Source organism: Jatropha curcas, chromosome 8 (assembly GCF_041381405.1).
Source record: "Jatropha curcas cultivar XTBG-Jc1 chromosome 8, XTBG_Jcur_1.0, whole genome shotgun sequence".
Taxonomy (NCBI): Eukaryota; Viridiplantae; Streptophyta; class Magnoliopsida; order Malpighiales; family Euphorbiaceae; genus Jatropha; species Jatropha curcas.
The window spans coordinates 27,018,667-27,276,993 of record NC_143158.1 but is presented as its reverse complement, the minus strand read 5'-3'; the positions used below and the strand labels follow the sequence as shown (position 1 = coordinate 27,276,993).

Here is a 258,327-nt window from a genome sequence, read left to right as displayed (position 1 = left end):
TAAATTATTTTATAAAAATAAATAGAGCTTTAATTTTAAGTCCTCTTCACTATAAATATTTTCGGTAATTTAACGAGTGAAAAGTAGTTTCACAGATTTAATGAGTTAATAGCATGAATACCCTGCTGTCTAGCGTTGAATGAATTTAAAAAACAAGATATACATGATGATCAATCAAGTGATAAAGCAAAAAGAAGAAGATGCACGTGGGTAGAGTATATCCTCATCAGATCATACCTTAAAGTGCCTTTAGCAGCCATAGGTCCCACAATTATTGGCATATGTATCCCGTTTGAGCATATGATTTTGTTTTTATTTCAAAATCTTTATAACATAAAAATGAATATTTCCAAAAGCTATATGTAATGTAATAATTTTAGAAAGTCAAAAAATTAAAAAAAAAAAGAAAAATTTAATTTAATTGGTCTTGGTCTTGGTCTTGATCCCCACCAAGACCAATACAGTACCATAGTGGATTTAATTTAACATCATCAGCTAATCTGTGAATCTTTGACCATATAAGATTTTAAGATAAACTAAATTAATTTCGTAAGAAAAATTTTGGAAAAATCATTCAATTATTCTTATACTCTCTCCATTCCTGAATATCTGTCCTTTTTTTTATTAAGTTTCAAAATATTTGTTATTTTATCATTTCAATATATAATTTCTGCTTTATAATACATATTACATTTGGAAAAAAAGTAATTTGTTTTCAAATTGTTGTCATATTTGTGATTTCAAAAAATAATAATTTTTTTTCATGTTTACCCTTTGTATACGAGCAATGATTGTTACTTAAATTTAATAATTTTCTTAAAAAATTAGTATTAAATTAAGGGTAATATAGTCAATTTACTCAATAATTTATTATAATTTAGACAAATTTAATATTTTTTTAAGGGACGTGAAATTTCAAATGTGACAAATATTATGTAACAGAGACAGTAATATTTAATTTTTTTTCCTAATATACCCTTATTAAACCTACTATGCACAATAACTATAAGTCCACTCTAAAATTTAACCAATTAAATGTCGATGAAAGTTTTAGGAAGACTAAAACACACTGGGAAAGTTGAAATTAAGTATCCAAGGATTTTATGGAACTTTTATTAATCTATACAAAATTTGGAGTATTAATTAATTTTCTTAATTTACGCGCCATAACAAAAAATGACAAATATTCATAAATAGAGTGAATAATTTTTTTTGTCTATAAATCAATCACTGGAATTCGAATTTGATCGAACTCTCATTATTTATCGCTCAGAGTATTGTAATGTCCATATAGAGGCGACTCTCTCGGTATAATAATTTCCATACTCAAAACTCGAACATGAGACTTTTACTTAGGGAGAATGAGTATTAACCATTCTATCGCAAACAACATTACCTGATTAATTTCATATTTTAAAAAAAATGTAAAGTTATTCATAAAAAATATATATATAAAAAAAAAGAGAGAAATCTTTAAGATGAATGCTAAACTCATTATAATAACTCAATTAATTAACCTAAATGATTTTTTTTACTTAATTAATCTAAAAACCCATGTTCACTTCACATGAACATGATATTGTGATTAGACATAGTGTTTGACATTTAATTTTTGTCTGTCCTAATGAGAAAGGGCCTATGCTTATGATAAGGTATGGGTAAAAACAACATTACACTCTATCATTAGCTACTTTTTGCAACTTCCACTTAATCTTTCATTTTAATTATATATTTTTATTTTCTTTTCACTGACATTCTTTTTGCCACCAAAGATAATTTATAGATATGGTGGAGATTGCTTTTGTCAAGATTATGTAGTGGAGACAAGACCACCCAAAAGCCAGGGCAGCTTCATGTTATCTGCTTTTGTTTGCTTATGATATGGAGCCCTATAAATGGCAGCATTTGGATTCTGTGGTCGACAAACTAGTTCAAAGGACTTGTTCTTTTCAACCTCTAAATAATTGCACTCCTTTGAATTTAATCAAGAAATCTGCAATTATGTTTTATATATTTGTATTGAAATGTCTTTAAATTCATTTTTATAACAGATAAATACTTTAACTAATAAATAATAGTTGTCGACCAGGTTCGATTGGTTTTCTCGCTGGTTTTCTCGCTAGTGTAAAAAGTGAGAGGCCTTTGAAGTTCGAGTTAGCTTAACTATAGGAGTTTTTGTCAATTTAGTGAACTTTTGAATTATTATTTCACGCCTCTTAGAAATGACTCAACAAAGATTTATTTTCAACGAATTGACCCATTATTTTCAAATTCTACAGTGAAAAAATCTAAGTAATTATCAATAATTTTATAATTTAATGTAACAAAAACTTAATAAAGATTAACTCGTTAAAAGAAGGTGTTGAACCAGTCATTGGTATCATTGATAATAATAATTCGAGAGGTCATTGTAAACAAAATAAATCTTTAAGGACTTAATAATAATTAAAATTATATAGTTTGACATGGTAATTACGACAATTAAATCGTTCTGATGGATGTTAAATTAGTCATCAATAACATATTATTGAAAATACAACTTTTAATTGCTAAATAGCCAAAAGTAAATTCAGAGGCTTTCTATATATATGTTTATAGCCCACACCAAAAGATAATGCAAGTTTAATGGTCTGGGCTTTTCATTTTTGTACATGGGCCTTGTAATGTTAATTTTTGTTCATAAGCAATAATGTAATGATGATGGGAATTTTAGTTTACCTATTAAATTCATAAATTTTAATATTTTTTTTTACCAATAAATAATTAAGAGATTGTGAACAACAATGCATAGAATTTTCCAGAATCCTCTATAAAAAAAAAAAAAAAAACGTAAATGCATTTTGTAATTGATCCATAAAATTTTGTTCTTCTCCCATAAGATGTTTGTGAAATATGGGTTGGATAATACATAAATATCAAATGAAATGTTTGTGGTTTTATCGAATGCATCCAGCAGTATTGGATTCAGATTTGAGCTCAATTTTACTGTTACTAATGTAGTATTACCTCTATTCCATAATACTTATCACATTTGAAATTTCACGTTTTTTAATAAAATTATTAAATTTGTCTAAGTTACAATAAATTATTGAGTAAATTGACTATATTACTCTTAATTTAATACTAATTCTAAAAATACTATTAAAATAAAGTAATAATTATTGGTTATATAAAAAGGGTAAACGTGAAAAAAAAATATTTATTACTCATTGAAACCACAAATGTAATAAGTATTTTGAAACAAACTATTTTCTCAAATATGACAATTATTATAAAACAAAAGTAGTATTATTTTACTTACGTTATAATTAAATACGATTAGGAAGTGTGTTATAAGCGAAAAATGTGAAATTTAGATATGTATGTAGCCCGCAATGCAAATATTTTCAAAGAGCTGAACTATAATGAAAATGGTTTGCCCCTTAAAATCAACGGCAAACTGTTTTCTTTTTTCTTTTTTTAACAAAAAATATATTTGGTTCAAATTGGACTTGGCATGACTCACTCCGACGAGTTTAAATATCTAAAATGTCATGCGTGTATATAGCGGTACAACTGCAAATGCAGCCTAATATAAGATGTGAATAATTTTTAGGTGTCTATCACATATGTTTAGGTAGTGATATTTTTCAGAGTATTTAATTATTTATGATTAAAAATCTAATAAATCTTCACACACTTCATTTAATTACAAAAATTAATAAACATTTCAATTGAATATATGAAAATTCTAAAGAAAAAATTATATCAATTGAATTATCAATGGAGCGTAAAATTTTACTTTTCATCATTTAATCAAAATACATAAATAAATTATTTAAATTAAAGCAATAAAAATATAAATCACAATAATTTTTTTAAAATTAACTATTTAAATTAATTAAAAAATATAAAATTACACTCCTAAATTTAAACCCTAATGTTTGATTAGAAGAAAAATGAAAAATGAAAAATATAATATCCGCCTTTGTTTAAATGTGTTCGTTGACGTTGACCTGCTTTGAATAACAGATGACCGAACCGTGGACTGGAAAACCCATAAAGCCCAACTACATTGGCCTAGTAAACAACCTAGTATCGAAACCGGTTCAGTGAAAGTAAAATTGACAACTGGACACATTTTTGGACCGGAGCGCTTGTGCAATGTGCACGTGCTTCTGCTGTCTCAGTCTTAAGATAGGAGAAAGAAATTGCAGAGCTCCAAAGGGTAGCAGAGGATGTGCAATTTCTGAAAGCCCGTTAGGTTTATATTTCAGAGAAAATGACGGTAGACGAGGAGAACTCTATATACGTCGGAGGCCTCCCTTATAATGCCACCGAAGACACCATTCGCAGAGTCTTCGATCCCTACGGTTCTATTGTCTCCGTTAAGGTATTATTCTTTCAACCAAAAAATTATGATAAGCTTTCTTTAACAATTTTTTGATATACTTTTAGGGTTCGTATAAATTTTAGGGTTTTTTTATGTAACTGCTTCTATAATTTCTATTCTCTACTTTGTTAAATCATCTACTTATTTGTGAATATTAATGCGTGACTTCTAAAAGAAATTTCAATTTGTTACCGAGAAATGTTGGATTACAGATAATCGATGATTTGTTCGGACCAGTTTCAATCTTAAAAATGAATAAATAAATAAACAAATTTAAAGCTTCAAGTTTGTGTATTGTACATTGGAACTTAGAGGAGAGGCATTGTGCTTTCACTTGCAAGAGCATAATGTCAATCTTTACTTCTGTTTCGTGGGGTTTTTTAATTTAGTCATTAACTCGTTAACTTGTATAACTTCATTACATTAAAATGGGAATAGACTTTTAAAGTTGACCAAGTGTGTCCATGCCTGTTGACTTGCAGATTATTAATGATCATGGAACTAGGGGGAAATGCTATTGCTTTGTTACTTTTAGAAATCCAAGATCAGTAATTGATGCAATCAATGATATGAATGGCAAGGTATGTACCTTTTATCCTTTCTAATTTCTAAGTTCTGATTCATATGGTATATTGATCATTCATTTGGGTTTTATATTGTTAGTTTAAAATTTGAGATTTTTGACATTGTGAAGCTTGTAAATAGACTATTGACGGGCGAGCTGTGAAAGTAAATGGAGTGACAAGCAGAGGGGGAAGATCAACTTTTACACGAGAGCGATTTCGACGTAATATGGACAGGGGTGGTGTGGACTGGGATAGGGGTAGAGATCGTGAAAGGGATTATGATCGTGATCGGGAAAGATATCGGGAAAGGTACAGTGCTAAGTCTAGAGAGCGAGCCCGATCTTGGGATCATGATGAAGATGAGGATAGAAGATATGAACTTGCACATGATCATGTTCAAGCAAGGGATGGTTTTGTGGATGGAGATCAAAGCCGAGACAGGGATCTAGTTGGCAATGAACAAGAAGACGGAAAGAACAATATTTGGAATTGGGAAAGAGGCCATGATTTACATTCAGATCGAGATAGGGAAATGGATGCAGCCAATGGTGGTGATAAACTTGCTGATAAGGAGAAAGATCACCATTTGAGGAAACAGATTGAGTAAGACAGTCCCCCTTTCTAATGGATTTTAGAAATTCTCATTCTTTTTCTCATTGAAACTTGTAGAATCTCAGTTATATGTTGCTTTTATGTGAAAGATTTATCAAGCATATGTTCGTTGGTGTTTTGGAGCAGAACACATTTCAGGATTCATATATTATTGTGTAAGTTGCTTGCATATATTCTGTCATGGAAACTGCCACATAACCAAGAAGCAATAAAGAAGAACAGGAAAATAGTTGAATTTGGTGCTACAATTATGATTGCATGCTCATCAAACTTGATTGCTACTTATGAGATTGAGATACCTTGTAATATGTTTATTACTAGCTCCATGCAATTGGGGTGTGGGGTGGGGCGCAGGAATAAAAGTTTCAGAGTGATGCAAATGTGAGATTTTATTCATGTGCTGTTTCTTGAAACCTAATTGACTTTATTCTCTTAATTTAACTGCCATTTCCCTTCTAGTGCACTTCTAATTACCTATTAATTGGCACTAACAGCCTTTTTGGGGAAGTTTTGTTGGGAAGCAGATTGTTCTGTTTCCAAGCACCTACCTGGATTTGTTCTGTTGTAGAGGCAGGACTGCAGTATTGGTGGATGGCTTTGGTTGGCTTATGATTTGAAATTTGGTTCATCTATGAAAACATGTCATTATGAAATGTCACATGTGATTTTCAAGCACAAATGTCTATTCTGAAATTGTAGAGAACTCATGGGATTTGTGCTCAGTGTTAATTAATACTTCTGTTGGAATCAATAGTTGAGCCATGATAGATTCTTGCTTCTGATTTATATATTATATTGTTATTCATGATATTTGAATATTTGTAGCTTTTATGTCATGCTGTATAAGGTATGTGTGCTATCTTTGATTGTGTTGTCTCAATGGGTTAGAATTAACTAAAGGAAGTTTTTTATGTCTACACATTGGGGTTGAGATTTAATTTTTCATACTTTTTTCTTTGACAGTTCTAGATACAATGATCAACATAGGAGGGAAACGTCTTCAGATTCAAGTGGTGGTTACAATGATAGGGTAAGTTTTTACTTTGTTTAATTGTTTGAAGAATGCTTGCATATGCCTATATAGTGTTGATTTTGAGGTACTTTAGTCGTTACTTGTTTTGTTCTTTTTCTTAGGTGAAAGAAAGATTGGAGAGATCAATTCAGAGGCGTGATGAACTTAAAAAGGAGGTCTGCAATAAAAGAATTTTCTCATCCTTTTGTTGTCTTAGCACTTCCTTTAAGGATGAAAGCATGCATCCTCTTTCATGCTGCAGAAAATTTAGATGCACAGTCACTCACAGATATGACCTGCCTGTATTATAAATTTTTGTGGTCATGATATCAGCTTACAGAGGGGGAATACTGGATGTTGATTTTGTGACTTTTCTTAGGGTTTCATCATAATAATCTATCTGTGCTATCTCTGCACTCTATGGCACTTTTTTATGAAAAGTTTAAGAAACAAAAATGCTAAATTTTAGTGCCTAATCAGATATCTGAGATAGAAGGGAGGTTAGAAGATAAACAACAACTTGTTTCAACTTTGCGAAAAAGAACTCAGGTACATACTTTTGTAGCTACAACTGAGTCTTTCTCAGTTTCATGCTTCTATTCTGCAGTTGTTGCTGCTACAAAACTTTCCAATTTTATGAATGAAGCTTGCTCTTCATTGCTCACTTAGAATTTGACGGTGAATGCAGAAACTGGAGGATGCATTGATCACAACAAAGAAACGCTCTTCACAGCATAAGATGCAATTGACCAAGGTGAAGTCATGGATTTGGCTACTGAAACCTTATTTTTGCTGTTGGAGATGATTGTGAATTTGGTGTTTGAACTTTTTACTTTTTTCTATTTTGGTGTCTGAAGTGAAAACATTTGCATCAAGTGTTTGAATCAATGATTTTGCATGATTAAATGCATTTATCCAGAATTTCTCACTTGAAAATCAAAATGAACTATTTTACTCCATTCTTTACTTTATTTATTCTTCTAGATTACTTAATATTATTTTGAAATTGATAGAAAACTAGAAGGAATTTTGAACCTTTTTTTTAGAGAATAGATATAAGACAATAAAAACTAAAAAAGGGAGATTAATTAAATGGATGTTTATGTTTGATATCATTTATTGATTCTGGCGGAATAATCTGGCCAAATGCACTTGATTGCACCTTTTTCAATAGTTCACATTTAATTGCAAATTGTTTCTATTCAGACACAAATAGAAAAAATTAGAAGTTCAGACACCGCAAATTAATTAAACCTTGTTGTTGCTTTGGTTTACTAATAGCATGTTGGGTGTAAACTGCAGCTGCATAAATGTTTTCTGCAAGTGAAAGAATACTCAGAAAGGCTTAAGAGTTGTGAGGGGGAACTTCAGGTTAGCCCCTATAGTCATGACGTACATAAGGCAATGTGTGTAACATAGTTCAGGTTCTTATATTGTGTTATAAATATGGCTTTAATTGGATGTCTGTGGCTTTGATTGAAATATGCAATGTTTATTGCAAATGTCCCACTTATCGTTTCTAATTTGTGTCACTCGCATTAAAAAACGTACAACGCTTGTTTCATTTTTGTACTGTGGTGAATTCTGTCATCATGCTATCCAATTTGGTAGTCCCTTGCATATTATTATTTCATTTGTTTCTGAATAAGGCTTGCTTTCTTATATAATAGGTTCCTTTTCATTTTATTCACTGCTCCATTGCAGTGACTATGTATATATTGATTTTTTTCTTCATATCTTAAAAAGGCAGCTTGTTTAGATTTCATTTCTTGCTATGTGTTAGTACGTGTGCTACATTTGGGTGATAAGAGAGTTTCATGGGGTGTGTGTATGTGTGTGAGTATGCATATAAGGTTGTTGATAAACATATATCCACAAGTATTATGCGTTTCACTTGTGGTATAAAGAAGGTGATAAGATGCTTTGTTCTCCTACTGCTTGCAGCATTTGTAGGCTTAGCAGCATATTCCTGCAAGTTGAAGTGCATATTCATAATTTTCTTTAGTAGCATATACATATGCTGTGTTTCATGTGATGACCTCCTCAGCTGCGTCTGTTAGAGAGGATTGGAAATCAATATTGCGATTTTGTGCTTCATTTCATAATTATTTTTATTATTGTTTGAGGAAGGTTGATATCAGCCCGTGACATCCACCTCTCGCACATGTTAATTTAAGTTACAAGATTCGTTAATAAAGGATAAGAAAGCTAAACAGTGAAACCACTTTGATTCCCTTGAATGTCTACCTAGGGAAAGACTTTGAGCTACATACATAATTATCACGAAAGCAGGACTTGTATATTTCAAGTTGAAATATGAAAGAGAATTTAGCATGTACTGCGTTTTTTCAAATGGACAAAATCTGGTGCAGTATGCTATCACTTTAAGGTGAAGCACATCTCCTAGTTCTGCCATTTGTTAGGTACCAATCTCTGATGGCCCATTTTTGCAGGTTATGGCAGAGTCTCTGTAGTGCTTAAATGAGATTAAAATGACACTTGTATGATCATGAAGGTGCTAGTCATGGGGGCAACAAAATACTAACTAAATCAAAAATTTTTTCTTTTCTTTATTTTTGCAGTCTCTTGTCGATTCAGCGATGATACAAAATGATTTGGTTGATGATGTTGATTTAAGAATGGAGTCCTAATAAATGGAAAGGCTTGATCTTGAAGCAGAAGTTTAGCCCACAGATCTACTTGTGGATGAATATCAGTATACTTGGTAACAATGTTGGTATTTTTGCACTGCACAATACTTCTGATGTGATTTTGCTTTTGTAGATATCAATGTTAAATTATGTGGATAAATGGTTCGTCCAATGTAGGATATCTTGCTTCGGATTCCATGTTTCACATTGTGTATTTTTTTTCCTTGAATGGGTAATGTTCATCTTTGAATGATCAAACTTTAGCCAAAGTGAACACATGGTGTGAATGCGAAAATGATTTTTCAGGGCTGAAATTTAAGACAATTGTTTAACTTAAACTATAGAAAGATAAAAAAAAAAAAAAAAAAAAGGCAGGTATTATGTTTTTAAGAAAGCTCGTGAGCTATCAGGCTGGAAAGGAAATCGGACAGCCACTTTCGGTATCTCTTCTTTTCTAAATCCATCTTTAGCTTCCTTAATAAATGGAGTAAAGCAGCCGTGACTTGTCCTGGTTGATCCCTAGAAGTACCCACTCACAGTCATTATCTATGTAAATGAAGGGCAAATTTGTCCATTAATGCAAAAGACTGAAATAGCACAAGAAGCCAAGAAGTAAATAATCAAATGTTCAGTCATTTTCATTTAGGGCATCAAGTACATAACGAATGCAAAACAAACACCCACTTTCTCGTTATACCCTTTTTACCCTCTCTTTCTCTCTCTGGATATTTGACATAAAAATATAGAATAAAATTAATACTACTACATAACGGTAAGACAATACCAAAGTTAGAAACTTTCCGGATTAACCTAAACCCTAACCCTAACCCTAACTCTAATACTCTCAGACTGCTAAAACTTGAGGGTTATCTCACTTCCATTGCTTTCTTCACCATCTTCCCTCAACGCAGCCAACCCTTTTCTCTCTCCAGCATTATCGCCGCTCTCCGCCTTCCAGCTACTACTCTCCGACTTGCCATCTTCAATACTTTCAGACCGTTCACCATTGCCTCTTACATCAGACTCCGGGGAGCTATGAGTTTGTTGTGCAGCTTTATACATGTGAAGCTGGCGGTGGAGTGTATGGTGGTGAGGCTGATGGTGAGGTGGCGGCGGCGGCGATGGAGCCGCTGCCGCTGCAGTGTAAAAGTCTTGAGGTACAGGTGGTGCAGCACAAAAGTGAGGTGGTGGTGCATGGGAAGCTGGGTGGGCACCATAGAGGGTAGGGGCCCCAGTATGAGCTGCAGCTGCGGCGGTGGCATACTCCGGTGGGACCCAAATGCCGCCTAGAAAGACGACATGTGGTGCTTGTGCTCCAGGTGCTTGTGGGCTTGGACTAGGTCTTCTTGTATGCAGTCTATATTTCTGTGCCCCAACAAAACAATAAATATATCATCATTACAGATCTGTACTGAACAATAATTTGATATAATAAAATAAAAATAATATTCAAAGTATATGCAATGTGCAGTGCAGACTGTACAGTCTCTTCTGTATTGTCAGGTCAAAAGAAAAAAAATTGTACAAACACAAAGCCACTTTCATGCATGCCTGCTCTCCTAAAAACAGTAGAAAGAGAATTAGAGAAGAAGAAGATCAGAAGAAGAAAAATACCTGTAAATGGCTTTTAACTTCATCATTGGTCAAACCGTCAACCTTCATAAGCTCTCTTATTTGTTTTGGTGTGGCTACTGTTTGTTTCACGAACAAAAGGAAAACGAAAAGAAATCAATCAAAACAATAAAAACAAGAAAGTATGAATTACCCAATTAATTAAATTAGGGTTTTTTTTTTTTTTTTTTTTGTATTGATTTTATACCTTGAGAACCGCCAAGCATTTGCAGAGCATTAACGAATCTTCTGTGCAAGTCAGGTGACCAACACCTTCTTGCCTTTCTATGAGTTTGACCGGTACTGCTACTGCCATTATTATTGTTATTATTTGTACAATTACCGTTTCCAGCATTTGTTGCTTGTCCATCAGATGGCGAATTACAAGTTCCTTTTCCTTGTTCAATCACAATCCCACTATTATTATTACCAATCTTACTGGAATTCTCTATCTTTGAACAAGAAAACCCATTTTCAGATTCCAAACATTTTTTATCTTCCATTTCTTTATCAGTAGAAGCAAGAGCTAAGGTTGGGCTTGGACATAAGTTTCTTTCTTTTGAAAATGGAAGAAAAGCTCCTCCATTTCTTTGTTTAGTGTCTAACCCTAGCTTAGGACTAACATTGAACCCTATACTGGTTTCTTTAGGAGAATTAGTAGTTAATGTGGTTTGTGGTTTGGTTTCAATATTACTTTCTTGGCTCCATAGTTGTGCTGTAGTCATCCAATTTGCCTTATCAGATAAGTTTGAGGACTTATCCAATGCTTCAGAAGTAGAATTTTTGAGTGGTATGAATTCTTCAAGAAGTGGCCTTGGCCCTTGATTTGCTCTATAGGCTTGCAATTGCTGTCTTGAAGTCTCCACAGCTGAGAAAAAAATAAAAAAGACTTGAATTCTTTTTAGAAGAGATGTATGAATAATCATAGCTACTTTAAATCAAAGAAAAGAACTTAACAAATAAAGCCACACGGATAGAAAGCTAACTCAAACTTCTATAAATGAAAAAGGATAAAGAAAAAGGTTATTAGGATTTAGGAAGATATCACATGAATATCCACTGTTATTATTTACAATAATAATAGTTTTTTTTCTGAAAAAATTGTCATCAAACACAAAAATATTGTGAGCATCTGCATTGGTAACATTTTCATTATTTAGAATGCTTTATAAAAAAAATTATATGTATAGATATATATATATATATATATATATATATATATATATATATATATATATCAAGAAATTAACTATTCATGAATTCAAAATTTTATGAGAAAGAAAGAATCAAGAAATTATTATACCGTTAGTTAGAAGTTGCATGCAAAGGGGAAGCTCACGCTTGAATGCGTCGATCTTTAATCTTTCTTCTTCAAGGCGAGAGAGAAATTCTTCAAGCTTTTGTGTTTGGTCATAATTCTGTTCTCCAAAAGATTTCAATAGCATAGAATAGCTATGAGGTTTGCAATCCAAGCTTAGCTCTGAAGGAGAGGCCATTTTCCTCTCTCTTTTTCAAGCAAATGATCAAGAATCAAGAAAAGAAACTACCAAACCTCTCCTACTCAACAAACACAATCTTGCCCTCAACGTTCATGTTATAAAAGAAAAAACAAGAATAAGATATGTAGGAACAAAGAATAGCAAAAGAGGGTTTGCGTCTGCCTTGCTTTTCTTTCTTTCTTTCTAGGTTTAAGTTTTTCAAGTGGGTTAGAGAGAGAGAGAGAGAGAGAGAGAGAGAGAGAAGATGTTTCTGAACACAAGGAGGATCGAGGGAGGATCGACTTCTTTTAAGAGGTGAGTTGAAGAGGGAATAAAGTAGGGGTTTTAGAGAGAGAAAGAGAGGAAAAAGGAAAAGCTAGGGAGGGAAGAAAAAGAGGGATGGTAACTTCTTGCAAAGAACAAAGCCAAAAAAAAAAAAGAGAGTCTCTGACACTAAGATGGATCATGTGCTTAGAGCCTGGTTTTTGAACCTTTGCTATAAGAATAGGAGTGTAAGTGTGTGTCTTTGTACCAATTCAAAATCATCTAATCTATTATTAAAAAGATGATTCTTCTTCTTCTTACTATTATTATTCCTTTTCCCTCCTTTTAATTTCTCTCTTTCTTTTGTAATTCTTGAATTTATTATTATTACTATTATTATTTCTTTTTCTTTTTGACTTTATGAGCCTACAACCCATATGATTCTTCTCCTATTTTTAAATCAAACCTTATTAATGATATGTAATTTTATGTAATTTCTCAAACTTTCATTATGTATCTTGACTGTACTACTGGGACGCCTAATCCAGCTTTTCACCCCTTCCTGGGAGTGTATTTAGTGGGGATCGAATTCGACAGCTCTTTTCACATGTACAGTCTACATTACCAATTGAGCCACAACCCGTGTGTGTAATTTCTCAAACTTTAATTCCCTTATAAAGTCTCATCATTCACTTGGTTTAATTAACCTAAATATATAAATATTACTCTCTTCATTCCGTTAAATTTGACAATTTTTGATTCTGTTTATTTCATTTACATGACACATTAATTATTTTATTCCAACTTTACCCTAGTCTAGTTATTTATATTAAACTTTGTTTTAATTAAATGTGCACTATTTCAAGGGTAGTTCAGTCAATTACCTTTACGTTTTTCTGAAATTGAGGCGATTCAATCATTTTTTTCAATTCTTATAAAAAAAACTATTAAATTTAACGAAACTAATGTATGCTTTAATAATTTCTCTATTTTTTAAGAGCTTTTAAACTAAATATAAGTATTTTCTCATATTTTACAGATTAAGATAATATATTATCGTGTATTAATTTATGATCAATTTTTAATTTCACCCTATATTATGCATTTTGGTTATTTTTGTCATTAGCTAGTAAGTTGATAATGAAGTATCTATTTTTTGAATTATAATTAAGAAATTAAGAGCTAAATTTCAGACACCCTTTGTTTAAAAAAAAAATTGAAAAACAAAAGAAAGGTAAAATTCATTAACTTTGGGCGTAATGCTCTGTCTATACAGGCGTATAAATGCTCAAGAAAGTAAAAAGAATAAAACAAAAAAAAGAAAAAGAAAGAGGTGGATTCTATGGCGAGGATCAATTTGATCATGTCATAAGAAGCATTTAATATACCAACAAGTGGCAGATATGTTGGCCACGTGTACGGGAAGTAGTACTTAAGGAGTCCTTACCTAAAGTATTTTATCTACCTAAATTCTACAATAGTAATAACTAATAATCATATAACAAATTATTAATAACTATATTCTACCATAATTATTAATTAATTAATAATAAATTGATGCCTTGGTATAAATTTTGTGCATTACGAGTCCTCCACCACTAAATTCAGCAATTTTGGTGAGTTATAAAGAGAATTATTCTGTTATATGATCTATAATATTTTTTAAGTTATATACAATATATTATTTTAAAATTAAATTAAAGAATAGTAAAATAATTAAAAATTTATTATAAATAGGGATGAGCGAACGATCAGTTTGATTTAATTAAGATAGAAAAATATAAAATTAAAATTTTCAGACATGAAACCGAAACGATAGTAAAAATTTAGATCAATTTTTTTTGTCTGGTAGGTGGTTTCACACACCCTTAATTACGGAACTACATCATATATACATATATATTTAAAGAAAAAAAAATTAATTACCGCAATATATTATATATATAGAAAATAGGAAAGATAGAGAGGGAGTGAGGAGATATATATTCAAATGGTATTCAATATCAATCCAGCATGCAACTTTCTTTTAGGTTTGAAAAGTTGTGTGTGTGTGAGAGAGAGGAGAGGGAGAATATTTAATCCAAACGTAAAAATTGATGATAAAGAATATAATATTTGCCTCTAAGGAAGGAATATCTTAATTCCAATTCTACGACTCTAAATTAAGGGAATTTAAAAGCCAAAATTCACCTCAAAAAAAGAATATTAAAGGAGCCTCTTAAGAGCTGGGAATCTTCTCCTGCTACTAAATTTAATGAAGTGGGTAGGAAGGTAAGAGGATTCCATTCATTTTATATTTTTTATTTCTGGTCTTCTTTAACACTTCTCGGATCCGGGTCAGAATATATTGGGATAATTCAGTATTAAGGTTTTTAAATAAAAAGTACCGCTCTTTATCTCTATCCCATCTCCATTTCATTTTGACAGATAAATAAGATGGTGAAAGTCCGACCCATTTGGAGAGGGAGCAGAGCAGTAATAAGAAATGCCTTTCTGATGAAAGATAAAGGTTAAAGTCGTCTCCTTCCTTCCTTCCCTTCCTCTGCATCGAATTCCCTTGGCATAGCAATAATGATGGTTGGTCGCTTTCTATTTCAGTCTTCTACTACAAGACTCCAACCCACGCCTTTTGTATAGATAGATTCTCTCTTCTCTCTTTCTTTCTTTTTTTTTTTTTTTTTTTACACCTCTCTCTCTCTCTCTCTGTTTATGTTAATGCAATGCAAGTTTTCTTTTCTTTCCTTTCCTTTCCATTTCCATGTAAGAGAAAGAAAGAAAGCAAAGATTCTCCTCGTGACACGCGTCCTTATATTCCTTCATATCGTCCTTCTGAATATCCCTTTTGTCTGGTCTTAAAATATGGACCGAATATTCCCTCTTCTATCTCTCTCCTAATCTTTTTTTTTTTTTTTTTTTAATTCATCGTTTTTCTCGTAGATAACTGTGAAAAATCGACAACGAGGCGGCGACTATGAAAATAAATATATAAAACATTTTTTTTTTTTTGGAAAATAAAATAATATAATATTGATTTTATCCAGTGTTTTGGAATATTTCCTACCGTTTCTCTTAATTGTTATTAATAAAATCTTATTTTTCATTGCACAGCATAATATTAGTAACATTTTTTATTAAATTTGTAAAATATTTAAGACAAAGTTAGAAATACTGTTATTATTATTATTATTAAGAATTGTAAATCGGTTAAATAGGTAAAGTGAAAATTTATATGGTTGTTCATTTATTTCAAACTATTTAGTTTTTTTTCTATGATTGAAATGAAATTATTCTTCTTCTTTTAAAGAAAAAATATGAATTAAATAAATTATTTAGAAATTAATAAGTTGTGGGCCTATGGCAACGCGAGGCATTTAACACTTTTTTTTTTTTTTTTTTTTTTTTTGCATGCTTTCAAAGAAAGACTCACATGGGAAGATGTCCTGGAAATGCAATGGTGTGGATGACTTCTTTTTTTTTTTTTTGTCTACGTATGTATGCAAAGACAAGGAAATTAATTAATTGCCCCCATACACAACATATAGAAATCCAATGATACAATTTATACTAAAAAATATATAGAAATGCATTAAAAGGAAGAGAATAAATATAGAGATAATTCTAAACTTTTATTAACTTGAAGAAAACTCAGTTAAAACTGAATAATTATAATAACCTCGTGAATTAATTAATTAGGAAATACAAGTCTTATTGAATAAGAAACTATATAATCTTCCAAATAAATAAATTTTCTAATTAATAAATTTCCTTTAGTAAATTTTCTGTAAAATTCATGTTAAGAAACTCACATCGACTAAACAACAAATCCACAAATAGAGAATGAAAATCGTAAAACAAACGATCAAGATAAACAGGACAGAGTTCTAACTTGAAAAAAACTCAATTGAAACTGAAAAATACAATAAATGTTAATATTCCTATTTTTAGACAAAGCTAAATAACTGATTTTCAAAAAACAACTAATTAGAAAATAAGAAATATATAATAACTTTTCAAATAAGTAACATTTTTCTAGGAGTGACAATTGGTGCAATCTAATACCTTTTCAGACACATGAAACATCATAAAGAACAAAACTTTTTTCTCATTGAATTTTCTTTTTCTTAATCTTCTAAAGATATTTTATTAATACTATTATATAAATAGTAGTATATAAAAAAAAATGAAGGACCACTGCATCTTGTACTGTCTTTGGATTCTGGTTATGAAACGAGGCAAAAATACAAAAGCATCCCTACAGGAAACAGCCTATCTTAAACTTTTTACACCTCCTGCACACTTCCTTTTATTATAAAAGCCCAACTATGGACCACAAACCTTCTTCAAACTTCCTCAAAGGCCCAAATTAGACCCACACATGTTTTCTTTTTCTTTTTTTTTTTTTATTATTTCTAATTATGCTTTTTTTTTTTTTTCCAATGCGGTGTTTCCATCTATTTATATAGATGAAACTAATTAAATTAAAATGCCTTCAATGGTAGTTAATTTAGATTTTAAATTCTCAACTTTACAGATAAAATTCACGTAACTACTTAGTTTTTTTTTTTACTAATTATATGATGATTCATATGAATATTAAAATATTTATATTTTATTGGTTGTGTGTGGCATAATTTCATTAGCCGGTGCTATTCATTTTAGGAGATGCTAACTATATATCGGCTACATGAGAAAATTTATTCTTTCTTGAATTTAAAATTTCATCTGTGTGAGTGCTTCATTAAAACGTTATGCATATAAAATATAATAAAATAGAACCATAAGGATATAGGAAAAGATAATTAATGGATAGTAACATTAGCTTTATGAAAGGTTTTAGATACTTGGAATAATATTCAATAAAAAAAAATATAATTAATGCAAAATAAAAAAAAAAAGAAGAAGATTCTATTCTTTTGAATCCAATAATTTGCCAATAATCCCTTCAATTACTGATGAAGAATTCAAAATTCGAAATTCTTGTTCAAAAGTACGAAGAAAGAAGAGCAAATGAAGAAAAGAAAAAGAATGATCTTCTATTAATATGAAATATTCTTAAGCTTTATAGAAAGCTAATGATGGATACATTTACGGGTGTAATAAGGTTTTCTGTCTTTCAAGAATCATTAACTGGATATTTGTTCATCAAAACTTAATTGTTCTGATAAATTCTTCTTTTGCTTAACTCATTTAAGATATAGATTCGTCGTTTGGAAGCATCCGAACATTATTTTTCCTGTTGATTATTGCAAGCTAGCTGTTAGTATTTGGATGCTAATTTCATGCTTATCTTAATGGAAAAGTTTATACATGCTTTCCTCTTTTCTTCTTTTTACAAAAATTTTTAGCTAAATGTATTATTGAGGCAAGATATGCAAATTTTAAAAAATAATTGAAGAAAATAGAAAATCATAGCTTGAATCATGTTAAAGTGCAAGAGAAATAAAAATGAAATAACTATAAGAGGTATTAACTTTTCTTCATCTTTTTCTTTTTTAAGCAAGAGAAGGTACCAAAAACCTAACTAAATCCATAAGCAAGAGCATCTTCTTTAAAATAAAATTAAAAGTAATTATCCCATTATCTTCTATATATAATATATATATATATATATTGCAATTTGGACATCTTTGAATATATGACCATGTCTCTCCCTTTTCTTCAAAACATGCATAAATGATATTGAAACCCTAGAAACAAAAAGGATCCCATAGTTTTCCCTTTGGCAAGATACACAAACTAGGCTTTGCAAAGAAAGTTTTCTTCTTTTTTTTTTTAATTTCTTTGATATATATAATATATATATATATAGAAATTAAAAATTTTAATTAAAATGGGTTAAATGAGATTGACCAAAGATAAGAATTGGTGTGTGTAGCATCTAAAGATGAGAGTGGAGAATGGAATTAGAATCACTTTGGGTCGGCCTCTTAACTAAGAAGGAAAACAAAAAGGTGAACAAAAAATAAGAGTGTCAATGAAGATAGGAATTTTCATGAAAAATAATTGTTTTTAGGTCCATAAAATTGTTGACTTAATATAATTTCAAGACAAAAGTACACTACTATATGTATATTATACATCAAACATATTCTCCACCTAAGCTAATTAATTCCCCAATTCCCTCTATATCTAAGCTAGCAAATCCCTTTTATTTTTTCCTATATAATTCTACTTACCTATATAATTTGGCTTTCTTAATTAATTAATTAATTAATTATATATATATATGTGCGCGCGTGTGTGAGACATATTAACTCAATCAGCGAATTAATTAGCGTGCAAGTGGAAAGGACAAAAGAGAAATGAAATTACATAAGAAAAATGGATTAATTTTTAGTTTATCATGAATTATATATTTTTATATTTGTTATTATAATTAGTGTTTTATATATTATTATTATTATTATTATTTTAAAATAAGAATTCTTAAACTAATTTTAGTTTATATCGTAACTAGTGGACTAAAATGTATAAACAATATCTTTAAGATCTTAGATTTTCAAAGTGTAAAAGGCAATATATTATTTTATAAACAACAAATGAAGTGTTGGGTTATTAATTTAACCCAGAAAGAAATTATATATGCTAATGTCAAAACTCAAAACATTACGGGACAATTAGCACATTAAAAATATGCTAATTGTGTAAATCTCAAGGGGATATACATATTAATTAACACTTAGATATAATTTAGTTGCGAATACATGTAAAACCTAACAAACCTAGATTTTACCAATGCAACTTTAATAAATAATAAGGAGGTTAAAAAATTTAAGACACTTTAAAAAAACAAATAACGATTATATGAATTGGTGCTATTACATGAGATGAGCGAACCAAAACCAAAATATTTCAATTGCGCTTGCCAAGAATCAAACCCAAGTCTATTGCTTGGAAGGCAATTATCCCATACATTGGACTACAAATGCTTTACACGAAGCATGTGTCTTTAATATTTTATATACGATAACTTAAAATACGATCCCGGTAGTTTGTGAAATACAACTGGTTCATCCATGTTTTTTTTTAAAATATACTAATTTATCTCTATATTTTACTTCCGCTACATTATTAAGTCATTATGTCCAATTTTTACATCTTTTCTATTAAATCAACAAGAAAATATAGAGATCAAAGGAGAGAGCTAAAATATTATATCGAAAAAATTATAGTGTAGTCCCTATGGTTTGAAAAATACACACTAATCCGTTCTTGTGTTTTTAAAAATAAAAGGAATATTTTCGTCATTTTATAAGGTATTTAACAGAAAAGATGTAAAAATTAAACAAAAGGACTTCATAATCTGATAAAAGTAAACTATAAAGACATTTTAGTCTATTTTCTAAAGATAAGGACGGACTAATTGTTTTTTTCAAACAAAAAAAAATCGTATTGTAATTTTCCTTTTTATATATATAGATAATAATAAAACAATCAAAGTGGAGCCGTTTGCAGAAAAGATGTTCTATCATTATATGCCAACTGTTGGCACCACTATGCATGAAGCGTTTGTAGTCCAACGGTTAGGATAATTGCCTTCCAAGCAATAGACCCGGGTTCGACTCCCGCCAAAAACGCATTTTTGAGCTATCTTTCAGCTTGGGCCCTCTTTTATAAAAATCCTCCCAGGTTTTCGGTTCAACTGTCCAGGCCCAAAGAACAAACGTGAGCAGCTAAATTCTTCTGCTCCAATGCTCTTTTCCACAAAAATCAGCAACCAATGTCTCAGCTTGCTTAAAGTCCTGACTAATCCATCAAACCGAAAACCAAATGGCCAATTTCACCTGCAAGGTCAGTGGGTCACAAATATGGAGCTGTAACTGTTTGTTCTCTTTCAAGTTCCAATTCAAAAGCTTCAATTTTGCATCTGGTTTTTTCCGCAAAGGAGTTACGTTATAGATTTGTTATTGTCATCCCAGCGAAGGGGAGAGGGAGACTGATGGAGTCTGATTTGGGCCAGTTATGAGATGGACCTGAAAAGGAGCCCATCAAAAGCACCTGCTACTCCGATTTGGGCCCTAAAAATGACGTCTCGCCCGATACGTTATTAAGTTCGAGTTTGGTTCCTAAACCGACGTCGCTTCATGATATATCAGTTAGACGGTTACTGTACCGCCAAAAAGGATAAAATTCAGTTAAAATTGGATGACAGAAACCCAGCTTTTTTGTGCAGCCGCAGATGATACTGCACGCTCCATTACCATATCTTCTTTCTTCCTGACCGTTTCTCTATACATGGCTTCTCTTCCTTTCAACAATGCACCAAACTCAAATTTCTCTCACTCCAAACCCACAAAATCTCACAGAATAAATCAAACCCATTTCACAAAACTTCAGTTAGAACCCAATCACCGTCGATTTCCATACAAATCTTATCTCCGCAACATTTCTTCTCTATGCAAACAAGGGCAAATTCAACATGCTTTGAACCTACTTAAATATATGGAGCTCAGAAATGTCGTAATTGGAGCTGATATTTATGGCGAGCTACTACAAGGATGTGTATACGAGCGAGATTTCTTAACCGGCCAGCAAATTCACGCTCGAATTATAAAAAATGGTGATTTATTTTCCAGAAACGAGTATATAGAGACAAAATTGTTAATTTTTTATGCGAAGTGCGGTAGTTTAGAGATTGCAAATAGTTTGTTTGTCAGATTGAGAGTGAAGAACGAGTTTTCTTGGGCTTCCATTACTGGTTTACATTGTAGATTGGGTTTTCATGAAGATGCTTTAATAGGTTTATGTGAAATGATAGATAGTGGCCTTTTGGCTGATAATTTTGTATTGCCTAACGTGCTAAAGGCTTGCGGTGCTCTGCAGTGGATTAGGTTTGGAAAAGGAGTTCATTGTTATGCAGTGAAGACGGGTTTAGATGGGTGTGTTTTTGTTTCTAGTAGTCTGGTGGATATGTATGGAAAATGTGGGATTTTAAAAGATGCAAGGAAAATGTTTGATAATATGCCCCAGAAGAATGTGGTTACATGGAATTCGTTGATTATGGGATATGTTCAAAATGGGTTTCATCAAGAAGCAATTGAGATGTTTTATGATATGAGGTTGGAAGATGTTGAGCATAGCAGAGTTACTTTATCTGGCTTCCTTTCTGCTTCAGCTAATTTAGGTGCAGTTGCAGAGGGAATGCAGGGTCATGCTTTTGCTATCAAAGGTGGATGTGAGTTGGATAATATCTTAGGTAGTTCAATTTTGAATTTCTATTCTAAGATTGGATTGATTGAGGATGCTGAGTTAGTTTTCAGTAGAATGCTTGAAAAAGATGTGGTGACATGGAATTTGCTTATTTCTAGTTACGTGCAATGTCAGCAAGTTGAAAAAGCACTTGATACATGTCGTCTAATGAGATCCGAGAATATGAAATTTGACTCGGTGACTCTAGCCTCCATATTATCTGCGTGTGCTAATATGAAAAATATAGAACTTGGCAAAGAAGGGCACAGTTATTGTATCAGAAACAGTCTTGAATCTGATGTAGTAGTTGCAAATAGCATTATAAATATGTATATAAAATGTGGGAGAACTAGGAATGCAAGAGTAGTTTTCAATTACACGATAAATAAAGATCTTACCATGTGGAATACACTATTGACTGCTTATGCTGAACTTGGTCTAGTTGGTGAGACCTTGAAGCTTTTCTATAAAATGCAGTTGGAGAGTGTGCCACCAAATGTGACCTCTTGGAATTCAGTTATTTTGGGATTTCTAAGAAATGGTAAGGTCAACAACGCAAAAGATATGTTCACAGAGATGCAGGCTGTTGGTGTCCATCCTAACCTTGTTACTATGACTACTCTTATATCTGGTCTTCTTCATAATGGTTTGGGCAATGAGGCACTTCAGATATTCCAGAGAATGCAAGAATATAGGATAAGACCAAATACTGAAAGCATCATTAGCACAATCTCCGCTTGCAGAGATGTGGCGTCATTGCAGTATGGAAGAGCCATTCATGGCTATATCATAAGGCACGGCCTCTGGTCCCGAATTCCAATTGCAAAAGCTTTGGTGGATATGTATCTTAAATGTGGATACGATAACCAAGCCAATCGGGTGTTTGATATGATTTTAAGCAAAGAATCACCCAAACATAATACAAATGATCTCTGCCTATCGCAAATGCATTCCACGATCAAGGTATAGGAACTCTCTCCCCAGAATGAGAAACTAGAGGAGAAAGTAAGCAGAACCAGACTGCACAACGTCTAGTAACAAATTGTCTGCTGGCAATGATGAGGGGAATTGAAATTCCAAATTTTTATGCATTTGGCACGAGACAGTGAGATAGTTATTAAAACTAAGAGTATAAGAAGGCCTAAAGAAGATTCCCTTATGCAGCTGAATTTTGGCGCGGTGTGGATCACAACCAAAATTTTGTGGAAATCTATGGGCGTTGGCTTTATGGAAAATTGAAATGTACTTCAATGGAATATATTCTGTTGGAAGGCAAGTTTATTATTGAGAACAAAGAAAGTGCTATCAAGAGCTCTATCAGACAGGCACAGGCGTTCAGCCTGGGTTTTCACAGCGATATGACATTTTTGTTATTCTACAAGTCTGCCAAACTTTTCTCCACTGTAGAAAATTGTATTCAAAACTGTGTAGCCTAAAAATACCTGAATGAAATGGAAAAAGAACTTAAGATGTTATAACTCATTTTAAACCAATTATAATCAAATTGTCGGGAAACTGCAAGGTTATTCAAACTTGGTTTAAGCTTTTCCATATGATGTTTATATTTAATTTGTTCTAATGAGCTTCTTGACTGTGTATTAATATTCATAATATCATTTAATTTTGCACCTTTCTTTTTCCCATAATGATCATGTCAGAAATACACTACTACAGAAGTACGTAATCTTGACCAACTCATATCAGAATAAGATATGAAATTCACCTAATTATTTGTTTGATGAGCTCTCTTAAATGGCCGACAATATATGGTTCCTGCAACAAATTGGCAGCAAAAAACTTTCAGTATCTTGTCTTTGTCAACAAAAATTCCCCCAGACCAAAACCAAAGCATCTATAATTCTCTCTCTATATATATATATAGATATATATCATCTCCTCCAGGTTTGCTTGTGTTTATGTCCTGCTTTTTCTCTATGTAAAAAGCTGCAGTATTGGGGACCAATTATTTTGTGGTTATCATTGTTTTTGGCAATAAAAATATAAAGTACCTTGCATAGGAGAAAAACCTTTTAGAACATGCAATTCAATTATTTCTTTCAAGCTAAAAGATACCAATTCCAGATATTATCATATTAGACAGTTCTTTTCACATAGTTAGGCTTTACAGTTCGAACATTTAGCAGCAAATTGGAACATGGGCAGAACTACTCATGTATTGGAAGCTAAATCCTCTCAACTTTTAAAAATTTTAACATCTCTCTCTTAAATTTTATTTATATTTTTGAAAGTATACATATTTGCTTTCTAAAATTTAAAATTTAACTCTATTTTTATTTTTGGTTCCAGGACAATTTCTTTTTCTATTGTTTCTCATAGCACATGGAAAAAGTTTGATGACCATCACCAACTGCACCTCATCACATCCATCTTACGATTGCTTGGCCAGCTTTCAGTGACATAATGTTCTTTTGTAGATTATTATTATGAATGAAAATTATGAAATTTCTCTTCATTATGAAAAATAAATTATTTGGGAAAATTTTCTGGATGTTTTTGGATACTTAAAAAAATCAATTAGTGAAAAATTAAATTATTTTAATAATCGTTTTTGAATATTAACAAATTATACTTTTATATATTTAAAAAACACTATAATTTTATAAACATAAATTTAATTAATTAAATGATTATCAGGAATTACCATAATCAATCTCTGCTAATTAATGTTGATCTTGATCACCATTGATCAATGGTCCTCCACCACCGCACCAGTAGCTGTCCACGACTTACACAATTTCCTATATATATAAAAGAAAATTGTTGTGCAGACATCCCAAAATTTTCTTGATGTACTAGCATACAAGAGTAAGCTGTCCATTTCATTCAAACAAACTAAACCAAGAGTAAAAATTGTAAATTTAAATTCTTTGACGAAGAACCAAATCGAATCAACTTGAAATTGGCATGAATGAAGCTATTTGAATCGAACCAGTCAATTTGGCTTGTTTTAGTTAGTTTTTACTATGTCCGTTCAATTTTAAATCTAATTGGTGAATCTCTATTGAACCGATTCAAACAAAATGATAAATTCAATTCAAGTTGAATAAACCAATAAACTAAACTTTTCTTGATAATTAATTGAACCGAATTGAAAATTGCCGGTTCGATTTTCAATTCGGTAGGTAATTTTGCACTTTTCTCCCAGCATAAGTTCTGAATAGTAATGCTTTGTGTTAGTATCAACTTTAACTGTCATTGTCAAACGTGGATGATTGCTTGTGATGTGATTTAAAAGAGTATCATCAATTTCTTTTGAGTTCTGTGTATAATTGAACATCAAACTCTTTATTTTGCTGGATCATTTGGTTGTTCAGACGTGACATTTTATAGCAGTATACATCTAATTAAACAAGGTTTGTAAAGTTTCTTGTGTACTATAAACTTATCCAACAAACAAAGACAAAATTGTAGGAATCACAATTCAATGATTATACAAGGAAAGCTCTTACTGCTGTCTGATTGTCTCTAGCCCTAATTAACTCTGTGAAAACAGGCACTTAGAAATCACAATCAACTATATTTATTTTCAAATATGAACTTTGAAGGCAAGACACTGCTTTTCTTGGTTTTTACTCTATATTTTGGTCATCTAATTATCAACTTGCTTGTTAGTATTTCAATCTCTTCTTTTTCTTCTTCGAATTAAGCACAAGGATATTTGTGCTTTGATTTTAAATTGGACTTTATAAATAACGTTAATAGATTGATTCAATCGATAAAATCGAGAATATAGGAAGGGCAGACCAGATTTTAACTAAGAAACGGGCTAGAGAATTGATTAAATTCGAGTCATTTAGTTTATTTGTTGAAAAATAATTAGAAAAATGTATTATAAGTATTAAAAGGAATGATATAGTTCCTCCATTAACGTTTCGTATTTTAAACTCTTGCGCGATTTTCGTAAATTTTTAAAAGAATAAGCCTCGAGATAATATTGTAGATATCTTTTTTTTTTAGCTCTATTTGAAAAAAAAAAATAATTTTTACCCGGAAGCTTAATCTTTTCTATTAAAATTATTTCTAAACAAGAAGATGAAAAAAAATTTGTGTTTGGCTAAAAGAAATACCGCGAAAGTAACTAATGAATTATAGGGTAAAAAGAAAAATAGGTGAACCATATAAGCATAAACCAAAAATTGGGTCAACTACAAGAAAACGAAAATAAATAGGTTTAATTTGGTTACATGGTAGGGTGTACCGTTAGGTGAGCTGTACATGTTATTTTATAGTATAGAGTATATACTTCAAACCTAACATCAACAAAGAAAATTCTGTCTTTTGGATAATGTATTTTCCCTTTTATGACAAGTTTTTTTTTTTTTTTTTTTAAACCACTCGTATCCGGATCTCATTATTGAAGATCGCCTAATCCTACGTTGCTAAATGAGTCATAATCCATGTGTATGACAAGTAATGTTTCTTAAATAGGAATTCGTACCTTGTGTTCTTCCTTGCACGAAAACATAAAGTTAGAAACTTTATTTTAATGAGGTTAGCATCATTAAATTTTAATAGCCAATTGGTTTTGTTTTACTAATGATATAATACAAAATTATTTTAAGGTTAAACGTATAAATTCACCTGTTTTTTTTTATGAAAATTTTTTATATCGCTCATAATTTTTCTTTGATCTATCGATGACATCACTTTAAAAAATTACATTTATTAAATAATTTAACTTGCAAAATCATTCTATTTAATAATAATTTATAAAATTAGCTAGATTAAATACTTAATGGATAATTGAAAATGTGAAAGTTTTTATTGTAAAAAGTTATATTAACCACGTACATTTAAAAATTAAAAATCCTAAAAATTATTGTTGTTGATATAAGAAATATAAATATTATAAAAATTCGTAACTTTTAACGCTCAATATGCTATAAATTAACTCAAAATTTGTGCTTCATTTATAAACTAATTCTAGATAGAATTCATTTTTAAATAAATCTCTTCATGTTTAGAATAAATTTAAAAATTGAATATCCTTTTTTTTATTTCTAAAATATTCTTGGCATAATAATTTTAGAATATTTAAAGGATATTGAATTTTATCATAAAGTTTTGAATTGTTTAAATTTGTAGAATTCATTCGGAAAGTTCATATATTTTTTTTCTTTTAGAATTTGGTTAGTTAAATCGAAATCCGTATAATTGAACTCTTCATTGTTTTTTCATACCAAATACAAAAATCTGCATTTATAAATGAATTTCACAAAACCGTGAAATTCGTTTATTCCAAGCATAACAAAATTTGAGATGCCATAAATTTTTTAAAAAAAATAAAAAAGTGAAATTTATGTATTTTACTACTGCATCATTTTAATATTATTATTAATATCACTAACTTATCAGAAGATTTTGACCTAGTTATCAAGTCAAAATGGCAGCTGAAATTTTACTAAAATTTGATAATTCATTAATCTATAGTTCTTGTAAATGGCAGTGTTAGTACTAAGATAAAATTCATTTATTAATATTTTTATAATTTTCTAAATCTGAAAAATAAAATTACAGCAACGTGCTAGCGCTTCAATTTATATCATAAAAAAGTAAAAAAAAAAAATACATGAAAAGGTTAAAAAAGTTAAGATCAGTGGCCTAAGAATCCCACGTGTACTTGCATAGAAGCAAGCATCCAACGCCAGTGAGTAACTTCTTTTTTTTTTTTTTTTTAGGGATATAAAGTGTGATATTGTGCTTAGTTGGCAGTTAGGTACCTTCATATGCAAAATGCTAGGCCCCACTAATTTATTTATATAATAAGCTATTAATTTAATTCATAAGTGCGTGTGGTGATGTTCCCAGCTTTCTCAGTGTCACTTCATCACTTTCTCAAAATCCACTTTAATTAATTATCTATCTATCTATTTTAATTAATTAATTAATTAATTTGTCCATCATAATTATAATTCTACTGTCTCGAATCAAACAGTTGTATCCTTATATATTTAATATTGTATGATTAAGTGGGTCCTATACCTATTTAACCAGCACTTACTGTGGCATCACAAAATATATAATTTGACTCCTCAATTTCGATAAAAAAATAATAAGTCTAATTCTATAAATTGACGTGTAAGTAAAAGTTAGAATAAAATATTTCGTGAAAAATATAAGAATACTTCCGTAATGATATTTTTAATTTAAAATATATTAAATATGTATAGAAAAAAAAAAATTTTTGGTATACGAGAAATTTCATTTTCATTTATTTATTTTTTTCAACAAGTAGCTTGAGCATGTAGTTACGATCAAACTTGAATTGATTGTTTCTTAGTTGAAAAGTTGCTGGTTTGAAAGTTATTAAAGCTAAAGAAAAAGGGCCACCCTTATATGAAAATGACCCACGTCCAGAATTTATGCGTATCAACTGCGGACTAATCCTCATCCATTAATTACGATTTATGATCCATTTTAATAATGGAAAAATGTTGAATTTTCCCGGAAAATTAGCTTTTTGTTCATTTTAGTAAGAGAAGGACAAAGACGTCCTTTTCTGGTTTGTGTTTCACGCGCTTTCACTACCTGAAAATTGCGGTATTTTGTTCGGTCTTATAAAGTTTGAGGATACATGATCAAGAAGTTCATTTTCGTTCGAATGAATATCACACATAAATTTAGGGTTCAAATTGAGCATCTTTCCTTTGATGATCGACCCGGTGGAAATTGAATTTTAATTTATGACACTTTAAATCTTATAAAAGAAATATTATGCATTGGAACTTATAAATTTCCTGATGATTTATATATTTCCATACTAACAATTAGGGTAGATCTAGAAAATCTAATTAGTAGGAGCAATATATAAAAGTCTTAATTTAGTGGCGCAAAAGGTAAAAATTTAGTGAAGTAAATATGAATTAACATATTTATATGTATTAAAATGTAAAAAATCATAAATTAAACCGTTAAAAACAAGTCAAGGCAAGTGCCCCCATTGTCACATTATAGATCCGCTTATGCTAACAACAATAATTTTTTAAGTTTTAATTTTTATATGCAAAATATTAATATGGTATGTAATTAGCATAACTTTAAGAACAATAATTTTTAGATCGAATACATAATTTTACTTTTAAACTTTATTATTTTTATCTTATGGCACCTTTAACTTTTACTATGACCTGTTAAATACTTCAACTTATAAAATTATACATTTGAATACTTAAACGTGCAAAAATATTTTATTAAACACTTCAATTAGTAAAATTAAATCAATTAAATACTTATTAAACAAATTAAAAATTATGAGAATTATTGTTCTAAAAATTATGCAAATTACATAAATCAATATTGTGGACATAAAAGCTAACAACCCTAAAGATTATTATTGTTTTTGTGGTAAAGTATGTAATTTTATTAAAATTTACAAGTTGGAGTGCACAATAGGTTATATACAAAATTCATGACACTACAAAGTTGAAGTTGTAAAATTTAAGAGTGAAATTATGTATTTAACTTAATGTTTGTATTTTTCAACTATTTAGTATGTGTTTAATTGAACTAATGTTACAAATTGAAATATTCATAACAATGATTTCCTAAAATTGAAGTGTTTAATCTCTAAAATACAACACTAATAATCATTACTAATAAAATTAATAAAAAAAGAGGTAGAAGGTATATGCTAATCTAGTAATTTATTATTTAATTTATAATAAAAAGTTAAAATTAGGTTTAATTTATTTATAAATATTAAAAAAAATAATATGGCTAATAAAAAACCCGAGTAATTGATTTTAATTTTAGTTTTTATAATGTTCATAATAATAGGTTTACTTATTTTTATCCGCCTCAGACAATTTCCTTTTTAAGAATAATATATTTATTAGTCATTTAAGGTTTTTGGATAATGATTAGAGAAGCGGTTAATTCTTTTAAATTATAACAAACTCAATGAAAACTTGATCAAATTATCTTTTATCTCAAAATCAATAATTGCTTTGAAGTATTTATTGTATTTAGTGTAAACAAGGGTAATATTGAAAAAAAAAAACCTCATTTATTATTTCTTGAAATACACAAAGCAACTTATATTTTGAGACAAAATAACAAACCAAAAACGACTTATATTTTAGGACAGATAAAGTATTTTTAGAATTTCTAATTACAATAAAGAGAGCAATCCAGTACTCCTTGTGTTTTCTTTATTTAGAGAAAACAGAAAATGCACAGAAATTTAAGTGGTAGTTAAACTGAATATTTTTTCCATTTTCTACCTAATATACCACTAATTTGCATTAATTGCTTTTTTAGTTTTGATGGAGTCAACTCACAAAGAGAGAGTCCCAAGAGTACATTTATTCGAGAATTAATGTCTGAAATGGAGGAAATATTTAAGGAAATGCTGTAATAATTTTGAGAATTCAAAATTTTTAAATTTAATTTTTACAATTCAAAATTTTGATTTTCCCGCATTTATATTAGGTATTGAGAGTTTTAAAAAATATGCACCCAAATTGAGCGAAAATTTAGAGCCAAAATTTTTGGTTCGACCAATAATCTCCTCAACTTCTACAATATAGCTTCATATAAATTTCAACCAAACTTAGAACATGTAATTACATTCACAGAGTTTCCGGAAATAAGGGCAATAATTTTTCATACCTTAAGAATCCATCATTTTTATTTTTATCTCATTGACATCCTAATAGATTCGAGCACACATTATAAAGATACACCGCTACTTTTCAACTGCCAAACTAGAACTACTTACTTGAAGACCAAAAAGGTATTGTGGTTGTTGCTGACAGTAGTCAATTCCAAAATGTTGTTTCAGGGAATAGAAAAAAGGAAATAAGAAGAAAAATATTGCTGATGACGTTAAAAATTTTATAACCACTATGGTTTTAGCTGAGATGCAACAAGGTAATGTAAATAAACGCAGTTATGAAAAAGTTGCGGTCGCATTCAATTTATGTGTGAAGACAGTTTATAAAATTTGGCGAAATGCGAAGCTTCATCTAGAGAATAATCCCAGTACCATAAAATGTCCATGAAATAGGGGTAGAAAAAGAGTTCAATTCTCATATGAAAGGATAACAGAAATTCCTCTTAGACGTTGTACGACAATTCGTTCATTAGCGCACGAATTGGATGCATCTCTATCACGTGTGCACAAAAGGAAGGTGGGGAAATCAGGCCTCATTCTAATGCTATAAAACCATTGCTCAAAGATGAAAACAAAAGCTCAAGAAATCATTTCTGCCTCTCCATGATCAATCCCGGTACATTACATAATAGTAAATTCTCTTTGTAGACATGCATTATATAATAGACATTGATGAAAAATGGTTCTATATGTGTAAAGAGACAAAAATTTTATTTAGTAACAAATGAGGAGGAACCGTTGAGAAAATGCAAAAGCGAGCGGTACATATCCAAATTATGTTCCTAGCTGTTGTTGGACGTCCTAAGTCTGATAACAATTCAAATTATGTTCTTTAAGGATTCTCTTTTATTTTCATTGTGCATTTTTTCTTTTCACCCATCAGAGCAGAGGGCGATTTTGTGGATTTTTTTTTCCTTAATTTGTTCTTCTTTTCAAAATAGGGTTTGAGGAGGGTGTGTGTTTCTCTTTAGTCATTTTTTGTTTTCTGGCTTCTGTGATCGTTTCCTTGCTCAATGATTTTATATATAGTTGTCGATTGATGCTAACGAGAAGACATAGGGCGGTGGTTGTGAAAAAGAGAGGATTGTGGAGAGGTATGATGGAGGCAATTTTCAAATGTTATGTCTCTCTATATTTCGAAACCCTTATTTGAAAAGGGGAAAGGAAAAAAGGTGTATAACTTTATAATACACACTATCGTATGTAATAAAAACATAATGCTGATAGACAGAGATAATAAAATGAGCACACATTTGTAAATTGAGCACATTTAAACAACTTAGCCTGTAAGCAAAATAGATATGTGTCCAATATATTTTTAATATGAGCACACTTGTTAACTCTCAACAGTTCACAATTCTGTTATAAAATAACCGTTCACTTACTTTGGAAACACAAGGGCGTTAAATGCCATATCTTTTTTTTATCTGTCACTATCTCTTGCTAACCATGCCCAATTAACTCAGAAACTCAAATCAAATAATGATATTTTAGACTTTGAACAATTGCATCATTCTCATAAGTTTCTATTTTAACTAAATTTTTTATATAAAATGAATACCCAAAATAGAAATTTTCTCTCAATAAATAAATATGAGGGAATGTTGAATAAGAGTGTTATTGGAAAAGTATATTATTTTAACCATAAAAATTGTACTTTTTATGAAAATACTTGTAGACCTGTTATTATTGGACGGAGTGAATAAATTACATTTGATTTTAATATTCTACTAATTAATGTTTCTGAAAATAATCAATATATAAATATTTTAATTAAAAAAAGTCAAGTTATAATTTCAAGCACAAAGTGTTGCTAAGGGTCCTCTTTCGGTGCATCAAACCCACGAAAATGTGCTCTCCCTAATTGGGGTCTGTGCCCTAGAAAACTTTTGACACGGGCATACGAAGACGACAATTTTCCAGGGCTAATTTTGTCACTTGGGCACTCAAATGTGTACACGCGGCATACCAGATGTGGGCTACCTTTTATGTTCTCAAAGGCAAAGAGATTAGTATAACAAGAAAACGACGAGAGCACGGCGCGTTGTTGTCACGCCCAAACACGCTTAAGTGCTACTTCGGTTTGATATTTTTTGACTTTTTCACGTGAATTGAAAAAATAATTCAACCATCTCATTAAAAAAATGATTAAATTACTCTCATATTAATTTCTTATCATAAAAAAAGACAAAAACGATCTCAAAAATCCCTGTAAGGTTCGAGTGCTGTCTTGACTTTTTAAAATTGTTATACAATTGAAAAAAAATTTAAAAATATCAAAATTAATGGAATATACGTAGTATCAAAACAGCCTCAATTATAGATTTTAATGCAATTTTATCATATTTTAATTTTATTTCAATTATAATTTTTTATTATAGAGATATTTTTACTAATCGATGGTTCACGATTTAACCGATCCGATTTTGAGAACACTTACGATGAGTAACATGCAATGGGTAAGCAATTGAGTGTCGCCCTCAATTGGTAAAATGTGTATCTCAAGTATCATACTTTAAAGCTACATCATTAATTAATTAAATACACAAGCCAATTATTTGACTACCTAAAAATTATTCCTTATAAAAATAAAAATGTTTGTCACAAGCGAATAAGAATATGTAGGGTTCCTCTCAATATTTTATATATATGACAAATTATAGATTAAGAGGAGTGAAAAATGGAAAAGACAAGAAAGACCTTCCAAAGGCCAGTACCATAGTGATGGAAGGGTTCTGCAAGAATGATTAGGGCCCACATTGGCGTGGATCCACGGGCTGACACTACTCTTTGAGTGTTGAATGTCAGAAACGAAGAAAGAGTAAAGAAGCCGGCCAGCCTGTTCCCACCCACAACCCGACAATTCCTACCCCACCAACAAGTTACACTCCAAATAATACTAATCCCTATTCTATATCTTACACGTGGCACCTCATTATCCATCATTGGTCAATGAGGTGGGGCCTTGGCTTTAGATTATCAAATATTAATATTATATTATTATAGACCCGGATGTATAATATAGGAACAGACGCGCTCTCTCTCTTGAACTACTGGGTGACTGGGTCATGATCGATTCATCGAATGCCTAAGCATTTTGTAACCAAGTGGGCGCACAGGATAATAAAACAATGCCTGCTCAGTTTCTACACTCTGGCGGTCCAGTGCACAAATTAATAAAATTTACGCAAAAAAACAATTTTTTATTGCCGCTTACTGTTTTTCAATATTTGGACCTTTGCCAAATTCCTATTTAATTCTCTCCATTTAACTTTTAATAAATAAAAAATTAAAAATTACCAACAACTGTGCCTGAAAACAAGAGACTAAGATATTTTTTTATAAAAAAGGATATATGAAATAAAGAATTAAATTAAAAAAGAAAAAGACTAAATCCATCAATTGGGTCAAATTCCAATCAGTTCATGGAACTCCCTAATTCCCCTCTAAAAACAATTCAAATCCTCCTGAAATTACCCTTCACCTGTAAAAATGTTGCAAATTAAAATTGAAAAAAAATAAAATTAACCCAAAAAATGAGAAAAAAAATCTTAAAAACACTTATTGGGGGCCACTCTCCAAAGCTCCCTCAATCAAATGAGCACTTTACCACTGTTTACTTACGCACTGTGTGCACATTTCAAGGTGGGGTCACCAACCACTTCCTTTTCTTCCTCCTTTTTTTTTTCCCTTTAACTGTTTAATTTTTTACCCCTTTAATTTAGAAAAGGAATTTCTACGGTGTAACAGCTCTAGGCGGAGTTCTGGTTTCCGCCGGAGGAGTATGCCCGTCCGATCCTTTTGATGGATCATCGGACGACTGTCGTAATCCATCATCAGTCTCTCCTCTATTAATATCCTCAATCATTCTCAACACTTCTTGCATTGCCGGTCTCTGATCAGGCACCGTCGAAACGCACGCCATTGCTATTTGCAACAATTGTACCATCTCTTCCTCAATGTTATGGTATCTCATCAACTCCACATCAAAAACCTCAGCCGTCCATTCCTCTCGAACCACTGACTGGACCCACCTTGGCAAGTCAATCCCTTCTTCGCCTAACGATGCTTGATTTGGTGCTTTCCCTGTTAAGAGTTCGAGGAGCAATACGCCGAAACTGTACACGTCAGCTTTGAAGGTGACTTTACGGGTTTCAACAACTTCTGGAGCACGATAACCTGCAACGCGGCTTGGCGGAGTGGCAGTGCCAAAGAGCGGGTTGAGTCCGAAGTCCGAAACGGAAGCGTCGTGATCGGGTCGAAGCAGGATATTGGATGATTTGATATTCCCGTGGACTACTTTACCTACTACATGGAGATGAGCAAGGCCTCTTGCTGCGCTCATAGCTATTCGCATCCGATTGTCCCAGTCCAACGGCGTCCGGCCTGAACCTCTGCTACCTGTAATATAAATCGACGGAGGCGTCAGTTACTCCGTCAACTAACAATTGGTTTGGATTGATGATTAAAAAAAAGTAAAGACAAATGATATGTCGGTGGTTCCATTTTTGATGATTAGGCTAGTTTGTATTGCAAAGCAAATCATGAACGTGAGTTGCAATGTCGGTGGCACAATCGTAAAAACAAACAAATATGACACCTAATAATAATAACAACAATTATTACAATATACCACTCCCAGTCCCAGGTTGCTTACTTCCCACTCTAAGAATGTTTTTCAATTTAAAATAAGAAAATAAAAAATTATGCCAAAGAAAGAAACATGCCCCCCTTTTTTTTTCGAATATCCACAAAAAATAACATAATCTAAACACAAATAATTAAATTAAATTAAAAGAATAAAACAATACTATAATGTGACTTCCTAAGCTGTCCAGCTGGAACATTATTAGAAAAATACATGTCCCGTTCTGAATGGAATTTTGACCATTTTTAAAAAAATTAAATTCAATCAAAACATTAAAAAAAACTACATTTGACTGTAAAAAACAAATCCGGAACTTTACCGTGAAGAAGAGCAGACAAGCTGCCGGCGGCCATGAAATCATAAACCAGTAGCTTCTCATCTTTAGAATAGTAAAAAGCCCTTAATGGAACTACATTGTCGTGCTTAATATTTCCAAGAACCTCCATTTGCATCTCGAACTCTCTTTTTGAGACCACCACATCCTTGAGCCTCTTTACTACTACGGTTGTGCCTTCTTCAAGCACCGCCTTGTAGGAAGTTCCTACGCTTCCTTTCCCCAACACCTCCGCTGATGCCCTCAATAAATCCTCCAAATCGAAGCTATAAATGCCTCCTTCGAAAAATACTAGCTTATTCCTTTCGGCCTCCGTTGACCCACCTGTGATATCATCTTTAGACGATGATGTCCCTGCTTCAACTGGCACCGCGCGTGCCGCGGCAGCTGGTTTTGGCACCTTCGGTGGCTGCCGGCGTTGCTTTCTACGGAGACATAATAGTAGAAAGAGTAAGAGCAAGAAAGCAACTAAACCGGAGCCAACTGCAATTAAAACAATGGCGGCAGTGGAGAGTTTCTTGGACTTTTCGTGAACTGGAGTTTCAGGATTTTCTGATGGAGATGGAGCTGGAGAAGGGAAAAATGGATTGCAAGGCGGCAATGGGCCACCGCAGAGATTTAAATTACCGGCGAATGAGGATGCAGGGAATTTTGTTAAAGATGAAGGGATTGAACCATTTAAATGATTGTTTGATACATTGAAGTCTATCAAATTTGAAGAGCTTATACTTGGTAAAGTGCCCGAAAACTGGTTGTTTTGTAAAAAAAGACGAGTCAAATGAGTCAAATTGTTCACTGCAAAAGGGATTGAACCACTGAAGTTGTTTGAGGAAAGATCGAGACGAGTTAACCGATTCAGCCGAGGTAGACTCGGCGGGAAATCACCTGAAAACTCGTTTTTTTGGAGATAAAGACTACGGAGGAGGGTTAGATTGGAGAAATCAGCGGGGATCTCGCCGGAGAGACGGTTTGATCGGAGACTTAGAACTCGGAGCTGACTCAGCTTGCCAAGTGTGTTGGGTGGAATCTGACCTACAAGTCCCACGCCAGGAAGGCGAAGTTCGTACACGGAGGAATTGTTGGCGTTGCAAACGATTCCAACCCACGTGCAAGCCGAAGCGGAAGAGTTCCATTGGAGGCGATTAGCATGAGGAACTCGAGAGAGAAACGCAAGGAGAGCTTGCTTGTCTTGTACAGGTTCCGAGTCAACTCGACCATGACTCAGCAGTAGCAGAAGCAAAACAAAAGAAACAACAACAGAGTGTAAAATTACTGCCATTGGACAATATACTTTTGGAATAAGACCAAAAATTAAAAGGATAGAAGTATATTGTTTTGTTTTTATATGCTGGGTGCCTTCTGCCGCCGGTTTTCTCCAAAACCAAAAGTGGTTTTCCGGCGAGATTCCATAAGAGATGGCGGAGGAGGGAAAGAATGAGGGAGGAACTGTGAGTTGAGTTTGTGGAGTGAGAGAGAGAAAAGGAAAGGTTTTGTAGAAGGTATCACGAGACGAGCCTAACAAAGTAGTAATAGAATAAAAAATAAAATAAATAAATAAAACATAAAGCTGAAGAAAGAAATATCAGAAAGCTGTGTAGTTTCGCTGGCAGCAATGGAAGCGTTTTTTTCTGTTTCCTACATTGTTTTTAATTGTCGTAATTTTTGAAATACAAAACGTATTTAGTACTCTTCACGCGCGAGCATGCGTGTGTAAAATCGAATTTTATTTTTGTGGACTTTTATACTACTTTGTACTTTTCCCTCTTAATTTGTCCGATAGCCACATTACAGTTTTGAAGAAAATTTTAGTATTTTTACGGTGTTTGTTTGTGAAAAATAATTTGTTTTGAAAATATTTTTTATAATTAATTTATTTTTTATTATTTGATTACAATATTAATATATTTAATTCATAAGACTATAAAAATATTTATAATAATAAACATATTATATTTTAAAATTTTATTATTAAATATGAGAAACATGCAATAAAATAGTAAATTATGCTTATGACAATATCTGGTAGTGAATGATGACCGATGGTATTCACCATTTGTGACTAATAAATGGAAAATATATATTTATAAAATTATAATAAATTTGTTACTTTCTAGAAACTCTCTTGAAATATTTTTCATTTAACCAGCAAAATATTTTTTATTGATTTATTTTTCTGAATGCTTCAAATAACGAAAACTTGAGAAAAATATTTTTTTATAAATTATTTTATGAAGATAAATGAAAATATTAAAATTTTTGTTCACTTTCATCCCATTAAATTTTAATTTTTTTTCTTAATATAACTTTGTATTAATATTCTATTAAATTTAAATGATTTGTATTAAAATGCTCTTGAAATTAATCAAATTTTAACCCAAATATTTGATTAAATAAAAATTTTTTATAAGATTAAAGGGTATATTCTAGATTTATATCAAGATTTAATGAAGGATAATCGTAGTTTAGACATTAACAAGAAACTGATCCTTGTAATGACTTTACCCAAAACCCAGAAAAAAAAAAAAAAAAAGCTTGCATTTGCATGGTATATGACGCATCCACATCCAATCTTTAGCAGATGAGGAAAGGTCGGACGACAAGGTTAATCAAACGGTTCCCAGTCAATTAGATATGTGGCTACACCATTATTTTTCATCATCTACAACATTTCACATCTTGTAATGGTTAAAAAACACACTTATTAACCGTTGATTGACATAAACTTATTAAAGGCGCGACACTTACCGGTTTGTAAGTTGTAGAAATTGACCAATCAAAGTGGAGCTATTGGTGCTTTAAGATCTTAAGGGCTTTTGTTGACATGTGGCAATAGGACACAAGCCCTTGGCCAAGACATAAGAGGGACACAGCTGGCATGAAAGCCCACCCTTTGTAGAGACACTAATAAAGACTCAAAGAGCATTAACCAGTCAACAACTAAGAAAGAAGCAATAGTTTTGGTTTGGTCATGAAATGGGAATGAGGATAAAAATGACATTTGGCATTTATCTTTTTGTGCTTTTAGGTAAGCTTTGCATCATTTTGTGCAGCGTTATATTATAGTAGCTATTTTATTGGTGGTTAGGATCTTGCTTTATTTTATTCCTTTTGATGTCTCTTTTGAGTACCTAATGTGTGCTCTTATCACAATCATAAATATTAGTTTTAAATAATAATTCTATTTAAATTAATATTAGTTATTGATTTCTTTTCGTATATTTCCTTTTTTTTCCATAATTTTTCTCTTATCCGCTCTAAATTATTATTCTATTTCTTTTTTATAAATGAATAATATTCAAAATTTATTATTTTACCATTATTTGATATATTTTTTTTAATAAATATAATCGTCAAACTACTATATTCTCATTGATTAACTAAATTTTTTAATTTTTGTGCAATTCAAACTATAACAAAATTAATATATCCGTTATATAATTTATTTACATATTATTATGTTCTTTACTTTTCTTAAATTTTAGTCCATATTAGATTATCATAGTATAAATGAATTAACAACTATTTTCCTGTTAATAGTATCTTATTTATTATTGTATTACATGTATAATATTATTTTTTTTCTATAAAATTTATTATTTATAAAATTCTAATTGACTTAAATATTTGTTTTTTTTTTTTTTTTTGCTTTAATATGATACTATTTAAATTAACTTTCATTTTAGTATGAGCATATTTGCCTCCTTAAATTATATTTTAATAAATATTTTTATCCCTCTACTTTTGATAAATTATTATGACGTAATTTTTCTATAAATTCGCTATCGTGTCTTTCTATCAAAAAAATAAGCCTAACTAACCATAAAACAACTAACTTTTTGAATATAAGGGCTCAATAGTTAGTTTGAAGCAAAAATTAGAAATATCATAATATTTTTTTAAATAAAGAAGAAAGAGTTAATTAAGATACTCGCTTCGTTCTTTTTATATAAGAACGATTGTTTTTTCACCAATATTAAGGAATTAGTTAAACTAACTCTTTTTTCTTTTCTGCCTATATTATCCCAAAAATCAAATTAACTACTCTTCTAAAATGAAAATATAATTTATTCACGTTTATTGGGTTAATCTAGCCATAAATGCGTTGTCTCCCTTAAGTTTTCGAGGGAATAATTGTGTTTGTTGCTTAATTAACAGTATATTAAGTGATCACATTAGAAATAAAAATTCAAAATTCCAAAACTTAATTTTTGAAACTTCATTGATTTTTTTTTTTTTTTTGCGCACAAAAATTAACTAAAATTTAGGAGTCAAAATTTTCATTTGATTATAGTCTCATTAACTTCATAAAAGCATAGACCTGTAAATTTGGACGAAACACTGCTAGAAATTGCAAATCCATAACTTTTCCTTCCAACATGAATTGACCAAATCAATTAGACATTAATGATTTTCCTCAAGACTCGGATACAAGCTCAGAAGTTGTACCTATATGCAATAAACTTTTAATCGATTTAAATATTTCTTCAACAGTAAAAGAGGTTATCACTGGAGAGACAGTCGAAATCATCCATTTGAAAATAAAAATACAAGAAAGACAAATATAAATTTTGTTTTAGTCCATCTTTGAAGAAATTGTCCCAAAATATTTTATGATAAATGGTGCGCAATATTACTCTCAAGCCATATAAAACCGAGCTGACTTTTGGAAACAAAAAGCGATAAGAAAATGCAAATGGGAATTTGTTTTAAAAAATAAATCTCCAAAATTTCTCTTAACAATCAATGCTCAATTTAATTTCTGTCTGCCGTTATCTTGAGATTTTCCAAAAAAAATAAATTAACAGCAAAATACAACAATGGTAAAAAAAAAAAATTTAATTTGATGTATTTTTCAGAGTTACCAAATAAAGTAATTATATATATATATATATAAGAATAATAAAAAAAAAGAAAAATCTATCTATATAAAAAGAACATAGGAGTATAATTTAAAGATTCAAGTTTATTATCTCCTTTTAGTATTTAATTCAGGTTGAGAAAAAAGATTGTTATAATCCAAAAACAAAAAGCATAAATCTTTTGAGCAAAAACACACATTTTGAAAGTTGGAAGGCTCCTGTTCCTGTAGGTCCTGATGGTGGTGTTGCCATTGCCAATTTGTCATTGATTCCATCATAGCTCATGGGTCGATGCATTGACGTCAATACGATGGTTATGTTGTTGTTATCGTTGTAACTTCATAGAATTTCCCAACGGCGACTCAGCTGTGATTTAAAGTTTCAGTCCCGTGGATATTAGCGGATTTGAATATTATTTTTATTTAAAATATATTAACGTGGAATAAATAATTATTAATAAAAATTTTAGAAGTCAAAATGAGAATTAATGCATCCAAGTCCCAGGTCCATCGTTTTTAATTTTGAAATTTAAATTTAATTTTTCCTTTTTGATTTAACAATAATCCAATAGTGGTGTGTGATGCAACTGCGAGTAATAACCTAATAACAGTTTCCATTAAATTCAAAAATAGGGAATTTTTTAACGAGTTCATTACCCTCTGTTTATGAATTAAATTAATAAAAAAATTTATAAAAATAAGTTTTATAAAAATTCAAAAGTAGATATTTAAGTGAAAAATTTTAGAATTTTTAATCTAATTGACTTCACTAAAAATTAAATTAAATAAATAATCCCACTGAAAATTGTTTCTAGCTCGCCACTCCATACATTCCTTTACAAATTCAAGATAAATTTGTAATAACATGGTATTTCTAATTGGCCAAAATTTTTATTACTGATTATTCAGTACATTTCAATATTTAATCTTAAAAAATAAACAATTAGCATTGCTCATTAAGATTGAACTTCAAGCAAGAACCCTAATTATCTAATATCTTACCTACTCATATTGAAGCAGTACAATCAAATTCAACTATTTACCTTTAATTGCCAATCTCCAATTATCAGTGAGGAGATTAAATTAGAACTCTCAACCTCACATTACTCATGAATAATTTTTCTTTTTTTTTTAAAAAAAAAAAGATAGAAATTACTCTTTTCGTAAAAAAAATAATTTTTTGTCCCAAAATATACGTGTTTTGAGTATTTTAAGGAGTAATAAATAATATTTTTCTAATGTTTACCCTTTTTTACACTAGATACAATAATTACTTTTACAAGTTACTCTTGATTTTGAAATATAGAATAACAAATCAAATTATCCTTAATTTTATTATAATGTAAGAGAATTAATTGATTTATTAATCCTCGTGTAAAAACCTTAAACTTTCTTATTTTGGGACGAAGGCATTGACAGAGCTCAAGGGTCTAGGGGTGGCCCCTGCCTTCTAACAAAATTTTTTTTAAAGAATTTACTCATAAAGTATTAAAATTTTTTATTTTATCCTCTAAAATAGTAAAATTTTTCAATTTTACCCTCCTTAACTCTTGAATTTTTTTTTTAGCCCTCAACTTTAGTTCCTGGCTCTGTCGATATATATGAATTAAATACAATGCATATAATTCCTCCATCCGCAAATAAGCCACATTTGTGAAAGTAATATGTCCACAAATAAGTGTCACATTTATAAAATTAGAAATAATAATTTTTTTCTCATTTTTACCTTTTGCAAATGATCAACATTAATTGCTATAATTCTCAAAATCTCTCTCTTTAAGTAAATAATGGTAACATGATTAATTTACTAAAAAATTTATTACAAATTAGACAAACAAAATGATTTCTTAAGCGACGAGAAAAGTACAAATATTGACACTTATTTCTAAATAGAAAGAGTACAATATAAGACATTTTGAGTATTTTGAGTAGCAATAAATAATAATTTTCAATTTTACCATTATTTATTTTTACAAGTTATCCTTAATTTTGTTATAATTTAAAAGAATTTATGATTTCTTTAATTCTCATGTAAAAACCTTAACTGTTTGTTTGGAAAGAAAATGAAGAAAAATATTGAAAGAAGGCAACGGTAAATTGTCAATTTTTTTTCTATAGTTATTTTCCACCTTTGTGTTTTGATATAATAAAGGAATAAAACAAATTTATTTTTTCATCTGAAAATGGTAAAATTTTAGAGTAAAGGAAATATTAGAAATGGTAAATACTTATAATTTGGGATGGATGGGGTAATTCATATTGGTGGGAACTAGCAAGCACAAAACATGGGAGGGTAAAAAGATAAAGACAGGGTAAGATGGCGTTGGACAAGGGGACAACATACGCTGTAGTAGGAAGTAGTTGGAACTTGGAGAGTTGCTAATGTTACTTCCAAGGAAAGAAAATAAAAAGTACCCATTAAAATAAATAAATAAATAAATAAATAAGAAAACTTATAATGAAAAAATAATACTTATTTTGAAAGGAAAAGAGTAAATATTATCATATATATTTTAAGAAAATAGATTATTTTAAAATACTTGTCACATTTGTGGTTTCAATAAATAATAAATATATTTTTTTTTCTATATTTACCCTTTGTATATGATCAATATTTATTATTTCAATTTAATGATTTTCTTAGAGGATTAGTATTAAATTAAAAGTAATATAGTTAATTTACTTAATAATTTATTATCAATTAGATAAATTTAATAGTTTTTTTAAAGAACGTGAAATTCCAAATGTGACAAGTACTGATTCTTGATTTGCATTTAGAAGGATCTCATCTAATTTGGAACCCACAATACTTGATTCGCAATTAACATCATCGTCAACCAAAATCAAAGAAAATAGTAGAAATGTAGTTGGTTGTGCCAAACTAAATAAGTAAAACCATTCAAGAAATGTTGGTTCCTCTTAGCTAGCTAGGTGAAGACTTTGTGCCAAAATTGAGAAGCTTCTTTCTAAATATCTTGCACTTGCAAAAAGGACAGGATGGTCCATAATCTTATCTTTAGCTACGTTCTAAAACTTCAAAAAAGTTTACCAGTCTAACTAACTAAATAAATAAATTTAATACAGTATTCAAAAATTGATTTTTCAGATTAGCTTATCAGTAAATAAAAATAGTATACACATAATGTTGTCAACCCACTTCTTTACCACACCAGTCGTGTATATGGGATTTAGTTACATTGGTTAGCTTAATTATTACTTTCTCCGTTTTTTTATAAAGAATAATTAAATTTTCACTTAGATTAAGAAAGTCTTTTAGTCAATTTCTTTTTCCTTTTTTTTTTTTCTAATTTACTCATATTTCATTTATTTCTTCCACTAATGCATGCGTTAAATTGCATTTCATCTCAAATAAGGCTTTAAATGTGTTGTTAGAATGAAGGGATGGATGAAAAAAAAAAATTATACCCTAACCTTTGAAGAGAATTTGTTTTTGTCATTATTCACGAAAATTATATGAAAAGTATGAAAACTTATATTCATTTAACCTTCCACTCACCTTTAGTTATTGAAAAAGTATTTTGAATTTGGCGTAATTGGTCAAATGTTTGGACAAAGTCAGTTGAGACTCTTTTCAATGTGGCGAATTTGAAAATTAAAATTTTTCTATGTAAAAATAACGGAAAGAGTAATTGGTTAGACTAACTATTTTTCTATATTTGGTAAGCCATAATAAAACATAATGTAATATTTATATTAAAAATATCTTTGATTTTATTACCTTTATTTATGACTTATTATGTTAATCAAAGTCAACATGACTACAAGAATGATTCAACAAAGATTTTAAGAATAGCCAAATTCATAGATTTTTCTTTGAAATTTACACGATTTGTCTTGTGGTATCTTCAAATTTATGAAGGACTTATCATGATCTTACACTTTTATATTTCAATAATAATTATACGATTTGCAAAAATAAAATGTAAAGGTGTAGAGTAAGATTAAACTTTTATAAAGTTATTTCATTTAAACAGGGTGCACAATCAGTGGCTGAGCCACATGCAATTGAGGGGGTGCGTGACTTCAAAAAATTTTATAGGCAACCTATAATATATCTATAAAGTGGAGATCCGGAAATAGGGAAAGAAGCGAACAAGAGAAGCTTTCTTCACTCAATGGATGTATCTGGTCTGATACGGTACAGTACAATACGAGACGATGGAATGCAATGGGATGGATGGTAGAGGGCTGCCTGCGCCCAAAATAACTCTACATAAGTGCTCTCCTTAACTCTAGAGTCCTGGTTTTACTACCGAACATAATTATTACTAAAATGTGAAAATGTAGAATTATAATAGTTTCCACATAAATTTGAAGATGTCACGAAACAAATCGCATAAATTCCAGGAAAAAATCTATGCATTAGGCCTTTTAAGAATCTTACATATAAATTTCCTAGAGTCATGTATGAGAACTTAAAACATAAATCTTAAATATTTACTAGAGTCATTTATGAAACCCAAATCTAGAATTAAGTTGAAGTTTAACAGCATGAATAAGAAAACATAAACTAACCTTTTTGCGCGTCTCCATGGATGATATAAACTGCCATAAAGAGAAATTACAGCTGAAACTCTGAATTTTCCTTTTTTTTATAGTAAATTTCTTGTTTTTATCTATAAAATAAGTGCATTTTGGTCCTTGAACTATTATGCAACTGCCAGATTTTTTTTTTCTTGGATTACTGATAGTTAAAGTATCATTTCAACAAATTTATCGTTGTGACAATAACACTGTTCTATATTAATCTCAAATAATTAAAACCCATTGATTGGATTTTCTAAATTTTCATTCAAAATCTATTTCATATTGTATATGATAGGAGTATTATGGCCACACGATATGCCTCTCAATCCTCAACCGACAAGAAAGCCTAATAAAGAGCAGAAGCAAAGCTGACGGAAGGCCCAGAATGCACATTTGGACTTTTTTAAAAGCGGGTACTTCTGAGTTATCAATTGTTGCACGAAATAAAAATGGAAAGCCCAATAGACTATTTTTTCGGTTTCCATATACTTTGTTGGACTTGGATCTAGGGGCCCATATCCTGGATAGAAATATATACTGTGATTTAGGCCCACTGGAGGTGGCCGTGCTCTTTGCGTGCTGTTTGGCAGGTAAAGAAGCTATTGTCACTAGTTCAAGTCGCAGCACTAGTACATTTTCTTGTTTAGAAAAAACAAATTTTTTTAGGCTCCATTTGGATAGCAGTAATAAATATAGTTTTAGATTATATTTGATAAATCCAATTAAATAAAGGTATTACATTAATTGTCGTTATGATTCGATAAATGCAATCAAATGAATGCATATCTAGCATAACTTTTACATGCATTTTTAAGATAAATATGAATTTTTTTTAACAAAAAAAGGGATAATTAGGTGTATTAGTCGTTGTACCCGTCGACTCGGCCATCGGTCAAGCATTGATGTCCTTGTTTAATACACCTTTATAGGATCCATTCATGTAGAATCATAGCGTTGTAATCTTTAACCCATGATAGCAGGAGCCTGGCCTGAAGAAACCCACTTCAAATGGACCAAACTCCTCACCAGATTCAATATTTAAATATTATGTGTAATGAAATGCTTTCATGGAAGATGGAATCTTGATGGTAAATGACAAGGCCTTTATCACTGGGTTATCACCTCGGGTGGTGGTAAAAAAAAAATTACAGGGTGATTAATAATTTAATATTGAAATAGTGAGAAAAAAAAATATCTGTAAACATTCCAAAAAAATCATAAACAGCTTTGTTACTGGATAACGTTGAGCGCTCATCTCTGTAATTCAAACCCATAAATGTTTTTCTCCTCAATTATTTGAATAGTTGTTTACTGCGGTTGCAAATGAACTCCTTCCTTCTTTCTCTCCGATGCGTACATGGGAAAACCACTTTCTGTTTTGATCGTTTTCAGGTCAGAGAAATTTAGACACTGTGGACCCAAATTCTGTACAAAACGACAGCAAACGTGACACATTTGCTTTGTATCACCAAAATTTGAGTCAAGTCGAGAAATCATTCAATCAAGCCTCTGGATTAGATTATAAGAATTGCATTTCACTGTGTGTGTGTGTGTGTGTGGCTCATCGGTTTCCACGATAGCTCCAGTACATCCGCTTTAAACTAGACTCCGGCATTTTTGGAGTCACTCACATGTCAAAACTTTAGAAGGTTAAAAACCCCCTCTTAAACCCATTACCCTTTCATCTCCCTCGTGATCCCTTCTTGCTGCTGCTTCAATGGCTTCTTCCATATCTAGATTTGTGCTAAAAGATTGCAATTTGCATTATCGTGAAGCTATTTATAGGCCAAACTCTTATTCCTCTTCCAGTCGGCTAAGATCTTATCTGGGTATGTCTGGTTTCTGCTCGGTTATATTTATGTGCTTTCTGTTTTTTTTTTTTTTTTTTTTTTTTTTTTTTTTTTTTTTTTTTTTTTTTTTTTTTTTTTGCCTTATTATCTGCTATTGCAGTTTCTTTGCTATGTATTAAATGTTTTTAATAAATTATGCTGTGGATTGAATGGTAAGACCTCGGGGTCCCTGTCCCTGAAAATGGAAGAATTTGTACAATCCAAAGCCAGCTGCGAAGCCCTGTTGTTGCTGTTGCAGCCCCTTCGAGGTATCTTTTTGTAACGTAGTGCTTGATCACTGCGTGTTATTTTGATTTAATTTTATTATCAGTATGATAAAATGATCATGCTGTAATGGTTTTGGTTAGTTAATTATGTGGAAAGCATACTATTAACATGGTTAACCTTATCATAGTTGTTCAAAAAAGCCCAAAGGAAAAAGTATATATATCCCCTTCGGGTTGCCCTTGTACTCTTGGAACTTTTATTATATCCATCATTTGATGGGACTCTTTTGTTGTTTTGAATTCACCATATAAAAGTTCCTTTTGGTAGTACTTTTAAGTTTATCCTTTTTCTGCCCCAGCTTTGAGCACCATCTAGTACTGTTACGTTTTAATTGATTCTTATTATACAAGTTTATCCTTTAGGCCGTTATTTTCAGCGTGTTTAGTTTATATGCATATACAGGAAAATTAAAAGATTCTTGAACTTTAATTGATTGCTACTACATTTTTATGCCGTATAATAAGAATTTGACTGCTTTGTGTAGGAACTCACAAATTTTGTGCAAAGCTGCCACTGATGTACCTGGAGATGTTCCCAGTAGCTCACCCAGTGGAATGACCACGTATGAAAGGATAATTGAAACTCTTACAACCCTTTTCCCCGTGTGGGTATGTTTCAAGTATACTTGTTACAGTTTGATTAGATTTCATAAACACTTTAATTTCACTAGATGTATTTGGCAAAACTCAATCTTGAATTTGAAATGCTTGTTCCAGAATATTGCTTCTGCATACTAAAATGTTTACTTATGGAGACAGGTTATACTGGGCACCATTGTTGGCATCTACAAGCCTTCTGCGGTAATATTTGGTTGTTGTTCTAATGATAATACTGTACTTACAAAATTTATATTGTTGCTTAACCAACTGTAGGTGCCTTTCTATAGGTTACATGGTTGGAGACAGATCTCTTCACCCTTGGCCTTGGTTTCCTCATGCTTTCAATGGGATTGACTTTGACGTTTGAAGATTTTAGACGATGTTTAAGAAATCCATGGACTGTAAGAACTGACTCGCATCTTTTGCATTACTTTTAATTATGACAGTTACATTAACTGAATGAAGTCTCTTTCATTTGCCTACCCTAAAAATATTTTCGTTTGTTGCAGGTGGGTGTCGGATTTTTGGCTCAGTACTTGATCAAACCAATGTTAGGCTTTACTATCGCAATGGTATTTGTTCGCAACTTTTTTTAGAAGATAGCATTACTTTCCCATTGGGTGTGTTCCTTTATCTTTATGTCATTCCAGATTATAGAAACCATAAGAATGAATGTGTGCTCTGGGTTTTGTCATTGAACACTGGATAAACTAATTCTGATTCTAATGGTTCTAAAAAATAGTTAAATGGATCAATGTTGTGGACCCTTCTTTCTTCCAATGATGTTATTTAGGATGAAGGTGATATTTTAGGAACCCTTAGCTTTAGTAAGTGCAGCATATATTTTCCGTTAATTATTTTTTGCAATATTTTTTACCTGGTCATGTCATGTTGAGGTTTAGCTTGCAATTTCCCTTTTGAAATTCAATTTATTACTATTTGTTTTATCAATATTTAGTCGTTGGCCATGGAAGGTTGATCAAGGATCATATAAATATACTGCAATTTGAATCAGTCGTAAGTTTGATTAAGATTGGAGATCTACAAGGAGCACAAGTCATTTTTGTCACAAGTCAGTGATAACTTTTGGTTTCAGCTAGGCCTGCTCTGCTTACGGGGCTCCTGCTTTTGTGTTAAATTGGTGTGGACAACAATCATAATTGTGTTATTCTGTGAACAACTTGTAGTCATTATTCTGCATCATGATGAACTTGGTAAAGATTTTATAATTGCTAACCACGTTCTTTCTGATTTTCAGACTCTAAAACTGTCGGCACCTCTGGCTACTGGCCTTATTTTGGTCTCTTGCTGTCCTGGAGGTCAAGCATCTAATGTCGCAACCTATATATCAAAAGGAAATGTAGCACTTTCAGTTCTGATGACAACGTAAGTGCATTTTCTATTAATTCTGGAATTCAAATGTGAATATGAGTTGTGTGCGTTTTGCATTTAACTGAAAATGCGTATGGTATGTGAGATAGATTCTCTCCATACTAGAGCAACTGGTTAGTGAAGAACGAGAATTTGTGAAAAATCTACATCTTTTATCAGTATCTGTAAACTTGGACTTCAGTTAGACATTTTCACTAATTTTATCTCTTATTTTTTGTAGGTGTTCAACCATTGGAGCTATCATCATGACACCTCTCCTAACAAAGCTTCTTGCCGGTCAACTTGTTCCAGTTGATGCTGCAGTATGTTAGATAGGCTTGATCCTTACCTCCCTAAACATCACTTGAATTTTTGCAAAATGAAATTGATGATTGGAAGAAACAAAATGCTGAACAGTTGATGGATCAGTCATCTTGAATGCTTCCTGTCCTAATACCACTGAACCTTTGGTGCTGTCCACATGAAGAGTAGCTTAAAAACCAAAGTGATTCTGACACCGTAAAAATATTTATATGTGGGGTTTGGTAGATACCTTGCCAGACTGAATAATGCATCTATAAGATTGCAGTTTAAGGAGACAATCATGAATTTTCTGTCCTAAAATCCAAAATTATTGATGGTTATGCCCATTTCTTGAGTAGCCATTCATATGATGACAGTACTATGAAGTGTTCATATTCAAATGATTAAAGCTCAGTATCATAATATAAGAAATATGAGGATGGAATGTGCCAGAAGTTCCCTGGGGCCATAGTTCTGGAAATGTCTGCAATTTTTTATGCATTATTTATACAAAAGTGTCTGGTATTTGATTTAACAATTCCATCCTTTTCCCATCTTTTCAGGGACTGGCTATTAGTACTTTCCAGGTTGTTTTAGTGCCAACTATTGTTGGAGGTAATAGAGGTGTTAGAATAATTTATGCATTTAAGTTGTTTGCACTGAAATTTGGCATTCCTCTAATGGTTAACTCAAAGATTTTGGCATACAGATGTTATCTTCAACTCACTCAAAATCTTGCTTTCATGGCAGTGCTATCAAATGAATTCTTCCCTAAATTTACTTCAAAAATAATCACAGTAACACCTTTGATTGGTGTTATTCTCACAACCCTGCTCTGTGCTAGTCCTGTAAGTTACAAATATATCTGCTGAAGCGCCTACTGTTGTTTTTGACATTTGTTTTGATTATTTGGCACTAGTTGATTGAGTTAGGACTTACTTTATTATTACCTTTTTCAAGATTGGGCAAGTATCTGATGTATTGAAAACCCAAGGAGCACAACTGATTCTGCCAGTAGCCGTCCTGCATGCTGCTGCATTTGCTCTTGGTTATTGGGTGTCAAAAATATCATTTGGTGAATCCACATCTCGTACTATATCCATAGAATGTGGGATGCAGGTAAGTATGAGTATGATTATATGTTAAGCCCGAGCTTTTTTCATAATGGAACCACCCACCTCAGCCTCAAACAGCAATTCTAGTTTACTGCTTGTGATGCATATTTGGTGTATCATTGACATGCTTGCTTACCATTATTTGCACATATACATACAGCTATAATTGCTATATAGAGCGTGATAGTAGTAATACCTCTAAACAAGATGTATGATCATAATTCATGTTACCTGATTTAGTTCTATTTAGAAAATTTAGAAAATGAAGTGAAAATATGACATGATGAAAGAATTATGCTGTGTCAGTCATATGATATCAGGTTTGATTGTAACCATGTGCAGAAAAGGAATTAACTTTGCACGTCTGGGATCATCGGTTAACCTAATCAATAATTATGATGCACAATACTCCTTTAATCAGCAATGTGCAAAGACAATAATACTTAGCAATTTTTTTCCTTAGTTTTCTACACTAACTTGTTCCTTTACATCTGCAGAGTTCTGCCCTTGGATTTTTACTTGCCCAGAAACATTTTACAAATCCCCTCGTGGCTGTGCCTTCGGCTGTTAGCGTCGTCTGCATGGCAGTAAGAATTTTACTGCACTCACTCAGAGCATCTTATTATCTTTTTGTCTATTATTATTAGAGTTACTTTCAATGTCTCATTTCCTTCCTTGATCTGCGATCCAGCTTGGTGGGAGTGCTCTTGCAGTGTATTGGAGGAATAGGCCAATTCCTGTTGATGACAAAGATGACTTTAAGGAATGAAAAGTGTTGTCCCTGCTGCCCTTATTGTTGCTTTGACTAGTATTGCTATCAATGGATGGAAAAATTCCACCTTGTTTTATATTTTAGCTGTATCATTTGCACCCATTTTACTTCAATTTTAGGGACTGGTAGAGGTTTTAGAATTGAGGTAGATCATAAGCCTTAAATTTAGGATATGCATGTTAATTGAATTTCTTGTTTTACAATAAGAAACCGTATAAATTTATGATGGGCAAGTGATTTGTCGTACTAATTGGTTCAAAAGCTCCTGTTGCAAGTTTTGGTTTAAATTCAGTTTTAGTTTGAATTAGATCCATATACATATATCCCTTGATAATGAAATTAAGACACTGTTCGGCAATATTAGCTTACAACGGAATATTTTTTTTTTTTGGCATTAAAAACGTTACTCGTGCCACGAGAGAAATGCATATTCATCCATAAAAGAAGCTTTTTCCATTGTTGCATGGTTCGTGCTATTCTTGGGTTTTAGTGTTTGGCAATTGGCAACGCATTTTTCAATGCTTGTCCCTGTAGTTAAAAATCAAAAAAAGCAGCAAAAAGAAAAATTAGGTGGGGAATTGACAAGTCAAATTCATCCTCTTTGTCTTTTTTCTGGAAATGAAACACACGAAATTTTCTATTTTTCCAAAATGTGATTTGCAGAACACTCTCATCTCAAGGTCAAAGGCAAGCTTTCCTTCCTACTAAACATTGGCGTTTACATAAAAATAGGAAGCCATTTTACAGCTAGCTACCACTACTCCTAATAATAAACCTCTACAGCTACAACTTATTCTTCGGTTGAGTGTCGGGTTTGTTTGGTTGGGTTGCTTTCAGCTTTTTGTTTTTTCCGAATTAAAATAATTATAATGGAAAATTACATTTTGCTTTACTATTTTTGGAAGGTTTTGCATTGTATTCAATTTTACCCAAGTCATATTCAAAATAAAACAAAATATTAAAATTGCAAAAGTATTCAGATTTGATTTTTCACCTTGAATTTTAAATAATTAAACTGACTCTGCCAATCGTACACTTTATTTGGATGATTAATGGAGGAATCATTAAAATAAGGTAAAATAAAGTATGATATAGAAAGTATAGTAAATTTTTTTTTTTTTTTTTTTTTTTTTTTTTTTTTTTTTTGTGTTTGTGGGAAAATTTGGTAAATGAAAATTTAATAATACTGTTTTGTTTTGTTTGATGATAAAGAAATGTATTGTTAAATATAAAGATTAAAAAAATATTTTTATTATGGAAAATTTATAAATTTAGTTATGAATAAATTTGAAAATCATATTTTTTTTAACTATATCAAGGGATTTATTTCACAAGTTTTGATGGAAAAAATAAATGAAACTGTAAAAACTTTAATGGTAATATAAAATAAAATTAACATTGATTTTGTAGTAAAATTAAATGGAAAGTTTTAAATTTTAAGAAGCGGAATTTAAATATTTTACTATGTATTTTTAGAAAAATAATATATTCTAATTATATTTTATTAATTATTATAAAAAATGAAACATTGCTATTAAAGTGAAATGGATAAAGTATTAAAAAGTATTAATTATTATTTTTTAATTTTACATTGAGACCTATAAATCACTGACTATTTTCCATAATTTTCTAAAATCTATCTTATCAACCTTTAATTGTAATTATTGAGACTAAAGTAATTAGGTAAGATAAAAAAAATGATATAATAAGTGATTTAATTATCAAGAATTTCAAACAATGAATAAAAGTGGACCAATGGAACAATACAACTTAATTGTGAATTTCAATTAAATGTTGATTCTTAGTATTTTAAGTAAGTTAAAAGTCGAATAATAACATCCAACAGTACTTTTTATAAAATAAAAATTATGAAAAAGATCAAGAGAAAAATTTCAAGAAACCATCTTCGTTTTGTAAAAATGGTAATGGTAAATTAGTAATTAGAACGAACTAGAATCAAATTTTCAATTGTGAAAAAGGAAAAAAAAATAAAAAAAACAAAAAAGAGCGCTAAAAAAATTAAAGAAAAGAAAATGGAATGGTTATACTCGCGCAACGCAGAGAATCAGAGCGAACTAGAATAAAAACATTTGCTTGCGCACCAAGATTATCGCCTTACATCTACTAGTGGAGGAGAAGGTGGCCGTGGCACCCATTTTTGCTTTTGTACTCTGTTTTTTTCTTTCTTTTGAAAAATCGATGAACATGTGTCAAAGAATCTAACCCAAGAATTTTTTTAGCTGGACTTTCTTGTTCCTTTCACAGTTTGTAAGCTTTCCTTTTTGGATTTTCTTTTGTAACCTTAACCAAAAGTTGCAAAACCTCTACTTTGTAATCATGTCCCAGCCTCAGACGAACTGGGAAGCTGATAAAATGTAAGAATCGCTCAATTATTTAGTTCAATTGCGTCTCTTGTATCTTCCATTTTGTGGGTTTTGCTCATTTTTAGCTTTATACTTTTGGGTAAATGGGTGTATGGTTCTAGGGTTTGGGTTTTTTTTAATGAGCAGTTCTGGTGAGTGGTAGTGTCATTTTTTTTTTCTCTGGTGATGTTTCTTAGCATTCCCATTCCCAAAGTACGTTTCTTTTTTTGGAGGGATGGCCCCTTGATTTCTGGCCGTTGGCTTGCTTCGTATTTCCTAACCGTTAGATTTTCAGTAGAGTTCTAAGTTTTCATGTGCAGTACTTGTTAGGGTTTTGAGCTCTGGCTTTTGTTGTTTGATTGCTAGTGGGATCTTTTTGAATTGTATGAAAGGGCATGAACTTGACCCCATGGGGTTTGTGTTTCCTGTATATCCACATTTTGATTGTTGTGTTAGTTCCCTTAAGTGTAAGGAAGCAACGTCCTGCTTTTGGCTTCTGTGATACTGGGTTTGTTGTGTTTTTATTATGTTGTTCCCAATTTTGAGTTGTGTGTTTTCTCCGAAAGAGGTTTTAAATACATCTACCAAGGTAAAAATTGCTTTGCTTGTTTTGGAAATGAAAAATTCTTCTTCTTCTTCTTCTCCTTTTTTTTTTTTTTTTTTTTTTTTTTTTTTTTTTTTTAAATTTTTAAAAGGGTCTCGAGGAGCTTTCTTGAGTGAAGTTTAGCTAAAGTTTGATTCAAAATTGTACTTGAGAGAAATTTATTCACAACCAAATGGATTATTTGACTGTTCTTTTGAAGTCAATCGAGGAGTAAGGTTTTATACTCTATGTAGGGTGTTTATTTTGGAAGAAGAAATTTGTCACTTCACAATTGTGCTAAATTCAGTGGCGTGGGCAATTCATCTGTCTGAGGGTTTAAATGGAAACTAGCTTTAGAACAATACTTTTGATTCTGGCCGCCCATCTGCATTTTCTTAGCAGTTGAGGCTTTTAAGTCTTGTGTTCCTATCTGTTTATCATTTTATATCATGGTCTACTTTATAGAGTTTTAATATTACTGATTTCTGAATGATTTTTATTTTTCATTCCTTGGTGCAAAGGTTGGATGTTTACATATATGATTACCTTTTGAAGAGAAAATTAAATGCTTCTGCAAAGGCATTTCAGGCTGAAGGCAAAGTTTCCACAGATCCTGTCGGTAAGACTGTTTACACTTAATGGAAAGAGAGATTGGGAAAACAAAGGCAAAAATTGACATCTCAAATTATGCCTTTTCAGTCTAGTTTACTCTACTGGTGTTGATTTGTTTTTTTTACTTTTTTCTTTTCCAGCCATTGATGCACCTGGTGGTTTTCTCTTTGAATGGTGGTCTGTGTTTTGGGACATTTTTATTGCCAGGACAAATGAGAAGCACTCAGAAGCTGCTGCATCATACATTGAGGTCAGTTCATGTTTTTTTTCTTTTTTAGTTATTCTTTAAATTCGTTAATTTTTCTTTTGTTTAACTCTCTTGACATTCCTTGTTTTGATGGCATCATTTCTCTCTCGTCCCAAGCACATTTATAGTGTATGTCCTAATTGCACCATCGTGCTTTCTGCAGCCTACCAAATAGTGTGTGTAATCAGTTGAGGAAAATGAAATTGCATTTATAGTTAGCTGATAATGCATACATGCCTTTAATTGTCTATTTGACATTTTTGTTCTTTTCTTTTGGTTATGGTAGTTCCTTCCCACCCCAATAAAAAGGGAAGATAAGGGTCCTTTGGGCAGTTTTTTCCATATGTTGGATTTGTAAATTTAGCTTCAAATTTATATTGGTAAACAATATTTAACTTTATTATAAGAGGTTCTTCATAGTTTGCCCTCAATTGTTTGTTCCCCACTTTCTGCACGAAATAAATATTTTTTATGTTGCATTGATGAAATAAAACTATAGAATATTTCATTGCAATTTTCTTTCTTCATGCATTTGTGGTGTGATTGCTATGTTGGAAATATACTTGAAAAGCTTAGAAAAGCTTACAGATGAAGATATTTGAATATGGCAGACTCAAATGGTCAAAGCACGGGAGTTGCAGCAGCCACAGCATCCAAAACCTCAGCAACATCAGCAGATGCAAATGCAGCAGCTCTTATTACAGAGACATGCTCAGCAGCAGCAGCAGCAGCAGCAGCAGCAACGAAGAGATGGTAACCAGCATACAAATGGAACCACCAATGCGCTTGCTGCTAATGATGCCACGAGACATAACTCTGCAACTGCAAATGCTTTGGCAACAAAAATGTATGAGGATAGACTAAAGCTTCCACTTCAGAGAGATTCTCTGGATGATGCAGCTATGAAGGTGCTCAATTTTGTTAGAGATCTAAGATTTACTTCTGTTTAATCGTCTATCCTTGCATTTCTGACATTATTCTATCATGCAGCCAAGGTTAGGTGATAATGTAGGCCAGCTTCTGGATCCAAGTCGTGCCTCATTATTGAAAGCAGCTGCATTAGGTGGCCAGCCTCCAGGGTACATTTTCCACAGAATTGCTTTTATTGGGATGAGCATGTTTGAGTCTTCTTCCATCGTTGGGCTGTCAATTTGGCAGTAGCTTAGCCTTACTTTATTTGTTTTGAGTAGGCAAACACTGCATGGTACAGCTGGAGGTTCAGGAAATTTGCATCAAGCTCAAAATCGGAATCAGCAACTTGCTGTGTCTACCCAGGTAAATTTTATGTTGGGTTTTTATACATAATCCATGGTGCTTCATATTTGTTATTTATACGCTGGTTCATTTTGCTGCAACAGGACATAAAGAGTGAGATTAATGCAATGATAAATCCCAGAACTATTGGAATGGAAGGATCATTGGTTGGAGTTCAAGGTAATTATTTACTGTCATCTTCAGTTTTACCAATTTTTTCCTCTATTTTTTACTTTTATATGAAGTGTGGAAAAATTGAGCAGCAGAATAACAAATCTCCTTAATTGATACTGTAGCCTATGGTACAGAAGGAGTTTATGATTATAAGTTGGTGATGTTTGAGTATTAGAGCAAATACTTGATGATTAATCCACTTGACCTCAGCAGATGTTGCATGGGGCTTAGAATTGAATGTTCGTAGAAAATTTTAACTTACAGGATTAAATTTTCAACTCAACATATATTTGAATGTGCCTGGGCATTTACATGCTTGCACAGTTGTTGTGTTATCTTTATAATTCATTAGAGATTCATGGTTTTGAGTTGATGTTTTGGCTGTATAATTTGAAAACCATAGTTTAATTGATTATTGAGTGTTGATTTACACCAGATGTCTAATATAGACAAAAGCACATTTTTTGTTGACCATACAGACGAGAGATAAAGGATGTCCATGCAGTGAAATTTTGATTAATTACAATATTTTCGTTTTTCAATATTATTTATAACATATATATGTTTGTGGACGTTTTCCAATTTTATATCTCTTCTAGCAATGCAAAATTCGAGCTCTAAACTTCCATTATGTAACCAAAAAGCGAAGAAAAGTTTAAGAAGATTTTCATCAGCAGCCATAGTCTGGTAGAAGAAATACACCTTTTTGTGAATGCCAATAAGAAGATTAAATTTGTGCGTAAGTTATTTCTGTATTGTTCTTGAGCCCTATGAATAGCTTCTGAAGATGCTTTTATCTTGTTTAAGAAGACTTTCATCATCAGCAATAATCTGTAGAAGAATATACACCAGTTTGTGAATGCCCATAAGAATATTAAATTTGTGCTCAAGTATATCTGTATTGTTGTTGAGCCCTATGAGTATAATCTTAAAAGAAGTTTTTATCTTGCGATTTTATATCCTTCATTGAAATTAGGAAGTATATATTGATGCATTAACCCTCTGATTTTATGTTTGTTTCGGTAATGTATAGAGTTTCACTGTAGTCATCACTTGTCAAATATCATTAGTTTTGTAGAGGCACATGGCAAGAAATAGGGAAAAAAAAAATCTCTACCTCAGTGGCCAGTTGGAACTAACATCTATTCTCATGCGTACTCAGGACCAAATCAAGGGGGAAGCAACTTGACTTTGAAAGGATGGCCTCTAACTGTAAGTTTTCAAACCCATGCTTGATATGATCCTCCATATGGATTGCTTAATATATCAAAATTTCTAGAGGAAGTTTTTGTGAACATTTGTATAAAGAACTAGGAAACCATATGCTAGTTTAATGCATTAAAGTACACCTTAGATTGAACCAATCAATCCTTGGCACTTTCTTAGGGAGTGGATCAGCTTGGGCTCCTTCAGCAGCAAAGGTTGATGCAATCCCCTCAGCCACTCAATAAACTTCAGTTACACCAACAGTTGCTCCTTCACGCGCAGCAAAATTTGGCACCGCAATCTGCCAATGATTTAGAGCATAGAAAACTTAGAATGCTTCTCAATAACCAGAATATTGGTCTTGGGAAGGATGGGCCCTTGAATCCCGGCGATGTACTTGGTAACTTTGGATCACCAATGCAAGTCAATAGTCCTATGTTGACCCGTGGAGACACAGATCTACTGATTAAGGTATTCTTTTTTTACCGTGTGCTTAATGCTGATAAATTTTAGGGTAAAGTATTATTAGCCTGAGGTTTGCCTGAAACAACTACTTAGTCCTGTTATTTTAATAAATACGATAAAACGTCCCTGAAGTTTGAAACAGTTAATCTGAATAGTTCTTCCATCCAAAAAAAGGGACTGTCACCATTAAATATTAATGGAAAGACAGAAGTATCCTCCCCTCTCTATATGCAGACAGTTCTCCTTCTCATTTCTATCCTAACCCCATTTTGGAACTGTTGCCAATCCCTAATATCTCACATAAACCTTCAGCAAAAATGGATGGACAATAGTGCTAGTATTGGTGCTAAGATACTCCTCTCACTAATACTTGTGATTTTTCTTTTTATTATTCTCTTCTCTTCAAATTTGCTATCTCTCTCTTCTTTCTTATCCTTTTCTTTGCTTTCTATTCCAATTTTGTGCTCCTCATCTCCAATCTTCCCCGTCTCCAATGGGTTTAGTTATTAAATCAATTTGAATATGGGTTTGATGATTTTCTTAGAATTTTTGAGTAATGCATATCTTGGTTTTGATTTTCTTTTCGAGCCCCCAAAAAAAAGGTGATGAAGAGATTTACCCACAAACTCTGCTTCTGTTACAAACGAGAAATCTTAGTGTACTCTCTGTTTTTGTATGGTAATTTTAGTTGCTTGATATCAAACATGCATTTTTCTCTTCTTTTCTAATTTCAGTAATGTTAACATGCAGATGATATTTCTCAGCATGTTTTTTTGGTGTCTCTATCTCGATGGATATGTTGAATTACTTGGCATATTTTTTAGTTGTGCTTTGATTTTGTCTGTTTCTTCATTTTCTTGTCCAGATATATTATTTTTAGTCATTTCATTCTTTTTATCTGGAAGTCGTCGCTTATTATTATCAGAATAATTTTATTACTAGTTTCTTGAGAAAGCAGAAGCCATCTTCAAGTCCTGATGCTCTTTTTATTTCTTGAATTCAAGAAAATTTATGAAAATTTCAAAATTCAAACAAAAATTAGTAATTCCCATATATTTACACTGCCTTTTCTACTTAGTTTATAGCAGAATTTGGAAAAATGAAGCATAAAAATTGAAAAAAAAATCTTCAACTTTGATATTTTACCTCTAGAAAGAAGATGGTTTAACGGAGGCCATTTCTGAACTGAGAAGGAAGATGGTTCAAGGGAGGGCATTTTTATCTTTTGATTAATATTTATACTTAACGGTGAAAATTCTACTTTCTGGATGGAAGGACTATTCAATTTAATGTTTTAAACCTTAGGGACATTTTAATGTATTTATTATAATAGAGGGACAAAGTAATTAATTTTGGCGAACCTTAGGGATTAAATAGTACTTTACCCTAAATTTTGTAATTATCTGCATTTTCCATATGAATATCTGGTCTCTTGGCTTCTTGGAAGAATTGGTTTAATTATGGTTGCATGTTTCAGTTGCAGCAGCAGCAACAACTGCAGAACAACCAACTGCAGCAACAGTATCCACAGCATCCACTTGTGAGTCAACAGTCCCAAAATTCAAGTCACCACCTTCAACAGCAAGACAAAATAATTGGTTCTAGCAGCATAACAGGGGATGGTAGCATGTCAAACACTTTTCAAGGAAACGACCAGGTTAGCTATCAAGTAGCTTTTAGTTTTCCAAATTATATTTACTGGAAATTACTAAGAGATTTAGCATTCTCCAATCATTTGTCACACACAATACTCACGCCCACTTAGTGTTTTTAGCTTGTCTGTCATAACATTTTATCCTTGTATATATTGAGCCAAATATATAAATTCACCTATGTCCTTTACAAGAAAAAATTTGTGACACCTTGAACTTTATAGATGACCTATTATGCCCCTGAAGTTATGAATTTTGGTAGTATTGAACACATCTTCACTCTGGGGTTTATGTGCAAAATGTTGATTTGATGGATTATTTTAACTTTTGTAAAAATAATTTTTACATTTTTCAATTATTCAATAAGTGTTTAATCAATCTGATTTTACTTTGAAGCATTCAATAGAATAAATTTGCAAGCTGAATTGTTTCATAGGTGCAATGTTATAAGTTGAAGTGTGCAATAGATCAAAGTAAAAATTGAGGTTGCCACAAAGCTTTTTGCATAAAGTATAGGGGTGAATTTATGCATTTGGCTGAATATATTGTGCAGTTCTTCAAAGTTCATATAATATGATGTTATCTGATGCAAATTTTTTGTCTTAAAATCTGCATCACCAGGGATTGTGAAAGCTAATTTTTATGCTGCTTTCCTACGTTCTCTTTTCTGTTCTATATCTCTCCTTTTCTGTTTTAAAGTTAGTTTTGCAATCTATGTTTGAATGCATGCACGCTTACATATCTGTTTTCTGCAGCTCCCTATATATTTAACAGCTAATGAGTAATTAGATATTTGTCAGTAAATTCCATTTTATGAAATATTGAGGACATGCAAAAGTTGTCCATTTTTTCTTCATTTAATCTATCTTACTTTTATCTCCAAACTAAAATATGTAGTAAAATTCGACTTTTCTATTTTTTTGGGCAGTTACTATTGTTATTTTTATTTGGGAGGAGCCAGGGTGGAGGATGGGTGTTAAGTGTGTTTAAAATAACATAACACTGTATGTTATGTTATATGGGAAAATTTTTTGGGCTTGGAGGGCTGGGGCCAATTCCTGCTGCCTTGTTGCTCTTGTCCCTGCAGAACCTGAATGTTACGTTTTAAATTGTCTGTGTTTTCTATTTATATGGTATACATGGCGTCTGACTGAAATTCTTGTTTGTTTAAGGCTTCAAAAGGTCAAATTGGGCGAAAGAGAAAGCAGCCTGGGTCCTCCTCAGGCCCTGCCAATAGCTCAGGCACTGCTAACACCACTGGACCATCCCCAAGTTCTCCATCAACACCTTCCACTCACACACCTGGTGATGCTGTTTCAGTGCCCAATTTGTCACACAATGGTGGTGGTTCCAAGTCTTTGCTTATGTTTGGTTCTGACGGATTGGGTTCCCTTGCATCAGCTTCAAATGAACTGGTTGGTGATTTTCTTCTTGCTAATTTCATTTGGAATTATCTCACCTATGGCTTCTTTTCCATCTCGATGTGATTTCCATTAATTTTACACCATTTGGATTGCTTAGCTTGGAACCACTTTTCTCAAAATGTTTCCACTTCAGTGCTGTCAATGCAGGCCAATTTCTCCCAAATACTCCTGCTTTAGTTATCTCAGTTTCACTTTGATTCCTTAGTTTATTTTAGTTCACAAGCATCAAACCTATTTATGTGAATGTTTGCCATGTTTTTAGGCTGAGAAAATGTACTGTTTCAAGTTTTTATTATCTCCACAACGAAGAGATTTATGAAATATGAGCGAAAATAATCAATCATGGTGTTTGGAGATGATGAGGGTAGGGGAAGAAATGCAGAGAGATGGGTCAGAGCGCTTTTCCCCCAGATTTTTGCTACTATCAAAATGAGTTGGTTAGGGAGGGGAAGTGTATTTAGTCACCATTTTAATATTTATAATGTGCTAAATACATGATCTCAATTCTTTTTCTTTTCCCCTTGGGGTATTAATATATGAAAGTAAGTGAGAATAAACAAGTATGGGGATGAGGGCAGACCCGCCTAATGCGAATTATGGTTAATTGCCATATTGAGATTTTCTTAATTGAAAGGTGTGCTTGGGGTGTTTATGCATCCCATGATTGGCTTTCATTGTAATTGAGACTTCGGATATGGCTTAACATCTTTTCGTGATTTGGGGGATTGTAAAATGGTGAAAGGATGTCAAAACAAGCTTGTTCAACTGTGTCCTAATTGTTTATAATTAAAAACAAGCTTACTTGTTGATTTGCATGCATCAACCTGATCTACAAAATAAGTATCAACACACAATCTGGAAGAGCCGCCAGAGATTATATTAATTCTTCGGTCCAAAGTGGTGTATTGTGCTTAACTGAGAAATTTTATATAGGTTTCTATTCCATTCACAATCTATTTGTTGCAGAAATGGCTATCATTACATTTCCTGATACTTGATTATTGCATCCTTCTAAGATTTATTGACTACGCTTGGGAGGAATTGCATTTAGTACCGCTCCATTGAATGTTCAACAATCAAGTAAATTTGTTGCAGGCTGATATGGACCGTTTTGTGGATGATAGAACTCTGGAGGACAATGTAGACTCATTCTTCTCTCATGATGCTGCAGATCTTAGAGATAGAGTTGGTCAGTCTGCAGATGTCAGCAAAGGTACAGTTTAATGCCAATCCTTCTATGTTGGCTATGACCCCTAGTCACATTCACACATGAGGAATGAAATGGGAAGGAGACGAATGATTCTGATTCTATAATAATGTAAAATTTATGTATAGGAATTAATAGTTTTATTCTAATGTAGGCTTAGCTTTTTCGGAGATACGGCATATTCCAGCAAGTACAAGTAAAGTTGAATGTTGTCACTTCTCATCAGATGGAAAATTGCTTGCAACTGGAGGGCATGACAAAAAGGTGAATTCTCGCTAATTCCACTTTTTTGTTAAGTTCTGGTAACAGATTAGAAACAAATGATGAAGGGTTTAAATTCAATTGCATGGTTGGGAGAGCCCAACCCTTCCCCTCCCTTAACTCCTCATGTTAAAAACAAATGATGAAGGGTTTAAATTCAATTGCATGGTTGGGAGAGTCCAACCCTTTCCCTCCCTTAACTCTAATCCCTATTCCCTTATCTCTCGGGATGATACAAGTGACCTGAATAGCTAAGCTTGCGGTAACTCATAATGATGGAGGGGAACCTCAATGCTGCTTCATTTGAAACTCTTCTTTTTCTTCTTATTTCATTCTTTATATATATATATATATTATATATATATATAAAATAATTGTTTTAGAAGGACAAAATTTTCCATTTGGTTGATTATTATGTTTGGCAGGCTACGCTTTGGTGCACAGAGTCTTTTACAGCAAAGTCTACCCTTGAAGAACATTCTCAATGGATCACTGATGTTCGTTTTAGCCCAAGCATCTCGAGGCTTGCTACAGCTTCAGCTGACAAAACTGTCAGGGTTTGGGAAGCTGATAATGTTAGTAAACATGATCTCTCCTCATAAAATTTTGCCATATATATTTGTTTCAAAATGGATAGAAATCTGAACTTTGATACACTCCATTTACTTAGATCCATTTTGCACCAAATTTTGGACGATTGTAACATTACATAGATATGAAAATGTTTGCAGAAATGAGGTTGCTTCACTTTTATGAGATATCTGTGACCTTATTACTTTGAGGCATCTATAATTTGTTTTTCAACTGCAATTATTGAATTTTGCCTTACAAAGAGATTTAGTCACTAATTGTGTGTACGATTTAATGAATAGTAGTATCTGATTGCCAATAATTATGTGAGTGACCCTAGTTGAGTTGTAATGAGAATGGACCTGCTGAAAATAATGTTTGAAGTAAACTGATAAGAAAGACGTGTGGTGAATCTCATCATGTTAGACCTGCATTTTTGAGGAACCATGTCTGATAGAGATGAATTACCTAAACTCTCAGTGATCTTATTATGGTGATACACAACCCAATCATCTAATTATTTGGTTCAATGAATTGTTCCAATTTGCAGCCAGGCTACTCACTTCGCACATTTACAGGACATTCTACAACTGTCATGTCAGTGGATTTCCACCCAAGCAAAGAGGACCTTATCTGTTCATGTGATAATAACAGTGAGATTCGCTATTGGAGTATCAAAAACGGTAGTTGTGTTGGAGTCTTCAAGGTATAAACGTGGCTGTTTTACATTCAGGAGGAATCTTGGTGAAAACTAATATTTTGACCATTATTTTCATATTTCATTGCATTATAGCTTACTCTCTACCTATTTTTAGGGTGGTGCTACTCAGACAAGGTTTCAGCCACATGTTGGAAGGATCCTTGCAGCTGCTGCAGAGAATATCATATCCATACTAGATGTTGAGACCCAAGTGTGCAGACTGAAATTGCAGGTTGGTCCTCAATTGGTATTTTATATACAAGTTACTGGTTAAAAATCTTGTTTGATTATGATTAATCTATGTAACAACACATATTCATGCTTAAATGCATGATTAATATTTGAAAATATCTTAAGTTGCCTTTGGAGTTTGGATGGAAGCATTTGAAATTGGACATTTGAATTAGTATGTAGGTTTTTTTAGTTGGTTAGATCCATAGGTTCATGAATTTTAAATCTACCTCAATTTAGTTGTCAACCACATTATTGAAATTGAATCTTGAGGTCCATTTGAATCTAATAACTCCTTTACTCTCAATAACTTGAAATTGCAACTTAATGTTTGATTTCACTCATCTTTGAACTCTAAAGTTGAGTGCAGTTTAGTTCCTGACTGGTAGTAATTAACAAGACAAAAGAATTTGGAGAAAATTCTGTATATCTTCATGCTTCTGTATCATATACATTTATACAAGAGATAGCCTACAATATTCCTAAATTTAAGCACATCACATCCCATATTTACATCCCCAATAAATCCCCAGATTACAGCTATTAAATACCAGAATTATAGCAAATTAGTAAAGATATATACAATAATTACAGCTGATATTGACTCACTATACAACTGTTATTGACACCCCCCTCAAATTGATGCTGGTGAATCAAGCAGCATCAATTTGTTTACGAAAAATTGATGTCGAGCAGCAGTGAGGGGCTTGGTCCGGATATCGGCGATCTGCTGTGTTGTAGAAATATATGGGAGGCTGATTACATTATTATCAAAACATTCTCGGATTGAATGACAGTCTATTTCAATGTGTTTGGTGCGCTCATGGTAGACTGGATTAGCGACAATCTGGATGGCACTAGTATTATCCGCATGAAGAGGAGTTGACCCAGCTTGAGTATAACCCAATTCAGATAACAAACCACGCAACCATATTATTTCTGAGCATGTTGCAGACATTGCCCTATATTCCGCTTCAGTAGAAGACTTGGAGACTCTGTCTTGTTTCTTGCATTTCCAAGAAATTAGAGCTTCACCTAAATATACACACCACCCGGTTGTAGACCGACGAGTATCCGGGCAACCCGCCCAATCAGAGTCACTATAAGCAGCAAGAGTAAGGGAAGAGTTAGCTGTAAAAAATAGACCACGATGTGGAGTTCCATGCAAGTACCGAATTATGCGTTTCACAGCAACCATATGTAAGTGGCGTGGAGATGCCATGAATTGACTCATCAAATTGACAGCAAAAGAGATATCCGGTCTTGTTATTGTCAAGTAGATAAGACTTCCAACAAGGCGCCGATATAATGTAGGATCCTGTAGAAGTTCACCCTCCTCTTTACGAAATTTGACATTAACTTCCATATGAGTATCCACTGGTTTTGTGTTTGTTAACCCAGCCAAGTGAATTAGTTCTTGAATGTACTTGTGTTGATTTACAAAGATTCCCTTGGTGCTTCTGTGAACTTCTAATCCCAGGAAATAAGTAAGAGACCCTAGATCTTTCATGTGAAATGAAGCAGTTAAAGATGATTTCAATTGTTGAATGCAAACAGTATCACTACCAGTGATTAAAACATCATCCACATATACAAGTAACATAATTATGCCTTGAGTCGTCTTTTGGAAAAATAAAGAAGGATCATATTGACTCTGTTGGAAGGAGAGATCAAGCAAAGTTTGACGAAATTTTGCAAACCAGGCACGAGGGGCTTGTTTCAACCCATACAGAGAACGTTGCAGATGACATACCTCATTTGGACCAGTTTGCAATCCCTGTGGCGGACGCATAAAAACATTTTCTTTAAGATCCCCGTGAAGAAAGGCATTCTTAACATCCATTTGATGTATAAGCCAGTCTTGAGAAGCTGCAATAGCCAAAATTGTACGAACTGTAGTCATTTTCGCGACTGGAGCAAATGTTTCGTCATAGTCAATCCCATATTCCTGGCGATTTCCTAGCGCTACCAGACGAGCTTTACAACGTTCAAAAGAACCATCTGCTTTCAATTTGACAGTAAAAACCCATTTGGAACCAATGAGAGTGATTTCTGGTGGACACGGTTTAAGTTGCCAAGTCTGATTCTCTGCCAGAGCATCCAGTTCATCTTGAATAGCTTTCTTCCAACAATCAGATTTAATTGCTTCTGAATATGACTTTGGTATGGCAATAGAAGACAAAGTAGCAACCATTGATGTATGAGATTCATTTTTTCTTTCTGGAGAGAAACCGTACCTGTCTGGGGCTCTGATGGTTCGAGCAGATCTTCTAAGTGGTGGAGGTGCAATGTCGGGCTCAGGTGGCAGAGGGGACCCAGGCGAAGCTTCAAGTGCCATTACTGTTGATGGAGTATCAGATTGTTGTTGAATTTGTCTATGAACAGGTCTTCTAGTAAACACAATCCCAGGATGAAATCGGGTTATTGGAAGAGAAGAGTTGGAAGGTGAGTCATTGACGTTGTCTTCAAAAGATGGAAGCAGTGTATAAGAAGAGGTATTGGATGAGCCTTCAAAGGAAGAGTAAAATTTTTTGGTATCGAAAAAAATGACATTACGAGAAATACGAATCCGTTGGGTGGTTGGATCAAAACACTGAAAACCCTTTTGATTTGGTGCGTAGCCAAGAAAGACACATTTTATTGATTGTGGGGAAAGCTTGGTTCGTTCGTGAGGTGGTAGAAGGACAAAACATACACATCCAAAAGGATGTAAATGTTTATAATTTGGTATGGTTTTATGAAGCAAAAAATATGGTGTTTGATTATTGAGAGTCTGTGAGGGAAGTCGATTTATGAGATGTACGGCAGTGGATAAGGCTTCAACCCAAAATTTTGGTGGAACAAATGATTCAATGAGCAAAGTTCGAACCACATCAAGTAAATGGCGATTTTTTCGCTCAGCCACACCATTTTGCTGAGGGGTATATGGACAACTTCGTTGAGATAGAATCCCTTTTGATTGAAGAAAAACTTGGAATTTTTGTGACATGTATTCCCCACCCGAATCAGAACGCAAGATTTTGATAGTCTTAGAATACTGATTTTCGATTAAGGCTAAAAATTTTTGGAAAACATCAAAGACCTCTGATTTTTGTCGTAAAAAATAGATCCAAGTGAAGCGACTGTAATCATCAATGAACGTTACAAAATATTTGTAATGATTATGAGAAATAACAGGTGAAATTCCCCAAACATCACTATGGATTAAATCAAAAGATTCATTTTTATGAGTAGCATGAGATGGAAAAGGTAAGGTTTTGCTTTTACCCATTTTGCAACTAGAACAATTAAAATCAATATTTTTAGACAAGGGTTTAGTTCCCAACACACCAGAATTAAACAAAAGAGAAATAGTCTTATCATTAGGATGACCCAACTTCGTATGCCATAATTGATATTCATCTTGAACTGAAGTAGTTAGAAAAGAAGACACACTTTGAAGCTTGGTCGGTTCAGGGATATTAAGAGGAAACAATCTGCCCCATTTAGGTCCCTTTGCCACCGTTTTCCCCGTCATTACCTCCTGCACAACACAACCAGAGGGAGAAAAAATGACTTCACAATTATTCTCCACTATTTGTCCAACAGATAATAAATTTGTAGTGATTTTAGGAGCAATAAAAACATTCTTCAGAAAAGGAGAGGAAGAAATATCACCAGTAGCCATAATGGGAACATGATTCCCACTAGCAGTCTCGATTTTCAAGTGCCCATCATATTTTTTAATGTTACACAGATTGTCAAGTGATGGAGTCATGTGATTTGATGCAGCTGAATCACAAAGCCAGATTTTAGAGAGGGATTTGTTTTTACCCGTAATTCCAAGTGCAGAAAGAGCTGAAATGACTATTTGTTGAACTGCCTCTTGAGTAAGTACAGGAACAGCTTGTTGAGAAGCATTATTCGATGTTGATGCCGCCAAATGATTGGTTGTTGAAGCATGCAAAGCCTGAGATGTACGATTCTGGGGACGCTTTCTACACTCTGAAATAATATGTCCCTTAGTTTTGCAATAGTTGCAAAATTTTTGGGAACATTGACTTGCAATATGACCAAATCCTTTGCAGCTGTAACATTGGACTCCAGCCAGGTTCCGAGTTTTGGTTCGTGCTGCATACGCAACATTGAGAACATTGGATGAGCTGCCTTGCTGTTCTAAGGCATGCTGCGTCTTTTGACGTTGTTCCTCCCTAAGCAATTCACTCAAACAATCATCCAAAGATGGAATGTTAGTCCTAGCCAACAAATTGGATCTGACAATCTCAAATTCAGATCTGAGATTCATCAAAAAACGATCTCTTTGACTAGTTTGATGAAGGTTTATGACTGTCTCCAAAGATGCTTCAGGAATAGAAGCATATAAAATCTCAGTATATTCAGTCCACAAAGCAACAAAACCCGAATAATATTCCTGGATTGACAAATTTCCCTGCGTGTAAGTGGACACATCTTGCTTCAGTTGAAAACGCCTAGCTGAATTATCTTGAGCATACACTTTTTTTAGATACTCCCACATCGCTTTCACTGTTTTGAATGGTCTGAGGTTGGCAGCAATGGAAGGATCCATTGTTTGCAACAACCAGCTTTTCACACGAGCATCTTTTGTTTCCCATTCAGCTATTTTAGTTGAATCCGTCGGCTTACTAGTCGAACCATCAACAAGTCCCCATAAGTCTTTTCCCTGAACATAAATCTTGAATTGAAATTCCCAAGCAAAGTAATTCTTGTCTGTGAATTTGATGCAAGCAACAACGTCAGATTTTTCCATGATTAGAAAACCAAGATGATATGAAAAAGGGGAAAAAAACAACACAAGATGAGAACTATCTCAGACAAGAAAACACAAGAGAGGTATCTCGTAAGGCTCTGATACCATAACAAGACAAAAGAATTTGGAGAAAATTCTGTATATCTTCATGCTTCTGTATCATATACATTTATACAAGAGATAGCCTACAATATTCCTAAATTTAAGCACATCACATCCCATATTTACATCCCCAATAAATCCCTAGATTACAGCTATTAAATACAAGAATTATAGCAAATTAGTAAAGATATATACAATAATTACAGCTGATATTGACTCACTATACAGCTGTTATTGACAGTAATTGCAGTGTAGTTCCTGTATGATAGTATCTATAAAGTACTTTGAACCCTCAAATTCTTGTGTATTATATTGATGGTAGCACTAGGACTAAAATATTGTATTATCTTTTAAACAACAGGACTTGAGCATTAAATATATTAAACCTCAAAAGGGTTCTAGTAATATTGTTGTAGTTTTTTCAAGCACTCAAAGGGGGTTCTGTTCCCAGCGAGTTACTGTTGCCAAGTATTCACACTACTTTTGTTTTGCATTACACGTGGAATTTGTCTTTGTAGGGACATAAAAACCATATCCATTCTGTGTGTTGGGATCCTTCCGGCGAGTATGTGGCATCTGTGAGCGATGACTTGGTTAGAGTGTGGACAGTTGGCTCTGGCAGCAAAGGAGAATACATTCATGAGTTGAGCTGTTCTGGCAACAAATTTCATACCTGTGTTTTCCACCCCACTTATTCTTCTCTACTGATAATCGGTTGTTATGAGGCAAGTTATTACTGGTTTGTTTCAATGTGCAGATTTATAATCTAATGCAACTCATAGACACTTTGATTCATATCTTGACTTCACGCAATCCAATACTCTTATTAGTCATAAGTGAAATTGAAATGTGAAAAGGTAGAATTCAGTTTAGTTTTGTTGTATTCCATAAAATTTGATTCTTAGAAGTAAAATGAGCAAAATATACAAAAATTTGTGCAATTCATGTATATCAACGTGCAAAGGTGGCCCTTAGTTGTCAATGTATGTGAATTGAAGGATGCAGGTTTATTGTTTTGTGCAAGAGCTGTTGTTCACTAGAGATTACCAACTGAGATTTATCATGCTCAATTGACCAATATACTCTTTTTCGCTTTCTCTTCACATGGTCTTCCAGACTCTGGAGCTGTGGAACTTGGCTGAAAACAAGACAATGACTCTACCTGCGCACGACAAACTGGTATCTGCTTTGGCAGTGTCAAATGTTACTGGTTTGGTAGCTTCTGCTAGTCATGACAAGATGGTCAAATTCTGGAAGTGATTTCATGCATCTCTTGGATCTGCCTCGCATTCCCAGGTATTCTGACAGATGCCTTTGCAGCTGTTTGTTTATATTGGCTAATTGTTACAGCCTTTTTAGTCAAATGAGCTAATAGCTTTTGTCCATTTTACACTCCACACTAACCCAGTGTCTGTAGTAACCTCAAGATTTTAATTTAACTGAAGATCTCTGGAAAGACAAGTTTAAGTTTGACATTGATATGTAGATTTACAGTTGGGGAAACCGACTAAAGTGAAAGTTGTCGCTGTAAATGCTACATACATTACATATTGCATAGTAAATGAATGCAATGATAAATATATATATATATATATATATATATATATATATATATATATATATATATATATATATATATATATATTATTTATCTCAAATTTGCATCATCTTGTGATTTGAATGGCTCTTTTGTCATTTTTTTCCCAATACTAACATAGAGAAAGCTGAAAAGAAACTCAGCTTTTGTTTAAATACTTTTTTTTATTTTTAAGCACAAACATAAAATTCAAAGCAACATGCAGATACTAACTTATTTCACACATGCAACTCCCACAAGATCTCGAAGGTTCAGCTTAGAATTGTAGCACACAAGGGCTCACTGATTCGGGATTTCCTTGAATTATTTCTCTACTGCTATAAAATTGTCAATGCCCATTTTTAGGAACACCCAAAGCATCTTGTTTAATAAAATCCAATGTCTTGTCAAAATGGATTTTCTTGGCATCAAGATACTCCTTCCATGACACAGCCCTATATAGCACTGGATGATCAAAGTCAATCAAGTGCATCAACGGTGACACTTCTGCATCCATTGGTGGGCCATAGAAATGGACAACCGATGTCCGGTGATAGGTCTCATTCACAACCGCTCGATGCAGTACACTTTTGAACCTGCCATTGGATAGTATTTGCATCAGATCACCAATATTTACCACAAGTGCACCATCGACTGGGTGCACCGGTACCCACCCACTGCCTTCTCTGAATACTTGGAGGCCACTGGCATTGTTTTGATGCACTAGAGTAAGCAAAGTTGAATCTGTATGAGGAGCCAAGCCCATGGCCTGGCCGGCTTCGGGACATATTGGATATGAGTTCAACTGAAGCACAGATTGAGGTTGGTGTTGGGTTTCAGATTTGGTTGTGAACCACTTCACGTCTTCTTGGGCCAAGCCCAATGACTTAAACATAAGCCCAATTAGTCTCTCGCTTAGCCCTTTCATTTCCTTTTGGTATTCTTCCACTACATCACTACATGAACACAGGAATATATTTAATTTAATATAAGATATAATAATATTAATTTATCTGACCTATTTGGGAGTTTTGAACATAAGCAGGCGGTCGGCGGCCGGCGGCCGACTTCAAGGACTTAATATTAATTGGGTTCAAATTGGTTCTAAATAGAAAGAAAATGGAAATGGTTACAAAAAGTATGCACGTATCAAGAACATAGTGACAGACATCAAATCCAATGAAAAGAAAGAAAGAATAATCAGTTTTCTTAGTAACAATGTTCATATTAAAAAATTTTAAAGCATGTATATTCCATTTACATGACCATAGCCACTCATTTCATTTATTCTTCCTTTATTTATTATCATGTAACTATTATTTTTAATTAATTATCATTCATATATGCTTTTTTAAAATAAAACATTTATTTCTGTCACAACATTAATTGTCATTAATTATTATAAAGTTGTTATCATTTAAATAAAAAATAATTTAATATCATAATTAAAATTTACGTTATATTTAACTATATTTATTAAATTAAAATTGAATATAACAACTATAAAATTATTTATTTACATATAAATTGATAAATATTAAAAAAATAATTTTAATAAAAATTGAAATTTAATATTTATTAAAATAAAATTATGCCTACTACCAACATATGGCTATTTATATAAATAGTTAAAAGTTAAGAAGAAAGATCCGTAACATTATATAAAAACGGCTTTTGAGTTAATTTTTAGTATTTTGATCAAATTTTAATTTTAATTTATTTGAAGGAAGACAAAATTTTAATTAAGAAAATCTTTTAACACTATCCTGAATCCTGTTTAATTTATCATAAAAAAAAAAGAGATTATATAAGACATAAATGGATTACAGTATAGAATTAGGTGTAAATTTGTAATAATTTCCATTTATTACCAAAATTATTAAATGTCGTAGATGTTATTACCATATATATATATATATATATATATATATATATATATATATATATATATGTTCCCCAATAAAAGTTTTTTTTTTTTTAAATAAAAGCTAAGATTATGATTATGGTGCTGCTTATAAAATGATTAAGCCCTTAAAATTAATTATCCTATAAGCCTTGAGATACTACCCTTGTATCTGATTGGGCGGGTCGGATCTCCGGCGGTTGGACCGGGTGAACGTACGTGAACGACATTGCATGGAACATGCAATATGCAAATTCACAACAAAATTCTTACACGAGTACACGACTTAGATTATTTCCACCCCAGGTTAGTTTCCAGCCACTCAGATTTTCCCACGTCGTGCGCGGAAAAAGCCATTTATTTCTCATCATAGATAATAACGATATACAGTAAATTACAAAAATAGCCCTTCAATTCTATACTGGCACCAACTACCCTAAGATTACGTGGCAGTTTCCAGAAGAAGAAGAATGAAATTCGACAATATTCCGACCGCAGCCGGTCCACATAATACTCTTTCGTTCGGTAAAATTATTAGACGAGCAAAATTATATGAATTTTATTATATAAATGTTGTGATTGAAATTTTTTTTTAAAAAAAACATAAATTTTAGATATCAATAAAAGATATGATTTATAAAATTATTTTGAAATTTTTATGATCAAATTATTTCTAGTTAATATAATAAAAATACCAAAATAAATTTTACATAAACATTATAAATAATATAGATAATTTATGGTCGATATACGTACCAGAAGGTGGTGTAGTCATTTGGCCAAAATTGGCTTGCATGCTGCGCCGGAGATCCAATAATAGTGAACCCTTCAAACCACAATTGTTTGTTGAGGAAAGAGGAGATGCGAGCCATGCCATATCCAGTCAAGCCATCCGGCGATCGGGCGGCCAGGAGCTTCTGGTCAGCCGGTAATGCAAATAATCTTTGGGTTTGGCTTTGGATTTCTTGCATTAAAGTAATGGGAACACCATGGTTTGTGAGCTGAAACATACCCCAATTTTCATTTGCTTCTCTTATAAGTGACGGTGCATGTGGGTCGTTGAGATCTATTATCGGAACAGATTCTTGGGTCAATGGATCCTGAGATGGGTTTTCTGAAGAGAGAGTCCATCTGTGAGAGTCGGGTAGTTTGGCAACATTTTTGAAGTCTAGAGGGGTTATCTGATTGAGTTGCATGGTGTTGTCTTTTTAGGAGTCTGAGATAGAATTCTTGATTATAAATTTATAATTAAAGCATCAACGCATTCAAATTGAGAATGAGGGAGATATATATATATACAGATTTGTCAGTGGTGATGGGTCAATCTTGTAAATCATGTATTCATTTGGGTTTTTAAAGTTATGTATCAGGTTAAAATTAGTAATATATCTCGAGTTACTCATTTTTGAAAGATTTTATTTAAATAATTCCAGCGTGAAAAAAAAAATTCAATAAAATAAATAGACTAAATAAATTAAATTTATATTTTCATTTTTACGAGAATTAAAAGCATTTATTATCTGAACCAACACGTTATTTATAGACTAAATAAATTATTAATACAAGGGTTCATGTTGATCCATACACCAAACAAAATCAACAAAGGTATTTGATGCAAGGAAGGTAAAGTTGGGAGTGGGAGAGAGAGGTCTTGACTGTTGTCTCTCATGAATTGGAATCAAAAACTTTGTTGACTCTTGTCTTGACTGTTTAGCCAGCTAGGTTCTAATTAGGTACATGCAACGATTGTGCGAAGGAAACGCAACTTAGATTTTCTTTTGTATTTTTTCCTTTTTTGTTTTGTCTTTTGACTTTTTCTTTTTTCTGTTTTTTCTTTCAAAAGCAAATTTCAGTTGATGACTTTGTTTTGTGTTATGGAAGGACGTATGTCAGATATTGCAGTCTAGCGGTTAACCAGGGTTTTTATGTTTTTAAGACAAGGTGTCAAAATGGTCTACAGCTCGACGTTCAGTTCTACCTTAATACGAAAATTAAACGAGTACACGAATAACTTATATATAATATGAAAATTAAACAAGTTAAATAATTCATCGTAAGTGAATGATCTATATATAATATGAATTTAAATAGATTATATGTTATATGTTGACTCATATATCTATCTAACTCATTTAATTAAAAATAAAGTAGTTTCATATATAATAAATATACCAAGCGGGTTATATACGTCGAAGTTTTTAATCTATATACGATCCATTTAATTAAATTGGTTCAAATTTTTTTACCCATATATAATCTATTTAAATAAATAAATTATGCGTGTCGTATTCGTATGACTCATTTACTTTTCATATTGTCTTCGTGTTTAAATATTTGACACGATTTTTAAATGAATAATATTCATGTTAAATCTAATCATATCAAGTATTAGGCGGATTCGTGTCAAATTCAACACGCTAACCTATTTTGATACTAATATTTAAGACCGTCTACCAATTAAATTAATCATATCCCTTTATTAGGTAAAAAATCTCATAGTATACCTATTTTTTTGTAAGGTAAAAAATCTTACTAATATGTTTTTACCTAAAATTGGAAGATAACTTAACAATTATGAATAAGACAAAATCTTACAAAACTACTTACCAATTAAATTAATCGTATCTCTTTATTAGGTAAAAAATTATAGTAAACCTGTCTTTTTATAATGTAGAAAATTTTATACCTGTATTTTTTTGGATATTGAAAAAAGAGATTCGAATGTGAATCTAATGTGAAGTAGTATATGTTTTTTTATCCATAATTGGAGGATAACTTACCAATTATAACAAGATACAATTTTATAAAATTGATTACGAATTAAATTTATGGGACAAAAATCTCATACTGGTATTTTAATCACAATTTTCCCTCTAATTTGATTGACTAAAAAATAATTTATTATTAAGTATTTTTTTTATTTGATTGGTTAGATTAATTTCTTACTTAAAATCCAAATACTATTGATTAAAAATATAGGAAAATTTTTATTTTGATTGGATATATTATTCCCTATTTTAATCAAAATCCTATACAAAAAAATAACTATAAATTAAAACAATTTTAAATTTTATTATATTTACGGTAAGATAAAAATATGTTAATTTAATCATATAATTCTATTAGAGTTTCAATATATAGGAAAGGTCCTTTTATGGCCAGTTTGTAGTTTCTATTTAAATCTAAATTTTATTAAATAAAATAAAAAATTATAGTATATAATAAATAAGATATATATTAAATATGGTAAGAATATAATATGTTTAATTATTATTTTTAATAAATTTTTAATTTGACCGGTTATAATTATTTTTCAATAAGTAACTTATTTTACGAATGATAAATGTAAATTATTATTATTATTTATTAAAAAATATATTATAGATTTATTATTTGTTATAAATTAAAAAATAAAATTTACTTGAAATATATATAAAACAAGATAGCATTTCTGAAAATTCATTGGTACATAGTTAGATAATTTTTAGTTTTTTATATATAAATTGGTTTGAAAAACTTAGCTTGCAACGACTTCATATGAGGCTGTAGCACGCCATATTGAGTATACCAACTGAAAAATTAGAATATGTGCTTATCTGAACAGTTACATTGGAGGTATTTAATATGATTTTTAATCATCAATTATAGCTGATAGAAGTCTTAATCAGCTGTCAATTTCAGTAACTACATTTTATAGTGTTTTCATATCAATTGGTAGCACATTTTATAACTTTTTCATATCAACTGGTAATTTATTTATATTTATATTATAATGGACTTTATCGACCTCATAAAAATAATTGATAATAATTTGTTCTAATTAATATTTTTTATATAATACATTAAAATAAAAAAATATATATTCTCTTTAAATTATATATATATATAATATGAAAACAATTATGCCCTTAATGATCATTTTATATTTAACTGCTACTAAAATTGTATTAAAAACAAACAGTAATCAGTTAACCACTATCAGCTATCAACTGTTATAAACTGCTGAATTAAACGGGCCCTCAAAACTAAGTGAATGTAAGTTTGAATATGAGAAAATATAAGATCGATTAGCATTGAAAGGTTGTAATTACAAAAGTAAAGGAAATGGCCATTGCTTTTTTAAACAAAGACAATAATTTGGAATTGAAATTGCTTGGCTTCTTTGAATTTGATATGCTAAGTTGCTTGAGAGTTACTTGCTTGATTGTTTGATAATTAGAGGTCTTATTTGTTGCTTTATTTTTTTCTTCTTATGGCACTGGAACAGATGTCCGCTTAAAAAGTAATATTCAAATTCAAATCTAATTACAAATTATATACCATAATTCATTTTGAATCTATTTAAAAATTCACTTTTCTTCTTCGAATCGTTCGAAAACCATCATTTAAATATCCAATTAAGTACTCATCTTATTCACTTCATTCACCTTATAAATTTGAAATGTCACTAAAGTCACTTTTGTTGAAAGAGAAGTTTAAGTAAATTTCACATGGAAATATTGCAATTTAAGACAATTACAATTTATATTTAAACAGACTTAACACAATTATAATTTTCAGATATAAATAAAAATTTAAAATAGTTACAATTTGCAGATACAAATGGAAACTTAATAAGGGCTGTCTAATCCATAAGAGACCGTATAGAGAGAATTTGTTGATAGACACCATGACCACCTTATCCATTAGACTAATGCTTCGTTGGCAAAAGCTAATTTGCATCTTTTCCTTATTTGAATGTTTTTTTTTTTCCTTCTTTTCTTTTTTTTCCGCTGTTTTATCCTAAAACTAACATAAAGAAGGCAAAAAAAAAAAAAAAAAAAAAAAAAAAAAAAAAAAAAAAAGACTCAATTTTTGTCAAAACATTAATTATTGCTAATCCATTTGTTCGAATCAATTATATCTTATTATAAATTATACTCTCTGTCCTAAAAAGATAGTCCATTTTTTTTTTCACATAAATTACGAAATAGAAGTTATTATGATTAATGGATAATTTTATTACTATAACTTTTTTATCATAACCATTTTAAATAACAAATGTGCAATTATTAAATTGAAATAATAAAAACAATATTGATAATAAAAAATAGAAAATATAATTGATGATGTTTTTATTTTGGAAATTTAAAAACAATTAATGGGAGTGACCAACATTGATGACTTATTTTTTTTAAATATAATTTATTAATAATAATATCAAGATTTACAAATACTCATATAGACCAGATATAGAATTTTATAACTAGTAGCTAGTAGAGTTTGTTGATATTTTAACGAAACAAAAGAATTCATATTCTTTTAAATAATGAAACTAAAATTAAAAAACATAATATTAAATTTTTCTGCTTGGAGTTGATTTTGATAAAAGATATAAACTTTTATAGCATTAAATAGTCCGTTAATTGATTTAGATAATAAAATAATAATTTTTCTAGATTTTTTATACTTAGATTACTCATATGACGAACATAGATTAGTTTCCGCCACTATGCGTTAATAGCATCAATAAAGAAATATGCCACAGTACCATACTCTATTGATCAAAGATATACGCCTGAGAAGCAAAACCTAAAATCTCCCACCAAATAAAATTAAATATCATATCTTGATTTAGTAATAAATCTCACAAAAAAGGGACTACCTTCACAAAGAACAGACAAAAAAAAAAAAGGGCGTTCAAGCCTTAATAAACTCTCTCTCCTATAGATATATATTTATACTATTCATATGAGGCTAAATGAGATTGAAAACTATTAGAAGTTACGGTGAGAAGCTACAGTGTACAGCAAGATGGCCTTCCTATTTGAATAAAGATATAAAAAGACCAAGTAAACTACACTTTATCGATTTAATAATATTATGCACCAAAAGAAAATTCAGAACTCTCATAAATGTAAGATTATCAAAATGATTAGAAATAATTATTTAAATAATCAAGCATATGTAATTTTCAATTAATATGGAGTATTCAAAAGTTCCAACTAGACTTGGTATGTTTCTTTTCTTCACTTCCATCAAGAAGTGATGGAGACCAAATGGATCAGCTTCTTCTATAGCCCTATCAAACTTAACTGGTCTGTCCAGTGGACCATTCTTCTTTCAAGTACCATCAAAGGCCTCGTGGGGTTTGAACCTTTTTGTCTTCAAGATTTTATCTAACTGCTCATCAGCGCCACCATACATATCGGCTTCAATATCTTTCTTAGGTCGATACAGTTTTGTCTTAATTCCCTAAAAAAATTATTAAGAATATTGCTGTTCCCAAAAAATATATATTATAGGTACAACATAAAATAATATTTCCTTCCAAAACTATCTTAATTCAAGATTTTGCGAATGATGTTGTGAATAAATCATTAAAAAAAAAAAAAAAAGAAAAGAAAAGTGAAATATAAAATATGGTCCCTTATGCAGTGTTTTTAAACCTTTTAGGGAAAAAAAACTAAAATACTAGCTTTGCAAATAGCGGTTCTTAGTTAAGGACCTGCAAGTAAAAGTTCTTTCTCTTTTTTGTACAAAGGAGAGGGGAGTTTTGAAGCTTAAAGAACAAGATGAAACAACATAATTCTTTAAAAAGAAAAAAGAGAAAAGGCTCGGTTAAACCAGTAAATGTTCAGAAAAGAGCTATAAAAAAATAAAACATAAATTAATGATAAATTTGCACAATAGATTAATATCACAAGTCATTCTTCAATCATATATCAACTGAATTAATACCCAAAAAAAAAAAAAAAAATGCCAATCGATTTCTTACAAAGCCTGCGGTAATATACTTTACAGTTTAGACATAATTCATATAAAATAAATAGTACAGCAATCAAATGTGTATGAAACTGTATATATTATTGTTTTACACAAACAAGAATTTCTGGCTAATTCAGATAAACAAATGATTGATCTCTAGAAAATTTATGTTGATCTACCTTTTCATCTCCTTTGGAAATTGAAGGCTTTTATTGCAAAAGCAAATATTACTGCAAAAAGCACACAGAAGCAGACCACCATTACACCTGATACACTCAAGAATTCATGCTTATACCCAAGCACTTCCCTGAGTACTTGCTTTACTGGTAAGGGATCCCCGTCCGATAACTTCATCAGATTGTCATCATCTCCATACTGTGAAGTCAAGAGCCCATATAGAGTCCAAGCTATAGGGTTTGCCCAGTAATACCATCTCCACCATATAGGGATTCTCTGCTCATAAATAAATTTTTTTATAAGGAAAAAGGTTAAAGAATTTGTATAGACATTGTTTTGAATGACGGAAAAATTGATGCTGATATAAAAAGGATCAAGCTCAAGGATTTAGTACAAGCCATTTAATCCAAATGCCACATTTCTGTCAGAGAAGTGAAATAAGTTTTTTAGACATTGGTGCATCCTGCACTGTCATATGACACCTCTTGAAAGTCAACAAGTAAAAAATGGCCAAATGCATAGATTTGCTCCTGAATTTTATGAGATTTGATTTGTGGCACCCTTAAGTTTGCAGGGACCTATTATGTCTCTACATTTTCACATTTAATTCAGCCAGTCTTAATTCTAAAAGCAGAAGAGCAATCAGTTAATTACCTTGTGAGGAATCATAAAGCCACTGAAAAGGTTCCAGAGCATGTAAAATGGAGCCGCAATGATAGAAGCCACATTATGATTTGGTGTGATGGCAGTTGTCATCATTCCATAAAAGGTGAAGTACAACATAGTAAAATACATGAAGAATATGTACCAAACAAATTTCAAAGCAGTCCATTCAAATGATGCCATGGAGTAGAAAATTGCACAGTAAATAATTGTCTGTCCAAATACATAGGGGAACTCAATAACGACCTATGAGAAAGAAAGAAAAAAGCCTTTAGAGAGTTGATGAATTTTGCAGAAATAAAAATGGAAATAATGTAAGGAAATTACCTGAGCAAACGCAAACGGTAGAGCAGAGTACATTCCTGCAACTCTCTCTCGATATGAAACAAATCTTTCAACAGAAACAACAGGCTGGACAGCAGATGCATTGGTAATCCCAATGAACAGTACCGCAGCATACATGGATCCCATAGCATTGAATAATTCTTGCTCATTTTCCCTGCAAAAGTAAATAACTAAGTAAACTAAAATAATAGAAAATCTAATGATATTAGATTCTAGAATAGGCGTAGAGAGTAATAGGTAAAGGCCAAAGAAGCAAGAAACAAAACACAAGCATTCTACATGATTCATCCATTGAAAAAAGGAACAAATTGCTCCTTTTCTGTGTATCGTAAATAAATTATCATCCGCAATAAATTGTTAGGCCATAGACCTCCAATCTCTTTTTGCATAAACTTGCCCTGCATCATTGTTGGGACCCCCATGCAGCATCGTGAATGGATAAAACAAGTCTACTTCACCGATTATATCACCTTTCTTAGGTATACGAAACATTAGATTTTTTTTCTTTTAAATTAAGAAGTGATAGGAGCAAATTACGCAGCAGAAATGCCAAAAGTGCCCATGCATGAAACCATCTCAGCAGGAGACAACGTATAAAAGAATCATTATGGAAGATTGTCCGGACAAAGTTTGAAGCAAAAAACCTTTTTGATCCAAATTTCCAACATATTGTTCCAAGCATCAATGAGATTACAACAGTGTAGAAGACGCGAACTGCAGTGTATTGCGGATTTCTCCAATAAGATAGATTTTGCTTCCAGAGACATGCTAAAAATTGTTCAAAATATGACTGAGAATACTTGGTTGGAAAGTTCAACTCTTTTGCATTACTACTTGGCTTGCTCAGGTTTTCAACCAAATCTCTATTCCGCCTAAAACAACAGGAGATGGAAAAATTAGTTACAGGAGAGAGAAGAAAAATAATGATGGTGGTCCCTCCACAGCAGGAAACCAGGAGCAAAGTATTTCCAGAAATTGAACATACTGAAACAGATTAGATTTTCTGTAAATTTCAGCAAAATCCACACCCAGACGGATTTCTTCAGATGGGGAAGTAACTTCAAGCATCCAGGCAGCAGGATTATATCCAGGCCTGATTTTTGTTACCCCTTCAACTGCCTGCAAAACAGAAGGATATACCATTTAGATGATTAGGCAAAGTTCAATACTTAAACAGAAATCAGTGCAGATACATTAGCAAAGGCATATTTCAAATGCAAAATCTCACCTCAAAATACTTGATGAGCTCACTAGACCTGCAGCCAAGTGGACCAGCGTAAATTAGCTGTCCTCCACGCTTCATAAATAAAAGCTGCAATAACAAAATATACAAGTGGATCAATAAACTATCATAACATTCTAAAAGGAAATAACCTAACTGAAGTTCATCTAGACTCTTCACTCATAAACTGAAAAGGATGGAATATTTGCTATCTCCAAATAGGCCATTGGACTATGAGAGAAGAATAATGCTGCCTAGTCATGAGAAATTCTGATTTCTTGCAATGAATATCTTAGGAAAGAAAACACAGCTCCAGAAGCTGCTGTACATTTCACATAAATAAAGAAAATGATTACCTCATCAAAGGATTCAAAGATGTCAATGCTGGGCTGATGAATTGTGCAAACAATTGTACGCCCAGTGTTTACAATATTTCTCACAGTCCTCATTACAATGGCAGCAGCTCTAGCATCCAACCCTGATGTGGGCTCATCCATGAATACTATAGATGGGTTTGCAACCAATTCAACAGCAATTGTTAATCTTTTTCTTTGTTCTGTTGATAGACCATCTACTCCAGGTAGACCAATCAATGCCCCACTTAAAGGAGTAAGCTCCACAAGTTCCATCACTTCCTCAACAAATGCCTGAAAATTAAACTCCATGAAGTCACAATCTACCCAAGCCACACTAAAGAGCAAAAGGTATCTACGATTACCTGCTGTGTCTCCATGTCAACTTCTGATGATAACCGGAGCCATGCAGAGAAAAGAAGAGATTCAAGAACAGTCAAACAGGGAGAGTGGATATCATTTTGTTCACAGTAACCAGAAATTCTTGCAAAGGTTTCTTGCTTTTTGGGATAACCAGATATACATATACTCCCGTCTATTACCCCTCCAGTTTTCCTACCAGCTAAAACATCCATAAGTGTGGTTTTTCCTGCACCACTAACTCCCACTAATGCTGTTAGCACACCAGGCCTAAATGCTCCAGTGACATTAACTAATAACTGCAATCTGTCTTCTACGACTCCTTGTTGCTTCAACTCCTGAAAAGATGTTAAATGAGCAATTTGTATTTTCAAAATATTTCACAAAATGTGTTTCAGACAGGAAAAGAATGTACGAACCCCAGGGACATCCACAAAGTAATTGATATTGCTGAAAGTCATGGAAAGTGGTTGAAATGGAAGAGCCATACCTCTCTGCTTGAAGTATTTTCCTGCCAAGAAATCAAGATGATTGAAAGCTCAAACATTTGGCTGCATTAGACATGTGCGAGTTATTAAAAGAAAGGAAATGTCAGTACTGAATGTAGTTTACAAACCATTTACTGAGCCTGAATGCTGTAAGTACTCTCTCAATTCAATAACAACATTTTCACCTTTCCTTCTCTTATCTCTCTCTTGAAGCTCTTCCTTGGATACAACTGCTTGTTGCCTCCCCAAAGCTGCAGAATAAAAAAACCATGACTTTAGTATAATTATTATTTTGGAAAAATCATTCACCATGATTCAGAATTAGGAGAAATTTTCAATAAATACAAAGACTTACGATTAAGGTGAGCTAGGAAGAAGGTAAATAAAGCATTGAGCAAAATTGTATATCCAAGCAATGCACCAACACCAATCCAGTACCAGTAGCTCTCTGGAAACAAACTCCGTGCCCTCAGTAATGCCTCACCTAATGAAAAGTTAGCATCATTCCCAGCTCTCTACAAAAGCAATAGAGGAAGAAAGAACAATTATTATTAAAATAGAAGTGAGAATCCTATAAGGAGGCATTGTATTTGAAGTATTAGATGTAAAACCAAGCAAGACATTTGTTCAGAATTAGAAGCTCAAAGCATGAGGAACAAACCTCAAGTCGAAAGCATTTAAGGCAAGCTTATTCTGAAAAAATATATAACCTTCAAACAATGAAGTGTCATATAACAAGGAATGATTTTGTAGCAAAATTATGAAGCATTTCAGCTAATCTCAAATTATAATTTTTTAACTGTCCATAATATATTGACTATGCTAAACCAGCAGATTAACTAACCATCAAAATACAAAGCACATGGAGCACATAATAACAACCTTATCCCAAGAATGCCCAAGAAATTCATTCACTGAAGCTGCATTTTGAGCATACATCAATGGAGAAATCCAGAAACCCCATATCCACCATCTCGGGATATATTCTGTCATGGGAAAGTCAAAAAATGAAAATTTATGACATGGAAAAACCAAATATAGATACTGAAAAAAACTTGAGTTTTACCTCTTGAAATGATGTATCCACCAAGAGCCATAACAACCAACATAGCGAAAGATCCAAATGTGTTAGCAACTATCATATTGCGCCCCAAGGATCCAATGACACGGAATAATGCTATAGACATTTGGTGCAGAAAGAAATATAACAAGAACTGACGAAAAAATCTGCAGTAGAAGTAAATTGAAATATTCTGTAACTTAGAAAATGAAGGTAATGAAGTCCACTTGAAGTGAACGGTCTTAGTGTGTGCTAATTCGCTGTATGTTCATGTTTTACCTAGTAATATCAGGATCATATCCAATGACATAATATGTAACTGCTACCCAGAGACCAGACTCCATGAGTGAAGTTGGTATGCTAAGGACCCAAGCAGGAATCGTATAAGCCCAGCTTGGGTAGAAGCGCAAATCTCTATGCTTGTAAAGCACTGGAAGCTTTGCTACCAACATTGAAACCTCTGTAAAGCCATTGAAAAGAATAATGACCATCGAAAAGTATAGTGCCCCAACATATAGGCCTCCATCATATATTGTATTATGATCCATTGTGGTCCGGAAGAACACGCTCATTGTGATCAAGGCAACAATAAGAAGCTGAAGAGCATTTCATAACACTTGTATTAGAGCATGGAAGACTGGATAGGGAGATGAATATAACAATTTAGCAGGGAAAAGGTTCTTCAAAACCAATTCAAAGTAAACGTAGTTAAAATCCATCTTAAAAATTAAACACTATACCAAAATAATAATTTAGAACTCTGTTTAATAAGGTCAATAGAATTACCTGAATAAATTTAAAAACATATATAAAAGAATTCCGTTTCATTAGTAGTTTCTGCCAATTAAAGCTGATCTTGAAGAGTTCACTTTGCTTAATACCGAAATGAGAAGTGGATAATGCTGCTGGATGATTATAACGTTTATCAAAAGGAAATTCAAGCTCCTCAGACAAATTTCTACCAGTTTGATATGAACGAAAGGCTTCAGCAAACTTCCCTGGAGGGATGTATCGATAAGGGCGGTTTGCAGACCAATATTGCTCTTGATCCTTCTTCGAAGTAACCTGTAAAAGAGAGTTTTAGAGCCAAAAAACATATAATAAAAGCCAAATATCCTAGGCTCCTCTACTCACTTCTTGCAAGAAGTCTGCCACATTCTTTCTCTGCGGACAACGAAATCCCATACAGGAAAAGAAATCAAGAACAGTATCACGGGGTCCCTGGTACACAATCTGCCCCTCACACAAAAGTATGACATCATCAAACAGCTCGTAAGTCTCAGGAGCAGGTTGCAGCAAAGAAATTACAGTAGTTGCATCAAGGGCACAAGTTGAATGCCTAAGATATTTGATGATTTGATAAGTGGTTGAACTGTCAAGTCCATTAGATATTTCATCCATGAACAGTGCTCTAGCTGGACCGACTAGCAATTCACCTGAAATCGCATACAGAAATAGCATTCTGGTTAGCAAGAAATGAAAAATGCCACACATGTTAAACAAGAAGGAGACTGTATACACCTGTTGTGAGCCGCTTCTTCTGGCCCCCCGAGATCCCTTTAAGCATTTCATCACCCACCAACGTGTCAGCACATGTGTCCAAACCTAAAATCTTTGTCAAATATATTTTAGTACTTCAGGTTAATTAATCATGAGATACATCCTTACAAAAACTTGTAGGAAATCTATTTGAGTTGTTAATCTTCAATGAATCAAACTCAGTATCAATTAACACTTTGTCCAAGGTTCAGGCCTTCAATTCGTGAAACTCCCTTAGTTATATTATAGCTATAGCTGCAGGAAACTTACTGTAAGCACAAAACAAAATCAACATATAGAGACAGATACCTTCATTATGTACTCCACCACGAGGCTAGTCTCTTGTCCCCCCAAAGCCAATGACTGGATAAAGAAATTGTAAAACTATCAAATACTTGATGCAATAGCAAATTATAAGGCAAGAAAAGAGGAACCTTGAAGTTTACAGGTCAAAGTACCTTCATGAATATATCAAGATCTTCATCAGGTTTTATCTCAGCAATCTTCTCTCTTCTTGCCAGTTCCAAAAGCATATCTGGCACACACTTTTGGAAATCAGCATCTCGGTAATCATGCATTCTTGCCTTATAGCTTAAACGGTCCAGTCATCAAAGGATTGCATTCATTTGGGTAGCTCAAGAGAAAGAGAAATAAGAAAAGAAGAGGCATATGCATTAGTTTGAAGCTTACCAAATTTGAACCCAACACCTTGACAGCGTCCAGCCAACTCAAGAGTTTCTCTAACTGTCATTTCTGCCACATGCCAATCCTGTTGACTGACATAAGCGGATGTCCTTGGAGCAACAAATTCATTTAGACTGTGCCCGTTATATGTAATTTTACCTGACATCTTCAAGAGAAATGAATAACAGGTAAATTGGAAATCAAGAAAGGAAATAGTGCATGGCTGTGCCATTTTGAATAATCTAGAGCTGATGTCACACCATTTAACTAGAAAAAAGGTCATCCCATAGCTGCAAGAATAATGTGATTCCTGAATTATGACCAATATGTAGATGGAAATGAAAACAGTGGGACAACATATGAAATAGCTTCTTTGAAGGTCGCTTGCATTTTATCAGAACCTACTCTACATTGTTTATCTCTCTATAAGACAACAAGAGAATCCAGAACAACAATTTTGTTCAGTTTAGCCCTTTTATTCTAAGGAACCAGTAATATCACAATTCATTCCAAAGCTCTCCAGACCTCCTATATTTGTAAGATACACAAAATCTTGATACCTGCAAATTACTTGCAAGACGTCCAGCAAGAGCCAAGAGCAGTGTCGTCTTTCCAGAGCTTGGAGGACCCAATAACAATGTTAATCTACAACATGATACTTGCACCTTAGAATGTGAAGAATGCTCAAAAATCACCAATCAATAACAGTTCAAACTCAAAATGTACCTGGAAGGTCTAATAATCCCACTAATGTTATCTAAAATTGTTAGCTTGCTCCTGTTTCCTCGATAAATATGCAACTGTCTTAAAAATGCCTTCACAGTGATTGAACAAAACAAATTAAAATTATGTAATCAATCCACAGTTTTAAAAAAATGAATAAAACATGCGCCTATAAAAATTTGAAGGATTATAATTATTCTACCTCAGTCATGTTGAAAATAAAGTTGGGAATGGTTGGAAGTGCCCTACTTCCAACGTGTACGTAAGAATCAACTGTTAGATTCTGAAATCGAACTTCAATCTTTGGGAATTCCAAATCTACTCTGTGAATAAAGACAAATGAAACTTCATAAAAAAAATTGCAGCTAAAACCAAAAATTAAATTTTTGTTTTGATGTGATTTTTTTTTTTTTTTTTTTTGAGAATTTGTTTTTCTCTTATTGTTAAATAAGCCCTTAACACATACTACTGTTAAGTACAATTAAGTATTTAACAATTTCCTAAATTCCAAGGAGGTCAGAAAATTTATCTAAGAACGGATTTGAGATGATAACCATATTTTAACTGTTTGATAACAATAAAAGGGGAGCTCTGTTTGACTCCTAAATTAACTATAATTTACTCAACTGGACCCATTCCAATAACTATATTATGCTTGAGGATGCCGTCCTTTTTTGTTCTTGCGCCTCCATTTGACAAAAGTTTAAAACTAGAAATTTAGTCTACTTTCTTCTCTTAATCATCTGAAGAATCAAATTTTGTTTGGCAGGTGAAAACCCCATTAATTATGAAAAATTTATATAATTGAGTTAGTTCATCCAACCAGAAGAAATATTCGCCTTCTACGGTCAACTGAGGTCATCAACTGATCAACTTGGCAGCAGGTAGAGATAGATAGAGTGGAAGGAAGTACTGTGTCCGTAAACAACTCTCAACAAGCAGCACATAAAATTCAAAAAGAAAAACCAAGAGTTGAAAAGTCGTTTTCCAAACTAAATTACCTCTTCAATTCTAAGAAAATGCAGAAAAATGTATGAACTAGACTAGCAAGTCAATCTTTCATTTAGAACTTAATTATCTGAAAATATTAAATGAACTTCTAAATTATAAGATTCAATTGTCAACTCTCAAGTTCAATTAAATCTAGGAAGAGAGTTACGCTTCAAATCGCTTCCGCATCCGATCAAAGAACCGCTCGGGGTCATCATCGACAGCGTTCACTAGCCGTTCCAGCACAAGCCTCTGTTCTTGAGCCTCAAGCTTACTCACATCAATTTCTCTATGATCCCCAACGACATTCCTAAATATGCCTCTCCGAACTCGGGCGTAAGTGGGCAGCCTCTCCAAAGCCGCCCACCGGAGCGCTTCTTCATCCTCTCCTTGCTCCCGAAACGAAGGCGTTCTGGCAAACGCATTCTCGGCCGAGTTCCACATTTTGAGTGGATCGAGTTTAGATCTGACAGCAAGGAAACAAACCCTAGGATTTTGTGAGAGATAAGCCACATATAAAGAAAGAACAACTTCCTTTCTTGTTTGTGTATGAGAGTGGGAAACTACTTCTTGTCCATTAAAATGGTAGTTGAGCACTGCATTAATGTCACTTCCTTTCTATTAAGACTTTGGCATTCTCTCTCCTTGAGGTTGGTTTATTGTTCTTCTTTTATAGTTGTTCTCCATCTACAATTCCTTTATAGGCGTTAAAGTGGTGCAGAGAAGGCTCATTAATAGCCGCGGGAAAGACAAACTTGGCGGGTTTTCTTCGAAACTATTACTTGCGCGCGTGAAAATTGGATAACACTCGCCTTTACGTATCAACACGTGTCCTAAATTTACGTGTTTGTCCAAAGAGGACTGTACGTGGCTTTCCAGTAGGATGAGACTGCGAGTTGAAACGATGGACCTTTTGAATTGAATTTGAAACGGTTAAGGAGGCTGTTTTTTTTTTTTTTCTACACCAGAAGCATGAAAAAAAAAAAACAAAAGAGGGAAAAAAACAACCATGTTCAATGTTGAATGACGTGGAGAACATTTAAAAAAAAATAAACTATTGATGGGATTGTGTTGAAAACCGGACCCAACTTCCAACTCGCTTGATCAGCGAGCGCGATTGGACGGCATCAACTCAATTCAAATGAATTTTTTTCTTTTTAACTTTTTTATAATTATTTGTAAAAATTTTATAAATATATTCATAAATAATTTAATAATAAAAAAGTGCTAATGTAATTATAAATGTATGATTATTTTTCAAAACATTTATCATCTAACTTGTTATGACTACTAATTTTATGTTATTCATTGTCCGAACAGAATATTATATATTCAAAATAATAATAATAATAATAATAATAATATACATATTAAAATATAAATTGTAGTAATTTAAATCTTATAATAATATTTAAATCATAATATTTAAAAAAAGTGAACTCTATTAGATTGGATTAGAAGTCAATTCACGAATTAACTAATCGACCTAATATATTTAATTTATTTAATTACATCTCAATGATAGTTATACAAAAACCAAATATATACCAAATATAATTATATCTATGTCAAATGAATCCTTAAATTGACATCAATTGAAATTCCATTATGATTTATTTTAATTTCCAATAAAATTACTCGTATAAAATAGCGGAATTTTAATAATTCATTTTAAATTAATAATTGAGAATATCATAATATGCTTTTTTTTAATAAGAATGTAGAATAATTTTAAGATTTGTTTAGTTCAACAATTATAATTATCATTTAATCGCTAGAGTTAAATATTAATAATCGAGTGTCAACAATTGGAAAAACAAACATTGAAAGTTTTAATTATAATTTTATACTCTCTTTGTTTTATTACTCTAGATTTTTTTTTTTTCCACAAAAAATGAGGAAACAGTTAAACTACATTATTTTCCATTTTTTCTTTTTTATTCTAAACCGCATCAATATATCATTAAAGACAAATTAGAAATGGATTAAATAGAAACTTACATATAATTAACTCATGCTACTACAACAGCGGACAGGTGTTAAAACAACTAATATTACCGAATTTACCCCGAAACATCAAAGCGAGAGGCAAGTAAAACAGTAAAAATTGTCCAAGCTACTGAAATTGATAGGGGGAGGAGGAGAGTCAAAACAAAAGAGTAGGTTAAGGGAGGAAAAAAGGTTACACCAACATACCTCCAATTCTTTCCTAACCCTGCCAACATTTATTTGAAGTGTTGAAATTTGTTCCAATTGGCTTGCCAAATGCTGGCATTTGTATTAATTTCACACAAGCCTTTGGCTTTGAATTAATCCCTTCAAACAGTAAAGCTAAAATTTTTTTAATTCTTCATATTTTAATTTTATAAAAATTGAAATCACTTACCACAATTTGTTATTATATCGAATTATCGCATATTGAGCAATTGGTTTTATATTTAATAGTATTTTTTGTGATTTAATTAATTAATTTAGAAACTAGATAATTGTGACTTTATATGGGACCCTAAGCAACCATTTAATTTAGTTAAGCTAATATAGGAAACTGTCTAATCCGAAAGAAAATAAATAAAAATAAAAATATATTTTTTATAGGTATTCATAATTTGAATCCGATGACGACGACATCACATGCTGTCAAGTCTCTCGAGTTTACTCCACGTCTCCACCCTCCACACGGTAGACCTTGTATATGATATATTCTTTTGAATATTATTAAACTGATTTGTATTTATTATTAAATTATGTATTATTGTGTCATCATATATGATATATTGACACAAAAATAATTTTTAATTTTCTCTCAAAATTTTTATGAGATATTCAAATTGATCGAAACTGATAATTTTTCATTAATTTAGCGCTCAAACTTACTAGATAACTCAATTTAACCTAATTGTTACCTAATAAAAAAGAATAAAATAATATTTTATTTAATATTTTTAACATATTTAAGATATAAAATTATTCTTTTATCATCACAGAATATCAATTATTACCAAAGAGAACTTTTGTATTGAATATAATATAATAAATAGGGTGCCATCTAATTTAGGAATATCTATCTACATACAAATAGAAACTTAAAATTTACATGGCACAAAATTAAAGCTTTAAAGTGCTGATGTGGCACTATTTTTTTTTTTCTTTTAGTTTGAACATTAATAAAGGAAAAATTAGTATTTTTAATAACATTAACGGTATGTATTTATTTTTTTTCAATTATTAACATAATTAAATTCTTTTTAATTAATAAAAACTTTTGAGTTACTTTCTCGAATAATGCAATTAATAATATTATTGAATAATAATCTTTATATTATTTCAAATTTCAAGATTTTTTTTCCAATCACCCAGATACCTATTCTCTTTGATATTTAGATTGACACAAAAATATTATGCTAAACAATTTACTCGTCTAAAGTCTCTTATGTTAAATGAATTGTAGATTTCTAATTGCACTGGAATTTGATCAATGCATATAAGTAATTACGTCGATTAAGATTTAAGAGTATAACAGTAAACTCAAAATATTTTTTTGGATTCCTTACAATCCGTGCAATACGCGGATATGTGTCTAGTAATATATATAAAGGCCGAATACATAAATTCAGCCATGAACTTTACAACTTTACCTTTGTGGTACTCTAAACTTTGATAATAATCTATAATACACTTAAACTTATATATTTTAGTAATATTACACACATTTTGACATTAATATCAATAATTTTTAGGGTTTTCATGTCGTTAGCATGACTTTTGAAATAATAATTTTCAATTTTTAAGAAATGTTTAATTGATCTAATTTTGCAAGTTGAAATGTTCGATAAAATAATTTTGAAAATTGAAGTGTGTAATAGATGTAGTTTTATAAGTTAAAGTCTTTCATCCATCAAAATAAATATTGATGATGCCACAAGATTAAAGTAACAAAGTTCAAGAATAAATTTATGTATGTATAAGTGAGAATGAGGAACATTGGATTCGCCAAAATGCCATACAGACTTTCAATTTTATTTGTCTATTAAAATATCATTAAAGATAAGTTTAGTTTTATTTTGATCATGAAACTTTTAATTTTATTGATTTTTTGTTAGTCGATTGAAAATATCATTAAAAATTGATAATAATCCAATTAAGCAATTAAGCCACGTCATTGAAATGAGATTAAGTTTAGAAGAAATAATATTTGAACTAATTAGCCCATTCAATTCACGACATTGAAATTTCATACATTAATGAGAGTGATGTGCTAACAACAGTATGTGAATTTGAGTGAGAGTAAAAAAGATCTACTGGGTTGCCAAAAAAACACTTATACCGACTTTTAATTTTATTTATTGATTAAAAATATTATTAAAAATAAATTAGACCTATTCTAACGAGGAGACTTTAATTTTATTGGCATTTTATTTATTGATAAAAAATATCATTAAGAATAATTTAGTCTCGTTCAGTTAAAAAAATTTTAATTTTATTGATTGATTAAAATTATATCAAAAATATCATTAAAGATAATTTAGTCATATTCTAATTATAAAACTTCTAATTTCATTGATAGATTAAAAATATCATTAAGGATTTATAATAATCCAATTGAAAAAAATTTATCTAGACCCGATCCATGTCCCCACTTATGGACCAAGTAAATGAAATTAAAGATTTTCTAAAAAACGTTATGACTTTATCATTTTTTTTTAAATGTATAGTCAAAAATACTCTTATTTTAATAAAAATATCGAATTTCATTTACTTGGTCCATAGATAGAGACACACACCAAATCCAGGTAAATTTTTTCCACGCCATTGAAATAAGATTAAGTTTAGAAGAAATACTCTTTGAAATAATTCACGACATTGAAATTTGATACATAATGAGAGTGATGTGATAACAACAATATGAGAATTTGAGTGAGAGAATAAAAGAAATTGCCAAAGAAAGAATTATGAGCTTAAATTAAAAAATTTTATATATAATCGAGGAAGACGAAGGATGGTGTTGATTAGGTGAGAACGCACAGTTTTACTTAACCCATCCCATGGGTTACGTGAACTCAAGTCTTCTGTGTGAATGCCACATATATTATATATTACTCACTAATTTTGATCTTAGGATGCAATTTTGACAAAAAAAAAAAAAAATGGTATTCCATTATCAAATCATCAACGTCAACAATTAATATTAATATTTATTTTAATTAATTAATGATTGGACGCATGGACATTATTAGATATATTAATTTGCAGGATAATTTAGCTGCAGCTTCCAACTATCTCTCTCCCTCTCTCTCCAGTCCCCACGTAAGTGTCCTATATAATATTCTTAAAATAATCATATATTACAACATGTAATTTTGTTATTATTTTATAATTTTAGGAATTTAAAAATGAAAAACATTCAGTGAATATCAAATTATTATAAAGCCCTTAAGATTTGATCGAAATTACTATTCATTCTTAATGTTTAGAAATTATAAATTCTCTAAAATTTAGTTTATTAAATTATTTAGACTTTTTTTGTCATTTTTGTTGATAAGTGAGTAACTAAGGCTTCATTTTTTTTTATATAAAATAACTTGCAGGAATATATTTTTTATAATTTTTTGTTGTTTGAGGGTTTTAAAAAAATAAATCAACGTGAAATATTTTTCTAGTTAAAGGAAAACGGAGTCATTTTTAAAGAAAATGACTTTCCATTTTTTAGAGAATAAAATATTTTCTGGAAATTGACAAATTTATTATAACCTTATAAATACATATTTTTTTAATTTATTAATCACTACTACCAATCACCGTTGACCACCAACCACCATCATGGGTCCTAGTGCAATCATAATTTATCAATTTTTTGAATTTTCTCATATTTAAATAAATTTGAAAATATAAAATTTATATTATTATAAATATCTTATAAGTTAAAGATTTAAATATTTTTAACTAATTTTCAATATTAAAGCCAAATAACGGAAAATAATTTATTTACTTTTATTAACAATGTAATTTAAATCATTTACTTTTATTTTAAAAATATATTTTAAATCCATGAATTATGCATTTTCAACCTAACGATAAAATCTGAAAATTTCATTAATTTATTGATTCTACATTATATGAATTTTAAAGAATGCATGGATTATATATTACATGAATTCAAACAGCCTCTAAATGTATACCATACCACATAATGTGTTTTCCACAGCTCACTTGTGTCAAGAGTCACAACTAGGGTAGGTTTTGTTTCCATTGACAAAGAAACTAGCTATTTGGAAACATTAATTGCCTCGTTACCACCATAGCACCCGTTGCCTATTAATTGGCCATGTGGCAAGACATGCATGCCATCATTTTCACCTATCTGTTATTTTGCTGTCCAAGCTGATTTTTCCTGTTGAGATGGTACCAATGTATCATGGAATTAGTAAGAATCCCGACAATGAAAGGTATACTAATTTTATCTATATTTTAGCGTTCTCACTGTATAATATAGCGTTTAAAATTAATTTTTATAGATTAAAACAGTGTATTATAAAAAATTAATTCATGTAAAATCAAATTATCTTTTATCTCAAAATCAATAGTTGCTTGTATTTATTGCAACTAATCAAATCAAGAGTAACATCGAAAAAAATATCATTTATTACTCATTAAAAATATTCAAAGCGATTTATATTTTTGGACAAAATAATCACACAAAAACAATTTATATTTTGAGACAAAGAGAGTATAATATAGAAAAATTAATTAATTTTTTTAATTTTTATGTAAATTTTAAATAATTTATATCGTGGGACCGAGAAAGTAAAATATAAGACACTTCATTTAGCTTTAACAAAATTCAAACATGTTTTTATTGATGTCCCTTGTGAAATTAATGTTGGGTTTTAAAGGTAGATGCTTTTTTTGGTTGTCTTTTTGAAGAGCTGGTTTTTTCTCCCTTTCTATTAATTCTTCATTTTGAGGTGATGAGTTAGGTTCAACTGCTTTATTTGTCTCCAATAATTAGATCAAAAGCGTTGATAAAGATTTCAAAAACCATTTGATTTAGAATAAAGAATGATAGTTTGAATATCATTAAAGAAATTAATATTTTTGTTTGTATAATATATTAAGAAAAAGAATGATATATTTATCTTAAAAATAAAAAATATAATATAATACATTGTAATATACCAACAACTAGTAACAGTAATTTTTTTTTTTTTTTTTTTTTGCATTTTGACGGTAATTATTATTAAAATTTTATCTAACAACTAATATTTTATACATTAATATATAGTCATTACCCACCAACTAGTAATTATTCCCGGTTGCTATCAATTACCAACAAATTAACTATCAGTTATCACAAACTGTTAAACTAAATGGGCCCTTAATCAACAAAGACTTCACGAAAGTTTCAATGAGCTATTCATTTCATTAGTGATTTTTAAAATTTCTTCCTTTCAACTACTAGCTGATCTGTACTTATATTGTATTTGAACTGCATCAATCTTATAAAATAATTAATACAAGAGTTTTTTCTTTTGAATTAATATTTAATATGATCATTTTTATTTATAACTATTTAAAATAAAAATTAATTATTATATATTATTAAAAAATTATTTTTTTAATTTACATAACATATTAAATAAAAATAGGATATTGACATTAAAAAATAAAAAATATATACATAATACAAAAATATTTATATTATTAATAATTATTTTACAATCTAATACTAACAATGACTAAATTTTACTAAATTACGGTCACTTATCAGCTATATATAGTTATCAACAGTTGGTTATCAATAATCACTATAAACTATCAACTATTATAAATAGTTAAACTAAATAAAACCTTAAAACATTTATTTTTTTTATTAACCATTCACTATGTGATGTGATAAACAACAAAGATAATCTGTATATGTTTAAATTGTCATTCTAAAAATAAAATTCTCACCAAGTCAATAAATGGGAAAATTGAAAATTGTAAGCTCGCAACTTCAATTCTTTTGGACTAAATGGTCCAATCAAAATTAAGAGTGAAAGAAAGGCTCTATCTTTCATACAGATAGAGGCATACTATTTAAGAGATTGCTAGCAGGGATCATTTCCCATGCAGAGTGAGAATATCCCATTCAGTTGGCTCAAGGGAAAGAGACAGGAACCAGTAAATGTGCCATTGAGACTGAAAGATGAAATTTATAAATAAGTTGCTGATGGTTGGCTAACCATCAACGCACCAGTGGTCTTAGTGGTAGAATAGTACCCTGCCACGGTACAGACCCGGGTTCGATTCCCGGCTGGTGCAGTTTTTTAAAGTTAAGCTTTTTTTAATTTTTAAATAAACTATCCCTTATCTTTGGGTACCCCTATGTTTTTAAACCAACTGTCTCTTATATTTAGGTATCTACTATATTAGATACCCGCGGTATGCATGTTCCATTCATTAGCGTTTAAATTTTCAGGTTTGGATACCGTGGGGTTCATTTTCTATTTATTAGTATTTAAATAAATTCATGTTTAGATACATATTCTATAGTATTCAAATCAATTAAAGTTTAGATAATAAAATTTTAAATGGTTCGGGCATGAGTTTAGGTACTTGACTAGATATTTAAACGGGATATGAACATTAACATTCTAAATAAATACATATACATGCAACTCAAAATTAAAAGATACGCACCCCATTTTTTATTAGTGAGTTAGTTCTCACACTATTTTCATCCCTATTAATGAGTTGGTTTTCATATATCTTAATAAAATCTATTGTTATTGATACATTCTTTCTGTTCCTTATTGCCTTTATATGTATAAGAAGAAAGCGATAAGAGGCTCCATGGAGAATGTGATTAGAAATCTATAATAGAGTTTGACCATGACGATCAAATTAATTATCTTCATACGTAAAAGATACTAGATTACCTAATATTAAAAATTTCAAAATCATCATTAAAACTCCCTTTTTTTTACTGCAATTTCTGAATTATTATATGAACTACTGTTTTTTTGCCCCACATCTTTTGAAATTTGTCATATTTTTTATGATTTATTTATATATTATATTATATTTTATGATATTATTTATAGTTAATGAGTTAGTTTTCACATATTAGATTTTTGAGTGATTCATAAAAGATTCATGAATATAAAAAAAAATGACTACAAAAATTCATAAATATAAAAGGTTAAGACAAAGACTCATAAAAGTATATATATAAAAATTACCATTTGACTTTAAAAATTGATCCTTGTTCAATTAAAAATGAATAATTTTGTATTACAATTCAAATTTTTTTCAAATATTAAAAATTCAGCCATAAGTATAAGAATCCATATGAGTCAGGCCCACGATATTCACTATTCCGGGAATGGTAAACATGTTATTGGGCTAAGGCCCAACAGATAAGCGCAACTGAATCACAAGATTTCGGAATACTAATAACAAAACCGGTGATGTGAAGCCACCAAAGAACTGAAAATGGAGGGAGAGGGCTCGACTCAAGCTGCAGAAGCAGTGCTAGAATCCCTAAGAACCAGAGGGTGGTGCATCGGCGACATCGACCAAGTGAAAGCCTTAGTCGTAATACATACTGCTCTTTCGGATGACGGCGACACTTGTTCGGTGGCGGACTCCATTGAATCGGAGCTGCTCAACATGGACCTTAAGTCTATCGGAGCTAAGTCCCTACCAGACTCGAATCTCCTCCGCAAAACGCCTTATCTTCAAGGACCTAAAGTCCTTCAGGTCTATTTCATTTTTTTTAAGATTCCTTTTGGTTGGTCAGAAAATGCAAAATAGATTATGATAGAAACATGTTATAATGTTCGTAGCCTTTTTTTTTTTCCTTCTGTTTGACAGATATCTTCTGTGCGAGACATATCTGTAAGTAGTATAGGGGAATTTTCTGATTCAAGTAGCCGGCGCCTTCTACGATTCATTCTTACTGATGGGCACAGCGAGATAACTGCGGTAGAGTACTCTCATATACCGCTTATTCCTAAAGATGTTGTTCCTGGTGCTAAGGTACTTTTATTTTTAGTGCAATTTTATTTTCTTCTTTAAGTTTTTCTTAACATGTTTCTATGTGTAGGATGGAAGACCATTGTTTTGTTATGTTTTGTTGTTAATTCTAGCCTTGATTTTCTTAAAGAATTGTCGCCATCTGGTGAAATTTTATATTTCGGGGCTTCATTATTATCTTTACAGAATATCCTATAGGTGCACTATATAAAACCCCCGTCTTACATCTTACATTTTAGTTTCTTATAATGAATTGATGACATTTTAGGAAAAGATATGATAAATTTGTTAATCGTATAAACTTTTACCTCATTGGTAGGTTCGACTGGAAAATAAAGCTCCCGTACATAGTGGTATACTATGTTTGAACCCCAAAGTAGTAACTCTAATAGGAGGTGTTGTGCAACCACTTTATGAAGAATGGCAAATGATCCAAAAATATTCGGGTATCTCCCGTTCATCTATGAGATTATCTCAGGAAACTGATAGTGGTGGTCCTCCTCCATTTGAGAAGTTGCAAATTGCAGCATCATTTTCACGATCTTCTCAGCAAGTCAAACCTTCTGGTCAGAGTTTACAAGCTTTTAAGTATATTAGATCTAACATATAATGCTATAGGGATGCCATTTATTATCATGCTGTGTAGAATTATATTTGTTTGTACTATGTTTGTGTTCTATTGCAAATTTGTAATGGAGGGGTATTACTTCCAGAGAAAACATTGTTGTTCTATTTCAAACCAAAAGTTTGGTTGGTTGATGGAAAACTTGGAGCAAGTAAGTTTTGTAAATATGGTATCTGTAGCATCTTTGTGGTGCAGATTGATGAAAAATATTATGCAATGGGCTATGTAGACCTGCCTACTGGTTCAGTTTCGACTGGAACTAGACTGAGAAAAGCCTGGACTAGAACTGACTTGGAAATTCCGTTTTGATTTGGACTGGAACCAGTAGGGGACTGTTCTACTTTTAGTCTCTTTCCCACAGTTTTTGGGACTGGAACCAGCCTGGAATTTGCCTGTGATCCAGGTCAGTTTGGTTCCATTTTTTTAAAAGTAGATGGTAGGGAAAAAGGGAATGAACCTGTGGGTCATTTGCTAGGCAGTGGGAGCATAGAATGAGATTGCCTTTTTTTTAAACAGTTCCAAAATTCTTTTCCCACTCTCTCACAAGAAAAATCAACAAATTACATTAGGATGAAAATCTAATTCACTACAAAGAACTTGAAATAACTTGTTCAACTTTTTAGATTTCCATAGAGTTTCAATTTGAACACTTTTGGGGTGCTCTTTCTTCCCCTTTTGATTTAGGGAGATGTAAGAGTTTGAACCCCTTACATCTTGTACTCTGAGGTAAGTGCTTGACACTGGGGGGACCATGCCTTGCATAGATATGTTATAATTTTGAGTGTTTATAAATATGAAAAATACTTTGAAGTAAAAAATTTATTACACAAAGTTACTTGTTTCTAACAAATATTTATTTTCACTTTTTAGAGTATTGAAAAAGGAAAAAGCTATTTAGCTAAAAAGATGAAGTTTAGGACCATTCCTTACCATCCTGCATCCCCGCTCTAAGACCTTGCTTAAGTGGGACAAACAGCAGCTAAAGGGTTTTGTGTGTCTAACTTTGTATGACAGATTATCCAGTACAGGCTTCGGATAGAATATGTCATTGCATTTCAGTTTCTCATGAACAGAAGGCCTTTATTTGCAGATAATATTGCTTCTACATCAAAAAGCAGTGTGCCTCCTGCTGCAAATACCCAGTTTAGGCTGCCTGATATGCAACAGAGAGGTAATAGCTCTGATGATAAAGAAAGAACCAAGTCGCTTATCAAAGAAAGGATTGGGGAAGAACCAAGACTGATCGAAGGCGCAGGTTTGTTTTTATGTGCTTTGCTATGTGATTAATATTATGTAATACTGTTATCTTTTATGTGATTTTCTCTTTATGATGCTAGAGAATGGCTTTTGCAATATGTTTTGTAGTGAGAAAGAAGAGAAGGAATATGAATGCTATTTTTGATAGTTTTGTGATATCCACATGCTAGGAGAGGAAACCAAATCTGTGTTATTTAGCATATAGGCAATAGACCAACAAACTAGAAAATTGCTCGCCTGTTTTACTTGCAGGATAAAGATGCATCCAGTTTGTATTTGGCATTATGGTTTGAGTTGCTTGCTTGAATCTTTCTTTTAATTAGCATCTAGAAGTGAGGCTTGGCTTGCATTTGAAAAAGTGTTAATATGCTCGTTTTTCCAGGAGCATTTGAAAATTATTTTTTCCTTTCATATCCAAAATATTAAAAATAATAATTAAAAAGAAACAAAGAACTGTGAAGCGGGCCACCAGAATGCCAAACAGAGCTTTAGATAATTGCTTAAAATCTATAGTCGAAAAGCACCAGCTACCCAGGAAATAAATTTATTATTAATTTTAGGACAGTGAAATCTAAAAACATCATTTTCTTTTATTTCAAAATTTCATAGTTTTTTTTGAATGTTAGTGTTAATAATATTTTGTACTTTTGACAGTGGCTCAATCTGGACGTGTTCGATATCAAGCAATTGCTCAAATGCATTTCCAGAGTACAGGTCATCCAAATCAGTACCCTAGAGGGCAAAAGCATTGGGGTAAAGATAAACAAGAAGAGCAACAGGTTTTCACTTTTGACAGCAAACTTGGTATCAATCTCTCTGTGATTGTGTTGATGTAGCTGTGTGCTTGTTTTTTATAATTGTTAACTAGGAATGTTATTGTAAGATGATAAAGTCAACTTTTAAAACCACTTTGACCTTTGTCCCTGACTTACCATAATTTTGTGGATAGAGTTTTGTTACCTGCTGCATGAATCAAAAACAAGTATGCCCAAAGGTTGCAATATTATTATTGGTAGCTATTTTGACTAAACTATCCTTATCAGCTATAAAGAGAATATCACAAACATTATGAAATAGAATAAACATCATGGAAGATAACAAGCATTTGTAATTTTAAGACTCTTATATAGAAAGAGAATCCTATGTTCTCATAGTTAACTTCTTGTTCTGTTTTGGTAATGCTGCATCATAGGCAAGATTATGCATGCTCAAATGGTTTATTTGTGTTGTATAGAAATCTACCTCAAAAAGATCAACTTCATGCCTAAATGTTTAAGATTATAACCTTATCTAGATGATCATCCCAAAATGATATGAATCTTGGGAGAACCACACATCAAAGCTAGCCTTAAGGTTGCATTGAAATCTCATACTTCTAATATTTGGTCAAAGTCATACTTCTAATGTTTGGTCCAAGTCCCTTACCTTCAACTGACATGGGACCCGAGCTTAAATGTGTCAAACAGTGGGTAATGCTGTAATGACATCTCTGCTCAAGTGTGCTAGTGTGAACATTGCATGCTTTTTATGGTTTAGTTTATAGTATATTTTTGATTTTAGGTGGTTTTTTTGGAAAAATTTATTCTTGATTATAATCTATAGAAAGAAGCGTGCACACATGCACGCACACGCACACATATATATACAAGTTATAATCCTAGAGTGGGAAATATTCTATAATCCTTGTATAGGAAGTACTATTTAATCTTAATCTAGGGAGTAAATACAAATATGGGATTTCATAAAATAGGAAGTAAAATATTCAACATATATATTGAACTAAAATTGCTTGCACATTACTTTAGAGTCTACCTCCAAAAGCAGCGTATCTGCCCTCGTGGAAACTGCTGAAATTAGTCAGATCAAGTTCTACACACATCATAATACAGATGAAATTGATGATAAGTTGACAACTCCCGCTGCTGTAGAAAATGTTGATCAAAAGCCAAGTAACTATGAAAGAAGACCAAAGGAAGGTGAGCTAACTGTTACTGTATTTGCAGATTTTTTTACATTATCTTATGATACGTGTGATTTATCTGGAGATTGCATTGCACAATTTCATTTTTGTAATGCAAGCAATTCTCTCCTAAACACATGTTTATGTGATTGGATCATATAGTATTGAGAAAGCTGAAAAAGTTGTGGAGTGGAGTGCAGGGAATAGTATTGGCATGTATAACAAAGTAAAGTAGACAAGAGTACATCTCATCTGTTATGTATAGACAATGCTAATTTCATATTATGTGTACATAAATTGGAAAATGATAAAGAGAATTTCTATGAAATAACTTTTATGATAAGACCAAATATAGGCTTCTCGTGTCCCCTCTTACTACGGTTGGACAAATCTTTCTTCCTTTTTGAGTTTGTTTCTTTGATCGACATTCATTTTTCGATTGTTACAGTAGCTGAAGCAGTGCCCGTCCAAAATCAAGCAGCAGCCCAAAAGCTCCTACAGAAAATGAGTACACCAAGTCAAGGTGATCAGTATTTTAAAGGTCGACGACGCAAGGGGAAGGGCAAACAAGTAGAGGTTCCAGTTTTCACTCTAGATGAATGGGAAAAGACGAAAGCTGGGTCAAACCACCAATTGAAAACTGATCTTCCAGAGACCAGTTGTGATGAGGACATTGCATGGCAGCTTCAGAACCAACTTGATATGGAAGATTCTCATGTTAGCAATTTTACATCTTTGAATATTACTAATATTTTTATTGTGTTTATAATTTAATCTGAATTCTTTCTCATTCAGGTACAAATGGGTGTACAGAATAAAGTGGCAGATGATATTAAAATGAGCATGTTTGATTATGAAAGAGATTATGGAATGGAACGTGGAGGTGGAGGTGGAGGTGGAGGTGGAGGTGGAGGTGGAGGATGGGGCAGGGGAAGAGGAAGGGGGAGGGGGAGGGGGAGGGGGAGGGGAAGATTTCGTTAGATTTGGCTTGGGCTTCTTTTTTTATCTATAATCTACCTTTTTTGTGTTTTGAATTTGCAGTTCTTCAGGTTTTTTCCTCCTTCCCCAGCTACACTTGGTTGATTAGTGATCACCGAGATAGAATACAGAAAATTTTCTCATAGAGTAATTGAGAATCGCAGAATCTGAAATATGGTTCCCATATCATAGATATAGGTTTTTAATGTTGCTTTGACATCACGCATATTCAGGGTGTTTTCCCATTCTTTTGTAGCACACAACGGTTATTTGTTTTCACTCTTATTTATGCAGATTGAGGATATCCCATTTGTGTTGCTGTTTTTGTTATTTTAATCATCTTACCTGGAATTTGGAATTTGATGACCAGTTCCTCTTAATGTTTCTGAAGAAAAATTGCTGATGTATGTTATGCCACCAACTGCTGGTCTATTTCTGATGACTATTGCATCCGAGACCTTACAGTGGCCCGGTACAACGATATGTAGAATGGCAGTTGGCTTTGTTTAAGAAGCAGCTAAGAGCATCTCCGATGCTTACGTGGATTGTGACTGATGTGTCATTTGAAATAGAATGTGTGAATGATGATGTGATTGAATGTCTATTTATAGATAATAAATTTTAAAAAACTCTTCCCAATGTATTAGTTTTGAATTTTCTTTCATTTTCTTATTTCTCTCTTTCTGGGCCCATAATTTAATATGCAATTAATCACTAAAGAGCAATAAATGTGAACATTGTCTAAGAGACCCTATAAAAATATAAAGTGTAGTAGATAATATCTATTGATTTTTTTGACACATTAATTTCACATTCTAAATAGACATTAGTAGAATAGACATTAGTATTAGAGAGTATTTTTCAGAAAGTCTTTTTATTTTTCTGATGTGGCAATTAAATAAGAGTATTGAAGATGCCGTAAGGATCGTGGTTTCTTGGCTCGCTGGACAGTTGAAAGATCTTTAAATGCTGCCTTTCATAACAATACTAGAAGTACCAACACTAATGTTTACTGGTCCAAAGATAGTGAAATAAGCATATGTATTTCAAAGCTAAAACAAGGTGTTCAAGAATTTGTCTCACTTTGTTTATAGGAATTTTGAAATTTTTTTCTTTATTTTTAAATAGTTTGATTAGATAATTTGAGTTAATTTTTAAATAAATAATTATGATTTCATATCTTAATCTATATATCTATTTACATACAGCCATTAGAATTTTTTTTTTCCTTTCTGAGAATAATCTTATTGTAATTTGTCTAATGTGGCATTGTATTATTTTTTATGGTCATATTTGTGTTCATTTATCTGAGCGCTAAGTGTGGAACCACAACTAATTCACAAATAATACTAAGACACGTAATGGGTGGATACACCTTAAGTTGTATAACATAAGTAATCGTTGGTTTCAAACTCTCTTAAATTTTTCGCTATTTAGGGTCTGTTACTCAAATTTAACTGTTTTGTTAGCGTTTAGCTATTAATTAGGATTTTAAAATACTATTCTCTAAAAGCTAATTTAAAAGTTGAAATTAGTTACTGAACACTATAAAAAATAATATAAAACTAATTTAAAAGCTGAAGTTAATAATCGAACAGTATAAACAATAGTATAAAGCTAATTTAAAATCTGAAATTAGTTACCGAACATTATAAAAAATAATGTGTAGTCAAATTCAAATTGAATTAAAATAACACGATGAGCTATTACTCTAATTTTTTTATTTTTTAATAATTGTTTTTTTCATTTTATTAACGAGAAGACTGATCTACCAGGTTGGCAAAATTACTATAATTTAAAATCATATTTTACAATTTTGAATATAATAAAAAAAATTAGCTATTACTCAGAAATCAAAGTTTGAGTGCCGAGTCTGCTGACTGACAATAAAGGTTATTTTATTTTATTTGAGAATTTTTTATTATATTTATTGTTTCGTTTGATCTTTGAATTTAAAAAATGGTAGGGATATCGAACTCACATTATTTTAAATAATGTAGGATATAAATTATTGAATTAACCAATAGCATGCCAAATTTGGTTTTGACCTAAAAATAGTTCACCTCTATCTGTAAGTAGTGTGTCTCTTCTGACTTATGTGACTCGCTCTTTTCATTTATGTACTTTAACACAAAAAAAAAAAAAAAAACCAAAAATAGTTATATATATATATATATCATGTAATTAAATAAAATGTAATACAGTATAATTTTCACATACAAAAAAAAAAAAAAAAAAATAGAATGGTCTAAATTATTCACACCAAATGTTTAAAGCAATAACGCAAAGAATTTATATAAATACTTACACGTAAATCTTTAAAAGAACATATTTTGATTTAATAAACATTCTAATAAGTTTTGAATATGTTGGGTTTGGGATGCTTGGTGCAGTGTTATTAAATCCAACTCGGACATTAATCCAGCTAAAAAACAAAATGGATGAGTTTGATTTAACCCATGGATCTGAGCAATTAGTAGGTCATAAATGTTAATAATATATATTAATTAAATAATTATAATTGAAATTTTTATAATATAATAAAAATTATTTAAAAATATAAAAAAGTCGATTCAAATTGATTGGTTCCGTGCGAATCGATTATTTTAAGTACAAAACTATCGGTTCAATCACATTTTCCTTCTTAAATAGTTCAAAAGTAAATCTGGCTCGATTTTAAAGTCGAGTAATTGAAGGACAGATTTACCGGTTTTTTAAGTTAACTTTTATGTATGATTAATTTAAAAATTAAGGAACAAATTTGAAAATAAATCATAATTAAGGTCGAGTTGAATTCAGAATGTAATTATTATAATAATGGAATTTTTTTTTTTTTTTGGTTAGGTCCAGTTTCTAAAAAAAAAAAAAAAAAAAAACCGTAGAAACGTTTTTTATTTATTGTCATCAAAGTAATAAAACAATGTTAGGCAGCATAGATATAGATTCAGAAACAACCTTCAGTTGTTCATCATTGTCATCTTCCATCGTTTTTCTACTGCAACCTACTCTCACCTCTAAACTCAGTTGCTCTGCGAAATTTGGAAGAGAACAACAGTCTCAAGCGGCTTAGGAAATGGAAAATATGTTAACCCAGCCGCTAATCGCTGTGTTAATCTCTTCTTTTATCGCCATTAAAGCTTACAGGAAAAAATCTCTCAACTTCTCTGGCGCTATTGCCGGTTTTCTTGTTATGACCATTCATTTCGCAGTCAATTACAGGTATAATCTTTTGATTTTTTTTTCCCTTTTATTCAACTGTTTCTTTTTTGTTTCCTGAGAAATAGTCGGGAAGAAAATACGAGAAAATTTTCAGTTTTTCTTTAATAATTTATTTATTTACGTTGATTATAGATTTGGAGCTGTACTGCTTGTGTTCTTTCTCACTTCATCCAAACTTACAAAGGTTGGAGAGGAGAAGAAGAGACGAATTGATGCTGATTTCAAAGAAGGCGGACAAAGAAATTGGTAAGCTATTCCTCCGTGCTTCGATTTTCTTATTCTTCTAGTATATAATCAATTTGTGGATTGCGAGACTTGAGGGAAGTAAACTTTTTTCTTCATTTCCAGTAATGTTTAAGATTTTCTTGGCTGTTCATTTTGTAAGTTCCTGTTGTTTCAGATGTTTAATGCACTCAAATCTTCTGAATTTCTTGGTTCTTTCTTCTGAATTTTATCATTCTTTTTCTTTTCTTACTAGGATACAAGTTCTATTCAACAGTGGCATTGCTACAGTTTTGGCTTTGGCTACTTGGAAATTGGCTGGATGGGAGGACAAGTGCTTGGATACTAAAGAATCAACTTTAGTAGTATCTTTATTTGGTGGTATTATCGGTCACTATTCTTGCTGCAATGGAGACACTTGGTCTTCCGAGCTTGGGGTGCTTAGTGATGCACAACCACGATTGATCACAACCTTTAAGGTTAATGTTCTTTTCCTTTTGATATTTATCACTTCAATTCCTTCTGTTCGTTCTGCAGGACGCAATTGTTCTGTGCATAGAATGTTAGTTAAATTTACGAAAAACCTTCACTAGTGTGTTTCCTGTGGTCACTTGATGTAAACTTTGTGCCATTGCCAGTAAGAAGCTGCATATAGTCACAGTCAATTCTTCTATGTAATTCAGAATTCTTACATAGAGCCCTGTACTTTTTTGTCTAGTTCATGAAAGATAATTTGACAGCATTTCTCTAATAGTTAGCAATTTTACATGGCATCAAGTTTTGGTGCACTCCATAATCTTTGACGGTTGTTTCGGTTTCTACAAATTGATATTTTGCCATTTTGTTTTTGGGTAAATTAATGTGGTAACCTGTTTGCTCTAGTCTGTATGTCTCTCGTTTTTACCTTAAAGCTAGAATAGTTATTTTGAAGGCTTAAACCCTCAAAGGACCTACCTGAGTAGCTAATGAAATCTCTGCATTCACGTTGCAAAACATCCCTTTTCTTCTTTAGAAGATTTATGCAGTTTCTTTTCTTTTATTGATAATTTGTCTGTGCTGATGGTATGGGCTGTAACTTAATTAATTAACTGATTATCAGCCTGTCCGGAGGGGTACAAATGGTGGAGTAACGATAGCAGGCCTTGTAGCAGCTGCAGCAGCTGGAAGCGTTGTTGGACTTACATTCGTTCTTATCGGATTTTTCACAACTAAATGTGAATATAATGTAGCTCTGAAGCAGCTGTTGATTATACCCCTTGCAGCAGTGGCTGGATTATGTGGGAGTCTCATAGATTCAATATTGGGAGCAACACTTCAATTCAGCGGATTTTGCACTGTTCGCAACAAAGTAAGCTAAAAGACTTGCTTAGATAGATTTACCATTGCCATCTCATGCGTTCCTTACATTATAAACACATTCAGTTATGAGAAGCACGACTTGACTCTTATTGTTACTGACATTGTAGGTTGTTGGAAAACCTGGACCAACAGTGAAGAAAATTTCAGGGCTTCGCATTCTTGACAATAATGCTGTGAATCTTGTTTCAGTACTGTTGACTTCATTGCTGACTTCCATTGTATGTACGTACATTTTCTAAACTGTTATTTTCAGTCAAGTTCTGTATTAATTTTTAGATTACAGGTCTCAAACTGTGGCTTTGCAACTGAATAATGTATCGATTATCCGAGAAATACTAGTCATAGCCACTTCAGGAAACTTGATGATTCCAGATTTGTTGAACTCACTCTTGCAATATATTTCCTGCACAATACTATGTTATGGTATAACTTTTTGCCCACATGTAATAAGTTTGTGGTCTTTCCCTCAACAAATTAATGATCTCAAACTTATTGTTAGGCCAGGCTAAACTATAGTCATTATCAGCACGAGAGAACAGCATAATTTTAGACATGGAATATAAATTGCAGAGATTTATTAATTTAGATTTTATTTACACAACGTAGACATTCTTCAACCGACATCACTCGAAAGAGAGAGAGATTAGAGACAAAATGCAAAACGACAAGAGTGATTATTCAAGAAAATGATATCGGGCAACTAAAGCATGTCTCTGTCTTAGCAGCAGCAGCAGAGAACATCTAAGCAACATTCACAACTCTCGTAGCAGCAAAAACAGCAACAAAGAGCAAACAAACTGCATCAAAACAACATTAAGTTTTCCTTTGTTAGATCTCTAGAAACTTCTGAATTAAAAAAAAAAAAAAAAAAACGAAAATGAAAAAGAGAAAGAGAGAGTGACAAACCAAGCATAGAGGAAGCCTTTCTCCTCTTTGCGCCTATTAACTTCATCAACATATGAAGTCTGTTGATTAGGTGGTGCATCCATTTCTATAAGAAAAGAATTTCAATCAGTGAATACTGCATACTATAAAGCCTACTTATTGATATATATATATACACACACACACACACACAAACAGATAAGAGTAGCAGAAGAGGAAACCATTATGTAACAGATGGACACACACTAATTGGGGGGGGACCAATTTGTTCACTATCAAACAGCTAACAGTACTGTCGTCTTCAAATACTGGTTTTGGTAGATAGATTCTTAATGGAGTTAAAAATCCACTTTTTATTTGAAGATTTATTAAATACTAATTCCCCTGGAAAGCAGAAGTGCTAAGCTCAAGTAATAATTCTCCATCACATCATTTTTGAGTAATTTTACTTATTTTCACTTAATTTATCTTTAAGTATTTAAGTATATGGTAATTAACTGTCTAAACTTGAAGTTATACTTAAGTACAAACATATTGATGCTCTGTGTTTAGTAGGAAAGGAAGGAATTAGGTTAAGGAAGATGATGAGATTTGCTTTTGGTTGGTTGGTAGCAACTAACAAGGAAAAACAGAAAATAATGGAGTCTCCACTTTTTATTGCATTGACAAATTAGCCCATAAAAGATTATATATACACATATATGTTCATAATTGTAAGGGCAAAAAGGTAATTAAGCATTTATCAACTTCAATCCTCCAGTCCTAGTATACTAAATTGAAAAGGTTTTGCCCTTTTCATGGGAAAATGGAAGGAGATTTGTCCTTCCTCTTTAGATTTTTTTCTTCAACCAACAAAAAACAATCAAACATTTGAAGAGTATTCGAATCCAAAACCTTCCACCCTTGCCTTTTTTATGGGATGTAAAAAGACCAATTGGATCATATAGATTGACGAGATATCATATATATTAATTAATATTGGTTTGGTTAGAGTTTTAAATTCAAAAACCACCCACCACATGTAACAGTCTAGTATTACTCTTACCATGATAAATATTTTTTTTATTTATTATTATTTTATCTTTGTATTTTGCCAAAATAAAATAATGTCCTGTATTTTTTGAAAATACATTAATTGTTCCCTATGTTTTACATCTATTACACTACTTTGTCTCTGTAAATTTTTCATACTTTTTCCATTAAAAAGTACCAAAAAATTATAAAAATACATGGGGCAAACTAGTTAATTTTAACAAAATACAGGTACAAAATATTTAAAATTTCAAGATTAATATTACAAGTATTAACCAGAAAAGGATAAAAAATTGGTGGAAGGACAGTAGTACAACAGATACTAAACATAGAGAAAAATTAATGTATTTCTGAAAGTACAGGGACAGATTAGTATATTTTAATAAAATATAGAGATAAAATAATAAATTTTCCTTTTTGTGAATACAGTTTAGAACTTTAAACTTTTGTAAGCGCTATCAATCGAACGAGTAGAGTAGAAGTAAATTGAAGTTTCGCAAAGATGATGAAGGGTCACCCTCAGCCCCTCTGCTGCGGTAGTTGTGCAGGAAAGACGAGCAATTAATGTCGGGCTCCGAATGGTGATGATGAAGTAGAAGTAACATCCTCCATCGTTCAAATTTTAATATGAAAAATGGGGTTTAGGACCAAAATTATGCATTTTGAAAAATAATTTACCGAATTAATGTAATTTCAAAAGAATTAAAAAACCGTCGTCCGTAACGGTGGTTTCTGATCGAACTACGATGCAAGATTTCAAATCTGACAATGGAGTCCCATGCGAAATTTTGAAAAAAAAAAAAAAACACTAAAACCGTCTCCGCTACTGACAATTTTAGACTTTTTAGTGTCAGTATGAAGAAAAATACAAAAACAAAGATAACGGTAGAATTGTTGTTATTATTTCAAAGGACACGGAAACCGTCATCGTTGCACTTGTTTATTTCTTTTGCCGTCCAACCTATTTGCATAGGTTTTTAAGCACGAAGACTTGGTCATATGTAACGTGGAAAACGAAAACCTACTCGTCTCCATGCATTATTGCGTTGGGATTGGTTAGTATGAATAAAATGTTGTAAAATCACGTGACCCTTTTTCGATCTATAACCACTGCCAGTGTCCGCAAGTCTACCGAACTTCAACTACGTCTAGCTCGAGTGTTGCAGGATCTTACTACGCAGGATCTTACTACATGATCGACTCATCCACGGTGACAATTTCCATGCCCAATATTCCAACTCTCTCTCTCTCTCTCTCTCTCTCTCTCTATAATATATATAAATATATATTCAACTTAGATATTTACAAATGAATAACCAAAATGGGGTAAAGTCTTATCCAATGAAGATTAAAAAAAAAAAAAAAAATAGCTCATGCAATTAAAAAAAACAAAAATAAGAATATATTGAAATTTGATTGAAGTTTGGTTGAAAGCATATCTAGTAGTAATTGCTATCTCCATAACATTGGATCTTTTTCAACTCTTAAATGCATGCAATCAAAACCCAAACCAGAGCCAATGTTTTGTGGTGAAGAGAAAAGAAATGGAATTAGCTATACAACTTGTTCAAGGTGTAACAAAGCAAACAGCTTGAATATCCTTGCTAAAGGATAACAGCAATATCTCCATTTTTAGATCAGGGAGATAAATTACAGCTCTTAAAAGAATAAAATATGGGCAAAAAACAAGCATTTGCCCTTCTGGTGACCCTAGAAGATATGTCAATACACATAATTGCAAGCTATGGGGGGTTGTACTTCCAGCAGCGCAGCGAACAGCCCCCCTTCTGCCAAACAAACCTTCAAGGCAGCAGCAGTACTACTTTTAACACAATTATAATACAACATTCTTAGCACATACGCAAAAGAATCATATACTAGCATCCCAAACTCCTTCCTATTTCGAGAACTCATTTCCAGTGCTGCAATCAGAGCTGCTAATATATGGTTGTTTCTTTACCAAAGGGTGTTGATCATGCGATTAGCAGGCAACAGAACATGTGGCTGCAGGTTTTACTGGAGCCATAATGTTCTCAGCTGCAGGTCGGAAACCCGCTGCAGCATTTTCAAGGCGTTCCCAAGTCAGTCTCCGCTTCTCAGCTTTCAAACTTAACATGGAATCTTCCTCCTCCAACTTACGTTGGCAGGCGAGCATTAGCTCTTCATCCATTTCACAGAACATCTTCCTAATGTTCTGTGTAAGGTTGAGCACTGCTTGATTCCAGTGGTTCTGTGTGTTCCGCTCAAGAGCTGAGAAGACAAGAGGCATAATCACCTGCCTGTTATGTGCAATAAGATTTAGGACGCGCTCATTGTTCCATAGTAAGTGAGCTCGTTCAGCCACCTGGAAAGGTGAAAATAAGCTCATTAAGCCATCACAATTTTCACCGTCTATATACAAGTTATGTTTTTCCTTAAGGAACATCCTAATGCATATTCCTAAAATAACATCCAATTATGTATCCCATGGCTCAGTATGCTGAAAGAAAACAAGTGCCAGGAAAATTCAGCCCATTTCAAAATAAGGTGGAGACTATCTGTCCTATTGGCTCCACTCCATGTGAGAGGGTCCATGGTGAACCATGGTCCATCCAAGAATTTCTCAATCAAAATAAGCTAGATCCAGTTGACCACAGATATTTTCAATATATTAGAACAGTTTGGACTTATTTTGTTATGTGGCAATTTTTCTATATTTTATATTAATTATCATTACTTGTGATTGCTAAATAAGGCGTACAAACCAGTGTTTCTAAAACCAAGTCTTGATTTCAAAAAAAAAAAAAAAAAAGGGCACATAAACACAGAGGATAACAGGATGCCTGAAAAGTTTACAAATTGAGACCCTATAACAAAAACCAACTAATCGTCTAAACAGCTCAATATACTTTTTCTTTCTGAATCATGGGCCCTATCCTCCAAAGTGGGACCTTGCACATTGGATTGGAGATGTCCTTTATTGCCCTACCTAGGTGCCAGTTTAATGTCTAAGTAAAGGTATGATTAGAGCACTAGCAACTTTAAGAGTGCATATTTATGCATCACTTGTAGCACATATCACCGTAAAACCTGAACTTACGAACATCTAATTGCAGTCCAATTAGTTAAATAAATCTCATAAACTTCAGGCCTAATAATGTATGTCATCAGTAATAGCATTCTGTGGTACCAGAACATTAAATGATACAAAGCCCTCTGGGAAATACCAAATGGAATGCAATAATAAGCAGGAATCTAAAAGATAAGTAGAATGAATGAAAATTTAAATTGCAAAGACACATCATGAAATATGAGGATCATAGTTAACAAGTATGTTGTACTACCATGTAATGAGCATGACACTAGTAAAGAAGTATTTACCTGGTAATGGGAGCTATTGAGGCAGCAGCCTATACGTCGAAACAGTGGAACCATGACCTTATGAAACTCATCCATGCTAGTCATTTCCAAAATCTCTTCTATCTCACTTATAAACATCAACTCTTTCTGGCTGTTTGTTATTGGCCAGTACTTCAACAGTCCCTTAATCACAGTACTAGCCAATTTTGGATCCTTTTCTATAAACTGTACAACACAATATGTTAATTGTTGATGATACACACCTACTGATTTTGGCTTGTGTAGAGGAATCAAAGCTCTCCATAGAAACATCTTGTGTTCCTCTTTCAATGGCAAGGCAAACCCACTAATAACACTTCCAAAAATCTCCAGTAGTTCTGCAATTCCATTATGACGTTCAGTTTCGAAAACAAAATTATAGATGATATTGCCAACTGCTTTTCGAATAAAAGGCCGATGCACCATGAACTTCCCATAAATCCTATGCAGAATTGTTTTCAAACAGTCTCTTTCTCTTGGATCCTCAGAATCAAAAAGGTCAAGTAATCTCAAAATAAAAGCATGATCTACATACTTTTTTGCTGCCTTTGCATCAACAGCATTTATAAAACGCAGTAGTAGATCATACACACATTGTAAATATGACCAATCGGGATCAAATATTGGTTCTTCATCCTCAGTTTCTCCACCTGTGTTATTGGAACGACACTTTGGGGGGAATACCCTAAATAGGTTCATTGAACACATCTTACACATTGCAGCCATTGCAGATTCAGTAAACTTTGCAGATCCAGAAGAAACAAAATCAACAAGATCCATCAGTGTCTGACGTTTAAGCTCTTGCTGAGCAGCAAGTTTATCTGGATCACTAAAATCACAAACCTCACAGCAAAAGTTTAATTTACTAACAAAAAGGTTCTGCTTCTGCATGTTTGAAACATCTTTGAAGGATAGGTGAGGCTCCACTGCCTCTGCCCCAGACATAATGCTTGCAGGGAAGACTGCTGAAGATACCCTTTTGACAACATTTAATCGACTCGAAAAAGAATTCCCACTGTTGGTACATGGGATTCCGTTCCCCCAATTGGTAGAACTGTTTCCAGAATCAGAATCCAATGGATCAGATTTTGAGGACTTCCTTGGGATTTTGCTTAAAATCTGTTTAAGCATGGCGGAAATGCAGCAACTTTCAGCAGATATATACCTACATCAGTTACATGAATTGAATCAGTGCAATTATCCAGTAGAGCGAAGGACCAAGAAAGCTCTTTGTGTCTTTGCATCAGCAAGAGGGTAAGAAACAAACAATAGACATTTATCTATTTCTGGTATTCTTAGCAAGTTAGCATGTAAACAGTTAAAGTGCAAGACTCATGCACACATTAGTAATTAGTGACATGAAGCAACCAGGATCGGTTGAATAGGACAAAGTTGAAACCAGACAAATTAAACCAATCAGGGGGCTCGGACTACAAGAACATCGTGAGGCCAAAGCATCCAATCCCACTATGAATCCATTATTGGAAATAGCAGCTTGAGAACATAAAGACATTGAAACATTTAAGTACATTAAACAATGTCACGACTCACGTTGGTTAGTTGCAAGGATAATGGAGCACAAGCGCTTGCTCCTTCAAAATTAACTACTTTTATCACAGTTTCTATTCTTTCTAGACAATAAGTATACTCAGCCCAAGCTTTTGAAAATTTGAAATTAAGCTTACTACCATCAAAACCACCACAATGATAACCAGCCCCATATACCCGCATTAACGACATTGTCCATCTCTAAATACCCAAATTTAGTTCTAGCCCAATAAATTGAACCCATAACTGACAAACAAACAGCCTAGTTTATGACCAAGATTTACCGGACCCTTGCTTGAATTGACAGGCAAACTCAACAGAAAAACTCAGATCAAGGATGCTAGGAATCAATTTGATACAAGAAACAAGGAAACAGAAACTCGACAAATTAATGGTGGTAAAAAAAAAAAGGTGAAACGAGAGTCATACATTTGAAATGATTTAAATAAAGCAAAAACGAGAATCCTCCTGGCAAGAAAATTGGAGGATGAAGCCTTAGATCTGGAACAAATATGATATTCAAGATAGTATTTACCAAAGATCTGCACAAACTTACATGCACGAATCAAGCAGACAAAACCCAGATCTTGATTATAAAAAACAGTAACTTCATCAAACTAGAAAAAGGAAACTTTCTTGTCAGTCCATAATGTAACTCCAAAAAAATTGAAACTTTAAGCAGTTAAGAGTATAGGTCAAGAATTAACATTCACGCACAAACAAGAACAACAAAGAAGAGAGAGAAAGAACCTGTGTGTTATCTTGAGAGGGTGTTAACTGTTAAAAGAGAAGGAGAGAGGGATCTTTAAGCAAAGAAATGAAAATGGTGGAGGGATTTGAGTGTGAAAGTAGGCTACTTTTTTAGTAAATGGAGAGGATATTTTAGATTATGGGCTTTTGGGTATTGATGGATCTCCATGAAGGATCAAAAAAAGGAGGAAGCACCTCGATTGAAGAGAATAAGAGGTGTGGCATTTTCTGAGAATTGCAGGTACCAGTCACCAGTAACCACCACCCAGCACTACCAAGCGTTTAGGAAAAATGGAATACTGTCTATATTTAATTCTGTAAACAGTTTGATAATAAGTGTATTTGTTTTCTATTTTTTTTTCAAAAATTTTGTGTCCCTGTACTGTTTTAGTCTCAATAATAATATACAGAACAATAATCATTTTCTGCTCTACTATGTTTTGGCTAGTCTGATTTAGATCTGCTTTGGATTTTATTTCCTGCTTAAACTTGGAGCTTTTCTTTTATTATTGCATGTAATTTTTTTTACAGCTTTTTACCGAACTTTTTGTCAGTGTTTTGAGATTTCTATTATTTAAAGTGTTGGTAGCCTAAATATTTATAATAATATTTAAAATTTAAGAACGAAATATTAATGCTTTAATAATTACTAAAATAAATAATTTTATCAAACAAAATCTTTATAAAAGTGCTATTTTTTTAAAAGTATAGTGAAAAAAGTAAATTTAATTTGCGACTATTAAATAATAATCATTGCTTCTGTTGATTTTATAAGTTGTTTACATTCTTATATTTATTTTTATAAATATATTGTAATATTTTTATAAGATAAATAAGAAATGTAGACATACGGTTAAGTATTTTATTTGAAAATCGTTATTAACAGAAGAGATTAATTTTATGCATGTTTGCTAGATGTCAATTTGACATTCAATAAATTAAACCTCGCATATTTGTATATATAATATGTATTTCGCTTATAAAATAAAACACTAAATAGTATTTTTGAACTAAAAAGGAGTTATTACAAGCCTTCCAAGCGAAGCTTAGCATAAGGAAGAGTGAAAATTAGTAAATTTTGTATTCAAAACAAAAGAAGAAAAAGAAGAAGATTTTTTTTTTTTTTTTTTTTTGGCTTGTAAGCTTTGCAGGATCTCATTCACTGGTAGCGAATGGGACTGTCAGAATGTTAATTTTGTCCAAGAAAAAAATTTTCAACGTTGATTGTGATTTCCTTTGCATAAAAAGGAAGTGGTCCTCTAGGTATTGGCTTTGCATATCTTTCTGATCTTTTAAGAAGTTGAAGATATTTCAAATTCTCTGTACACACAAGTATTCATTACTAATACTTAATTAACATTCAGCCAACTAACAATGTATTAGTCGGAGTGATGAACGAGTTCAATATCCGCAAAAGTGATAATATAAATTCTATCATAAAAATATTTACGCGCTATTGTCAGATTAATACTTTTAAATTCTTAAAATAAATACTTAAGTAGCATGCTATTATTTATATTGATCATATAAGTATTAAAATTAATTGTTTTTATTATAATAGTTGGTTATTAATAACCCCAACTAAGAGACAAATCAGAAAAAAAAAAGTAATTTTAGATTAATTAAGATAATATAATTAAAGATGTCATTAGTTAGATTGTGAATTTTAACTTGCACAAAATATTACAAGTAATTTTTAAAAATTTGACATTTTATAAACATGATAAAACAACTTAAGTTGTACCAAATGAAAATGAAAATGTATTATTATAATCAAATAGAATATTTTTTGTTGAATAAAAAATAGTAAATTAATTTTGTTTTGGACGAGAGAAACAAAAATGGAAGGGCCAATGAGCAAATTCCAAGAAGAGGAGAAAGTTTGGTGAGAGGCAATTATTAAAGCAGCGTTATTGGTCACAGCTTCGTAAGGATTTTGCCTACCAATATTTCATGCCGTCCAAAGACAAAAAGAGATAGATCCCTTTCTACATGGGCCGCTCTTTTTTTTTTTTTTTTTATTATTATTAATTATTTTTTGCACCAATAACATTGAAGAAGAAACTTCATTGTCTCAATAAATCTATAATCTATAATAATATACTCCATTTGTGCCCCATTGGTAAGTAGTTTTTTTTTTATTTCACAAGAATTAAGAAAAATTAATTATTTTAGTTAAAAATATAAATTTATATGTATTTTTTTATTATACTCTTACTTTAATATGAAATATACTCATTAATCTATTATTGATTTTTTCATCAGTCAAAATTAATTAATTATCTAAAATTAATTAATATGCGTTGAAAATGATTAAATTTGTAAATATTTAATTTTTAAAGTGATTGTAAATAAATAATAGTATTGGAAAATAAAAAGTAATTGGTAAAATAAGAAATTTATTTTTAAAAAATAATAATAAATATGGGTATAATAGAGATTTAACATATTAACTAATTTATTTAAATTGTGAGTGAGCTATAGTATTAGGCAAACGAAAAAATTAAAGTGTGTCTATCCATTAGAGATGAAGGTAATATATATAAAAATGAGAATGAATGGGAGAACATTAAGATCGCTAGAAACATCCTTACTAAATTATAAATTGACAAAAATAAAGTTAGAGATTTTAATTTGATTAATTGAAAAAATAAAAGCAATTTAATTTTGATTGGTCATATAATATCCTATTTAAATCTAAATTTTATTAAATGAAATAAAAAATTATATTATATATATGAAATATGATAAGAATATAATATCTTTAAGGATTTTAATTTTATTGATAAAAAATAAAAGTAATTTAATTTTAATTTGTATATTAATTTACTATTTGAATCTAAATTGTATTGGATAAATTAAAAAATTATATTATATACTAATAAGATATATATTAAATGTTATAAGAATATAATATGTTTAAGAATTTTAATTTTATTGATTGAAAAGTAAAAGTAATTTAATTTTGATTGGATATATTGTGCTACATAAGATACATAATAAATACACTAAAAATATAATATGTTTAATTATTACTTTTAATAAACCTTCAATTTGATTTGTTATAATTTTTTTCCCATGTAACTTATTCTACAAAGAATAAACATAATTTATTACATTTAATATAACATGTTATATTAGCAAACTAAATAATAAAATAAAATTTTTTATTATTTTTTATTTTTAATCGAATAATAAATTTTAATTTTAATAATAAACAACAATAATATCAATTTAAAATATTAACAATTATACTTTATTCTTTTGTCAGAAAAATTCACTCTTTTTTTTCAGTGCAAATTAGGATTATAATTGTTCAAAAAACTACTTTTTAGATAAGTATGTATTGCGCTCAATGTCTAGAAAAATTGAGTTGGATTCTAATATTTTTCATGTTTATAACTTTTGTTCTATTGTTACTGTTTACAAGTTTGTTCGGCAAAATTAATTATTTTGATAGTAGTTAATTATTTTAATAGTGTTTAGCTATTTAAGTAGTTTTTCATAAAACGCTAAACCTAAAAGTTATATGAATTAACTTTTTATAAAACGCTATATTAACATTTAAAAGCTGTTAATGTAGAAGATTTTTTTATAGCGTTTTGACTTGGCTACTTAAAAAGCTGTTGCGAACACAGCTTTCGTTCAGAGCAAGATTAGATGGAAGCTTAGCTGCAAATTGGATTCCTATGGTTATGTACTTATACTTCTAAGGAGTGATTACTAATTAGAATAAAAGTTTGTTATTTTTTATCAATTAGGTTTGATGTTACTATTAAGTATTTCAGAAAATAAGTTTTTTGAATACATCATATGAAGACTTAAATTAAATTCTGAGCTAAAATAATATGCAAATTATATGATTATTAATTATATCATATTATATTCTATGAGTGGCAAAATAAAGATTAAAGGGTTTTCTCTTTTCTTTTCTTAATTTCACTTTATTATTTTAAAATTCACTAATATTTGATGAATAAATTATGGAATCTGAAATTGAAATGCTAAGAGTTTTGGTATTCTAGACCCAACATGAAATTAATTTTATAAAAGAAAGTAAGAAAGCTACTAATGTCAAACCAAATGATTAAAATGAAAAACATGAAATGATTATTGGAACACACTTTATGTGACTAACTATAATTACAAGTAGGTTTTGCCAGACCAAAAAGGTCTCAAAGCACAAAAAAGAAAGAAGCAAAAAAATAAAAAAAATAAAAGGAAAAATTTTCTCTTATTCATCAACTTCAACTTCCCTTGATTGCTCCCCCACTCAAGAAAGCCAGAATTTTGTCATCTAGTGAGCCTCAATTAGTGCTTCCAAGTAATTAAATAGTTAATTAAGCCCATAATCTTAATCACAAAGTGCTTAATATTAATTAGATTTAGCTTGTGGACTTTTCTTTAAATATCTGTTGATCTTATTTTAGTCGCTGTTGACTATTTTAGTAATATTTAGCCATTATTTATTTTAGTAGTATTTTATAAAATGTTAAAAGTTAAATGTTACATGAGTTAACTATTTATAAAATGCTATATTAACATCTAAAAATTAATTTAAACACTAAGATACCAAACACTTTAAAAAAATAACTTAAAAAGAACACAAGTTAAATCTGTCAATCAAATCTCATAATTATCATCATTAAACTTGCAATAGCAACAAAACTATTATTACTTTTTCACCTCATACCATATTGATGAAATGGTTCCATTTAAAACTTTTTCTCCACCAAACAAAAACAAGATGTCTACGTGGAATTTTTTTTTTTCACTGCAGTAAAAGATCTTTGGGTGATAGAGCATATATTCTACTAAAAAGTTAGATATATTAAGAAAAAGAGTTTGGTTATAACAATGATTTTTTATGACATTAAATTTAAAATTATATTTATTTCAATATAAATAGTTAAATATATAGTAGTCTATCTTATAGATGTTTAATAAATTTTATTTAAAAATTACTTGATAATTTTTTAGAAGAGAAAAATCTTTATAAATTTTTTATTTTACCTTATTTGATATACGTTTTTATTAAGAAAATATTACGCTAATATTACCATTAATCAAATCTTGAGGCAAAAATATGCATTTATATTAGCCGATTAAACAACCTTTGAGTTATGATTCATTAATATATATAATTTTTTGAGTATTGGGAAGGAGGTTTTGAACCCAGATCTATTGTTGAATCGTATAAGTACTTACCACTAGACTATATCTTAGTTTGCATGATTCATTAATAATTAATGTAAGGCTATATTAAGAAAAAATTACAGTTTAATAAATTAACTATATTTTCTTAGTCTGTAATAAAAATTAGTAACAATAACATATACTAACACATAAATGCAACCATAAAAGAATGGTAACACTATTATAAAAATTTAACAGCACTATAAATAAATAAATAAATAAATAAGCTAGTAAATTAATAAAAACGGGAAAGTAATTGATTCAGCCATAAACACAGAAGAATCCTAGGAGTAGGGTGCAGAGTCCCACTAGGGTACCCCAGACAGGGAATCTTTAACTCTTTACCCACAAAAGATAAGGAAATGGGAATAAATATTTTATCTTTTTAGTTTTGATTTAATTTTATTCCTATCATAATTTAAATCTGCGTTCTTACTTTTATAGAAATTAAAATTACTTATTACTGTAACTAATATTTTGTTAATAACAAAACAACGTTAATTACTATGCAATAAATTAATGTAATAAACAAATTTTATCTATATATGTATATATAAGAAACTCACTTCCAAGGAACATCTCCAACTAACATCCAATTACCATAAAAAAATATCATAAAGCTAGCCCTCACATATGTTATGCCACATAAGTTAATGCAATAAATAAATTGTATGCTGCCACATCATATATTTTCTGTTATCTTCACTGGATTCATAAGCTTGCTCTCCACTCCATAATTAATCAAATTAAAAAAATATAAAAAGTAGTTAATTAATTGATTAATTACCTTATTTGTAAATATTAATTGTTATAGTAATTGTTTAACTATTTTACTAAGTGTTAGCTAAATATTTAAAAAGTAACATTTCTTGATTTATTTTGTCAACATCATATTAGTGTAAACATGACAACATTGAATAAATAATAAAAGTAACATTTTGATTTTAATTAAAATATTAAATATTATTTAAAGTTTTTACCGAACAGGGATTTGATGGAGAGTTGATAGTCATTGTTGTAGTTGTGTAGATTCTAATTCAGACTCTGTTTGTTTTCGTGAAATAACTTGCGGATAAATATTTTTTTTCAAATTTTCATTATTTGGGACGTTCAGAAAAATAAGTTACGAAAAATATTTTCTTGGTTAAAGGAAAATTAAGTCATTTTTTAAGAAAAACAACTTAACATCTTCGAGACAGAAACGTTTTCCGAATATTGGCATATCTTATAAATTTATATTTTTTAATTTATTAATCATTAATTTCGCTACCATCAGCACCATTTATTATCGATCACCACCATCGGCCACCGGTGCCCACCATAATTTATATATTTTTTACATTCTTTTCATATTTAACAATGAAAATTTTGAATTATAAAATTTATATTATTATTAATATTTTTTATGGTCTTATGAGATAAAGACTTTAATATTTTTAATTAATTTTTAATATTATAACTAAATAATAGAAAATAAATTATTTAAAAAATATTTTTCAATAAATTATTTTTTTGTATATTTTTTTATGGAAATAAACTGAGCATATAAGAGTTCGAATTTCCAAATATCTTCAAATTGGAATTCACGTCCCTTTGCGCGTCATGTGCAAGTGCTTGGGAATTGGAGTCTCTGAGATTGGAGAGAGCTTCAAAGCATGGGCCACTAACAAAATTTCAAATTCAAGCCCAATCCAAAAGCTGCGGGAGGGTAAAATGGAAAAAAAAAATGTCAAATGTGGTAGGGAGTGGGACCCAATTGTCAGTAGTTTCCAAGTCAAAGAGAAGAAGAAGAAGAAGAGAACCTCCTTTGACAGCCGACAAACGACAGAGACATGCAGGAATACCGACGACGTGTCGCTTCTCGTTCATTGTATTATCAACACATCACGTCCTGATTTGTAAAACAAAGGCCCAGATCCTCTCTCAGGCCGAAGAGAAAAAGGAAAGTTAAATCCTTTTAACTCATTCAAACCCAAAGCTTTCCTTTAAAAAATAAAAAATAAAAATCATATGTTGAATTTCTTAGATAATGGAGAAAAGTATTAAGAAATTATTAATATATAATCTTTAAGGTCTTTAGCGGTGGTATATAGAAAAAAAATAAGAAAAATTATAATTAAATTAATTAAATTAAATTTTTTGAACTGTGTGAAAAATATCTGAGATTACAATTTTGAACGAGGGAGTATAATTTTTTTTCAATATAGAAAAAGTGAAAGAAATAGTAAACTGTCAATTGTGATTATTTACAGCTACTAATGACTAATGATGACCAATAATGACAGGCTGCGATCAATCAGCGGGTATTTACTTATATGTAATTTTTTAATTTTTTTTTAAATTACTTCATCTAATTTAAAAAAGTAATTTACTCTTGAAAAAGTTATTTATTTGTTTTTTCTTTAACAGGATATTATTTGTTAACCAACTGTCCTCGAACCTTGTTTGATACAAACAATTCTACATAATTTATTTGTGATCTCATGTTGCTTATAATTTAAAAAGTAATTATTTTACTATTGAGAAATTATATTTTTGAGATTTAAAATATTTAAATTAAATTTTGTTATTTATAAATAGATTATTTATTTATACCAAATAAAAAGTACAACCTCATATGCAGGGTCAGTTCCCTTCCCTTCAAGCAAACTCGAGAATAGACTTCAACCCGACCTGAATTATAAGTTCGACTGGCCTTTTTGAAAAAAAAAAAAAAAAATTACAATGCCTTATATATTATTAAGATCAAACAGTAGTACACCAGAAATCAAAAATGGAGGGTGAGAAGACCACTCCATAAAACTAGATAAAGAATCAGATGCTCTAGTTAAAGAATATGCAACTTGATACGCTGATTTTAAAACAAAGCTAAAAGATAAAGCTGAAAACTCATTTACAAGAGTTTGACAATCAGAAATTGAAGTGTCAAAATAAGAACAATCTACTACTCTCCTTCGCAAAGCTTGAATACCAAGTAAACAATAACTCTCAATGTGTGCATAGGACCTCCAAAGTTCTTCTCTTTCGACCCGCTCAAAACTTCTCGGATGCTCAAAACTTCAGCCGTCAAAGCATTAGAAACAAAGCCCAAAGGCATAATTTTATCAACTTTACACCATCCTACAGAGTCCCTAACAACCCAACTTACCCCTGCTACTTTATAATTAATATCAAAGGATGCATCGATATTAATCTTCAAGTATTGTTACAAAATGCTTCTGAGTAGCTACACATTCGTTTCAGCCACAATCTGAGCAGCCTGCCTTGCTTGAATAAAGTTTGTAGCCCGATGAATCACTGATGAAGCAGCAGTAAGCTTATGATTCCACAACATATTATTTCTAGCATTCCAAATCCCCCAAGCAACCAACATCGCTTCACAACATAGCTCCCTACTACATCGTGTCATTAGAATTTGAAACCAATCAACTACAGTAGTTACTGAACTCCACCAACCCACATCAGATAATAGTCAGCAGTGCATGGCGTAAGTGCAACTAATTAAACAAGGAATAACTGATTCCTCTGTATTATTACACAAAAGACATACACCAAAAACTTTCACTCGTTGTGATCGCAGTACCATTCTTGTATGCAAAATATTCAGTAGAGCTCGCCACATAAAATTAAGAACTTTGGTTGGACATTTTAAATTCCACAGAAACTTCCATAAAGAAACCTGTATACTTCCATATGGCTATGCAGTGACTCATATCCACTTCGAACCATATACATACCCTTCCCCTCTCACTTTCAGTTCCATGAGTCGTTAGAATCATGAAGACTCAATGGAATTTGTTTTATCAAAAGCTTTTCCTCTACTGTAAATAGTGTCAATATAGCCTCTTCATCCTAGCTTCTGCCATCTGCTTGTAAAAAATTAAAAACTCGAACCTCCTCCATGCCAGAAATATTTAAAGATCGAACATACGGATTTTCTATGTCAGGCAACCACGGATCTGAAAAAACCAAAGTGGATTGACCATTGCCTATCCTCCTTACACACTCCTTATTCAACAGCTCCTGGATGAGCCTTTTTTATTATATGGGTCAAAGCTTGAAAAATAATACTATCTAACCATCTAAAAATTAATATAAATATATACTAGATTAGATTAGCAGGAAAATCTACTTTAAAAATCCAACCCGACCGCTCAATATATTGGATTGCAAACAACGGTTTTTTTTTTTCCTTTTGGATAGTTAATTAATCAATCCTTCAATTTTAATTGAAATTACTATTATATTCTTATTATTTGGCAAAATCATTGATTCACTTGAAAATTGTGTTCGACAATAGCTTTTGAAGTAACTTTCAGCGTTTTAACTGGTTAAAACGTTAAACAGATTTTTTATAGTGTTCAGTAACACAGTGTTTGAACTAGCTTCTAAAATTTAAGGCAACGTTTTATAAAAAGTCAAACTCATGCAACATTTAGCTTTAGAGTTTTATGAAAACCCATTCAAATAAATAAACATTATTAAAACAACTAATCTTACCGAATAGGCCTGAAGTTTAAGCTTATTAAACTATTTATTAAAAAACTAAGTTGTAATGTAATAATAAATATGAGTAACTAAAATAGCAATTAAATATAAGAGATGAAATATTCAAATATTATAAGATATTCTTTAAAAAAAAATTAAGGTAAAAGGACTAAATAGTTTAAGGTACCAAACCTAAAAAACAAATCAATAATTTTTGCAGAAAAATAAGAATGTAATAATAGTAATTTCAAAGACTAAAATAGTTAATAATCTTTTTTAAAGTATAAATAAAAGTCTTTTTCAGTTGACACGTGATGTTTACTTGTCATTATACCAAATGATACAAACCAAGAGGAATTTGGGGAAGCTCATATGGACAGGCAGCTAAGCAGCACGTGGAACACCATGTCAAAGTCACTCAGTCAACAAGTCATTGATAATAGCAGTACTCACCACCAAAAACAATAAATGAGCAACAAATCTGGTTGTGATTTCTTCCCATTTCTATTTCAATTTTGAAAATGATTTCTTCCTTATAATAATATAATTTGTCCCAACAATTAATATAAACAGAATTACCAAACATTTGGTCAACAAAATAATTGTTCTACAACTTTAATGTCCTGATCACCATCGTTTTAAAAATGAAAAGAAAAAAGAAACATTTCATATTATATTATTCGTATTTTCTATTACAACATAATAAACATAAATATAAAATAATTAAAACATGTGCCAGGATATTAATTTTTTATTAAAAAACTCTAAACAATTTCACAATTTAAAATATTAAAAATTATTAATATAAGAGAATACAAGGAAAAAGAAAAATAAATTTTATGGTCGAACAATTTAACTGTGAAAAGTAAATGGAACCATTTTGTTTGGATGGAGGGAGTATTAATCTGCAAAATGTACAAATATTGTCCAATCAAAGAAGGCCATAATCCTGGGGTACCCATACAACAAGGAACAAGAGCCATATATCAATTACTATGAGTCTACGACCAACCAAGTCGAAATTTCTTTTGGGGCGAGAGAGAGCTTCTCCGCCTAAAATATTAACTCAAATTGAAAAGGCAGACCCACTTCAAAGGGGGAGAGAGACAGAGAGAGAGAGTAGCAAGAACTAATTAGTAATTACAAAAGCTTACAACTTCCTTTTTTTCAAGAAATCAGAAAAATATATATAATAAATAAATATAATATATATAAGAAGGAACATCTATTAATTCCAAGAACTGAACAAAGGAAGATTCTACACAGGCGTTGTGTGACATAAAGAGACTTAATGCCACATCAGTCGACAAAGAACAGAGGGGTATTGGATCCTTAGGCACTTTCAACTGGAATCTGACCCATAATTCCAAAGTTGCTGCGATACTTTGGCCTCCACGCAGTCCTTCCCCTTACTATCTCAGCACCTTCCTCCAGTCGAAGCAAGTGCTGACACTCAATTTCACCAGCATTTCCTAAATTTCCTAAGCCGGTGCCAGAGACAGCAGTCAGCGACTGAAGCACACTATCCCTTCCACACTCCCTCCTATATTCCATAATAATGGATGATAGCTCATGACTCTCCAGGATCGGCAGCGGAGCACTCTGCAAGAACAGGCGCCATAAGATCAAAATGCGCATATAAGTTCAAACACTAGTAACTTGTTAATTTCTTTAACATTCTTCCACATACTATGAATCCATGAAATTGAAATTGCCAAATATAATATCCATATTGTATATGTTATTAATATTGTTGTGTCAGTGTCAGTGTCATATCAAAGATGTTGAAGTATATGGCCATGGTTTTTCACTCTTTAGCTTCAAACTGAAGCAGACAGAGCATTTGAGTGCCCACCTACCACTAAGTATCTTGTTCAAAGCTAGGTGAAAAAGAAAAAAAAAGAAAATTTAAAACAGCACAACCATGTGAGCTGGCAACAGTTCTCATTTACATAAATTAGTCCATCTAAGATGTTAAAGTGGACAAGTTTCAAGAAAACATAATTTTTTGGATTGTATGATAGACAATCATTGAATTGAAAAACATATCATTAATCCCATCCAGTCCAGCTGTTATTTACAGATCAAGCCACTGACTAGTTTGGAAAATATGAAAAATGGGATTATGGAGGGTATATGTGTCATGCATGGCATAACAGATATCTCGATGTCAAAATTTCTTGTATATAGGGTTCTACAGACATTAATTGACTCTCCCTTTTTCAATCATTTGTTAGTACCCGCTATTATGTAATATAAACAATTGTTTAAAACATACAGGTATACTTTCATCTCATAGGTACTTTAAGATCAGTAACATGCCAAATTTTGAGAGATTGAGTATATCTATAGTTAATATGATCCCGTAAGATTTTTGGTTAACTTATTAAAAACAATGGTTTTAGTTTAAATTGAATCCCATCCAAATAAGTAATCTAACAGACTCTCATCTGGCTGGCTATTTTAATACTATTCAGAGATCTTCATGGCTACAGCTAAAAGTAGAAACACAATTAAACAGAGAAGGTCATTAAGAATTGGAATTATATTGGTATAAAGATCTACCTCAAGGATCCAGCCAATGTACTTCACATTGTTAACATGTTGGTTGACATCTAAATCACTCCATCTAGGCTGAAAATCAGAAAGTGTATATGTCATAATGAGAACAGCATGAGTTATTGGAAATTAGACATAAGACAGTAAATATATAGCTATAAGTATCTTGGTAAGTTTACTTACAGTTAAACCTTTGCAAACATAATCCGCAGTGTTGTCATCAAGTTTTGGCAGTTTTCTGCCATCCTCATCCACAATAGGATCAGAATTCAAAAAGTAAGGCTCTATTTCCCCCCTAACCTCTTCAGGAATTTTAGATAATCTCCTAGTCAGTTTATTCATCATTACCCACACACTGCAAATTATCAAACCAGATGTTACAAATTAATTAGTCATCAGATTGATGAAAATAGCATAAAAAGCACTAGGAAAATTATGGATTTCAAAATAAGATTTTTTTACCTGGAGGCTCTTGTTAGAGTTTCACCGGTTTTACTGTCACGAACAAGCCAATCGCGGCGCATGCCATTTTTTCCTGATGCACTCACCCAAGTATCTACTTCAACAACATCACCCCTACAAGACATAATTTCAGCTTATCAAACTCTGGTCATCACATCCATGAATCACGATTCCCCCAAAATTGTTCTAAATCAAAATATCACACCATGTTTTAAATGCTTCTAAAAAAAAAAAAATCAAAATGCATCCAACATTCATGTCAAAATCATACTTCAAGTTGGGGAGCATCTAAGCAACTATCTAGTGCTTCAAATAATCAGATAACTCAATGCAGTACAAATAATTGCCCTAAAAACAGATATCAAACCCTGAAAAGCAACCAAAGGTTCTGTCACAGAACAATCATGTGTAACTGAATGGTTGACTGCATTTTAATTCATGCCACATTCAACTGTTCTCTCATGGAAATTTCTCAATGCTCTACCGAACAAAAAAATTAAAAATCCCTTCATAAAACTGCTTTATCCACTGTGGACGATTACTAGCTGGAAAAATTCTAGTTGCCAACCAATTATTCTAATGCAAGGATGTTAAATGCAAAAACTGAGGAAGAGTGAAGAACTAAAGAAAAATGAAAGATACAAGAAATTATATAAAAGACTGTAGAAAATATTATTCACAAAAGTCGTATATCCAATAATGAACAATCTGTTACCCAATTCATAAAAGAGGAAGGAGAAGCATTTGGAAACACTACAAAATCATCTTACAGCCAATCTAGCAGTATGAGCATACTCCAATAAGCTTGAATGTTTATTGCTGGTCCTATCCTAAAAAAACATCCTTCATACAATCATAGGGTTCAAGTTTTCATGGCTAAACTACAACTCTCCTCTCCCTCTGTATCAACCTACAAAACTACAAAGCAAGGAATCAATTATAGAGCTAGTAATTACATGCAACAAGACTCCAAGGCGGTATAAGACTAAGATTCCTACTTGCAGGTATGAGCTGTGAGCATAGAGGATCGAAGGTTTTGTGGAATAGGGATTGATAGCTCAAAAAGTTGCATACTTGAGATAAAAAAAATAATAATAATCATAACTTACTTTCAAAATAAAAATAGAAACATCAAAGCCAAAAATTATAAAACTAGTGAGATCACAAATTGATCCATGTAGCGTAACAAAGGCAACTCAGATAATTACTTACCACGTTGGATAACGATCCACCAGGACCTGCATCCGAGTAACCACCCATATCAGGTTCCTTTTACTCATCTCTGGTGTTGAACCAAACCCCTCACCAAGAAGTCCAGCAGTCTTAACATGGTTGAGGGCTGTTTCCTGCAACCAAATAAATTGGATAGGAAAATTCAAACTTGTGACAAGAATATTAAACCTTGGCCTTTTCATTTGTTACTAACCATTGTAACATTGAAACTATACCTAAAATAATAAAATTAAAAATGATCATACTTGTAAATGATTCATCAATGTCTCTATGGATGCTGTCCGATCCGCGCCAATTTCATATGATCGGATGGAGAAGTTCTGCCTGAACACAAGGCCATCCTGAACAATTCTCCCTAGACCAAAAGGGTCAATAAGCATGTCAGGTCGCCGTGGTTTCCAGTCAAGCATCATCCACTGCTTCTCTGCTGCCAAGAATATAGTTGTAATAGCAGCAAGAAGCATGCTCCAATCAGGTAATTGGTTGATAAAGGTCCTTGGGGGCGGTGATGGCGTGTCACCCTCATTTTTCACACTGTCCACAGGTGTTGTATAGCCTACTGTGGATCCATTTATCTTGGGAGGGGCTTGGGCATTTGCCTTGACTTGCAAGCCCCCAGAAGAAGCAGGTTTTGATTTGATTCCTCCCAAACTTGCAGACCCACTACCAATCTTGGTGGACTTGGAATCTGCAGATGAAGTAGGAACAGGGAAGAACGAGGAAGTAGCAGCAGTAGCAACCATGCTGAAATGGAAGAATCAATGGACCAAATGAAGGTTTGACACCTAATTGGTCTTTAATTCGCAAAAAAGGACAAGCAAGCTTGAGAATCAGGTTTGCGCAGCTTTCTGCAAAGATTTGTACCAAACATGAAAACTGATCAGAAAACTTTATAGCTGAATGAACGACAACATGATAACAGCTAGATTTAACAGTACAATTCTGCTTTAAAACTGCAGTCACTTCAACAGAAGGATTCAAAAAACACTATCACTTCAACAGAAATGTTTGTTTTCTCATCCGGTAAAATGGAGGCTTCTTGAATTCTCCAACCCATTTTTTCCTCTGTGCCCCTTAAGCCGGTTGGAGTTATGAGGGAAAGTTAAAGAAACGCTTCATTTCTACCATAAAATAAACCTAAAGCAAAGGCTAAAGAAACGGCTAAAAAAGCAAAGGCAGAAAAATGGATGAAATCTCGCCCAAATCTATTAGAGAAAATAATTATCTGTTTATAGGCATTGACAGTATCTAAATTACAAAATCAAAGAGACAAGAATAAGTATCTGCACGATAAAGAAACGCACAGCAGATCTGACCGTAGAACCACAAATTTCAAAAGAGAAATCAAACAAATTTTCATACCAAAAGCAAAAACTCGCATTCTCAAAAACAGCAAACAAGGCCGGAATATGCACAAAATAATAATAGTAATAGTAATAACACAGAGCACTTCAATGAGCGTTTGGTGCTGAGAAAATGCAAAATAGATGAAGGAAATTTTAAAATTCCAAATCTCAGATCTCTTCAGTCAAGCCAACCTAAACAGAGCCATTTCACAGGATTAACCCTAAACATCCCCATTTCAAACAATCAAACACTTCATTATCCTCTCATTACCTCAACTTCCTCAACATCCAAACAGCAAACACAAAGCCTTCCCAACGGATCAAAGGAGAAAATTATAAATAACAAATCCAATAAACAGCAGAAAATGCAACAAACAAGAGAAAACGAAAAACAAAACAAACTCCAATCCCATACCTTAAAGTAGCCAACCAGAGAGAGAGGCAGCTCAACAAACACGAGAAAAAATTTCAAGAGAGAGAAAATGACATGGGCTAATGCGTCATTTCGTTCTGGAAAACCCGTAACTTCGCTTCCTTCTACTCTTCTTCTAGGATTCGCGGATCTCTTTTTCCCGTTGCTTTCCTTTTTCCTGTTTTTTTTTCTAAATTTTGTGTGAGAGTTTTGAACTTTCTTCTTCTGCTATAAGCTTTCAAAAAAGCCAAGAGGCCAGAAAGGAAGAGAGAGGACAAAGGGTATTTTAGGGCCAGCGGTAGAGTGAGTTGGCTTGCGAGTGGTAGGGAATGAAGGAACGGTTTTTATAGTGTCCACATGGCCCCCTCCCGCCTCTGGTTCAAAGTTACACTTCCCGAACATTACTCTTCCTTTATTTACGTTTTTGCCACCCCTCTTCTCTTCATTTATTTGCCTATTATTTTTTTATTTTTATTATTATTAATACAGTGTTTGCACTCCTGTTTGCCTGACTTAATTATACTACTATAAACATTGTTGACTGTTAATGGATACTCTTATTAATTTAATTCCTTACCTATATTTTTTCATTTTTCTTCTTAGTTCCTCCTTTTTACTTTCTTCAGCTTGTCCCTCTTTTGGCTAGATTTCTTTTGATACAGGTCCAGTATAAAACTGAAATTTAAATATTGAGAATCAAAAATAAAAATAGAAATAAAATTCGAAGCAAAATCAGGAGACAGTATGAATATTTTAAGAATATATATAAAATTCAGGGAGAAAATTAAGAATTTTGAGAATATTTTTAAAAATGTTTATTATTATAAGGATGAAATTGCAAAAAAATAAAATAATTTTAATTAATATTCAGAAAGTTAGTTTCATGTATATGATGCCTCACTTCTGACACCATGCAAGTTGTGAAGTAGTTGCGCTTGATTATTACAAGTTAAATGATCTTCAAGTACAATTTCCATCGTTGGTTGTAATTCCGAGAACCTGAATAAATTTTACCTATTTTAATTCAAGGTTGGTAATTTATCGTTTAACTTTATTCATAATGTTAAAAAAAATATAACTTTATCTGAAAATTTTACACGTAATTAATAATTTTATATTTAAATAAAAAATATAATTATAATAAAAATAGGGAATTAATTATAAATAAAGTGGTTAATAGAGGTATCAGAATAGATTGACATATCGGATTGGGCACGAAACCACCTAACACGCGACACAATTAAGATCATCACGACTAGTATTCATTTAATAATCGTATAAAATATTTAAAAAAGAATACGATACGAAAATTAAACAAGCGACATGAATATAATGCATGTAATTAGTTTAATTAAATGGATCATATATAAATCAAAAATTCAATCAAATTTCATTAAATGTGTCGTATGTTTGTCAAAAACACAGCACTCATTATACCTATAACCTACTGAATATATATAATTATATTTTTATCCTTAAATAAACGGATTAGACGAATCAATCCGTGAGATGACCCGTTTAAACTTGTATTATATATGGGTCATTCGTTTATAATACGAAATCATCTAGACTCAAACCTTATCCATTTAATTTATGTATTTTGTGAATCATGTTCCTCTGTTACGATCCATTTGAACACTTTTCCTGCATGATAAATTTGATTTTTATAAATCGAATTCTCATCTAAAATCCATTATGACCCCTAAAATTAGGAATCAAAACCTAAAATTATTATTATTATTATTATTATTATTAAAATAATTTTACTTCAACATCAATCTCGGTCAGATATCCGAGCCAAATAAAATAAGGTGTTAATTACTCTGCTACTCCAATGCTAGCACGTACCCATAGAAAATTATTGGCGCTACCGGCGCAGGAGACAAGGCGATCTACTGGCGATGCTCACAAGGAATGGGATACATGGCTACCCCAAGACAATCAAAGCATAAATGTATACTGACATGTAATTCAATTCAATTCAATTTATAACAGTAAACAGCTTTTTTTAATATACAACGTGTTAAAATTAACTTATAATATCACTTTCTCATTAAATAAAATTAAAAAATGTATTTATAATCTATTTCAGAGTTTGAATGTTGATTGTTGATGAATAAAGTGAATAATCAATTTAGTTATTAGATATGGATGAATAAATTAAATAGCAAATTTTATTTTCATTGTACCAGAAAGAAAAAAATAATAAATAAATTCAGTTATACATATATGAAATTTTATAATTTATTTTAATTACATATTTATATTGATTCGATAGTTATTAAATCCCCCACAGCCTACCAGGTCAACTTGAAGGACAGGTGATCTAAATTTAAAATCAAATGATTTTGCTTTTGAATCATGTGTCCAACAGTTAAAAAGTTGTTGTAATTATATATCCAAAGCTTGCATTTATACTTATGGATATAGGAATATTTGGTGAGAGCATTTTAATTTTTAATAGATTAATTCGATGCGAGCAGAATTTAATTATAATAAATGAAATGAAATATTGTAGTTGAATCTAATGTTATCCGATGTGAAAAATGGATCATTAAAAAAAACTCTAAAAATGGAAAATCCATAGATTTGCACACAAAATGTGTTCAATTCCTACATAAGTCTAAGATATAGGTTAGATGATTTATTTTTTTTCTTTTTTTTTTTTTTGGTACGCATTGAATTTGTTAAAAGAATATAAAATAAAATTGCAATTGAACTTTCAGTCTTCCATGTTATATTTGATTAAGTTACGTAACAAATTGATAGTTTCTATCCATAAATAAAGGATAGTAGCTCAACTGTCACCTTTTCTCGTGAGAAAGAAAACAACCCAATGAAATAAAGAATATAATATTGTTTCTGTCAACTCAAAATCAGATCAGGAATTGATAGATAAAATGGGTAGAATTTCCGAAAGCTTTCATTATTATTTTAGATGATTGCATTCAAATTTGTTTTAGTTTTTTTTTTTTTTTTTGGTAGAATTGGTATATTTGTTGTTTATTTAAAATTTTAAAAATACCTCCTAAGTATGTAAAGTATAATTTATCATAATCGTGAACTAGTCTAAAATACTTAGATAAATAAGAGCACGAGTAGGATATCTAATTTATTCAATACAGCAAAAAATTAGTAACGGATGTTATTAGAGATATAGGCTGCTGTTGGCAATAATTTTTTGAGTTAAAACGCAACACAGTATTTTTATTTTTTCGATAACATAATATTTGAATTAACATTTAAAAGTTAAAAAGATGTTTTATCAAAAATTAATTAATGTACTGGTGTGGCTTACCCTATGAATGCTTGTAGTTAGTTTTCTTTCTTGAGCTTTTGCTCTTGCTATTCTTTACCAAAAAAAGAAAAATAATACATAAATTCCTGTACATACGAAAATCATTTTCTTTAAATTTTTAATATATAAAGAAAAATAATTTCATGAGTTATTTTCCATTTTAACAGAATAATTTTTTATCTCATTATTAAATCGGTAAAAATAAACTATATCTTTAAATAAATTTTACATGCGAAATTAAGAGATCCTAAACTGTAGTTATTATTAGAAAATTTCTAATCTCAATATGAGTGTGAAAATACACTTATGTATAAAAAAATAAATTCCAACCATGCTGTGGCATGGTTTGACTTGTCATCTCTTTTTTATTTTCTTTTTGACAGTCAAATTCTTGTGTCTGCGGACAAAATTGAATTAATATTGAAAAATAAGAAAATTGGAGTCCTTTTCTTCTAATTAAGGAATTTTAGTCTGTAGAAAGAAAGGAAGAAGTGAAAATAATTATATACTTTAAAAATAATGGGTGGTAAGCTAAAATTTGTCTTATAGTGTGGATGTTTGACCGATTGTTTTTGAAGAAGAAAAAATTTTAATTTAATTCCAGAGGCTTCCATGGTGCTTCTAGACTGCGCACGCCAACGGGCATTCTCGTTATTATTACAGACTGAAAGGATAGAGTTGTAATGTTATAAACAGTTGGGAGAACCGTTAACACTTACTTCTTGTGGTCCCGAGTGATTAATTATACCACCTGTAAATAAAAAAAAAGATCATGTTATTATTTTTTCCCAAAGTGTCCCATCCATTGTCAGGACCATTTAATTCGGCTGAAAATTAATGTAACTAATGTTTGGTTATTCCTATTATAAATGCATTTAATGAAGATTGAATATAAAATTTTTTTTTAATGTCGATCCTGCAACGTCAACTGACCACAATTTATAGGTTAAAAACTCTTATTATTATTATTATTATTATTATTATTATTTTAAAAAGTAATCTTTTCGGAAAAAAAACTTTATTAATAAACAAACTAATGTGAATATAATATAATATTTTAAGAAATATAAATAAAAAAATTAAAAATTTTCTGTGATTTTAACAGAAAAGATTAATATTCCAAATTAAATACTTTTTTAAATGGGAAAAAATAGGATGATGAAGAAATTTTTTGCAATATATAATTCTTATGGAGTTTAAAATATGAAAAGTTGATGGAAGAAAAGATGCATTATTAGATTCTATACATAAAAAATCATTAACCGAATTTAAAGATTTGAATCTTTGTAAAAAGTAATCAATACTCCAATAATTTGAATCGCGAAAAAAGAACAAATTATAAATAAATAAATAAAATCCTCGACAATAAGAATAACTTCATAAAAAAAACACAGTAAAACTCCGCTATGGGACGCTCCAAATCTATCAATAACGAGATATATGATAGAGCAAATAAAAATTTGTTTTATACAAGTATATATCTTTAAATTATTTTAAAACAACTAGCTTGTATTTTTTGTAATTGGTACAATGTTTAGCTTATAATTTCTTATATGATCATTTTATTTATAATTGTTAAAAATAGTAATTGTTATTATAAACATTTTTAATTAATTAATATGGTCATTTTTCATTTTAGTAACATCCTTTTACAAACAAATAACATTTTACTTTATTATTTTAAGAGAAAGAGAACATTTTACGCTATTTAAGTAAAACTTTGTAAATAATGATGACTTCAAATTTCTATTTAAAATTCGCCTAAAATGAAATTTATTCCCGTTAGCTATTGGTAAGATAGCTAGTTATTTAACTCGCTAACTACCCAGACTTGCTTGTCCACCTCTTTGCCTCTACCCATTTATTAGAATAGCTAGATACAAAATCAGGCGATCCATACCTTAGAAGCAGCCATGTCTTGAAACGTTGAATCCACCTGCACGTACTTTTTTTCAGAAGAACGCGTAAACACATTGCGGACCATAAGTTTCATTTTCGGAATCGCATTTAATAGAATATTATAAAATCTTCACCCTAATATATATATATATATATATATAAGAAATTCAGTTTCTATTGATATAACATTTATTTTAGTTTTAAGTTCTAATATTTATATTTATACTAAGAAAAATACATTTGATTACATAATTAAATTGCATTATATTAATGCAATATCAATTTAATTTAAGAAGAAAAAAAAAAATACCAAAGCATATATATAAACAATGCAAAAACATGTGGTAGAGATAAAAAGATATGAGAATACAACTAACTTATTTGGCTAGTGATTGAAAATAAAGCATATGTGTAAATGGAGTTTCATTGTCAGGAGGACGAAAGAGAAATGTGTGGCCATAAAGGATACGTGTTTAGGATTTATTACATGTGTTAGGTTAGAGTTTGTTGAACTATATATGTGTATGTATATTATAATGTATGCATGTATTAGTATAGCTTTGAGTGTCGTTTCCTTTCCTTCTTGGTTTGTTTATTGTCGTGGTGCAATTGAATTCAGCCTCCCAAATCTTGTTTAGCTTCTTTCCGTCCCATGCTTGTTAGCTGTTGCCTACGTAACAGAGTTTTACTATACGTACAATTTACAATAACTATGATATTTGGTCAAAGATAAATTACCGGTACAAAGATTATAAAATTAATAAAAATGGAAAAAATATTTATATATGCTTAAAAATTCTGATTAAACATTTTCTTTCTATTTGCTCACAATAGAAACGCTAATAAGCAGGATTTTTATATAATAGCATACAAATTTTATTTGTTATCTACCCAATTTATGCATGCGAAAGGATTGTCGTATCATTATTAGCTATATATGTGTAATGCCGTATAATCCAAGTAAGATCTCAGTTCACGTGTTGGAGGCAACCGTCTATATTACTTATTCTCAGCACAAAAGCAAAATCTTAAGCAAATTAAGGTTATTCTTAATAAGAAATTAATTAGAATATTATAAGATTAATTTATTAAATTTGAATATCGCATGTGTAATATATAATATAATATATATATTTATAGTTAGTTTTGAAAATGAAATATTAAACTTAATTAAATCAAATTAAACTGTATTAATTCTAATGATTGACAAAAAGATAACCACTTACTAATTCTCTGTGCAGATATCTAGTAACTTGTGGTTTTATGTATCTTGTAGAGATGATCAAACATTAAGTCCACATATAATTTTCAGCACCAATTATTAATTATTAATAATAGTAAAAGAGTTGTCGTTTGTTGTTGAAGGTCCATTCTATGTACATGTGCATGCGAGTATTTATCTAGTAACAATTCTTATTGGAAAAATGTATAACCTATGCTTTAACAACCAGAATTGAAGAAATAATTTTCAAATTGTCATAATAATTAGAATATTTGTATAAAATTTTCTTTCAAATAATATCAAACGACCAAGGAAAAAAAGATCAGACAACAACTATATTTACCTTGACTGAACCGAGACTCTCACCCATAGATCAAAACAATGAAAATATATATTTGTTTTTAAATATCGATCATACTTTATCATTTTGAATTAGTATAATCTCTAATAGATTAACTTGTTTAGCAGTCTGGGTCCATGGTAAAAAATATTCTCATTTCAACAAAATAGTTTATTTTTATTGGTATGGTTCATTCCGATCGATATGAGAGTCCAACTACGTTGCATTGCCATAATCCATATTCTATATTTGAAAGAGGTTGACTTCCTTGCTTCCCTCGTGATAAGATTTTTTTTTCATTGAGTCCCTTTCTCTTTGGTCCACAAAGACAAAATGTAGGATGTAGGATTGATGCCAACAATTCATCACGGAAGGAAAGACTCACACTGAGACGTGATTGCTAACTAATACTAATAGAAAATATTAATAGAATAGTTCGGTTCTCAGATTGAGTCACAGAAACTGTCTAGGCAAATCCATTCCCTCACGTAATTCCTTTTCTTATTAGGTCAAGTAAATAAATCTTTCTTTATATATATATATCTTTTAAAAATATAAATATCTATTTATGCTATTCATAGAAACTAAGCTATAAATTCGGTCACAATAAATGTGTAGAAAAATGAGAAATGTGGTGCTGTCAATACTTATAATTATTAAATATAATAGAGCTAGAAGAAAATTAATTAGTGTATGGAAATTTAGGCTAACATTGATTTAGAAACCCCAACCTCCATCACTTAAAAACTTCTCACGAAACCTACTAATTCAAGGTTTTAAGCTATTTTAACTACATCTTTCTAATCACTATCTAAATAATGAAACTCTGAAAGTTCAGGTCTCAACATGTATGCTTTTGCTAATATTTTTTACCATTTTCTTAATTATAATATTCATTTTTTTGCTAAATCTATTTCTTAAAAATTTTAAGAATAATGCTTAATTTGCTTTATATATGTGTGTGCACGCACAAAGTTTACTTAAAATTGACCTCTAATTGATTTTAATATTTATGGTCGTGTTCAACAACAGATTTTTAAGTCAAAATACTAAATGCTAGTTACTTTTTATAGTGTTCAGTGACATAGCATTTGAATCGACTTTTAGAGATTAAGGTAGCGTTTTGTGAAAAGTTAATTCATATAAGGTTTAACTTTTAGCGTTTCATAAAAAATTACTTAAACAGCTAACAGCTAAATTCTGCTAAAACAGCTAACAGCTACCAAACAACTAATTTCGCCTAACATAACCAATTATCTATGTTTAACTGAAACTATTGCATTGAATAAGCTATTGAGTGAATATAGGCGACGTGTTTGATGTGAGAAAAAATCTGTCATTAATTGCATTGAAACTTTTTTTTTTCCAATTCTCACATACGTCGGCCAAATTAATCTTTTAGTTGGAATTTCCGTTAAAATCGATTTGAAAATTAAATTTTGGATTAATTGTACGTGGTACTACCTCCGTTCCATAATACTTGTTACATTTGAAAAAATAGTTTATTACAAAATACTTGTCACATTTGTGGTTTCAAAGAGTAATAAATCTTTTTTTTTTTCATGTTTATCATTTGTATATGACCAATAATTATTACTTCAATTTAATTGTTTTCTTAGAGAATTAGTATTAAATTAATGGTAATATAGTCAATTTACTCAATCATTTATTGCAACTTAGACAAATTTAATTGTTTTCTTAAGGAATGTGAAATTGTAAATATGACAAGTATTGTGGAACAAATGTAGAAAATAAGTTTATGTAGTTAGGAATTTAGCTTTGTGTTTAGGTGTTTTCCTTAATAATAATTACTATTTTTATTTCATAATACTTGTTATGTTTGAAATTTTACATTCTTAAAACCATTAAATTTCTCTAAGTTATACTACCTATGTTCCATGATACTCGGCGCATTTGAGAAAATAACTTGTTCCAAAATACTTGTCACAGTTGTAGTTTCAAAGAGTAATAAATATTTTTTTTTCAATGTTTACCCTTTGTATATGACCAATAATAATTACTTTAAGTTAATGGTGTTTTTAAAAAATTAATATTAAATTAAAGGTAATATAGTCAATTTATTCGATAATTGATTGTAATTTAAATACATTTAATGGTTTTTTTAAGGAATGTGAAATTTCAAATGTTACAAGTATTTATAAAATAGAAGTAGTAATAAATTATCGAATAAACTGACTATGTTATCGTTAAACTCTCAAGAATTGAGGTATAGTAAATTGTGAATGGGTAATTTTGAGTAAATATAGTGGACTTAGGATAATTGTATTAAGATAAGGATTATGAATCCTGTATTATCTGTTAATTTGAACTTATTTATGAGTTTAATATCATTATTTTAATTTTATTTAATATTGTACGTTAACAATTACCCTTAATTTAATACTAATTCTTTAAAAAAATATTAAATTGAAGTAATAATTATTGGTAATATATAAAAATTAAACATAAAAAAATATTTTATTATTTATTAAAATAAAAAATATAAAAAATATTTTAAAATAAATGATTTTTTTAAACGTGACATGTATTATAGATAAGAGATAGTATATAAATCCAGGACAATGTTGTCTATTTATAAACAAAATCTTATAGCCCAACAGACAAGCAAGCAAAATTTCAGCATCTGTTGTCGTTTAAGTTATGAAAAAAACAGTAAATATGTTTTTGACACTGTATCAGTGTCAAAAAATTTATACTTGAACATATATTTCAATATTGGAGAAGGTAGAGTTTTATAAAACTTCAAAAAAGAATAAATTTATTAATCTAATTACAGAAAAGATTTCCATCTCCATTACTTTATTTTAGTCAATCATTATATATTATTAATAATTATTGAAGTAACTCTTTTTTTTTTCCCTGTTACAGCTTTTAGAAATTATGAAGGAGAGCTAATTTGATTTTTAATCCCTTTTTTCTATAAAATTATTTTTAAAATTACAGTGCAATTTATAAAATTAAATTTAAATAAGTAGAGAATTTCAAATAAGAGAGAGTGGACTCTAAAATCCTCCATTTTAATATATATAGACTTAAACACTAGTTAACCAAATGGGCTTTGACCCGTTAAATATGAAAATGGCCCACAGATTGGGAAATTGGATTAAGACTAATGGGCTATTTACATTTCGATTAGGCTACAGTACAAAGCAAAACGTGTTCGTTGGATCTAAGGCAAAGATTTCTCTGGAGAGCATTACATTACATGATCATTAAGGAAAGTTTTCCCTCTTGTTTACGAATGATAGGAAAAGTTTCCCTTCGCCTATTCCAGTAATTGTTATATGATAAATTAATTAAACACAAATTAGATGGGAAAAAAAAAAAATTCTAATTTATCATTCTAATACTTTCTCCCAATCCCAATTCATTTCTAGTCCTTAAGATAAGGATTAAACAAATTATTAATTTGCGCCCTCAATTTTGGAAAACATAATTTTAATTGATTAAATTATTTTTTTTTATCAATTTTCTAAATAATTAATGTTTATTTGATGGATATCTAAGAAATAAGAGTAAAATTAGAAAACAATTAATTAATTTGTAATTTAATTTTTTAAAATGATAAATGAAGTTCGACAAAAATAAAAAAATTAAAAATTAAATGACACTTAAAATGTAAGATTTCAAATTCAATGAAAAATAGCAAGATGAGATGAGTTCTTAAGTGTAATAATAATTGAATAATTAACAAGTGAAAAGGGCAATTATAAATTAATTAGTTGCTAATTAAACTCTCTCAATTACTTAATCCATAGGAACAAGACAAGGTAGGGCTCCTGTCATTATTTTTCAGTTGCCTTTTACTACTAGTAAAAGAAAATCCATGCACTGAAAGACATTATTATCCCTCCCCAAAACACCTGGTTCGCCTTTGGTCCATTGTTGTTGCTTGGAGTTGCCTTAGAATCAGAGCTTGACGTAGTACTGGTTTCAGAAGAAGAAGACGTTGATGTTGATGCTGAGGATCCAGAAGAAGCAGGTGGAGAATCTTTTGATGATGTGGTTGTAGAATCTGAAATACCAGCTGCTTCTTTGAAGATCTTTGCGTCTGGAGAATCTGGTGGGAGATTCAATATAGCTGCAACAACATCAACAAATTTTATTACAACCATCAGATGAAGACTTAAACAGACTTATATTTTGGGACAAAATTAATAATAATAATACTAACAAACCCTGAAGGATGATTGGTGGAGAATTAATTACTTGGGCAATCAGAGACTTTGGCATCTATATTGCAAACAGAAGGCATTTGAAGGGCAAGAGTGGTGTTGACAGGGAGACCCACGGAGGGGTCAGAACTTTCCTTGATAAGAACACACAAACATTTTGGCTTAGTGGATTTGAGTTTCTGGGTGTCTTGGCAGCACTCTGGTGTTGGCTTTTTGGCCGTGCCACTCACAAAAGGAATGCAAGATGCAAGATTTGTTAGCTGATCTGCACAATCCTGTTCATCTTGTTGCAGGGATCCCACAGATACCATAACTAATGATGCTACTGCAATGCAAAATATTCCTATCTTTTTCTCACTTGCCATTTTCATTTTCCTTTTTAATTTTCTTGTTGGGCTCCCACTCTATCAACCCTTTTTCTTTTGTGGGTTATATATATGTTGTGTCCCTCTTTGGGTCCTTTCGAGCTCTATAAGAAGTTATAGAGACCTGGTGTGTGTTGTTGGGGACTTATCTTTTGATTAAATGTAAGATCATATCTCTATTCTACTCTCTTGAAAAGCTGAATCATATATAGATATACAATGGATTTCAATTTTCAGTCTATATTTATTCTTGGAAGTCTAGATGGGTACGTGTTAAAAAATTACTAGAATATTGAAAGTGTAATTACAACGTGAATACATGTTTAGTTACTATCATAGACCAATATTAATTTTCATATTATATATGTAAAAATAGTTTAATAGTAAACGCACGTGTCGATCAAAATTTGATGATTTCATTCTCAATTGCTAAAAGAGAAACATTTAATATTTCACCAAGTCAAATTTAATTAATGGAGGCATAATCTGAGTTGGAAATTGTGCTACTGCTAAGGGACCAGATGAAATTGTAAATGAATGAATCAAAGTGCAAGTAATTCAATTCCATGATCGAATGGCTTATGGCTGCCTTGTTATGCAAAAGCCTTGAGAAATGCTATTCCAAATTCCAAGGAAACACCAAAATCTCAATCATTTATTCAGTTTCGAGATTCTCAATGACCCTAATTGCTATTGCTACTTTCTCTTCAAACTTCCAATTTAATTTATTTCATTAATTTAAATTTACAAAATTATTGTAGAGTAACAAATTTTTTAGTCTGAATTTTGGCAATTTTCCCCAAAATAATAATAATAATTTAAACCCAACAAAATTAGTTGGAAGCAAAAAGTTACTAAAATCAATAGATAGAAGTCCAGATACAGCTTCAGCTTCAATCTGTTTGTTTCACTTAAACAACAAATACCTCAAAATTAACAGATGCCATCCTTCTATGTACAATTTGTTGCCTTTTTATTTACATGTACAATTTGAAGAACGAGGCCCAACAAGAAAGGCATAAGACGAAAAAGAAAAAGGAAAAGGAAAGCTATTAAGATAAATTCACACAAAAATAACCTCACCTATTAATAGCAACCAAGGCGATAGGCCAAGTAAATATACAAATGTCCAGTGACACTATACATGAAGCAAAAAATTCCCCTTAAATTTTTCTCGAAAATTGCAAATGCTGCCTCAGTTGTCCAACTCAAACCCTGGGTGTGTATGAGAGCCAATAAAAATAAAATAAAATAAAATAAAATGGGAGCAAAGCTGTACAGTAGAGGCTATACAGAGGTGTAATGCTGTTTCTAAACTAATTTGTCAATACCACTCCTACGAAAGCTGATCCTGCTTCCCATTTGAGTCGAATTTGGTATGTGCAGGTGGTCTTGCTTGAGTTGGCTGTGGTGGTGGAGCTGTAAGGGCATAAGTCAGTCTAGATGAAGAATTCTCAATTAAACCAGCAACTCCCGCAGCTGCAGATTGGGCACTTGAAGGAAGGAAGAGATCATGTTTCTGGTCTTTATACGCACCCCAAACCTGCAAATTGGAGAACCAAAGGCATTTTCATCTCAGCAAAATGAGTTGTAAATCAGAATATCATACATCAATACTAGCAGGAGAAAAAAAAAAATATTAACACATAATTTATACAGGGCTCTTATAGTGCAGTAAACTACACTAGCAAGTAAATTGCAGGAGTTGATCATCAACATAATGCTTGAGAAAAGAATGCAGATGATACTTACATCAGAGGCATTTAATATCTCACGCACTTTATTACAGTGTGCTCCTTCTGTTGCAAATGCGTGCAAAACCTGAACAGCATCATCATTTATTAATTAAATTTGCAACTTAAGAAAGAAAAGCAAGAATGAACAGTAAAATCAAGAAAGAGGAGGCAAGTAACAGCTACTTCGCATAAATATGCATTAGCTACTTATCCAATAAAGGAATTTGCATTTGAGTGATTTGAAAAAGTGTCTACTACTTCCCACTTAATATAAAAGCTAAACAAAATAATGCTACAAAAAAAATGTTCAACCCCTAGTCAAAAGTTTCTCGAGTGATGCACAAACAAAGAAAAAAACATTTTACCACCGAAAACGAAGTTTCATGGACCACCGATTTGTTCTGCAACCTAACTTTTTATCCTTCCACTAGAATGAAAAAAAACAATTGAACATCAAATACTTCATAGAATTTCTCTCCCTTTTTCCTTTTTTCTTTTTTAAAATGCAGAGTGTATATTAGAAAGTCTAAAGTGAATCTGAAAGTATGTGGTGGTATTCAATAAATTCAACCAGAATATATAATTTGCAATTTAATTCAAATAGTTGTGCACTGTCAATAAGTGAAAATCAAACTGAACATCAACCAAAAAAAGAGCCTGAACGGTACAGAGAAAAAATAATGTCAAAATAACAATTATGACTACAAAAATTCTAACCTCAATTGCTAGCACCCTTCCAATTGATGCTTCTGATTCATTCCACTTCATCTGAGAGCACAGTCCATTCCTTCCCCCAGCCCTCCAGTCAAGAAGGCCAAGAAGTACTTCAACAAGACCAACCCTAAGTTGTCCATACAAATTTGTTCCAATATCAGAAAGAAAATTTTAGATTTAATATGACATTGTCATGCATTTATAAACTTTAATATTTGTAGAATATGCCTTTGAAACAATCATCAACAGGATAATAATTAATGTTGCAGTTGGGGAAATGCAAAGATCAAAATTATTTCAAACATTTTAGCAACACCTCAAAATTTAAGAAATTCCAAGTATACTATCTTCAGTTCAGTTCATATGAGGTGTTACAGGGTTTATTTGGTCTTCAATTTTGTTGGCCGTCTTCCCAACATCTTCTGCTTACACAAGTCTACCCATGAATTCTGACATAATTAAAGAAAAACATGGGCATTTTTTTATCCAACAGGTCATAGTTATTTAATTACCAACTCCATGCATAATTTCACGAGGAAACAGGTATCCAAATAATTTGCATCAGAAAAGTGCAGATCAAAGAAAATTGGCAACATAAAGCACTCAGTAAATTAATTCCTGATGAAAAAGAAAGAAGAAAAAGCTTACTTAAGTCCTTGAGCAACTAATGCATCCCGTGCACGATTTCCAGAAACTACAACACGTTTTAGTGTCTCAAGAGCTAGTATGCTCCCACCTTGCCACCCGATAGCTTTCATTAGAAGTGGAACAACCTGAAAACCAAACAGTAATAAGAGTGAGCCACAGGTTGCATTAAAATAAGTTAAACATTTTGAACATTAACAATGTGACCATAGAGACAGATTCCCTATCGCTTTCACAAACACATTTCGGAATGCTAATTGTGATAATATCAAATGAAGTAACAATCAATAAATTATCTAACACATTTTGTAACTTCAAAATCTAAAATTGCCTGCTGCAATTAAACCTTAAGAACCCATGTACACAAATGGCGAAAAAGAGATGCTACAATAACATTCAAGCCTGCCTAATAGAATTGGAGAACAGTAAATGATAATTAAGTGATAAGCCAAACCCACAGATTTCCCCCTTCCCCACCATCTCCCCCAAACCCCCCCCCCCCCCCCAAAAAAAAAAAAAAAAAAAAAAAAAAAAAGAACACGAGAGAGAGAAAGAGGAAACTTTTGTTCTCCTCAGCTACCTATCCTAGTATCTCCATCACAATCCTTCAGAACACAAACTTGAGAGGAAAACATCAGAAAACACACCTGAGGTGTTCCTGCACTAGTAGCTGCCATGGCCTCAGCACAGATTGTACTTGCTGCAAGTTGATGCAGGACACGCAAACAACTAAGGCGCACACGTTCCTGTGGAGTTTGTGTAGGTGGTATAGACCCATCATCAGACTCGTATGTTTTTTCTGTATAGTTGCCATTTTGCACCTCCTCTGATGCCATTGTTTCTCGTCGACCCTCATATGCCACAGCAGCCACAAGTTTGGGCACATACCCAAGATACCCAACATGATCTGCAAGTGCAGGGTGCACTCGCAATAACGAAACTAAAGCAGCAGAAAGAAGTAAAGGAAGCTCAGGATCAACAGCTTGTGTGTCATAATGCGTGGCAGCAATAGATGACAAATATTGATCCAACAGCCCTTCCAAGAATCTCTTTGGATTTCTTAGAGGAAATTTAGGATCCTTAAGGAACAGCCTCACATAGATTCCACCGACCTGCATAACAATGAAGTGTTTGAGTTCCCTCATAATTTGATTTTAGCAAATCAAAAGCATTGGAGCCTGAAATTCACATATAAATATAATAAGTCATACCTGTGGTTCATCTCTCATTTCCTGTTGTCCAGAAGCCTGCTCAGGGACATCCCAATCAACAATGCGACCTTTCATCTGCTCACGGTACAAGTCGGATGCCATAGTACCAATTTGCGCAGATAAAGATGCTGCCATCGCTGGGGTCCATACAAGCTCTGGTGTCTCTGTCGTTTGTTCAAGTGCAGATACAACAGCCTCACCAGGGCCGTCCCTAATAACTGATACCAGGCCATCTGGAAGAAACCTTGCTAGTGTTATAGCTACTCTGGGCCCATGCATTGGCTGCCCAACAAGCTTCCCCAATAACGAGGCAGCTGCTGCTCTCTGCTGTAAGGGAATATCCTCTGCACATCATCATTACAAATTAATAACATGATGCGTTCAAATAATTCAAAAAAGGTATGACAAAGGAAAAATAATTACTTTGTAGAGGCAAGAGAAGTTCCAGAATGTACACCACTCCGCCGTGCTTGGCAGCTGCCCAAGCAAGCTCTGGAGTGCTTGCCAAAGCATAAAGAACATGAAGAACCCCTTCACGACAACTTGGCGCAGAGTGGAGCATTTGTAGTAAAAGGAGAAGACTTGACCCATCTGCAACCATGGCCTCCAAGCAAGGAGCATATGTAGTCAAGAGAGAAAGAACAGCGAGGCAAAGTTGAGGAATGTTGGTCTCTGGTGCAACAGGTACAGAAAAACATTCAAAAAGAGGTAGTAGCTTTTCTTTAGAAGAAAAGATGGAAGCCAGATTTGGACTGCTTGTCAGTAAGTTCTGTCAATAAAATAAGAACTGTCAGGCACATACAGCTAATGAGGAATTAATATGTGCAAGGAAGTAGTGTACCTTAAGTGAAGTCAATCCCAGTTTAAGGTTTTTGACTGGTTTCAACTCTTCTTTATCTGTTGATTTTTCATCTGAAACTGCCAATGAATCATGGGGCACTTGACCATTTTCAGATACTTCAGCATCACTATTTTGAATCTCTGATGTGTCAGGAGATGAGCTGCTGGAATTAAGTTTATTCTCAGCATCTTCAGATTCCGCACCAAATTGGTTGCGCACTAAAAATGATATGAAATCAATTAGAGCAACACAGAATCCTTCTGGTTCACTGATCTCAAAGTCTGGCTGATCATTATAGACCCTCAAGTAGACATTGCCAATGAAAAGTTCTTTGGATAGTGCCTTATATTTAAAGGTTTGTGAATCTGTTATGTCATATGAACCATCAGGCCCCATGCTAGCACGCTGCTGATCAACAAATTTCAGTAGTTCTGCTCGAGTTGAAGAGTTCCAGATAATCTATGACCACAAGCATTTAATAAATTAATTGTTGTTTTTAAAAAAATTGACTCAATGTTCATGCCAACAGCTAAAATAAAAATGCCAAAGTAATGTGATTGATTTAATTTACAAGTGCCCCCCATCAATACAAATTGATTTAGCAGAAGAATATATGGTGTGCGATGGGTTCAATTATTCAAATACAGACATTCTGCATATTCACAACAAAGCTGCTCTTCTCAGAAACAATAAGTCCTGAATAGGTATTGGCTTTTAGAGATATATTACACATGAAATAGAAGGGAGAAGATGTAACAGGCCTTGGTAGATAATAATTCTTTTCTCCGCCTTTTTCCTTCCACATCCTGTTTGTTATCCATAAACTTTGGTTTTTATCCAAAAAACTATTAGATAGGTGCTTTGGTTTTTCTAATACAACTTAGGACATGTTTGGTTTAGTTGTTCATACCCACTGATATAAATGTTGTGTTTGGTAAAATTTTAATAGCAGTTGTTGTTAATAAAATGATCATTAAGGGTATAATTGTTTTATATGTCATAATGTATAATGTATATAAATCGTTTTTAATTTTTATGATGAATACATTATTTTTTTATTTTAATGTGATATAAATAAAAAAATTAATACAATTTTTTAAAATAATATTTAATAGAAAATTATTATTTTTCAATAACGATAAATAAAATGATAAAAGAATATTAATTTTGAAAAAAGTTAATTTTATTAGTAATTATTTTTTATGAGGTTAATAAAGTCCAAATATAATATAAATACAAACCAACTTACAACTAATACAAAAAAGCTCTAATACATAGCTCATGGAATCAAGTCAACAATTTAACTGTTGGATATAAATCAACGATTAGCTGTGAATGAATTAACAGAACCAAATGGTCTCTCGTTATATGTCAACTTACCATGAACCTTAGCTAATCCTCACTGTATATCTACCACAAAAATATACTCCCCCCGTCCCAAAATGTTTGTCCATGTTTCCATTGTTGGATGTCCCAAAATGTTTGTCCACTTGACTTAAGAGATATTTACTTTTCCTTTATACCCCTCATTATAAATGGTTTTAGATTCTAGGAATAACTTTTTTTAGTTTTAAAGGATAATTTTGAAAAAATATGAATATTTTGTATGATGTGACACTATAATTAATGTGTTTCTTAAACTTTGTGCAAAAGTCCACAAGACAAACATTTTGAGACAGAGGGAGTAATTGATAAAGCATTCAAAAAATGTCAGCCAAGCGTGTATATGCACATGGATGCACGTAATATGTAGCCTATCATGCAACAATATTAAATATTCACAGGTCTTGAGTACTTTTTGCTAAAATCATTGATAGCTATGTTGCACGGAAACTTCCTTTGGCTGCCATTTCCGCGTTTCAGAAACGTTTCCTGCCCGGAAACGCTTGGAAATGTCTCGGGGCCGTTTCCGTAAATTGAGTAATTTGGAAACCCGTTTCCCCTCTCCAAATACGTTTCCGTATAATGGAAAATCTCAAAAACTCATTTCTCTAATTAAAATAAAAGCATAAATAAATACAAATTCATAAAACATGTATTTTTTATGAGTATGAAACTTGTAATTTTTTTGCATATGATTAATATTGATTGGACTTTAACTTGTTATTGAATATATTTAATGGTTTATAATAATTTATATTTTATATTTATAAATATGACCCTATATTTGTCATATTTCACCATTTCCGTTTCCGCGTTTCCACGCTTCCACGTTTCCGTTTCTTATATTTTAAAAAAAATACCGTTTCACCATTTCCGTTTCCGCGTTTCCACGCTTCCACGTTTCCGTTTCCATGCAACATAGTTTGACAGTTTTTTACCTCTGGAGACTCCAAGTTCGTGTTTAATTTGGATAGCAAGTCCTTTGGTAAATGATCTTTCAACATGCTTGCAAGTTTAGGAGTTAGCAAGGCTCTAAGCACATCAGCAGCTGCTGCATTATAAGGAGTTGAACTTCCATCAGAGCACAAACCACTAAGTCTTGATAAGGCCTGAGATGCTCGAACAGCATGCATATTTTTTGCAATTTGAACACTAGAACCGACACCATGTGATTCAGACTTATCAGACTCCTCGGCAGTTGAGTCATACTGAAGTAGTAATGGCAAAAGATACCTAAAAAAAAAAAAAATACCAAATTAGATATTATAAGTTTTAGGTATCTATAACAGCGTAGATGGTCTAAGATTTGACAGACAAAATGAAGATTGAGTGAAAAGGGCACTAAAAGCAATGAAACCCCCTAATTTAGTTAAAAAGAGCTGAATGGAGAAGAATGATCGACAAACAAATTCTGATGCATGACCAACCTATGTTGAACCACCTCAGCCGAAAACCAACCTATGTTGAACCACCTCACCCGAAAAAGAAAGGAGGAACAAGAACAAAAAGAAAACCTCAAACATAACTTAATATAAATAAAGTTGAAGCAACATAACTCTTCAAGGTTTTCATACCTACACGTTCATCCAGCCAAATTACATTAAAAGCAACATAGATTTACGCAAGCCTTGACATCTAACAAAATAATAAAAGCTGGATGTCCCATAATTTAGCTACTATAGAAATAATATGATCCATTGCAAGTTCACAACAAATACTTCACTTTGGACCTTTAAAAGTGAACCTTGCGTTCCTTTTACCAAAAGGCAACTTTAGCATTCACAAGTCTGAGCTGTCTAACAGAAAGAATATCCAATGGTATAGCACTGAAAAGTATGCATGAGACCACCTCAAATGGAATGAGCATAAGCATGTTAAAGGCGCCAAAGGTGCTTATTTCATCCAATTAATAGAAGTGAAGATGCAGCTAATTCAGGATTAGCAAAACTTGAAAACAATAGATACACATATGCACCCACAGTGCCTTCATTAACTTACCAAAGTACACCTGCCTTCAATAAGGCGTTCTGCAAGCCAGAGGTCACAGAAACATGTGCAATAGTCTGGAGGGCAGCATCCACAGCATCAGGCACAAGCTCAAGTTCAGTGCAGTGCACAATGTCATCAACTAGTCCAGATAATTCAAGCATCTCAGCCCTTGCACTCTCAAACTGACTCAAAACAGAAAAGGTTCGCATCACATTTGTAACAATAATGGCGGATGGTTCACTAGCAGAAGTAGTTGGCTGAACTATGCACATGCAACGAGAAAGAAGAATTGCAAGGAGTTGTATCCCTCCATCCCTTACAAGCTCCTCACCATTTAATGAAGAAGATGCACACCTAATTATTAAAAATCATAGAGAGAAGAGAAGCCTGTCAAATTCTTTTGAAATTCATTAGTAAATGAAATGTAAAGAACAAGAGCAGAAAGGGGATTTACGTCAGCCAAGTAAGCTCTGATGCTGCAACAAGCAAAGGTGCTCTATCAGAAGAAAGAAAATTGTTGTCATCTTGGTCAACTGTAACTGCATTAAGCAACATGGGATAGCCAGCATATTTAAAAGGCTCCAGTACATCTCCATATCTTCGGTATAAGATGCATTGTCCTTTCAATAAAAGCAGTAATCTCCAAGGCTGAGGACCTTGCAAGCCTTGCATGGTAGCCTATAAAGAGCAATACAGGTATAAATTTATTAGTAAACCAGAGGTCCAGAGCAGAAAGCTGAAACTGAATATCTTTAACCTCATAATCCATAAGGAGTAACTCATGTGAATCATGAACTTCTATGGACTAAACATCTTTATACATCACTATAAGTTCCTATTTAGGCAACTTAAGTTTTCTGCAAATTGACATGGTAACGGATTATACATTTATATAATTGTGAATACCTGAAGGCGTTCATAAGCTTTCTGCACAGCAAGAAACTTCTCCCTTCCCTCAGGGTTCTTGTCAGGATGGTATTTCATTGCAAGTTTCCTATACTGTCGCTTCAGCTTTTCTTCATCAATGTTCTCAATCTGCTTCGATATGGTAGTTATCTCCTCAGAAGTCTCAAAAGAATATTTCTTTTTGGCATCATCACTTGAGACATCTTCCAGTGATATCTCTAATATTCTGCAAGCTTCTTCTTCAGAAAGATCCATAGGTCTTCGTGTTAACTCTTCACGCCACATTACCAATAATGATTGCAGAAACTCAACATGTTCAACAATTGGCCAATTGGGAAAGCGAATCTCATCACATAAGTTCCGAAGATAATAACGGTGACACCACATTTCATCTCTTAATTCTGGGTATGTCACTGGCGGCATGGGGGCATAGTCATATAAAGAATGACAGTGCTGTGACAATTTCTGGGGAAAATCGCCCAGATGCTGTAAAACCTGCTGGAAAGGAAGGAGTAAGCTGTCATGAATATACAGAATAAGTGCCTGTTCACATATATCCTCTCGATTAAAGGATAGACCAGCAATGTAATGTAGCACAAACCACATACTGCCGCTTTTGAAGTTTATACATACCTGACGAATAAGATGTTCTGCCCGCATTTTGTGTGTCCATATAATCTCTGGAGTATCAGAATCTGAAACCATTGCAGCTGCAAATGCAGCTGGACCACTACGCTCGAGTACATACAGCAAGGATTCAGGGAGAAGGCCACCCAACACACTGCGTTTTGCAAGGGGCAATGACGAGGAAAGAGCAGCTTCTTCACCACCATGGAATGCTTGATGGACATGAGTCACAGAAAACAGTTGTGCAATGGAGTGGAGATTGGATCCAGGGTATGCAAGTGCAAAGTAGAATGCACCTGTGCTGTAAAGGCGCACCATAGCCTTAGGATTTCTGGTAACAACAGCCTTCAGCAGTGCTGCAGCAGCCTCCACTATATTTGGTTCCCCAGAAAGCATAGCCTATGTGAACAAAGAGTTAATGAACAAGCTGGACCCTTTGAATTAATGGTTAAAATGACAAGGAGATCAGCTTCTTAAAAGGAAAATTATATCATTCATTGTAGATACTAGCAGTTTGGTGTTGATCTTATGCTTTCAATTAGTATTATTTTAGATTTTGTTGCAAAAAGCGGTTTGAAATGGCTGTTTAGCAATTTTAAAATTTTTATGACCAAAAATGAAAAATTGACCTTAAAGATAATATTTAATAGCTTTAATCAGATTATCTCAAATCATGTTTTTTCCAATAGCAGCCACAATAAAACTGCCACCCTTAGAAAATCTTCTAAAGTTATCTAAAAAAGAAGATTCCAAATCCCAATCAGAATATTTTTAGCTCTCCAAGTACGTCACAAAGTCATGAATACATTCACACAGATACATATGTATGTCTGATTAGAAGACAATATTAAAACCAGTATTGAATTAGCATTTAGGAAAGTTTTCTCAGGTAATAAGCATTTAGGCAATTTTTTTTTCCTTAAAAAAATATCAGGAAATTACCTGAGCAATATGTGGAAGGCAACGCGGACTTGACAATATACGTTTTACCCTTGGTGTTGGGGTAACTATCTCTCCAGCATCATCTAAGTCTGAATGTGCAGATACCATGCTATGTAATATGGACAATGCTGCATCCCCTACCTACGTAAAATATCCACCAACAAACACAAATAAACAAAAATGGTAAAAGAAGAAAAATAAAAAGTCTAAGGATGTAATGTTTACAGAATGTGACAAAAGGAAACCACAAAATTAAGCAAAAATAGTCCATGCACCACAAAGTTATTCTAAAAAACAATAATCTATCGATCTACAACAACAATAATTTAAATTATACATAGCAACAAGCTTTCTGTATGTTACAATTTATGCATGGATTTTGCTTGAATTACAACGGAACATATAATTAACCTAACAAAATCGAATTGCCAAGTGTATTTGAGCCTCGGATAAGGACGTTATGCTCACTACAGACAGCAGCAAGTGCCAGCAACCACAATAAAGATCAGAATCAAGATATGCCTAATGAGACCTACCTGAGATGACGTGAGGACTGGAACACGAATGGCCAATGCCCAGCGAAGTTCACGAATATCACGCAATCTCTTCCACTCCACCATCCCAGATGCCCAGCACTTTGTTGTCCAGTCAATTTCTTTCTTTGACCAAAACCTTCTGATAGCGTCCTTCTCGACTGGTCCAATTTGTGCACCATCCTTGCCAAGAAGCATCCACTCTTTAAGTGGTTCCATAAAAGCAGTGGCAGCTAACAAATTAGACTGTAAAGGAATAACAGTCCTTTCTGAAGCTTCATGAACCACTGTCAGCAAATCAACCGCCAATACGCACCCTCCAACCAAAACACATGCCTCAACATTAGATAGAACCTTCATTAAAACCTGCATTTCAGAAAATATTGATAATCAATAACCACCACATCAAGTTCAAAATTTGGACTGGAAGTATTACTTTAGGTCCTCCAAGTTTTTCAGCCATTACTTTATCATGTCACTTGGATTGTCCAAATTTGAGAATACTGCTTTTTAATTGGTTAAATTGCAATTTCTTACAAGCACTAAATGGGAATCACATATCAATAAGAGGGCCCAAAACTTCCAGGTCATTTACTCTCTCCCTCTTTCTATCTCTCTCATGTATGCATGCACATGTGCACAGGGTTTATAAGTTCAAATCACATTATTCAGTAATCATATCAAATAGATGAATCGGAGGAAGAAACCATTATGAATCACCAAATAACAATTAACTAATATACCTTCAAAAGGAGGAGAAGACGATGCCTCAAAGCTCTGTCATCTGTCCTATCTAAAAGAACTGTAATATGTGCAGCACCCTCAAAAGGACCAATTGTACTGAAGTGTTGTTCATAGACAATGGCCATTGCTCTGGCACAAAGCTCCCTTACTGAAGAGCCTCCCCCTCCCCCAAAACCATCTAATCTTCCCATATCACACCAATCATCAGATGCACCCAATTCATCAGGAACGGCACCATCCACAGTAAGCCCTGTATCTGCATCACATAAAAACCGATGATAGAGTGCCCTAAAGAAAGCTACAGGATCACGCAGTGGAAAATCTTGTGCTCTACCACTGCTGCCACTATCAAGTAGCAGACGCAGATAATATTGCCCCACACATACTTCTTTGGACAAGCTAGGATAACTGACAGAGAACTCAGAATAGTTCCAAGATATCTGTGGCACACTATCTTGCCCAGTCAGTGTCTCAACTGTAGCCACTCCAGGAACAATGTCTTCACTACGTTCCTTCTCAACATCTAGTTTATGAACCTCAGCCTGCAAAGCCTCCCTCAATTCTTGCCTTGTGCGCTCATTCCAGATTAGATCTGCACGATTGTGGTCAAGGCTGAATGCTCGCCAAAATTCATGCCAATTACAAAGTAGCCGACCAGAACCCACTGGTGTATTCTCCACAACCACCTGTGCAGGGGCTGGGAGGCCTGTGTTCTGGAGACCAGCCGCATTAACATCAGATTCAACTGAATTAGAAGCACTTGGTTCTGCCTTTTCATTTATATTGGTTGAAGATGTATCAGCTGAAGGAAGCAAATTGTCACTGTGCGAAGGAATATCACTGGTCAAGTTTTCAACCGTGTGAATAGTAGAAGGTTGTCCAGAATTGAGATCCACTACAGATTTTTGATAGCTATCTAATCCTTTAAAACCAGCAGAATTTGGCTGCCTTACTGGATCACCAACTTCATAATTACTAACGTTAGGTATGGGATGTTCTTGAGCAGTAATTCCTCTACCTGCACGGCCTCTCCGCTGTTGAAGTAAACGTCTCTGTCTCCTACTAACCAACGATCCTTCTTGATTTGCATCATCTAATTGGACTCCGTCAGAACGTGTGCGCAAATAAGCAACAAGCCCAGGAGGCAGAACCCGAGACAACAGATCTAAAGCTGGTTGATAGGAATCGGCCCAAAGAGCAACAAGTTGTCGGCTAACATCACGTCGCTCACCGGCAGGAAGGTAAAAAGCATGCAATAAATGCCTCAGCAAAGCACCATCACGCAGAGCAGCATCACGCATAGATTCTGCCGCAATTGCATCTTCTTCTGCAATAGTACGCATGATCACGGCAACCGTTTCCCTTACACTTTCAGCAGGATGCGCAAACAATGCAAATAACCGCCGCCGCAAACCAGCCACTTGCCTTAACAATTCAACAAAAACAGTGTACTGGGTAGTTTCACCATGTGGTTCACATATCATAGCCTCAAGAACTTCAACAACAGCCATTGACAATAAGGGTGATACAGACATAGGTTTCAACCTGTTTGCAAGGATAATAATATAACCATTATGAGCGAACAAAACGGACTTTGTGTGCATTATTGTGGCATGCCTCTCTCCCTTGGTATCTGTTAACAAACTTGGATCCATAGGACCACCACCAATAAGAGCTGCAACAAGCCCTGCCGCTTCAGCAGCTACACCTTCAGAACCATTCCTAAGTAGACCCATAATTCTTCCAACAGCAGCAGGAAAAGACATCACATGTGAAGCTGCAGTCCTTGAAGCCAATAATCTACGTAAACAAGCAATAAAACCCATAACTGTTGCAGCTGCTTTAGGCGAAGGAGGTGGCAGAGGAGGAGACTCTGGAGGAAGATTTGGTGTAGCTGGAAGCATTGTGATCAAGGCCATCAAAGTTACCTCAGGCACTTCAATATTATGAGGAACTCCCGTATATGGAACACAAGCATTGAATTCCCTTATTCTACGCCACAATTTAGCTCTTGAACCAGGGATTGAACCACCCTCAGCAACAGCATCTTTAGCAGCAGCAGCTAAATGTTTCAAATGCATGGATGCACTTTCCATGTCGGCAATAGGGCGCTGTGATCCGACCAATAAATGAACTCTCCCACAAGGTGGATCAATACGATGACCAGGCATTGTCAGCCTTGGTAATATAGGTACTGGGCATTGACCCTGCATAAGTAGACCATACAAGTCATCTAAACAGTAAACTTCCCGGGCAACTAATTTGCACTAATGATAAACTGATTGGCTCATCAAATGACAACCATGGCAATTGGCATATATGATCACTTTGCAGAACCATATTTCAAAATATTTTATAGCTAACAAAACCTATCAATATCTAACAGGGTACAGATATACCTACTTCTGTTTGCAACACATCTCGAACTGCTGCGAGTAAACTATCACGAGACGTGCTTGCATAAACCTACATGTATGTCATAGACGTTACAAACTTTTCACCACAGAAAATCAAAATTTCAGAATAAAAGCTATTGGTACTCACATGGATAGGACAACCATCATTGAACTCAATAGCAAACATTTGGGGCTCCTCAGCAAATCGAACAAGCGAGCTTACTGCAGATAAAGGACGGACAATAACAGCCTGCAGACATCTAATCAAAATTCTCAGCATTTGATATGTGAAATATATGTGTGTGTGTGTGCACGCGAGCGTGTGTGTGTGCACGCGAGCGTGTGCGTGTCATTTCCTATCCATAGAACACATAATGTGTTTATCTCAGACATAAGGCATGAGTAATGAAGCAACTATTCTAGCATCTACTTCAATCTCAAAAATTTTTGTAATTTTTCATCAACTTACTTCATAGTTTTCTGGCCGCCTTTCAACAATCGAAACCTTTGTTAGAATGAGTTGACGAGATACAGCATCACCATGCTCTCCAAGTCCACCTTTTGGGCCAACTCCCAAACTCAATCCAGGAACATTTAGAGTTCCATGAGCAGCAGAACGTAACCTTGTTACAGACCAACCCCCGCAAGGGGTTTCCTCTGCTCCAACTGCTTCCTTCACTAAATTTATTTAACAGGCAAATGCATTAATTATTAAAAATATGACCAGTAAAGAAAGCTGAAAAAATATAAAACAGAAAACAATAACAAAAGTGTTCACAATAGCTACCCCTTTGCTTGATATACTCCAACACAGTAAGGGTTTGAGAATTGTCCACAGATAGTATTATCCCAACTGTTGACTTGGCAGTTTTAGTCTGTAACAGAACATTCAGAATTAGTATGAGTGTCAATTCAAAATGCGTTCGGCAACTGCCAAATCAGTATGAGAACAGCATGCGGCAATTTTGACTCATAAAAAGATGGACCTCAAAACAAATATTCAACTTTACACAATCAGTAAACACTGTTCCCGTACATTTGGCATGAAATTATAAATTAATTGTTAAAGATACAATTCTTACCAAGTTTGAGATAATTGCAGAGTTAGTGGTTCCTGAAGCAGCTTGAAAAGCTTTAGACTTCCTTCCATATAAAGGGCAAAGAACAAAACCTCCACAATCACTTGCTTTCTTTCCATAAACATCGGAAAGGGCAATAATGGCAGGGGAATTCATATCTCTAAAATCCAAGCACCAGCGTAGATCCCCAGACTTTAAGTCAATCAATTCAACCCCAATGTGAGTAACTTTCAATTTCTGTACATGTAAACAGTTATCAAATCAGTAGCTTGAAAGAGGATATTAGATCATGTACCATGATGACCTAATCTTAGATAGAAATGAAAAACAGCAATCTAACTAGTTCATGTATATTAGAAGCAATTGCAATGAGGTTTCAGTTTGTTCCTCCATTTTGAAAACTAGAACCAAGGGGTTGATTTAAGTACAGGAAAAGGATTAGCCTTGGATATTCCTGATTATCTCAACTCAATAGAAGTTGAATGGAGATAGTAAAACACTACCAGCCCAAGAGTATATTTATACTCGGTTAGGCATAGATATTGCAAGTAGCAAGTCATTCATCTGAGTTCTTGAAAACTATTGGCAATTTGACAGCTTAAGAAAGGATGCAATTTTGTATTTCCGGTCCCCTATGGAAGGAAATATAGAAACATGCCTAGTTAGTGAAAAATATAAGACTAAAGCACTCATGACAAAGATTAGTATCCAAACTCTATTTGGTCCTTGATAGAATAGTGAATCCAACTTCTCAAGTTTCCCTTTTCTTTAAAATTATCAAACCAAGAAAAAAAGGAAAGAAATTCAAACTTTAGGAAACCTTCAATTCCAGATACATCATAGCTTCTCATAAACAAGAAAAAACATCAAATGCCAAACATTGCAACAGTCAAACACAGACCAATATAAAAGAAAGTCCAATACTTTAAAATTGAGAGAGACTGGGACAAGGGAAAGAAAAGGCACTTACAAAAGGAACCCAATTGCCATTTTTTCGCTTCAGATGAAGAACAGGGAACTCCGCCACAGCACTAAGTCTATTCCACCGAATTCTATACAACTCAGTCAAAATACTAGCCCTATACCTCGACGAAAACTTCATCCCTTTAAATTTACCTTTCCCGTCAGTCCTCACACTCAAATTAAACTCATTCGAATTCTCATCGCGTCCAATAATCGGAGACGCGCCGTCAAAATCACTCCCCACATCATAAGAGTTAGTAACCGAGAGCGTATTAGGGTCCAAAGTAATAATCGAAACATTAGATATACACAAAATCCTCTTATACCTACCTCGCCATGAGTGCTTAACGACGAGGTAACGGGCAAGGTACTCAGGCTCTTCCTGAAGAGGAGGGGCCGAATTGGAAGAAGCACTAGAAGGAGGAAGAGTAGAAGAATTAGATGGTTCCATTGAAGAAGGGCGAGAGTGATCAGGTGCGTGATAGGTCACAGATTGTAGATTGTGGTGGTGTTGCTGTTGTTCTAGGTAGTGAAGGGTATGGGTGCGAGGGGCATTGTTGGAGCGGCTAAAGAACCAAAGTCCCACGCCGGGTTGGGGGTGAGACCGAGACTGATTCGCACCCAGTTTTCGGCTGTGATTACCGATTCGCCACTCTGATTGGATGGATCGCTGGAGAAATTATGAAATCCAATTGACATGAAAATAATAATAACAATAACAGTAATTTAGAGTAGAATAAGAATTAAGAAGAAAAAATTGGAGATCTTAATTTAGGGTTCATGAGCTGAAATAATGGAAAAAGAAGAGAAAGAGAGGCAGCTAGGACGACAACGACGAAGAAGAAGTTCCTGCTATGTTGGCGCTGGTGCTGGTGCTGTTTGAGAGACCTTACTGTCAAAAGTTTTTGCGGGAGGGCCGGGGATTGTTCGAGTTACCTGTCGGTGAGTTTTATCTCTTACTATTTGATGATCTGGCATAAATCTTTATTTGTGAGAAAGTACAAATTAGCCTCTAAATCATAAATCAAATTAAAAAAACAAAAAAACTACTGACTGGGTTACGGAATTATATTTTTCTTAACACTTTAATCTTTTTGTCCAAAGTATAAAAAAAATATTAGAGATTGAAGCAGCGCAAATATACAACAAATCTTGAGCTATCCGCAAGGACGAGAATAACTCAGGATCATTTTAATATCCACATCCGAACTCAATTATAAATTAAGTAATCGAATCTATTTTAAATTTATTTAAAAATTTATTTTTATTATCTGAACTCATCCCAAGTGCGATTATAATTACTCATTTAAAATTCAAATTTATTTAAATACTCGTTTAGCATTACAAATATTTTTTATTTTTTAAAAATAAAAAGCAAGTAAAATTATAAAATTATTTATTTTGACTTAATATAATATAAATTAAGTATAATTATATATATATAATTTTTTTTAAAAATAATTATTTTAAATATTTATTAAATGAGCAACAGGTAGGAGGTACCGGAGTCTTGAACCCAAACCCGATTTGAACTCAAAAGGGATAGTAAAGATGCTACCCTAACCCGTCCCAAACCTATTTATTGACTATCTAAACCTGCTAAAATCGAATCGAGTACTCACCGGATCGAATAAAATTGTCATCCCTGCTATCTGTAATCATATGCATTTAGAACTTTACTTTTAAATAGGTAAAGTGTTCGCAAACTTTAAATTATTCAAATTCAAACTTATTTTAAAAATATATTTTATTAATAATTGGTAGAGATACATGTGAGTACCCATGACTAAACTCGTTTATTATGACGAGTAACAAGTAGCAGGTACCCAAACTTATACCTATAACTTACTTGTATTATTATAAGTAGTAATTTCATTATTTATATTGGTCCCAAATCCATTTATAATTACTCGTATCTCATTAAACAAATCGAAGCGGGTGGATACCCTAAAATACAATTTACACTTCTATCTCTAGAACAAATGTTAACAAGATTATTAGTTAAATACTTTATAATTAGTTTTCAAAAATAGAGGGACTTATATGTTAATTTGACTATATTTTATGGACCAATTTATATTTTGTTATCTTAAACTTTTTTTTATATAAGATCATTTTCGTATTTTTTAGTCAAACGAAACTATTTTAAAAAATAAAACAAATCATAATTTGCCAATCAATTTATTTTTTTTTCCTTATTTGTTTAAGGATAAAAATAATTTAATACGGTCACCGTTATGGCCACAATTTATTAATTAAGAGAAAATAATGAAAATAAAGTATTTTCTTATTGTAAAATAAAATTTAACAAACATCACAATACTAGAGTCCCTCGTATGTTACGGATCAAACTATATGTTTCTACCTTAAATCATTTTTTATATAAGGTTAATTTTGTCTTTTTCATTTAAAAGAAATTATCTTAGGCAAAATAATCAAAATATTAATAAAATTATAATTTTATGACCAATTTATATTTTCCTTTATTTTTTGAGGAGAAAATAATTTAATATAAACGGTTCTTATTGGATAAGAAAAAATAGTATTTGGGATCAAATTATTTTTTACTGTAAAATAAAACTTTAACAAACATTATCATACATTCAGTAGTTATGAGTGAAATTAGGTCAATCATAAAAATTAACTATTCAATTGATGGATAGTACTTATCTATAATTGGTGTATTAAATCAGCCATATATCAATTTTTAAAAAATTATTATTATTGTTTTGTTCATAATTTTTTTTTCCAATGAATGATAATGAATATCCTCATTTTCATTAATTTAGTTAATTTATAAATTTTAATTTGAGAGAAAGACTTACATTCATTCAATGAATTACGGATCTACACACCAAATCAATCACATACTAATAAAAGTGAAGATTAATGTAAATTGGATAATTAGATAATTTTCTAGCATAAAGTGATCAATAAATTTCATCTAGTGATATTAAAATTATTTTTAGGATTGTGAAGTTATTAATTCATTTTTTTTTTAATTAAGGGGAACTAAGATTTTAATATGGATTTATTGTAACGTCGTACATACACTAGCGACTAAGTTATGTTTCATTGTGCAATTAAATCAAATTTTAGTTGACGAATAATTAGATTTTTATATATTTTATTTTTCTTTTTTTGTTTCCCTATTTTTCAAATAAATAATATTTTAGACTAAAATTCCATTAGTTTTTAAATTTTAAGTTATCTAATGTTTTTTAAATTTTCTTAAATTTCTCATAACTTTTTATACGGTAAATTCGAGGGTAACATTTTATCTAATGATAATATTACTCTATTTTATAATCTGTAGGTCCTCTTCTTGAAGTCGAGTCTACATAAATAATATGATCTCCTTAATAAAATTAAAAACATATAGATAAAGTTTTAAATTTTAATTTGTCTTTATTAGAATATAAAAAACAAGGTGTTATTAATGATTAAATTTCAAATGATGTTTATAGCTTAAGACACATCATTTTATTGCTGGGTATTAAATTTGTTATTAAGCTTCATTAATAATTTGCACAACACAGAATTTTGCATCAATTTTTATTAAAAGAAAGGGACTCTACACAGTCACTTTGTTAAAAAGCAAAGTCTGTAACCGATAAGGACAATGACCCAACCTTGTCAAAATTGGGTCCCATCCCAAGCTAAGTAGGCAACTAAAGATGGAAAAAACTTGAATGGATCCGGTCCATATCCGAATTATGAACGGACCAAATGAAATTAAAGATTTTATAAAGAGTATTTAGATTTTATTTTTTTTAAGTGTATTATTAGAAATATTATTATTTTAATAAAAATTTTTAATTTTATTAGTTTGGTGTACGAGTCGAGTCATGGATCTAGTCTATATAAGTTTTTTCTATTAAAAATAGATATTAAATAACCTAAAGTTTATAACTGGAGAATCCAAATGAATTATAGAGTTGTAGATTAATAAAGAAATTGTAAATCACCCTCGGCTAAGATGGGATGACACGAGACAGTTAAAAAAAGAAATTCTAAATTCTAGTCTAGGGAACTGAAATTTTATACTGGTTTATCACTTATTATTAAAGAAAAATTTGAAATCAAATCAAATATACAGCAATTCTAGTGCTGTACCATCAACTTGGCACTAAACTATAACAGGTTTTTTCCTATTAACACATTCATATGAGGTTTGAATCCGCAGAATAAAAGTATTGGGTAAATCTAGCCGTAGCAGACTGAGGCAAGCAAATGCAAACCACCATTCTTCCTGTTGAGTCAGTCCCCCCTTCTGGTAGGAGTACACAAACTTGTGGTGTTGGGGTGAGGTCTATAGGACCTGCATAAATTGGCCTTCCCCATCCAAAATCTGCAGACTCGTAAATTGAGATTCTTGTCCATTGTGTTATTGTCAATTTCCCTGCGAATTCGAGCCTTTTTGGCCTGTCTACTTCCATATAATCTATTGTTGACTTGAGGTATTCTTCTGAGACACCAATCCGAGCTTCTTGGACCAAACGGGTAGTATCAGCAAGATTTCCATTAATAAGCTCATACACAGAGCTCACTGCACATGCTAAACATATCACATTGCCATAAAAACCATCTTTTAATGGTGGGTTTCTAAGCTTTTGGCGAGCATTAACAGAAAATGTTAGCCTAAGCTTATATTCTAATGGTTTTACATCTAGTGCTTTCACCCATGACCTCCATATATGTGCTGCTATAGCATCAAAAGTAGTGCAGAAAAACTTGCTATCTGTTTGTGCTATAGTTTTTAGTTGAGTTTGAAACTCTCTGGTAATTCTGTAACATTTCTGCACAAGCTTTTCTTGCCATAACGATGTTGTTAAACTCGAGCCATCATCAACTCTCATAAACTCTATATGTGGATGTTTCACCATCGGTGGGTTTCGAGGCCGGAGAAACTCCCTATCCCAACAAGGTTCAGGACTTGTCACCAAAGTGCCTAACCTTGCTGTGGCTGCCCAAGCACCAAGAAACTGCATAGCACCGATGCCATCGCAAATGCAATGGCAAAGTCTTAAGCCTAGACTAAACCCACCACAACGAAAGAGAGTTACCTGAGCTATAAGCAAGGGCAAGTCAAGAATTTTGTAGGGTTCTTCATTTGGGAACTTGTAAATCAATGGTGACCATTCTGGGTTCGGTACAGTAAGGTCTCCTAATTCAGCTAAAGCCATATCTGAGTATGCCTCAATCATAAGTACGCCTTGTTCTTGTCCAAAAAACACTTGTAATTTCCCATTCTTGGTTTCTCTAATCCTGCCAGATAAAGGATAATAAGGAACTAAAACACAGGCCAAAGCATCAGATAACGTTTCCATGACAGGTTTTTTAGCAGAATTCAAGTAATCTGCTCTAAAGAAATATATTGTTGGGGTTAAAACACGAGCTCCAATCATATCATCAAGGTTTGAGAGGTAAAGACTGTCGCCTGAGGTGACTGGTATAGGTCCGGCAGGCAGTACCGGAACTAAACGACAAATGGTAACGGGAATGATTAGGTGGCGGAAATGGAGTTCTTGAACCAAGGGAGCCATTAGAGTTGTGAAGGAAATCATACCAGGAAACTGCATTTGTAGAAGAGAGAATTTTCGAAGACATGTAAAGATAACCGAGAAAGAAGCTTTTCAAGTTTTGTTGGTCTAGAGCAGTTGATGGTGACATTGTTCATGCTCTGCACAAACACCATTTTTAATTGGGTCTATCATACTAAGATTTCTTTCTTGGCACGGCTCTGCAATCCATTTAAAGTTCAGTTTTAATTTCTCTTCTTTCAAAAATAAAATAGTATCTATATAGAAAGCATGAACCAAAAGTTGTTGAAACTTGAGAAGTCTTGACAAATCCTGAGTACCAACAACCATTAAATACAAAAGTGATCCAACCAAATCCAAGAAGGCCTTTCAATGGAATAGTACTTTTCTTTAACATAAAGGGAAGCTCTCCAGCAAGCTCAGACCTGTTGCTAGCCTTGTTGTTTCCACTTAGATCAACCCGTAAAAATTATATAATACAGGCTCGGTTTATTTTATAAAATAATTTGTAAAAAAATATTTTTCATAATTTTCCGTTGGTTGAATCGCTAAGGAAAATAAGTTAATGGAAAATATTTTCCCGGTCAAAAGAAAAAAAAATTAAGTTATTTTTTTAAAAAAACAACTTTTCATTTTCAAGAAAGTAAAATATTTTTCGGATATTGAGAAACCTTGTAAATTCATATTTTTAATTTATTAATCGTCATAGTAATTACTACCGATCATCATTTACCACAGACCATCACCACCGGCTTTCATAATTTATATATATTTTTTGCATTCTTTTCATATTTAACAATAAAATTTTTAAATTATAAAATTTCTATTATTAATATTTTTTATGATTTTATAAGATAAAAATTTTAATATTTTTAACTAATTTTTAATATTACAACCAAACAACAGCAAATAAATTATTTTATACAAACAAACGGGCCCAAATAACACATTCATCTATCTATAAATTTTATATAATAATTATAAATTTAATGTCTAAATTTAACTATAATTAAAACTCTAGACTCTATATACTAGAATCAAAGTTATTCTCCTTGAAACAACAATATATACTCTCTCGAGTCTCAACGCTATGCATCGGTTAGAGAGAAAATAAAATAAAAAGGAAAAATAAGAGAAGAAAGGAAAGTTTTGAAAAGAAAAATAAAATAATAAAAAAAAAAATTCTCTTGTTACTGTATTTTTCCCATATTTTTCCTCTGTATATAAGAAAATTTCAATTAGTGTCGGGACTTTTCTACGCGTCATTAATACGCGTATACATACGGTCCATTCCTGGGCATTTCACTTGAAAGTGACCAGAGTGAAAAATAAGGTGCTATTACAAGGATAAATATATTTATGTTTTTGGCCTAAATAAATGATCACACTATTTTTTAAAACTAAATTACGTTGCCAAATTATTAAAAAAAAATACAACATTTAATATTTAATAAAATACATAAATGGAAACCTGCTTCCACCCATTTCTAAATGGAGCAGTTTGAAATTGCCATCCCCGCTTGAAAATCCAAGGAAAAGGAATTGCAGATTGACAATTCTGGCTTGCACATAGTTATACACAAATCACAATGAATGGAGAATGCCTCTTAATTCTAAATCCTACCATGATTAGAATGTCATGTAACTCGGCTCACAGAATATGACTTAAAAAATGGGGAAAAGAATACCAAGAAAGGTGACAGCAATGTATCGCTACAAAAAAAAGTTAGCTCTCTCAGAAGTTTTGTATTGATAAAACTACCCAACAAGAAGAAAAACTACAAAATCTAAGAACCCCTAAAGTAAAACCAAGAACCCTGTTGAATCTCATTTTCAAAAGATCAGAACCTGATATCTTATTTTGCATTAACAAAATTAACAAGTACATATTTGAGGATGCATTGTGTGGGTTGGGGATAACAAAATTGTTGCCGGCTTACCGCACCGGCTGCTGATTGTAGTGATTCTTCTCTTTTTTCTTTGCAGCAGCAAGCTTTGCATTCCTTGCAGCAGCCTCACTAGCAGCAGCTCGTGAAGCAGCATCCATCTCTTTACCTGATTTTTTCTTCTTTGAAGATGCCACCTTCTTCAAACGCTCCTTCACATCAACAGCAGGTACATCTTCTACCTTCTCTGTCTCAGCAGTTTCATGTGTCCCATTCCCTACATCTGCACGACAAGGTTGGTCCTCCAATTCCTTTGCGTCCTTTGATGTTTTTTCCTTCTTTTTCTTCTTTTTTGAACTTTTATTCTCACCAGGGCCATTTTCCTTCTTTTCCACTTCTCCATTATTCTCTACTTTCTTCCCTTGCACGACACCTGCATGTAAGATTGAAATTACTTCATATTTGAAAAATATATGAGCATGATCATCATAAACAATTAAGTTTTCGGTCTGAACACAATCAGCAGCAAGTGTTATTTCGAGGAATGATGTGGAGAATGGAGACCAAACTTCAAATTGTAAAATACTATTTCTCTTCAATGCCTCCTACATGCTTAAATATGACCAAAAAAAAAAAACCCAGATAATAATTCTTTAAAACATAGTGCAACTACAACTATGAAAGGATTTTAAGGGAAAGACATTAATTGAATCTCTAAAGGAAGCTCCTATAACCACATGAAGATCAGATGCAAACAACAAACAAGATGCTTGGATACTTCTGGACCTCTCCAACACAAACATATTTAAATTTCAGTAAAATTATTAAAGATGATTTCATTTGGCATCACATTGCAAAAGAAGTCAATCTAAATAGCCACAGTTAGAATGAAAAAGAACCAACAGATATGAATGTAAAAATAGACTTAAGTTACCATTGGAATTATCTTGACTGCTGGTTTCCTGTGTGGCATATCCTAACTCGGCAAGAACTGCATCAAGTTCTTCAAGCCCCTTTTTCTTTAGTTCCTTCTTTGAAAGCTGCCTTTCTGGATCTTTAGGTGCTGAAGGGCCATCAAGATGCTTCTTAATTAGTGGCTCTACAATAGGTGCCTCAGGCTCATGTTCATTTTCATGTTCTTCCTCGACATCATCATCATCAATTTCATCAAGACCTTCCTCACTTTGACTTTCCTGGAATCAAGTATAGTATAACTCAGAAAAAAAAATTTCACGAAAGAAAGACAGTCCTAAAAATAAATATATAGTATATCTAGCTTCTTTTATTTCCAGTGCAACTTGCAGTAGAACTTCGATGAGAAACAAAATATAAAGAAAATCATAAATGCCATAACAAGACAAAAGGAGGAAAGGAAAATTATTAAAAGAAAAGCTCAAATGCATATGCAAAATACCATCCCATTACACCAAAAGCAAGGTCAATTTTTTAATCATCAATGGTTATCATCAACATTCCAATCACTGCACGTCTTAATTCCAGTAGAGTAACTGCAGAGGTTTTTACTACTACAGATCAATCCTCAGTTTGCAGTTAACAGACTTTTCTTCAATGTACATATTAAATAAAGTAGTTTCAATGACTATGTAATCTCATCAACTGATACAGAAAAAGTCTGAACCTCATTTTTACTGTTTCATCCCATTCTTTCTGCCAACGATTTACTCAGTGTTATCACAATGAAGTACAATCTGGGTCCAGCAGAGCTAAGTTTACTGAAACAACCTTCTTTGCAGTATCTAAAGGGACACATTAACTACTACCTCTTGTCAAGGCCAGTACATTTTTAGTTATCAGATGACAAATTGATTTGCTTTTTTACTTTTACTTTATTTCTCTCATTCTTGAGAAATAAAAACAAGATGTCATCTATTTTGACAAAAGTGTTTTGATGTAGTAACCATAATTGACAACTAGGCCAACTAGAAAGCTCCCTGAGGTTCACCAGAAAAACAATTGACACCATCAATCAACTTACTAACAGTATAATTACAGATTAGGTCTACTTTCTGCAAACTGCATATCTTTTCCTTGGTGGTTCATAACCCTCTGAGTTACATTGGAGATGTGTGCTTGGCAACTGTGATAGAAAACAATGCAATTTCCTGAGATGCTTAAGGCTATTAACAGGCTGATGAATATGTCCTAATAAGTTAATAACAGGCAATTACTTCAAATACACTCCAACGACCAAGTATCATTTTGCAACAGAACAAAAGTCAAAGTTCTAAAGAATCAGCTATGATGAGGGCATCCCATCACCCCAACTGGCAAAGGTGCAATTTCCAATCATGAAGCAGTAAAGGGAAAGTTCTGGATGAAACAAAGACATCCTCCTTATCCATCTGTTTCAACATGAATTGCTTCGCACATTCCAAATCTCCAAATCAACATCTCGGATTCATCCAGTCGATGTATCACACACATTATTTTTATAGTTTATGATACTTGCTGTTTCATAAGGAGAAAACACACCATTAATCCAAACATGTGCATTGCACAAATTCAAAAGCAATTTTCAGTGTAAGATTGAACGAATCTTGCTTACTTTCTCAAATAGTAATAAATAGCCAACCTGACTTACCCATTACACATAGTTTTCTTCCTCACAGTATCTACATATAAAAACATTATAATCTCTTAGTTTCCCCTCCACCTTTTTTCTTTTTCCCAAAAAGGAGACAAAAAAAATAAAGAGATTCTCCAACAAAGAGATATTCATATTCAACACAAAGACAACCAAACACTTTACTTTCTCACAGCATACCGAATCCAGTACCAAAATCAAAAAGCATTAACCAATTAGAGGATTGAAAAAAATAAATAAAAGTGATACGAGTTAAATAAAATGAAATCCGAAAAAGAGCCTTACCTCCATAACCTCCTTTTCCTGCTTGGAATCTGTAGCAACACCCAAAACAGAAACCGGTGGAGCTGTGGTGGCATAGTAATCATCATCATCTTCATCATCAACATCGGCCCATGATTTCACGTTGAGTGGGGATGGAGCCCAAAAAACGTCCTTTTCTGCTTCCTTGTCCTTTTTCGATTTGGTTATCAATGAACCCATTTTCTCTTTCTCAGAAGTAGATGATTTCTTCTTCTTCCTCAATGTACCAAGCGCAGCAAATACATTGGTACTATTAAGCACCACAGAGTCATCTTTCCTGTTTCCTCCTCCCACCATTTCCAATCTTTGTTCAAAACGTCCTTAATCCTGTAACCAAGCAGGAGTTGTCTCTCTCTTTCTTATCTCAGGTTATTTAAAAACCGACTAGCAATGATTTTTTGCTAATTAAATCAACAGTTTCAAGTTTTGAATGCAAAACGAGTCAAAATTGGAAAATGGGTAAGATTGAAAACGAAATTAGAGTTAGAAACTGGTTTACACTGGAAAAACAACGATGGATTGATGGGTTCTAGCGATCAGAGGAGACAGAGCAATAGAAACCAATGATTAATGGAAAAGATAGAACTTTATGAATAACCCAAAAAACGAGGTCCGTTATCAGATAAGGTGAAGAAGGCGAAATAATGGAGGTGAGGGAGAAAGGTCCTTTGAATGTGGGAGGTGAAGAGAGAAAGAATGAAACCCACACTCTGTATCCCTGTTTTTCGTCGCTCTTTCTTTTTATTTTTTTTGAGCAAAAAAGGCCAGAGCCTTAAACGTGGATATGAAAGCACTAGGGTTTTAAATTTTTATTTGATATATGTTGACGTGGATAAAATAGGGTCATCTTTTGGGTTTTTATCTTAGCAAGGTACATTGTAGCCTCCTTACATAATACATGTCAAGTTATAGGGAATAATTTATTTTAAAATATTTGTTCCATATTTGGAATTTTAAAAAATAATATTTTTTTTCATGTTTAGCTTTTATAATAATTAATAATTAATATTTTAATTTAATAATTTTGTTAGAAAATTAGTATGGAATCAAAGATAATATAGTCAATTTAATATACTCATCGGTGATTCAGTGATTCGCCTATAAAGTTTAACCTTTAAACCGTTTTAGTTTTTTATCCAAAAAATATTATTAGAATTAAATAATAATTCAATAATAAACAAAAAAAATTAAATATTAACTATATATTAAATGTGTATGCTCAAATAATTATATAGTATAACGTATTTACTTATAAAAATAACAACTTCTAAATGTAATGATTAAAATAGTTTAATATAACTAAACTTCTTGTATTAATTATTAGTTTTATTAAATAATAAAGATGTGATAGTAATATTAACTAAAAGACTAAATAATTACTCCATCTATCCTAAAATATAAATCGTTTTTGGTTTGTTATTCTGTTCCAAAATATAAGTTGTTTTGTAGATTCAAGAAGTAATGAATGATATTTTTCTAATATTGTTATTGTTTACACTAAATATAATAAATACTTCATAAACAACTATTGATTTTGAGATAAACAATAATTTAAACTTTGACTTTGTTATAATCTAAGAAAAATTGCTTTTTCAATCCTTATATGAAAACCTTAAATGATTTATATTTTGAAATAGAGAGAGTAATTTTTTTTAATAAATATTCTTTTTATTATTATATTTTGAAATAGAGAGAGTAATTTTTTTTAATAAATGTTCTTTTTATTATTATTTTTTTATGCTTTCCCGCTGTATACATGTAATTAAATTAGAAAACATAAATTAAGTAAATTCGGATTTTAGGGACAAAAATTAAGCAAAATAAGCTAAATTGTATTGAACATTGATTTATGTTGGATGATTTACATTTTATAATGTTAATCTATTTACAGAGCACGGCATTCATAAACTTAACTTATTTAGGATTCTATACCTGACATATTCTAAATTATGTCATTTTTTGGTATAAAAAATTTAAATTAAAAAATTTATTTTCACTTCCAAATGTATATATATATATATATATATGTGTGTGTGTGTGTGTGTACTTTAAATTACAAATTCTTCATAAACTGAATAAGAACTGATTTCCATTCTTTCTCCATTTTTCATTTTTCTATTTTAAATTTTCAAAAACCGTAAAATTTTTGTATTATATGTTACGGTCCTAATGACAATAAAAAAACTAAACCTTTACATCCTCTTAGCTTGTCCTAGAGAAATCAAAAATTATTTCCAGCTCTAACCATGAATTGGTAACTCACACAAATGAAACAATAGACATCATATGTCTTTTTGTGTAAATATATATAGATTCATCTTTCTAAAAAATAAAGAAAGGAGTTAAAAATAGTGTATTCAAAGACCCCAGCTCCACTAACACAGCAATTGCCTTAAAAGAAAACAAATAGATTATATTTTCTCAAAGATCAGAGATTGAAAGAAACAGTAAGAAAACAAAAAGGAAACTTCGAACTATAATCTTCATAAAGAATCTACAAATAATTACTTTCTAACATCACAATAAGTGAATAATCATGCAAACAAACTGGTATATGACTTATGAAAGCATATCTTGTTTAACTAAATTTTAAACAAGGCAGAAATTCTCTAACTGGAGTATCTCAGAAAAAACAAAATAAAATTGGAGAAAAAGAAGGTATCTCACGTTAAGATGAAACAACCTGAGAGGAGTTATCGTAGGTTGTTCCAACATGCTGAATGACAAATCCATAAATCTTCCTCTTAAGCTTCTCAATCTTCTCTGCTAAAGGTCCATCTCCATTTGATACCACACGGTCCAACCAATCATTTACTCTCTTCAGTTGAGATAAGATAGCTGCAACAGAGCCGGAGTTTAGAGGTAACTGTTTACCTCCATCCGAAGTACACCTCCCCAATGCTCGAAAACCTGCATCAAGAGACTCCTCAACAAACTTTACAAACCAAACTTGCATCTCGGACTGCAACTTCATTGCAAGTTCTACTGTTCCCTTCATTCCATTGCCTCTTGTCCAAACTCCAACAATAGATTCTGGAACTGCAGGTGAACTAGCCTTTAGCGGTTGTCGCTTGGATAGACTTTTTGGCAGAGTGGTTGGAGGATTATTTTTATTATTATTCTCACGGTTCAGTAGAGAAACAATCTCAAGATCTGTAGCTAAAGCAGCTTCAACCCATAGAGAAGCAGATTTTGATTGCTCAGTTGGGATGGTTGCAGAATCTGAAGAGTGACTAGCAGCAACTGATTCAGCAATCACAGTATATTTCACAGTGTCATCATAAATTGAGAAAAATCGATCTATGGTTGGTAAAGGATTGCCAGCCTTTGATACAGAAGAAAGTTCCGAAAATATACTGCAATTGAAAGAGAGGAAAAACGAATTATGATCAGATTTATCATCAGCTCCTACAGCTGCAGGAATCCTTATTAATGCATAAATTAGTTGTTTTTCGTGTTAAATATTATCATAAGGAGATCCTTCCTCGTTTTTTTGTTTTTAATTTTTTGTTTTATGGGGTGGAGGCTTGGGGTTTTTGTGGAGAGGGTGGGAAGAGAGTGCGAGAAACAGAGGAAAACCAAAACTAGAGGAGTTGGAGGAGAATCAATGTGTTATAGAGAGCTGTAGAGAAATTCCCACTACTGTACCTTAAACTCCTTACAATAGACTCGGTAGCAATGGCCTCCTCTAAAGCTTCAGCAGCAGCTGTAGAAGCAAGAGCGCTCCTTTGCATCGCCTCCTGCATTTAGTGAGCATGTGAAAATCTTCTCCCATTTTCTACAACAAGTAACTTTTTTTAGGTATGTTGCGACTTGCGCCCAATTATGCAATAATCTATTTCCCATTTTCTTTAGATATGTTGTGCTTAATTCTCAACAATTTTTGCCAATTATACAACAATCTAGGTGATTTCATGAATATATCGTAACTACAAGTTGAGGCTGATATAAAATTTTCTTAGACAGTACTGGAAATTATTAATCCAAACATAAATCCATTCTCACCTTTCCAAGCTTTGCGAGGTTTGCAGACACATTATCCAATGGAATACTGCCATCAGTCCATTTCTTCTCATGTACAGTGAATCCCAAAGCTGCACAAGTTGGCTTCTTTTTGTCCAGACAAACTTCTGGTGAACTACACTTTATTGACTCATTGCTTGAAGAATCATCATCATGACCGGGTAGTCGACTGTTTGCATCACTTAGACGCCTTGACAAGGCAGCCTGGAACAGCAAGTGAAAGATCAGATTTCAAAGTAAAACATTAGAAATCATAAAACCCAAACTTTATAAGCAAAATGGGAAACGAAGTGAAAATATCAAATAAAATGAAGATGGAAGCAGTTAGAGGAAATGAATGGACCAAAGACGAATTACTTAACGAGAAAATTGTCACGTGTCCATTTCCACTTACCGAATACAGAATCAAGACTGTATGTTTTAGACAGATAATAGGAGCTATTTGAGTGTATCTTTGCTAAAGCTTAGCTCAGTGCTCAAATCAACCCAAATTAATTGGCTTAATTAATTAGGTTATTAAAAGGAGTGACGCAGGTTGGGACTTCTATGTGTCAAATTTGCAGATTACCAAACCTAAAGAAGCTACCACTGAATTAGGGATAGAAAAACATCAGTTTAGACATAAGCAATGGATGGCATTCTACGGAAGAAAGAAGAAAGAACGCTTATAGGCTATCTGTTTAGCCATTAATAAGATGTACAACTGCAAGACATGCATATGTATATATATCATGAAGTCAGGATATCAATAGTTCATCAGTAACTTTTGCTTGATTCTCAACAAAGCCTGTGCAGCCAGATTGAAACAACCACAGGAACCAAAATTTTAGAAACAACACTGTAAAAACAGGCAAGCAATCAAACGAACAAAAAACTAGAACTCCAAAAGGTAAATATAATAACTTCAAAATTCTTTCTTCTACACTAGCTGTTCAGAAAGAAGATACTTTACCTGCGTCCGTAAAATTGCTTGCAGATCTGGTTTTTTCCTCACATCAATCTTCTCTCTCTGCTCTCCTGAACCCATCGCAGGCGGAGTCTCATCCCAGCTCTTCCTACTACTCTTTGCAGACCCAACAAGAGCTTCTGAAACTTTTGAAATCCCAGCAGCAATCGTTGCCATCTTCTTCTTTCCAGCAGAATCTGCCACAACAGGCGACACTTTCACTCCAGACAGCCTCCGTCCAGGAGACAGAGAAGCTCTTCTTGTACTTGGAGAAGCCTGCTTTCTACTCGGCGATGGTTGCCTATACCTTGATGGAACTATAATTGCTGGTTCCCTTGCTACCTTCCTGTTTTCCTCCTTAGCAGCTGCCAAGCTTGGAACCACACATTTCGAAGGGACCGGTGAAGCCGATCTCTTTCCTTTTACTGCAGGAGAAGGATCCCTTTCTGTCACAGCCACTTGTTTCTTCCCTGTAGACAATGATCTCTTTGATCCAGCAGGCGAAGAAAACCTCTGCGGTACTTTATTTGATCGTTTAGGTTCATCTAAATTGCCAACATTTCCATCATCCCGAGGAGCAAGAGGTTGCCTCGTCGTTTTAATACCTTTTTCAATTCTATTATCACTCTTCACTTCCTTATTCTCATTTCTAGACAAGTCCTCGCATTTCTGGTTCGCTAAGTACACCGCAATTGGATCAACGGAGTATTCTGAATCGTCCACTGGTTGAATCACAAATTCTTTCTTTGAAGCCGAAATGCGAGCAATTAGTGGTTCCGGTGTCCCTACAAAGGGATGACGGCCGGCAATAGGACGGACTCCACAAAGCCTAGGGACCGGAGAATCGAATTCAAAGCGTTCTATATACACAAATTGACCGAGCTGGAGGCGATTGGAGAGAATGAGATCGGTATCGCGTTCGGAGAGGGAAACATAGGTAGAGTTGAGAGAATCGGAGAGCTGGACGTAGAATCCGTGGTTAGGCCAAAGATCTGAGCCGGCAAGGGCAGGAACAATTCCAATTACTTGGAGAAGAGCATGGCGGTGGTCCCCGGTGACTCTGGTGTTGGAGTTCATGGACTGAAGGAGTTTTAGGAGGATTCCTGGAGTTAGAGAAGCCATTTTTCTCTCTCTTTCTGTGTTTGGAGTTGTGAAGCTATTTTGGTGTTTCGTTGTGAATTAGCCGGGCGTGAAAGAGGAAAGAAATGTAAGAGAAACCCAAGCAAATGTGTTATCCGTTACGGATTCAAATTCAAAAGCCCGCTAATATTTTAGTTTGAATTCTGGTGGGGTACAGGGCACATCGTATATAATATGCCTTTTTATTAGACAGGCGTTACCCGGCCGTTGTGTTATTTTAGTAGTAGGAAAAATTACTGTGACCGTCGATAAAATTAAACTAATCCTTGCACAACATAGCCCAGTGAGCCCTTTTTTTAAATATTATAAGTACAGAAACTAATATCCGCTTTGACTGTTATAATGTCAAAATAAAAGTTTCAGAATTACTTATTTGTCCCTTCTTCCTTTTTTTTTTACTAATAAAAAGATATATTTGTATCGGTGATTTCTTTTTTCAATTAAAAAATAATTTGCATTAACTATTCGCTATTAAATAATATTGATGGAGTATACGCACCCTATGCAGGGAATTTTTTCTAAAAAAATAATCATTGAATACATACATTCAATTAGAATACATAAATTCAGTTAGACTCCGTTTATTTTCGTAAAATAACTTGCTAAAAAATATTTTCATGAAAAATATTTTTCTTAAAAAATAAATGCCTTATTTTCCATTATTTGGTTATAATATTAAAAATTAGTTTAAAATATTAAAGTTTTATATCATCAGACCATGAAAAATATTAATAATAATAATAATAATTTTATAATTTTATAATTTTTTATTATTAAATATGAAAAGAACGTAAAAAAAAATATAAATTATGAAAACCGCCGTTGATAAATAGTAACTGGTAACAGTAACTATAATAATTAATAAACTAAAAAATATAGATTTATATTTGCCAATATCTGAAAAATATTGTACTTTCTTGAAGATGAGAAGTTGTTTTCCTTAAAAAATAACTTAATTTTCTATTGACTTATTTTCTTAAACGCTTCAAACAACGGAAAATTGTGAAAAATATTTTCCTATAAATTATTTTATGAAAACAAACGACCGTAAACTTTATTATTTTAACTTTATGACATTATTAACTCTTACTTTGATTCATAAAAAACTTATAAAATTATATATTCAATTTATAAAATTATTTTAATGAACACTTCAACTTGCAAAATTAAATCAATTAAAAGATATTATTCAATTTAATCTAATTACATATCAAATCGGTATTTTACAAATAAAAATAAAAAATTTAAACTTTAAAAAACTACAGAAAAAAATATGTAACTTTATATTATAAATTTAAATTTAAATGCACAATGAATCATCCATCAAGTTCAAAATGCAAAATGCCACAACTAAAGTTACAAATTTCAAGTGTGAATTTATAAAAGAATTCCATAAATCTACAATTTTATAGAGACATACAAGTCTTCGTAACTGTATCAAGGACTAGATAAAGGAGCAACTACCGCCATGAAATTGCATCAAAACTCTCGTAATGAATATCAACAAAGGAAAATAGCATCACTTACTAGTTATCAAACATCTACTTTTGAAATGGTAACATTGAGGTCACATGAAAGGGTAATGAAACAGCATATAAAATCTTGGAACCGGTTACTCTGATGCAAGTCTTGTTACAAAATGGTCAATCCTTTTTGCAGGTATAGACGCAAGGGAGAATTCCTTCAATAAATGAGTAACAGTTTTACGCCAAAAATTGTTCAGGTCCCTTTGACCTATCTTTCATCATATAAGTACAAGAAACTCTTTACATTCTCAATTTTACGGGAAGAATAAAGAAAAAGCACAAGCTATTGAAATATGGATAAAAGGTAAAATTGATCTGGTCCTTTATTTTCCTTTTTTTTTCTTGTATATATTATGCCACAAAAAACAAGAAAATCATGAGGAATACAATCAATACAAAGAATATCTTGATCATCAGCCATCGGTTCGATGAAATACTGTTAAGATACCTAACCAGTTGACCCTGTGCCCCTTCTACGTTTGCTAGTGCATCTTCCATATTCTCATCAATCCTGCAAGTCACAGCAGGGAAGTTAGTTAGTTCTAGACCGTTGCTCAATCTAATAATCGATTATGTTGCTTGGTCTAGTAAATGGAGATAAATCTCCAGGTATTTTGTCTTTCATCATAAAAACTCAGTAAAAGCCCAGTCATTTTTAAAAGCAAATCACAGTTCTAACATGTATCAGCTAACGTGGTAGATTCTTTCAGTGAAAGGCAGCAGCATCTCAATGCTGCTGAGTAGCATAAAAAGTAGTGCTGCCATTAAGAGGAGACCACATATAGACTTATAAACATTTATTCATTACTCAGTCACAAGATCATGCTTGTTTTGATGATGGAATCCATAATAAAAGACACACCTGATTGCAAGCTCTCCTTGCTGTGAAACCATGGTCGCTAGTTGTGTAAAGATGTTGCCTAACTCATGAATTGTTGACTCCACATTGTGCAGAGCCTCAGCTCTACTCTGCATGTAACTATCTTGTAGTGGAACCATCTGCTGTTGTTGCTGACGATTCTGCTGCTGCAAAAGTGGTTGTGACTCAACATCTTCCTGCTTGCTGAAAAGGAAAAGGGAGACATATTTCAGTGGAAAATTGGAACCAATTTAACTATCCATCCAGGGAGAAAACCATTTCACACACACTATTTTCATCTTAATCTTCACATTTAAAATCAGAGAGAAATTCATAAATGTAACAAGGAACTGAGGTTCCAAGATAGAATAACAAAGAGCTTCCAACCAGAAATTCTTATACTTGCCAAGAAAGTATACTGTCATTGTTACCTGGGAAATAACTGAGATGAGGATGCAGAACCATTGGCCCATGGAGGTGGAGGAGCTGATGATACATTAGCAGCAGATCTGGATGCCAGTGGACGCTGTCGGACAAAAGGATTTGTAGAATCTTTTGGAGCAGTTGAAGAAAACAATTGCCTTCTGTTCTCATGAACCTTTAAATTCTGCAAATATACAGAAAACTCCAAACTTAAAATACAGCACATTAACGACTATCTAGTGTCTGAATTTTCAGATATTTGCTGTATTGAGCAGAAACTCCTTCAATACCTCCGTCCGCATTGTGAGGACTTCTTTAAACTCCTTTGTGGCACTCATCAAGCGGTTCTTCAGGTTATCAACAACAGTGGTTGAGTGAGTTGAAGTGTCACTTGAGATGTTTCCACTTTCATTCTGGGAATTGCAAAGGAGTTGGAGATCTACTACAGCTGCATTAAGTGCAGTAATATCTTGCTTTATAACAGCAGTAAGCTCTTGGATCTCCGTAGTTGGATCATCGAACACGGATGTTCTCTTTGCCACTAATTTACAAAAAAAAGAAAAGAAAAAGATAAATAAATTTATGATGCTAGTCATTTAAAGGCTACTTTAGAATACATAACAAATAATGTATCCAATTAGATAAATTATCAACAATTTTCATCATCCACCTTTAACATTCAATTCTTATATTTGATAATTTAGATTTAGCCAAAATATATATCCACAAAGCAATTGAGTGATCGAACATTCTTCAGACCTAAATGTTAGAGACCGTAATTGCTTATGCTCATAATACAAACTTAAGGCCTCCATGCAAGATGACTGCTATAAAATATATGAGAAACAATGAGATATCATTCTACCATTAAGAGATGTAGCTTTAACAATAGCAGCTACATCATTCCAGGAGATTCCAGTAAATGATTTTCCTAAATTTTTCATAAGAAAAATTAAAAGCACAAAAATGATGAAAAGTTGAAAAAGTATTATCAAAGTCACTCCAAACAAAATAAATGTATACTGAACAATCTTACCCCAGAAAACAATGAGACTGGAGTCATACCATAGAATTAGTGTGTAATGCGATTAGTATCCTAAACCAAAGAAAAATAGCAACGTCTGGGTTCGTAGCTCTCAAAAACCTGAGCAAATCAACTTATCAGTTGCTCTGTCTGCATACAATTTGTTCAGGTACCCAAGTTTTGTTGACATTTGACATTGTTTCAATCAGCTGATGTAACTTTCAAACTTTCAGATAGAATATTTCGAATATATCAAGCTCAAATTATTTAATTTAGAATATTATCTAGGCCTTTGATCCACAATGCAATTTAATGTAAAACAAAAATTAATGATCATGCATTTTCTAGCTATCATTCTGAATTACTGTTGCCTTTCTTTATTAATTTTCACCTTAATAAGCCAAAAAAGGTATAAACTCCCTCATGTGGATATCACTCAAAGCAGCACACAACCAACTTGCTGTATGGGCCTGCTTAAGCATCATGGGGGTTGATAAAATAACCGATCACTCAATGGATAATTCTCTGGTACTAGCTACTTCAGAAACCTAAAAAAGCAAAGAGAACCACCTAACTCCTGTACACTCTTCTCCTTTCAAACCAAATGCAGACACATTGTTTTTGCCGCACTCACCAGTAAATTTCATCAACATTGCATCATTAAGCTTGAAAACCCCAACTGAATTCCCTTAATAATACTTAATTATGCTCAATCCAAAATATAAGCATAAATACATGAAGCAGCGAATACCAAAGCAACTCACATTTCGCCAGTTTTGATAGCTTCTGCGATGTCTGATGGATTCCAAATCCTATTTTCGACGCTCGTTTGTTGAACTCCGATTGAATAGCCACCGCAGATCGCGAACCGTCAAGCTTGGCATTGCTGCTACTACTGCTCGATGCCGCCGCTGCATTGTTCGCCGACGAGAATGACTTCTTTAGCCTCTCCGCTACACTCAAAAACTCTTGCGTCCGATCCCGATATGATGATTTCCCCGGCACCACCGACATATCAAAAGATTATTTTTGGAAAAAAACGAATCGATTAAGATGACAAAACTTTAACAGAAAATTTTCAATTCCTATACAGAATTATGTGTAGGTAAATAAGAGGGAAAGAGGAGGAAGAAAGATGACACGGGAGAGATCTGGAAACCCTAAATTAAGAGATGAAACGCTGCCGTTTTAATGTAAAACGAGACAGCATCGTGATTGGGAATTGAACAAGACAGAGGTGAGAAGAATTGCAGACTCTGGAGGTGGAATTGCAGAGAGAGGCAGATGAAAAGAGAACAAGCAGATCTAGATCTACCTGATAAATATTTCGTTTCTGATCTGTTCTCCTTCGGGTTAAGATTTGTTTGCTGTTCTGTATCCAAAACGCACCGTTTTGGCTGATTTTGATGTAGTAGCGCAGGGTTTACCGTGGCTAGCTAGTTTAAAGCTTAATAGTTTATATGTACTCGTGAATTAAATAATTAAATTAAATTAAAATAAATTAAGTCATTAAAATAAAATCAATTGATTTATTGAAATAAATTTTACTTTCTTATAATTTGTGTTTATAGGTGAATGTACCACTTGCAATGAGACAAAATAAATAAAATCTATTACAATGATTCATGGAACAATAAAAACAGATTTAGTTAAAATAATATATATTAAAATAGATTTAAGTTAAAAATAAACAACATAAAAGACGAGGAGAGATGTAATTCATAAACAATAAATTAAGTTTTGCTAATTACGTTACTTAAAATTAATTGAATATAAATAATCATGATAAAATTCTTTTGTACAATAATTAAGTTATTGATCATCTATTTCATAGTTTTCTTTCTAAAGTAGGACCAACACATAGTCATACAATATATTGGATTATGTGATGGATTGCTAATTTGACATTCTTTCTATAATATTTGGTGTAGTTGCTTATTTGGTTGTTAGTTGGTTCTACAACATACCAGCTCATATTCACGTGAAAGATTGCGTTATTGAAACAATTTCCCTCTCATCCAACCACAAACTTGAAAGAATCTAATATGATTTTATAACTATAGACTCTTGATGGACCATCGATGAACAACTTGCACCGTCACCAATCTCAAGATTTGCCAATTAGATTTTTTTGCTCCCGGAGCTACATCATCCGACTGCACCTAATGAGATTCGAGAAAATTGACAATAAAAAATAATTATAAAGTATTGGTTGATAAAGTTAAAAGTATCGGCTAAATTTGGAAAAAAAAAAACTCAAATATTCAAACTTTTTTATAATTAAGCCTCTTTAGTTTTAATTTTTTTAAAAAATTAAAAATATATATTTAATTCTTCAATCATATAGTAATTTTAAAATTTTAATTAATCAAGTTATTAATGTAGAATTTAAATGTTGATATAGCTAATTATGTCGTTTTTACTTTTCTTAGTAAAAAAATTATAAAAAAATTAGCCCATGTCCAATCTGATCACAATATAGTAATGTCTACTAATGTATTTTCGTAAACGGCCTCATTGAAATTTGGACTTTCCAATAAAATAGATATATAATTTTAATGTCTATGGCTATATTAATTTCGCGGTTTTGATTTATTTAAATTATTTAAAAAAAAACAAGAAGGAGAATTTATCATTTGCCCTATAAAATTAGGCTTTTATAGAAATTATAATCTATTTTCCACAAGAAAATTATAGGTATTTACAAGCAAGCACTTGAGGAGACTTAACATTTCTTACATCAAATCAAAATTTTCTTACAAATGACAATAATAGGTCTAAAATACAATATTACCCTCGCTTTTGTCTCTTCTACACATGTTCCTGGCCTCACAACACTACCAAACACATGTTCCTGGCCTCACAACACTACCAAAAACACTACTAAACATCCTCCAAGAATTCTTACTAACAAATCTAACAATCTCCCATGGATTCCCAAAGAATGACCAGAAGCAATCATAATAGGAAACTCACAATCACCATCAGAAGGATCCTGGTCTGTAATTGCAGCAAGACCAGAGAAATCACAAGTCCAATCTTTCTGGTTATTAACCTGATAATACATGTTAAAAGCATAAGAAGCATTCCCTTCAACACTTAAATGATTACAAGAAGATCCATAACCCAAAGAAGTACAATCTGATAAACTGCAAGCATAATTGATACTATCAGGCAATTCTTCTAAATCACTTGCGTCTGGGTTTAGAACACACCATCTTCTAAGCATATATTTAACTCCTTCAACAGGAGCTAAAGCTTTATCCTCTTTTAAACCTGATAAGTCGAGTTCATATTTTGGCTTCCCATCATATTCAAAAATTCCCCAGTGTCTTTCAAAACTTCCAGGAGCAATGCTTTTAGCATTCTCATCAATTAGACTAAAGAGATAAACATCAATCTTACCTTTTCTTGCAGGTGTTCCTTTTCCACTCAAAACGTGTTGGATTAATCCTTGATTGAATTTCTTGGCATTCTGTATATTGGCATTTTTATCACCATCAGTTGGCCAGCCAACTTCTCCTACTAAAATTTTCATATCAGGATACCCTGCCTTGTTTAATGCCCACACAAGAGTGTCAAAATTTGCATCAAACACATTAGTGTAAACCAAATTACCATCTTTGATTGGATTCTTTGCTCCATCGAAGAATGCAAAGTCAACTGGGAAGTTCTCATCGCTGTAGAGACTCAAGAAAGGATAGATATTGACAGTGAAAGGTGCATCGTTTGAATGTAGAAACTGGATTATTTCGAGTGTCGGGTCGCGAACTTCGGGTCTAAAATCACCAGCAGATGGAATTTGATTAGGGTCTGGAGAGTAATAGACATCGGCATTAAAGGGTACTGTGGCTTTAACTCTAGAACCAATCTTAGCATGGTTAAGGGCAAGCTGTATATTCCTTAGAGCAGGCAATGTGACTTGCAAATAACTTCCATTATATGTTTGCAGAAATGGTTCATTGCCTACAGCAACATACCTGCAAAATTAATCACCAAGACCATTTAAGAGTCCTCCTAAATTGACAGAAGCCAAAAAAGAGCAAAAAAAATATCAACAACAAGGATCAAAATTCAAGAAAAATCCCAAATTATTTGATGCGCAAGTGCAAGATTTGGAGAAAACAGAGAGAAATAAAAACCAATAGAACAGTAAATAATTTGGGCATTGAAAAAATGCTACGAACTTGATATTGACTCCACCGCTATATAGCCAAGAAGTGACATTGGCATCAACCCAGTTAGTAGCAGCGGCAGGATCTTCGCTCATCTGCTGCAACATGTAATTGGGTATAGCCAACATAACCTCAATATCAGTTCCAATCAAAGCAGCCATTATTCTCTCATCGGCCTCAAATAATTTTAACCTTTGAAACCCATTATCTCTCATCATATTTATCACATTCTCTGGACGGAGTAGGTGGGTTGTCATGGTGCCCCAATTAACCCCAATAGTAGTGACTCTAGAAGCCATAGTCATACTCGTAAAAAGAACAAACACCATAAAGAAGTGAAAACCATATACTTCTTGTTTTGCCATTTCAATTTTTCTTTAAGAATCTTTAATGGGTTTATCTTTATTGAATTGATCAAGAATCAAGAATCTAGAAAAATAGAGAGGAAACACGAAAAGATGATTATTGGCTAGTAGAAGTGAACCCAAAAGGATTGGAAAGAGGGAAGTTGTTAATTGTTGGTACAGAATTTATAAGCATGAAAAGTGAGTGACCGAGTGAGTGAGTGTCTTCTCTTTGGTGATTGGTTATTAGGATGCTTCATGGGGAAGTTGAGAAATCTACTTGGTGATTTCTTGTGCAAAAAGAAAACGTTCTCAGCAAAAAGAATGGAAGATGCGTTTCTTAGTTCAGTTATTTAGTTGTTGGTGCCAACACGTACGCTTAATTGTTGCCAATTGCTTAAGTTAATTGTAAATTAACGCTTTCAATTTTAAACTCTGCTTGCTTTCTGTATCCAGAGTATGAAATAGCTTAGATTTTCTTCTTTTATTTTCTTTTTCGAATTCTTTTATGAGTACCCATATCTTTTTTGGTAATGAGATACCCTATCTTTTTAAAATGAGATTAATTTTGTCTTGTCACTATCTTCTATGCTTTGTTCAGCAAAATTAACTATTTTAGTAGCGTTTAGCTATTTTATTAATTGTTTTAGTAGCGTTTAACTTTTCATAAAAGGCTTAAAAGCTAAAAGTTATAAAATAACATTTACAGAATGCCATTTAGAGTAACTAGCCAAAACTTTAACTTACAAAATAACATTTAAAATACCAATCAAAACCCTAAAAGCTAATGCCGAACACAGTCTTATTTTTTTTTATATTTACAATTGATATGAAAAAATGGTCGGAAAAAGAATTCAAATTTTATTAGTGAGTGCCTCTTTGACAATATACTTAGAATACGAAAGGTGGAATTCAACTAATTGGATTACCTAAGCCTTTGTCACAAGATACAACGATCTTGCCTAATGATAAAATAAGAAAGACAAAGATAAACTTGACAGAGTTGGAGACCATAAACGCAATTTGACCACTTTTTGAAGAGGATATTAAAGAAGGAATCTAATAAAATGGTAGCTTTCCAGCTTAAATCTATGCAATGCACACTCATTCAATCTTTTGCTCTTTCTTTGTGTTTTCTTTTTAGTGTGGGAACAGATTTTGTGTTTTCTCTTTTTCGTGTGTGAAAAGCTCAACCTTTTGACAATAAACGACTTATACTTGGCTAAATAGTTGAAAGTTACCATGTATTCACATGCAAGACGACACCGTATATTTCCAAAAACAATCGCTAACTTCAGACTTGCCACTTCCTGCTTCTCAGGAATTCCCATGCAACGTAAGAATTTTAGTGCCTGCTCTCAAAAGAAGAATGCATTATTCCTCGGGGTTTTTATTTACATTATTATTACTATTATTATTGGAGGACTTGAGATTTTCTTCTAGCTTGACTCTTTCTTGTCTTCCCACAAGTGGGGTGATATCTTGTAGCACTATAAGCGCTTTCTGAAAAGGATAGCCCTGGACAAAAGGTTCCAGGAATCGTATAAAAGCAAATAATAAAAAAGAACTAATTCCACTGCCAAGAAATTACAGTATAAGAAGCTCACTTCAAGGACTACCCAAATATATATTGCTCAATCATCCTGTAACAAATAATTAAGCACTTGACATTTAGAATTAAGTGAATAAACAAACAGAATTGAAATGCTCGGAACAAAATTTTGAATTATATATATTTATCCATCTTACATAAGTTTGCCCTTGAAATATTAAATTTTTCAAAGCAAAGTTATGTTAAACACTTTTCCTTTATGCTCCTGTTAATGTGCAGAGTAAAAAGAGTCTAAGCAAACCAAATCCAGGTTCCTATAAAACTGCTTTAGCAGAATGAAGGCTATCAGCAATCATCTTTGAAACATGCTTCTGGTAGCCTAAAGCTTAAGCAAAACATTGCCTGCAGGACAAAATAATGTCTAGTAAAAACAATAAACATGAAACTTATATGCAAGCAATTTCACTAATGGTAGTAGTCGATACCTTATTTGGGGCAACATCCCTGACCCTATGAAATACTGGGTCTTGTATACAAGCACCTAAGGCAGACTCTGCCTCCTGCAAGAAGATTAGATAAAAGTACAACTCAAAAAAAAAAAAAAAAAAAAAAAAAAAAAAAAAAATATTGAAAAAAAAGTAAGAAAAATCTTTTTGCACAGGCTTATGACACAGAAAAACTGTTTAGTCCCCATGGAAAGCAACAAAATATTGGAAATAAGGGGCATCCACCATAAAGCACTGCCCAGAACCAACCAGGCAACAATTATAAACAAGTTACAAGTTTCTACACCATTAGTATACCAACATCTATTTTGAGCTTTTACTGATAAAATAGTAGAAGAATAGAAAAGAAACAATATAATGCTACCATGCAAACAAAGCTTACCGAGATTATAGTTTCTTCCGTTTGATTTGCGCGTATGAAGCAATAGCAGTGGATCCAGGGAAGTTGTCCCATCCAATCTTTCTTCTTGATAACACCCCTAAATGCATCTAACAGGGGGAAAAAGAAGAACTATTTAATTTTTTAATTTTCTTAGAAATAGAACAGAATGAAGCAATAGTAAAAAATCTAGAGAAACACTTATGATATAAATTGTCACCATAGAAACACTGAAACTTGAACTTTGCTTAACTTTTCCTCCAAGGAAGAGGAAATTCCCCATCAGTGCAGTCAAGAGGAGGAGATATGACTGAAGATGAAAAGAGATCAGCAAGAAGTCCCCCTCAATGCATGGAACAATAAAAGTATCAATGATAATGACAATAAAAATTTGAAAAAGCATTTTGAAGTTGGACTAGAGATGCCAGAAATTCATATTGTAGAATGAGGAGAAACTGAAACGATATACATTAGTGAAATGACGCTAGCAACTAAAAGAAAATTTTGGCTCAATCCTAAATCAGTTGAAGGGGAAAGAGGCACAAGTAAGGAGGCAAATATATTCACAAACGAAAGAGAGAGAGAGAGAGAGAGAGAGAGAGAGATAATAGCCTGACAAAAATTGATCATACCTAGAAACTGTAAAGCAGAAGCAGGAAGGTTCATTACGACATGATCAACATGCTCCCAAGGCTTAGTATTGGGCAACTCAGAGGCTCTCATTCTCTTATTCACACTTCCTTTTCTCCTAGATGTGAAGGAAATAGCACCGCCATGAGTATTTTCATTTTCTGTTCCAAAGATGAAAGGAAATTTAGATATTCTTGCCAATTGAGTATCAAAATCATTGTTTCGTGAATACAAGACAAAGATACGGAAACATTTGTTATGAAAAATTCCTTATTTTGGTGCTTATCATACCTTCATGAAAACAATGCGAAGGCCTTTTAACTGCGGTTACAGAAGTATCTGCCTTTCTACATGGATCTTGAGTACCCTCATGATCACTTGGAACAGTATCAGGTGCTTCCTTCACATCAACTGTGTCAGAACAGGGGTTTAGGATAAAACTACACAAACTAACAGGCAGACAGTGAATCAACACACATAGTAAAGATTACCTGCCGACTTTGTTTCCTCAGTGCCCTGTAAATCGTGATTCTCACAAGCTTTAAGAGCAGAAGCCTCGGATTCTAAATCATTTTCATGATTTGGTGCTGCCATCAATTGAGAAATAAATTTCCTAGCATCCATGCTGTATGGAAAAATACGGTCATCAACCTTGTTGAGTTTTGCATTAAGTCTCAAATACTGAAAGCTATCTGGATTCAAGTCATTTGCATAAACAACACATCCTTTTTGTGCTGCTGGAATTGCAAAAGGACCAATACCAGCAAACATGTCACAAATTGTCTCCCCTGGTTTGAATTGAGAAACCAGCCTCATATGTTCATGTTCCAACCTTGAATTCCAATAAACCAAACCATAATCAAGCTTGAATGTTGCTCCATATTGCTTCACTTCTGTGACCATATCATTTTCACCAGCCAAAATTTCAAACTTTGGCACTCGGAACTCGTTTGTAATTGTTCCAACTTTATTGACAATAGTTTTGATCCTGGGATAATTTTTCTGAGAAGATAAATAAAAAATATATACATATATACATGAGTACCTTCTTAACAATACAAGATCAATAATTAGATAAGAATAAGACCTTCAAAGAGTAATACGACACGTGATTTGAAATAGTGGTAAGCAACCAACAAAACTTAACTACCACATGAGCTTGCCACTTCATGAACAAATATAGCAGAAAATGGAACAGTAAATGATTAATGAGGGATAAAGCCAAAAAAAAAAAAAAAAAAAAGAAAAGAAAATAAAGAAACCCACCCTTTAAGATTTGAGATCCAGTTAAAATTTCTGCAAAAACAAATGATGCATAGTTTTCCTTGAAGAAATGATTAACCATACATGCTCTATATAATTAGAGAGATATAAAGAGAGAGAGAGAGAGAGAGAGGAGGGGTAGGGACATCATGCTTCATGCTTGAAGTTCAAGAGAAAATTATCTAAGTCCAAAAATAATGAAAACTTACATCATAAATAACCTTAGCAATAACATTCTTGTACGGTAGCAGTTCATCATGTATATTTAGATGGGCAATATGACCTGTAGACATAAAAGTGTAATTCACACATCAGTTGTGAGGTTCCTCAGGTTCTAAACCCGCAATCTACCAAGTGCATATTTCATCTGGCAAATAATTGCCAAACCAAGTGATGATTAACAATATATAGGAAAATGCAAGACTCTTTAGCTAATGTAAGTATAAAGGGAAGAGCACATGAATTGAAAGCCCAAATACATGACAACATAAATTGAATACTTAACTATTGTTTCAAAAGATGAAGGGATCTCTACTCCAGGAGGCAGGATCTGCTTCAATATGTGATCTGCAAATAACGTCCAGATAGATAGTTTAGCCATTTATCAATACAGATTTTTATGCAGATATCACTATAACAGAAGATTAATATAAATTTAATACTAGCCCTTAAGGATATGTATCTTTATGTCTTATTCCTATGATTAGCAGAGATGGACAAACATATTGCATACCAACATATACACTGGGAATTGAGTAGAGGAATGCCTAAAATTATGACAAGTTAATTACGCTTATATGAAAATCCATATAAATCAACAAGGCAGAACTGTAAGCTCTGCTGTTGAAACTATTTAGTAGCAACTCCAGTAAGCCAAAAAAACAAAAAAAGACAGCAGGAGAAAACTATTTGATCAAGAATGTGCCAATAATTCATGTAAGGTAGTTGCTTAGTATAGCTATTGGTAAAAAAAAACAGAGAAACAAAAAGTTGCATGGCATACCAACCGAGTCTCAGAAACTTCAAAAGAACAAGTTTTTACACCTACAATCTACACTGGAAAAACACAGTTACTAACCTGCACTCCAGTAAGAATATCCAAGTGTCATGGAATAAGGAACTACTTCAATCTCACATAACTTTTTCAGTTCATCAAGTTTTTCAACAGGAATATCAGTCAAATCTGTTCCACGTCAAGAAATTACAATTAAAAATTTAAAAGTGAAGCAGATAATTTCACAAACAGTAATCCATTAGCACCAACAATCCATAATTTCTCACCGGTATTTTGAACCCTTTCAGATAAAATCATAAAACGATTCTTCTCGCAAGTGGGATCTTCAGTAATGGGTTTAACACGAGCCTTATCAAGCAAGTATCTGCATCAATTTCCGGAACACATTATAATTTGAACTTTAAACTGAAATGACATTGGCCATGGATTATGGTTTATGAGCTAAAACACGTACCCGTTTAGTAAGCGAGTAGCAACCTTGCAGTGCTCACGAGGGATTCTAAGTGCCCATAACTTCAATTGCACATCAAACTTACTCTCGTCGAACATTTGAATCAAATTTATGAAATTGAAATCAAATATTAGACAGTTTAATTTTGTCAAATACAATGGATAAACCCTAGAGGAGCGAATGGACGAAACTTTGAAGAAGGGAAGGGAAGGGTTTTGACCTGGATTATGCGACGACGTTTCTACGGCTACTGGGGATAACTCGTGTTGGATTTGAATAAATAATATCAAATTACACATAGAGCAAGAATATTAGACCAATAAAATAGGTCATCTAAATTCGACAGTTCACCCAACTTTAGTGAACGAACTGGGTCGGATTGATTTAACCGAATTGAATTGAATCAATATAAACTGCATAAAATCAAATTTTTTATAAAAATATCAAACTGAATTGAATTATCTATTTATTCAAATCAAAGCAATTTTATTTTATTTGTTTCCATTCAATTTTTTTAAAAAAATTTATTTCCACTCAACCATCAACTTCTTGGCAACCTTCTCTACCTCATCTCTTTTAGAATCACTAATTAATTGAATTGCAAAACCCCATTTATAGCAACAATTGACAAAATGTTCTACAAAATATGGCCAATAAATCAAGGGTACACCAACACAAAGACTTTTCACTATTGAATTCCACCCACACTGGGTCATAAACCCTTCATTTGAAGGGTGATCTAATAGTTTCTCTGTGTGGACACCAACTTGTAATAATACCTCTTTTTTTAGTTTCAATCAAAATTTCTGCTGGCAAATTGCACATTCTCCCATTATCATAATATCTCTGGCTTTGTTATCCACAAAAAAGAGCTTTTATAATATAAAAAAATGTAGAGTACAACAACCTGAGAAATGTCTTCACAACCTGAATTTTAACCAACAAAACGAAGACTTTCACAAATACTTACTAACACAAACAAACAAAATAACCAACAATTTAGAATGAGAATAAACTTATTACTTGATTTTATTTCTTATCACTATCCCATTCTTGTTAATTTCAATCCACTTCCTTCAGGTATTGTCCACTTTGACCCATCAAGAAAACTTAATTTCTTAATAGCAAAACTTCATTCACCAAATTTTTCAAGCTTAAAGAAGATGACCCATTGGAACTAGCAGCCTCTTCTGCAACTTTCTTCCACTCCATAGCCTTACTCTTCAATTTTTGACCCTTTTCACCAACCATCAATTCACTAACAAGATTTTCAACTTCATTTCTTTGAAAATTATTACTCAATTCAATCCCAACACCCCATTCATTGCAACTTTTTCTACAATTAACAAAATGTTCACCAAAAAATGGCCAACAAATTACAGGTACACCAGCAGAAATACTCTCCACTGTTGAATTCCAACCACAATGGGTTATGAACCCTGCAACTGAAGGGTGGTTTAGAACTTCTTCTTGTGGACACCAACTTGCTAGAAATCCTCTTTCTTTAGTTTCAACCAAAAATTCTGGTGGCAAAATTGCAGAATCTCCCATTATTAAATCTGGCCTTGTTACCCAGAAAAAGTTATGGGTACTATTAGCAAGTCCCCAAGCAAGCTCAACTACTTGCTCATTGGACATAACTGTTGTGCTTCCAAAATTTATATAAATGACTGAACTGGGTTTTTTTGAATCAAGCCATTTGATGCACTCAGGTTCTTCATTCCATAAATTGCAGTCCATAGAATTGTAACGGTTATTACCAATTTGGTCTAGAAGCAATTGCAGAGGGCCAATGCTATAGACCTTTTGAAACATGGGTGAGATGTCATTTAGGACTTCACTTTCTAGGGCATCAAAGCTATGGAATATAACAGCAGAGGCTTTTGAGGCTCTTGTTAAATCACCTTCACTAGAATCTTCCATGGAGCCAAATTGTTGCTTTGATTTGAAAAATTTGGAGAGGTCTCTAACTTGTGCTCCTTTCATTCCTGGTATCCATTCCATTACACTGTCTAAATTCTTATTTGCTGCTCCTTCATTGCTTGGATCTGCAAATAATTTGGATTCAATTTGAGACATTTTATTTTTTAGTTCGAATATAATAATGCTCGCTGCTCACTCCCACATAGACCTGATCATGGAACCGGATATCCGCCCCACCCATTTAGTTTGCCCAATTCAAAAACTAGAATTGGGCAATCATTTTTAAGCCTGGCCTGATTCAGGTTGGCCCACAATGAGATCAATTAGGATTAGCCAGGCTTGAAAATGAAGGCAAAGTTGTAGGCCTACATAAGTTCGGGTTGGCCGAGCCATGTTATTAAACCCGTCCCGGATATTGATCCGGCAAAAGAATCGGATGGATAGATTATTCATTTAATTAGTGGATCAATGGATCAGTTAGTGGGTCATAGAATATTAATAATATATATTAATTAAATAAATATAATAATAATAATAAATAATAATTAAAAAATATAAAAAAATCATTCTGTCAATCGGATCTGTGCGGCTTGATTAGTTCACTACGGATCAGCCGATTCAATTCGGTTCTCTTTGTTAAATGGTTCAAAAGCAAAATCGATCCGTTTTTGAAGTCGGTCCACTGATTTTTAGTTTGAGCCATTGGATTTAATAACTATGGGCCGAGTTGAGCTGAGCTTGGACAAGAAACTTTTAACTTTTTTCTAGGTCGGCCCAAGCTTAGATCAAATAAAAAAAAAGAAAAAATAATTAATTCGGCTATGGGATTTGACCAAACTAACTAAATCATCTAGCAGTTTGGGAATATTAATTAATAGTCTTTAAGGTTTACTTCCGTTAAATCACTTAGTCCTTTCGTCCATTTTCTCTATATATTTCCGTTAAAACCTTTTAAAAAGACTAAAATACCCTAAAACTTAATGAGAGCAAATAATTAATTCACCCCTTAAGGTTTGACCAAACCAAGTTATTCCTGCAGTTTAATAATATTAATTAATGATCCTTAAAGTTTATCTCCATCAAACCATTTGGTCATTCTATTTATTTTCTTTTGATTTTTGTATTAAAACCTAAAAAAAAAAAGATTAAAATATCATTACACTTAAGAATAAAAAAGACTAAACTAACCTAAGTTATTTGCTTTATAACGGAATGACAGTTAAGTTTTATCAAATTTACAACTGAAATTCTAAAAATGATGATTTTTTTTTTATTTTCTAAAAATATGCTTATTATTCCTATGGTCCTAACTCCATTTCAATAGTTGTAGTTTGTAATAAAATATATAAAATAACTTGTTTTCTTGAATATTGATACCTAAAATTAAATGCCTATTATTTTTATTGAAATTAACTCGATATATATATTTTTTTATCTTTTTGTTGGTGGCTCAAGACAGTAAAGTGACACATTATGTTGATTAATTTTTTTTTTTTTTTGGTGATATACCATGACTCTTGGTTTTCTCTCTAGTACAAATGAAAATTCTAATTTAGGTTAGATTAGTCCTTTTCTTCTTGAATGACAGGGAATTTTAGTTTTTTTTTTTTTAAGGTTTTAATGGAAAGATCTAGAGAAAATGAACGAAATGACCAAATAGTGTGACATAGGTAAATCTCGAAAACCATTAATTAATATTGCCAAACTGCTTAATGACTTAGAACAAACCTCAAACACTAATTAATTATTTTTCCTAAAAAAAATTACCATAACTTGGCACGTCCCATGATTAGGTTTGCTCCAACATCTTTTCTACAAATATTTTTTCTGAAAAATAAAAAAGAAAAAAAATGCAACAATACCTTTGAGGCAAGCAACAAATTGCTTAATTTGATCGCGAGAATGCTTAAAACTCAAAAATCCAGAGGCACCCATGTTCCAGAGAAGCACATTAGGAATCTGTAATTCATCAGATAGCTCAAGCGTATAGCTCAAAATAGCATCAGAGAGTAAACAAGTAACTGGAGGATTCGAAGAAGAAGAAGAATCATTAAGCTTCATAACAAGATCACGAAATAAAGTAGGAAAGCTCTTCCTGCAAATCTCACGCAGAGCAAGAAAAGTTAGGGCTAAACTTGTGTGAGAATTTGAAGGAGGATTTGGAAGAGGTAAAGTGACAAACTTGAAGTCAGATAAGCCATTTAAGGCATTTGAGCCTCTTGAATCAATAATGCGTTGATGATTATACTCAGTATTGACAAACGTTACGTGAAAACCTTTTTGGTGAAGAAGTTTTGCCAATTTGAGCATTGGAAATATGTGCCCTTGTAATGGGAATGGGACACATACTACATGAGGCATCCTAACTGTTGCCATAATTGGTTTCTTCTTTTCTTTTCTCTGTTGCTATTGCTGTTGCTTTTGCTCTTTTGGTTTGGTAGCAAAATTTATAGGAATAAAGAGTTTAGAAAATGACAATTTTCAGAATATGGTGAGTTTTCTTTGAATTCTATTTTATAGGAATAGTTTGAGAGTTTAGAAAATGACAATTTTCAGAATATGGTGAGTTTCTGTAAATTCTTGCTCTATGATCATCACTATATTATTGTTCTCATTTTTGGATCTTCTACAACATTTCATTAAGTTTGACACATTTGATTTTTTATATTCCTTTTCACTGATATATATATATATATATATATATATATAATCTTTAAATAAGAACATGGAGACATCCTTAATAAAACTCACATCTATTAGTACATCAAGAAAAACCACATACAATTAAAGTTTATATATATATATATATAAAATAGCAAAGGATCTAAGGATTAATAAAATCCAGACCCTTTTTTTCTTTTTTTCTTTTTAATTCAAACTGCAGTATATATTATTCATATCTAAGAACAAAGCATAATCAATTATGCTTGGATGGGCAGGACCCCACTCCATGGAACTAGCTATAGAAACAGATGCTCTAGCCAACCTATGAGCAACTGGTTCGCTGATTTTTTTATTTATTACATATTTATTCCACTGTAGGCTTGATCACACGCATATATATAATATATAGCAAGCAAACAGTTTATTGATGGATAAGGCTATAAGTTCATGGTTTGGTAAGATGGGCATCAATATCTTTGGAGACCTCAATCAGATATTGAAGGAAAGACTGAGGGTCTGGAATATTTTTATTCAGCTTCTCATACTCCAGTGTCCAGTGCACTACACTTCCAGTACCCTTTGATGTAGCTTTAACAGTGATTTTGAAACTCTTATTCTCCTTCAGTAAATCTCCATCAATCACTTTGAAGGTGGTAGACAAGTTTACATTGTCTATCTTTTCAACAATCTCTTTCGCAACTCTAGGGACTCCATCTGTTGGAATTTTCAGGAAAATTTTCAAAAAGAAAATAAAAAAACTTCAAAATTATCTGCAGTTAATAATTAAAAACCTAGTTTAAGAGTTCAAATCTCCATAATGTATTTAAGATAGAAAAATGTTGGAATTTTACCATGAGCATAATTCCAGAAGATAACACTGCCTTCTTTTCCAAATTCACCATCGTGTAATTCACAACCTTGTACGTGAGGAGAAGCATGCTTTACGTGATGGGGTCTGGACCCAAACACATCATGAAACTTGTCCGCAGAAGCTTTGATTTCCACATCTGCTTCGAGCTTACCGGCAACAACCATTTTTTCAAAATTTGCAAAATAAGCAACTTATCAATGGAAGATGGAAACGAAGATAAAGGAAATGCTATGGCCTTTACGTGCTTTTATAATGGGCAAGACTTGATGATAACATGACTTAGGTAAACTCCAGCAGTTCAATATGTGTAAAGTGACTTTTTGAAAGGTACAACAAAACTCAGCAGTTCAATTTATTGTTAGTTGGCATGTGATTTTCATGATATTACAATAATGTGGTTCAATTTATTGTTAAATATTATCATTCATGAATTGAAGAAAAATATATACAATATTAGTAAATCACATGAACTATATATTTTGAATGTCTGTTTTATAGAGTTTCTTGTGTAATTCTGATAATTATACTTGCCCAGTTGATGCACATGTTCTATATAATTTTTGTGTTTAATAGATTAAATTTCTTTTCTTTTCTTTTTTTTTTTTAAATCACCGATATTCGAAACACATTATCAAGGACCGTCTAAACACATTGACTCGATCCGCTTCGTAACGCATCATCACGAATCGAGAAAAAGATCCAAACAGCTTCGTAATGCATTATCACTGCTTGGCTTGAAAATATTTTCAAGAGAGAAAGAGCAATTTCTGTGTACAAACAGATCTTGCCTTTGTTAAATGTTGGAGCATCACATGCCCCCATGCATTAATAATTGTAATTTTTGAAATTTGGAATTTTGCATCAGGACAAAAGATTTTATTTTTGCCCCCAATCTGGAATTCCGTCCTGAGACAAAAAATATTATCTTTTAAGCAAACCTTGAAAATTTTATTTTTTTATCCATTGCAACTTTGAATTTAACAAAAGTCTTTTAAATTTTAGCAAAAATTGCTGTTTTTTTTTTTTTGTCTCAAATTTTCAGGTATACTTTTCCTGATGCAGTGTTTGAAAGAAGACTTACCTGCTAGAGGGTAATTTGGTAGATTTGGTGATTTTGCCCCTTGTGTGGCGAACCGCACACCGACTCCAAATTGATTGATTTTATTTTTTTTTTTTGGACTTTGCTTTATTCCGCTTTGTTAGGATGCCACTTGTCCATGTGCTGCATCTCCGGATGTTTCCATCGCTACCCTCTTCTCTTTTTTTTTCTTCTTTTTATTTTTGATTTGCTTTGTTCCTGCACAGAGAAAACAAAACCACAAAAACAAAAGGAGGCATACCACTCATTCACAAGAGTGGTCCACCTTGTTAATGCGGGCATAAATGCCCATCTACTTTATTCCAAAATGGATAAAAGGTAATAAAAATGAAAGCTAACCAAAGCCATAGAAATAAAAAGGAGGCATCCAACTCACCTGCGAGAGTGGTTCAGTTAATGCGGGCATAAATGCTCATCTATTGCAAGAGTGGTCCACCGCTTTATCCAGATGCCATTTGTCTATCTCTTTTTCTCCGAATGCTTCCACCGCTTTTCTTTTTTTTTTTTTTTTTTTTTTGTATTTCGGAGGGCTATGAGCTCCCAATTATTGTATCCCTCTCATTTTTCTTTTTAATGAATAAATCCACTGATTCTCTCTTTATTGATGCCTGTTTCCTGCACTTAAAGACAACAAAAAATAACAACAAATCTTTTCTTTCGAAATTATTTGTTGGATTAGCATTTGGGTCTCCTGCCCTTAGATTAAGAAATGAAAGAACATTAAAGTGGATTATTTAGCTAAAGACGGAAATTTACATTTTTTTTTTGAAAAGATAGAGTGATCTGCAATATTCAAAAAGAGATAAAATATGCAACTCCCTCATGTATAAAAAACATTTTTTTTTAAATTTATTATTATTATTATTTTTTTTAAATTGTATTCCTATAATCACTTTAAAACAAAAACAACACAAGCAAACGTAAAATGTATAAAAACAACATGCAGTCATGCAAATCATTTGAAAATAACAAAATTTGCCCACTTTGCGAAGCTATCAATTCCTCCGCACTTAGCTCTTTGCTTGTCCCTAAGCAAAACATTAATCTTTTTTGAACTCATGTTGATCATGTTTATTTTTGCTCGTTGATTTAGACTTCTTAAGTAATCTACCAAAGATAAGAGATTGAAGTGTTTATGAACCGAGTAATATAAATGAATATGACATTTAAAAATTGTTAATATAGCTATACAAAATCTAGTCATTCAAAATATGAGGTAGGCAATCCTCCTTCTTTAGAATGCAGAATGGGAAGTACTTAGGACAATTTTAGCACACTATGTATTGTTTCTTATCTCAAAGTATTTTTAGGTAACCTATTTCTTTTTCATAAAGTGGTTGCATTTTATGCTCCATACCACATTTTTCTTTTTCTTTTTTTTTTTTTTTATATGGAGAGGTGTGGGAATGTAAATAGTAAGTGATTGCATTTTATGCTCCGTACCATTTCGTTTTAGAACAGATTTCTATTATTCCCTCCATCTTATTATTATTATTTTTTTTTTGTTTTTCAAAATACCCTCATCCTTTATTAACTTGAAACATACAAGTATCATGGCTTTAGTTTCCCTTTCCTTCCTATTCTTCATTTAAGTTAGGATTCATGCTTCTCTAATGTCAAGGATAAATTAAAGATTAATATTTGCAAAGAAAAATTTTATATGTCATATCTTAATAACTAAGTTCATAAAATCATTTAAATCTCTTAATCATGGTATATTATTCAAGACTTCTATTTCAACAAGCAAAATATAAACCAATCAATATGTAGAGACTAAAACATTGAACTAAGGCAAAGAAGTTGACCCTTTTTATTTTTTATTTTTTTTTAAATTATCAAATTTTTTGTCTATTTTTTTTATAAGTGAAATGAAATGAAAATATAGTTCTCCTTCACACTTGAAAGACACAATGTCTTCATCGTGGGAGGATACACGCATAAAATACAAAATGCACATGCATAAAACACACAAGAAATTAAAAAGAAATGAAAAACAAAGGACAAAAAATCCCTAGGCCTCCCGAACCTGAAGGTGACAGAGTAAAAAAGATTTTTTTTTATTATATTTTTTTGTTTTTTATTTTTTATTTTATTTTTTGAAAATATCTCTCACTTATTTTCAGATAATGCGAAAAATGTGAAAATACAATCGCAACCCCCTTATATCTCCCTTTTCTTTTAGGTATAAATCCGCTATAAGTGATTGCATCATTTTAGTCAAAACAAATTTGAGATCCAGTCTCAGAATCAAGGTCAAACGTCCATACCGGAGATTAGCTCTTATTAATGCATGGCTGAAAAAGAAAAGTGTTACATGGTGCATGAATGTCACAACATATGTACAGTTTATAACACACAGGGAATGGGAGTTGGGAAATGCATGCCTTCCAACCTTATTTCTCCCACACACGGATTCCGTTGGTATAAATTCCGACATCTGTTTCCTAGAAATTGGTCTAATCTCGACAACCAACAGGGGGTTTTGAGATTGACGAAATAAACTCTCGGAAATGAATGCGGCATAATAACAGCAAACAGAATCAGGTGTTCCTTAGGGTAAGTAACTAAGATTTTTTGACTACATGCATGGACTTTAGTCCATTAGGCTTTACAAAGTCTGGGTTCCGCAAACAGGATTCGGGCTTTTTTATGGGCTTACTCCTTTTGACGCACCTTTAAAAGGTACTAGGCTTGCGGTTGGTAGTAATGTTAATTCTCGGATGGATGTACTTAAAACGCAAGGTTTAGGCTGGATCCACCGTCAAACTTAACACCAGTACCGAAGGGTAGCATGGGTAGAATGAGGTGAGAAGAGAGAAATGCGAATGAATACAAAAATCCTATAAAAAAAAAGGAAAGCAATTAAACATATACGGACGATTAAAAATTTTCCAACGGCTTTCTAACCAATTTTATTTTTTTAGAAAAGATAGGTTTTTAGAGTTAATTCCTAATCACAACCAACTAATTATTAAAAATAATCGGGGACTAGTGGTTGTATCCCCAGTGAAGTCGCCAATTTGTTTTCGTCGAAAATCCCCCCGAAGGACCCGAAAACATCCTTTTGTGATTTTTGATGAAATGTGTTTATTTTTGATGCGGTGTCGATAAATCGGTCTTATAAACAATTTTGAGTCGCCACCCATTGTTTCGGCAATGTGACCGTTTTTATAAAAATGACTCCATTTTAAACCCAATTTTGTTTTAAGGCCAAATTATTTCAAAAGGACTGGTCAGGCGCATCAATACGATTCTGGGTAAGGGAATTGGGTACGTCGGCCCGTTGGAAGCCGACGCCCAGAAAACCGGCCTCTATTAACCTATGATTTCTAATTTATTTTAGTTAGAAAAGCCAAATTATTTGTTTACTTAAACCCAACCCAAATAAATCGGACCGAGTTCCTATTTGAAAAATCATTTAATCGTCCCAAACAAATCTAATTATCACATAACAATTATTCAAATTAAGGCAATTAAATCAAGCAATCAAACCAAATAAATAAAAAGACCCGCTCTTGCCTTATGGTTCAAGGCGGGCGACAAACCGAGTCAAAAATATTAAATGAAATAAATAAAAGACCCGCTCTTGCCTTATGGTTAAAGCGGGCAACAAACCGGATCCAAAAATATATATAATTAAATCCATAAACCAATAAAAATTCATACAAATAATAAAATAATAAAATAATAAAATTCATACAAATAAATATATATAATCACATTTTAATATTTTAAGCTTAATTAAACTGTGATCTGTTCATATTTGGGCATTCTCAGTCCTTAAAATTTATTTTTATGTAAAATTTATATTTTATTATTATTATTATTTCTGAAAAAATTGATGAACAATATTGTTCATTGATGAACAAACAGTTACTGTTCATCGATCAATTCTGGGAAAATTGATGAACAGTTACTGTTCATCGATGAACAGCTGCGTGACTTTTGCCCAGAATTCATTTTAAGTGATTTTTTACATCATTTCTTGTTTAAATATGTTTTGAGGACATATAAAATAGCCAAATATGAACAGAATACAATTTAAAGAAGCTTAAATTACTAAAATCACAAAAATATGTGAAAAAAAACACAAAAATATGTAAAGAAAAAATACAAAAATGTTAAGAAAATTACCTGATTCTCAGATTGAGGAATGTAAATGGATCAAATGTCTCCAGAAGCTTTGTTTTCAAGGATTGATATGTTTTTTTTTATCTTTTAATTTTTCTTTTTATGGTTTAAATCACCTAAGCACGTGGCTACTGTAGCACGCGTCTTCTTTTTTTTCTTTTTTTTATTATTTATTTATTTTTATTTATTTATTTATTATTATTATTATTTTTTTGTTTAAATCCTTGGATTAAAAGATGGCATTGACCCATTCATCCTCGTGTCCTCATCGGATCAGGCGGGGTATAAAAACACGCGTCAACAATTGTTACAACTGATACCATGAAGTAATTTTTTCTTAACAATTGTGGTCTTTGTTCATCAACCGTTACTACTATGCTAATGTGGCATTGTTTATTGTAAATTTATAAAGTATAATTGTAAAAGAATTGACCGAAATTATTAAAATAATTGGCCAAAATTGTTTAAAAGGCCAAAGTTCAGGGTTTTTTTAGTCATTAGGCCAAAGTTTGTTAGTTTACCAATTTTAGTCAAGATTATTATATACACACTAAGGTATAGCCTAATGGTAAGTGTATATACAACTTGATAATAGTTAAAATTAATTTCAAATATTTATATAATTTATTTATCAATAAATAATTTTATAACTTGTAATTTTCAAATTTAATTTAATAAATATAGTTAAATATTTTATAAATTTTAATTAAATAATTTTTATTTTAAATGATATATTATAATAATTAATAACAAACTATCAATATTATGCTAAAAAAAGCTATTTTATTTTAATAAGAATTAAATGAAAATAATAATTATCTGACACAAAATAAAGGAAAAAAAAATTGAAAAGGAGATTATAACTTGAAATTCGAAATGTGCTAAACTTTTCCATTTATATAATGAATTTCAATAACAAAGATCGATAAATATTTACATTCATGTATAAATTTCTCAAGAAAATTATTGTAAAGATATTTGATGTTGATCTTTCTAAAGAAAAGAACAAGTTTAAATAAAGCAATAATGTTGTTGAAGAGGTTCCTACAAATAATATTATTACTTTGAAATTAAAGCGAATTTGCGATCGATTAATTATACAATATTTGGTTTTCCTCTCGTACTATATTGATAATTTTATTGATTTTTAGATCTTTTTTAATATTTAATTATTATAACAGTGTTGAAAATTTGTGAGTATCTTGAAATTGACTAAAAAAACCCTAAATTTTGGCATTTTTAAAAATTTTAGCTAATTCTTTTAACGATTATATCTTGCAAATTTAGAGTAAGTAAGTGATATGTCATGATGAGGGTCTCACTAACGGCCACATTAGCATACTACTAATAAGATTTTCAACTTCTTTCTTTGAAAATTATTACTTAATTCAATCCCAATACCCCATTCATTGCAGCTTTTTCTACAATTAACAAAATGTTCACCAAAAAATGGCCAACAAATTACAGGTACACCAGCAGAAATACTCTCCACTGTTGAATTCCAACCACAATGGGTTATGAACCCTGCAACTGAAGGGTGGTTTAGAACTTCTTCTTGTGGACACCAACTTGCTAGAAATCCTCTTTCTTTAGTTTCAACCAAAAATTCTGGTGGCAAAATTGCAGAATCTCCCATTATTAAATCTGGCCTTGTTACCCAGAAAAAGTTATGGGTACTATTAGCAAGTCCCCAAGCAAGCTCAACTACTTGCTCATTGGACATAACTGTTGTGCTTCCAAAATTTATATAAATGACTGAACTGGGTTTTTTTGAATCAAGCCATTTGATGCACTCAGGTTCTTCATTCCATAAATTGCAGTCCATAGAATTGTAACGGTTATTACCAATTTGGTCTAGAAGCAATTGCAGAGGGCCAATGCTATAGACCTTTTGAAACATGGGTGAGATGTCATTTAGGACTTCACTTTCTAGGGCATCAAAGCTATGGAATATAACAGCAGAGGCTTTTGAGGCTCTTGTTAAATCACCTTCACTAGAATCTTCCATGGAGCCAAATTGTTGCTTTGATTTGAAAAATTTGGAGAGGTCTCTAACTTGTGCTCCTTTCATTCCTGGTATCCATTCCATTACACTGTCTAAATTCTTATTTGCTGCTCCTTCATTGCTTGGATCTGCAAATAATTTGGATTCAATTTGAGACATTTTATTTTTTAGTTCGAATATAATAATGCTCGCTGCTCACTCCTATATAGACCTGATCATGGAACCGGATATCCGCCCCACCCATTTAGTTTGCCCAATTCAAAAACTAGAATTGGGCAATCATTTTTAAGCCTGGCCTGATTCAGGTTGGCCCACAATGAGATCAATTATGATTAGCCAGGCTTGAAAATGAAGGCAAAGTTGTAGGCCTACCTAAGTTCGGGTTGGCCGAGCCATGTTATTAAACCCGTCCCGGATATTGATCCGGCAAAAGAATCGGATGGATAGATTATTCATTTAATTAGTGGATCAATGGATCAGTTAGTGGGTCATAGAATATTAATAATATATATTAATTAAATAAATATAATAATAATAATAAATAATAATTAAAAAATATAAAAAAATCATTCTGTCAATCGGATCTGTGCGGCTTGACTAGTTCACTACGGATCAGCCAATTCAATTCGGTTCTCTTCGTTAAATGGTTCAAAAGCAAAATCGATCCGTTTTTGAAGTCGGTCCACTGATTTTTAGTTTGAGCCATCGGATTTAATAACTATGGGCCGAGTTGAGCTGAGCTTGGACAAGAAATTTTTAACTTTTTTCTAGGTCGGCCCAAGCTTAGATCAAATAAAAAAAAAGAAAAAATAATTAATTCGGCTATGAGATTTGACCAAACTAACTAAATCACCTAGCAGTTTGGCAATATTAATTAATAGTCTTTAAGGTTTACTTTCGTTAAATCACTTAGTCCTTTCGTCAATTTTCTCTATATATTTCCATTAAAACCTTTTAAAAAGACTAAAATACCCTAAAACTTAATAAGAGCAAATAATTAATTCACCCCTTAAGGTTTGACCTGTGACATCCTACCGAGTCGAGTCTTAGCACTGAGTCGAGTCATTTCATAGAGTCGAGTTGAGTCGGGCCAAACCAAACCCGGTTGGGGTAGAATGGGGTTATAAGTGGACTTACTTGATTGAGAGAAAAAGATCAAAGCATATGGGTGAGGATTTATTTGCATTAAAAGACCAAGCTTGGGTCTTAAGTAGTAACCTGTTGACAATTGAGGTACCATTTAGGAAGTTTCACATAAAAATTCATTGATATTTTGATGGCCTACCCGTAATAACCATTTCACTTTCCCATTTTCATCTTTATCTTCATCTTCTTCATCTCCTTCCTTTCTCCATCCATTTTCATGGTAGTTAAGCCTTAACTTCAACTTCTCTTCTATCCAAGTAAGTAAACCTTCTTGAAGTTCATAATTGAATCATTTGGTGCTATTTTTAGAATATTCATAAGAATTCTTATTTATAGGTAAAGTGAGTTCAAAGGTAGTAGAAAAAGGAAGTTAAAGAAGAGCTCAAGCTTTTTGGAGTAAAGGTTTGATATCTCTTTTCATTTACCATTTTCTTTGCATGAGAATTTGTGTGGTGTGTTGCTAATGAGACAATATTGCTTCATGTTGAGTGGGAGGACTGGTAATGGTGAGAAAACAGGAGAGGAATTGAATAAATGAAGTAAATAGTGAGTTTATGCTGAAACAGGTTTTGCTGGAAATTTTACCAGTAATTTCATCTTGATTTTGACCCCATTTAATGATGGAATTAGGAAGTGTTATAGAAGAGTTATTTGTTCCTCTATGTGTTAGCTTTACATGGGTTTTTGAATCATCCAAATCGGAGTTGTATATTGAGAGATATGACCAAAAGAGTATAGACTGTGCAGGTTGAAAAACGCGACGTGCGCGCGCGAATTGCATGACGAGCTCACGACTTGTGCCCGATAACTCACTGACTCTCATTTTTGCATCTCGCGCTCGCGACTTTGCAAGGCGCGCTCGCGACTTGTGTTTTCATGCACTTTTGGACTTTATTTTCTATGCAATTGGATTCCTTTGCTCAACTTGTATGCCTCCAATCATTTTACAACAAAAATACAACATTAGAACATGTATCAAAACAACATGCAAGCATGCAAATGATGTGAAATCAAATAAACATTATGATTTATGAAGTTATGAACCATTAATATGATGTTGTGTTATACTATTGACATACCAACATTATGCTCCATTGAGGTTAGGTAGAAACCATGTAGATAAGGCTATGTCGCGACATAGGATAGCAGATCTGCACCCCATACAGTTTGATACTCCGGCTACAGGCCGTTGAGTGGATATGATTATATCTGGGCCATAGCAGCCAAGCATACAGTATTCATCCAGTTTCATACAGTTTTTCTTATCACTTCGGTTTCACTATAACCTTATGGAGCCATACAGATATCTTGACATAACATTTCATGAATCATACAGTATTATAAACAGTACGAAAGATAATCAAGGTATAAGGAAAGGATCATGCTATATGTGCTTATATGTTTAATTATCCATATGCATTTACATGCTTAATTCTATCTATGTATGTGCTTAATTGTTTCTTTATATGTTGAGATATCTACTGAGCTTTAGTTGCTCAGCGAATTACCTGTTTAACTCGCAGGTTTTGAGATTGGACCGTAGAGAGTCAACTTGCAACTGCTGCAGTTCATCTGTAGAAGACTCAGTCTTCAGGGTAGCTATTCATTTAGATGTGTATCTTTTGTCTACCCTTTTTATGGCATGTACAGGGCACACAGTTGGGCCCATTTCATTTTGACACTAGTATCATGTCTTGTAAATATAAATTACATTATTATTGTAAACAACATCAGCATGATATTATATTCAATATACATTATGATATCAGCATGACAAGACATAAAGTCAACCAGTTTGTAGCGTCTCGGTTCGGTTCATTCGGGTTAACGGGTGGACCGGGAAGGGATGTTACAAATTTTGGTATCAGAGCCCTAGGTTTAGTTTCCCCGGGCTTGCATGCATAAGTCAGTATAGTGTACATGCCATGACTACCCTGATGAACTAAGCAGTTGTTATTCTTTTAGGAGGATGTCTTAGGAAGGTGAGAGCGAGTCACACGCCTCCAGAGCAGTGGAGGGTGAGGCTCCAGTAGCACCAGGTCAAGCCAGAGCAGTGGAGGGTGAGGCTCCAATAGCACCAGGTCAAGAGGTGTTGTTAAAGCAACTTGCAGATACTTTTAGACAGATTGCAGGGGTGATACCTCAAGCACCAATAGTAGTAGAAAGAGAAAGAAAGCCCCCACTAGAGAAGCTTCGAAAGTATGGGGCGAAAGAATTCAGTGCTAACAAGGATGATAGTCCAGAAATAGCGAGTATTGGTTAGATGGGACATCGAGAGTTCTGGAACAATTACAGTGTACACTAGAGGACAAGTTGATTTGTGCCACATCATTGCTGATAGATGAGGCATACACATGGTGGAATACTGTTCAGCAGCGAGTATCAGCAGAGCAGCATACATGGCAATTCTTCTTGGATGAATTCAAGAAAAAGTTCATCACAGAGGCTTACCTAGATGCGAGAAGGAAAGAATTCTTATACCTGAGGCAGAACAGAATGTCAGTTGCCGAATATGAAAGAGAATTCACCAGGCTCAGCAGGTATGGTAAGGGGATAGTGACTACAGAGGCCGAAAGGTGTAAAAAGTTTCAGGAAGGCCTGAACGATGAGATTCAGATGGGAGTGGTAGCTTCCAGATTCAGAGAGTTCTCAGCTTTGGTAGAGGCAGCTCAAGAGATAGAGCGAATTCAGGCCAATCAGCGTACCAGACGCCAGCGGTCTCAGCAGAGGAGAGACCAAACTCAGAGTGCACCCAGTGCATATCAGTCAGAAAGCAAGAGATTTAGAGGTGCTAGTAGTTTAGCTAGTTCTAGACCTTCCTTTAGCCAAGGCATAGCTAGGGGTGCTAACATGCCAACGGTATCAGTTGTGGCTAGTTCTGCTGGTGGTAGTCGAGGTTCAGGCAGAGGAACTGGTAGAGGCACCAGTAGAGGTGCAGAGTCAGCCGGTTATACTTTTCCACCTTGTGAGCATTGTGGCAGACGGCATGGTGGAGATTGTTGGTTGGTGACTGGTAAATGTTGGATATGCGGAGCATCAGACCATCAGAAAATAGGATTGTCCGAAGAGGGCAAAAGTTCCTATACAGTTCATAGCAGGCAGAGGGAGAGGTGAGAGCTCCGGAGGGCAGAGACAGCAGTTAGAGACTGTGGACAGACCCGATACAAGAGGTCCAGCTAGGGTCTATGCTATGTGAACCAGGGAAGATGAGGAAGCTCCAGATGTAATAGTTGGTGAGATTTCTTTATGTGATCATACAGTTTATGCTTTAATTGATCCTGGCTCATCTCATTCATACATTAGCGTACCTAAACCTTGGGTTAAAGGGTTAGAAGTTGCATATGTGAGTCAGGGAATGGTAGTTACTAATCCATTAGGCGATGTAGTAAAAACCCATATAGTGGTCGAAGGATGTCCAATTGTTATTCATGGAAAAGAGTTTTCAGGAGATCTTATGGAGTTGCCATTTAGAGAATTTGATGTTATTCTGGGTATGGATTGGCTATCCAGACATCAGGCTATAGTTGATTGTGCAAAGAAAAGGGTGACATTATATACAATAGCAGGGGAAGAGATTACAGTAGTCGGGAAGCGGCGAGATTTTTTGGGTAATGTGATATCAGCCATGGCAGCAAAGAGATTAATTCAGAAGGGTTGTGAAGCATACTTGATATGTGCATTACAAGCAGAGAAAGAACAGTCAGATGTGCAAGACATACCAACAGTGTGTGATTATCCAGACGTATTTCCAGAAGAGTTACCAGGGTTACCACCAAGGAGGGAAGTGGAGTTTACCATAGATGTCTATCCTGGAGCAGCACCAGTATCAATTGCACCTTACAGAATGGCACCAGCAGAGCTAAAAGAGTTAAAGATTCAGCTACAGGAGTTATTGGATAAAGGCTTTATCAGACCCAGTGTATCACCTTGGGGAGCACCGGTATTATTTGTAAAGAAGAAAGATGGATCACTCAGATTGTGCATTGACTATAGACAACTGAACAAACTGACAATCAAGAATAAGTATCCATTGCCTCGAATCGATGATTTGTTTGATCAGCTAAAAGGTGCAGGTATGTTTTCTAAGATCGACCTTAGGTCGGGATACCATCAGTTGCGGATAAATGAAGAAGATATCGCTAAGACTGCATTCAGGACCCGATATGGTCACTATGAATTTTTAGTCATGCCATTCGGTCTCACAAATGCACCAGCGGTTTTCATGGATCTCATGAACCGCGTGTTTCATTCATATCTGGATCAGTTTGTGGTGGTGTTTATAGATGACATTTTGGTCTACTCCAAAGATAAGGTCGAACATGATAAACATTTGCGGATTATACTTCAGACACTGAGGGATAAACAGCTATATGCCAAGCTCAGTAAGTGTGAGTTTTGGCTGGAAGAAGTTTCTTTCTTAGGACATGTGGTGTCATCGGAGGGTATCAGAGTGGATCCTCATAAGATTGAAGCTATTGTTGATTAGAGACCACCCAGAAATGTCACAGAAGTTCGAAGTTTTCTAGGTTTAGCCGGCTATTACAGAAGGTTCGTAAAGGGATTCTCTATCATTGCATCACCTTTAACAAGATTATTGAAGAAAGCAGTTGTATTCCAATGGGATAATAGATGTCAGCAGAGTTTTGACACTTTGAAGAAAAAGTTGACTGAAGCACCAGTGTTGACTCAGCCAGTGTCAGGTAAAGACTTTGAGATTTACAGTGATGCCTCTCATATTGGGTTAGGATGTGTACTCATGCAAGACAGAAAAGTGGTAGCTTATGTCTCCAGACAATTGAAGCCACATGAATTGAATTATCCAACCCATGATTTAGAATTGGCAACCATTGTTCTAGCATTCAAAGTATGGCGGCATTATCTGTACGGTGAAAAGTGTTACATTTACACAGATCATCAGAGTTTAAAGTATTTACCGACACAAAAGGACTTGAATTCAAGACAACGGAAATGGATGCAGCTTTTGGCTAATTATGATTATGTCATTAATTACCATCCGGGCAAAGCTAATGTGGTAGCTGATGCCCTTAGCCGCAAATCATTGTTTGCTTTGAGAGCAATGAGAATTAGCATGGAGTTGCAACAGCAGGGAGTTATTCTAGCACAGATGCAAGTACAGCCATCTTGGGTTCAGGAAGTTGCAGAGGCACAGAAGAAAGATGCACAAACAGCACTATGGGTGAAACAAGTACAGGAAGATCATGGTGGGAAATTCAGATTGGATAACAGTGGAGTCTTATTCTATGAGGACAGAGTTGTTGTACCACAGATAGGGGAGCTTAGACAAAAGATTCTGCATGAAGCTCATAACAGTCCATACACCATGCATCCAGGTAGTACCAAGATGTATCAGGATTTGAAGAAAGGTTATTGGTGGCCGGGCATGAAGAAAGATATCGGAAATGTTGTAACAAGATGTTTAACATGTCAACAAGTAAAAGCAGAACATCAATTGCCAACTGGGTTGCTTCATCCAATAACAGTGCCAACATGGAAGTGGGATCAGATCACGATAGATTTTGTTACTGGATTACCTCAGACGCAGCGGAAGCATGATGCAGTATGGGTGATCGTGGACAGATTAACTAAGTCCGCACACTTTCTACCAGTTCGGATGGACTATTCTCTGGACAAGTTAGCAGACATTTATGTTAGCGAAATAGTTCGACTACATGGAGTTCCATCATCCATTATATCTGATCGTGATCCAAGGTTTACATCGAAATTTTGGGGTAAACTGCAGGAAGCATTAGGAACAAAATTGCATTTCAGTACTGCATTTCATCCTCAGACAGATGGTCAATCAGAGAGAGTAATTCAAATCCTGGAAGACATGATGAGATCATGTGTCATAGAATTTGAAGGCAGTTGGGACAAATATGTACCTCTTATGGAGTTTGCCTACAACAACAGCTACCAATCAAGCATTAAGATGGCACCATATGAAGCATTGTATGGTAGACCATGTAGGACACCTGTGTGTTGGACAGAACTGAGTGAGAAGAAGATTTTGGGTCCAGATTTGGTTAGAGAAACAGAAGAGAAAGTGGAAATCATCAGAAAACGGCTGAAAGAAGCAAATGATCGACAAAAGTCTTATGCTGATTTAAAGAGAAAGGATATGGAGTACTCGGTCGGTGATAAAGTATTTCTGAAAGTTTCACCATGGAAAAAGATCCTAAGGTTTGGACGAAAGGGTAAGCTTAGCCCTAGGTTCATTGGTCCATACGAGATTGTTGAACGTGTAGGACCATTAGCCTATCGCCTAGCGTTACCTTCAACCTTAGATCGAATTCATAATGTCTTTCACGTATCAATGTTAAGGAGATATCGATCAGACCCATCGCACGTGTTATCAGCAGAAGAGATTGAAATTCAGCCGGATCTCACTTTTGAAGAAGAACCAGTTCAGATCTTAGCCAGAGAAATTAAAGAATTACGGAACAAGAAAATAGCATTGGTAAAAGTTCTTTGGAGGAATCATAAGACAGAAGAAGCAACTTGGGAATCTGAAGACACCATGCGACAACAGTATCCGCAATTGTTCACAACAGGTAAACTTCGGGATGAAGTTTTTATTTAGGAGGGGAGAATTGTGACATCCTACCGAGTCGAGTCTTAGCACTTAGTCGAGTCATTTCATAGAGTCGAATTGAGTCGGGCCAAACCAAACCCGGTTGGGGTAGAATGGGGTTATAAGTGGACTTACTTGATTAAGAGAAAAAGATCAAAGCATATGGGTGATGATTTATTTGCATTAAAAGACCAAGCTTGGGTCTTAAGTAGTAACCTGTTGACAATTGAGGTACCATTTAGGAAGTTTCACATAAAAATTCATTGATATTTTGATGGCCTACCCATAATAACCATTTCACTTTCCCATTTTCATCTTTATCTTCATCTTCTTCATCTCCTTCCTTTCTCCATCCATTTTCATGGTAGTTAAGCCTTAACTTCAACTTCTCTTCTATCCAAGTAAGTAAACCTTCTTGAAGTTCATAATTGAATCATTTGGTGCTATTTTTAGAATATTCATAAGAATTCTTATTTATAGGTGAAGTGAGTTCAAAGGTAGTAGAAAAAGGAAGTTAAAGAAGAGCTCAAGCTTTTTGGAGTAAAGGTTTGATATCTCTTTTCATTTACCATTTTCTTTGCATGAGAATTTGTGTGGTGTGTTGCTAATGAGACAATATTGCTTCATGTTGAGTGGGAGGACTGGTAATGGTGAGAAAACAGGGGAGGAATTGAATAAATGAAGTAAATAGTGAGTTTATGCTGAAACAGGTTTTGTTGGAAATTTTACCAGTAACTTCATCTTGATTTTGACCCCATTTAATGATGGAATTAGGAAGTGTTATAGAAGAGTTATTTGTTCCTCTATGTGTTAGCTTTACATGGGTTTTTGAATCATCCAAATCGGAGTTGTATATTGAGAGATATGACCAAAAGAGTACAGACTGTGCAGGTTGGAAAACGCGACGCGCGCGCGCGAATTGCATGACGAGCTCGCGACTTGTGCCCGATAACTCACTGACTCTCATTTTTGCATCTCGCGCTCGCGACTTTGCAAGGCGCGCTCGCGACTTTGCAAGGCGCGCTCGCGACTTGTGTTTTCATGCACTTTTGGACTTTATTTTCTATGCAATTGGATTCCTTTGCTCAACTTGTATGCCTCTAATCATTTTACAACAAAAATACAACATTAGAACATGTATCAAAACAACATGCAAGCATGCAAATGATGTGAAATCAAATAAACATTATGATTTATGAAGTTATGAACCATTAATATGATGTTGTGTTATACTATTGACATACCAACATTATGCTCCATTGAGGTTAGGTAGAAACCATGTAGATAAGGCTATGTCGCGACATAGGATAGCAGATCTGCACCCCATACAGTTTGATACTCCGGCTACAGGCCGTTGAGTGGATATGATTATATCTGGGCCATAGCAGCCAAGCATACAGTATTCATCCAGTTTCATACAGTTTTTCTTATCACTTCGGTTTCACTATAACCTTATGGAGCCATACAGATATCTTGACATAACATTTCATGAATCATACAGTATTATAAACAGTACGAAAGATAATCAAGGTATAAGGAAAGGATCATGCTATATGTGCTTATATGTTTAATTATCCATATGCATTTACATGCTTAATTCTATCTATGTATGTGCTTAATTGTTTCTTTATATGTTGAGATATCCACTGAGCTTTAGTTGCTCAGCGAGTTACCTGTTTAACTCGCAGGTTTTGAGATTGGACCGTAGAGAGTCAGCTTGCAACTGCTGCAGTTCATCTGTAGAAGACTCAGTCTTCAGGGTAGCTATTCATTTGGATGTGTATCTTTTGTCTACCCTTTTTATGGCATGTACAGGGCACACAGTTGGACCCATTTCATTTTGACACTAGTATCATGTGTTGTAAATATAAATTACATTATTATTGTAAACAACATCAGCATGATATTATATTCAATATACATTATGATATCAGCATAACAAGACATAAAGTCAACCAGTTTGTAGCGTCTCGGTTCGGTTCATTCGGGTTAACGGGTGGACCGGGAAGGGATGTTACATGACCAAACCAAGTTATTCCTGCAGTTTAATAATATTAATTAATGATCCTTGAAGTTTATCTCCATCAAACCATTTGGTCATTCTATTTATTTTCTTTTGATTTTTCTATTAAAACCTAAAAAAAAAAAGATTAAAATATCATTATACTTAAGAATAAAAAAGACTAAACTAACCTAAGTTATTTGCTTTATAACGGAATGACAGTTAAGTTTTATCAAATTTACAACTGAAATTCTCAAAATGGTGATTTTTTTTATTTTCTAAAAATATGCTTACTATTCCTATGGTCCTAACTCCATTTCAATAGTTGTAGTTTGTAATAAAATATATAAAATAACTTGTTCTCTTGAATATTGATACCTAAAATTAAATGCCTATTATTTTTATTGAAATTAACTCGATATATATTTTTTTTCATCTTTTTGTTGGTGGCTCAAGACAGTAAAGTGACACATTATGTTGATTAATTTTTTTTTTTTTGGTGATATACCATGACTCTTCGTTTTCCCTCTAGTACAAATGAAAATTCTAATTTAGGTTAGATTAGTCCTTTTCTTCTTGAATGACAGGGAATTTTAGTTTTTTTTTTTTTTAAGGTTTTAATGAAAAGATCTAGAGAAAATGGACGAAATGACCAAATAGTGTGACATAGGTAAATCTCGAAAACCATTAATTAATATTGCCAAACTGCTGTATGACTTAGAACAAACCTCAAACACTAATTAATTATTTTTCCTAAAAAAAATTACCATAACTTGGTGTAAGCCTTTGGAAATTGATAATTGTTATTGATTGTAATCACACATATTTATACAGATATGTATTAAACTATCAGCTATAAATGTTTGACCAAATCAGAGGTGTTGATTTGATTATGATTTAGTTTTCGTATCTGGGCCTTTACCCTCCCTCAAGCTGGAGCTGGGTCGGATCCGGATCCCTAGCTTGTCCTTCAGCGCCAAAAATCGTGATGCAGCCAACGGCTTGGTTAGAACATCCGCCATTTGGTCATCACTGGCAATATGCGCAACTCGCAAGGCTCCAGATTGAACACGATCTCTGATAAAATGATAATCAAGAGCAACATGCTTCATCCTCGAATGAAATACCGGGTTAGCACTCAGCTGTGTCGCTCCAACGTTGTCACAGTAGATTACTGGACATTCGGAGAGAGTAATTTGAAGCTCAGACAACAAGTGACAGATCCAAGCGAGCTCTGCTGCAGTATTTGCGACGGATTTGTACTCTGCCTCTGTAGAAGAACGTGCCACTGATCGTTGCTTCTTCGAGCTCCAGGAAATGGGGTTCCGACAAAAATACACAACGTAGGCACCAGTAGAGCAAAAGGAATCACGATCACCGCCCCAATCGGCGTCGGAATAGGCATGAAGAGTTGGAGACTTGGTCGAACAAGAGTAGATTTGAAGCCCTTCATTCAAAGTGCCAGCCAAGTATCGAAGCAACCTTTTGACAGCATTCCAGTGTTCAAATGTGGGCTGATGAACAAATTGAGAAAGCTTGTTTACTATGAAAGCGACATCAGGACGAGTTAGTAAAATGTACTGTAAGCTTCCAATAACCCTCTTGTATTGCATTGAGTCTGCGAATTGTTCACCACCATTTGCAGTTAATTTTGCACTTGTAGACATAGGGGTTTTGACTGATTTAGCCTGCACCATGTTTGTGTCATTCAAGAGATTCTCAATGTATTTTTTTTTTTTTGTGATAATAACATGCCATGTGCATTGGGCAGGAGTTCGATACCCAAAAAGTAGTTGAGGCTACCAAGATCTTTCAAGGAGAATTTCTTTGATAATAACTGCACATAGTCAGAGATTTGCTTAGAATTGCTCCCTGTAACAATGATATCATCCACATAGACAAGGAAAACCAAGATGTCAGTGTCTGAAATTTTAATAAATAATGAAGCGTCTGACATAGAGTTAGTGAACCCAGTGTCAAGAAGAAATTGTTTCAGGGCTTGATACCAAGCTCGCGGAGCTTGTTTGAGACCGTAAATAGCTTTCTTAAGTAAACACACATGTTTCGGCTTATCCCTGTCTTGAAAACCTTGTGGTTGTTGCATGTACACTTTGTCTGTTAAGGGCCCTTGAAGAAAAGCGTTATTTACATCTAGTTGCTTAACAGTCCATCCATGCATGACCACCAAACTGATTATCAGACGAACAGTAGTAGGCTTAACCACCGGGCTGAATGTTTCGGTGTAATCTATTCCAGGTCTTTGGTTGAAACCTTTGGCAACAAGACGAGCCTTGTAGCGCTGCACTGTTCCATCAGAGTTTCGTTTGATGCGAAATATCCATTTGCAGCCTACTAAATTATGTGCTTCTGTGGCAGGAACAAGAACCCAGGTTCCATTTTTAACCAAGGCATTGAATTCTTCAATACATGCATTACGCCATTTTGAATCTTTTAAAGCCTGCAAAACAGTTCTTGGAATATAATCATCAGAAGTTTGAACTTGTGCATGCAAGCTATATTTTTTAATAGGCTTGGAAATATTGTTTTTGCTCCTTGTGACCATGGAATGTCGATTTTGTACTGCTGGCACAGGAACAGTGGTTTCAACAGAATTTGAGACTCCCAAAGTGGTTGTTTGCGCCGGTGGATTAGTTGTTGAAGTAAGCACAGGTTCATCCGTTAAAGGCATTTCTTGTCTTGAAAAGGAACTACCAACTAGTGACAAGGGAGGATTGGAGGCTGCACCTACAAATGAAGAATATGATGGCTGAACTGGAAGGACTGATGCTGTCGGTGAAAGCCAGGAAGAGATAGTGGAATCAGGTGACGCAGAAATCGTTGAGGACTGGAGAGCAAAAGGGAAGACAGATTCTACAAATTGAACATGACGAGAGGTAAAAACTTTTGATGTTTTGACATCTAAACAATGATAAGCACTTTGAGTGAGAGAGTGGCCAATAAAAACACATGGAGCCGATTTGGGATCTAATTTATGAGCTGAGTATGGACGCAACCAAGGATAACATAGGCAGCTGAATATCCTTAGTTTAGAATAATTAGGAGAATGATGAAATAGGCGAAGATAAGGTGAGGACATGTTCAAAACTTTAGTGGGCAGCCTGTTAATTAAGTACACCGCAGTGGAAAAAGCATAGGTCCAATATTTAGTGGGCATTGAAGAATGAGATAATAGAGCTAAACCGGTTTCGACAATGTGTCGATGTTTGCGTTCTGATAACCCATTATGCTCAGGAGTGTGAGGAGGAGTTGTGTGAAATGAAATTCCAAATGAGGCAAACACAGAAGTAAGAGCTAAATATTCCCCACCATTATCTGAATAAAAAAGTTTAATTTGTTTCGAGAAATAATTTTCAACTACAGCTTTGAATTTGAAAAAGGTAGACTTGACATCAGTCTTATTGCGAAGCGGATAGAACCAAGTGTAACGGGTATAGTGATCAATGAAAATAACATAGTATTTGTAGGAATCAGAAGAGTAAACAGGAGAAGTCCAAACATCGGAGTAAATTATTTGTAATGGTTCAGTGGAACACAGAGATGACTTTGAAAAAGGCAATTTATGACTTTTATTTATAGAACATGCATTACAATTAACGACATCACTAGACACATCTGAAGACATCTTAATGTTATTGGAAGACAAAATGAACTGACGAATTTCTTTGGCAGGGTGTCCCAGACGAGAATGTCAGTCAATGGCAGAAGCAACTGATGACGCAAACGCAAGGATTGGAGACGACATTGGCCATTCATAAACTCCATTTTTCGGTGTGCCTCTAAGAATGGGAGTCCCCGTCAGCAGTTCCTTCACAAGAAAAGAAGTTGGTGAGAATTCAACAGTAACATTATTAGTAATACAGAATTGATAAACGGAGATAAGGTTTTGTTTCATTTCAGGTACACAAAGAACATCGTTTAATTTCAGCTTTCGAGATGGTGTGTTCATAAAGGCTGAGCCATGATGTGTTATTTTTAAACCTTTACCATCTCCAACTAAGACGTCATCGGTACCATCATAGGGGCTGTGAAGAGTAAGATTCTCCAAATCAGTGGTAATGTGATGCGAGGCACCACTGTCCATAAGCCATGGCTGTGTCTGAGAGGCAGAAGTTGTGGCAACATGAGCCTGAGGTTGCCAAGGAGATGATGAAGTCGAATTGATGGGAACAATGCGATAGGATGTGCATCGCTTTGCTGGGTGTCCCTGCATATTACAAAGCTGACATTTACCAAGGTAAGGTCTAAAATTTCTCTGCTGAACATTGGTATTCTGTACAGTTTGTTGAGCATGTCCATTACGAGTAGGATTGCGTTGAGATGAACCATATTGAGAAGAAGTGGGTGTAGTGGAATAATGGCTGTTTTTGTTGGTATTTTTGACAGTATAGTGTGCTGTTGCAGGGAAGGCAGCAGGTGGAGGAACTGATTGTGATGCCAGAGAGGCTTCAAAAGTTATGAGTTTTTCATGAAGCTCTTCAAATGAGATAGGAGCATCACGGGCATTGATTGCTTGTATTGTTTCTTTGTAGGAATCATCAAGACCTTCAAGAATACGGTCTGTGATGTCTTCTTCGGCCATAGGAGAATCAAGAAGGGCTAACTCATCAGCTTTGCTTTTAATGGTTTGCATGTATTCAGTGATGGAGGATTAGCCTTTAACAATGGCTTTTAGCTGAGTTTTGACTTGCTTAACACGGCCACGGGATGGTTTAGCATAGGTGTTTGCGAGAATATCCCATGCTTGTTTTGATGTTTTTGCTTTGGCTATGAAAGGAATCAACTGTGGTGATAGAGAACCAATTAAGGCATTGAGAATTAATTGATCTTGTCTGATCCAGAGGCGAGATTCAGGATTAGGGGTATCATTGGGTGCAATGGTGGCTGGTGGACAAGGTTTTGTTCCATCGATGAAACCTTGAAGATCGTAACCTATAAAAAGGCTTTCGAACTGTAATTTCCAGGAGAGATAATTTGTAGAGTTTAGTTTGAGAGGGGCTTGAGCAGCAATATTAAACGAGATTAGCTGCTGGTTGGTTGTGACAGCAGGGGATATTATGGCAGGGAGAGTGGTGTTAGCCATGAGAAAAGAGAGAAGAAAAAGAGGACGTTTAGTCGAGAGGCTCTGATACCATGTAAGCCTTTGGAAATTGATAATTGTTATTGATTGTAATCACACATATTTATACAGATATGTATTAAACTATCAGCTATAAATCAGGAAACAAATATGGAAAATATACACCAGATACATAAAGATACATATAATGTTTGACCAAATCAGAGGTGTTGATTTGATTATGATTTAGTTTTCGTATCTGGGCCTTTACTTGGCACGTCCCATGATTAGGTTTGCTCCAACATCTTTTCTATAAATATTTTTTCTGAAAAATAAAAAAGAAAAAAAATGCAACAATACCTTTGAGGCAAGCAACAAATTGCTTAATTTGATCGCGAGAATGCTTAAAACTCAAAAATCCAGAGGCACCCATGTTCCAGAGAAGCACATTAGGAATCTGTAATTCATCAGATAGCTCAAGCGTATAGCTCAAAATAGCATCAGAGAGTAAACAAGTAACTGGAGGATTCGAAGAAGAAGAAGAATCATTAAGCTTCATAACAAGATCACGAAATAAAGTAGGAAAGCTCTTCCTGCAAATCTCACGCAGAGCAAGAAAAGTTAGGGCTAAACTTGTGTGAGAATTTGAAGGAGGATTTGGAAGAGGTAAAGTGACAAACTTGAAGTCAGATAAGCCATTTAAGGCATTTGAGCCTCTTGAATCAATAATGCGTTGATGATTATACTCAGTATTGACAAAAGTTACGTGAAAACCTTTTTGGTGAAGAAGTTTTGCCAATTTGAGCATTGGAAATATGTGCCCTTGTAATGGGAATGGGACACATACTACATGAGGCATCCTAACTGTTGCCATAATTGGTTTCTTCTTTTCTTTTCTCTGTTGCTATTGCTGTTGCTTTTGCTCTTTTGGTTTGGTAGCAAAATTTATAGGAATAAAGAGTTTAGAAAATGACAATTTTCAGAATATGGTGAGTTTTCTTTGAATTCTATTTTATAGGAATAGTTTGAGAGTTTAGAAAATGACAATTTTCAGAATATGGTGAGTTTCTGTAAATTCTTGCTCTATGATCGTCACTATATTATTGTTCTCATTTTTGGATCTTCTGCAACATTTCATTAAGTTTGACACATTTGATTTTTTATATTCCTTTTCACTGATATATATATATATATATATATATATATATATATATATATAATCTTTAAATAAGAACATGGAGACATCCTTAATAAAACTCACATCTATTAGTACATCAAGAAAAACCACATACAATTAAAGTTTATATATATATATATATAAAATAGCAAAGGATCTAAGGATTAATAAAATCCAGACCCTTTTTTTCTTTTTTTTTTTAATTCAAACTGCAGTATATATTATTCATATCTAAGAACAAAGCATAATCAATTATGCTTGGATGGGCAGGACCCCACTCCATGGAACCAGCTATAGAAACAGATGCTCTAGCCAACCTATGAGCAACTGGTTCGCTGATTTTTTTATTTATTACATATTTATTCCACTGTAGGCTTGATCACACGCATATATATAATATATAGCAAGCAAACAGTTTATTGATGGATAAGGCTATAAGTTCATGGTTTGGTAAGATGGGCATCAATATCTTTGGAGACCTCAATCAGATATTGAAGGAAAGACTGAGGGTCTGGAATATTTTTATTCAGCTTCTCATACTCCAGTGTCCAGTGCACTACACTTCCAGTACCCTTTGATGTAGCTTTAACAGTGATTTTGAAACTCTTATTCTCCTTCAGTAAATCTCCATCAATCACTTTGAAGGTGGTAGACAAGTTTACATTGTCTATCTTTTCAACAATCTCTTTCGCAACTCTAGGGACTCCATCTGTTGGAATTTTCAGGAAAATTTTCAAAAAGAAAATAAAAAAACTTCAAAATTATCTGCAGTTAATAATTAAAAACCTAGTTTAAGAGTTCAAATCTCCATAATGTATTTAAGATAGAAAAATGTTGGAATTTTACCATGAGCATAATTCCAGAAGATAACACTGCCTTCTTTTCCAAATTCACCATCGTGTAATTCACAACCTTGTACGTGAGGAGAAGCATGCTTTACGTGATGGGGTCTGGACCCAAACACATCATGAAACTTGTCCGCAGAAGCTTTGATTTCCACATCTGCTTCGAGCTTACCGGCAACAACCATTTTTTCAAAATTTGCAAAATAAGCAACTTATCAATGGAAGATGGAAACGAAGATAAAGGAAATGCTATGGCCTTTACGTGCTTTTATAATGGGCAAGACTTGATGATAACATGACTTAGGTAAACTCCAGCAGTTCAATATGTGTAAAGTGACTTTTTGAAAGGTACAACAAAACTCAGCAGTTCAATTTATTGTTAGTTGGCATGTGATTTTCATGATATTACAATAATGTGGTTCAATTTATTGTTAAATATTATCATTCATGAATTGAAGAAAAATATATACAATATTAGTAAATCACATGAACTATATATTTTGAATGTCTGTTTTATAGAGTTTCTTGTGTAATTCTGATAATTATACTTGCCCAGTTGATGCACATGTTCTATATAATTTTTGTGTTTAATAGATTAAATTTCTTTTCTTTTCTTTTTTTTTTAAATGACCGATATTCGAAGCACATTATCAAGGACTGTCTAATCCAGCTGGAATTTAGTCATAGTTAAAGCTCTTTGCCTGTGTTGCTAACTGAGCTACAACCCCTAGGTTTATTATGTTTAATATAATTCTGATAATTATATTATCATTCCTGAGTTATCTGCGATCTAAAAATTATTTTCAAAACTTAGTACACCAAGGTATAAACTAGTGATAAATACATATACGGTTTGAGAAAAGATTTAGATTCGAATCCCCTCCCTGATACTCAAAAAAAAAAAAAAAAAGTTTTCAAAACTAGCACTTCTCTTATTTTCTTTTCTCTTTAATCCAAATAATATAAAGTTGAGTCTGCGCTTTAACTCAAAAAAAAATTATAAATATTCAGAATATTAACATTTGAATGTTAGGTGGAAAAAAGTTGTGATTTTTAACGTCTATATTTTGCCATAATGTACAATATTATTCCTGTATTTTTAATTATAATTTCATTACTATATTTTTTTATCTCTTTTATATTACTTTATCAAAATTAACTAATCCGTCCATGTATTTATTTATTAATTTCATCTTTATACTTTGCAAATTTATGAATTTATCTTTATATCTAATAAAAAAATATAAAACAAATAGAATGATATAACAATATAACAAAACAAAATACAAAAGATAATCACTTGAATTTAACAAAAAGGGGTGTAATTATTTACGCTTTGCTTCTTACGAACTCGACAATATCTTTCTGGAGGTAGGTTTGCCGTTTTTAACTCATACAATAATGTTTTAGACGCAACTAACTTTGAATATTGTACGAAGAGTTGTTGAAAAGGTTAAATAATTAAAGATTGAAAATTTTTTAAATAATTTTATATTGTCTATTGATGTAAATGTCATAGGGTTTATTTATTTTTTAAAGAGGAAATGTCGTGTGATTGATTGATGTAATTAAACAATGTTGACCATTTTGGTGATTTTGATTGTATATGTTAGGATACCGACAATAAATTATGAGAATAATTATGTTAAAATTGTGACACACAGAATTTTATGTAATTCATCCTTAACTGTTAAGGGTACATCCACGGGATCAACTCCGAATATTTCTTCCACTAAAAAATAGTAGTCTTACAAAGAGAATAATACAAAAATAGTGGCACTCAAAAGTGTTTCCCAAAAAAACACCTCAATAATCTTCAGTATTTTTCTAGACCCTTAGTTTTAAGAACCCTTTCTTAAAACTGAATAACTCTCAAATCTCTCTTCACAGATTAATTTCTATCTGTGGCTGTGTGTTGTGAAATGAGAAACTTTCACCTATTTATAGGAGAGGTAGATGAGAGAGCCGTATATAACTCATTCACGGCTCTCCATCTTTGTCAAAATGCATGCCAATTTTTCTTTCCTTTTTTTCTTTTCTTTCTTTCTTTCATCACGTGTGTGGGTCCCACTCAGTGGGCACCGCCACATCAAATCTCCCCCTGCATACTCAAATGGGGACTATAGCCATACTCTCCATCATCCTTGCGGCTAATCGACAATATTCAAACTTGTCTTTTGGAAGAATCTTCGTTAACATATCTGATCCATTTTCATCTGTGTGGATCTTCTCAAGCTGTAACTGCTTCATCTCCGGTACATCCCTGATCCATTGATATCTAACATCAATGTGCTTTGATCTTTAACAGAGGTTGAAGATGCTGATGTTTTGAAGAAGAAAGCCGTTATTACTAATAACGGCTAGTAGCCAACGACACCGTTTTATAAAAGAAAGAAAGAAATTAAAAGCAGAAAAACGGCGTCGCACAGCTAACGAATGCAAGTGACAAAACATATGCAGTATACCTTCTTCTTGCTGATAACGAAAACAGTTAAGGAGTTGCAAATCAGTTACAGAGAATGAAGAGAGAAAGATGAGTTGTCATAGATTTTAAGAGCAAAATTTGATATGTCATTGGCGTCCGTAAAAAATGTATAAAGAACTGTATAAAGATCTTGGGTGGTGAAGTTTTCTAGAGAATTCTTCTTCTCCTTTTCAATATTGTAATCTTCCTCTGTTTTAGGTCTCTCTTGTATCTGTCGCTCTCTCCATCTTCTTATTCAATAAGATGAATTCAGTTAATTTTTTCATGGTATCAGAGCAGTGCTGCGCAGGTTTATTCACTTTCTTCTTTGATTTGATGCTTTTTCTTCTTGCAACTTATTACTGATTGATTTGGAGTTTTTTTTTTTCCTTTCTTTCTTTTCAATCGATTGCTGTTTTCTTTGATCTCCTTGATCTGTTGTTAGTTCTTCCATCTCATTCTTAATCTTTGATCCTGTCGTTCTTACTTTCTTTCTTTAATTTTGTTAAAATGGCTCAAAATGACTATTTGACAAATCCTTCTAATCCTTTCTATCTGCATCCAAATGAAACGCCTGCCTTAGTTCTTGTTTCAGTTCCATTGAATGATTACAACTATCATTCTTGGGCCAGAGCAATGAAGATAGCGCTAACCTCCAAAAATAAGCTAGGTTTTGTTACTGGAGCGATACCTGCACCAGTTGATTAGAACAGTGAATTGTATAATATCTGGAGCAGATGCAATACAATGGTGATTTCTTGGATCCAGAAGGCTGTGTCTCCAAGCATTGCACAAAGTATCTTGTGGATAGACAATGCTTCAGAAGTATGGAGAGATTTACAAATCAGATTTTCTCAAGGAAATAATTACAGAATAGCTGATTTGTTAGATGAAATTGCAAGTCTTAAGCAAGGAGATTCCACTGTGAATGATTTTTACACACAGCTTAAGATCCTATGGGATGAGCTGTTAGTTCTTAGACCAATACTTGCATGTACGTGTATCAATGCATGTAATTGTGGAGCAGTTACACAATACAGAAGAAACTTTGAGCATGAACAAGTCATAAGATTCTTAAGAGGCTTAAATGAGAGATTTGAGTCTGTTAAATCTAATGTGTTAATGATGGATCCTCTTCCTGATTTAACTAAAGTTTTCTCGATGGCAATACAGCAAGAAAGGCAGATTAATCACAGTTCACAATCTGAGTCAAAGATTATGCTCAACAAGTCTTATAGACCAAATTTTGGTGCTAAAAGTTTTCCACAGCAGACATCCAGAGGACAAAGGTTTCCTGCACAAATTAATACAACAAGAAAATGCACTTTTTGCAATGGAACTAATCATACTATAGACAGTTGCTACAAGAGAATTGGCTATCCTCCAGGATTCAAGCCAAGAAACAACTACAATTCAGGGAGACCAAATGTGATTGCAAATGCAGCAGTCAATGCAGTTTATGGAGATCAACAGAATCCTTCTTATTATCAAAATGCAAGTGAATTTTATGATCCTAACTCTAATGTGTTTCCTATTCAAGCTGTGGAGAATAACTTCACAAACTGTTCAAGGAGTGCAACTCAACAACAACCATCTGAAGCAGCTATTTCTTTTACACCGGATCAATATAACAAGATTATGACACTCATTAATCAAGATTCAGCAGATGGCACAGCACATACAATCAATAGAGAGCATGCAGTCAATAGCATCATGGCAACCAATGATCAACAATCAGCAATTTCCATATCTAATCAAACACAGAAAACAGGTATATTAAAATCTGTATCTAATTCTGTGTGGTTTTTGGACAGTGGAGCTACAGATCATATATGCAAGTCTCTTGATATGTTTACAACTTTCAAAAGAATTTCACCAATAAGAGTAAAGCTGCCAAATGGAGAATACCTATTAGCTCATTTTTCTGGCACTGTTGTTTTTTCAGAAGTATTTTTCCTTAAAGATGTGCTGTATATACCTGGATTTGCTTTCAATCTTGTCTCAGTTATAAGCCTTATTGCTCAACTACATTGTTCACTCTTTCTCTATAATGATTTATGCCTAGTCCAGGATTTCAAGACCTGGAAGATGATTGGTATAGCTAAAGTGTTCCATGGACTATACAAGTTGCTGCAAAATGAAGATCCTAAGAAGTTTACTGATGTTAGACAAAATAAAGCAGTGCTGGCTGCTACTACATTGTTTAGTACTCAGTGTAGTAATAATAATTTGTGGCATTTTAGATTTGGTCATGTTCCCAAGACCAGATTATCCATTTTATGTACCAAACATCCAGAAATTCATATGAATAAGACTGATTTACCTTGTGATATTTGCCATATGGCAAAGCAGAAGAAACTTTCTTTTCCTGTTAGTGTAACTATGTCTCAATCTCCTTTTGATTTGTTACACATGGATATCTGGGGTCCAGTTGGCACTGTTTCATGGACAGGGCATAGATATTTCTTGACTATAGTTGATGATCATACCAGATTCTTGTGGGTCTACCTGTTAAAAGAGAAAAATGAAGTTAGGCCTTTAGTCAAACAATTTGTTAAGATGGTAGCAACACAGTTTGACAAAAGAGTTAAAAGCATCAGATCTGATAATGGTGCAGAATTCTTGATGAAAGATTACTATGCAGCAGAGGGTATATTACATCAAACTACTTGTCCAGAAACCCCAGAGCAAAATGCAGTTGTAGAACGAAAGCATCAGCATATACTCAATGTCACAAGAAGTCTTTTGTTTCAAGCTAATTTGCCAAAGAATTTTTAGAATTTTGCTGTATTGCATGCCACTTATCTCATTAATAGAATTCCAACTCCACTATTACAGGAATGCTCTCCATATGAAAAGCTTTATCATAGCCTACCAGATCTTTCAACCTTAAAGGTTTTTGGGAGCTTGTGTTATGCCAATACTTTACAGGCTGGGAGAACTAAGTTAGAACCAAGAGCTCAAAAATGTTTGTTTTTAGGCTACAAAGAGGGTACCAAAGGGTATTTAATGCTGAATTTGCATACTAGAGGATTATTGGTTTCAAGGAATGTCATATTCTATGAAACTATTTTTCCTTATTCAGAAAAACAGTTTCAACCATTATTGCCTCAAGTGAATGACACATATGCAGATGCAGACTATGTTCCTATGTCACCTGCAGCAGATGCAGTCACTGCAGCAGATGTAGTTGATGCTTCTATGCAAAATAATGGCTCAAGAAGATCCACAAGGACAAGGAGAGCTCCTCAATACCTGCAGGATTATCATTGTAATCTGGCGTATGATAATCAAACTATGCCTATTGCTTCTACACAGCATTCTATTTCCCAAGTGCTTACATATTCTCAGTTGTCTCCTTCCTACAAACATTTTATTTTAAATGTTTCTTGTCTTCAAGACCCAAAAACCTATACACAAGCTGTTAAACATCTTGTATGGAGGGAAGCTATGGATAAGGAGCTTGAAGCTTTGGCTTTAAACAATACCTGGATTGTGGTTCCTCTTCCACCAAACAGGGTGCCTATTGGTTGTAAATGGGTGTATAAAACAAAATTGAAGTTAGATGGTTCTGTAGAGAGGCACAAGGCAAGACTTGTTGCCAAGGGTTACACACAAGTTGAGGGCCAGGATTTTTTTGATACTTTTTCTCCTGTAGCTAAAGTTACAACTATCAGAATTCTCTTAGCTTTAGCTACAATGAAAGGGTGGTTTTTGGAGCAGCTTGATGTAAACAATGCTTTTCTTCATGGCGATTTGCATGAAGAAATTTATATGGAGGCTCCTTTGGGGTTGCAGGTTCCTGTTGGTTCAGTTTGTAAGTTGCAGAAGAGTTTATATGGCTTGAAACAAGCCAGTAGACAATGGTTTCACAAGTTAACAGATTTCCTTGTTGCTATTGGCTATCAACAATCACAATCAGATCACTCTCTATTCACTAAATCAAAAGGGGAACAATTTACTGCCTTATTGATTTATGTAGATGATATTGTTCTAGCAGGAAATGATTCTTCAGAGATTAACTCAGTCAAAGCTTCTCTTGATGCCAAATTCAAAATAAAAGATCTTGGTAATCTACGGTATTTTCTGGGATTGGAAATTGCTAGGTCAAAGGCAGGACTGCATATATGTCAGAGAAAGTATGCACTAGAGCTCCTGACTGAGTATGGAGTTTTAGGTGCTAAGCCTTCCTCCTCTCCTATGGATTATAATGTCAAACTGTCCAAAGATGATGGTGACTTGTTGAATGATGTAACTGGTTACAGAAAACTAGTGGGGCAACTCTTATATCTCACTACCACAAGGCCAGACATCACTTATGCTGTCAATACCTTGAGCCAATTTCTATCTGCACCAAGAACATCTCATTATCAGGCTTTACTCAAGGTTCTCAGATATGTTAAATCTAGTCCTGGTAATGGCTTATTTTATAAAGCTAGTTCAGCACCAAAGCTCACTGCTTTTAGCGACTCTGATTGGGCAGGTTGCCCTGATACAAGGCGATCCATAACAGGTTATGGAATTTACCTGGGAGATTCCTTGATCAGCTGGCGATCGAAGAAGCAGGTGACTGTGTCCAGATCCTCTTCAGAAGCAGAGTATCGAGCTCTTGCTGTTACAACCTGTGAGCTTCAATGGTTGAGCTATATATTGTCAGATCTTGGTCATAATTTATCTACACCCATCAGTATCTTTTGTGATAATCAATCTGCAATTTATCTCACAGCTAACCCTGCCTTTCATGAGCGATCGAAGCATATAGAGATAGATTGCCATTTTATTCGAGAAAAAGTTAATTCTGGCCTTGTTCATCTTATGCCTATTTCTACAGAGCTGCAGCTTGCTGACTTGTATACCAAATCCCTTTCCCCTTCTCGCTTTAAGTTTCTCATGTCCAAACTGGGCATGTCTGACATCCATGGCCCAGCTTGCGGGGGGTAACAGAGGTTGAAGATGCTGATGTTTTGAAGAAGAAAGCCGTTATTACTAATAACGGCTAGTAGCCAACGACACCGTTTTATAAAAGAAAGAAAGAAATTAAAAGCAGAAAAACGGCGTCGCACAGCTAACGAATGCAAGTGACAAAACATATGCAGTATACCTTCTTCTTGCTGATAACGAAAACAGTTAAGGAGTTGCAAATCAGTTACAGAGAATGAAGAGAGAAAGATGAGTTGTCATAGATTTTAAGAGCAAAATTTGATATGTCATTGGCGTCCGTAAAAAATGTATAAAGAACTGTATAAAGATCTTGGGTGGTGAAGTTTTCTAGAGAATTCTTCTTCTCCTTTTCAATATTGTAATCTTCCTCTGTTTTAGGTCTCTCTTGTATCTGTCGCTCTCTCCATCTTCTTATTCAATAAGATGAATTCAGTTAATTTTTTCAATCTTGAATGAAAAGAGGAATTCTTCCCAAGATGAATCGCACTCTGACTATCACAGAATATCAAATATCGTTCTTGATGAATTCCGAGTTCATTCAAGAACTTCTTCATCCACATCAATTCCTTGCAAGCTTCTGTTAGTGCTATAAATTCTGCCTCAGTTGTTGATAGAGCAACACATTTCTGTAATCTTGATTGCCACGACACGGCGCCCCCTGCAAATGTGATTAGATATCTTGATGTAGACTTTCTTGAGTCAACATCCCCAGCCATATCTGCATCGATGTAACCGACTAATACTGGCTTCTCATCTCCAAAGCATAAAATTGTGACTATTTTACTATTCACCACTAAGTTGATTCTGCAACGTCTTTTCAAAGGACTGCACCAATGGACTCGTCGTAATTTTCTCTTCATCGTGGTATATTTATTTTCAAAATATATCCACGGATCAGGTACGCTATCAGTCTGATTGGACCTGAAACTTCGGCTCTGATACCACTTGTTAGGATACCGACAATAAATTGTGAGAATAATTAAGGCAGTGGAAGAATAAAATTGTGACACATAGAATTTTACGTGGTTCACCATTAACTGTTTAGGGCTACGTCCACGGGACCAACTCCGAATATTTCTTCCACTAAAAAATAATAGGCTTACAAAGAGAGTAATACAAAAATAGTGGCACTCAAAAGTGTTTCCCAAAAAAACACCCCAATAATTTTCATTATTTTTCTAGACCCTTAATTTTAAGAACTCTTTCTTAAAACTGAATAACTCTCAAATCTCTCTTCACAGATTAATTTCTATCTGTGGCTGTGTGTTGTGAGATGAGAAACGTTCACCTATTTATAGGAGAGGTAGACAAGAGAGCCATGTATAACTCATTCACGGCTCTCCATTTTTGTCAAAATGCATGCCAATTTTTCTTTCCTTTTTTTTTCTTTTCTTTTTTTCTTTCATCACGTGTGCGGGTTCCACTGAGTGGGCACGTCATCACCAATAAAAACGTGTGGGTCCCACTTGAGTGGGCACCGCCACAGCAGTGTACTGTCCTTATGCTAAAAATGCAGAAAGTATAATAATTATTTAATACTTAAAATTATTTTAAATTAAATATCGATATTATATATAAATGTGGAATAAAAAGAAATAATGAAATTTACTGTAATAGCCTTAGATTAATTTAAAATTCCTAATATATCTATTTAGTTATCATTTTAGTTGTATTTTTTATTGTCTTTTAATTGGAGAAAATAAATTCTATTTATCTTTTTAAATATCCTTTTAGTTTAACTTTTTATTTATTTATTTTAATTAGAAAAAATATGTATACGTGTCTTCTCTATTTTATTTTGCAATATTATTGTCCAATAATTTTTATAATTAATAGATTTTGAAGAAGGGAAAGGGAAGGGTTTTTGTCCTGAATTATACGACGTTGTTTCTATGGCTACTGGGAATGATCAATGTCTAATTTGAATGATATCAAACTATACAAAAACTACAAGAATATTAAACCAATAAATTAGGTCCATCTAAAATCGATAGTTGGCTCAACTTTAGTGAATGAATTCAGTCAGTTTGATTTAACCGAATTGAATTGGATCAATATAAACTGCACAAATTAAAATTTTTACAAAAATATCGAAATGAATTGAATTGCCTATGTACTCAAATCAAATTGATTTGTTTCGGTTCAAATTTTTAGAAAAAAATTATTTCCACTATGTAGCTCTATCCTAAATTATTTTGCCATTTTCTCCAACCATCAACTCCTTCACAACCTTCTCTACCTCATCTCTTTTAAAATCACTAATAAAAATTTAATTGCAAAACCCAATTTATAGCAACAATTTATGCAACTGCCAAAATGTTCTCCAAAATATGGCCAACAAATCAAGGGTACCCCAACACAAAGGCTTTTCATTATTGAATTCCACCCACACTGGTTCATAAACTCTCCATTTGAAGGGTGATCTAATAGTTTCTCCTGTGGACACTGACTTGTAATAACACCTCTTTTTTAAATTGGAATAAAACTCAATTTGGTTTCTGAATTTATTTAGTAGGATAAAAAATGTCAGATTTGATTTTTTGAGTTAATTTAGCCCTTAAACTTGTATAAATGATTAAAAAGATTCTATTTCACTTATAAGCCAATTTAACCCTTCAAGTAACTTATTTTGATTTTTAAATTGACTTTTTATTCCATTTTGTCCTATACTAAGAACACTCGGATCAAATTTTTTTAACATTTATGAATATAAATTTAAAATTCATAAAAACATCGTTTATTGTAATATAATAAATTTATAAACATGCATTATAATTTTAATTTATTCAACATGAAAAATTTATAGATTTCATAAGCGATAACCCAGTAATAGAGGTTAATTTTAAAATGTTCAAATTAATACATATTTATAAATTCAAAACCATTAATTAAGATAAAGAGAGATATAATATACTTTATATATCATTTTTCTATATTTTATAATTAATTAATATTTTAATAAATTATTCAGATCGATCCCAACTATAGTTTTAACAAATCTCTATATAATGATTTTCACATTCTAAGTATAATGAAGAAATAGACGTTAAATTGACTCAAAATGTCAAATATGATTATTTTTTTTAAAATCATAATAATTTTCACATTGTAAGTACAATGAATAATTAGATGTTAAATTGACTCAAAATGTCAAATATGATTTTTTAATCATTTTAAATAAGTTCAGGGGTTAAATTGACCTAAAAAGTGAAATCAGATCTTTTTAATCATTCTATACAAGTTCAATAGATAAATTGGCCCGAAAGGTCAAATTTGATCTTTTTATCCTGTTAAACAAGTTTAGGATCAGACTGACCTTTATTTCTTTTCTAGTTTCAACCAAAGTTTCTGTTGGCAAAATTGCAGATTCTGATCCCTTTGTTCCATAAATTTGCAATCTATATAGTCATATTTATCATTACTAATGCCATAAATTCTTTGAAATAAGGTGAGAGGTTAAGCTTCAGATGCTTTTCTAAAATCATTTTCATAAGACTGAATCGTGGTGTTAATATGATCTTAACATTTGAAGAACTTTGTTATGCCCTTAACTTGAGCTTCTTTTGCTTATGAGATCATTTCATGATATAATTCAAATTCTTATCTTCCATTGTTTTGTGTGGATTAGGGAATACTCGATTATTAAACTATTTATTCGATTTAAAAAAAAAACTAATTGAAAATAAAATTTCATTGGAACATTTGAAAAAGACGAACTTCAAAGCTAAAATAAACAATTTGAAAAAATTATTTCAATACAACAATGTAATTAGGCCTAATAACTAAAAAAAAAAAATGAACTTTGGCCTTTTTAATAATTTTGGCCAATTTTTTTAATTGCTACAATTGATACTACAAAGTAATTTTTTTTTCTTAACAATTATGGTCTCCATTCATCAACTATTACTATTATGCTGATGTGGCCGTTAGTGAAAGCCTCGCCATGATATGTCATTTGTTTACTGTAAATTTGCAAGGTATAATTATTAAAAGAGTTGGCCAAAATTGTTAAAAAATGCCAAAGTTCAGGGTTTTTTTAGTCACTAGGCCAAAGTTTATTAGTTTACCAATTTTTGTGAAGATTATTACATGCACACCAAAGTATAGTCTAGTGGTAAGTGTATATACAAGTTGACAATAGATCAGGTTTTTGATATTAAAATTAATTTCTAATATTTATATAATTTATTTATCAATAAATAATTTTATAACTTGTAATTTTCAATTTTAATTTAATAAATATAGTTAAATATTTTTATAAATTTTAATTAAATAACTTTTATTTTAAATGATATATTATAATAATTAATGGCAAACAATCAATATTATGCTAAAAAAAGTTATTTTATTTTAATAAGAATTACTTGAAAATAATAATTATATGACACAAAATAAAGGAAGAAAAAAATTTGAAAAGGAGATTATAACTTGAAAATTCGAAAGGTGCTAAACTTAACCATTTATATAATAAATTTCAATAATGAAGATTGATAAATATTTACCATTCATGTATAAATTTCTCAAGAAAAACTTAGTGTAAAAGTATTTGACGTTGATCTTTCTAAAGAAAAGAACAAGTTTAAATAACACGATAATATTATTAAAGAGGTTCTTACAAATAATACTATCACTTTCAAATTAAAGCGAATTTGCGATTAATTAATTATACAACATTTGGTTTTCCCTGTTGTACTATATTGATAATTTTATTGAATTTTTAGATCTTCTTTAATATTTAATTATTATAACATGAGTGTTGAAAATTTACAAATAACTAAAAAAAATATCGGTTTTTTTTCTTGAAATTAACTAAAAAAGCCATAAACTTTGGCATTTTAACAATTTGAGCTAATTTTTTTAACAATTATACCTTGCAAATTTACAGTAGTAAGTGACATGTTATGGTGAGGGTCTCACAACGGCCACATCAACATATTACTAACAAGATTTTCAACTTCATTTCTTTGAAAATTATTACTCAATGCAATCCCAACACCCCATTCATTGCAACTTTTTCTACAATTAACAAAATGTTCACCAAACAATGGCCAACAAATTACAGGTACACCAGCAGAAATACTCTCCACTATTGAATTCCACTCACAATGGGTTATAAACCCTGCAACTGAAGGGTGGTTTAGAACTTCTTCTTGTGGACACCAACTTGCTAGAAATCCTCTTTCTTTAGTTTCAACCAAAAATTCTGGTGGCAAAATTGCAGAATCTCCCATTATTAAATCCGGCCTTGTTATCCAGAAAAAGTTATGGGTACTATTAGCAAGTCCCCAAGCAAGCTCAACTACATGCTCATTGGACATAACTGTTGTGCTTCCAAAATTTATATAAATTACTGAACTGGGTTTTTTTGAATCAAGCCATTTGATGCACTCAGGTTCTTGAAAATTAAATTATAACTTTATTTTTCCGAAAAGCAGTACCAAAGGGTAAAAAGAAATTTGCCGAAACTTGAATATTGAAGTCTCCAATTACAATAATCAACAATTAAAACACATAACTATATTAAAAGGGTATAAAAAACACTCAAGATCTATAAACTATTATAGATCTGAGGGACTAAATTTAAATTTTATTGTTAAAATTTATAGATTTGAAAATTATAAAAAAATAATTAAATAAAATAAAGAAGAACTATGAAAAGGGGTAAAAATGAACACCCTCGACAAAACGGTGAACGGTGAGAGACATCTTGGTTAACTTCCATCTAGCTATTATTTTTAAAGTAACTCATTCAGCTAAAGATACTAATCAATGAGTTCTAAATTTATGGAAATTAATTATAAATAAATAAAATTTAATAATTATAATTTAGAAATTAAAGTGAAATGTCAGTAAAAGAGATGCATACGTGGATACCAAAAAATAACTTATGACATACCCTATAATTTAATAGTTATTACCAACGGAATTTTCCGTTGGTAAAATATAAAAATCCATCGGTAATTAGATTTGCCGACGAAAGACCGACGGAAAATATTCGTCGATAAAATATTACCGACCAAAAATTTATTCCATCGAATAATTACTAATGGAAATTCCATCAGTAAATTTATTAATTCCGTCGGTAATTTAGTGGTAGGATATATTTATAATTTATTTGTAATTGGTTTGCAAAATATATGGTTGTTATTCCGTCGGCAATTTTCGTCAGTAAATTGTCACTAATCCGTCGGTATTTTTAAAATATTTTAAAAAATAAAAATTTTAAATTATAGTATTTTTGAATTTTTTTTTAAAAGTTTCATAATTAATAATCAAATCAACTAAATTAATTACGTCTTAACAATCATACCAATTAAATTTGATTAATAACTAAGCTAGTTAAAGAAAATTAATTATAAAGGAAGAAAAAAAAAAGAAAAAGAAAAGAAGAAAACAAATAGAGAAGAGGAGAAGAAAAAAGAAGATGAAATAGAAGTAGAAAAATAAAAATAGAGGAGAAGAAGAAAAATGAACATGAAGGAAAAAGAAAAGAAGGTGAAGGAGAAGAAAGAAAAGAAGAATGAGGGAAACATAGAACTAGAAAAGAAGAAGAGGAAAAAAAATATATATAAGAATGGAGGAAAAGGAGAATAGAATGAAAAATAAAAACATGAAGGAGAAGAAGTAAAAAACAAAAGGAGTAAAAGAAGAGTAAGAAAAAGGTAAAAAAAAAAAAAAAAGAGAAACGTACGTCAAGAATAAGAAGAAGAAAAAGAAGAAAGAAAGAAAGAAAGAAAAAGAAGAAGAAGAAGGAAAAAAAAGTAGAAATAAAATGACAGGAAAAAATGAAGGAAGAAGAAATATATGAATTTATATTATAGATTCTGCGATTACCGATGGAAATTTCGTCGTAAATTGAAAATTTTCGTCACTAATTTATTTATCTTGCTGCCTATTTATGGCTCCAAAATATTTAAAATTTACTGACGGAATTTCCGTCGCTAAATTCTAAAATCCTTAAATTTGATAATTTACAGCCCATTTATACCGCCTTAATTTTTATTTTTATTTTTTTGAATTTTATTGGTAATCTGTTGGTAAATAGCTATGGATTAGCGACGGAATATATTTCGTCGCTAATCTATGGATAATTGGTTGGTGATCATTGGTAAATTATTAAAAATAGGTGCGAACATATAGTGATTTTTTTACCTACGAAATTTAAAATTCATCGGTGATTCTGTCGGTAATCTGTCGCTAATCCATTGGTAGAAATAAAAAATTAGCGTGAATATTTAGTGCTCTTAATTGCCAACAAAATTTAATTCGATCTGTAATTTATCGCTAATTACCAATGAAAAAAGTTCTATCAGTAATTGCTGAATTTTTTGTAGTGACATTACTTGGAATAATATTTTAACCAACAAAATTGTTGCATTCGGTTCATCTACCGATCATAATAGTCATTTTTAAAAATTATTTGTTATAACTAGTCGTGAGCCTGCGCGATGCACAAATTATGAAATATTGCTTTTTACAAAAAAATGTTAGGAAGGATCTTAGGTGTTTTTTCCTTTTATTTAAATAATCCACTTAGGTAATTTAATTGAACAATGAAAGGTGGAAACTAATTTGTGTATATTTTAAATTTACGAAATATTATTGATTTTAGATTTGATTGACATGTAACATGAATTTTAGAATTTTAAATACAATAAACTTTATAATATTTTTAATGCAATCCAATTTATAAAATATGGGTACTATATTTGAAATCTCATAATTTAAATTAAGAATTAAAACAAACATGATAAGAAGAAAAGAAGCTAAAATAAAAGCAAATATAACGTATAAAGTTTTAAATGATGATTCTGAACAACAAAATATTTGTATTGAAAATGAAAAATTAGAGAAATTCCTTAACTATAGATTGTCTTTTCAATTCCTTGATATTGGTTTTGATGTCATTAATACAATTACTCAAGATTTGATTTAATATCACTTTTCAATAGGAATTATTTAACATAATACATATGCAAAATTATAAAAAAATTAATTAAATTAAAAATGCAAAAAAATAATGCCAAGTTAGATGTCAAGTCATCACTTTAAATATCTAATTTTATGCCATGTCAATTTCTATACCTCTGTTTTTATATATTTACATGGATCGTGTGAAATTTATGCAAAATAATATTTTTTTTTAATATTTATATGGATAGTGTGAAATTTATGTGCCTATGTATGATCATATTTATGATCATGATTTTTTTAAGCTAATTAAACACATTTCGAACTTCTTCAATTTTGCAAGTTTTGGCTATTAAATCGAAAATTAATTTATTCATATTGAGCAATTAAATTATAGTTTTGAATCGTTGATATTAAAAACTAATTTAATATTTCCCAAAAGCAGTTCAATTTGTTGTGTTAAGTGTTTGACACATATGTTATATAATTTTGTATTACGTCTTGAAGTTTATTTATTTTGTCTACACTGATCTCTTAAAGAATTATTTACAATAGTGGGGTTATTCTCCTCCAATTGGATGCTTTGACTTTTGATTATATTAATATATAACCAAATTTGCATTTTTTTTAAAATAATTATTTACAACAAATTGAAATATATATATATATATATATATATATATATATATATAATTTCTTAAAGGGAATGTATTATTTTATTTTTTGAAAGGAATACCCGAGCTTCGGTTCATATTCTTGGAATCAAAAAGCTAAGATGTCATACAAAAAAAGAAGAAAAGCATACCCTCCATGTAAATTAGTCATAGAAATAGATGCCCTTACATGATACGAGCAACTTGATTCACAAATTTCTTAATAAAAGTAAAAGAAATTTGTCTTAACTCAGCTAATAGAGTTTTACAATCTAAACTATGAAAAAATAATAATTTTAATGTATGGTATAGCGAAATTATCATTTAAATTATATTTATAATAATTTTTAATGATTATTTATTTATTTAAAACAATTATAAGTAAAATAATCACATGAAATTTTTAAATTGAAAAGGAAATTAGTCATAATTATTTTTATAAATTTAATATAATTTAAATATAATATAAATCAATACGAAAATGCTTCAAAAATGATGATGATATTAGTTGCTAATATGTAATTCTAACAATTATTAGCTATTGATTAAAATTTTAGCTCAAGTGTATAAATCAATCAAATCGAATGACTTCGCTACTATTTTTTTTCAAAATGATGTTAGATTAGTTTTCAAAGCAATTGAAAAAAAGTTTTTTTTTTTTTTTTTTTTTTTTTGAGAAATGAAAAACGATATTTCAAGAGTCAATATATTGATGGCTTAATAGGAAATAATAACCAAAATTTAATACTATCATTTTAAGGGAAGGAAATCAGTCCCTCATGAATCTAATTGCTAATTCAGAAATTAGTTGTCTAACGTCAATATTATCAATATTTTTTAGAAAAAAGTATTTTATTTATTTATTTATTTATATTATTTTATTTTATCAAGATAAGTGGTACTACAATTTAGGGATAGATAAGTGGTCACATATATATCAAATCAATTACAATGTTTTGGTTCAAATGAGTGTATTTTTGACGGTGGGAAAAAAAAGAACAAAACAGTAATATTTCTAGATTATTAAAAAAAAACTCCAAACTTTGTGGATAATTTTAGTTGTACTATATGTTTATAAATAAAAATGGACTACTTAAATGTCTACTTTTTCTTTCAAAAATAAGAAGTCCACGTTTATAGTCTGCTCGACAAAATTAATTATTTTGGTAGCTATTAGCTGTTTTAGTAGGTTTAGCTATTAGCTGGTTAAATAGCTTTTCATAAAATACTAAAAGCTAAATATTATATGGGTTAAATTTTTATAAAACGATATTTTAACCTCTTAAAACTAGTTCAAACGCTAATTGAATTGAATTGTATAAACAAATAATTTTTTATTTGAACAAACAAATAACTAGCATAATTGAATTGTATAATTTTTTATGAATATCAGACTTGCATGTTAATTCTATAATATCAACGAAAATATTCCTTTAAATTTTATATAGGTGATTGATAAATGAGTTTAGAAAATAACAATTTTCAGAATATGGTGATTTTTCTTTAAATTCCGTTTTATAGGAATAGTTTAAGAGTTTAGAAAATGACAATTTTCAGAATATGGTGAGTTTCTGTAAATTCTTGATTTATGATCATCACTATATTATTGTTCTCATTTTTGGATCTTCTACAACATTTGTTTTTTTATGTTTTATCTGTCTTTCTGTTTATGTTCCTTTCATTTCATTAAGTTTGACACATTTGATTTTTTATATTCCTTTTCACTGATATAAATATATATATATATATATATATATAGCCAAAACTTTTTAAATAAGAGCATGGAGACATCCTTAATAAAACTCACATCTATTAGTACATCAAGAAAAACCACATACAATTAAAGTTTATATATATATATAAAGGATCGAAGGATTAATAAAATCCAGACTTTTTTTTTTTTTTTGAAAATTCAAACTGCATTATATATTATTTATATTTAAGAGCAAAGCATCATCAATTCTGCTTGGATGGACAGGACCCCACCCCATGGAACCAGTTACAGAAACTGATGCTCTAGCCAACCTATGAGCAACCTGGTTCACTGATTTCTTTATTTATTACATGTATATTCCACTGTAAGCTTAATCACACGCATATATATAATATATAGCAAGCAAACAGTTTATTGATGGATAAGGCTATAAGTTCATGGTTTGGTAAGATGGGCATCAATATCTTTGGAGACCTCAATCAGAAATTGAAGGAAAGAGTGTGGGTCTGGAATATTTTTATTCAGCTTCTCATACTCCAGTGTCCAGTGCACTACACTTCCAGTACCCTTTGGTGTAGCTTTAACAGTGATTTTGAAACTTTTATTCTCCTTCAGTAAATCTCCATCAATCACTTTGAAGGTGGTAGACAAGTTCACGTTGTCTATCCTTTCAACAATCTCTTTCGCAATTTTAGGGACTCCATCTGTTCGAATTTTCAAGAAAATTTTCAAAAAGAAAATAAAAAAACTTCAAAATTATCTGCAGTTAATAATTAAAAACCTAGTTTAAGAGTTCAAATCTCCATAATGTATTTAAGATAGAAAAATGTTGGAACTTTACCATGAGCATAATTCCAGAAGACAACACTGCCTTCTTTTCCAAATTCACCATCATGTAATTCACAACCTTGTACGTTGTGAGGAGAAGCATGCTTTACGTGATGGGGTCTGGACCCAAACACATCATGAAACTTGTCCGCAGAAGCTTTGATTTCCACATCTGCTTCGAGCTTACCGGCAACAACCATTTTTTCAAAATTTGCAAAATAAGCAACTTATCAATGAAAGATGGAAGACGAAGATGAAGGAAATGCTATGGCCTTTACGTGCTTTTATAATGGGCAAGACTTGATGGCAACATGATGCAGGTAAACTCAGCAGTTCAATATGTGTAAAGTGACTTATTGAAAGGTACAGCAAAACTCATCAGTTCAATTTATTGTTAGTTGGTATGTGATTTTCATGATATTAAAATAATGTTGATTCAATTTATTGTTAAATATTATCATTCATGAACTGAAGAAAAATATATACAATATTAGTAAATCACATGAACTATATATTTTCAATGTCTGTTTTATATAGTTTCTTGTGTAATTCTGATATTTATACTTGTCCAACTGGTGGATATGTTCTATATAATTTTTGTATTTAATAGATTAAATTTCTTTTTGTTTTTTTTTAAACCACCATTATACGGAATCCATTATCAGGTACCGCCTAATTTGACTCGGAGCTTAGTCACAGTTAAAGCTCATCTCCCCTCCCTGCAGATACGTTTAGTGGAAATTGAACCCGAGAACTTTTTCCATATATCCGACCTGTGTTGCTAACTGAGCCACATTCCCCAGGTTTATTATGTTTAATATAATTCTGATAATTATATTATCATTCCTAAGTTATCTGCAATCTAAAAATTATTTTCAAAACTTAGCACACCAAGGTATAAACTAGTGATAAATATATATACGGTTTGACAATAGATTCAGATTCGAATCCCCCTCCCTGATACTAAAAAAAAAAAAAAAATTGTTTTCAAAACTAGCACTTCTCTTATTTTCTTTTATCTTTAATCCAAATAATATAAAGTTGACCAAACTTTAACTCAAAAAAAATAAATAAATATTCAGAATATTAACATTTGAATGTTAGGAGGAAAAAAGTTGTGATTTTTAAGGTCTATATTTTGCCATAATATAAAATATTATTCCTGCATTTTTAATTATAGTTTCATTACTATATTTTTTTATCTCTTTTATATTACTTTATCAAAATTAACTAATCTGTCCATTTATTTATTTATTTATTTATTTTATCTTTATACTTTGCAAAAATTTATGAATTTATCTTTATATCTAATAAAATATATAAAATAAATAGAATGATATAACGATATAACAAAACAAAATATAAAAGATAATCACTTGAATTTAACAAAAAGGGTGTAATTGTTTACGCTTTGCTTCTTACGGACTCGACAATATCTTTCTGGAGGTAGGTTTGCCGTTTTCAACTCAGACAATAATGTTTCAGAAGCAACGAACTTTGAATATTGTATGAGGAGTGGTTGAAAAGGTTAAATAATTAAAGATTGAAAAATTTTTTAAATAATTTTATATTGTATATTCATAGGGTTTATTTATTTTTTGAAGAGGAAATGTCGTGTGATTGATTGATGTAATTAAACAATGTTGACCATTTTGGTGATTTTGATTGTATAATTATCTATTCTTATGCTAAAAATGCAGAAAGTATAATAATTATTTAATACTTAAAATTATTTTAAATTAAATATCAATATTATATATAAATATGGAATAAAAAGAAATAATGAGATTTACTATAATAGTTTTAGATTAATTTAAATTTTCTAATATATCTATTTAGTTATCATTTTAGTCGTATTTTTTATTGTCTTTTAATTGGAGAAAATAAATTCTATTTATCTTTTAAATATCCTTTAAGTTTGGCTTTTTTTATGTATTTTAATTAGAAAAAATATGTATTACGTGTCTTCTTTATTTGATCTTGCAATATTATTGTCCTGGAACTCGGTTGAACAAAAAAGGTTCAATCTTGTGAAACCATAGCGTAGGTGAAACTTGGCAAATAATTTTTATAATTAATAGATTTTAAAAAAGGGAAGGGAAGGGTTTTTTAACTGAATTATACGACATGGTTTCTATGGCTACTAGGGATGATCAATGTCTGATTTGAATGATATCAAACTACACATAAACTACAAGAATATTAAACCAATAAATTAGATCCATCTAAAATTGATAGTTAGCTCAACTTTAATTAATGAATTCAGTCAGTTTGATTTAACCAAATTGAATTGGATCAATATAAACTTCACGAATGAAAATTTTTATAAAAAAATCAAAATGAATTGATTGCCTATGTACTCAAATCAAATTGATTTGATTTTCAATTTGATTTGATTTGTTTGGTTTCAATTTTTTCAAAAAAATTATTTCCACTACGTAGCTCTATCCTAAATTATTTTGCCATTTTCTCCGGCCATCAACTCCTTCACAACCTTCTCTACCTCATCTCTTTTAAAATCACTAATAAAAATTTAATTGCAAATCCCCATTTATAGCAACAATTTATGCAACTGCCAAAATGTTCTCCAAAATATGGCCAATAAATCAAGGGTACCTCAACACAAAGACTTTTCATTATTGAAGGGTGATCTAATAGTTTCTCTTGTGGACACCGACTTGCAATAATACCTCTTTTTTTAATTGGAATAAAGGAAGTAGAAATAAAATGACAGGAAAAAATGAAGGAGGGAGAAATATGCGAATTTATATTGTAGATTCAGCGATTAACGACAGAAATTTCGTCATAAATTGAAAATTTTGTCACTAATTTATTTATTTTGCCGCGCTCCGGAATTTCTATTGCTAAATTCTAAAATCCGTCGGTAAATTTGATACTTTACAGCCCATTTATACAGCCTAAATTTTTAATTTTTTTTTTTAAATTTTATCGGTAATCCGTTGTTAAATAGCTACGCATTAGCGACGGAATATGTTTATCATTAATCTGTGAGTAATTGATTGGTGATCCGTCAATAAATTATTAAAAATATGCGCAAATATATAGCGCTTTTTTTACATTCGGAATTTAAAATCCGTCGGTGATTTCATCGGTAATCTGCCACTAACCCATCGGTAGAAATAAAAAATTAGTGCAAATATTTATTGCTCTTAATTGCCAATAGAATTTAAGTTCGCCGGTGATTTATCGCTAATTACCAATGAAAAAAGTTTCATCGGTAACTGCCGAATTTTTTGTAGTGATATTATTGGAATAAATACTTTAACCAACATAATTGTTGCATTAGGTTGATCTACAGGTCATAATATTGTCATTTTTAAAAATTATTTGTTATAACTAATCGTGAGCTTGCGCGATGCACAAGTTATGAAATATTGCTTTTGAAAAAAAATATTAGGAAAGATCTTAGGTGGTTTTTCTTTTTATTTAAATAATCCACTAGGTAATTTGATTGAATAATGAAAGGTGGAAACTAATCTGATTATATTTTAAATTTACGAAATATTATTGATTTTAGATTTGTTTGACATGTAACATGAATTTTAGAATTTTAAATATAATAAACTTTATAATATTTTTAATGCAATCCAATTTATAAAATATGGGTACTATATTTGAAATCTTATAACTTAAATTAAGAATTAAAACAAATATGATAAGAAGAAAAGAAGCTAAATTAAAAGCAAATATAAATATAAAGTATAAAGTTGTAAATGATGATTCTGATCAACAAAACATTAGTATTGAAAAGAAAAAATTAGAGAAATTCCTTGACTATAGATTGTCTTTTCAATTCCTCAATATTGGTTTTGATGTCAATAATACAATTACTCAAGATTTTATTTAATATAACTATTTAATAGTAATTATTTAACATAATACATATGCAAAATCATTAAAAAAAGATTAACTAAATTAAAAATGTAAAAAAATAATGCCAAGTCATCACTTTAAATATCTAATTTTATGTCATGTCTTTTATATCTCTGTTTTATTATATTTATAGATATGGTGTGAAATTGATGCAATATTATTTTTTTTAATATTTCCGAAATTATTGGTGGACCAATATGTTGGTACTAAAAATAACTCTTGATATAAGGATGGTAGAGTTTTTGTCATAGCCCTACCCTTGGTAAGTATTGTCCGCTTTGGCATAGTCCCCGGATGGCCCGGATGTCCCCACACCTCATGGTTTTGTCCCTTTGAGCCAGGGGTCACCCACTCTGCCAACTCAAAAGGCGCCTACCAAGGTTAGAGACTACTCCTCTTATGTATAGATCGTTTACCTCGTCCGTAGCCGATGTGGGATTCGCCTAAGGTGATGCCCCCTGATGTCCAGGATGTCACATTCACCCCCCCTAAGGGACTCAGCGTCCTCGCTGAGGTTTGCCCCACCACCAGCCAGAGGGAACGAGGCCGGCTCTGATACCAATTGTCATAGCCCTACCCTTGGTAAGTATTGTCCGCTTTGGCATAGTCCCCGGATGGCCCGGATGTCCCTACACCTCACAGTTTTGTCCCTTTGAGCCAGGGGTCACCCACTCTGCCAACTCAAAAGGCGCCTACCAAGGTTAGAGACTACCCCTCTTATGTATAGATCGTTTACCTCGTCCGTAGCCGATGTGGGATTCGCCTAAGGTGATGCCCCCTGATGTCCAGGATGTCACATGAGCAACCATTTCTTTCTTTCTTCTCTTCCTTGGCCGAACCATATGCTCTCCTTCTCTTCCTTATTGTTTTCAATTTCTCATAAAAAAATCACTCTAACTAGACCATATGAACTCCAACCAAGACCTTCCTCTTGAAGATTCAAGGTTATTATTGAATTGGAGCTTAAAGATGTGCAGAATTTTTAAGGGGTAATTAAAAGGTGAGCTATCTAAGGTGGCTAAATGCAAGACTCAAGTTTGATTTGGTGACTTTTGGGGTGTTCCAAGCTTGATTTTGAGGTAAGTGTTCATAAACACTCTTACCTTGTTTAAATTTTGATTTTGTGAAGTTTATACTATTTTGTGAAAATTTGGGAATTTTATATGAAATGATTTGATTATTGAATTTTGGTGGTATAAATGTGTTCTTGGGAGATTTCTAAGCATGTCTATATGTTGAATTGATGAGGAAAATATTTTCTTCTTCATCTTCCAAGAGTGGCAGAACCTATTGATGAATAAGGCCTTAAGTTTTCTTGTTGTTCTTTGTTGATTTATGCTCTTAAGATGATATTTGATGAGTATTTAGTATGTGGTAGAAATCTATACCTTAAATATGATTTAAGTAAGCTGAAATTGGGAAAAAGTGTTATTGGGTGTGATTAAGGACTATTTTTCGATCCCTTTCATTTTCCATTGGTGTATGAGTTCTTCATGAAAGTTGTAGGTCTACTTCTTAGCTTTCCAACCCATCCTCTTGTGTCCAATTTGGATATATATAACTCAACTTATGGCTGAAACATCCAAACTGACTCTGTTATGACGGGCCACATGCATAACTGACTTGAGTGCCCATTTTGACAACTATAATGGCAAGAATATGTTCTAAGGTCTTCATGAGAGTTGTTACCCTGTATCTTGAGACTTCTCTGGTTTTGGATTAGTTTACTTTGAGTGTTTGGATAAGTAAGAATGCAACAAACAGTGGACTTGGTTCTGCTGAATCAGGTCTGGATTGTTGGTCTGTGTTCCTAGTCTTTGTTCACCATCTTACACATTGATCTGGGTTGTGATCCCTTCATAAAATTTGTATCATTTTGTCTTAGCTTTCTAATGAATCTAATTTCATTGAAATCGAAGCCCTATAACTCAATTTATGTCTTCAACACTCAGCAAAGGTCAAAGTTTATTTAATGCTGAATATTTTCTATGTCTTGAATCATAGGTTTGAGAAATGAAAACGATGGAATTAGGAAGTGGTATAAGATTTATTTGTTGCTTTATGTTTTAGCTATCCATAAGCTTGGAAATCATCTAAATTGGACTTATAAACTAAAAGATATGACCAAAATGGTATAAACTGTGCAGGCTGGAAACCAAAAGCTGGGCAGACTAGAAGTTGTTACATTAGCTCAATATTTGACTATCTTAACAACGTAATTCAGAGATGTGATAGAAGACAAATTGGTACCCTAATGTGTTAGCTAACCATAGAAAGTAGAATCACCTAAATTGGATTTATAAATTGAGAGATATGACCAAATTAGTACAGACTGTGTAGGCTGAAAATCAACAGCTGGGCAGACTGGCAGTTGCTGCTTGAGCCCAATATTTGACTACATTACCAACGTAATTAAGAGATGTGATAAAAGACAAATTTGTACCATAATGTGTTAGCTAACCAAAGAATTTAGAATTACTGTAATTGGACTTATGAATAAAGAGTTATGCTAGAATTTGTGAAACATATACAGGCTGCCCTGTCAGATTTCAAGAGTACATTAGAAATGATGTTGGCATGCATATGTAGCTTCATGCAACCTAAGATTATTACTGAATTTGAACCTTCTGAGTTGAGTTAAATTACCAGCAATAATTTCCTTAATCTGACCGGTAGAAATTAAGTTATCTAATGATTGGTATAAGGTGCATCGCAGGTGCCTCAATTAGATTTCCATGCAAATTATTTTACAAATTATCAATTGTGTTATTTAACTATGAAATCTTCTTAATAATAAGACAACATACAGATAAATAGTATGGTTTATGAATTTTATGAAGAATTAAATATGCTATTGTTTTGTATTATTGAAACACCGATAATATGCTCCATTAAGGTTAGGTAGAAACCACGTAGATAAGACTATGTCGCGACATAGATTAGCAGATCTGCACCCCATACAGTTTGTTACTCCGGCTACAGGCCGTTGAGTGGATATGATTATATATGGGCCATAGCAGCCCAACCATACAGTATTCATCCAGTTTCATACAGTTCTTCTTATCACTTAGGTTTCACTATAACCTTATGGAGCCATACAGTTATGAGATTTTATTATTTATCACTTATACGATATTGACTAAAAAGTACATAAGTCATACATCATAATGAACATTAAGTAAGATAATGAAAATATAATGGTATGTGTGCTTACATGTTTATTTATTTAATTCATACAACATAATGAACAGCAGGTAAGATCATGAAAGTATCATGATATGTGTGATTAAATGTTTATGTAAAGGAGTTATGATATAATTAGAACTAAATTATTTATGTTATTAATTATAAGTTTATTTGATATTTCTTTGCTATACATGTAAATTTATGTTGAAATTTAATGATTCTATGATTATCAATGATTTTATTCATAAGTCCAATTGCAGTAATTCTAAATTCCTTGGTTAGCTAACACATTATGGTACAAATTTGTCTTTTATCACATCTCTTAATTACGTTGGTAATGTAGTCAAATATTGGGCTCAAGCAGCAACTGCCAGTCTGCCCAGCTGTTGGTTTCCAGCCTGCACAGTCTGTACTAATTTGGTCATATCTCTCAATTTATAAATCCAATTTAGGTGATTCTACTTTCTATGGTTAGCTAAAACATTAGGGTACCAATTTGTCTTCTATCACATATCTGAATTACGTTGTTAAGGTAGTCAAATATTGAGCTAAAGTAACAACTTCTAGTCTGCCTAGCTTTTGGTTTCCAGCCTGCACAGTTTATACCATTTTGGTCATATCTTTTAGTTTATAAGTCCAATTTAGATGATTTCCAAGCTTATGGATAGCTAAAACATAAAGCAACAAATAAATCTTATACCTTTTCCTAATTCCATCGTTTTCATTTCTCAAACCTATGATTCAAGACATAGAAAATATTCAGCATTAAATAAACTTTGACCTTTGCTGAGTGTGTAAGACATAAATTGAGTTATAGGGCTTCAATTTGAATGAAATTAGATTAATTAGAAAGCTAAGACAAACTGATACAAATTTTATGAAGGGATCACAACCCAGATCAATGTGTAAGATGGTGAACAAAGACTAGGAACACAGACCAACAGTCCAGACCTGATTCAGCAGAACCAAGTCCACTGTTTGTTGCATTCTTACTTATCCAAACACTCAAACTAAACCAATCCAAAACCAGAGAAGTCTCAAGATACAGGGTAACAACTCTCATGAAGACCTTAGAACATATTCTTGCCATTATAGTTGTCAAAATGGGCACTCAAGTCAGTGATGCATGTGGCCCGTCATAACAGAGTCAGTTTGGATGTTTCAGCCATAAGTTGAGTTATATATATCCAAATTGGACACAAGAGGATGGGTTGGAAAGCTAAGAAGTAGACCTACAACTTTCATGAAGAACTCATACATCAATGGAAAATGAAAGGGATCGAAAAATAGTCTTTAATCACACCCAATAACACTTTTTCCCAATTTCAGCTTACTTAAATCATATTTAAGGTATAGATTTCTACCACATACTAAATACTCATCAAATATCATCTTAAGAGCATAAATCAACAAAGAACAACAAGAAAACTTAAGGCCTTATTCATCAATAGGTTCTGCCACTCTTGGAAGATGCAGAAGAAAATGTTTTCCTCATCAATTCAACATATAGGCATGCTTAGAAATCTCCCAAGAACACATTTATACCACCAAAATTCAATAATCAAATCATTTCATATAAAATTCCCAAATTTTCATAAAATAGTATAAACTTCACAAAATCAAAATTTAAACAAGGTAAGAGTGTTTATGAACACTTACCTTAAACATAAGCTCTAACAAGCTTAAATCAAACTCTTGAAGCCTTAGTTTTCCTTCTCTTTGGTAGAAGGTTCTCCACCCTTTGGCATAAGTAGTAACTCTCCAAATTACTTGAAATTATTCACCAAAAATCATTTCTCACACTTTAATCTCAAGGATTAATTACTTAAATCAAGTTTAATGATGTAAATTTGGTGAGTTTACCATGTAGAAATTGAAGGAAGAACAAAGAGGAGAAAGGAGAGGAGTTCACGTTGATGAGAAGAAGAAGAAGAAGAGAAAATGGTTGCTCAAATAATTGAGCAATAAGGGCATTTTAGTCTTTTCTCAACATTGGATGGCTAGGATTGAGTCAATGTAATCTAATAGCTACAAATATTCTCCAAATTAAATTCTTTCAAAATATTATGTAACACAACAAAATTCTCAAATTTACTCCATAAAAATAATTTCTCTAATTTCCTTAATTAATATAACACCATCTCAAATTTACTCCATAAAAATAATTTCTCTAATTTCTTTAATTAATATAACACTAGAATTCACTATTCCCTAATTCTCTAATTTCTCCAAAAATATTCATTACTTACTTTCTACTCATAAAAATAATGTGTACATACTCCAAAAATATTAAAGAAAATATTAAATATACATAGTAATTTTTCTGGACCAAAATAATATCGACTTCCGGACTGGTGGTACTATTCACACACTGGTAAACTTACTATTTCAGACACAGAAAAATTGGGCGTGACAGTTTTAGTTGGACACAAACAACTACTGAATCAAATTGATGCAAAGTTTTTAGTGTATAAAAGGAATTGAATAAAGAAAAAAATTGAAAAAATAAATTTTATGTGCCTATGTATGATCATATTTATGTGTATGTTCTTTTTTAGGCTAATTAAACACATTTCGAACTTCTTCAATTTTGCAAGTTTTGGCTATTAAATCTAAATTTTAATTTATTCTTATTGAGCAATTAAATTATTGTTTTGAATCATTGATATTAAAAACTAATTTAATGTTTCTCAAAAGCAGTTCAATTTATTGTGTTAAGTGTTTGACGCATTAAGTTATATAATTTTGTATTAAGTCTTGAAGTTTATTTATTTTGTCTACACTGGTTTCTTAAAGAAGTAGTTACAAATTAGTTTTTAATATCAATGATTTTTTTTAACACGTTAAGTTCAATTAGGGAATGTTTTTTTTTTTTTTTTTTTGGAAGGAATACCTGAGCTCTAGCTCATATTATTGGAATAAAAAAAAAAAAAAAAAGCTAAGATGTCGTACAAGAAAGAAAAAGAGCATACCCTCCATTGTAAATCAGTCATAGAAATAGATGCCCTTACAATGATATGAGCAACTTGATTCGCAAATTTCTCAATAAAAGCAAAAAAAATTCGTCTTAACTCAGCTAATAGAGTTTTACAATCTAAAACCACTAAACTATGAAAAAAAAAATAATTTTAATGTATGGTATAATGAAATTATCATTTAAAATTATTTTTATAATAATTTTAAATATTTATTTATTTATTTAAAATAATTATAAGTAAAATAATCACCTGAAATTTTTAAATTGAAAAGGAAATTAGGCATAATTATTTTTGTAAAGTTAATATAATTTAAATATAATATAAATCAATACGAAAATGCTTCAAAAATAATTATGATATTAGTTGCTAATATGTAATTCTAACAAATATTAGCTATTCATTAAAATTTTAGCTCAAGTGTATAAATCAATCAAATCGAATGACTTCGTGAAACATCCCGAATTTTTATTTTCGAAACTTTCGAATTTTTATTAAATTGAAAATCTCGATTTTCAACTATATGGGCTATAAATACCAAACAATTTCAATTTGAGCCCAAAGTTTTTATGAGTTGGGCCCAAGCCCAAATAAAATGTCGAAAATTTTGAATCGTAAACAGATAGATTTTTGAGAAATAATATGAAACCCCGTAATTTAACCTACTATGAATATATAAAAATTAATTATCCTAAAATCAAATACTCTTATTATTGTTATTATTGAGTAAATTGAGGAAATGTTCTAGAACCTAACCAAAACAATTAAAATAAATCAAATCAGACCAGAAAACCAATTAATATCTTTGAAACTGAGTCAAATTACTGAATCAGACCAAACCGGTTCGAATCGAACCGGAATAATCTAGAAACTGATTTATTTTCTTTTTCTTCCTCTCTTCCTCTTCTTTCTTCGTTTTTTTCAGCGGCAGCGGCGACCCCCCCCCCCCCCCTCTCTTCTTCCTCCCTCCATTGGTTTTCCGGTGACCTCGTCATCACCAAACGGCTCCAGTCCTCTCCATCATCGATGGCGAGCTTCTCCCTCTCCTTCTTCATCTCCGATTCTGGCAAAGCCTGGGAATCACGAGCAAGTCGCCATTCTATTTCGCTCGAGACAGTTGCGTCTCCGGCGATTGCGGACCAGTCGAGTGGTCCTTCTCATCGGCGACAACCCTCCAGTCTCTCTCTCACTTCGTGTAGTTGTCGTTAGCGCAGCAAGGGAGGCGCATGGGTTGTGTTAAACTGATCTACACAGCCCCCATTTTCTGCTTTTCTTCCCGTTTTTCGGCCAAATGAGCTACTAGTCCAACAAACAAGCGTTAGATTTGGGCTCTCAAGGAAATTTCGAGCAATTTGGTGTGGATAACGCGAAACTCTGGGCAGAATCGACTTTCCGGCCACCATGAACGGCGGTCCGGCGAGTCTCCGGCGAGGCCCCAAAGAAACAGAATTGTTCCCTCCTTACACTGATCATGGAATCATCATCCGACTTTCGATTGGTACGCCCTAAGACCCAGTTCTTAATTTTTGTATAAATTTCAAATTTAATTGATTAGTAAATTTAATCGATTATTTAAGAAGATTTAATTAAATAACAAGAAATTAGAGTATTGGGATAGTTATATGTAAACAAAACATTTGTCTTTAATCGAATATGATTCCTCGTTAGATAAATACACTAAATCTTGAAATTTAGGTTACAAGTCATTTAGAATAATTGTTACAAATCGAAATGTGAAAGATAAATTGGAATTAGTTAGTTATTTAATTAGTAAGATAAATTGGAATTAGTTTGTTAGTTAATTAGTATAATCATTAGCTTAAAACCAGTTGGTTGTGCATAAGATAATTAAGAGGAGTTTTCAAACGATTAACGGAGTTTAGATGTATAATTCTGATAAACTAAGATTTCGAAAGCCTAACCACTTCCGATATGGATATAAGAATATAAGAATCAAATCTAAATAAATAGTAGTTATAAATAGTTATTGTTAAAAATAGGTTTTAACAACTTAACAATTTAATTACCACAAAGTTATTAATTTGGTCAGCTTATGATTTAGCAAATAATTTTATATGAGTATTGTTGAAAGTTGTTATATTTATAAACTCATGGTTGAGATAATTGGGTGTTGATACTGATGTTTAAGGAGGATGGGACTTAAATTGTTGGTTGCCCGACGGATGGGCTGCGTGCATTGATTGATAAATATATATAATATTGTGATATTTGAGCAGGTAGATAGTCCAATTTTTAGGGGAGGTGCTGCCGAAATTTCGATAGAACTTAGATTAATTTTAATTAACAACATAATTAATAAGTTTAGTTAGATTAGTTCTATAACTTGGTACATAATAAATAGAGTGCTCTGATTATTTATTATCTTTATTACGCATTTAATTATTTACATATTTATTTATTTGTTTTCATTATTGATGTTATTATTGTTATTTATTTTTATTTATTTTATTATTGTTGTTTATTGTTAATACTATTTATTTATTTATTTGCATTGATTTTGGATGTTTAATTGTGCATTGCATTACGATGTTTAATTGATTTATATGTCTGCATTTGATTGCATTGTTTGATTACCTGTGCTGTGAATATGTTGTGCCTTGTTTGTGTGGAATTGGGATGAAGTGGACCACCATGGGTTTGTGAGGACGGTCTGTGATATGGATCCGATTATGATTTGACATTTGACCGTCGGCCGGGAAAATGGGAGATCGGCGCCCCCTTGTGCACCTGATGATATAGATTATATGGAAATTCACAGGATGGCTTCTTGTTGTTGCGCACCTGATAATCTAGATTTGATTGTAGCCCGCAGGGTGGCCTCCTGTTGTGAGCACTTGATGATCTAGATTGGATGGAGACCACCGGGTTGCCTCCTGTGGGTATGGAAAAGAAAAGAGAGAATGGAAAAACAATGAGAGGACTGGTCAGTGAGGATTAGACCAGTTGGCCGTATGGGGGATCGGCTCCCCGGTGCACATGTATGAGAGGGCGAGCCATGTGTGAGGACGGCTCGTTGGGGTTTCAGGTGGTGCCACTGACTAATTTCCACGTGATGTGATTATATGAAGATGTTTATGATTGTGAGTGCTGGTGATATGCCGTTTGTGTGACTGGCTGCGTGAGCATATAACTAGTCAGATGACTAGATTAATATGTGTACACATTTGTGTGACTGCGTGTGTTGTGCAATAATTATTACTCCTTAGAAAACTCACATGTCTTGTTTGATTTCTCAGGAAGTAGGTTTTCCTTTAATCCGATTTAGGCTATGTTTCTTCGGCGCAGGGCAATAAAGAATTTTTCCTAGTTCCATAATTATTTTGCTATGTACACTAACAGTTAGTGACTCCGCAGTTGTAGGATTTGTATACTTTTAATCGTTTAATATTTAGATGAGATAATTATGTGAACCCATATTATAAATGTAATGCATTGTTAATTAGGCCCGAACTGTGGAATGTTGTAGCCGATAAATTTTGGCCGAGATTTAATAAAATATCGAGGTTTATCTTTCGTAATCATATGGGTTGAATGTGGAAATTTTATACCGAGATAATAGATTTTAGCGTTTCAGGCTTACTACGGGCCTCGGGGGCCTTAAGCTTACCTAGGCCCTAGTGCCGGTCCGGCCCACGGAAATGGGTCGTGACAAAGTTGGTATCAGAGCTTAGGTTAAGGTTTTAGGACACAACTGCGGAATATAGGAAATTTCTTTATGTTGGGATCGGCCGTAACCAACATAAGGAAGGAAACTTGTGATTTTCCTCTCTAGGAACGGTGGACGCACTAGACCCTATGAGGTGGGAAAATCCACATCTATTGTGTAGATCAATAGACTATAGAAGAAGTAATTCAAGGTTTGAAATAGAGTAATACGTGATGGTAGTGGATTGGCCTGATCACCCAGTACACTACTTTCCATGTGAACTCTATTCCTGTCAGTGAGTAGGATAGTGTAGAAAATAAACAGGATTTTTATTGGTATGGTAGATTCATGAACATAAATAATAACTTTGAGGCAATTAGAAATTTGTGTCTAGTTTTCAACACAGCTACTGAATTTCTTTAGAATTTATTCAAAAAAAAAAAAAAAAAAAAAAAAAAAAAAAAAAAAACAAAAACCTTTTATTTTTGTTTTCATTTTATTTACCTGACATTTTAAATTTAAAACCCCATTTTAATTTTGAATTCAAAATTGTGTTATGATAAATAATGTGAAAGTGATTATTCATATAGAAAATTATTTTTTTGAAAACTGTCTATTTATATCACGGGGCCAATTGGATTAGATCATAAAATGAAATGATTATGAGGATAGTAAAATTTGAAAGATTTGAAAAGAAGAATAAGACAAGTGGTGATGATGATATTAAGTAAAGTAGACAGTTAGTATCTAAGTAAGAACATAACATTGGAAAGGTTTGAGGAGATAATTCTAGTTTAGAAGATAGATTGCAACCAGAGTTAGAGTGTAGGACTGTCTAATGTAATAAATGAGAGAAATAACATTAGAAATGAACTGGAATGATTTAAGGGTATAGAAATGAAAATATATAATCTTGAGAAATATATATTATGTACCTTCTTGATAAACCCTGTTTTATTGTAAGATTTTATTCAAAGAAAGATTTCTAAGGATTTCAGTAGCTGTTTGAAGATAGTAATTGGAGATTTAGGTAATAAACTCGAGTGTCTTTTAAGTTTTAGCTGGGTGGCACTAAGTAGGATGATTGACGGTAGAAGTACAATCAAAATGCCCTACTTATTTTTTTTTACGCGGTTTATCTTATTCGTTCTTGAGCTAACTTTTTAATATTTGGAGTATCTCCTATGACTTTAAAATCACCTCTAGCTCTGCTCTTATCACCCCTACTAGATTTCAATTCGAGGACGAATTGTCTTAAGGGGGGGAGATTGAAACATCCCGAATTTTTATTTTCGAAACTTTCGAATTTTTATTAAATTGAAAATCTCGATTTTCAACTATATGGGCTATAAATACCAAACAATTTCAATTTGAGCCCAAAGTTTTTATGAGTTGGGCCCAAGCCCAAATAAAATGTCGAAAATTTTGAATCGTAAACAGATAGATTTTTGAGAAATAATATGAAACCCCGTAATTTAACCTACTATGAATATATAAAAATTAATTATCCTAAAATCAAATACTCTTATTATTGTTATTATTGAGTAAATTGAGGAAATGTTCTAGAACCTAACCAAAACAATTAAAATAAATCAAATCAGACCAGAAAACCAATTAATATCTTTGAAACTGAGTCAAATTACTGAATCAGACCAAACCGGTTCGAATCGAACCGGAATAATCTAGAAACTGATTTATTTTCTTTTTCTTCCTCTCTTCCTCTTCTTTCTTCGTTTTTTTCAGCGGCAGCGGCGACCCCCCCCCCCCCTCTCTTCTTCCTCCCTCCATTGGTTTTCCGGTGACCTCGTCATCACCAAACGGCTCCAGTCCTCTCCATCATCGATGGCGAGCTTCTCCCTCTCCTTCTTCATCTCCGATTCTGGCAAAGCCTGGGAATCACGAGCAAGTCGCCATTCTATTTCGCTCGAGACAGTTGCGTCTCCGGCGATTGCGGACCAGTCGAGTGGTCCTTCTCATCGGCGACAACCCTCCAGTCTCTCTCTCACTTCGTGTAGTTGTCGTTAGCGCAGCAAGGGAGGCGCATGGGTTGTGTTAAACTGATCTACACAGCCCCCATTTTCTGCTTTTCTTCCCGTTTTTCGGCCAAATGAGCTACTAGTCCAACAAACAAGCGTTAGATTTGGGCTCTCAAGGAAATTTCGAGCAATTTGGTGTGGATAACGCGAAACTCTGGGCAGAATCGACTTTCCGGCCACCATGAACGGCGGTCCGGCGAGTCTCCGGCGAGGCCCCAAAGAAACAGAATTGTTCCCTCCTTACACTGATCATGGAATCATCATCCGACTTTCGATTGGTACGCCCTAAGACCCAGTTCTTAATTTTTGTATAAATTTCAAATTTAATTGATTAGTAAATTTAATCGATTATTTAAGAAGATTTAATTAAATAACAAGAAATTAGAGTATTGGGATAGTTATATGTAAACAAAACATTTGTCTTTAATCGAATATGATTCCTCGTTAGATAAATACACTAAATCTTGAAATTTAGGTTACAAGTCATTTAGAATAATTGTTACAAATCGAAATGTGAAAGATAAATTGGAATTAGTTAGTTATTTAATTAGTAAGATAAATTGGAATTAGTTTGTTAGTTAATTAGTATAATCATTAGCTTAAAACCAGTTGGTTGTGCATAAGATAATTAAGAGGAGTTTTCAAACGATTAACGGAGTTTAGATGTATAATTCTGATAAACTAAGATTTCGAAAGCCTAACCACTTCCGATATGGATATAAGAATATAAGAATCAAATCTAAATAAATAGTAGTTATAAATAGTTATTGTTAAAAATAGGTTTTAACAACTTAACAATTTAATTACCACAAAGTTATTAATTTGGTCAGCTTATGATTTAGCAAATAATTTTATATGAGTATTGTTGAAAGTTGTTATATTTATAAACTCATGGTTGAGATAATTGGGTGTTGATACTGATGTTTAAGGAGGATGGGACTTAAATTGTTGGTTGCCCGACGGATGGGCTGCGTGCATTGATTGATAAATATATATAATATTGTGATATTTGAGCAGGTAGATAGTCCAATTTTTAGGGGAGGTGCTGCCGAAATTTCGATAGAACTTAGATTAATTTTAATTAACAACATAATTAATAAGTTTAGTTAGATTAGTTCTATAACTTGGTACATAATAAATAGAGTGCTCTGATTATTTATTATCTTTATTACGCATTTAATTATTTACATATTTATTTATTTGTTTTCATTATTGATGTTATTATTGTTATTTATTTTTATTTATTTTATTATTGTTGTTTATTGTTAATACTATTTATTTATTTATTTGCATTGATTTTGGATGTTTAATTGTGCATTGCATTACGATGTTTAATTGATTTATATGTCTGCATTTGATTGCATTGTTTGATTACCTGTGCTGTGAATATGTTGTGCCTTGTTTGTGTGGAATTGGGATGAAGTGGACCACCATGGGTTTGTGAGGACGGTCTGTGATATGGATCCGATTATGATTTGACATTTGACCGTCGGCCGGGAAAATGGGAGATCGGCGCCCCCTTGTGCACCTGATGATATAGATTATATGGAAATTCACAGGATGGCTTCTTGTTGTTGCGCACCTGATAATCTAGATTTGATTGTAGCCCGCAGGGTGGCCTCCTGTTGTGAGCACTTGATGATCTAGATTGGATGGAGACCACCGGGTTGCCTCCTGTGGGTATGGAAAAGAAAAGAGAGAATGGAAAAACAATGAGAGGACTGGTCAGTGAGGATTAGACCAGTTGGCCGTATGGGGGATCGGCTCCCCGGTGCACATGTATGAGAGGGCGAGCCATGTGTGAGGACGGCTCGTTGGGGTTTCAGGTGGTGCCACTGACTAATTTCCACGTGATGTGATTATATGAAGATGTTTATGATTGTGAGTGCTGGTGATATGCCGTTTGTGTGACTGGCTGCGTGAGCATATAACTAGTCAGATGACTAGATTAATATGTGTACACATTTGTGTGACTGCGTGTGTTGTGCAATAATTATTACTCCTTAGAAAACTCACATGTCTTGTTTGATTTCTCAGGAAGTAGGTTTTCCTTTAATCCGATTTAGGCTATGTTTCTTCGGCGCAGGGCAATAAAGAATTTTTCCTAGTTCCATAATTATTTTGCTATGTACACTAACAGTTAGTGACTCCGCAGTTGTAGGATTTGTATACTTTTAATCGTTTAATATTTAGATGAGATAATTATGTGAACCCATATTATAAATGTAATGCATTGTTAATTAGGCCCGAACTGTGGAATGTTGTAGCCGATAAATTTTGGCCGAGATTTAATAAAATATCGAGGTTTATCTTTCGTAATCATATGGGTTGAATGTGGAAATTTTATACCGAGATAATAGATTTTAGCGTTTCAGGCTTACTACGGGCCTCGGGGGCCTTAAGCTTACCTAGGCCCTAGTGCCGGTCCGGCCCACGGAAATGGGTCGTGACACTTCGCTACTATTTTTTTTCAAAATGGTGTTAAATTAGTTTTTAAAGTCATTGAAAAAATGATTTTTTTTTTTTTTTAGAAATAAAAAATGATAGTTCAAAAGTCAATATATTGATGGCTTAATAGGAAATAATAACCAAAATTTAATACCACATTGAACTATCATTTTAGGGAAGGAAATCAGTCCCTAATGAATCTAATTGCTAATTCAGAAATTAGTTGTCTAACGTCAATATTATCAATATTTTTTAGAAAAAAAGTATTTTGTTTATTTATTTATTTATATTATTTTATTTTATCAAGATAAGTGATACTACAATTTAGGGATAGATAAGCAGTGGCATATATATCAAATCAATTAAAATGTTTTGGTTCAAAGGAGTGTATTTCTGACCATGGGAGAAAAAAAAGAACAAAACAGTAGTATTTCTAGATTATTAAAAAACTCCAAACTCTGTAGGTAATTTTAATTGTACTATATGTTTATATACAAAAATGGACTACTTAAATGTCTACTTTTTTCTTTCAAAAAAAAAAAAAAGAAGTCCATGTTTAGGGTCTGCTCGATAAAATTAATTATTTTGGTAGCTGTTTGCTATTTTAGTAGGATTTGGCTATTAACTAGTTGAATAGCTTTTTCATAAAATACTAAAAGTTAAATGTTACATGAGTTAAATTTTTATAAAACGCTACTTTAACCTCTTAAAACTAATTTAAACGCTATATTACCCAACATTATAAAAAAAATAACATTTACTTAAAAAGCTGTTATCGAGCACAACTTTATTTATTCTAACTCTTATACATATACGGAGAAAACTTGAACAAACAAATAACTAGCATAAATGAATTGTATAATTTTTTTATGAATATCAGACTTGCATGTTAATTCTATAATATCAAAGAAAATATTCCTTTTAATTTTATATAAGTGGTTGATAAATGAATTATATACTACTTTAGAGTCATTGTTTCGTATATTATTGATTATTATGTTTTGAAATTTATGATTTTGTATTTAATTAATTAATTGCAATACATATTAAGTGGAGTCAATTAAAAAAAAAATATGCCACATGTCATTTATTGGAAAAACATATTAAGTGAAAGCTTTATAGAAAGATTATGTTATATTTCTAACTTCTTAAGAAAAAATGATTACTTTATATATATTTACACTAAGCGGTTTCCCGCACTTTTTGCGGCTATATAATATATTTATTTTTAAAATATAAAATATGTGTGTTAAATAAATTGCCAATAATTAAAGTATATACAATGCATAGACAATATGATTCAAATATATCATTTGAAATTGAAAATTTTTATCCTAACTAATAAGTTAGTTATTCATGTAATAAACTTGAAAGGAAAAAGAATGTTAATATAGTATTTATATGTGACCAATTGAAATAGAAAAATATATTATTTTATAAATACGAAATACTGATGGAAAAATTAATGAAAACATCTATCCCTTAAAGTAATAATTTAAAATATAAAAAATGCATACATAAATATATAAAAATTATTATTTTATTTATTGCAATTCATATATGCTATATTTTTAATATTATATTATTTTTTTGATTTTTTGTTTATAAACTATTTTTTTAGGCCAATTTATGAAGATACCATCATTTAGAAGAGAAAGTGTTTGAATTTTAAGAAGGCACATTTGATATTTGAAGATCAATATGATTATACAAAATATATAATAAACATTTATACTAACAGGATTGATCAACGTTTATGAATAACCATGTAAGCAGTAATCAAATAGTTGAAAAAAACATCAAGAAACTCATTTGAAATACCTAAATTTCTAATTTGGATACTTCAATAAACCGGTTAATGTTTAGCACTTTTTCAACCAATTTATATATGTTATTAAAAGACCATTATGTCAAATTCAAAACATACATCATAAAATACTTGAAATGATGCAATGCTCAACAAACTCATAAAAAATTAGTAAGGATAAAAAATCAAAATTTATTGTATTTAAAACTCTCTCATAAAAATTATAAATTAGAGAGAGAATTTTTTAATGAAAAATAAAATTTTTCTTCAAAAACTTAGAATTTTTTTTCTCAAATTAGTTAAATACAAATACTCAAATCATATGAAGTTTCTCTCTTCAAAAGAAGTGACATGTCAACACCTAGTAAAAATCAATTATTCTCTTTATATATATATATATATATATATATAAAATGATAATGATATTTATTTATTTATTGATTTATATTTATATATTTATTGATTGATTGATTAGTTCAAACCCAAGTATGTTTGAAATTTCTCTATACCCACCTTGAGCATTAAATAAGAGTCCTATTCTCTTATTGTCAACGAGTGTTTAAGGACATTTAAAAAATATTAATTATACTGTTGGATAACTTAATTATATATATTGCAATTTTACTTTTATTGCAAAATAGTATACTCCAGTTTTCATTTATTAATTTAATTTGATCACATTTTTAGATTTTTATAAGTTTTGAAATTCAAAGTTCCATTTTTAACATTTGAAGTAAATTTCAATTTCACAAACAATCAAGCAAAAATAGTAATTACAATTTTTTTTAACAAATTTTAAAATTCGCTTATAATTATATAGAACAGTAAATGAATCAAACCACTCGTAAACTATTCGAGACTCGACTAGATAAAAACTCGCTTGAGTTCATTCAATAAGAGTCCAATTATTGAACTCGTTTAATAAATGAGTTTAGCTCGAGCTCAGCTCATTAGCTCACGAGCTAACTTTATCTAGCAAAGCTACCAAGCTAGTTTTATTGAATCGAGTCAAGTTCACA

The 258,327-nt window shown here is 32.3% G+C and overlaps 24 protein-coding genes, 1 long non-coding RNA gene, 2 other non-coding genes and 2 pseudogenes across 37 annotated transcripts; 8 read left to right on the top strand and 21 right to left on the bottom strand.

Moving 5' to 3' along the window:
- The first annotated feature begins 4,153 nt into the window (after nt 1-4,153).
- LOC105639297 (RNA-binding (RRM/RBD/RNP motifs) family protein) lies at nt 4,154-9,482 on the top strand. Its single transcript, XM_012223307.4, is given in 10 exon segments — nt 4,154-4,372; nt 4,855-4,953; nt 5,078-5,541; nt 6,514-6,580; nt 6,685-6,738; nt 7,043-7,111; nt 7,251-7,316; nt 7,865-7,933; nt 9,145-9,199; nt 9,202-9,482. Coding segments are annotated over 10 exon segments (1,083 nt in total). The 5' UTR covers nt 4,154-4,261; the 3' UTR covers nt 9,231-9,482.
- A 344-nt stretch (nt 9,483-9,826) lies between these two features.
- Nucleotides 9,827-12,772, bottom strand: LOC105639296 (Homeodomain-like superfamily protein). 2 transcript variants are annotated; one of them, XM_012223306.4, is made up of 4 exons: nt 12,128-12,772; nt 11,033-11,692; nt 10,828-10,901; nt 9,827-10,578 (listed from the first exon to the last, which is right to left on the bottom strand). In XM_012223306.4, the coding sequence occupies exons 1-4, from the start codon at nt 12,318-12,320 to the stop codon at nt 10,066-10,068; spliced, it is 1,440 nt and encodes a 479-aa protein (XP_012078696.1). In that variant the 5' UTR covers nt 12,321-12,772; the 3' UTR covers nt 9,827-10,065. The 2 variants fall into 2 exon arrangements, with proteins under 2 accessions (XP_012078696.1, XP_012078695.1); XM_012223305.4 differs by having other exon boundaries at nt 10,828-10,904; nt 12,128-12,766.
- Nucleotides 12,773-20,071: 7,299 nt separating this feature from the next.
- Nucleotides 20,072-20,143, top strand: TRNAG-UCC (transfer RNA glycine (anticodon UCC)). Its single transcript has one exon. It is a non-coding gene; the product is annotated as a tRNA-Gly (tRNA).
- A 499-nt stretch (nt 20,144-20,642) lies between these two features.
- CRR21 (Tetratricopeptide repeat (TPR)-like superfamily protein) lies at nt 20,643-23,383 on the top strand. Its single transcript, XM_012223304.4, has one exon. The coding sequence runs from the start codon at nt 20,712-20,714 to the stop codon at nt 22,722-22,724; it is 2,013 nt and encodes a 670-aa protein (XP_012078694.3). The 5' UTR covers nt 20,643-20,711; the 3' UTR covers nt 22,725-23,383.
- A 10,515-nt stretch (nt 23,384-33,898) lies between these two features.
- Nucleotides 33,899-36,907, bottom strand: LOC105639294 (Leucine-rich repeat protein kinase family protein). The gene is made up of 2 exons (XM_012223303.4): nt 35,358-36,907; nt 33,899-34,791 (listed from the first exon to the last, which is right to left on the bottom strand). The coding sequence occupies exons 1-2, from the start codon at nt 36,649-36,651 to the stop codon at nt 34,127-34,129; spliced, it is 1,959 nt and encodes a 652-aa protein (XP_012078693.1). The 5' UTR covers nt 36,652-36,907; the 3' UTR covers nt 33,899-34,126.
- A 9,147-nt stretch (nt 36,908-46,054) lies between these two features.
- Nucleotides 46,055-51,316, top strand: BASS2 (Sodium Bile acid symporter family). Its single transcript, XM_012223301.4, has 13 exons — nt 46,055-46,607; nt 46,786-46,876; nt 47,380-47,503; nt 47,654-47,695; nt 47,782-47,895; nt 48,004-48,066; nt 48,753-48,880; nt 49,107-49,188; nt 49,732-49,783; nt 49,919-50,016; nt 50,129-50,287; nt 50,781-50,870; nt 50,975-51,316. Exons 1-13 carry the CDS (start codon nt 46,496-46,498, stop codon nt 51,050-51,052), a joined length of 1,233 nt encoding a protein of 410 aa, XP_012078691.1. The 5' UTR covers nt 46,055-46,495; the 3' UTR covers nt 51,053-51,316.
- A 1,806-nt stretch (nt 51,317-53,122) lies between these two features.
- LOC105639292 (transcriptional corepressor LEUNIG) lies at nt 53,123-70,451 on the top strand. Its single transcript, XM_012223300.4, has 18 exons — nt 53,123-53,430; nt 54,523-54,620; nt 54,754-54,863; nt 55,472-55,768; nt 55,851-55,939; nt 56,051-56,135; nt 56,219-56,294; nt 57,451-57,500; nt 57,675-57,965; nt 59,437-59,616; nt 60,784-61,026; nt 62,131-62,248; nt 62,397-62,506; nt 62,929-63,078; nt 63,624-63,779; nt 63,889-64,005; nt 69,393-69,599; nt 69,991-70,451. The coding sequence occupies exons 1-18, from the start codon at nt 53,393-53,395 to the stop codon at nt 70,132-70,134; spliced, it is 2,559 nt and encodes an 852-aa protein (XP_012078690.1). The 5' UTR covers nt 53,123-53,392; the 3' UTR covers nt 70,135-70,451.
- Nucleotides 70,452-70,677: 226 nt separating this feature from the next.
- On the bottom strand, nt 70,678-73,627 carry LOC105639291 (gibberellin 3-beta-dioxygenase 1). Its single transcript, XM_012223299.4, has 2 exons — nt 73,110-73,627; nt 70,678-71,406 (listed from the first exon to the last, which is right to left on the bottom strand). The coding sequence occupies exons 1-2, from the start codon at nt 73,547-73,549 to the stop codon at nt 70,800-70,802; spliced, it is 1,047 nt and encodes a 348-aa protein (XP_012078689.1). The 5' UTR covers nt 73,550-73,627; the 3' UTR covers nt 70,678-70,799.
- Nucleotides 73,628-79,082: 5,455 nt separating this feature from the next.
- On the bottom strand, nt 79,083-88,376 carry ABCG32 (pleiotropic drug resistance 4). Of its 2 annotated transcripts, none has more exons than XM_012223296.3 (24): nt 87,874-88,376; nt 86,917-87,037; nt 86,718-86,806; nt 86,552-86,636; nt 85,998-86,157; nt 85,766-85,842; nt 85,617-85,670; nt 85,290-85,380; nt 84,903-85,204; nt 84,555-84,833; nt 84,048-84,364; nt 83,775-83,935; nt 83,591-83,694; nt 83,064-83,223; nt 82,837-82,959; nt 82,640-82,731; nt 82,226-82,558; nt 81,864-82,154; nt 81,514-81,597; nt 81,271-81,404; nt 80,930-81,157; nt 80,268-80,439; nt 79,932-80,186; nt 79,083-79,553 (listed from the first exon to the last, which is right to left on the bottom strand). In XM_012223296.3, exons 1-24 carry the CDS (start codon nt 88,146-88,148, stop codon nt 79,284-79,286), a joined length of 4,257 nt encoding a protein of 1,418 aa, XP_012078686.1. In that variant the 5' UTR covers nt 88,149-88,376; the 3' UTR covers nt 79,083-79,283. The 2 variants fall into 2 exon arrangements, with proteins under 2 accessions (XP_012078686.1, XP_089580828.1); XM_089724702.1 differs by having other exon boundaries at nt 86,917-87,032; nt 87,874-88,070.
- Nucleotides 88,377-95,933: 7,557 nt separating this feature from the next.
- TRNAG-GCC (transfer RNA glycine (anticodon GCC)) lies at nt 95,934-96,005 on the top strand. The gene has a single exon. It is a non-coding gene; the product is annotated as a tRNA-Gly (tRNA).
- Nucleotides 96,006-97,155: 1,150 nt separating this feature from the next.
- On the top strand, nt 97,156-102,858 carry LOC105639462 (tudor domain protein (DUF1767)). Of its 2 annotated transcripts, XM_037641348.2 has the most exons (8): nt 97,156-97,445; nt 97,560-97,724; nt 98,041-98,287; nt 99,437-99,601; nt 100,258-100,407; nt 101,409-101,579; nt 102,012-102,280; nt 102,359-102,858. In XM_037641348.2, the coding sequence occupies exons 1-8, from the start codon at nt 97,179-97,181 to the stop codon at nt 102,542-102,544; spliced, it is 1,620 nt and encodes a 539-aa protein (XP_037497276.1). In that variant the 5' UTR covers nt 97,156-97,178; the 3' UTR covers nt 102,545-102,858. The 2 variants fall into 2 exon arrangements, with proteins under 2 accessions (XP_037497276.1, XP_037497277.1); XM_037641349.2 differs by lacking the exon at nt 98,041-98,287 and having other exon boundaries at nt 99,361-99,601.
- A 2,613-nt stretch (nt 102,859-105,471) lies between these two features.
- Nucleotides 105,472-107,699, top strand: LOC105639288 (integral membrane protein (Protein of unknown function DUF92, transmembrane)). The gene is made up of 5 exons (XM_012223295.4): nt 105,472-105,760; nt 105,893-106,006; nt 106,239-106,461; nt 107,082-107,330; nt 107,449-107,699. The coding sequence occupies exons 1-5, from the start codon at nt 105,615-105,617 to the stop codon at nt 107,578-107,580; spliced, it is 864 nt and encodes a 287-aa protein (XP_012078685.1). The 5' UTR covers nt 105,472-105,614; the 3' UTR covers nt 107,581-107,699.
- A 186-nt stretch (nt 107,700-107,885) lies between these two features.
- LOC105639286 (serine/threonine protein phosphatase 2A 57 kDa regulatory subunit B' kappa isoform) lies at nt 107,886-115,309 on the bottom strand. 3 transcript variants are annotated; one of them, XM_037641343.2, is made up of 5 exons: nt 114,935-115,309; nt 114,741-114,801; nt 112,619-113,801; nt 108,248-108,332; nt 107,886-108,138 (listed from the first exon to the last, which is right to left on the bottom strand). In XM_037641343.2, coding segments are annotated over exons 2-5 (1,326 nt in total). In that variant the 5' UTR covers nt 114,743-114,801; nt 114,935-115,309; the 3' UTR covers nt 107,886-108,082. The 3 variants fall into 3 exon arrangements, with proteins under 3 accessions (XP_037497271.1, XP_037497270.1, XP_012078684.1); XM_037641342.2 differs by lacking the exons at nt 107,886-108,138; nt 108,248-108,332 and adding an exon at nt 110,781-111,602 and having other exon boundaries at nt 114,935-115,290; XM_012223294.3 differs by lacking the exons at nt 107,886-108,138; nt 108,248-108,332; nt 114,741-114,801 and adding an exon at nt 110,781-111,602 and having other exon boundaries at nt 114,935-115,287.
- Nucleotides 115,310-125,640: 10,331 nt separating this feature from the next.
- On the bottom strand, nt 125,641-130,959 carry FATB (fatty acyl-ACP thioesterases B). 2 transcript variants are annotated; one of them, XM_012223292.4, is made up of 7 exons: nt 130,634-130,959; nt 129,118-129,720; nt 128,852-128,985; nt 127,640-127,753; nt 127,361-127,532; nt 127,184-127,252; nt 125,641-126,220 (listed from the first exon to the last, which is right to left on the bottom strand). In XM_012223292.4, exons 2-7 carry the CDS (start codon nt 129,613-129,615, stop codon nt 125,951-125,953), a joined length of 1,257 nt encoding a protein of 418 aa, XP_012078682.1. In that variant the 5' UTR covers nt 129,616-129,720; nt 130,634-130,959; the 3' UTR covers nt 125,641-125,950. The 2 variants fall into 2 exon arrangements, with proteins under 2 accessions (XP_012078682.1, NP_001292946.1); NM_001306017.1 differs by lacking the exon at nt 130,634-130,959 and having other exon boundaries at nt 125,951-126,220; nt 129,118-129,615.
- A 3,212-nt stretch (nt 130,960-134,171) lies between these two features.
- On the bottom strand, nt 134,172-136,070 carry LOC149494437 (uncharacterized). Its single transcript, XR_016322262.1, has 2 exons — nt 135,829-136,070; nt 134,172-134,679 (listed from the first exon to the last, which is right to left on the bottom strand). It is a non-coding gene; the product is annotated as an uncharacterized LOC149494437 (long non-coding RNA).
- Nucleotides 136,071-141,143: 5,073 nt separating this feature from the next.
- On the bottom strand, nt 141,144-141,967 carry LOC105639461 (non-specific lipid transfer protein GPI-anchored 14). Its single transcript, XM_012223542.4, has 2 exons — nt 141,620-141,967; nt 141,144-141,491 (listed from the first exon to the last, which is right to left on the bottom strand). The coding sequence occupies exons 1-2, from the start codon at nt 141,954-141,956 to the stop codon at nt 141,220-141,222; spliced, it is 609 nt and encodes a 202-aa protein (XP_012078932.2). The 5' UTR covers nt 141,957-141,967; the 3' UTR covers nt 141,144-141,219.
- A 1,045-nt stretch (nt 141,968-143,012) lies between these two features.
- GRV2 (DNAJ heat shock N-terminal domain-containing protein) lies at nt 143,013-159,574 on the bottom strand. 3 transcript variants are annotated; one of them, XM_037641344.2, is made up of 22 exons: nt 158,667-159,574; nt 157,700-157,933; nt 157,405-157,492; nt 157,087-157,295; nt 156,766-156,867; nt 156,625-156,687; nt 154,221-156,428; nt 153,481-153,843; nt 152,945-153,085; nt 152,009-152,401; nt 151,376-151,873; nt 150,924-151,147; nt 150,479-150,823; nt 149,419-149,713; nt 147,098-147,556; nt 146,680-147,025; nt 146,257-146,600; nt 145,693-146,157; nt 145,049-145,173; nt 144,404-144,527; nt 143,703-143,771; nt 143,013-143,493 (listed from the first exon to the last, which is right to left on the bottom strand). In XM_037641344.2, exons 1-22 carry the CDS (start codon nt 159,108-159,110, stop codon nt 143,287-143,289), a joined length of 7,746 nt encoding a protein of 2,581 aa, XP_037497272.1. In that variant the 5' UTR covers nt 159,111-159,574; the 3' UTR covers nt 143,013-143,286. The 3 variants fall into 3 exon arrangements, with proteins under 3 accessions (XP_037497272.1, XP_037497273.1, XP_037497275.1); XM_037641345.2 differs by having other exon boundaries at nt 151,376-151,870; XM_037641347.2 differs by lacking the exons at nt 157,405-157,492; nt 157,700-157,933; nt 158,667-159,574 and having other exon boundaries at nt 156,766-156,877; nt 157,087-157,228.
- A 3,124-nt stretch (nt 159,575-162,698) lies between these two features.
- On the bottom strand, nt 162,699-164,297 carry LOC105639460 (HXXXD-type acyl-transferase family protein). The gene is given in 2 exon segments (XM_012223541.4): nt 162,699-162,833; nt 162,835-164,297. Coding segments are annotated over 2 exon segments (1,452 nt in total). The 5' UTR covers nt 164,242-164,297; the 3' UTR covers nt 162,699-162,788.
- A 1,566-nt stretch (nt 164,298-165,863) lies between these two features.
- Nucleotides 165,864-169,779, bottom strand: LOC105639283 (uncharacterized). The gene is made up of 3 exons (XM_012223288.4): nt 168,979-169,779; nt 167,023-167,281; nt 165,864-166,521 (listed from the first exon to the last, which is right to left on the bottom strand). Exons 1-3 carry the CDS (start codon nt 169,291-169,293, stop codon nt 166,139-166,141), a joined length of 957 nt encoding a protein of 318 aa, XP_012078678.1. The 5' UTR covers nt 169,294-169,779; the 3' UTR covers nt 165,864-166,138.
- Nucleotides 169,780-171,444: 1,665 nt separating this feature from the next.
- Nucleotides 171,445-175,206, bottom strand: LOC105639282 (serine/arginine repetitive matrix protein, putative (DUF936)). The gene is made up of 4 exons (XM_012223287.4): nt 173,972-175,206; nt 173,002-173,223; nt 172,645-172,736; nt 171,445-172,352 (listed from the first exon to the last, which is right to left on the bottom strand). Exons 1-4 carry the CDS (start codon nt 175,085-175,087, stop codon nt 171,665-171,667), a joined length of 2,118 nt encoding a protein of 705 aa, XP_012078677.1. The 5' UTR covers nt 175,088-175,206; the 3' UTR covers nt 171,445-171,664.
- A 1,600-nt stretch (nt 175,207-176,806) lies between these two features.
- On the bottom strand, nt 176,807-180,348 carry SYP32 (syntaxin of plants 32). Its single transcript, XM_012223285.3, has 5 exons — nt 179,702-180,348; nt 178,204-178,454; nt 177,922-178,097; nt 177,494-177,694; nt 176,807-177,142 (listed from the first exon to the last, which is right to left on the bottom strand). The coding sequence occupies exons 1-5, from the start codon at nt 179,949-179,951 to the stop codon at nt 176,983-176,985; spliced, it is 1,038 nt and encodes a 345-aa protein (XP_012078675.1). The 5' UTR covers nt 179,952-180,348; the 3' UTR covers nt 176,807-176,982.
- Nucleotides 180,349-181,637: 1,289 nt separating this feature from the next.
- Nucleotides 181,638-183,753, bottom strand: LOC105639281 (O-Glycosyl hydrolases family 17 protein). Its single transcript, XM_012223286.4, has 2 exons — nt 183,125-183,753; nt 181,638-182,917 (listed from the first exon to the last, which is right to left on the bottom strand). Exons 1-2 carry the CDS (start codon nt 183,475-183,477, stop codon nt 181,798-181,800), a joined length of 1,473 nt encoding a protein of 490 aa, XP_012078676.2. The 5' UTR covers nt 183,478-183,753; the 3' UTR covers nt 181,638-181,797.
- Nucleotides 183,754-185,155: 1,402 nt separating this feature from the next.
- Nucleotides 185,156-189,565, bottom strand: LOC105639279 (S-adenosyl-L-methionine-dependent methyltransferases superfamily protein). 3 transcript variants are annotated; one of them, XM_089724569.1, is made up of 12 exons: nt 189,256-189,565; nt 189,068-189,165; nt 188,865-188,969; nt 188,293-188,353; nt 187,996-188,071; nt 187,015-187,525; nt 186,815-186,934; nt 186,526-186,684; nt 186,147-186,203; nt 185,897-186,003; nt 185,494-185,568; nt 185,156-185,410 (listed from the first exon to the last, which is right to left on the bottom strand). In XM_089724569.1, the coding sequence occupies exons 1-12, from the start codon at nt 189,549-189,551 to the stop codon at nt 185,354-185,356; spliced, it is 1,722 nt and encodes a 573-aa protein (XP_089580695.1). In that variant the 5' UTR covers nt 189,552-189,565; the 3' UTR covers nt 185,156-185,353. The 3 variants fall into 3 exon arrangements, 2 of the variants coding, with proteins under 2 accessions (XP_089580695.1, XP_089580696.1); XM_089724570.1 differs by lacking the exon at nt 186,147-186,203 and having other exon boundaries at nt 189,256-189,552; XR_016321963.1 differs by lacking the exon at nt 185,156-185,410 and having other exon boundaries at nt 185,549-185,568; nt 186,114-186,203.
- Nucleotides 189,566-190,113: 548 nt separating this feature from the next.
- Nucleotides 190,114-193,569, bottom strand: LOC149494436 (7-deoxyloganetin glucosyltransferase-like). Its single transcript, XM_089725114.1, has 2 exons — nt 193,038-193,569; nt 190,114-191,300 (listed from the first exon to the last, which is right to left on the bottom strand). The coding sequence occupies exons 1-2, from the start codon at nt 193,549-193,551 to the stop codon at nt 190,363-190,365; spliced, it is 1,452 nt and encodes a 483-aa protein (XP_089581240.1). The 5' UTR covers nt 193,552-193,569; the 3' UTR covers nt 190,114-190,362.
- Nucleotides 193,570-193,912: 343 nt separating this feature from the next.
- LOC149494435 (MLP-like protein 31) lies at nt 193,913-194,960 on the bottom strand. Its single transcript, XM_089724630.1, has 2 exons — nt 194,691-194,960; nt 193,913-194,553 (listed from the first exon to the last, which is right to left on the bottom strand). The coding sequence occupies exons 1-2, from the start codon at nt 194,872-194,874 to the stop codon at nt 194,285-194,287; spliced, it is 453 nt and encodes a 150-aa protein (XP_089580756.1). The 5' UTR covers nt 194,875-194,960; the 3' UTR covers nt 193,913-194,284.
- A 6,313-nt stretch (nt 194,961-201,273) lies between these two features.
- Nucleotides 201,274-217,636, bottom strand: LOC149494434 (7-deoxyloganetin glucosyltransferase pseudogene; annotated as a pseudogene).
- Nucleotides 217,637-218,009: 373 nt separating this feature from the next.
- LOC149494433 (MLP-like protein 31) lies at nt 218,010-219,057 on the bottom strand. Its single transcript, XM_089725213.1, has 2 exons — nt 218,786-219,057; nt 218,010-218,648 (listed from the first exon to the last, which is right to left on the bottom strand). Exons 1-2 carry the CDS (start codon nt 218,967-218,969, stop codon nt 218,380-218,382), a joined length of 453 nt encoding a protein of 150 aa, XP_089581339.1. The 5' UTR covers nt 218,970-219,057; the 3' UTR covers nt 218,010-218,379.
- Nucleotides 219,058-231,102: 12,045 nt separating this feature from the next.
- LOC149494432 (7-deoxyloganetin glucosyltransferase pseudogene) lies at nt 231,103-231,507 on the bottom strand (annotated as a pseudogene).
- Nucleotides 231,508-236,546: 5,039 nt separating this feature from the next.
- Nucleotides 236,547-237,560, bottom strand: LOC105639277 (MLP-like protein 31). Its single transcript, XM_012223280.4, has 2 exons — nt 237,309-237,560; nt 236,547-237,171 (listed from the first exon to the last, which is right to left on the bottom strand). Exons 1-2 carry the CDS (start codon nt 237,493-237,495, stop codon nt 236,903-236,905), a joined length of 456 nt encoding a protein of 151 aa, XP_012078670.2. The 5' UTR covers nt 237,496-237,560; the 3' UTR covers nt 236,547-236,902.
- Between the last annotated feature and the right edge of the window lie 20,767 nt (nt 237,561-258,327).

Excerpts from the sequence above, each read along its gene's own strand:
- LOC105639283 (XM_012223288.4), bottom strand. The coding sequence starts at position 169,293 with ATGGTGGGAGGAGGAAACAGGAAAGATGACTCTGTGGTGCTTAATAGT. Across the intron at positions 167,282-168,978 it reads AGGAAAAGGAGGTTATGGAG|GAAAGTCAAAGTGAGGAAGG; the intron begins GTAAGGCTCTTT and ends ACTTGATTCCAG. Across the intron at positions 166,522-167,022 it reads CAGTCAAGATAATTCCAATG|GTGTCGTGCAAGGGAAGAAA; the intron begins GTAACTTAAGTC and ends TCTTACATGCAG.
- GRV2 (XM_037641344.2), bottom strand. The coding sequence starts at position 159,110 with ATGGAACCATCTAATTCTTCTACTCTTCCTCCTTCTAGTGCTTCTTCC. Across the intron at positions 157,934-158,666 it reads ATGGCAATTGGGTTCCTTTT|AAATTGAAAGTTACTCACAT; the intron begins GTAAGTGCCTTT and ends TTACATGTACAG. Across the intron at positions 147,026-147,097 it reads TGGGATTGACTTCACTTAAG|AACTTACTGACAAGCAGTCC; the intron begins GTACACTACTTC and ends TTTTATTGACAG.
- LOC105639288 (XM_012223295.4), top strand. The coding sequence starts at position 105,615 with ATGGAAAATATGTTAACCCAGCCGCTAATCGCTGTGTTAATCTCTTCT. Across the intron at positions 106,007-106,238 it reads GAAGGCGGACAAAGAAATTG|GATACAAGTTCTATTCAACA; the intron begins GTAAGCTATTCC and ends TTTTCTTACTAG. Across the intron at positions 106,462-107,081 it reads GATTGATCACAACCTTTAAG|CCTGTCCGGAGGGGTACAAA; the intron begins GTTAATGTTCTT and ends ACTGATTATCAG.
- LOC105639286 (XM_037641342.2), bottom strand. Across the intron at positions 111,603-112,618 it reads TCAATAGCTCCCATTACCAG|GTGGCTGAACGAGCTCACTT; the intron begins GTAAATACTTCT and ends TCACCTTTCCAG.
- FATB (XM_012223292.4), bottom strand. The coding sequence starts at position 129,615 with ATGGTTGCTACTGCTGCTACTTCCTCGTTCTTCCCTGTTCCTACTTCA. Across the intron at positions 127,754-128,851 it reads GTGGATCGTTATCCAACGTG|GGGTGATGTTGTTGAAGTAG; the intron begins GTAAGTAATTAT and ends TATGTCTTGTAG. Across the intron at positions 127,253-127,360 it reads ATGTTTGCAAAGGTTTAACT|CCTAGATGGAGTGATTTAGA; the intron begins GTAAGTAAACTT and ends TCTGATTTTCAG.
- LOC149494436 (XM_089725114.1), bottom strand. The coding sequence starts at position 193,551 with ATGGCAACAGTTAGGATGCCTCATGTAGTATGTGTCCCATTCCCATTA. Across the intron at positions 191,301-193,037 it reads ATTTGTTGCTTGCCTCAAAG|ATCCAAGCAATGAAGGAGCA; the intron begins GTATTGTTGCAT and ends AATTATTTGCAG.
- LOC149494433 (XM_089725213.1), bottom strand. The coding sequence starts at position 218,969 with ATGGTTGTTGCCGGTAAGCTCGAAGCAGATGTGGAAATCAAAGCTTCT. Across the intron at positions 218,649-218,785 it reads CTTCTGGAATTATGCTCATG|ATGGAGTCCCTAGAGTTGCG; the intron begins GTAAAATTCCAA and ends AAATTCCAACAG.
- LOC105639292 (XM_012223300.4), top strand. The coding sequence starts at position 53,393 with ATGTCCCAGCCTCAGACGAACTGGGAAGCTGATAAAAT. Across the intron at positions 56,136-56,218 it reads AACTTGCTGTGTCTACCCAG|GACATAAAGAGTGAGATTAA; the intron begins GTAAATTTTATG and ends TTGCTGCAACAG. Across the intron at positions 62,507-62,928 it reads CTGGAGGGCATGACAAAAAG|GCTACGCTTTGGTGCACAGA; the intron begins GTGAATTCTCGC and ends TATGTTTGGCAG.
- SYP32 (XM_012223285.3), bottom strand. The coding sequence starts at position 179,951 with ATGTCGGTGGTGCCGGGGAAATCATCATATCGGGATCGGACGCAAGAG. Across the intron at positions 177,695-177,921 it reads TCATCTCAGTTATTTCCCAG|CAAGCAGGAAGATGTTGAGT; the intron begins GTAACAATGACA and ends TTTCCTTTTCAG. Across the intron at positions 177,143-177,493 it reads CAAGGAGAGCTTGCAATCAG|GATTGATGAGAATATGGAAG; the intron begins GTGTGTCTTTTA and ends TGTGACTTGCAG.
- LOC105639461 (XM_012223542.4), bottom strand. The coding sequence starts at position 141,956 with ATGAAAATGGCAAGTGAGAAAAAGATAGGAATATTTTGCATTGCAGTA. Across the intron at positions 141,492-141,619 it reads CAAAGTCTCTGATTGCCCAA|CTATATTGAATCTCCCACCA; the intron begins GTAATTAATTCT and ends ATGTTGTTGCAG.
- LOC105639279 (XM_089724569.1), bottom strand. The coding sequence starts at position 189,551 with ATGTGTAATTTGATATTATTTATTCAAATCCAACACGAGTTATCCCCA. Across the intron at positions 188,970-189,067 it reads TGAAAGGGTTCAAAATACCG|ATTTGACTGATATTCCTGTT; the intron begins GTGAGAAATTAT and ends GACGTGGAACAG. Across the intron at positions 185,411-185,493 it reads GGGATGTTGCCCCAAATAAG|GCAATGTTTTGCTTAAGCTT; the intron begins GTATCGACTACT and ends TTTGTCCTGCAG.
- LOC105639296 (XM_012223305.4), bottom strand. The coding sequence starts at position 12,320 with ATGGCCTCTCCTTCAGAGCTAAGCTTGGATTGCAAACCTCATAGCTAT. Across the intron at positions 11,693-12,127 it reads CATGCAACTTCTAACTAACG|CTGTGGAGACTTCAAGACAG; the intron begins GTATAATAATTT and ends TTTTTTTCTCAG. Across the intron at positions 10,905-11,032 it reads AATGCTTGGCGGTTCTCAAG|TAGCCACACCAAAACAAATA; the intron begins GTATAAAATCAA and ends TGAAACAAACAG.
- LOC105639294 (XM_012223303.4), bottom strand. The coding sequence starts at position 36,651 with ATGGCAGTAATTTTACACTCTGTTGTTGTTTCTTTTGTTTTGCTTCTG. Across the intron at positions 34,792-35,357 it reads CTTGTCTGCTCTTCTTCACG|GTAGCAGAGGTTCAGGCCGG; the intron begins GTAAAGTTCCGG and ends TTTATATTACAG.
- LOC105639281 (XM_012223286.4), bottom strand. The coding sequence starts at position 183,477 with ATGGCAAAACAAGAAGTATATGGTTTTCACTTCTTTATGGTGTTTGTT. Across the intron at positions 182,918-183,124 it reads AGCGGTGGAGTCAATATCAA|GTATGTTGCTGTAGGCAATG; the intron begins GTTCGTAGCATT and ends TTAATTTTGCAG.
- CRR21 (XM_012223304.4), top strand. The coding sequence starts at position 20,712 with ATGACAGAAACCCAGCTTTTTTGTGCAGCCGCAGATGATACTGCACGC.
- BASS2 (XM_012223301.4), top strand. The coding sequence starts at position 46,496 with ATGGCTTCTTCCATATCTAGATTTGTGCTAAAAGATTGCAATTTGCAT. Across the intron at positions 46,877-47,379 it reads GCTGTTGCAGCCCCTTCGAG|GAACTCACAAATTTTGTGCA; the intron begins GTATCTTTTTGT and ends TGCTTTGTGTAG. Across the intron at positions 49,189-49,731 it reads TTGTTCCAGTTGATGCTGCA|GGACTGGCTATTAGTACTTT; the intron begins GTATGTTAGATA and ends CCATCTTTTCAG.
- LOC105639291 (XM_012223299.4), bottom strand. The coding sequence starts at position 73,549 with ATGCAACTCAATCAGATAACCCCTCTAGACTTCAAAAATGTTGCCAAA. Across the intron at positions 71,407-73,109 it reads AATGACTACACCACCTTCTG|TGATGTAGTGGAAGAATACC; the intron begins GTACGTATATCG and ends GTGTTCATGTAG.
- LOC105639462 (XM_037641348.2), top strand. The coding sequence starts at position 97,179 with ATGGAGGGAGAGGGCTCGACTCAAGCTGCAGAAGCAGTGCTAGAATCC. Across the intron at positions 97,725-98,040 it reads ATGTTGTTCCTGGTGCTAAG|GTTCGACTGGAAAATAAAGC; the intron begins GTACTTTTATTT and ends CCTCATTGGTAG. Across the intron at positions 99,602-100,257 it reads AAGACTGATCGAAGGCGCAG|TGGCTCAATCTGGACGTGTT; the intron begins GTTTGTTTTTAT and ends TACTTTTGACAG.
- LOC105639282 (XM_012223287.4), bottom strand. The coding sequence starts at position 175,087 with ATGGCTTCTCTAACTCCAGGAATCCTCCTAAAACTCCTTCAGTCCATG. Across the intron at positions 173,224-173,971 it reads AAGCAATTTTACGGACGCAG|GCTGCCTTGTCAAGGCGTCT; the intron begins GTAAAGTATCTT and ends TTGCTGTTCCAG. Across the intron at positions 172,353-172,644 it reads TCTATTGTAAGGAGTTTAAG|TATATTTTCGGAACTTTCTT; the intron begins GTACAGTAGTGG and ends TTTCAATTGCAG.
- LOC149494435 (XM_089724630.1), bottom strand. The coding sequence starts at position 194,874 with ATGGTTGTTGCCGGTAAGCTCGAAGCAGATGTGGAAATCAAAGCTTCT. Across the intron at positions 194,554-194,690 it reads CTTCTGGAATTATGCTCATG|ATGGAGTCCCTAGAGTTGCG; the intron begins GTAAAATTCCAA and ends AAATTCCAACAG.
- LOC105639277 (XM_012223280.4), bottom strand. The coding sequence starts at position 237,495 with ATGGTTGTTGCCGGTAAGCTCGAAGCAGATGTGGAAATCAAAGCTTCT. Across the intron at positions 237,172-237,308 it reads CTTCTGGAATTATGCTCATG|ATGGAGTCCCTAAAATTGCG; the intron begins GTAAAGTTCCAA and ends AAATTCGAACAG.
- ABCG32 (XM_012223296.3), bottom strand. The coding sequence starts at position 88,148 with ATGTGGAACTCGGCCGAGAATGCGTTTGCCAGAACGCCTTCGTTTCGG. Across the intron at positions 81,158-81,270 it reads AGAAAATCTAATCTGTTTCA|GCGGAATAGAGATTTGGTTG; the intron begins GTATGTTCAATT and ends CTGTTGTTTTAG. Across the intron at positions 80,440-80,929 it reads TGGAAATTTGGATCAAAAAG|GGAAAATGAGCAAGAATTAT; the intron begins GTTTTTTGCTTC and ends TTACTTTTGCAG.